Source organism: Mustela putorius, unplaced genomic scaffold, assembly GCF_011764305.1.
Source record: "Mustela putorius furo isolate JIRA1106 unplaced genomic scaffold, ASM1176430v1.1 tig00003972_pilon_pilon_pilon, whole genome shotgun sequence".
Classification (NCBI taxonomy): domain Eukaryota; kingdom Metazoa; phylum Chordata; class Mammalia; order Carnivora; family Mustelidae; genus Mustela; species Mustela putorius.
Window position 1 is genome coordinate 18,050,839 of NW_025422115.1, and position 278,306 is coordinate 18,329,144.

At 54.0% G+C, this 278,306-nt stretch overlaps 6 protein-coding genes and 1 long non-coding RNA gene across 16 annotated transcripts; 5 read left to right on the forward strand and 2 right to left on the reverse strand.

The window, feature by feature from the left end:
• The first annotated feature begins 2,941 nt into the window (after positions 1–2,941).
• On the forward strand, positions 2,942–16,539 carry UBL7 (ubiquitin like 7). 2 transcript variants are annotated; one of them, XM_004758413.3, is made up of 11 exons: positions 2,942–3,048; positions 4,541–4,753; positions 5,458–5,577; positions 9,834–9,916; positions 10,688–10,772; positions 11,500–11,557; positions 12,280–12,413; positions 12,667–12,716; positions 12,949–13,116; positions 13,663–13,785; positions 16,292–16,539. In XM_004758413.3, the coding sequence occupies exons 2-11, from the start codon at positions 4,570–4,572 to the stop codon at positions 16,427–16,429; spliced, it is 1,143 nt and encodes a 380-aa protein (XP_004758470.1). In that variant the 5' UTR covers positions 2,942–3,048; positions 4,541–4,569; the 3' UTR covers positions 16,430–16,539. The 2 variants fall into 2 exon arrangements, with proteins under 2 accessions (XP_004758470.1, XP_004758471.1); XM_004758414.3 differs by lacking the exon at positions 2,942–3,048 and adding an exon at positions 4,334–4,384.
• Positions 16,540–26,216: 9,677 nt separating this feature from the next.
• Positions 26,217–49,093, forward strand: SEMA7A (semaphorin 7A (John Milton Hagen blood group)). The gene is made up of 14 exons (XM_004758410.3): positions 26,217–26,463; positions 39,087–39,238; positions 39,749–39,790; positions 40,142–40,234; positions 40,450–40,534; positions 40,653–40,763; positions 41,405–41,544; positions 42,172–42,356; positions 43,252–43,360; positions 43,445–43,643; positions 46,419–46,546; positions 46,743–46,897; positions 47,105–47,166; positions 47,396–49,093. Exons 1-14 carry the CDS (start codon positions 26,295–26,297, stop codon positions 47,755–47,757), a joined length of 1,992 nt encoding a protein of 663 aa, XP_004758467.1. The 5' UTR covers positions 26,217–26,294; the 3' UTR covers positions 47,758–49,093.
• A 44,445-nt stretch (positions 49,094–93,538) lies between these two features.
• LOC101670840 (cholesterol side-chain cleavage enzyme, mitochondrial) lies at positions 93,539–105,545 on the forward strand. Of its 2 annotated transcripts, XM_004758409.3 has the most exons (9): positions 93,539–93,881; positions 96,995–97,150; positions 98,708–98,907; positions 99,727–99,930; positions 100,593–100,750; positions 103,479–103,645; positions 103,926–104,004; positions 104,496–104,693; positions 105,167–105,545. In XM_004758409.3, the coding sequence occupies exons 1-9, from the start codon at positions 93,613–93,615 to the stop codon at positions 105,296–105,298; spliced, it is 1,563 nt and encodes a 520-aa protein (XP_004758466.1). In that variant the 5' UTR covers positions 93,539–93,612; the 3' UTR covers positions 105,299–105,545. The 2 variants fall into 2 exon arrangements, with proteins under 2 accessions (XP_004758466.1, XP_044926538.1); XM_045070603.1 differs by lacking the exons at positions 104,496–104,693; positions 105,167–105,545 and having other exon boundaries at positions 103,926–104,457.
• On the reverse strand, positions 102,370–208,868 carry CCDC33 (coiled-coil domain containing 33). 5 transcript variants are annotated; one of them, XM_045070600.1, is made up of 22 exons: positions 208,459–208,868; positions 206,963–207,327; positions 206,493–206,618; positions 186,994–187,157; positions 175,499–175,632; positions 171,212–171,321; positions 168,927–169,043; positions 165,706–165,797; positions 164,412–164,532; positions 158,410–158,539; positions 157,658–157,791; positions 156,530–156,601; positions 144,783–144,977; positions 111,424–111,595; positions 111,080–111,168; positions 110,772–110,900; positions 110,590–110,680; positions 109,488–109,654; positions 109,041–109,142; positions 108,474–108,560; positions 108,057–108,158; positions 102,370–107,170 (listed from the first exon to the last, which is right to left on the reverse strand). In XM_045070600.1, the coding sequence occupies exons 1-22, from the start codon at positions 208,766–208,768 to the stop codon at positions 107,063–107,065; spliced, it is 3,117 nt and encodes a 1,038-aa protein (XP_044926535.1). In that variant the 5' UTR covers positions 208,769–208,868; the 3' UTR covers positions 102,370–107,062. The 5 variants fall into 5 exon arrangements, with proteins under 5 accessions (XP_044926535.1, XP_044926534.1, XP_012914834.1 ...); XM_045070599.1 differs by having other exon boundaries at positions 110,772–110,903; positions 208,459–208,867; XM_013059380.2 differs by lacking the exon at positions 109,041–109,142 and having other exon boundaries at positions 110,772–110,903.
• LOC123389297 lies at positions 124,852–131,906 on the forward strand. The gene is made up of 2 exons (XR_006603885.1): positions 124,852–125,834; positions 131,411–131,906. It is a non-coding gene; the product is annotated as an uncharacterized LOC123389297 (long non-coding RNA).
• A 5,019-nt stretch (positions 208,869–213,887) lies between the features above and the next one.
• Positions 213,888–243,760, forward strand: STRA6 (signaling receptor and transporter of retinol STRA6). Its single transcript, XM_045070639.1, has 19 exons — positions 213,888–214,057; positions 223,244–223,381; positions 226,729–226,795; positions 227,129–227,292; positions 228,405–228,544; positions 229,132–229,155; positions 229,286–229,452; positions 230,755–230,877; positions 233,616–233,683; positions 233,845–233,921; positions 234,196–234,257; positions 235,041–235,203; positions 238,201–238,276; positions 239,362–239,495; positions 240,638–240,755; positions 240,839–240,940; positions 241,681–241,844; positions 242,111–242,260; positions 242,869–243,760. Exons 1-19 carry the CDS (start codon positions 213,918–213,920, stop codon positions 243,015–243,017), a joined length of 2,226 nt encoding a protein of 741 aa, XP_044926574.1. The 5' UTR covers positions 213,888–213,917; the 3' UTR covers positions 243,018–243,760.
• A 2,473-nt stretch (positions 243,761–246,233) lies between these two features.
• ISLR (immunoglobulin superfamily containing leucine rich repeat) lies at positions 246,234–249,202 on the reverse strand. 4 transcript variants are annotated; one of them, XM_004758400.3, is made up of 2 exons: positions 249,066–249,202; positions 246,234–248,258 (listed from the first exon to the last, which is right to left on the reverse strand). In XM_004758400.3, exon 2 carries the CDS (start codon positions 248,248–248,250, stop codon positions 246,964–246,966), a length of 1,287 nt encoding a protein of 428 aa, XP_004758457.1. In that variant the 5' UTR covers positions 248,251–248,258; positions 249,066–249,202; the 3' UTR covers positions 246,234–246,963. The 4 variants fall into 4 exon arrangements, with proteins under 4 accessions (XP_004758457.1, XP_004758459.1, XP_004758458.1 ...); XM_004758402.3 differs by lacking the exon at positions 249,066–249,202 and adding an exon at positions 248,767–248,887; XM_004758401.3 differs by lacking the exon at positions 249,066–249,202 and adding an exon at positions 248,757–248,849.
• Positions 249,203–278,306: the final 29,104 nt, after the last annotated feature.

The following is a 278,306-nucleotide window of genomic DNA, read 5'->3' on the forward strand; positions in this document are numbered from 1 at the left end:
AGAAAGTTAACAATCATCACCTATTAGTGATAGATCCATCTTAAAACAAAACAAATCTGGAGGATGTATATTACCAGATATCAAGACCTATTCTGAAGCTACAGAAATCAAGTCGTATGGTATCGGCACAGGAATAGAAAAATATATCACTGAGATAGAATAATCAGAAATTGATGCATATAAAAGAGTCACCTTATTTATGACAAATTCAGTGGGGATAGGATAAAAAAAAGGAGTGTTGGATCAACTGATACTCATATGGAAAAAAAAAAAACACCCTTGATTCCTTATCTCACTTTGTACATAAAAACTAATTTAAAGTTAATCATGAAAAAATTTAATAAAATTAATGACCTAAATGTGAAAGATAGAATTTACAGAAGATGACACAAGAAAATAACTCAAAATTAGGGCAAAGATTTCTTTTCTTTCTTTCTTTCTTTTTTTTTTAAAGATTTTATTTATTTATTTCACACAGAGAGAGATCACAAGTAGGCAGAGAGGCAGGCAGAGAGAGAAAGGGGGAAGCAGGCTCCTTGCTGAGCAGAGTTGGATGCAGGGCTCAATCCTAGGACTCTGAGATCATGACCAGAGCAAAAGGCAGAGGCTTAACCCACTGAGCCACCCAGGCACCCAGGGCAAAGATTTCTTAAATGAGACATAAAAAGCACCAATCAACAATATTAAATTTCATAAATTAGAAATGTTTTAAAAATAACATTAGGTGGTGCCTGGGTGGCTCAGTGGGTTAAGCCTCTGCCTTCTGCTCAGGTCGTGGTCTCAGGGTCCTGGGTCTTAATCCTGCATTGGGCTCCCTGCTCAGCAAGGAGCCTCCTTCCCCTCCTCTCTCTCTGCCTGCCTCTCTGCCTACTTGTTTTGTGATCACTCTCTATCTGTTAAATAAATAAATAAATAAAAACACCAGTAAGAGTGTAAAAAAGCAAGCCACTAATTGAGAGAATAACAATATACATTCTTTTTTTTTTTTTAAAGATTTTATTTATTTATTTGACAGAGAGAGATCACAAGTAGGCAGAGAGGCAGGCAGAGAGAGAGAGGAGGAAGCAGGCTCCCTGCTAAGCAGAGAGCCCAATGCAGGACTAGATCCCAGGACCCTGAGATCATGACCTGAGCCGAAGGCAGCGGCTTAACCCACTGAGCCACCCAGGCGCCCCAACAATATACATTCTTGACAAGGACCCACATTTGTGCAATTCCTAATCTCAGTGACAATACTTATTTCTAAAAGTTCTTTTGGCTCTTCTCAAATTCTTTTTTCATCATGTCTTAAAGGCTTGATATCTTCTTTAATGTCTTTAATAATTTAAATTTGCTTCCAAGAGCCCCAGGACCATTTTAAAAATGTACATTTTATTATATATAAATTCTTTCTAAATAAAGTGGATTTAACAAAACGAGCTAATACTAATACGATAACACTTTGAGCATTCTACCTGATTTTATTCTTACGTCATCAGTTCTATATTTTTTTATTCATATAGACCTGGGTTTTGTTGCTCTCTGTGGAAGAATAAATTAGATAAAAAAATTTTAATTGTAGACACTCAAATGTTATTTGCCTCTCCCCCAGCTTATTAAATAGCAGACTTCAGCCAAAACAACTTAACTCACACAAAAGCCACCCAGCTACACATTTTCTCCTGCCACTGAATCTTTAATCTAATAGTGCTTCAGTTTCTGCATCCATTCTTTAGACATTATATCCTACTGTTTATGTTAAAACGCAGATCCTAGGACCAATTTTGGATGTTTCTGGGAAAGTCTGAACACAAACTTGCACAAAGTATAGACCTGGGTCTTCAGATTCACAGATTAGACTATTCTTTCACACCACCAACTCCCTTTTTATGGTCCTGCCCAACCTAGCAGAGAGAATTTTTCCTGTCTTCTGAGCGCTGATGCATCGTTTTTTGTTTTGTTTTTCCAGTTTGCCCTTTGACATAGGGTGCAATTTTTTTCAAAGTTTTCCATTTCATGCAGTGGCGTCAGGGGCGATCTCTGAGGGGCTCAATGCTTTGGTCCTCTCAGACCATGCAGTCTGCTCTCCTCAGTCAAGCTATCCTGCTCAGTGGCTACCCCACTCCCTGGGCCTACGTTGGAATGTTCTGGAATTACACTTCCACGTTCGTGCACCCCAGATCAGCCTTCAACTGCTACGATCAACCTCATTAACTTCACCTGGTTTTTGGTTTGTTTTTGCTTTCCTTAGTCCTTAATTCTCGAATGGAGTCCAATTAGATGCTGCCCCTCTTCAACATTTTAGCGCTAATTCTAACTTCTGTGCAAACAATCCCGTTCTAACCGTGCATCTAAAATATGCAGTTTCTCTGTGACAGTTCAGTGGAAATTCCTCTCCCCGAATTATATGGATGACTGTTAGATAAACCTCGCCTCTGCGTGCTGAGGTGTCAGGAACTCCACTTAGTAACAACCCTCCATGGTTTAGAGGGACGCGTCCTTCCCTTCCCCATCTGCCTCCACAGGTAGGCAGGCTGGCGACGAGAGGCACACCGAAGAGGCTGACTTCACCCGGGTGAACGCCGTTTTCTAGGGTGAGGACCGCGACGTACCGCGGGGCTGTGTCTGAAGAGGCCGCTCGGGAAAGCGCCCTCGGGGCTGAGGGGGACCAGGGTAGGAGGGAGAGGGGATGCGGGCGAGCTTTCCCTCTGGCGGCGCCCTGAAAGCTCGCCGTAGCCCACGGACTCTGCACGTTTCCTGGAACGGCGCCAGGCCCACCTCCCACGACTCGCGCCCTGGAAGGCAGACAAGTACCAGGCCCCTCGCCCACGAAAGCCCGGTAGATACCCTCGCGCGGCAAATTTCAAGTGGCCTAGAAGCCACGCCCTCCCCGTCAACCGGAAGCTTTGCCACTAGCAGAGCCACCAGCCTACAGGCCCCTCAGAAGGGGCGGGGCTGCCTCAGAAACTGCAACTCCCAGAGTGCAGCGCAGGGCTTCCGGCTTCCGGCGAGTGGACCGGAGTGTGTTTACACCGGCGGCTCTGCGGCCGGATTCCTTCCGCGGGACGGGTGAGGGCGCCGGGTGTTGGGCCGCGCGGGCTAGGCGTGTGTCTACTAGTTAGCTGGTCCCGTGGGAGCGGTGGGGTCGTCACCTAAAGATAGTGTCCCTGCCCCACTACTAGCTGTCTATAACCTTGGGCCAGCAACTTCACCTTTCCGAGTTTCAGTTCCCTCGTCTGTATTATCTGGATGATAATGCCTGCCTCAAGAAACAATTGAGAGGATTAAATGAGATATGGTATATAAAAAGACGTATTTATTCTTATAAACCTGAGCAGTATTAAAGTAGATCGGTACCTTGAGGATGCCTTGGGGTCTGCTGTGCAGCCTCAAAGCCACACGGCATTTTTTTTTTTTTTTTTAACTTGCCTACTAGAGGCCGCTTTGGAATCAGGTTATGCTCTTTGGAATGATTATAACGAGGGCTTGCCTGGTCCTATGAGATTCTTCCACCCTCGGAGTTCCTGATGCATTTTCTGGGCACATTTGCCAAGCAGTGGGACAATAAAGGCAAAAATTCTAGTCTTTGCTTTCCAGGGCCTCCTAGAATGGGTTGGGGTGGAGGGTTGAGAATTAAATAGATATTTGTTACCCTTTGCCTTGAGTGAACATGAGAACCTCAGAGGAAAGGGAGAGGGGGTCGAGGAGGTTGTATTTGAGTTGATCTTGTTAGGAGTTTGCTAAGAGACCTAAGGGAGAAGGAATTATATGCAGTGTGAGTGCTGGGGAGGTTAGGGTAGGGCAGGGCCCTGTTGGGGGGTGGGGGAGAGGAAGACCGGCAGAGGGAACAGAAAAGATGTTATCATGCCAGGCTGTGGAGTTTCGACTTATTCATAGCAGTGGTTTGGAGTCATTGGTGGGGTTCTAAGCAGAGGAATAACTTGGTAAGGTCTGTGTTCTAAGGTGATGATTAACTGTGGAGAACAAATAGATGGTTCCCAGAAGGGAGTTGGGTGGAGGGATGGGTGAAATAGGTGATGGGACTTAAGAGTATACTTAATCAGGATGAGCAGTGAGTAATGTACAGAATTGTGGAATAGCTAAATGGACACCTGAAAGGAATACTCAACTGTATGTTAACTCTACTGAGTTGAAAAAAAGAAAGGGATTCGTTGGCTTTCAGCATGGGTATTTGATAGAGAGATAGACAAGAGGCAGGGAGCTTGTTACAAAGCTATTGCAGTTCAAGAAGACTTGATGAAGAAAACTGGAAATAAGGAGCATAAAGATGATCTCATTTGAACCTCACAACATTCCTATTAAATGAGATGGTGTTTTTATGTCCACTTTAACGATGAAGGAACTGAGGCCCAGAGAGCTGGAGTTCTGTGCTGTTGATCATAGGGTGAGTAAGGAGAGGACTCCGATTCTAGTTCTGGCCTCCCAATGTTGCATCCTGTGTTTTTCCAGCAGTGTCAGACTGAATTAGTTTTCATTCAACCCCTTGGTGGGGTGGGGATGGTGTAGGCCCTTTAACCAGTGAGCCTTTGTTTCTTTACAGGGAGAAAGAGAGAGCGCGAAAGAGAGAGGATGTCTCTCTCAGATTGGCACCTGGCGGTGAAGCTGGCTGACCAGCCACTTGCCCCAAAGTCTATTCTCCAGTTGCCAGAGTCTGAGCTGGGTGAATACTCTCTGGGGGGCTACAGTATTTCATTTCTGAAACAGCTCATTGCTGGCAAACTCCAGGAGTCGGTTCCAGACCCTGAGCTGATTGGTGAGTTTCTGTGGACTGGGAATGGGCTGCTACTCTGATCTCTTTCTGGGGAGATACTTCTGGAATTGCAAGGGTAAGTTAAGAGTTTGGGATTTGTTGCCTCATCATGTTAACAGTCCAGGGAAGTGAATGTTGTTGGGTGAATAGAAACACAAACTGTGCAATAAAACTGTCGGTTGTCATTTCAGTTGTACGTTAAACTGAGCATCCTTATCACAGAGTTCCTTAACTATGACATGGAAGAGCAAGAATTTGGGGTAGACTAGAGACGGAGGAACGCATCGTTGGGGGAGGCCCGCAGTATATGATATTCCAGATGGATTTTGAGGGATGATTAGAAGGATTTTTGTTTGCCTGGTTGGTTAGAGGGAAGGTAATAAAAAAGGAAAGGAGGATGGCAAGGGTATTCAAGGTGGAGGAAGAAGGAATCAAATTAGATTATAAACATAATTTGTTATAGCTGAGGGATCCAATTGGTTCATCCTTTTTTTGTTGTTTTATTTTCCCATTCGTTTAAATTGAGCAGTCTCCAGGACTTGGTACTTGCTAATGATTTTTATTAAAATGTATGTAATACATAAGAGTACTTTTTAAAGCCAGTATCATTCTCCAGCTGTCTGTCCAATCAAGATAAGTTTCTTAGAAGCAGAAACCATCTACATTGTTTTGAGGAGCAAAATATAAGTGGACCATTCTCTTTTTAGATCTGATATACTGTGGCCGGAAGCTTAAAGATGACCAGACCCTTGACTTCTACGGCATTCAACCTGGCTCCACAGTCCATGTTCTGCGGAAGTCCTGGCCCGAGCCTGATCAGAAACCAGGTGAGTAGGGGTCCGTAGATGGGGAGAGCCTCCGTAATCTCTCCAAAAAAAGGGTCTGTGTGTTCTTGAGGCATGGCCTGGGTGGAATAAAGAGGCGATTTACTGAGGTGGTGATGGAGGATATCTTTGTTACTTACTGGATTAGTCTCCCTTTGGTAATAGAGGGCAGTTTTGATCTACTTGCTGTCAACACCACTAACAGAAAGGGGTTTGTTGCTCTACTTTTTAAGTCCATTACCCACTATTTCCTAGTGGAATGGGGAGTGTGTGTCTCTTTAAACTCCTTTAGATTAACAGTGGATTTCTCAGTGAACCTTGTATCTTTTGCTTTTGTTGTTGTTCTCATCAGAAAAAAGCTGGAAACACCTCGTGTTCCTGTAATTATGTAGTTTGTTCTTCTGTTAGCAAATCTCCCCACAAGTGGCCCTAGGTGGTGATTTATTCAGCCCAATCCCTCCTGCTATCCTGGTAGTGTAATTTCCTGAAGCTTGAGAATAACAGTATTAAAGTAGCTCTTGGAGTAAACTTACAAGACCTTTAATGCCTTTTTGATTTATTAATAAAAGGCGCTGCTTAGAATTCATAATTTAAATTTTCCTATCTGTGTTTTAAAAGCTTTTCCAAGGATAAAACTAAGCTGTGTGAAAAGATTAGCTTTGTGAAACTGGCAGTTTGACATATTTTTGTACTTTCATGATGGCTGTGATTGATTATAAGCTTGAAATTTCTCCTCTTTTCAATTCTAAACATAAAGGACAAAAAGATCTTCTTCTTTCTTTTTTTAAAAAGATTTTATTTATTTATTTGACAAACAGATCACAAGTAGGCAGAGAGAGAGGCAGAGAGAGAGCATGGAGCCCGATGTGGGGCTTGATCCCAGGACCCTGGGATCATGACCTGAGCTGAAGGCAGAGGCTCAACCCACTGAGCCACCCAGGTGCCCCCAAAAGATCTTCTTTTGTCCACTTGTGGGAAATGAGAAAGAGAAAGGCAGTCTTTGACATTCAGAGATTGGCCTGGCCCTCAGCTAGGCCTTGAAACAGATCGCCAACATCTATAAGGCCACTCACTCTGAGAAAGTAATGGATCAAGGCAACAATAAGATCCCTCTCATTTCTGAATAGAGACAAAGCCCTGAACATGGTCCACATCACAAAAATGACCACATACCCCTGTGTCCAGCTGTCATGATTGACTGTTTCATTTTTACCAGAACAAGCTTTGGCCTTGTTCTAGTTTTCCTTCCTTCTAGGTAAGGATTTTTTTTTTTTTTTTTTTTAGGACTTTTATTTATTTTTTGACAGAGAAAGAGAGAGAGAGATCACAAGTAGGCAGAGATGGGAGGGGGGGAAGCAGGCTGCCCGCTGAGCAGAGAGCCCGATGCGGGGCTCAATCCCAGGACCCTGAGATCATGACCTGAGCTGAAGGCAGAGGCTTAACCCACTGAGCCACCCAGGTGCCCGTAAGTATGAATTGTTAAGATACCCAGTCATAAAGTCCTCCCCACTTCCTGACAGCCTTCAACCCAGAACAAAACCATACTTCTTTAAATGTCCCCCCACATCACAGCCAAAGCCCAAATCCTATCAGTTTTCTCTGATGTCATCTGATTGAGGTGTCCACACTTCCCATGGTGTGCACCCTCCTCTCTGTACAGAGCTGTAACCCCAACGTGGTCTACCCCAGGTGTGCCCCTCTGGTCTTCTGGCTGGAGGGCACTGCCAGAAGGAAAGTAACATATGTTGCTCCTTCTAGCTAGATTGTTTCTCTTTGATACCGCATTTCATCATTAGGCCTGCCAGCCAGATGACAGCGTTAGCGTTTTATAGATGAGGAAAAGGAGCATTAGAAAAGGCATTTATTGGGTCGCCAGGGTGGCTCAGTTGGTTAACCATCTGCTTTCAGCTCAGGTCATGATCTCAGGGTTCTGGGATCAAGTCCCGTGTTGACTCCCTGTTCAGCGGGGAGCCTGCTTCTCCCTCTGCCCCTCCCCCTGCTTGCAGGCATGCACGTGGGCGGTGCTCGTGCGTTCTCTCTTGCTCTCTCTCAAATAAATAAAATCTTTAAAAGAAAAGGTATTCATTCAAGGTCATCTACTTAGAAAGTGAGTGCAAGAGCTGGGATGTGAATCAGGTTTTCCTGGCTCCAGAACCCACGTTCTTTCCATCGGGCTGGCTGTCTCCCACTTCCAAAGAGTGAGACTGAGATTAGCTCCGGAATGTTTTGGAGACAACCATAACTCTTTGCTGATGGCGGGCTTAATCTATTAAGAGTCCATTTCCTCCTCCCTTTGGCCTAGAGATTTATTTTTGAAACAAAATCACGTTTTATTGTGAGTGAAAATAAACTCATATCCGAAAAGAATCCTATCATGATGGCATTTTGGATATTTTATCCTTGAGTGCTCTTAAAAAAGGAAGCACATTTCTTGATCTCCCACTCAATTAGCGCCTGTAGGAGGAGAACCTTTCAGTCCCTTCCTTCCCACCTGGATCTCTTTGATGGTTCTCTGTGGCAGGTTACCAGTCTCCTCAGGATCTCACTCAGCCTGCTGTTCCAGCAGCGACGACGTGTACCCTGAGCTCCAGCCACAAAAACCAACTTGCTGGGGTACCTGGGTGGCTCAGTGGGTTAAAGCCACTGCCTTTGGCTCAGGTCATGATCATGGGGTCCTGGGATCGAGCCCCGCATCGGGCTCTCTGCTCAGCAGGAAGCCTGCTTCCTCCTCTCTCTCTTCCTGCCTCTCTGCCTGCTTGTGATCTCTGCCTGTCAGATAAATAGATAAAATCTAAAAAAAAAAAAAAAAAAAACCAACTTGCTGCTCTGTCAAAGCCCTTCATTGTTCTAGGCTTCTGTGGCTTTGCACATGTTCTCACTTAAGCTTAGGACTTTCTCCCCCAGTAAACATCTGCTTGGCCTTGAGCACCCTCTCAGATGGTCTCCCCTGGGAGACGGCTCTGTGTCCTAGCCCGCCCTCTCCGTGACGGCGGTCTGCTTCCTGCTCCGCATGCCCTAACTGGGACCTGCATCTCTGTGGAGCATTCAGCCTGTTACTTTGTCCTTGTGTGTTTGTGGCTTTGATCTAGTCTTGCTGCTTCTCCTGTCCCAAGAGCTCCTTGCTGTGGTAGGGAGTCTTATTTTTGTGCCTTCCTCTGCCTTTCCCCAAACCAGGCCTGGAGTAAATGGCTTACTTCATGTTTGTTGAATGAATAAATTGGGTAATTCACTTAAGATGAATCTTTGTTGAAAGGTACCTCTGATTAGAAGTAGAGGGAAGGACATGATTGCTGCCCCAGACCCCGGGTGCTATTCCCCTTGCTTTGGGACCGATGGCCCTGGAGTTGGGCAGTACACAGTGTGTAAGATCACAAGTAGCTGTCTTGGGTGAGGAGAACCACACTTCAAAGTGTGATCCAGTGTGGACTTCCTACCTTCTCCCTCTCCTTATATCCAGATTTCTTCCCCTATGAAATGGGCTGATGTCCTCAATAGTAAAGTAAACCAAGGAAAACTAAGACAACTGCTAAACTTTCCCATGTATGGGACTGAATCATAGTGTCCAAAGATCAGAAGGGAGCTTTGAGTCTCAGTGAGCCACTTGCTATGGGGTGTGTAATACAAGGTTATCAAGAACCCTAGGAGCACAGTGTGTTTCCTTGGTCCTTCTTATATATACTTTTTCAAATCCAGAATAATATTACAGAAGCCTGGAAGAAGATACCAAAGAGGAAACAATCAGCTTTGATTGTGCCACCCTACCTAAGTCCTATTCTTCCCTTTGTACCCTTCTAGCCTGGGACCACGTGTACATGGACACATTTTACGCAGTTTTACTAGAAAACATATGTACAACTTTGTGTTCTATTTCTCTCCCTTACCATACTGTGTCAGCATCGCTCCATATTGTTCAGATGGCTTTCGGTACTTATTTTAAACCACTGTATAAAAAGTCTGCTGAGTTGATCATACCTTCCCCCTTGCAAATGTCAGAAGTCTAGAATTCCCACAGCGGGAGACCGATCAGAGCTCTCTTTTCTGTGTGGCAAGAGTCACCTTTGCCGGAAATTGGAAGCTCTTCATTTTATGTGCCAGAGATGCTTAAAAGAGAGTGTGGTTTTCACCTCTGGGGCTCCAGTGGTGTTTCTGCATGGGGGCCCTCGTCCACTTGGTGGGGTGCTGGGGAAAGCGCCGAAATGCTGCTGTGCCTCTATCACAGGGCCAGGCTGGGTTGTGGGTAACTGAGTGTCTCATCCCAGAACCTGTGGACAAAGTGGCTGCCCTGAGGGAGTTCCGGGTGCTGCATACCGCCCTGCACAGCAGCTCATCCTACAGGGAGGCGGTGAGTGCGAGCTTGTGCTGGGAGCCTCTTCCCGGGATAGTGGGTGAGGGGTGTAGAGTGGGAGTTGGCAGCCCATCGCCATGGCTACCGAGAGTTCCTAGGGAGTTTTTGTCATGCCTGTGGGTCTCAGTAGAGCCCTCTCATCCCCCAGAGGGGCTCTCTCAGCTAGGTATTGTTGATTCCCTCTAATGATAATGATCCCGCCTCTCCTGATAGCAGCTTCATGGAATGAATGTAGTTTCAACCAGTGGATCCACATGCTGTTTCTGCGGGAACTCGTTCTGGGACTTGCTCCTGAGTCGCCTGCCCACCGTGCCTTACCTGGATTTCCTTACTGGGCAGATACGCTAATGTGTCTCTGTAGGGGAATGGATAAACCAAATTAATAGAGCTGCAAACTTCCCCATATGTATGCATACAAAATGATAATTTTATAGAGGTTGAAAAGGGCTTTTGGGACCTAGAGGAATGTTTGCTACAGGCTTTACAAAGAGAGCTTTTATTTTGGAAACATTAGAACCTCAGATGAGGGAAAGGAATAGAAATTGAAGGTTTACTTTGATCTTGCCTTTTTTTTTTTTAAATTGTTTACCCTCCAGTAAGCCACAATGTTAGAGCAAAAAGAGGTTTGTCAGTTTCCTGGGGCTACTGTTCCACTGAGGTGGTGTGTGGGCATGAGCTTGTAGAGGGAGGAAGCCCTTCAGCAGCGTGTGGGTGTTTGCTGAGTGGATTGGGCCAGTAGAGTGCCCAGCCTCCCCATTTCTCCTGCAGGTCTTCAAGATGCTTGGCAATAAGGAGTCTCTGGATCAGATCATTGTGGCCACGCCGGGCCTCAGCAGTGACCCTATTGCTCTTGGTAAGTGCCAGAAGAAATAGGAGCTGTTGGAGAAGGAGAAACCAGGGGAAGGCAATTCCCATCTTATCCAGAATCGCTGGTCTTGTTGGGGAGAAAAGAGAGACCAAGACGCGCCCCCTGTCCCTAGTCTTCCAAAAGTGGTCAGTGCCACTGAGAAGTCATGGCCTACCTAACATCAGAAATGAGACATGAGGGCACCTGGGTGGCTCAGTGGGTTGGGCTGCTGCTTTCGGCTCAGATCATGATCCCAGGATTCTGGGATCAAGCCCCACGTCGGGCTCTCTGCTCAGCAGGGAGCCTACTTCTTGTCCCCACCCCCCACCACCTGTCTCTCTGCCTACTTGTGATCTCTGTCAAATAAATAAATAAATCTAAAAAAAAAAAAAGAAATGAGACATGAGGATGCCAAATGGGGGGCAGCAGTTAGCCCCCTGCAGGAAAGACTTCCTGGACACATTGGTGGCTTAGGGAAGAACCCAGACATATGGGGAGGAGAGGCTGGCTTGTTAGTCTGAGGCATGTGACCTAAGTGGAGGCAATGAGAGGGGCACAAGATGGAGAACACTTGACTTGTGCTTCTTGGAGCTTTGTTCCCCCACCTTTTCATGGAAGCTGCTTTGTGATCCTGTGTCCCTGTTGAGCCGATTGTTCTGAGGCCTACAGCCTCTTTGCCCTCCTGGATCTGGCTGGATTCCCAGTCTCTGAGGTGAGGCCTATTCTCCTTCAGGTGTTCTCCAGGACAAGGACCTCTTCTCTGTCTTCGCTGATCCCAGCATGCTTGATACGTAAGTATACCCATCTTGTTAAAGGGTCCCCTATCCCTCCCCAGATGGTTGGCCCAGAAACCTCATTGTCGCCCTGGGTTCTGCTCTTGGAGCCTGATCCTGGCTATCCCTGAGTCCACCTGTGAAGTATGTCAGGAGGTGAGAAAGAGCAGGGGCTACCAGTAGACCGACAAAGTCCAAGGGCAGGGACACATGGAGATGTGGAGACAAGCAGGGTTCTGAGGGCGATGGCTTTGCGGGCCTGGTTCAGTTCCGCTCTCTCTGTAGATATTGGAGAGCCTTGGAAATACTTTAGGATGGGGAAATAAGCAGGTGCAGTGATCACTAAAATTCTAGAGTAATTTGGAAGGGATACAGTAAAGGTCCTATCCCTTATTCTGCACATGAAGGAAGAGAGGGGACCTCCCAGAGATTTCCTGGAAGAAAGTCTCTGCGGAGTTGAGACTGGAGAAGGGCCTCTGAGCCTCCTAGGCTGCGCATGTCCCATCATGCCTTGCTGGAGGGCAGGTGGAGCATCGGCAGGGGACCCTCAGAGCACAGAGCCTACTGCTGTTGCTGGGGACAGAGCAGTAGGAGGACAAAGGCAGCCATTGGGAGGTGCTGAGGAATTGAAAGGCGGGTATAGGCAGTGCGATTGTCTGGAGGGCACCCAGAACTTCTGTCATGCTGAGGGTACTCGGTCCTTCCCAGTCACCCTCTGTTTCTTTCTGCCTCTGTCCCAGGTTGGTGCCTGCTCACCCAGCCCTGGTCAATGCCATCGTCCTGGTCCTGCACTCGGTGGCTGGCAGCACCCCGCTGCCGGGAGCCGACTCCTCTTCACGGAGCGCACCCTCCAGCTCATATCGGGACATGCCCGGTAGGCCCCAGGGTGGCGTAACGCCGGCCCCCTGGGGAGCCCGCAATAGCCCAGGGATTTGCTTTACTCAGCAGCTATGTATAGCCCTGGCAGAGGGCGTTCCTTGGGAACTCTCGGTTTGAGTCAGGGAGTGCATCTGTCCTGTAATTTTCCAAGGGGAGAGACGAAAATGTGAATTTGGAGAGTATCTGATTCTGGAGCTACGCCTGTGCCTTTCTGTTCTTCCTCCCCAAATCTGTTCTCCCTCCTCCAGGTGGCTTCCTGTTCGAAGGGCTCTCTGATGACGAGGACGACTTTCACCCAGTAAGTGGCCTGGCTGCTTGCCACTTGAGAGGGTGCCCGAGACGTGCCTCTCCCTGGGACTTGGCACACCCAAGCTGGGAGGTGGTCTTAACCCCTTCGGTGGCCAATCTGTGGCATACTCTTCCCTTCTGAGCCTGGCAGCCGTTCAGGCAGGTCCTGTAGCAGGGGCGGGGCCCATGTGGGACTGTCACAGTGCTACACTGCCACTCTCCTGGTTGCCTCCCTTCTCCAGAGCTCCAGGTCCACGCCCTCTAGCAGCACACCCAGCTCACGCCCAGCCTCCTTGGGGTACAGTGGAGCTGCCGGCCCCCGGCCCATCACCCAGAGTGAGCTGGCCACCGCCCTAGCCCTGGCCAGCACTCCGGAGAGCAGCTCTCACACACCGACTCCTGGCACCCAGGTATGAAGGGAGGGCCTGAAGAGGGAGGCTGGCCCCCAGGGGAGAGGCGCCCCAGCGGTATTAGCCTCGGTACTCCACCTGGTTTGAGCTGAAGTGTGCCTAGAGCCATGGTGGGGTTCTCAGGACAGCTCTGTCGACCTCCCCTTCACCCCTAGGCTTTAAGGCTTAGCCTCCAGGGTTCAGTACAGTCCAGAATTCCTCTCTTCATAGCTCACATAATGTGCCCTTCTTCATCCCTGACAGGGCTCAGCCATGTGGCCTAAGCGTTCCTGGTAATGGTCACTGTAGCTCCCAAGGGCATCTCTCCTAGTGCTGGGGCCCTAGGCTAGGTCAGGGGTTTGATTCCATTTCCCTGGAGCAAAAGAGGATGGAATCTTTCCTGGAGCTTTTAGGTACCCCTCTGTGGTCGTCTCATGCAGGTCTCTTTTGGGAGGCAGTAGTTGGGTCCCCGAGGGCCTCACAGTAGGGTGCTGGGACAGCAGCTGGTAATGTGCTGGAAGACTCAGGTGGCTCTGAGGGTGGCACTGACCGCTGCTTTGTCTCTAGGGCCATTCCTCGGGGACCTCGCCAATGTCTTCTGGGGTCCAGTCAGGGACTCCCATCACCAACGATCTCTTCAGCCAAGCCCTACAGCATGCCCTTCAGGCCTCGGGGCAACCCAGCCTTCAGGTCAGTTTTCCCTACTCCTGGTGTCCTGGTTACTGGCAGCTTCTTAGCTACTTTGGGTAGTCAGCTTCTTTCTGCTCTCCAGAGGGATTTCTTCACTCCAGAAACAGCCGGGGCATGGTGGTGTGACAGGAGAGGGTGTTCCCAGCAAGGGTAGTTGTCCCTATGGCTTCCGCTCCCAGACCCTGTGATTGTGGTCTGCCTCCATGACTGTGTGGCTTGGATACTTAGGGCAGTTTGAGTCAAGGGGCCATTCATTCATTCCATGAGCACTGACTGAATGTTGAGTACATATATTTCAGACCTGGGTCCAGCTCCTGGGGCAGAGACAAACCATTATCATCCCTGCCATGGAGGGGAACAAGGAGATGTGATCGTCAGTGAGTTGGTTAGAGGTTAGCCGGGTGGGGAAGGAGGTATTTAGGTGGGAGGACAGTATCCAGGCAGAGGCAGCCACTTGTGGAGGTACACGTGGCATATCCAAGCCTGCGGGCCAGAGGGCAATGTCCTTGTGGAGAAGATCCTGAGATGGAGCCAGTGAAAAGGGAGCAGGAGCCTGAGCACAAAGGCCTGGAGTTCCTGGGTAAGGAGACCGGGCTGGATTCTGCGATCACCAGGGAGCCATGGAAGGTTTTCAGCAAGGAAGGATACTATTGCTGCTTTGCTTCCTGGGCAGGTCACCCTAGCAGCTAAGTGGAAGGTCCTAGGTACCATTGTTTGCTTGCGCATCTGCATGTGTGAGCTGTCTGTTGCTTTCTCTTTCCTTTGCTCCTCACTTGAATCTGGGGGTGAGTGTCATTTCTGGAACTTCTCCAGGTTCATGAAGCCATCCAGTGGGAAAGACAGGTTTCCAGGTCCTGTGGTTTTCTCTAAACCTGGACTAAGCTCTAAAACTGGACAGTTTCAGAGTTTCTCTAAACTCTAAACTGGACAGTGAGGGGGAACAGGAGCAGGCCCGTGGACAGCTTGTCCTTTCTGTTCCTTCATCTTCCCCAGCTAGATGCCTCTTCACTCTGCTGTCCAGCTCAGGAGCTTTCACTGGCTCCACCTGGCCCATAAATGAGGCCAAGTTGGTTTGTGTGGTTTTTGAAAAGCTCTCCACGCCTCTGAATTTGCGTGTCATCCCCACTGCCTTCTCTTTCCCACGGGTGAGCACATTGTCTTCCCCTAAGTCGTGCACTTCCTCCTTCATGAGGTAGAGATATTATTAAGCTTTGAAAGTACTAAAAGAAAATTTGGGTTAATTTCTTTAAACCTTTATAGTAGAAAGACCTTTTGTAGCTGAGAGTCAAAATCCAGAAGCCATTACATGAAGAGTAAAAGATCTTGAGTTTGTAAAAGTGAAGATTTCTGCATTGCAAACCAAACCAACCAACCAACCAAACCAACAAACAAAAAACAAGCAAAGACTGAAGCCGAACAAACTGGGAAAAAAACCTTTAACATGTATCAGGCAAAGGGCAAAACTTCCCTGGTATGGAGAATTCTAGTAATTTGGGATTAAGAACTCCATAGAAAAAGGGGCAAAGGGCAATAGCAGACTCTTTGTGGAAAGGAAATACTGTTAGCCTTAAAGCTGTGTGATTCCTTACAGCCCCATTTCTTGGAATTTATCCTGGAGATGGAGGTAATGTGTGTAGAAAGTGACAGTTGTACAGAGGCAGTCACTGTAGCATTGTTTGTGATGGCAGAAGACTAGAAGTAGCTTGGTTATGATACATTTCAGGACGTCCATGATTTGGAATATTGTACAATTAAAAAAATCTTTATTTAGGGGCACCTGAGTGGCTCTGTTGGGTAAGCATCTGCCTTCAGCTCAGGTCATGGTTCCAAGATCCTGGGATCAAGCCCCGAGTTGGGCTCCTGGCTCAGCCAGGAATCTGCTTCTCCCTCTGCCTGCCCTTTCCCCCCATCCTGTGTGCACATTCACGTGCTCTCTCAAATAAAAATCTTAAGAAAAAAAATTAAAAATAAATGAAAGGGTCTTAGTGGCATAGAGAGATCACTGGGATGCATTAACTTTGTTGGAAAAAAGTGGGAGGGGTTGCTAAATGTAGAACAAGGGTCTCAGAAAAGGATTTAAGAATACATATTTGTATTTTCTCAAAGTAAAATAGGTTCTCTGGGGTGGGAATGGGAATGGATAGAGTGAGACTTTTCACCCTGTGTTGTGCTCAGAAATAAAACTAATTTAAAAATGTATGCCCTCCCCCCGCCATTCCATGTGTACATGTCTGTTGATCTATACATAGAGCAGGAGAAAGAAAGTTGTTTAATTTTTCGAAATTTAGACTATGAGTAATCTGCGCCTTCTCTTGATCTTTACGGTGGCATTTTCCCTTTTTTTAATTGGGAAAAATTGCTCGTTCGTTCTCTGAACCCTCCTGCCCTTCTGCTGAAAGCCGTGGGAACCCACGTTCTTCTCCCGACTCCCGCTGCGAGGGCAGACCGGAGCGAGTCTGCAGAGGAGCACAGCTAACAGCTTCTGCCTGCTCCTTTCTTTCTTCAGAGCCAGTGGCAGCCTCAGCTGCAGCAGCTACGTGACATGGGCATCCAGGACGACGAGCTGAGCCTGCGAGCCCTGCAGGCCACGGGCGGTGACATCCAGGCGGCCCTGGAGCTCATCTTTGCCGGCGGAGCCCCATGAACTCCTGTTCCTTCTCACCCCCCAGCAAACTGCCAAGGTGGCTGCCCCCGGGAGACACCCTGAAGGTGCCTCATCTCTCCTCTCCCCAATACATCTGATCGTTGACCTTCTGCCTTGTCCGTTGCGTGGCCTGTCTGGCTGACTTGAGCTGGTGGAGGCAGGGGGGCAAGCAGGGCGTATGGGTCTTGGTGTGTGGCTCGGCCCTGCTTCTGAGCCTTGGGTGGAAAATTTGTAGTCATAGGATGTTGTGTGATGCCCAGACTCTGTTTTGGGAGAAGTTTCCCATGCTAGCCCCAGACCCTTTGGTACTTGGAGTGTGGCAGCCTCACGACATGCCCCAGGTTGGAGCAAGGCTGCCACCCAGTGTCCAGGGTGGCTGCTGTGTGGCTGCTATGGCCAGAAGAGGCGTGTGCTTCTGACATGACCCCAGGCTGGGGATTAGCCAGGGCTACTTTTACTGGGAGCAGGTAGGGCAGCTTGCCTTCCCACATGCTTCTAAAAGATTCTGCCTCTCTCCCCTGGCCTCATCTCCTCAGGCAGTCTTTGCCAATGATGCTGTAATGACTCCAGAGCCAGACTGCAGGCCTCAGAGCCTTGCCAGAAGGCAGGGCCCTCTTCTCTGTCCTGAAGGCATAAATACAAGAGCAGTTAAATAACAATACTAAACAACAACACCAACACGAACAGGGCTCAGCTTTCATCTTGAAGAGAGGGCACCAACCCCCAAGCTGCTGCTCCATCTGCCTGAGCTCTCGTTCCCCTTGGCACAGTGTTCCCTACCGCGTCGCAGACACGTCCAAGTTGAGCGAGTGGGTTTCGTGTGCTTTGAATACTTTGTCACATCCTTCCCCTCAGATGGTGTTTCAGTGGAAAGGAGCGCAGGGGTCTGCTCCTGCCCTGGGCCTTTGGCAGACGTTCTGTCCGCGGCATCTGCAGTCATGGTCATTCAGCTTGTGGTTGTCGCTTCCTGGGACGAGAGGTGTCCCCGCTCCTAAGGATTGCCTCTTCTGTCCTTTGTTTCTCCGAGCGTTTGGCCTTTAGTCCCCAATCCCTCTGGTCTGCTAGTGGGGCTCTGGTGAGGGAGACAAACGGCAAGTCACTTGGCCCTTTGGCTTATGCTAGTGTTGGTGCGTCCTGTTCTCTCTGCATGCTTTCTGGTTTATCAGTGATGCTCTTAAAGGAGGTACTCAGGGGGGACCCATGGTTCCAGATATGGCCTCAATAGCACATTGTTCTTTCCCTCCTCCAGAAAATGTGAAGTCTTGCGGCCTTCCCCTCTCTGTTCTAGTTGAGAAGTGTTCGCATTGGCTGCAAAGTCTCGGAACTCACCCCGGTTTCTTGGTGCCGGGCCTCTTTGTGCCTCAGTGGTCTGCTTGGAGCCCATCTGCCTCCTTGTGCTTGGGAACAAAGCTCTGTCTTTGCACGCGGTGTCCCTGGCTTGTTTGTGGTGGAAACAAAGGCCATTTCCATCCTCGTGGGACCACTTGGTCAATGGGCCTGACACAGCCCTACCTCTCCCCACGCTACTGCCTGCCTAGAGCTAGTTTCATTCTGTGGCAAGTCATACTCTGCCCCTGGGGACTGCCTTCAGAGGTGCTGGAGCTCCCCTACCCCTTTATGCTGTGAGACATTTGGGTAACCCTGTTCTGTCCCTGGAACTGACCCCGAAATACCAGTTGTAGGGCTTCCCAGAATTGAACTGTTTCCACGATTTCCCTTTCCCTTCTTTGTCAGCTCTTTCCTCCAGGGTCTTGGCAAGTTGGCTTTGCTTCCTTTGGCCACATTTTAAATAATATATGTTGAGTCTGATAAGTGCTGCGACGGAGTCTGGGGCTTTCCATGGGCCAAGGCCTCCTTCCTCATCATTGTTCCTTCCACACTTTCAACAAACATTTATCCAGCCTCTGCTCTGTGCCAGGTAAACCTGACAGGGTCCTTGCTGTCAGAGAGCCACGTCACTGGGAAGACAGAAAAATAGATGTTTACACTAAGGCCTGGGGAGAGCTGGTGAGGCAGGTCCCCTGGGCTTGGGGCTCCTAGGACGGGGAGCTCACTTGGGTTAGAGTGGGGATATGTGTGTGAGGGAGAGCTGCTTGGAGAGAGTGGTGCCCGACCTAGAGCTGAGGGGGAGGAGGAACTGGGCGCCAAGGAGTACGTTTTGAGTGGGCTGGAGTGGGAAGAACAGGGGTCCTATGGCCCTATGTGGTGGTGGATTTTGAGGCAGGCAGAGGCTGGGTCATTTTGTAAGCCACGTCATAGGGAGTTTGGACTTCTCTGAAGGACACTGGGACATTGTGGGAGATTTCGAATCAGGGTAGAGTGAGCTTTGCATTTTAGAGAGGTCACTGGCAGCTGTGTGTGAACAAGTGGGGGAGTAGGGCAGACTTGCAGGAGGGAGGCCAGTGAGGAAGCTGTGATCCACTTACACTGACCATGGGTTTACCGGGCAGTGTGGCGGTGTGAGGGGAGGGCAGGTGGAGAGCCAATTAACAGCAAGGAATCATCATTCATATGGCATCTTGGGAAAGGGGAACATACTTAATTACCCCCAGTTATCAGCTGGGGACACCGGGGTCGAGAAGTGAGGTAATCTGTCCACAGTCTCAGTTAAGCATTGGGCAAGTTGGCCTTGGGAACTCAGGTCTGTCTTATTCCAAAGCTGGTGTACCTCCCACTGCTGCCCCTGGCTGGTGAGTGAGTGTGTGTTTGTGTGTTGGTAGCGGGGGAGGTGCTGCAGGGTCTGACCAGGCTGAGGAGCTTGGGCTTTCTCCTGACACCAGAGAGCTCCTTGGATGGCTTTAGGCAGGGCAGTGGGGGAGCCAGATTCTTGTGAGGTAACCTGACAGCTGCGTGGAGGCTGGATTTGTGGGAAGTGAGATTGGCAGTAGGAGACCAGCTAGGAGGCTTGCTGCCTGCAGATGGGACTCAAGTGGGGGCCTCGAGGAGAGCCGCAGCAGGGGGGCTGAGTGGCGGGGAGGGAAGGGAGATGTGAAAGACAGGCTAGCTGTGGGGACAAGGGGGAGAGGGAAGGGACCACAGGGTTGGCGTGGGTAGATGGGGCAGCGAATAAGGGGTGGGATTGGGAATGCAGGTCACATTAGGGGACATGTTGGGCTCACAGTGCTGTGGGGCAGCCAGGTGAGGATGTCTTGTGGAACAAACAGTTGGCTGGTTCTGAGGCTGAAGATACTAATGATCAGGAAGTCTTAAGTTGAAGACTGGGACTGTGTTACGTGACGAGGGAATTCACCTCTTTAGGGATAGCTAGCAGGAAAGGGATCCCCACTAAGGAGTTAGACCGTATAGGGGGGTGGCCAGGGAACATAGAAGGGGGGTGTCTGCCACTTCTGGGAATACGAGACCAGGAGTTGTCATAGCTGCCAGAGTGGAAGGAACTGGACAAAAGAGGGCTTGGTCAGGTGCTATGGGCCGTTGTGGAGAGATCTGGTAACCGGGGCTTGTAACCTTGGTCTTGTCATCTTGAGCCACGGCAACCTTGTAGAGATATTGTCATGGACCCAGAGCCCACTGGTAGGGGTCGAGGCCCTAACAGATGGGGGCAGCAGAGGCAGGGAAGTTGGAGAGCTCTGGGGGAACCTCGCCTGTGACAGAGTAGCTGGAGGAAGATGGTTGGCAGTTGGAGGGGAGATGAGACTGAGAGTGAGCTTTTGCAGTTCAGCAGAGGTGAAGTTGGAATTGCTCACGAGAACTTTTCTAGGAAGCTAAGGGGAGAAAAAAAAAGGAAGGGACCCCAAAATAGAATATGTAAATATGCAAAGATGGGTGAGTTTTCTGAACAGATCCCTTCTCCTGATATAACTCAAATTTGGCTGGGCTGGCATGGGCTGGGCTGGCACAGCTTGCTGGGCACATGGGCCCCATCTGGCCTGGGCCCCAGACCAAGCTCTCAGAGCCCTACCCTGTGCTTGCCCCTTGTCACCTCTGCCACAGGCCATGGCATCGCATGTTTGCTGAGAAAGTCAGGGCGGGGGTTAAATCTTCTCCAACCTCCGGGCCCCCGTGTGCTTACCCAGCCTCTCCAAGCCCCCTCTGGGCCTGGGTGGGGGTTAGGTCGGCTTGGCTATGCCCCTGGTTTCCCTGGGCCCAGCCCTGTCTGGCTCCTTCACGCCCTACAGTTGCTACTGACAGAATTCAGCTTCCTGTATGCTTGAAATGCCTCGTGCAGAGATCTAGGCACTGCCCTCCTGTACCCTGGCAAAGCGGCTAACAGCGATGCGGAACACTAGTACTCATCTATCAAGCCCCCTCTCTGTGCCAGTCCCAGAGCTAGGCACGCACAGATGCCATCTCAGCTGAACCTCATGACGACCCTGAGAGGTAGATACTCCCCCTTTTTACACATGAGGGCTTTCTGTGGTCACGGGATGTGGACGTGCTGGGAGACTGACCTTTCTAGGACTGGGGTGGGACTGGATGGGCATGATTCCTAGGGTCCATATCCTGGGGCCTCGTGCCTTAGTGCCAGGCCTAGAAGCCCGTGGGAGGCACCGCGGGGCCTGCTCAGCACTCATCCCTTCAGGAAGTGGCAGCTTGCTGTTTAGAAGGGATTCAGTCTTCTAAATGAGACTGGCTGAGGGTTGGGTCTTTTCCACAGACAGCCTAACCTCTTGGAGCTCCCTTGTGTCCTGCTTGACATCTTTTCTTCCTATCTAAATTGCTAAGATTGGAGTGGAGATTGATAATGTGCGAATCAGAGCTGGCATGGCTCTTAGAACTGGGCTAGTGAATGTTCTAGATGATAGATGGAGTCAGCGTTCTGACGAGGCAACCCTGATAAGAGGGACAGGAATAGGAGCACTTGGGTGACTTGGTCATTAAGCGTCTGCCTTCGGCTTGGGTCATCTGGGATCCAACCCTGCATCGGGCTCCCTGCTCAGTGGGGAGCCTGTTTCTCCCTCTCCTATTCCCCCTGCTTGTGTTCCCTCTCTCACTGAGTCTCTCTCTCTCTGTCAAATAAATAAAAATTAAAAAATAAAAAAATTTTAAAAAGAGGGACAGGAGTAGGCACAGTCTAAGGTCCTGTGGTGGGGACTAGAAAACCAATTGCTCTTACGTAAGACGACGGGGTCTCATTTTTCCCCCTCTTGGGCCCAGATTCAGACTCACCATCTTTCTCAACCAGTGTTCCAGAAAGCCACATCCTTGGCTCAAGGATGACTCTGGGCTAAGATCAGTAGCATTTAGCACTCAGCCCAATAAGGCAGTGTCTTTAGGGGATTGGTTAAGAGGGAAGTCAGTCTTCCAACGCTTTGCTACTCAGCCTTTTCCCTGAATGTTGTGTTCTGATCTGCCACCCTATTTTTGAAGGAGGTGGGCACAAACCCAGCTCCCCAGCACCTAAGAGCTTCTCTGTAGACATTTGTTAAATGACTGCCGATGTCCTAGGAGTCAGCCAGGATGACAGAAAACCCTCAAAACCCCATGAGAGGACTGAATTGGAACTGAGGTTATTTACCCTGAAAAAAGAATAGATTTAGAAGGGCATGACCTCCGTGTTGAAATCCCCTGTTGAAATCCCCTGGCTCTATCCCAGGGAGAGGGATTAGACGTGGAGGACAGATTTAGGACCACTGGGCAGGAGTCTTCCCCTGGGGGAGACGGCTGCATCAGAGCTAAGTAAGGTGGTCGAGCCTGCCTTGATGGTGAGCTCATGGTCGCTGGGGGTATGTGAGAGGCTGTGTGACCTCTGTCAGGGCTGCTGTGAGGCACTTCCAGGCTAAACCAAATGTCAAGAATTGGGACTCTTAGACCACTGTATCTATGGAAGACTGGGCACGGTTTGTGGGAGACCACATGTCTGCAAGTGTTTCTTTTTTCAGGTGGCCACAGCAGGCTCGGACATCACATCAGAGCTGGGAGGGTCCTGGGACGCCTGTCCTACAGAGCTAGTTTTAAAAGCACGTGCATCTCAACCTACAAACAAGAAGGGCAGGCAGAAAGTAGGATGGGAAAGCATTGCTGGTCTGTGGCCTAGAGTGGAGATCAACCAGAAGAAGCATAGCTGCTGTATTTCCTTCTGTAAACAGGAGCAGAGGCTCAGGCTGGGGCAAGGCCTTGCCTGACTTGAGTCAGTGGCCATGCCAGGATTTGTTCTCTGACCTCCCAGCCACTTCGAGTCAGGAGACTTCATTGGTCTGGATGGGCGCCACATGACTCCCATGAGATCCTGCTCTACCACAGGCCTTGGGCACTGAGAATAGAGGCTCAGAGATGGGGGTGGCGGTGGGGTTATGGTGGGGCAGAGGGAGGAGGAGTTTGTCTCCAGAAAGTCTTGGGACGATCTGTAGCTGCAGTTTGGGCTGACTCGCTCTGTTCCAAAGTGGCCACCAGGTGGCACTACCACCCCAGGCCCAGTGCCCAGCGGGCAGAGTTTTGGGGCTAGGACTCTGGGTTGCCCCTTGGAAGCCATGGCAGGACCTGATATGTTTTAGGTGAGCTGAGTGCCCCGACGGAAGAAGAAAAGGTCTAGCTCTTACCTGCCAATCACCTGACCATCACTGACTAGCCCCCAGTGGGTTTTTACTTTTGTCCCTACTTAGCAAGCCAGACCCCAGTCTTAGCAATTTAGGGTAGAGCTAAATGAATAAAAATGCATCTAGAATAGCTAGGATAGAGAACAGAGATGCAGGAATGGGATCCTGCTGGGAAATGCTGACCCTCTGGGGGAGGATGTGGAGGTCGTGACTCTGAGTGGGCCTGAAAGGAGGAGTCGGGCTTGGATAGGTGGGGAGACCCTGCACATCTGGACAGAGTCTTAGGGGGCAGGCAGAGCACGAAGGGAAAGCTGAGCTGTGGGACCAGGGCCCGCACAAGCCAAGAAGGGTTTCCTGTGTGTACCTCACATGGCCCAGCCCTAAGCCCTGACATGGTCTTCAGAGGGTTGGGCTGAGCAGGTCCAGGGGAAGCTAAGGCTGTGGTGTCTAGCCTGTGCCTGTGAGATAGTCACAGGCCTGCCAGACAGTGAGCACACAGTAAGTTGGAATTTCCAGACATGCTGTACATGTCCATAAACATTTTACTTTTGAGGTTTCTGCCAATGTTTTAAAACTGGGCGTTTCAGTAAAAATTTAATTTTCAGCTTCTCTTGAAATATCGCATTACCTGTCTGACTGGGTGTGCTTTCCCGTGGTCCCTCTGACCGGGGATGAGTAGCAGCTTCCCTGAGTAGACAGAGCCTGTGCCCGTTCAGTGTTCCCCACCCCGTCTGCTTCACTGTTCTCCAGACTTCCCCGGTCTCTGCTGCCTCCCCACCCCCCACCATGGGTGCTAGTGGTGTTGGGAGAGGGGACAGTAAGAGCTGCTGTGGTGAGCTGACAGCAGGCCTGGGTGGACACCAAGTTCTGAGGCCTCACAGCATGGTGGGATGTTAGGCGCTTGGGCTCCTTGTGCCTACCGCTGCCCTCTTGTGAGGGGTGGGTCACTCCTTTGACCAATCGTAGCTGTGGAATCAGGACTGAGGAGGGGGACAGAGAAAGCTTCAAGAGAGCAGGAATGCTCTGAGTAGGGCTGTGAAAGGTTTGGCTTGGAAGGCTGGGGAGGGGTCCCAGTGCTGCTTCAGGGCTCTGAACTTCAGGTCTGTATGTGTCCATTACTCTGACTCCCCAAGGGGCCTTGTGGATTTGGCTATGCCTCAGCTACCCACAGGGAACACCTCTTCAAGGTATTTTCCTCCAGGATAGGAGCCCCTGCCCCATTCCTTTGTCCCAGCCTTCTCCCCCCAGCTCCTGTCCCCCATATGGGGAGCTGTGGGAAACGGGAGGACAGGAACGCACCTCCCTCAGGCCCATGAGCATTCCCATCTGTGCCTGCTTCTGCTGGTCAGTTTCCCACCATTTGCTGTGAGTGGGGATTATGTCCCCATGTTTGCTCCAGGCCCCCACTGAGGAAGGCAGGCTCCTGTCACCACCTTTACCATTCTCAGTGGATTTCCCTATGCTGCCTGAGGCAGGGAAGTCCATCCCTAAGCACCAGTCCTGGCCCTGTGCTTTCCCTATGCTGCTCCCCTCTATGCCCACAGTCTAGGTGCTCTCTCCTTCTACAGAGCTGTTGCCCCAATCATAGACCTAGTTCTCACTTCCCCTGGCTGCCTGTAGCCCACCAGGAGTGGGCTGCCATCTGGCCCTTTGCCCCTAGATTGGCCGCCTTGGGGGTGCCCATGAATGCAGCAGCTGCTAAGCTGGGCATGGAGAAACCCAGCCAGAGGCCCACCCTGGGACACGAGGTCTTCGGCATTACCCCCGTCCTCCCCACCCCAGCCTGGAAAAAAAAAAACTTACCTGGCATCTACCCCGGTTTCCATCTGCTGCCCTGTTGCTTGGGAGGCTGAGCCCGGCTGCGCTGGCCTGCCCTTCTGCCCGGCACCTGGTAACCTGGGCCCTGTCTGGGTCTTTCTGAGGATTACTTGGCTGCAGACTCCAGCCATACACAACAGGCAGCAGCAACAGTGGGCAGAGCACGGAAATCAGAGCGTTATGGTCTAGAACATGAGTGGAGGCACCAGGGAGATGGCCAGAGCTGCTACTCCAAACCTCTCCAACTAGCTGTGTGACCTTGTGTATATCGCATTCCCTCTCTGTACCACGGTTTTCTTATTTGCAAAAGGAGCTGAGTATTAGCACAAACCTTAGAAAATGGGGAGGTGGGCAGAGCTAGAGTGAGGAGGCCGCACAGCATAGAGTGACCTCACTGAGGGAGAGGGTAGAAGCCCATGTGGCAGGACACTGAGGCATAGGGACGGGCAGCGGGGACTGCAGCCCACCTGGAGAAGGTATCCAGTAAGCACTCGAGAAGTGAAATTCCCATCTGTGGTTCCCTCAGGCACAAGCAGAGGTGGAAGAGGCTGGGACCTCTCTGGCCTGAGGGAGAAGAGACTTCTTTACAAAGGGCAGGCATGTGGCTCCAAGGCGATGAGCTAATGGCACAGCTGCGTGGACTGTTCACGGAACTGCAGAGGGACTGGGTCTGGATCCTGCCCGGCGCCGCAGCTATGGCCGTGGGTTGCCTGCATGGCCGAGCCCGGTACATTTCGTGGCCAGAGACTCCCTCCAGCTGGTCTGACCCTGCCTCCAGGACACTGAGCCTTGGGAACGCAGGATGCTCCCTTCTCCTTCTACTTGGGAAAGGGACCTTCTTAATTATATCCCCCTCCACTCACATGGAAATGAGTTTGGATTTTCTGAGCATACACCAGCTGGCTGGGGGGAGGCAGCCCAGAAGGCTGCTGGTTGGGGAAAGGAGGAGAAGGGAGAGGGGAGGGAGTCAGGCCAAGATGAAAATTCCATGTTTTCACAGCAGAGCAATGATGGGGTGCTGAGTGCTCCCCATAGATCATCTACCCTCTGCCACCTTGCCCCTAGGGGAAAGCATTTTGCTCCTCCCTACAGGCTCAGAGGGAACTATGTCTGCTCAAGCCAGCCTGTCTTCTTGAGAACCACAGCTTTCAGGGTCCACACCACTTAGCTGGCCATTAGTGAGGTTACTTTGTCTGTGTCCTGGGAGAGGTCCTTCCAGGCCAACCTTTTTATGGAGTAGGGGGAAGTGGATCTGAGGAGGCTCAGAGGGGACAGAGCCTGCCACCGATCACAGGAAACCACAAGTCTGTCTAGTCCCTGGCAGCCTGGGTTCTCCCCTTGGAGTTGCCGAGGAGGGGGTGACGAAGGTGCCCTGCCGGTGGGCACTGCGCCCCTTTTGGCCAGCAGGGAGGCGGGAACGGCGGCGGGGGGGGGGGCGGGGAGGGGGGAGGGTGGGGTCAGGCATTTGACTCCGCCTCCTCGCCTTAGCTCTGCTTTTGGTGGGGCGCTGGCTCAGACTAGGCTGCTCGCCGCTGTCGCTCCCGGGCTGCGGGATGACACCGCCTCCGCCCGGATGCGCCTCCCTCGGCGCCCAGAGCACCCGCGTCCCCGGTCCGCTGGCTCGGCCCTGGCTCCCGTTGCGGCTGCTGCTGCTGCTCTGGACGGCCGCTGCCACCCAAGGCCACCCGAAGAGCGGACCCCGCATCTCCGCTGTCTGGAAAGGTAGGTGGCGCCGCGCGGCCGGTGGGGCGCGGGATCGGACGCCGCGCCGGGCGTGTGCGGAGTGTGCGGGCCCGGGAGGGAGTGCGTGCGCGCGTCTGCGGGTCCCGGGCTGTCCCCGCGGGGAGCGTGTGGGTCTGGGTGAGTGTATGTGAGTGTGCGCGCTGGCACGCCGGAGCGGGTTGGAACGCTGCGGGCTGCGGTGAGCGAGCGGCGGGGGCCGGAGCCCCGGCTAAGTCGCTCCAAGTCCGCCCCCAGCCGGGAACCGCAGCGCCGGAGCGCAGGGGAGGGAGAGGGCCCCTCTCTCAGCCGAGGGGCGTTCTCGGTCCTTCAGCGCCAGGACCTCTGTACAGGACCCTTTCTTTGGCCGGGACCCCCACCCACGTCTCCTCTTCTTGAGCGGCGGGCTCGGCTGTCGCGCCGGGCGCAGGCTGGGCCGGCAAGGGGGGCGCGGACCCCTTGCCGCCGCCGCTGCGCTCGGGCTGCGGGAACAAAGACCCCGCTGCCTGCCCCCGCCCCCGCCCCGGCCCGGAGCGCGGGCCGGGTAAAGGGGTGGGCACCTTGTGGTGAGCCGGGCCATGGTGCGGTGCGGAGGCTTGGGGCACCCGGGCGCTGCCTCTGCAATGCCGGGACCGGCCGCTCCCCCCTTGTCCGCACGTGGCAGTTGTCACCAGGAATCGGCGCCAGCGTGGGGGGCAGTGCCCGTTGGGTGGGGCACGATCGTTGGGACCCCCAGGCGGCGGATCTCGGGCGGAAATGCAGATTTTAGGCGGCGATGGATATGTGAAGAGTCTCTCCCAGGGTCGCCTCACTTTAGACCCCTGTACAATGGGTCAGAAAGCGGGCTAGGTGGGGTTTGAGGCTTTCTGCCTTGAGGGACCGAGCTCCCCTCCCCTGCATTGCACACAAATGCTTCCCTGCTCCTAGACCATCAGGGCCCTGTCTCCCAAATTTGGCGGGCACTGCGGCCCCCTTTGGTGGTGGTGGATTCCCGGTGGGGGTTGGGGGACTGGTCTGGTCTGGCCCTGCCAGCAGCCTTTGATGCCTGAGGCGGTTTGCAGGAATTGCCAGAGCCTGAGCATTATCTGGGGCAGGTATTCTTAGCAGAGAGCGGAAAAAAATCCCACACACAAACCGAGTGGCCCGATCTGCAGCTGCAGTGGAGGGAATGAATGTGACTTGCCCAAGGTCACTCTGCAGTGTGTGAGCTCACAGTGCGGACTGGGGGCTCTGAACTGGCACAGGACCAGAGCTAGTTCTGAGTTAGGGAGGGGAGAAGGATTTAAGCAAATTTTTTGGCCATAAAGGAGGGACTTTGGGGGCCAGCTATGCTACCCAGCCAGAGGTCTTTCTGGTGGGAGTAGAGCAGGCAGCCCTCTGGCCATCTATTCATGGTGGACACCTGCACCCTCACTCATACCAGCTCCAGCCCAGGCTTTCTCTGCATTCCCGCTATCTTTGCCTTGCCTCAGTCCCTTTGGCTGTCCTGGACAGCACAGCGTTTGGGCACTCTGAAGAGGACACATGGCCATATCTGAGTGTTCTGGAATCTCCCCCTGCACCAAACTGCTTGCATTTGGTTCTGCTTGCCCCTACCCCCAAGTCTTCCCAAGACCCCTCCCCCCATACTTAATGCACAGCCTCTTCTGAGCACTTAATGTGAACCTCCACAGCCAGGGCACTTAGTCCCCACCCTGGGGCTATTTAAAGATGCTTTCAGCCCTCTTACCCACTTTCAAAGCTCCCAACCCAGCTCCACCTCTTCTTTCCACTGCACACAGTTCACAACTGTGCCACGCTGGCCCGCACTGGTGCCCTCCGCTTGGTAATGCGCTATTGATCCCTGCTGGGAGTTGCCACCCCCTCACCTATCTTGTCCAAAGGCAGTCTTCGCTCATCCTCACCAGTGCCAGGCGCCCCACTGGCCAGACAGACCCTGCCACCAGCCTCTCCCCCAGGACCACCAGCTGGTGATGGTATGCCTGGCTGACAGCTGCCTCCTGTCTCCTGTGGGGTGACACATGGCAGTCGGACAGGAATGGGCTTGGGCAGGGCAAATTGGGGAGTAGGCTGAGAAGAGGACCCTCCAGCCCTGCTGTAGACCTAGGTCCCCATCTTCCAGGGTATGGGGTGCTGTGAGGTGGGCCTCCAGCAACCACTAGACCAAAGATAATGAGGTTTCTGGAGCCGCTTTTCCATGAGGCATAGACTGGGGTTTTAGTTTTCAGCCAGGAGAGGTTTCGGGATGGGAGTAGGTACAGGGGGGGCTCTTCTCTGTCATTTGTTTTATGTTGCTTAGACTCCTAAGCCTCAGGGAAAGATTTGATCAGAGAGTTCTGGGAGATTCCCAGCCTGCGCTTGTTGGGGAAGTTGATGGCTTTCCAGCCTGATGAAGCCTGGCGCGGAGAGAGACGGATGTGTCAGCACTGACCTGCCGGATGCCCTTGAACTCTGCACCTATCTTTGACCCTCAGAGCCCACCAGATCAGGAAGGGCTCTGAAGATTGTTCTCTGAGGGCGTCAGGGACACATGGACCAGTCATGGATGCAAAGTGTGGGCCTGACCTCCCTGCCAGCAGGGACTGGAGGGGAGTGGGTTTCAGGTGAGGGCAGAGGGTTGACATGCTCATGTAAGCTGGGTACCCCTCTCTCATTCCATCCCTGCTTGGAGGAGATGGAGAAGCCCAGGAAAGTCCTGACCTCCAGGATCAGAGTTGAGCCAGCGTGTCCACAAGGAGAAAAAGCCCAGTCTCTGATCTCCACCTGCCCAGCAGGTTCTGCCCTCTCTCTTGTCCAATTAAACAACAGGATGTTATTGTTGACTTGGCGGCTGCTGGGGGAGCCATTATGGGGTGACTCCCCCCAGGGGGGTGGTGTTGTCACCTCCTCCGGGGGATGAGGTCACAGCTGAGGCTCCCCAAGCATCAGCATTTCCAGTGGAAATCCTTGCCCTCTTGGGGGACTTAGATGTATTCATCACCTTCAAGGTGAACTCCCCCTGCAGAACCAGGGAAGGGGGGGTAATTCCCAGGAGGAGAGAGGGGGTTTCCTGAGCTGGTGACGTCACTGGGAGCGTCCAGCCAAGCTGTGTGACCCCTCTGTCCTGGATTGTGAAGATTCTGAGAGCAGGCTGGAGTGGGATGGATGCCGGCATAGGCCTAAGACATCCATGGTGTGGGGAAAAGAGAGCAGAGGTCTGGCGCCTGGCTCAGGTCTTAGCTCTTTTTCCGTGTGACTCTGGACAGGTACTTGCTTTTTCCAAGGCTCTTTCCTCATACGTCCAAAGCCGGTGAAGGGGGTGAGCTCATACTTACCAGAGCATGCATTCCCTGGGATTCCTGCCTCTCTGGGACGGGCAGAGGCTGCGGTGGCCAGTTCAAACCTTAGCATTGAGGAGAAATTGAAACCTGGGAAGTCAGCGGAAATCCTTGAGTGTTGTGTTCTCTTTTGTCTCATGAGCTGAAGACTAAGATTAGCTGGAAGAAGTGGTTCATTAATTTGTAGTCTCAGAGGTGATTTAGCATGTTTGACATTTGACATTTGCTGGGGCCCACCTTGTACTGGTCCCAGGGCAGGGCTTGGGGTCCCAGGGATGAGAAAGTAGACAAGTTTGTAGACTTCTCAGTGTAGATGGAGAGACAGGCAGATCAACCTTCAGTTACAATAAAATGCGGCAGGACCTGTAACAGAGGGCAGCTATGGGGGTTTAGGAGGTACTGAACCCAGTCTACCTAATCAAGGAGGGCTTCCTGGAAGAGGTGGTAAGTTGGGATGGCAGGAGGTGTAGAAGCCAGCTGGGGAGGGGAAGGACAGGAGGAAGTACCTGGTGTGACAGGATTTCAGACCCAAAAACTTGCAACTAGGACCAGGGAAAGGAGAGATGCTGAGTGGGTGCTCTGAGCCAGGAAGGAGACACTGAGTTAGCTAGGGCTTGGAGGCTTCAGGAAGGTTTCTTGCAGGAGGGGACATCTGAGTTGGGCCACTTGACTTTACACAGCCAGTGGGAGGAAGGACCATGGCTGGCAGGGGAGGCCTCTTGTGTGTCATAGCTCCCTGATGGGAAGCCAGGGCTGGGTTTGGGGAGACAGGAGCTTTCTGCCTAACTCCTGACTGTGGGGTGCCCCAGATAAGGCAGCCTGTATCTCAGCAGAGACTCTCCATGGTGGGGAAGAGTTTCTGCTGGCAGCATCTAGGCTGTGTTGGTGGGGGAGGGGCAGATGTCCTTTCTGTGACTAGCTTCCCCCTTCCAGGAGCCTTCACCTGCTTGCGACTGGGGTGTGTGTGTGTGTATGTAGATCATTCCTTGGGCCAGGGGTCAAGGGGGGGGTGGGTTGCAGGTGAGGGCAGGAGTTTGGCATGCTTGTGTAAGCTCTACACCCCTCTTTCATTGCATACTTCAGGAGAAACAGGGAGAATTGGGCAAACTTCTTTGCAAAGGGCCAGGCCAGGGCCCCTAACATATGGGTGGTAAGCCAAGGCTCGGACCAGGGGAAGGGATCCAGCAGCCTGCGGGGATGGGGACAGTGGTGGGAGTGGGTAGTCCTGGAGTTTGACAGCTGAGGTCCCATCTGACGTCCTGTCCTCCACCCCCAGCCCCGTGTCCCTCATTTCAGCCACCGCACGGCATCTGGCTATGTCACAAGAGACTGACCATACTTCCTCTACTCTGGTGGGTAGCTTTGGGGCCAGAAAGCTTCCCCTTCTCTTAGTTTCCTTTTATGGCCAGGCCTGTCTGTCCCCAGAAGCCTCCTCCCTCCCAGGGTGGGGGAGGAAGGGGTCCTCCTAGAGCCTGGAGGATTGTTGTCCCTTATTGGCGCTTCCTCCCCTGGCTAGCCCAGGTCACGGGAGACTGGGAGATCTGTCCCCTTGCACCCCTCCATGTCACTGTGCTGAACACACAGTGACAGTTACCGTTTTCCCTAGTACGGCATGGTGACCATGCCCAGCACCCACCTTATCTTCTGTCCATCTGTCTTCACCTCTCCTCAGCACCCACGTTTTCCTGCCCTGCTGGTTGTCACTCCCTTCACCCTTCTCCTTTCTGCCATTTCTGTCTCACTTCCTCCAGCAAACCTTGGATAACTCCAGCCCACAGCCCAGTGGGGCACAGCTTAGGACGTCAGAAGACAAATGACAGAGATCAGCTGGACCAAACCACATATTCCACAGATGGGGAAACTGAGGCCAGGGATGACAGGGACTGGCCCAAGGACATCCAATGACACAGGCAGAGCTGGGACCAGGGCTATATCATCTGCCCAAGCCTGCTCTTGGCCTCCATGCTACTTCCCCAGGCTTGGGGCTCCCTGAGCCCTTTCCTCTTTGGCCTTTCCTTCCTCAGCTGAGCCCAGATTCTTCCTGCCCCAGTGCTCTCTGCTCCCGGGAGCCCCACCAGCCATGATCATCCTCCCTTTAGGACCTTAGGCTGGGCTGGCTCTATGTACCTCTTCTGGTCTTTTTCCCAGGGCAGCTGGACCTCAGGTCTCGAGGGCAGGTTGACCTGTGTCAGGACTTGGGGCTAATCTGGTTTTAACCGTCATGGCAGCCTGGGATTAAGCTGATCCTGCCCTGCGTCCTGCTCCCCTGGCTTGCAGTCAGGGGATCGGGCTCTGTGCTAACGCCCTCAGGGGCAGCTCTCATCATGGAGGGCAGCCAGCACCGGCCACCATGCCTGGGACCGTCTGTGTTCAGCAACTGTAGGGCAGAGAGCAGGAGGAGGCTTGGGTTTGCCCTTGGGTTGCACACAGGTGCCTGGAGAGGCGGACCTGCTCCCTGGTTGGAGAGGTCACTTGGGAGATCAGGAACCGGTAGCTGTAGCCAAAGACTGTGACAGGTCAGTGTGGGGTTTCACAAGTGGGGGACATGTCCTTGGAAGGAGAAGAGCCAGGCGAGAGTGAAGGGCAGGTGCGTGGGGTGGAGGCAGAGTGGGGCATGGAGAACCACTCATGCTGTTATCTTCTGGACCCAGGGCTTCAGCCCACCCTAGCAAGGAAGAAGGTCGTGGCGATAAACTCGGTGCCCTGTCAGTGGCCCAGGAACCTGTTCCAAGAGGTCTGCGCCCGTGGCATATGGCGGTTGGTCCTCCTGCCCCCGTCCACCCCTCCCTACTATCTGAGCTGTCCTTACTTGCCCATTGTTAGCCTTGGGTTGGCAGGGCCCATGGGGTGAGAGGAGGCTTGGCCTTTACCTTACCACAGTTCGGGCAAAATCCCACCAGACAGTGTGATCTGAGAGAAGATGGTGTGTGCCAGATGGTGTGTAGCCCAAGGTCAGAGGGAGGACGGAGCAGTGAGAGCTGGAGCGGCTGGGAGCACTTCCTAAAGCCTGGGGGTGGGGGGTAGAGGCCAGGTGTTCAAGGACAGGTAAGACCGTGTGCACAGACAGAAGGGGAAAGGGCAATCAAGGGAAAGGAGAGCACAAGCCAAGTTGAGGAGGAGGGAAGGAGCTCTGGCAGAGAGAAGCAGAGATGGTCCTTGACTGCCAGGTCGAGGGGGAGGGCCCTGCCGGGATGGCCATTTGGGAGCCATGGTGGTTTCTTGAGCTGAGGAGTCAGAGGTGGAGGTCTCGCCTTGGCAGATGCTGGTTGGGTAAGAACCTGCTGGGCAGATAGTGAGGAAGGGTTCATGAGTGTATCCTGCCCTTCTCTGTGGTCTGCCCCAGGCCACAGTGTTTTTTATTTTGGACAGAGATCTCAAGAGATTTGTCTTCCTCATTAGTCATGCTGGTCAGTACTCAGTGCTGTGCTGCACCCCCAGATCCCTTCCACACACACACCCCCCACTCCTCATGCCTCAGGCCTGCACACCCACGCTCACTTACACAAAGCCTCTTTAGGGCATTGTGGATAGAGGTCAGGCCTTCCTGTGCCAGGAGGCCTCTGCCCAGGCTCCACCCTCTCTGGTCCCCATTCTTCTTTTGTGTGGGACACACTGGCTTGGACGCTTCCAAGGGCCCTTCTACAGAGCGCAGTGCTATAAGGCACAGATTCCAGAATCAATCTGCCTCAGCGTCAAGCGCCACTCCACCACTGTATAGCTGAGTGATCCTGGACAAGTTCCTTGAGTCCTCTGTGTCTTGCTGCCTTCACTGTAGAATACAGGTCCTAAGACAACCCACCTTAGAAGACTTCAGGGACGATGAAGTGGGTTAGTGAATCTAAAAAGCACTCAGACTAGAGCCTGGTAGACAGTAAGTGCAGTGGAAGGGTAAGGCGGTTGGGATGTCACCGTTACCATCGCTGTCGACCTCCTCCTTCGTCATCTCTGATTTCTGGGGAGATGCAGACCTGGCAGCCTGGGCCCTGCCCGCTCTCCCTCACCGGCTGTGCTGGCGCAGTGAAGGCCAAGCTGGGGGGCCTTCTCTTCCTCCCCTGGGGTGGTATAGGCATCCTCTGCCCTCTCCCCCACCTCTGCCTTGGCTCTGGGCCCAAAGGCAGGCCCTGCCCCTCCGCCCATCCTCTCCTTTGAAGGAGCTACCCATTGACCTTGACCTCATTCTGGGGCTTTTAGAACCTGCCCAGCCTGAAGAACAGGCAGAAGGTGGGCAGGACATGTTGTCCATCCTGGGTTTCCTGCCTTCCCTTGGCCTTGGAACCTCCTCCCAGTCCACATGGGCCTCAGGAGGAGGGCCTTCCCCCACAGAGTCCCCTGAGTCTGGCTTACCCCAGTGCCCCTGCCATCCACACTGCTCCTTTCCCCAGAGCCTTCACCGTCGTTCCCCCTACCTCCCCCCTACCCTGCCTGCTGGTCTCCCCACCAGCCAGGCTGCTGGTCCTTTGGGCACAGTGGCAGAATGAAGGGAGCACACAGCCTTGCTGACTTGGAGGGGCCAGAGTTTTCCTGTTTATAAAATGGGATACAGACACTTGTCCTGCCTTTTGGCAGGGTGGTTGGGGAATTTGCAGGCCAGTTGGTGGAGGCTGAGGGGGATGTTGGCTTCTTCTGCTGCCCCCACTTCCATTCAGAAAATTGTCTGTGACTCTTCCAGGACTCATCATGTGTGTGATTTGTCCTAAGAACCATGGTTGGGTCATAAAACTTGGGCCTTAGCGGGTACCAGCCCCTTCGATCCACAGAGAAGGAAACTGAACCTGGAAGGCCCTGGTCACAACCAACCAGCCACCTGGCTGCCACAAGGAGCACAGGCTTTCTTGGAGCCCCCCTGTGAGGCATGCTCCCCTCCCATCCAGAGCTGACCTTGGTCAGTGGGAGGATATGTCCCTTCAGCCCAGCAAGTTGTCACCTAGCGGGCAAGGGAGGGAAGGATGGGGAGCAGGAGAGGACCCAGGGAAGTAGAGAGAAATCACATACAGTGTTTTGTAAAGCAAGAGGCTTTCGAGATATGGTCCCGGAGGGCTAGAGCTGGTGATGGGTAGCAGAAGTCCTATGCTGGGGCCTGGCCCCTCCCTGCTTCCTTGGGTCAGCAGCACAGTCCGTCTGGCCTCTGTGTCCCCTCAGCTCAGTGACTGTTCAGATCCTCTCCCTTCTACCTTGACCTGTGGGGTATGGGTTGCAAAGGGTAGAGAGGCTGCGCCCTAATTCCTGGGTCACACATGGGCCCTCCCTCCTCTTTCTCAGCCAGGTGTGTGTGGTAGGAGAGGGGGTATGGTGTGGTATGAGGGGGGCCCAGCAATGCAATGCAGGGTGGGGTATGGGGATGGGGGAGGATGAGGCTGGGTCCCCAGTCTGAGGTCGGCCTGGCTCCTGCCCTGTGCCTGGGCCTCCCCGGGGTGGCCTGACTCAGGCATTTCCTGCTGGGTGCCCACATTCCTGCCATTCCTAGAGCCTGCCTCAATGCCTACTTTCAAAGGGCTCCTTGAGGTCATCATTCAAGGCCCATCGGTTCATTGGGTCAGGTTGGAAGGCTGTCCCTGCCCAGGCCAGACTGCGGGGCCTGTCCTTGTTTCTGCCTTCATGGTCAACACCATCCCCTCCTTTCCAGTCCCCATCCCCCCCCTTGGGCTGCCCTGTTCTTTCATTAACAATGAGGATGCGGGGACAGTGGGGACCAGATGGTGACAGCATCCAGAGTGAAGGAGAGGAGGGATGATAGCCCTCCAGGCCAGCCTGCTTTAGGAAAACCCACTCTCTGGCGGCCCACACTTGCTCTAGCCACTAGGCCACTGGGACAATGGATCAAGGGTGGTGTCCGTGAGAGCAGTCAGGTCTGATTCTTATCCATGGCATCTGACCTCCCATACCCAGCCATCTTCTTGACCCTCCTCTCTGGCTGGGGCTCACCCTGCAGCTCCTGCCTCCCTGAGGAGGGGAGGGTGGGGACCATGGAGGCCAGCTGGGAACAGGACAGCCTGAGTGTGTTTTCTCTTAGTACGGAAGGAGCGAGGATTGGCTCAGTATCACATGGGGGTGGGGGGTGGGGGTCTTATGCCTTGACCCACCTTTGGGGCCATGCCCTGGGCCCCTAGCCCCCTCCCCTGCCCGAACCCCTGGTTATTCTGGGAGCTTTTAGCTACCACTTAGTCAGCCACTAATGCGTCAGGCCGGGGAGTGAAGGGGGAGACACGGTGCCAGACGGTGCTCCTTTTAGACATCGAGGATGGGAAACAGAGGGGGCTGGTCAGGCAGGGAGAGCCGGGGGGATGCTGGAGGAGAGGAGGCTCTCCGGATCCTAGCCCTGCCTAGAGGGGGGAGGGCAACACTGCTGACTGATGGGCAGTATCCTTGGGCATCACTCTCAGGGTTGGGTCTAGGCACCCCCCATTCAGCCTCCTCACCTTGGTTCAGCCCTTGCCCTTGTCTGGAATTCTTTTCCTGCCTCTTCCTGACCCATCTAGCTTTGATCGCCTCCCCCAGCCCTTTGGATTCACTGGGAAGCAAAAAGACGCATTTAAGGAGGTGACACTTCGTCACCAGGCTGGGCCTTTATGGGGCGAACTCTGGCCTTGCTCAGAGCCTTGAAGGCCGCCCCCTCCCCGACCCAGCTCTCTGTCATGATGCCATGGGGCCACGGGGCCTGGCTGTGAAGGCTTGGTGCTGCCTTCACTTCCAGGCAGCCCTCCTGCCCTTGAGCCCCCCAGCCCCCGCTCCGGCAACGTGAACAAAGCTTCCTTTCATGTATTCATCGAGCTGCTGCCGCTCAGACACTTCCCCGGCACAATCAGGCCCTTTGAGGGCCTTGGGCAGTTCGGGAGCCAGGCTGGGGCTGGGGTAGAGAATGGGCCAAGGCCTCGTCCTCGTCCTCGGGCTGAGCTGGTGCCGTCCTACCCATACCGGGTGCAGACTGGGGAGGGGCAGGAGCCTAGGGGTCAAGGGAGGCCATGTGGCCTGGACCTTGCTTGTTCTTCTGCAGAATGGGGTGAACAGTCCCCACTTCCCCCACCCTGGGCTGCTGCAGCCGGGAAGTGCAGGGTGTGGGACTCAGGCTCCCAATCTGTGCAGGACTGTCCTGGGGCTGGCACGGAAGCCCCCCATGCTGTACCCCAGCCGTGGCAGCCCTCCCCCTCCTTCCCTTTGTGTTCTCAAAGATACTTCATGAGCAGCCCTGAGTTCTGCGCTGGGACAGTTCTGTGTGTGAGATTTGGGGAGGCTTGCTTTCCGGTGACAGTCTCACTCTGTCTGGTTTTCAGTGTAGAGCCAGAAGCCAGATCTCCTCTCCTATCAGGCTTGACTCCCCGGGGTAGGACTGTTCCCTGGCCCCCAGACAAGAACTGTCCCCGGGGACCACTCTGGTGCCTCTTTCCCGTCTACCAGAGCTGTGGTGGGCCTCGCGGGCCCCTCCGTGAGGGGTAGGGTTCTGAGCTCTCAGGCCCCAGCCCATCTCCAGACACAGACTTGCAGCCTTTCCTGGCCACAGCTGGTCAGGGGAGTAGAAGGGGGAGCAGCCGCAGACTGTCTGGATCCCTGGCTGGCTGCCTGTGAAAGGGGAGCCGGGCAGCTGACCCTAGCACTCTAATTTTACCCCCACTGGAAAGGCGGGGGGAGCCCGGGAGCTGGGACCTGCTAGCTGTGCAATGCCCTACCCTCGGCCACCAACCCAGTGCAGAGCTGGGCTCTCGGCACTGGCCTGCGTGGCCAGGGCTGCAGAGGGGGACCCTGGGGGGGGTTGATGAGGCCTGACTTGCCGAGGTGCTCAGGCTGTGCGTGGAGCACTCCAGGGGAGCCAGGGGAACCCGAGGGCTGCAAGCTCAGCGGTTTCTCAGCTGGCCCACAGTGCTGGCATCTCCGAGCACCAGTATCGTGAGCCAGTCTGCCTTCCCTCCTAGCGTGACCTTGGGCTAGTGTGTCCCCCGGGGGCCCTGAGTTTTTCCTCTGTGCTGTGGCTCAGGCTGCCACGGAGGTGAAGACAGAGAAGATCCACTTCCAGGACTGACCTGACTGTGCAGGGTGCTAGCCTAAGGGAAGGGATCATGGGTTTCGGGTTACAAGGTGTGCCCCCCACCCCAGCTGAATGCAACCTCAGTTGGGATGGCTCACAGAGAGGGCCCTGGGCAGATGTGAGGGAGGAAACGGCAGCCCTCTTCCATGTGGGCTGGGCTGTGTCCTGCGTGTCCGTGTCCCTGGGAAGCTGGCTGCCCCAGAATTCGCTGCAGCTGAATAAATAGCAGGTCGGCTGAACTCTGGGGTGAGCCCCAGAGTGGTCGGGGCGGAAGACCAGCCACAGGCCATCCCATCTCTGTAATTTAGTCCTGCAACTGGGCCGACCTCAGCAATGTCACCGGAGATGAAACATCTCCCTGGAGGTAGTGGCTACAGTTTCTTTTTTGGGCAAAATTGCCCTGGTCAGCCCTTCTGCTTAAAGGCCCAGGCTGTGCTCTGTGAAGGGCTCCCTGTCCCAGAACTGCTGGGGAGGGAGGGCCGATCTTGCCCCCCACCCTGCCCCTGGCCAGCCTGCATCCCTGTGAAGCCAGCCCTGAGCAGGCCAGGCCACCGAGGGCAGCTGAGGGGCTGAGGCGTGGGCTGTCATTCAGTGCCTGCCACTGACCCTGTGACCTTGGCCTGCCTCCTTCTGGACTTCCATTTGCCCATGTATAGAAATGGGGAGGAGTGGCTACTCAGATTCCTTTCTAGCTCTGATCTAAGCTGGCCTGCTCCCTAAAGGGAGGGCCAGGGGTGGGGGGTTGGAGAGGGCTTCCCAAAGGAGGGGTTGGGGTTGTGACCAATGTGATCTCTGGAAACCTTGACCCTAGGTGGACTGCTTTGAGGCCTTGCTACCCGCAGGGGACAGAGGTGGCTGCTGGCTCTGTCCTGGCAGCGGTGAGCCACACAGACCAAAGTCAGGGAGCCCTGGTTGAGTCCCAAAGCCTGAGCCCAGCTTCTTAGGAGTAGCAGACTCTGTGTGCATGTGTGTGTGTGTATATGTGTGTGTATGTTGGGGGACGGTGGTCTGTTTTCCCCAGAGGCCCCTAAATCCTGCCCTCATTCTGAGATTATACATATTGTAGGATAGGGGTAATGGCTCTGGGGCAAGGACAGCTGGTTGCTGGATCCCAGCAGGGGACCCTTCACTTCTATTCATGGCTCTGAGTCCTGGTGGTCCCCTAGTCTAGACCCAAACACTAGCTGTCAGGTAGGTGCTGATGTGCCTGGGGGTGGCAGGGGGTAAGGGGGAAGGTTCTTGCTGCCCCGGGCGCAGCCTCAATGTTTCTGCCGATTTTGCCTCCTCCCCAGGCCGCGCAGGACAGGACTGGGTTGACTTCGGCCTGTCGGAGCCTCACATAGTGCTTTTCCACGAGCCGGGCAGCTCTGCCGTGTGGGTGGGCGGACGTGGCAAGGTCTACCTCTTCGATTTCCCTGAGGGCAAGAATGCCTCCGTGCGCACGGTGAGCCTGGACTCCTCTGTCGGATCCCTCTGCTGGCCCCAGAAACAGAGCTGAGTCCCTTCCTCTCTCTTCCCTCCCCCTATTTCTCTCCTTATCTCCCCTCTGGGATCTCAGGGAATCTGTGGACATTAGCTCTCTTCCTAAACTGATCCAGCCCCTGTGATATCCCATATACAGTCCTTTTGAGAGGTTCCAGATTGGCCCGGGTGTTGGGGTGGCGAGGAGAAAGGCCTAGAACTAGCCCCCCAGGACAAGTGGGTAGGGCTGCTGTGGGAGATCTGGACAGGAAGCTGGGTTCCACAACCCCAGCACTCCTGTTTTCTGAGATTTCTGGGCTGATTCTGGACTTTGGCTTCGAGAATCAGGCCAGACAGCCTGTGTGATCTTGGGTAAATCACTCAGCTTCTCAGGGCCCTCATCTAGAGAATGAACTCTTCCTGAGACATGCATGGAAAGTACTTACAGGCTTCTGGCCTTGACAGTGGACTGACACTTTCCCCTCTCCCCTAGGTGAACATTGGCTCCACGAAGGGGTCCTGCCTGGACAAGCGGGTGAGTGGGGGGGCAATACAGAGGGGAGGCTGACTCCCTTGGAAAAGGGACGGGAGTCCCTGAGAGTCTGAGGAAGGAGGCCTGGCCTTGCCCTGGGAGCCACAGTCTGGGAGGAGAGAGGTAACCTTGGCTCAGGATTCCCAGTTCTGAGGGTCAGACGTGGTCCTTTTCTGAGGCCTCTCTGCCCTTACTCTGTTCTTGGAGTTAGCAGCACCCCCTTCTGGGCTCTCCTTTTGGAGGTTGCCTCCTGTAGTCAGACTTCTGATGACTCCTTCCCCAAGACCGAGGGTCCTAGTGCTAGGCCTGCCAGGACCTCCAGCCAACCTGTCTCCCTCCCCTTCTCCCGGGCAGGACTGCGAGAACTACATCACGCTCTTGGAGAGGCAGGGCGAGGGGCTTCTCATCTGTGGCACCAACGCCCGGCGCCCCAGCTGCTGGAGACTGGTAAGAGGGCCCCTCCCCGCAGACCTGGTCAGCTCACTCCTGTCTGGGTGGGCTTCTGCCCTCTGTGTCAGGAAGGAGCTGGGGGGACTCTGAGGCTGGCCCCACTTTGTGTAGAATCCCTGGGAGGAGGGGGTCCCTGGCTAGGAAGCTGGCGCCCGTGAGTGGCAGTGGCCATGGGGTCACGTGGCTGTCTAACCCTCCTTGGCCTCCCCCAGGTGAATGGCACCGTGGAGTCGCTTGGCGAGAAGAGAGGCTATGCCCCCTTCAGCCCAGATGAGAACTCACTGGTTCTGTTTGACGGTAGGGCTGCTGCCTTGGGCTGGGGAGGGTGGACAGCTCCATGTCCAGCATCCCAGGCTCGGAGGAGGGACTTCTGGGTACTGTCTGCCCTTACCCATGGCCCTCCCACCATGCCCAGGGGACGAGGTGTACTCCACAATCCGGAAGCAGGAATACAACGGGAAGATCCCCCGGTTCCGCCGCATCCAGGGCGAGATCGAGCTGTACACCAGTGACACCGTCATGCAAAGTAAATCAGGCTCCGGCTGGGCTGGAGGGGCTGGAGGGGTGTGAACACCCAGGGCGGCAGATGGGGTCCTCCTGTGCCCCTGGAGGGCTCCATGAGGGCCGCTGAGGCCACAGCCCACTTAAGAAACCAGGGGCCTGAGTAGCCAGAGCTGAGGAGTTTGACCTGGAAGGGAGCAGGGGAACAACAGAGACAGTGGTGTGGAGGCGGGGTGGGCCCAGTATGCTCTGGGAGCAAAACGGAGGAAGCCACAGAGCCAGCGTGGGGTCCCCAGGAGCCAGAGTGTATCCCTCTGCTGAGCTCATGCTGGGGCACGACACCTTCTCCCTCCTCATTAGGACTCTGCCAATTAGGCAGAAGTGACATAGGGGCCCCCAGGGACCTCGCCCCAGTCCCCAGGCATGAAGTCATTGCTCTCGGGCCGATGACATCTTTGTAGGAGAGGGCAAAACAGGTGTGGGCTGGGGGTGTAGTCTTAGGTCCCTTGGGCTATTGGACCTGCTGTTCTGAGTTTTTTTCCTAGGTCTGATTTGCCCTGGGCTTGTCTGTAGAGATGCAGGGGAGCTGTGTGCTCACCTGCACACAGGGGTGGGTCCTCCGAGTAGACCCCCAGCCTCACACCCATTCGCCTGTGTCCCTGGCAGACCCGCAGTTCATCAAGGCTACCATTGTGCACCAAGACCAAGCCTACGATGACAAGATCTACTACTTCTTCCGGGAGGACAATCCTGACAAGAACCCCGAGGCCCCTCTCAATGTGTCCCGCGTGGCCCAGCTGTGCAGGGTGAGTGGGTGGCAGAGTGGGCAGAGTGTGTGTCTGTGCCTATGGAGAAGAGAGCGACTGTGTGAAAACACACCCAGGTCAGGGGTCATACATGTTTGCACGAAGGAGCGTGGGAGGGAAGGTGCACGAAGGAGTGTGGGAGGTGGGAGGGAAGGGGAGGTGGTGGGGCTTGTGTGCACGCCTGACGGAGCATACACGTGTGACTTCACGTGGAGAGTGAGCATGTTTGTGAGTGTGGAAGTGCATTTATGTGTGTGTTTCCTGTGACTGAAGGTGCTGGGATGTGTGTCTGGGGCACACGTGTGAGCGCGCGTGCGCGCGCGCGTGTGTGTGTGTGTGTGTGTGCAACAAACACATGTCCGAGCTGCTCTTCTCCATGGGGACCTGGCACTTGGAGCCTGCAGGTCTGCACCGCCAGCCCTGTGCCCTGGATCAGCAAGGCCTGTGGCTGGCGCCTGGTGCCAGCACCCGGCTGGAGAGGACAGGCCATCTAGGCCTGGGCCCCTGGCAGGGGATGGAGTCGCGGCCCCTCTTAGGGCTTCCGTACCTGCTCTGAAGCCTGGATGTCGGCATTCCTGGCAGCCGGGGCTGGGGCTGAGGGGCTCTTCCTCCTCTTTACCCTTTCAGGGAGACCAGGGTGGTGAGAGCTCCCTGTCGGTCTCCAAGTGGAACACCTTCCTGAAGGCCATGCTGGTGTGCAGCGATGCGTCCACGAACAAGAACTTTAACAGGCTGCAGGACGTCTTTCTGCTCCCTGACCCCAACGGCCAGTGGAGGGACACTCGAGTTTACGGCGTTTTCTCCAACCCTTGGTGAGTGACCCTCGCCGGAGCCGGGCCGGTAAAGCGGCCAGTGGGGCTTGGAAGGCTTGGGCCCTGCTGAGGAGAAGGCTCATGGGGCAAGAGTGCACAGGGCTGTTACTGGGTGGCGGGTAGGGGAGAGCCCGTGCTCAGGGAGAGGTGCATGCAGGTGTGCGTGCACGTGCTGTGGGCGTGCTTATGGTCGCACCTGTGCCTGTGTGTCCCCCCGCCGTGTGCTCAGAGTGGGGGCTGGGGCACTGGAAAGAGGCAGCTGGGCGCTATCACGCCTTCTCAGGCATGGCCTGCACCCAATCATTCACACCTCTTAATCGCTCTGGTTGATTGAAAACAAGGCAGGCAGGCGCAAGTGCGGGTTGGGTGTGTGCTGGCTGAGCTGGGAAGCCCAGGCCGAAGCTCTGTTGCTCTGGTGCTGGTAGACCTGGCCTGGCTGGGCAGGGGACGGGAGTCTGGCCTTCTCCGGTGGCAGCAGGCTGCAGCTGGGCCCGGAGAGGCTGGAGGACCACCCAGCTGGAAGGCACGCACTGGGATTTCTATGGCCCGGGGCGAGGGGTGGGGGGTTAACCTCTGAACTTGGTGATTCTGTGACAGAACACAGGTTGGGGTCTTCAATTACAGCAGAAAGAAACGTGGTTGAACTTGCCCCTCTCCCTTCTCTCTTCTCTCCCTCCTTTCCCTCCTTCCTTCGCCCCTGCTCTCCCTCCCTCCTTCCTTCACTGGTGTTTGAGAATCTCAGGCATTAGGCTTGACCCCTGGGATAGTCCCTGTCCTCCCAGAGCTCACAGCCTGGGGGACTTGGTTATGCCCTTGTCTGGGGCTGGGCTGGCCCGGGTGCGTGGAGGCGGGGAGGGCCCAGGTCCCCCACTGAGGTGTTCTCTCTGTCCTCCAGGAACTACTCGGCCGTCTGTGTGTACTCGCTTGGGGACATTGACAAGGTCTTCCGTACTTCCTCACTCAAGGGCTACCATGCGAGCCTTCCCAACCCTCGGCCTGGCAAGGTAAGCTGACCCCCCGACAATGGCCTGGGCCTCAGACCCATCTCCCAGCTGCGCTACTAACCTGGACCTGTCCTCTTTGCCCAGTGTCTCCCAGACCGGCAGCCCATCCCCACGGACACCTTCCAGGTGGCTGACAGTCACCCTGAGGTGGCACAGAGGGTGGAGCCCATGGGGCCTTCGAAAGCGCCACTGTTCCACTCCAAGTACCACTACCAGAAAGTGGTCGTTCACCGCATGCAGGCCAGCCGTGGGGAGACCTTCCACGTGCTTTACCTAACCACAGGTGAGGGGCCACCCTGGGACCTTCGGGCCTGCTTTGTAAGAATGGGTATGAAGGGCGTAAAGAATAACATAACTAACATCTGGTTAGATCTTTACACCTGGAAGGGAGAATTGATTGACCAACAGCTGTCAGGGGTTAGTATGTGTGGCTGTGGAAGAGTCAGGCAAGGAGGGCTTCTTGGAGGAGGTGGGGGAAGATGGAAGAGGAGAGGGTCTCCCAGGATGGGAGAAGAGCAAGTGTGAGGGTTCAGAGGCAGAAATGTAACAAGTCTGAGCCAAGATGGGTATAGCTTTGGTCCAGATGTCTGACCCAGGGAAGATGGTAGGAAGAAATGTGGAAAAATCAGGAGGAAGGACTGGGTCACTGGTATCCTGTGGGGCCTCTGCCAGGCAGAATGAGGAAATTGGACTCTCTCCGTGTCTGTGGGACTGTGCAGGTGCAGGGAAACATTTGATGGTGGATGCCAAGAACTTGGTGAGACACGAGAAAGGACTTACAGACAGCAGAGACTTAGAGTCGATTGCTTTTTTTCCTTTTTCTTAATATTTTGTTTATTTGAGAGAGAGCACAAGAGGGCACAAGCAGGAGACATGGCAGATAGAGAGGGGGACGCAGGCTCCTGGCTGAGCAGGGAGCTGGATGTGGGGCTCGATCCCAGAACCCTGAGATCATGACCTGAGCTAAAGGCAGATCCTTAACTGACTGAGCCACCTAGGCGCCACTACCCCTATGCAGAGTCTTGCAGAGAACCACAGAGGGAACTTCTGTGGGGCTCAGGGTTTTGCTGACCCCAGAAGCCCTGGGAGATACCCCTGTTTTCTGGGAAGTCACCAGCTGTGAACGAGCCAGGCTCAGGCTGAGTTTCTGGCAACTTCTTGGTCCCAGTCTGTGGGCAGATGGGCTCCTGGGAACAGGCACAGAGATCAGTGTGGGCAGGGGCAACGGCCTTCCTTGAGACCAAGTGCTGATGCCATGAGAAAGGGCAGGGTCTCCCCAGGGGCCTCACACCTCTGGGGCCACACAGTCAGGGCCTCAGGCGCCCGCCCTCAGTACCTCCCCCCCACGTGGCTTCCTCTATCTATTGCTTCACCTTGTGGCTTTCTCAGGGCCACGGTGCCCTTCGTGGCTGTTTGACTTCTGGAAGCCTCGGGGAGAGGAATTCCCCAAGGGGCCTGGCTTCTGGGTCCTACGACCCCGCTTCTTTTACTCCTCCTTTCATCCTGGCTGTACCCATGCGCCCCGTCCCTGCTCTGCTCAGCCGTGGCTGGCAGGGCACTGGGGTGTAGGAGAGGAAGGGTCACACAGTGCAGAACTGAGAGCAGGAGACAGGACAAGGAAAGCTGCATGGGGCCGTGGACTCCTCTCCTGCAGACCCAGGATGAGGCCGTTGTCCCAGTTTATCCGTGAGGGCCATTGGAGAGGTACCATTTTGGAGCCTACAGCAAGAAGGATGGGGGCCAGATAAGAAATAGAACTTTCTGAGCCCTCTGCAGAGAGTGGGAGGCTCTCACACCTGGGAGAAGTTATGGGAGGCACTCATGGGGCTGCCACGGAGGCGGCGGAGGGCAGTGTGGGCGTGAAGGCAGCGGCAAGGCTGGGGGCTTGTCAGGACAAAGCAGTGTCTGGGCACATCTCGGAGCCTGCAGAGGGGGATCATAGACACATAGAGGAACATTCTAGGCGGGTGATCATCTGATCATCTGACTGCTTTTTTGGGGCAAGTGATGCCCTGGGAAATTGGGAAGGAGGGAGAAGGAGGGAGGCTATTCTCGAAACTGGGACAGAAGGTGAGTTGGGAATGGGAGGACCTGGGGGTCAGAATGCCCATTAGTCCCCGAAAGGTATGAATGGAGACAGCACAGCCTCAGAGGCAGGCAGCCTGGTTCTGACCTTGGGAATCTCCATGTGGCATCTAACATCCTTTTCCGATGAAGGATTTTCTAAAAATTAATAAAATCCCCAAAGATTAAATGCAATGTAGAGTCCTAGATTGGATCCTGGAACAGACAAAGGACATTAGTGGAAAAACCCCAAAAATCCAAATAAAGTCTGTCGTTGAGGTGATCCTAATGTCCCAGTCTCAATTGCTTCATTGTGACCATGTACCACAATTATGTAAGATAGTAGCATTGGGGGAAACTGGGTGAAGGGTATTCGGGAACTCTGTACTATCTTTGCAACTTTTCTGTAAAGCTAAAAATATTCCAAAATGAAAAGTGTATTTAAAGCAAACAACCCTAACGAGTCCAGGAAGCAGGGGAGTCATAGAAGGAGCGGAGGGGTGGGGTTCTGACGTCTCTGGGTTCCAGTCACCGCTGTGTGACCTTGAGCTAAGTTGCTCAGCCTTTCTGAGCCTCATTTCCTCCTCCCGGAATTGGGAAGATAATACCCGCCTCTTAAGGGTGTTTGATCTTAAGGACTGAGCAGTGCGCGAGGCTAAGGCACAGAGGATCCACACGTACCGTGGACAGTACCGAGGTTTTGTTCTTCATGCCCTAGCTGCCCTTGCAGCCTTGGGGAGCTTTGGGCCTCCTGGGGTGGCCTCTGCGGCCCAGCCTCCGAAGCTCCCTGGGTCACCCCCAGACTCCCACATCCCTCCTCAGTCATACTCTCCTCGCCCCGCCCTGGCCCACTCCTGTGACCCTCACCTGAGCCCCGACTGCCCAGCCATCCTCCACATGTCTTTGCTGGTTGGCCCGGCCCAGAGGGAGGCTGCCCGGCTCTGGAGTGGAACGCCCGCCCATTGGCCCACTGACCCTCTGCCCCTCACCCCAGACAGGGGCACCATCCACAAAGTGGTGGAGTCCAGGGAGGGGGAACGCAGCCTTGTCTTCAACATCATGGAGATCCAGCCCTTTCACCACCCGGCTGCCATCCAGGCCATGTCGCTGGACACCGAGCGGGTGAGCCTCCCCTGCCCGCTACAACCAGCCAGGCTACCTGGGGGATGGGGGACAGAGCTCCTTTGCATGTGATTTGCACGTCCTTTTAAGAACCTCTGGGCCCCAGGGCCTGCCAAGGTAGGGCTGGCCTGGTGACTTTGAAGTCGGTGCTGGGGCTGGGCACCCCGGCCTGACGTGAGTCCTGCTCTCCTTCTAGCGGAAGCTCTACGTGAGCTCCCAGTGGGAGGTAAGCCAGGTGCCTCTGGATCTGTGTGAGGTCTACAGTGGGGGCTGCCATGGCTGCCTCATGGCCCGAGACCCCTATTGCGGCTGGGACCAGGGCCGCTGTGTCTCCATCTACAGCTCTCCAGGGTACGTGGGCCCGAATTCCTTGTCCCGGGAAGCAGGTGAACACGGGAATAGGGGTGGTGTTGGTGGGCTGCAAGAGGTGTGGAGGAAGGGGTGAGTGGGGTGGGGCGGGGGGACACTGCTGCTGATCCTGGGTAGGGACGAGGATGGGCAAAGGGCCGGACTTGTGGCCTCCTGCCTGCTTAGCCTCTCTCCCCCTTCCAACTCCAGGCCAGTGTTGCAGTCCATTAATCCAGATGAGCCACACACAGAGTGCCCCAACCCCAAACCAGGTACCCAATCTGGCCCGTCCGAGATGGGGCAGGACAGTCCTGCAGAGGGGGCACCCTTTGGTCTGGGCTGGTTGTGGAGAGGGGAATGGTGAGGGAGGCGGGGGGGAGTCGGGAGGAGGTGTTCATTTCAAAGCGTTGGCCCTGGAGCCCTCGTCAGCAGAGGAGAACATAGTCTGCCTTGGGAGCCCTAGGCCCTCTCCTCACAGCTGCCTCCCCCATCCCTCTCCAGATAGTGCCCCACTGCAGAAGGTTTCCCTTGCTCCGAACTCTCGTTACTACCTGAGCTGTCCTGTGGAGTCCCGTCATGCCACCTACTCGTGGCGCCATGAGCAGAACGTGGAGCAGAGCTGCGAGCCAGGCCACCAGAGCCCCAACTGCATCCTGTTCATCGAGAACCTCACAGCCCGCCAGTACGGCCACTACCGCTGCGAGGCCCAGGAGGGCTCCTACTTCCGGGAGGCTCAGCACTGGGAGCTGCTGCCCGAGGATGGCGCCACAGCCGAGCACTTGCTGGGCCGTGCCCGGGCCCTGGCCACCTCCCTCTGGCTGGGTGTCCTGCCCACACTTGCTCTTGGCCTGCTGGTCCACTAGGACCTCCTGGGGCTGGCATGGTGCAGGTTCCTGCAGCCTCGGGGGACCCCAGAAGAGTCTCCCGTCCGGAGCCGGCCGGGTCCGGCGAGCTCCTGGCCCGCTACTTCTTTCCAGGGAGACTGCGTCACCTGATGAAGGACACCAGGCCTGGAGATAGCCAGCCGCAGGCGGCTGCTAGGCCCACGTGGGGCACGGGGGCTGGGGGCTATGGAAGGAAGGTGCTGTTGTGAAGCTGGGGCATTGAGGACTTCAGACTTTATCTTCTGGAGAATACTTTTCCAACACCCCCTCCTCAAACTTGACTAAATGCAGTGATGTCCCCAGCCCAAGAGCCCGTGGGCCAGAGAACGGGGTTTGGAGAGGGAAGCTGGGACCTCGGCTTTGGACCTTGGGGCTGAGGCCTGAGTCCTTCTGGACTCTCCATATCCCGACTGCCCCCTCCTTCCTCCTCCTGCTGTGGGCTGGGGGTGGCCGCTGTTCCCACAGGCCCAGGGCTGTCTTCTGCGGCTCCCTCACCCGCCCTGGGTCCCACCAGGCAGCGGCCTTGCATGTTTATTGAAGGATGTTTGCTTTCCGGACGGAAGGACGGAAAAAGCTCTATTTTTATGTTAGGCTTATTTCATGTATAGCTAATTCTGACTGCATCTGTATGAAAATACCAAAACTACATGCTGGGGGTGGGGTGGGACAGGGAGGGGACTGGGGAAGACATGGGCTGGGGTGGGGGGTCCCAGTCTGAGGCTCCGGGGACGGGATAAGAGTCTAGGGACAGGCATGGGTTCGCGGAGAGTGGCATGAGCTGGCTCTGCCCTGGGATCCCAGTCTGAGGGGAATATGGTCCCAGTCCCCCGGTATGGGGGGCAGTTCGGGGGGGGGGTAGGGTGAGGGAGACAGGGGAGAACGAAGGAGAAACTGAGCCCTAGGTTCACCACATTCATATAGAAGGAGGAGCCGGGTCCTCAGGGGGAGGTTCCAGGACTCTGCCCTTGGCATTGGGGGTTGGGGGGCGGGGGGGTCCCTTCCCCGCCCCTCAGCCCCCTTCCCCAGGGGCTGTGCTTCCATGCTCCTAGTCTCCCACCTTCAGCTCAGGACATGTTATAACTTAGGCTAAACTGTGAATTCCGGTGGGGACAGCCTGGGCCAAGCTCTCTAGGTGCTTGGCTCTGCCCCCAGCCCTGTCCATGGATTTCAGCAGAGAGCCGGGCCCTTCTCTGGCTGTGTCTGGCCAGCTCAGGGCAGGGCCTGGGGCTGGCGGCCTTCCAGCTTTGGCCCCTGCATCTCTTCTCAATGCACTTTAATAATGTAACATATTACTAATAAACAGACTATTTATTTACCTGTGCCTGCCTCTTGCCTGCAAAGCCATCCTGGTCGGGGAGACAGGGTGTGGGGGGTGGAGCTTCTGTTTAGGACCCAGTATGTCCTGCCTGTGTGAGCATCACACACACTTACTGTCTCTGTCCTTGGAGCCCAGGAAGTGCTCAGCAGTGCTCCGAGCTAATGAGAGGCACAAACGGGATCCGAACCCACATCTCCCGAGCAGCGTCCTGCCTGCCAAGCTGCTGAAGGGAGTTAGGCAGCTCTTCAGAGAGACAATGGGCCAGACAAGGGCAGGACCAGAAATGGGGGCACCCAGAGGGAGGGATGCAGAGAGAAGGAAACCTGGAGCCCTCCCAGGACCTTGTTGCCCCTTCGTTCCTTTCTCGCCTGTCCCTGGAGGTAGGGACACAGGCCTTTTGGGGTCTGTGGAAGATTGTCCCGAGCAATAACTGCTGGAAAGGGGGACATGGCAGATTTGGGACGGGTCCCCTCTCTGAGTCTGAGCCCTGCTTTGGGGTGGCTCTGGCAGACACTCACAGGACTAGAATCACCCACCACCCATGGCACCCCCTCCCTGTCAGTCTGCCCTGTGCTTTCCCGGGCCATCTCCCCCGACTGAAGATTCTGCCTGTCTCTTTCCTCCCCACACCCAGCCTCCCCAGGATGACTAAGGCAACAGCAGGTGTTTGGGGCCAGGAGTCTGGGAGTGTGCGGGGGACCCGGAAGAGCTCCATGCTGGGGGCAGAGACGTGGATCTGCTGTTACCCTTGTGATCTGGGGAGATCTTGCCTTCCCCGAGACTCATTCTCCTCATATGTAAGAACGGGCTGGGCCAGGGCTTCCGTGGGACCCCTCTTGCACGCAGTTCTGGGTTCTAAGTCCAACTTCCTTTGTCTTGGAGGACCTCAGAGTCTATGTCTTGGCCTTGTCGGTTTTCCCAGCTCATAGCCAAGCAGCACTAGCAGCAGAGCTCACCCCTCAGGAAGCCCACCTGCCCCACAATGGGGGGAAGGCAGGAAGGAGTGGGTTTTAGGAGCAGGCAGTGCAGAAAGTGTGGGCTCAAGCCCCTGTTCTCTCTGGACTTCAGTGGGCTCCCTCTTTCCAGACAGGATGCTCTCAGTACCTGGATGGGCCTCTGGGAGAAGATTGGAGGGACAGAACATATTCTTTTGTTTTTATAGAGGAACCCCCCAGGGCTGGACAGGAGGAAGCCGTGTGCATGGAGGCATGAAACGAGCCCCTGTAAATCCATGTAAATGAGCTGGTGGAGAGAGGGCAGGCCAGGCTCAAGGCTCCTGACCTGTTTTCACTCCACGAGCAAGAAGCACAGCAAGCCGTGGATGGTTATGGACCAATAGGGCTGTTTGCCTGGGCCCAGAGGCATGGAGATCCCCATGATATCGGGGCACCAACATCAGCCTCTTGGGGCCAGGCTGGGGGGCAGGAGCCAGGCTTGTTCTTCTGTTAAAGACCAAAGACTAAAGACTGTTAAAGACCTAAGCTCAGCTCTGCTGGGAAAGCTAGAGGGAATGAGAGACTCCTTTATAACTCAAAAGGGCCACTGAAGTTTACCCTGCTGGCCTATGTCCCTTGTAGGAAGGCCGCTGCCTTCTGGTCTCTCTGCTGCCTGATGTCCCTGACCCACCATTTACAGCCCCACACACCCCTGTTTTCTCTATCCTCACCTCCTTCAGTCCTCTACCCACCTTTGCTCCTGTGAGCCTCTCCCTTGGAATGCCAGGGGTAAGGTGATTCCAGGCAGAGATTTCAGAACGACTTAGAATTCTCCAGAGGGGTCCTGAACCATTCCTTCCACCAGAGCCCTGATGCCTCAGCCTGCTTGGTCCTGAGCTGCGAGATGGGGAGGGGGCAGATGAAGCCTTAGTGTGAGTTGGGCCCTGGGGTCCTGGATAAGGAAGGCACAGCCCCTGCCCCTGAGACCCTCAACGCCTGGTAGGGGAGGCCGAGGTGGGGCTGGATGGCGATGATCTGAGGAAGGAGGTAGCTAACCCATGGTCGTGGTTGGGAGGTGGTTTGAGTGGGCCTTAGGGGACAAGTAGAAGTCCCTAGGGTGGAGAGTCACTGAAGAATGGAAGGGGGAACAGCATTCACAAAGGCCTGGGACTGTATAAGGGCCCAGAATGTCCTGGGTTCGGCTGGAGTAGTGTGAGCTCCAGGAAGGCAGAGAGACCTCTGTGAGTTTGGGTGACAGCTGCGTCTCCAGTGCCTGGAACAGTGCCTGCAACACATTCTTGATGAATCTGTGGATAAGAGGAGAGAGTATCTGGAAGTGCAGTTGAATGACTCTCTCAGTGTCAGTTCCTGGGAGCTAAGGCCCTAGAGCTCCACGCTGAAGGTACTAGGGAGCCATTGAAGGATTCTGAACAGGGAAAGGGTGATGATGTCTCTAATGATGGTGAGGATCAGTGGGGCTTGTTGGGGTTCCAGTTCCCACCCCCTCTCCCATCCCTAGCCATTTCCAGCAGCCTCCGCAGCCCAGTTTTAGTCCTTCATTGTCTGGACGGGGCCTTCCCGGCTGGGGTTCCAGCCAGGAGGTCTGTGGGCGTGGGCCGGTGGAGTGGGGCTGCTGTGGCTAACTCAGGCTCCGGAAACGCTTTAATGTTGATATTGGTTAACTCTGGGAGGAAGAGTCCTTGGGAAGAAAACAAAAACAAAACCACATTCCCAGGGTTGACAGTGGCCATAGGCCAGCCCACGCAAGAGGAAAGAGCACAGAACCACACCCGGGAAGCACTTGTCCTGCTGGCGGGTTGGTGCCCTTCTGTAGGACAGCGCCCAGGCCAGGACTGCAGGCCCAGCACCTGAATAAGGTCCCTGAAGGCCTGGCCTCCCACACGGGCAGTTTAGTTAGGTGGGGCCCCGAGAATGGGCTCAGAGGGCTTAGGTGGAGCAGAACACAGGCTCCGGGTTCAACCTATAACCTTGAACATGTGGGCTAGCACAGCCTGCAATTTTATCCAGCTCATGCCCACTGACTCATGCTCACAGCAGACATTACTAATCAATGGCGGCATTTCTTTCTCCTGAGCTCAGTGACCTCGGAATGACATTCTTTAAGAGCTCCCGAGCCCTAGGGATGCTCACCTGAACTGAGAGGTGTTGTAAGTCTAAAAGACATAATGGGTTTTGAAGATGTAAGAGGGGGAAAAAAGTTATTAATGCATTGTGACACTGATGACACTTGGAAGTGAAAACATTTTGGCTATATTGGTTCAAATAAAATCTATTGTAAAAGTTAATCTCAGCTGTTTCTCTTAATTTCTACTTAATGTGATTACAAGAAAATTGAAACGTATCTGCATGGCTCAGATATTTCTATTGGACAGCACTGCTGTAGAGTATCTGCTCTGTGAGGACAAGGAACGTTATCTTTTTTTTTTTAAGATTTATTTTATTTTATTTATTTGAGCGAGCACCAGTGGGGGAGGGGCAGAGGGAGAGGGAGAATGTCAAGCCGACTCTATGCTGAGCACAGAGCCCTACTCGGGTCTTGACCCAGTGACTCTGAGATCAGAGTCAGATGTTTAACCGACTGAGCCACCCAGGCACCCCTCTCTCTTTTTGTTTTTTTCACAGCTAAATCCCCACCTAGATGACTGTCTGGCACATAGTAGGTGCTCAATAATTGTAGAATGAATGAACGAATAAATCCTTGTCAACCCTGCTCTTCAGGGAATCACTGCCAACTAATCCAATGGCACGCCTTTGCCACCGTGAGCTTACGCAACAGCTCCGGGTGCTAAAATCCCCATTGGTGCTTTCCAATTTTACAGCTAGGATCACCTTCTCTGGACTCTCTCAAAACCAGAAGTGGCAGCCAGAGGTGGACTTGGGTGATAGCTCTTCCCCACCACTGACTGTCCTCTGAAAGGGAACTTTTGGTTCCTTCTGATAAAGAAGCAGGGCAACAAGCAAATGATATGGAAATCACCTCTTAGAGGTAATTTGCCTCCCTGGGGTGCAGGGGATGCTTCCAGTCTACTTCCTGGCCCCAGCCCTTGGTCTCTAGAGACAAAATAGGAAGCTCTGGAACTCCAGGGGCAACTGGGGCCACTTTCGTCTTTCCCCAGTGAGCAAGGCCTATAGCCTGGAGCATCCTTGTGTCTCTATCCAGCAGGAGCCTAAAAATAGGCTGCCGTTCCAGCCTCCCCCACAGCCGCCCACGCTGAGCCGGGCCCTGCGCCCGCCAGCTCCTCCACAGCCCAGATTGTCTGCAGGCTGCCCCAGCTACTGACCCCCCCACCCGGATCCTCGGCCTCGGTCCCAGCCTGGCCCCTGGGGACCCTGAGCTCAGTGCTCCCACCATTGGGCCTGCTTAGGCTCTGCCTATGGCTCTGCCCTCCCATGCGGACTGGGCCCTGACCCCCCTGGACCTCCAAACCCTTTGTCCTGCCCACTTGCCCGTTCTTGAGGGGACGCATTTTGGCCGGACACAGAGACAAGATGAGCGCATTCCAGACAGTGGAACCAGCAGGTGCAAAAACAAGAAGTGTGCAAAAACACTGTGGGGGAAAGGGTAAGCTGTATGGAAGGACTGGTTGAACAGGTTGGAGTGGTGGGGCCTGGGCACTGGAAGTCTGCTGGCTCCCCTCCCCCCTGCATGGGTCCTCCAGCTGTCCCTGTCCCGCTCCAGCCCTCCTGAGAGGGTTGCCCCTCTCAGATCTGGCAGCCCATGGGTAGCTTCTGGCTCCACTGTGTGTAGAACCCAGGGGGAGCTCCCAGTGCCAGGGCCATCTCCGCATTTGGGCCATGCATATCTATGATTGTGGGAAGGGGCATGCCTTCCAACTCTGAGCTTCTGGGGGTCCTGCTGGCTGATAAAGCAGCAGGCGGGGAGACTGGACTCCCTACTGAGGCCCAGAGAGAGGTGGTCCCCAAGGCAATCGGGGGTGCCTGCGGGAGCTGGGACCAAAACCAAAAAATCCAAACCTCTGTGCCTTGATGCCCTGCCAGGCCTCAGCCCCTCAGTCCGTTGTGTGGTGGGATGATTGCTGCTGGGGACACACCTGCTCTGAGTCTGGATGGGGGGCGGGGCCCACCCTGAGGATTGTCTTCCTGGTGGCAAGAGTGAGTGAGCAGGTGACGCTGTTGGCCCACGACGGTTTCCCCACTCCCAGCTACAGGAAGTAGAGGCAGCGGAAGTCACTTTTTGCTCTTCTGAAAAGTGACTATCGGGGAAATGCTGAGTTCATAGGGTGGATCTTCCCATAGCCAGTTCCGGGAATCCTATTACCAAAGCCCCTTCTTGCCCCAGCCTCTCCTGACAGGCTGGTCAAGGCCCTCGGAGACAGACTGCCAGGGCAGGCATTACTGTCTCCCCGTAGATGGGAGGATGAGGCTGTGACGAGCGCTTCTTGCCCAGAGCTGCATAGCCCATAACAGCCTCGCCCAGAACCAAAGACTTTTGCCTCTTCTCACCTTTGCATGGCACCTGCCTGCAAGGAAGCAGCGGTGGGTGTGATCTAGACGCTTCTTGGCCAAGGTAAAGGTGTTGGGGATGTTTTGAGACTCTTGAGGTTTTCTTACTCGCACGGCTATGTTCAATTCCCCGCAGATGGGGGCCCTCCTCAGTGCACATCAACCACCATGAGGTGTCAGTTTTAGGACATCCGTCTCCAGCTCTGGGGAATGTCAGAGGTGGGGATCACTGGGCCAATGTCACTTGCGGAGAGACAGAGAGACTGCCCTGGAGGAGAGCAGGGCAGAGAGGGCACAAAGATGCCATTGGAGTTAATGATACACTGGCCCAGAGGGACCCCAGCCCCAGCCCCATTTATGTCCCTTCCCCTGGGGTTCTGCTGAGATGCCCTCTGGCCCACCTGGGAGCTGGGAACAGAGGAACACTGGAGTGTAGGAAGGCCCAGGGTCAGGAGAGTGCAGGGGGGAAGCCTGAACATGTACCCCACCCATGGAGAGCGTCCCTGAGGGAGGTTCATGGTATCCCAGGCCTCGGTTTCCGTCCTTTCAGGACAATGGGTCAGAAGAGGCCCTACCAGGTACGTAGGTTTCCTGGGCGGGTCAGGCCTTTCCTGGAATGCCTAGCCTCCCTGGTCTCCCAGGGTCAAAGTGATCCCATGGGGGGAGGGGAGAGGACATTGGGCAGGCAGGAAGTCCCTGGAGTCATGGAGGCCCTGCTCTATGCTGGAGTCTGGGCCCCGGCGGTCCCCAGGGCCTGTCTCTCTGGGGAGCAGCCCACTTCCTGAGCACCCATTAAGCACAGGCTGTGTGTGGAGGAGACCTGCAAGGGGCAGGTGGAGCCCAGGCTGGACCCTTGGGAAGGGGGGCCCCTGTTCCTGCTGGGGCAGGAGCAAAAGCACCTCCAAGGCCTGGGACTGACCAGGTGGAGCCCAGAGGTCCTTCTGAGAGGTGTGACTTACCTCTATCCTCCCTCTTTGCCGGAGAGAGGCACTGGTCAGTCAGCGCCCTGGCTCAGCTTCAACAAGGAAGGCCACGCACGAGAACAGTGTTCCGGGCAGTTATAGTGGGGGCCCTAGATCATCTCTGATGCATAGGCCTGAGACGATTCTAGAAGTTTTACGAAATTATCCTCATTTTCTCAGCAGCCTTATGAGGTTGATACTGTTATCATTTCCATTTTATTGCTAAAGGTACTGAAGGACAGAGAGGGTAAGTAATTTATTAACACTGCACAGAAAAGCATGCCCTTGGGTGTTGTGCTCAAGGAATGGGTTTCAGGGGCACCCGGGTGGCTCAGCTGTTAATTGTCTGCCTTCGGCTCAGGTCAGGTCATGATCCCAGGGTCCTGGGATCGAGCCCTGCGTCGGGTTCCCTGCTCAGTGGGAATCCTGCTTCTCCCTCTCCCACTCCCTCTGCTTGTGTTCCCTCTCTCTCTCTTTCACTGTCACGCTTTCTCTGTCATATAAATAAATAAAATCTTTTTAAAAAATTTTAAAAAAAGATGGTTCTTTAAAAAAAAAAAAAGGAAGAAATGGGTTTCAGTTGCTTTGCATGTCAGAGGTTGGGATCCACCTCTGGGGATCCAAAGAAATGCTTTCCAGTTGATCTGACCTCGCTTATACATTCTGTAGCTGCTTATTAAACTCCTCGGCTTTGCTGGGCTTGTGGTTGACACAGGATGTACACAGCAGAGACGCAGACACGGGGGTCCCTCTGGTGACATGATAAAGGTCACGCCTGGGGCAGAAGCAGCCTCAGTGGGCCAGGACCTCTCGCATGACATCCGCTTGGACCCAAGGCTTGGCCATCAGAGGAAGATGATGGGACCACCTGTTCTAAGAGGCTCAGAGAGGGGAGGGCCACCCGCCAGCGAATCCTCCAAGGGCGGGGCTGGGGGGCTGCTGCAGGTGGGTGGGTTGGCCTTCCCCTTTCGATGGTTCCCACTAGCACCCCCTCAGGAAGCAGCTGCTAAGGGGGCTGAAGGGAGCCCACATCCTGCTCCATCACGGTGAAGTGAACATTGTGGGGTGAGGACCCCATAGGGACCTGAGCTGAGTAACCTTGAGTCAGACTGACTCACTGGAAACCTCTGCCCACTGCTGACTCCAAGCCAGATACCACAGCCAGACCGAAGGAAGAACTTCCAACTGCGGGTCCATATACGGCTGGAACGCAGGCCAGAGGAGAGGCGTTTGTGTGGGGGTTGGCCCGGTCCTCAGGCTCAGTCACCCTCGCCTACCGTGTGAGGCAGACTGCTGCTGCCTGAAGGAGGAGACAGGGCCGGTGTCAGAGAGGAGACTGTAGCCATGCCTCAAATCCCCTCACCTTGGGGGTGATTGTCCTAAAGCCAGAGACACAAGGAAAGGGCTCCATGCCACCACAAGGCCCACTGGGTCTCCCTGGGCCCTGCCCACCTACCCCTCCCAGGCTAGACGTGGGAGCAGGGGTGCGGTGAGCAAGTGGGGCCCTCCAAGGGCAAAGAGAATCTCCCATGGGGTGATGTTTTCAGATACAAACCAGCCAGCCAGACAAGTTGGCCTTCCAACTCATCCCTAGGGAGATAATTTGCCTTTATTTTATTGTATATTTAACTGAGATTTTTAAAAAATAACATTTTAAGTATACAATCCCGTGCTTTCCAGTGTATTCACAATGTTACATGACCATCACCACCATCTAATTCCAGAACATTCTATCATCCCCAAAGAAACTCTGTGCCTTTGCAGTCACTCCCCCTTCCCCTCCCCCCACGAAGTTACTTTTCTCTCCAGGGATTTGCCCATCCTGGACATTTCACATCAATGGAGTCATATACGATGTGGCCTCTGAGCCCGGGTTTCTTTCTCTTACCGTAATTGTTTTCAAACTTCCCCCACGTCGCAGCATGTATCTGTCACTCGCACCCTCCTCCCACTCTTGTTGCCGAGTAATAGCCCACGGTGCCCCTGCCACATTTCTTTTTTTTTTTAAAGATTTTATTTATTTGACAGAGAGAGAGAAATCACAAGTAGGCAGAGAGGCAGGCAGAGAGTGGGGAGGAAGCAGGTTCCCTGTGGAGCAGAGAGCCCGACGTGGGGCTCAATCCCAGGACCCTGGGATCATGACCTGAGCCTAAGGGAGAGGCTTTAACCCACTGAACCACCCAGGCACCCCCCCTGCCACATTTCTTTACCCATCATCGGTTCACCGACACCCAGGGTGTTCCCACTCTCTTGCGGGTAGAGTTGTGTGGATGCTGGTGTGCAAACTTTCCTGCGGGCAGAGGTTTTCCATTCTCTGGGGTTATCTGTCGACCTGGGGGTCGAGTTGCAGATCACGTGGTGGTTCGTTTTGGGGGAGCTGCCAAACGGCTCTCCACTCTATGTTCTCACCTGGCCTCCTGCAACGGGGGCTGTTTTCTCTACCCCCTCACCAACACTTGTTCTTTTTTGGGCCTTTCTTCTTTCAACACCTATTTTATTGAGCACCTACTTGGTGTGAGGACTGCACCGGCAGTGGGGGGGGGAGGGGAAACAGAGGCTCTGGCTGCTTTGGCAGAGCCGAGGGGCCACAGACCAAAAGTGGTGGTGCTCGTGGTGAAGGGAAGTGAAGGAAGAGTCACGGGGCCCTCCATGCGTGTGAGGGACGAGAGGGAAGGCTCCAGAGGTGGCACCGTTTCTGCCATGGTCTGCGCCCCGCCTTTGCCCTATCCCAGCACTTGAGTCCCTAGGTAGGATGACGGTCAAGGTGCCAAGCGCCTCGGTGTTGCTGGCCAAGAAGTCCCTTCCTTGACTCACATCCATCCACATGGCCTGTTCCTTCTGTGCTGAGTCCTCACCTCCAGATCCTGGGCCAGCAGCCCAGGCCAGATGAGGAGACTGAGGCTCAGAGTGGGGAATGAGCTGCCAAAGGTTACCCTTGAAGGCAGTGGAGGAGGGAAACCAGAGCAATGAACCCCTCTCCCAGCCTGTGGTCCTTCCAGTTTGGATGGGGTGAGGCCTGGGGAACACGGGGCTGGGGGGTAGCGAAGGGGAGGTGGCAGGAGGAAGCCAAGCTTCGAAGACTTTCCCAGGCTGGGCATGGTATGTGTAAGTGAACCGTGAGCACTAGAGGTCCCTTGTTCTGAACAGTTTCTCCCCTGCCCAGTTTCAGTTCTGCCTAACTTGCCCCCTGGGACCCCAGGTTTGGGGGTAAGGGAATGGGCCCACCACAGGAGTCAGAGCCACCTCCCTCAGCCTGCCTTCCTGCCCAGCCCCCTCCACGCTCCCAGGTCCTGCAGTCTGAGGGAGGAGGCTGGAGCCTGGCTGGGTCCATGCTAAGACAGAGTGGGTGGCCTCATCTGCATTTGTATCTCACAGCCTAGAGCTGCAGTGCTGGTCTCACAGCGAGGTTTGGGAAATACCTGCTCAATGAACTCATACTTTCTAGGACTAAGTTGAAATGAGCTCACCCTCTCCCTCATGCTCTCAGTGACTCATGGGGCCCCTGGGAAAGTTCCTGGTTGGATCAGGTGTAGAGGGGTGTGGCGACAGGATGGAGGCAGCCCTGGCCTCCCGGAAGCCAGAGAAGTCCTAGTCCTCCTGCCAGCATCCTCGGCTCTGGTAAAGGCAGTGGTGGTGTTGTCAACGGGGTCTAGACAGGTGGCACCAGCCTGACCTGGGTGCTGGGAGCCCTGTGGCTCTCAAGCCCACCCTGCCCGCTTGTCCCCCTCCCCCTACATCCCCTCATTTCTTCCTGCCCAGGCTCAGCTCACTCGGGGCTGATGTTATCTTTTGATCTTGCTCCCTGGCAGCCCCCACGCTGTGGAGAAACTCAAGTCATGGGGGCATGGGAAAGTCCAGAAGATAATGTCCTTGAAAGCCCTCCTGCTACCCTGGCCTCCGGAAGGCCCTACTTCCCCATCTCGGAGCTCCTGTGTGGCTTCCGGGGCAATTTTTGGATCTTTAGCAAAGGGCCTTAAGGCCCGGCTTTTCCTTGGGGCTGCCCTGGTGTGACGGCATCGTCAGGTGGGGGATTTTGGCAAGGCCAAGGGCTTGGCATGGCAAAAACCCCCCTGAAGAGCCTAGCTGCCCAGGCTGGTGGTGCCGTGAGGACAGACATTGGGACATCATCGGTGCCCTTGGGATGAGCCATCCAGTGGGGCCAGAGTTCCGACAGCAGTGAACCCGGGGAGGGGGGCATTAAAGCCAAAGTGATTCTTGGATTCTGTCTTTGTGGAAAAGTAGGTGTTAGCTAGGCTGAGATGGGGCCGGGACAACTGCACAGTCAGAGGCACAGAAGTGGGAAGCAGAATGACCTGTGAGGGGAGCTCAAGTGTTTCTATACGATCGATGGGGTGGAGTGGCTGTGTGGGGACAGGGCAGAGGGTGAGCAGGGGGGCTCCAACAGGACCCTGAGGCCTCGGCCAAGGTGTGAAGAGCTGGGACCCTCCCAGCCCCTCACATCTGTGCCAGGAGGCCTCCTGAGTGGAGCTGGCCCGGGAAGCCCCTGCACCATGGCAGACAGCGGTTGATGGGGCTCTGCCTCTGTGACGGCTGGCAGGAGGCTGCCCACAGGAGCCATACATGGCCCTGGCTGGCTCTTTGGGGCCTCAGGGTCTCAGAGCTCTGCCAGTCCCTCTTTCATGGATCTGTCCCACTGCCCGGGCCCAGCTGGGCGGGGATCCTGTCCCCTGCTCTCCCGCTCCCACCTCTGCTCCATCTCTGAGGGGCCTGTGTGTGCTGACGGGTAGGTCAGAGGCAGCAGCAGAGAGGAGACTCAGGTGGGGAGACCCTGGGCAGGAGTCTGTATCCCAGGCCCTAGGCCCATGTGAAGGCTCAAAGTGTTCTTCAAGAGTCTGAGGGCCAGCCTCTATCATGCTCTTGGCTAGGTCCCCAGGATCCCTCCGTACAGGGTCAAAGAGGCTGACAACCAGAGGCAGGAAGCAGAGCTGGCCTTTGGTCCCACTGCAGGCTCAGGCCCCACTTTCTGAGGGAGGCAGGTTGGTATGGTGGGCAGGGCGGGAGACCGGAGTCCCCGTGCTCTGCATCCAGCTTTGGGCTCTGCTGGGGCACGTGCTTGGGCAGCAAGGGGGTAGGACAGCAGCATGTACCTCACTCGTTACCTTCGGCCCCGCAAGCCCACCCCTGGGGTTCTGTCCCACAGAGACACCTACGCGCCCGTGACACGTGCACGAAAGCGTCCACAGCTGGACTGTTGTGGTCAGGGACTGGGGACACACTGTGTGAGCATCGGTGCGGGATGGGATCGCGGGGCCCGGGACAGACCACTGTGCAGCTGTAAAGAGAATGTGGAAGCCCTCTGCATGCGAAGGTGCAAAAAAGCTCCAGGATTTCTGCCCAGTGAAAAAGCAAGTACGAGTCAGAGAAAGCGGTGCATGGCCGAGTAGGGGCGGGACGCAGCATGACCCCTCGGGAGACCTGGGAAATTTAGGGGGATCGGAATGAAGGGACAATGCCACGCAAGTCAGATGGGGGCTGGCTTGGGAGGGTCCCTGTCTTTCAGAAAAGAAACCGAAAACCACCACGAGCTCAGGGACAGTCTTCGGTAGATTCTGCTCTGCTTTGTCTGGTAATGGGATTTGGTAATCGCAAAAAGTAATAACCCCAATTTACGATATGCTTTACCCACATTGTCTCAGGTAAACTCCTTCACACTCTAAACCCCACAAGGGAGGTGCTGCTATCACCAACTCTTTTTCACGAATGGGGGACTAGAGCACAAAGAGGTTAGGGAACCAGCTCCGAGTCACACCCTGGCTCCTAAGTCTGTGCCCAGTCCTGCTTCTCAGCGTGGTGGCCTGGAGGCCAGGGAGAGTCAGACAACCCAGACACTGGAGCTATAGGGCCTGGGGGAAGGGAGTGGCTTTGGGGATGAGGACTCCTAGAAACAAGATTTGGTGGCAAGTGGGGTGTGGCCACTGTGGAAGAGGAGCAGCCCAAGTCCCATCATTCATTGACTCATGAAGCAAAACCACTGCATGCCTACCATGTGCCAGGCACCGTTCCAGAAACTGGGCTTGCCTCCATCCCCAAAACAGACACATCTCCTCCTGTGAGGAGCTTTCATTCTAGCTGGCGGTGTCAGACAATAAATACGATAATACATAAATGACAGATCACGGCGAGGGCAACGGGGGAGGGCTCTGGACGGGGGATGGCAGGGGCATCTGGGGCCTATGGTGTCCACAGCACAGAAGGTATTTGATGCCTTGAGACCGGATGAGATCTGGTGGGAGAACGTGAAAGTTGTGGTTGGTTTCAGCACCTGGGTTAGTGAGACAGAGAGAAGCGGGGGAGGGACAGGTTTCAGGGAGATCCCAAGAGGCAGCCAGAGGCGGTGTCCGGTAGGCACCCGGATCACTGGTCTGGAGCTCGGGTGGAAATGGTCAGCAGCGTGGGACAACACTGACGCGGCCAGTCAACGCAGGCAGGGGAACAGCAGAGAGCCTGTCAGGGCCCTGGGTGAAGGCTGGGGTGGGAGTCAGACCTCAGGTCAAGGGGAGGTGAGAGGCGGGTGGCTATGAAGGTGGAGCGGGGACAGCACTTTGGCTTCCCAGCAGAGCTGGAGGTGAAGCTGAGAGAGGGTTCCTGGAGGATGGGAAGGATGAAAGCAGAGGGTCTGAAGCCAAGAGGCAGCAGTGGGCGATGGGGTGGGAGGTTGGGCCACAGGTTCCCAGAGCCTCTCTGAGATAAAGCAGAGACCACCTGCCGCTTCACTCCTGCGGCTGCGTCCTGAGAAGGGAGGAATGGATCCTAAGGCGGTTACGGAAGGGGAACTGGTCGGGGTGAAGGGGGGGACAGAGGCCAGAGGAACACCTTTCCAGGTAACATGTTGGCTGTTTCCGCTGCAGTGAGAGGACCAGAAGGGAAACGGGGGAAAGCAGAGGTGTCTTTTGAACAAATTTCTGGAACATGCAGGTGTAGGCCTCCTTGGTGGCCCCTAGAGAAGGGCTCTCAGGTGAGGCAACCCAGCGGATACAGAGGTGGAAGAAGGGTGGGCCAGATGGGAGGGCTGCCTTAGCCAAGGCTCGGAGCCAGGGAGCTCCTGGGGAGCAGGAGCAGACAGACTGAAGCCCGACTGTGGAGCCCAGCCTGCCAGGCAGAAGCTCTGCTGAGCGTGACTGGGCCACAGATGCTCCCTGGGCCTGTGTCTGCCTCCTGCCCCTGCCCAGGAGACCCCCAGAGCTCACCACCCTCTGCAAGGCTGGGGTCAGACGTGCCAGGAGGGGACGGATGTGTGGAGGCAGGGCCAGGCAGGCGAGAATTCTGGGGAGAGATGCTGGTTTTCCAGCCCGTTCTGCCCACCCTCGCCCTTTTTGGGCACACTGGGACCTCACCTACTGAATGGGCCTTGCCGGGGGGTGGTTCCCTCCGGGTCGAAGGTTCTCAGGAATCCGTCTATTTCCTCTTTTCTGAAAATTGGAACTACCTCTTAATTTCGGGGAAAAGGAACTAACCTTTGTCGTGTGACCCTCCCCCTACACACACGCGTGCGTGCACACAGAGCGGGAGCAGGTGCCAGGCCTCAGCATTATTATTCACCTGAGAGGAAAAGCCCTCAGAGAGGACATTGTTGTTTTTCCTTCTTGGCAAGTGGAGGAGCTGAGACTGTGCGAGGCTTAGCGACTTGCGCAAGGCCACGCTGTGCGGTGACATGGAGGCCACTGACGTGGAGGTGCCGAGAGGCCCGGCCCTGGTGTTATCGGTCCCCTGCACACGGCCGGCTGAACACTGCTTGTGGCCGGGTCAAACTCGAATCTCCCGTCTTATCTCCGGTGCTGGCTTCCGGGATGCCTGGGGTTCCTGTCGCTCTCACAGATATGTGAAAAAGTCCCACCGCCTCTGGGGAGAGGCACTCGGGGCCCGAGAGGGTGGTTGCTTCATGGACCCCCTCAGTCCCTAGGGCACCCTGCTGGGGATGAGGGGACCAGCTCCTAAGGCGGCTGGTGGTCAGGGTTTGGGGTCCAAGCAGGCTGGCTAGATCTGGTTCCCCCATTGTGACCCATAGAGGCCTGCTCTCTGCTTATCCTTGGGCTCCTGCGAATGCCCCAGCCACAGATGTCCCCCACTTTCCTTTGCCTGCTCAAGTGCAAAGAGCACAGGCTCGGGGCTCAGAGGCGAGGCTCTGTAGCACCTGTGTGACCTTGGGCAAGGTCTGTACGCTCTTGGAACCTTCATTTCCTCATACACAACAAAGGGGTTTTAACAATGACAATGTCCCCAGAGGGTTCCTGACGGTTAGGGTAGATGGTTCCACAATGTAGCTCACAGGAAGTGTCCAGTAAGTACGACTTCCTCTCCCCCAGGCCCCCAACGCCCCCCCCACGACCCCCAAGGCCAGCTGCTAGGTGCGGGTCCAAGTCAGCTCAGGAATGAAGCAGGGAGGGGCGCTTTAGGACTTGGTTCCTGCATCAGGGAGCTGATGGTCCAGCCTGGGAGTTTGGGGGTTCATGTCCCTTCCAGGGTATCCCAGAGGAAGGAGGCCATGAGCCTCAGAGCAAGAACGAGGTACGGGACCCTGCATGTGGTATCCTGCTAGGCCCACCCCTAACAGCTATGGGGCTCAGGGCACAGTGCAGGTGGAGACCCCCATAATGCGTCTAGATAGGTTATAAATCAAGCTAACCAACTGATACGTAGGATACAGTCCGGCCCATGTATCCTATAGGATACAGTGGATAAGCATTCCTTGAGAACCACCTGGAAGGCCAGATTGCATTTAGAATTCTTGGACGCCTGGGGTCAAATTGCTGGAATGTGGCGGCACAGGGAGAGCCCATCCCCACCCCCCAGCCATGTGTCATCCACGGAAGAGGCAAGAGCTGCCCTCCACCACCCCTCAGGCCTGGGGTGTGCACACCAGCTGCAGGGCCAGGGGAAAGGCCTGTGCAGACTGTGGGGTGGGGAATTTGGGGGTCCTGCATTGGGAGGAGGGACATGGGCCTTGGCTGGGCCTGAAGCCAGAGGAGGGACAGAGTGGGTTCTCTTTAGATCATGCATGGGGTCCTGGGCAGAGGCCCTTCTTGCCTGGGTCCAAGTTTGAGGCTATGCTGAGGCACCCCTGGGACCTGGCACACTGGAGCGCACGGAGCCCACCCATCTTTCCTTCCAGCACTTGTGCGCTACGGGACCAGGGTGATGGGGCCACTGTGTTTTGCTGAACTCTGGGTCTGGGGAGCTGGTCCTACCCTCTCCTGGACATCAGGGCTCCTGTCCAGCACCAGCCCCTCTCTTCCTACCTAGCAGGCCTCACTTTCCTCATGCAGGATCGGGGAGGGGTGTCTGCTGCCACCTGTCCCCCACCTCTCTGACCTTGGCTGCCTCCTCTGGCTCTGCGGAGCACTTGGTCCTGGACCCTGCAGGCAGTAGGCACCCCTCCCTTGCTTGTGCCAGAAAGTGGGGCACCAACTCTACTTCACCAGTGCTTCTCGCTCACTCAGCTGAAAAGCCACCGCTTCCCCGAGGCTCCTAACCCTCCCCGGTGCTGGCAGCTCCTTCTCTGATGCTGTGTGACAGGCCAAAGCGAAGCGCAGGGCTCCCGCACCTGTCCTGCTGCCCCGCTCCCTCGCAGTGGGGTGAGGGCCTCAAGGCTCTAGGTGTCTAGGCGACCCCCCTGCCCAGCTGGTGCTGCTTACCTTTGGGTTCAGCAAGGACGGCCCCTTCTGGGTTCCCTTGTTAATGCACATTCCCTGTCCCACCCCAGATTGGATGGTGGGGTGCCCAGAGAGGGTAAGGGGCCGTGGGGGGTGGCGAACATATCTGTTATCAGGGTTCAGAGGCAATTCAGAGACATCTGTCATTGGGATAGGAGGGCCCTTGGTAGGGGGTAACAGGGATTTCCCAGGAAGGCTGTAGTACGCCCCGAGCTGTGGCCATGAGGCGCCTATGCCACCTCTACTTCCAAGGCTGTGATCAAGAACACGCGGGACTGAACGGTCAGGGAGAGGTGAACTTGTGCCTCCCCTGCGTGCCTCAGACACGTAGCCGGTGATGCCGGCTGCCAGCTCAGGAACCATTCCTGTACGTGCAGCCCCCTTTCCATCTCCCTTTGTTCACCGATAGCCCTGTTCTTGCCCTGTCAACATCACTGCTGTCCCCAGCCAGATGGGCCGCTGTCCTGCAGCCAACAGAGCTCCCCTGGGATGGCGGCTCCCTGTTGGTAGGGACCAGGTCTGAGACTGGGTAAATGGGTGCCCACCTCATCCCACCAGGTGATGGAGGGAGGGAGAGGCCCCTGTTGCCTCTAGGGCATCTGTGGGCCACCCTGGGAGGCCTCTACTTCTTTCTCATCAGGATGGCCTTTGTCTCCCTCTGGGAAGCAGTCCCCTAATCTCCCCCTGCCCCTGCGCTGGCCCAGCAGGGACCAGTAGCCATAGCCTGACTTCTCAGTGAAGAGACTCCAAGGGCCAGTTGCTATACCTGGGGGCCATTTGTGCCAAATGTGTGTGGGGGGGCAGGAGTCCAGAACCTTCCCCAGCAGGCCAGTCTACCCAGCTGAGGTGGGACACAGGCCAGGGGCCTTCATCTGAGAGGCGATCATGGAGCCCATCCTCTCTTCTCCTTTGCACCTGCTGTGCCCAGTCTCGCTGTCCGAGAGCCCCTACAGTGCCCTCTTTCCAAGAAGCTCTCCTGACTGCAGGGCTCCTGAACCCGTGTCTGGGGGAGGGACCTACCACAGGGGTTCTTATGCTGTGACCTGAGACCTCTGGAAACTGGGTCTCATCCCACCACCCTCTCAAGCAGGAGCTGGGCCCCTGGGGCTCAGCACAGGCTCTTATTAGAGGTGAGGGCACAGCACTCTGGCCTAGGCTTCAGCTGCCCATCTAAGAAACAGGGGCTCTGTCACACCCTGTTCTGTCCTGTTTCTCTGACAGAACAGCCCAGCTGTGTCCTAGTGGGACACACCCTCCCTCCTCTGGGAAGGTCACAGGAAGCAATCGAGGATCTGACCTCATGTTTGCATCTACCCAGCCCTGCCTGGTGCCACCAGCTGTCCCAGGAGCTTCTGCGGGGGTAGGGGTGGGGAATGGGCAAGAGATGGGCCTGTGGGATGAGAGGCTGGACCTGACCCCAGCCCCTCTTGGGATGAAGATGTCCTCCATTCTAGCAGGGGTCACAAGTTGGGGGGGGGCAGCCCAGGCTATACAACTAGGCAGCCCATGCCCCTTCAGCCGGAACTATCCTTTACATGGGCCTGAGGTTTGCAGAGGGAAAGAAAAAAAAAGGATCTATGTAGTGGAGACTAGCCCTCAAAGCCACCTGAAGCCCCGTGGCTGCGAGCAGGGGACTGCCAACCGATGGCTGACTTCCGCTGGGTGGGTGGGGTTGGGCACCTACCAGGGCGAGACAGCAGGCCACCTGCGAGGCTCTGAGCCAAGCCTCAGAGACAGGAGCCTCTGGGGCATTGTGGCCTCTAGGAGAGGCTGGGGGACAGGCCGAAGCAGCAGTCACCTCCTCTTTCCTGACCACACCTCTGTAATGAGATCACCTCCTACTTCCCTGCCTGGCATATCCTGCTGTTGCAGGAGCAAATGAGGTGATGCAGAGACTGAAAAGCATAAAGGTGGTATTATTATTAGCAGGAGTCATATTTGACTTGCTAATTAGCTTCCTAAAAATAGTCACATGTATTATAGTGCGGGGAGAACCCTAAGCCGGAACTGGCGCCCTGGATTCTTGGTGTAGCTCTGTGGTAGCCTTGCTGTGTGACCTTGGTCTGGACCCTGACCCTCTCTGGGCATCTGATTCTAGTTGGGACTCCTCCTGTTGGGGGGCTGGGTTCTGGAGGACTGGCTTCTTGAGTCAATAGGTCATGGCAATGGGTGTCCCTGAGGTTATCCCTTGCACCTGCTGGGGAATTTACAGGGGTCTTGAGTCTGGCCTTGATCTTGGGGTCTGGGGGGCAGACTGCCCACTTCCCACCACAAAGCCCAACACGTAGGAGGCTCCGGGGATCACAGATGACAAGGGTTACCGGGAGGAGCTGGGCCTGGTGGGGCGGGAGGTGAGGGGCTGCAGGTGCACCATGGGACATCCCTCCATTCCTTGAGTGTTCACTGAGTGTGCAGCACTGTGCCATGTGCTGTGGGGCAACAGAGGTCACGCTAAACCACGTTCTGACCTCATAGGGGACGCAGGCACTCGTCACGGACGATTAAGGATTAAGCCTTGTAGCATATACTCAGCTCCTGCCAGGGCTCCAAAGAGGGGTATATTGTGCTGGGAGTGGGGGCGGGACAGTCAGGGAAGGCTTCTAGGAGAGGAACCTGAAGAGTAGGTCCGAAACAGGCAACGTATGAGGAAGAGCTGGGTGGTGGGGTGGGGCTGCAGGGGGACCCAGGATGAAAGCCCTGGGAGGAGACTGGCAATGGGAAGCAGCTCTTACCATGCTCCAGGCCGGAGGTGACACAGAAGTTGAATCAGAGTGTTGGTGGCAGTGGGATGGGAGTGGGTGTTCTGGCCATAAAATCGAGAGCACTAGGGCGGGAGACAGTGTCTGACGATAGCGTGAGGCAGCAGGAGGGTCACCGTGATTCCCGGAAATGCTGGCCTGAACGCACACCTGGGAGAACAAAGCTGCAGGATGTGTGTCCCTCCCTCCCCCGCTTCCCCCTGTCTGGGCGCTCCCTGTCTGGTTTTGCCTGGGGAGGAAATGCCCCTCTGGGTCCCTGTGAGTCACCAGCCCCTCTCTGTGGTGCAAGCCTGTCACCTGCAAGGACACTGTCCCCCTAGGTCCCCATGTCCATGTTGCTTGCCCGCTGGGACCGCCCCCTTACCCCTCCTGCCCGCTTTCTGGGCAGAGGAGCCAGTCAGCTCGTGAGGACTGTAGGGTCCTCACGAGCCTGTCCTTTACAGGAGGGTTTCCCGCAGACAGTGCCTGGATGGGGGTATGTGGGAACAGCAGTGGGAACTCAAGGACTGTAATGCTGGAAGGGGGCCCCAAGAGACCACCTGGTCTGTCACCCACAAGACACAGCCAGGCTGGGTGCCGAGGACCAGAGAGGATCTGACTTACTGCAGCAAGGCACAGCACACCTGGATGATGAACTCTAGCCTCCGCGGCATTTGAAATCTCAGTGGTGGGAGGCAGGGCCGGGGCTTCTCTCTGACCTGGGCATCTCAATATCCTCAGGGTCCCCGATCTTGCATTGGCTTCTGTCCTGGCATTTTTGCCTTTAGAAGCCGGACTGCTGGGACCTTGAGCGGACGCCTCAGGAGATACGGTGAGCTCTCGGTCAGAGCAGATAGCTGCTGTGACCAGATTCTGGAAGACTGGTCACAGGACACCACACCAGAAAGGTTGTAGGCTGTTGGGGATGACAAGGGGAGCCCTCTCACAATGGGCCAATTGCTCTGTACTGGGATCTCTTCTGGGGCCTGGACTGCTTCATCACCCCCACTCACCTGCCTCAGCTGTCCTGGAGAAAATTCTCTCCCCTCACCTACTGGGGGCCTGAGACAGAGGCAGAGACGTCCCTCCCCATGGTAGTCTGACCATCCTTCCTGCCCCCAGAGTAGGATTTCGGCAAAAGAACAATTCGGGAATCCACTGGGGACACTGTGGAGACCTTCTTAGGTCTAGCCTCTTTTCCACCTCTTCTGTAAGAGTTCTGAGCAGAGCTGCAGCCTGGGATGCATTCTTTTTTCCAGAGAACAGAGGCTGGTTGGAGCTGGGTACATTTCCAAAAACGTTTCTAAGCTGGTGGGCATGTACGGAGGAGGAAAAGAGCTGATGTCCCCCCAGTGCTCTGCTGGGGAAACTGGACCCTTAGGCAAGAGGGAACTGGCGTCAGGACAGAGATCTCCCAGCACAGAGATCCTAATTTTCAGCCCTGTATGATCTTCCTGCTCCCAGGAACTCTGTTTTGCTCCTCCCCTGCACCTGTCCAGGGACCATGGGATAGGCCTGGAGAGGTGACCAGGAGTCTGGGAGCTCTCACTCTGGGACAACACAACCCTCTGCTGGCCACCCAGAGACGCCAGGAAGCCCATTAGTGCCTGCTGGTCAGCCCAAATGTGAGCCACTGGGGCCCCAAGGCTGAACCGAGTGTGCCCTGGGACAGGGCCTCAGTCAGGCCTCTCTCTCCACCAGCACCCCCACTGCTTCGGCCAGTTCCAAATACCGTGGGTAGAGGTGGAGCCCCAGCCTAAAGGACAGGTCCCAGCTCAGGCTCTGACAGGCTGAGTGACCTTATTATGCAAGTTTCTGTTCCTGCCTGGGCCTCAGTTTCCTCATCTGTGCAATAATCGGGGGGGCTCAAGGAGGTCTCCCCCAGACTTCACCTTGAGAGCCCTTCTCTCAGCCTACCTCCCAGCCCTTCCCCGCCCCTCTTTTAGGCATCTGGCAGGCCCCCTCCACCAGCCTGTGACTCCTCTCCCACCTGCCGGCCTCACTGTCTTCAGGAGCAACCCTCAGCCTCTCTCCTACCCAGTCACTAACTATCTGAACAGGACCACTACTCAGTAAACCTGCAGTAAAATGGGATAATGACACCCAACTCCCAGGGCTGTTATGAGAATTAATTAACAAGCTAATAATATGTTTGTGCAAGAGCTTCGCAGGTGGTGGATGTGAAGTCACTTCCCCAGGCCCCGCCCCCAGAGCCAAGCCCACACAAGCACACCCTGCTGCCCCCCCCAACCCCAGCTGCTGGCCACAGGCCCACCGTCCTAGGTTGGGATTCAGCTTGTCCCATCCTGGTCCCTTGTGCAGGGAGAGCCAATGAGGGGGCTGCAGCCAGACCCCCCCCCCCCACCACACACACATGGGCGGGGCAGGCTCTGTACTTCCACAGGAGACCAGGTAGGATATCCCTTGGGCACCATCTCAGATACAAAATCGGTAGGAGATTTTATCCTGAAGGCCCTGTACTCATCTCAGGAGCAAGTTCATGGGCCTTAGTTGAACACAGATGTTTTCTCCTGTGCCCCCCCTGCCTCATTTTAACCCCCCTCGTCCCCGTCCCCTACTGGCCACTCTGAATTCCTTGGGAACCATCCTGTCCACAGGCACTGAGGAGACAGAGAGCAGTACTAAGATGCTAAGTAGCTTGCTTAAGGCCTGGAGCCCAGCTAGGAGTGGAGGAGCCAGCGATGGAACCCACGGGGCCGTGCACCCGACCGATGTCCAGGCTCCGCTGCCTCCTGGGACTCCACGGGATACCAGCTAGGGGCCTCGCGGGGTTCTAGGTGACTGAGGATGGTGGCCTGAATGGGGTAGGACCAGGGGTCCTAGAGAAGAGGGTTGAAATACTTGGGGAAAGGAAGCGCTGGCGTTTGAGGCTGTGAGGACGGAGCCGCAGCCGAGACAGCCGGCCTGTGGGAGGGGGTAGGAGGCAATGGGCAGGGACTCAAGCTGGGAGCCACTTGGGAGTTGTCAGCCTGGTGCCGGGGGACCAGATGTGGGCACCCAGGGGTACGTGTTCAGGGAGAAGCCCTGAGGGGTCACAAATCAGGGTCCTCTCAGAAACTGCTTTGGCTGAGTTGTCAGATACCTGCCTGAGAGGACCAGTGGGCAGCCTCCGTCGAGACCCCTGGGACAGAGGAAACAGCAGCCCCAGGGGGTTGAACTGGGCCCTGTGGGAAGGAATTGTACAGAGGGAGACTTCTCTTTCTCATACATGGAGCTCTCAAAGAGAAGGCAGTCTTCTTCCTGGGGTCCTCCTGGGGTCCTGAGCCCCTCTCATAGCAGGCACATGAGGCAGGGTTGCAGGGCCCCTCCGTAGGGGGAGGGCTGTTTCCGCTGGGGCTCTGTGGTGGGTGGTGATGGCTTGAGGCCAGAGAATCTGCATCTAGTCGGGGGCTTCGCTTCCTAAACGTTAAACAGCCGCCTTCCCTGGCTCAGGCTCTGACTTGTGCGATGGTCGGGCTGGCGCACCCGCTGTGTACATGGAGGCCTCCTGCCTCTTGCCTTCCTGGGATCTCAAGCCCTGCTTTTGGGGGTGCTTCTTCTGCCTCCCTTCACCCCACGACCATTCCAGGGCAGGCCTCTGAACCAGCGTTTCCTGTGCAGTCTGGCATGAAGGGAGTTTTTTGGGGGGGAGGTCTGGCAGCAGCTGCCAGCCTGCCCCCCCACTTCTGGTTGGTCTGGGGCTGCAGCTGGCGGGCTGGCCCCAGGAAGGGGGCTCCTGAGACACTTCCTTAGACATGTAATTGGGGTTGCACGGCTTGGTAATTAGGAGACGCAGCACACTGTTCTCTAAATGACTGTAATTAGAGCTACTTTCTGCAGCCAAAGCGGGAGTTTCGGGCATCACCTGGGGGAACCGGGGGGGTGGGGGTGGGGGGTGGGCGGAAGAGAGGTAAAGACTTGGCTGCAGAGGGTGTCAGGCCGGCCCTTCTCCTCCACCCTCGCCAGGCCCCTGCACAGACTCCTGGGGACTCTAGACAGCCAACAGGCCTGGAGACCATATGGCTCAAGGGCCCGGTCTGACAGAAGGAAGATGCATGGAGAAGGGCGGGGATTTGCTCCCAGTAACAGAGGTGTCAACAGCAGAACCTGCATAGGAGCCCAGCCTTCCCCGCAGCAGGACTAGCCTCCCACTCTGCTTTCTGGGGCATACCAAGCACTTTCTCCTCTCCTGGTCTTTGGGCAGCACTCCCTTTAGCAAGGCACACTGCGCACCCCTCTCTGGGATCCTCTTATTCTTCCCTCAGATTTCTGTGTGACACCACCTCCTTCAGGAAGCCTTCCTTGAAGCCCTCCTCAGGTTCTGCACAGCCCCACTCTGGCCCCCGCTGATGACTTGGGTCGGCCTTACTTAGCTAGTATCATCTTGGGATCATGGACCACATCTGATTCTTAGTGGGGCCCTGGGGCTGGCTGGCTGTGGCTTTCAAGAGCTGGTAGTTGAATTTTTAGGAATTTTTTGAACTGGTTGTTAAACTCAGCCATTGTTAGTAAGTTTTACAAACTTACAATTAAACCACATTGTCTTCAAAAGGGAAATACACACTAAAAATGCATCACTTCCCAATGATTTTACTATTACTGAAACTAAGGTTATTTATGGCTACCGTGTCCGGGGGCGGACGCACACGACCAGCTCGGCCTTTGGTGACATCACACTGGCGCCTTGGTCCCTGCTGCAGTGGGAATGCTGCCGCCACAGACGTGACCACATGCCACGTGGCAGGGCCCTCACCCCAGCCCGGGAAGCTGGGTGTAAAATACCTCGTGGTGCGCCCAGAGTTCACCTCTGACCTTCCGGCCCTTCTAGCAGGGTGTGGGGCACTGCGGCGCTTCATGAGGGCCACCAAACAAGAGGAGAGAAAGAAGGCTGGGTCTGCCTCCGGAAGCAGGATTGTCCTCTTCCAGCATCTGCCACTAAGCGCTGGATCTACCTACCCCATTTTCACCCCGGGGCTTTCATGGGGACATAGGGAAGGCCGATAGCTGGGGCCTGTGTCTGTGGGTGCTGGGGTGGAGGGGAGCCAGCTCTCCCAGACCAGGGCTGTGGGGCCCCAGAGAGGTGGGAGGTGTGGGCGGCCTTGGCAGGACGCACAGAGAATGGTGCCTGGGGCAGGTCCTGCTGCTTCCTCTCCTGAACGGTTCCTGGCAGTGTGCCACCCTCCCACACCCCTCCCAGCCTGGCCACAGCAGGGGTGGGGTGGGGGAGCAGGCAGAAAGGCCATGCAGCTGGGCTGGCTTCAGAGAGGGTACCTGAAGAGCTTCCTTCTCTTAGAACTTGGGTAAGAAGTGGCCCTTCCAGGGGTGCCTGGGTGGCTCATTAAGTGTCTGCCTTTGGCTCAGGTCGTGATCCCAGGGTCCTGGGATTGAGCCCCACTTCAGGCTCCCCGCTCCACAGGAGGCCTGCTTCTCCCTCTCCCACTCCCCCTGATGGTGTACCCTCCATCGCTGTGTCTCTCTGTCAAATAAATAAAATCATTAAAAAAAAAAAAAAAGAAGAAGAAGAAGAAGAAGAAGAAGAGGGGCTCCTGGGTGGCTCAGTGGGTTAAGCCTCTGCCTTTGGCACAGGTCACGATCCCGGGATCCTGGGATCCAGCCCTGCATCAGGCTCTCTGCTCCACAGGGAGGCTGCTTCCCCCTCCCCCTCTGCCTGCCTCTCTGCCTACTTGTGATCTCTCTCTCTGTCAAATAAATAAATAAAATCTTTAAAAAAAAAAAAAAAAAGAAGAATTGGCCCTTTCAGATTTGTTCTTAAAAGTGGCATCCCTGCCTCTCTGTGGGTAGCAGACACCTGAGAATCCCAAATGGTCAGGAATGAGGAAGGAGACAGAGGCTGAGCACTTCCCACCCATTGCCTCATTTAACTGTACACCAGGCAGCCCCACTCTCCCCTCACAGAACAGGAGGGACGCCAACGAACCTGCAGGTCACCTAGCCCAGGAACTTCCTGTATCTCCTCTACAATGTTTCTTTTCTTTTTTTAGAGAGAGAGAGAATGTGTGCATGTGTGCTTCGACCGGAGCACATGAACAAGGCAGGGGGAGGAGCAGAGGGAGAGGGAGAGAATCTTAAGCAGGTTGCACATCCATGTGGAGCACGATCTCACCACCCTGAGATCATGACCTGAGCTGGAATCAAGAGTCAGGCGCCTAACCTGCGGAGCACCCCCAGGCGCCCCTATTCTGCAGTGTTTCTGAATCCCCAGGGCACATTTGCAATATCTGGAGACATGATTTTACTGTTGCAACCGGGAGCAGGGGTGCTGCTGACATCTAGTGGGGAGAGGCCATGGGTGTTATTAGACATTCGACCGTGCCCAGGACAGGCAGTGCCCACGACAGGCCCCCACAAGAAAGAACGATCCTGGCTAAAACACTAGCAGTGCCACAGCTGAGAAACCCTCACCTAGAAAGATGTACTGGGGCATTTGCACACAATGCCTGTCCCCAGCCAGGAGGCCCTGGCCTCCCACCTCGTAGTTCACAGAAGAGGAATGAACAGAACGCAGCTGGATAGACGGCTTGTTTCGGGTCACCCCATGAGATCCCCTTGCCGCTGGTGTGGTGAGCACAGTGCTTTGCGTACAGGAGGTCGAGAAAGGACTGGGTTCCGGTCTTAAATGCCTCTCCAGGTTGTCCTGGACAGGCTCCTCCTCAATGTCTTCTTGATGTTTGTTGGGCCCCAACCTCTTTGGCCAGCCCCTTCTTGACTGCAGTGAGGAGGCCTGACCAGGCCCATGGTGGGGCTAGGTGGGCTCAGGGGCTGCCCAAGTGGCGAGGGAGACAGTGGGTTGAAGCCAACTTCCCACGTGTAAGCCCGAGAGGCCATGGCAGTTGGAAGGGTACATCACGGCAGTGGGCACTGGCGGGCTGGGTCCAGTCGCTGGTGACGGGGTGGACTGGGGCCACTTCCCCATGGCTATCTCCCTGGTGAGGCATGTGGGCGATCTGTGGTGGGAAGCTCAGATGTTCTGACCTTCCTTGACAGAGGACTCAAGGTCCTCGATTAGCTAAAAGCCCTTGTCTGGTGCCTGCTTCTGCAGTTGGCCTTGGAGAGCTCACAGGGGTTATGTCTGAGGGACCTCAGCTGCCTCCTCCCATTCTCCATCCTGCCCGCTGTCTTCCCAGGAAGCAGAATTGCATAGTGTGAATCATGCAGGCTCTACAGCTCCACCTCAGGGTTCATATCTGGCATGTACTTACTGGCCGTGTGTCCTTAAGCAAGTTACTTAGCCTCTCTGTTCCCTCATCTATTGAATGGACACCCCCTTATAGAGTTGGTTGGAGGATCAAATGAGGTTATTTTTTATAAGCCCTTAGAAAGTTGCCTGGCCTAGAGCAACCACTCAATAAATGTGAACTATTATTGGTATTTCGATTAGGGTACTCTTGCCCTCTGGAGTGGGTGTGAACGAATCCAGGGCCCTTCTCTCTAGCGCCTCCAGCTCTCTGCTGCCCTCTAGTGGGCGCTGGCTGCACGGTCCTGAGGGGACACTCGGTGTGTCCAGAGGTCATTTCTTCCTTCAGATTTCAAAGGAAATTTGCCATTTAAGGAAACCTTATGGTTGATTCCTGGATAGAGTCAAACAAGGAATTTCTTCCCCTTCCCGCCAAATAGAAGTCACCTTTGGGTTGGTATTTGCATATTGGTTTGCTGAAAGCAGCGCCCTGTTGTAGCGGAAAAGCTACAAAGGGGGCAATTTTTCTTCTTGATGTCGATATTAAATGGTCATTTTCAGTTTTTACAGGTGTGATGACCTTTAACCCCAACACATTTCGGCAAACTTCCTTATTTCACGGTTGAAGCCAGACATGGTCACCCACACCCCCAATGTGGAGATAATCTGTCCCTTTCCTCAAATCCTGTCTCTTCTTCTTCATCCTGCAGCCTGCCGTGGAAACTGGGGAACAGCAGAGAACGTGTCTGTTTTGCTCTGGTGCCCTTTACAGGGTCTGCCACGTGTACCTGTCTGTGGAATGAGGAATGCGCTCATACCAACCATGTGGCCTTGTGGCTCCTTGACTCTCCTTCCTCCTAGTGAAAGAGCCACCAAGAAGGGTGGGGGGATCTACTGAGGCATTACGGGGAGCGGGCCGACTCCGTGCTGAGCGCTAATGGAATCTGGGAGGAGACTGACTTAAAGGGAAAGATGAAGGCGAAGGGAGGACATCGCTGTTGGTGAGCAGGGGCAACGGGGTTGGTGAAGGTCGAGATACCTACCTGGTTTGGCCGGAGGGAGGCAAGAGTCCTAGATTCAGGCTGTCCCGGAGACTCCCCAATGAGGAGCCCGCAACTTGTCCCTTCTCCGGCCGCACACCTATGCCTGGGGACAACATGGCCGACGCCTACCCCAGACCCCGCTTCAGCTCTGGAGCTCACGCTCCAGCCTGAACCGAACGCGCCACACCTGTGCCAGGTCTGCGCACCTTCTCCGCGTATTCTCTATTCATCTCAGCTCCGCCCTTGGCTCCGCCCCTCACCTCCAGCCAATCCGAGAGCCCCAGCAACCCCCATGTCCAATGGGGAGCCTCCCGGCCCGAGCCCCGTCCCGCCCCGCCCCACCGCCTCCACCTGCAGCGGCGGCTGGTGGGCGCGTTCCCCTACTGGGTCACCTGCGCTGGTCCGCGGAATCCTGAGACTCCGCTCCGCTCTTGCGGGTGCTGGAAGGGACAGCGGCCCAGATACCTGTCCCAGGGCCAAGCGTGTACCCGGTCAGTGCCCGCTCTCGGGATCGCCCTATCCGGAGGCGGCACCTTCTTCACCTGCGCTTCCTCCCGACTTCCCGCCCCGCTATGAGACCGTTTAACCTTTATGTCTAAGGTAGACTTAGACATAAAGCCGGTCCGCCGGCTGTCCGGTCCCCTTCCTGGCCCCGCCGTAGGGCGGAGACTTAGCCCTTTTCTCCTTTAGTCCTCTGCCTCTCAGGCCCACCATCCTCTTAAACCCGGGCGGCCGATTGCCGTTGCCGTGGACTTTGGCTCCACCTAGTGGCGTGATGTTTAACTTCCGAAGCGAGGACAAGCTGGGGCGAAAGCTGTGGCCGGTGTGCGGCGGATACCTGGATATTCCCCCGTGACCTTGGGGCGAGCACAAAGTGGCCTTTCTCTGCCTCGGCCCAGCCCCTCTCTCTGGTTCCGAGGGGTGGTAGGGGTGCTGGGGAGGTTCTTGCCAAGCACAGATGCCTTCTCAGATCCTTCTGCCTCCAGAAGGCTTTGGTGACCTAACAAGCAAGGACTCTCAGAGGAACTGGTGTCCCTGCACTCCCATCCCTGGGCTGGCGTTGACACCAGCTGCTGCTGCTGCCGCCCCAGGGTTCCCACAATCCCAAGAGATGCTTCCCTTCCCCTGAATGCTGGCACCCAGCCCTCTTTCCGCTTTTCTTCCTGCCCTCATCGGAGTTTCTTCTCAGCCATTTGCTCTCCCCACCCCCTTTCTCTCCCTCCGTCCTTCTCTGCCCCATCTCACCAACCTCTGTGTGTCTGATTGTATGTCTGTCTGTGCCTGTCAGCTTTTCCTGTCCTCCTGGTGGGGCACTGCCCTGGTGCCCCGGAGAAGCCCCCGTGTCCATGTGCTTCTGTAGTCCGCCTGTAGGTTTGCACAACTGCTGCGTGGCTGGTTCTAAAAATCAGGGTGGGTGGTCCCTTCTCCTGCCACCAGTACCCGCCCTCTTCTGGAGGGAAGAAGTGCCTGTGCCAACTTCTGAGGCTGGCTTGTCTCAGACTCTGTGAGCTCAGCAGCTCCCACCACTGGATGCAGTAGGAAGTCCTTTCTTACATGATGGGACATGACATGACATTGTTTCCCTCCTTCTCTTAACTGGCTCCATTGTCCTTCCCATGCACACTGTGCCTCCCCAGTCCAGCCAAGGCGATGTTTGTCCTTAAGTGTGTGTGTGTGTGTGAAGGGGTGTATGCCCTGGGTGGAAGATAGGGAAGTCCTATGGGTCCAGGTTACTTCTGTGTTACCCATTAGAGGAACCCATGGCCCGAGCCCCCGAAAGGGGACCCTGTGAAACCAAATGATTGGCTCTAAAATAAGAACACTGTGAAATTGAAATCAATAAATTCTTAATCAAATGTCCGACTGTAACATTATATCAACCTCATTAATTGTTAAATTTAGGATTCATAAAATTTTCATTACATTGGAAGGAATGTGTGGGCTAGGTTTTATTAAGATTTCCCAATTGTGATTTAAATCAGTTACTCCTAGCCAAATGGTTTCAAGAGCAAAATTATAAATATCCTCTCAAGAATTTTACAGCAGATTTTTAATATTTTAATATGTTTGCACTGGTAATGGGGTGAAGCTGTCAAAAATAAAGATGCCAAGGCTTACAGAGGTCCTAAAAACAGCTCTTTGTCTTAGGGTGAGGCAGGAGGCAGGAAATCAGTGAGCATGAGGGGTTGGGGTTGGCGACGGGGCACAGGGAAGTCTCCGGGGACAGGGATGGTGAAGGGGAGAGGAAGGAGTAGTGTCCTTTTACTTCTTCAGTTGGGGTGCAGGGGCTCCTCTGGATCTACAGGGGCCTGGGGTCTTATCGGAGCGGGGAGGGGCCACACAGGGTCTCTGAAAGAAGATTAGGGCTCAGGCTTTCTCTTCCCCCATGGGAAGTTCACGTGGGTGCTTGGCCCTAGTGGGCAAATTCTTATAGGAGGGTTGTGATGGGAGGCATCTTCTCCCCATCCCCACCCGACTTTACTTCCACCCCAAAAGTTCTGTCAACTTAGTCCCATAGTCTCCTTTATTTCACTCTCTCTGACTAGAAGGAATAGACCAGGATCCATTAGCTAGGCTACTCTGAGAACCCACACATTTTCAGAGTGCCTCATTATCGTAATCCTTGCAACAATCCTGAGAAGCAGGCGTGATGCCCCATTTTAAAGATGAAAAAGTTAAGGCTCCAGTAGCTTGCTCAAGGCCGCCCGACCACTCAGAAGTGGATGTAAGACGTGGCCCGCCAACCCCAACCAAAGCCTCTGTTTACTTCATGAAGTAAAACTGTATTATTATGTCTCTGGTCTGCCTGGCATTCTCTGTCTTTGGACACTGTCTTTCCCCCATCCTGTGTTCCCGAGGCCCCCTCCGACCCCAGAGGCTGCTGGCCCCTGGTGGCAGGGCTGGATGCCTGTGGACTCTGTACTGGGCTCAAGGACGGAGGGGCAGCTGGGCCTCCTGGGGCTCTGGGAACAGGAGCAAAGTCCTAGCTATGACTTGTGTGCTTTGTCGTGCTTGTCTCTGAGTTGCTCCGGCTCTGGCTTCCCTCCCTCTGTTGACTTTTTCTCTCCGGGTGGACAGAACATGGACTTACATCTCAGCATTTGGCCACTACAGAAGGACTGATGCTGTCTCTTACATGAACTTCAGAAGGTTCTGGAAGGGACCATGAATGGCCCAGTCTGGGTCAACTGATACTCAGGTAGAACTGTCATCTGTGGCCAGAGGGGAGGATTGCTTGAGACCCACCTCTGTGTTTTGAGGGTCTTTCTGCGAGAAGAGGGGCTCATCATGAGACAGGGAACTCTCTTACAGAGTGTCTACCACAGGAAGGAAAATACTGTGTCAGGCAAAGTCCTAGGGGCTTTCTGGGGTCCCAGGTACATTCCTGCCTCCTGGAAATTCTGCGGAGATTGACCAATAGAGCCAGATGTCAGACAGGGTCAGATTCTCAGCTTCCTTCTTGGTGAAACCGGATGGAAGGATCAGGCTCCCTCGCCATTCTTTCCTGACTTAGCCTAACTTACTGCGGCCAAGCCTGCTAGCTGGCCATGTCGCCGGCAAAGTGAAAACTGCCTTTCCCAGCCTCCCTGGAGCTAGGTGCCCTCATGTAGTCAGGTTCCGTCAATGAGACGTAACTGGGCCTGGGTGGCACCTGGAGGAAGGTCCCTTCAGTGGAGCTCCTCAGCAGGGAGGGCCCTTTCTGTGTTCTTTAGCTCTTTTTTCTTGTCTCTGGCGACATGGTTAGGGGTCCAGCAGCATTTGGGGCTGGAATGCAGCCAAGGAGATCCAAGCCAGGAGCTGAGATGCACGGAGCAGGACGGAGCTTGGCTGTTGATAGGGCTGATGCGTTAGCTCCCGACGGCCCAGCTCGGGGCTCCCTTTGTGTCAGAGAGCAGGCTCCTATTTTAGGTAAGCCCGTACTTTGGATTTGCTGTGTATCCACCCAAATCGGATCCCAGTCAGTCTAATCTCCATCTCGGTCACAGGCAGCATTCTCGATGGATCGAAGCGTGTACCAGTCCCACTCTGAGAGTGACAGGGTGAGGTAGGGAATGCAGGAGGCAGGGGAGGAGGAGGGAATGTGGGCTCTGTAAGCACTGGCCAGCCCTCCCAGGAGGGCCAGAAGGACTCAGGCACGCCCGCTCGCTGGTCCAGCCTCATCCATCCAAGAAATCCCTTTTCCATCGTGAAGGGCTTGGTGAGGGTGGACACTGGGCCCCCATCACTTTTGAGGGGGGTGAAAGCTTCAGTTTGGGCACTGGCAAGAACGGAGAGAGGGGGAGGAAAAATTATATATGCATGTGTGTGTGTATTTATTTATTTGTGAGAGAGAGGGAGCGCATGAGGAGGGCCAGAAGGAGAGAGGATCCAAGCAGACTCCACGCTGAATGTGGAGCCCAACACAGGCCTCGCACGACCCTGAGATCACAACCCCAGACGAATCCAAGAGGTGGACACTCAACTGACTGTACCGCCCAGTGTCTCTCTGTGTGTATACATTATGTGTATAGACAGGTAGGTAGATAGATAGATAAATAGATGAAGAAACAGTGTATGAGTCCATTATTTCCTGTGATAGTCTGGTGTGGTGGGTGCTGATTTTTCCTGAGAATTTGACAAGGGCCCCACGCCCGGTAGGGAGTAGGTATGAAACCTGACCATGAGTTTGTCAGATTCTTGAAAGCGTTGATGTTTTTCCCACTACATGTGGGTGTTTGTCTGAGTTGGAGGTGGAAGTCGTAGGAAGGCATGTCCAGAACGAGCTTTGGTAGTCTGGAGGGTGTTAGGAGCCCTTAAAGCCAGAGTGCACGGACTTGGTCTCGTTTCTGGGATGCGACTCATGCATCTCCTGGACTTTGGTTTGATCTAAAAAATCTGACATTTGAGCCTTCTCTCTGGGGAACAAAATGAGAAAATGAGAAAATGACAGATGTGTGACTGTCCTAGAGTGCCTTCTGAACTGGGTCTCCTCCTCAGATGAAGGGGCACGCTTATGCTGCTTGTCACTTAGGACAGAGCCCGCAGGCCCCTCTGCCCAGGACAGCCTTGTGAGCAGGTGGGCACTGTCCTGGACCGCCCCTCCCCCCAGGCAGTGGGTGCTCCTGCCCTTATAATCCACCAGGGACAATTAGACCATGTGACGCTGCACCGTATTCTTCATTTCTAAGGGGATCATGCTTGATTCCAAGCCACAGAAAGCCCAGCTCAAATTGGCTGAAACTAGGAAGAAGCTTTATCAGCTTATGTGCTGGAAAGTCTCAAAGTAGGTCTGGTTTAGAGCTGCTTTAATCCAAAATCTCTAGAGTAGCATCAAGGGTCTGATTTATTTACATCTTTCTAAAAACTGGCTCCCCTTTGTAACTGCAAAATGGCTGCCCGCAGTCCTGGGGGCTGTGTAAGCTTCCTCGGTGCAGATGAAGACATGTCCACAGATTCCTGACCCCTCCTTTTTTTTTTTTTTTTAAGATTTTATTTATTTATTTGACAGAGATCATAAGTAGGCAGGGTGGGGTGGGGGGAATGATGTGGGGCTCGATCCCAGGACCCTGTGATCATGACCTGAGCTGAAGGCAGAGGCTTTAACCCCCTGAGCCACCCAGGTGCCCCTTGACACTTTCTTTAAAAAGTGGAGCCAAATTCCCTGCTTCTCGACTGTTCTTCCAAGGGATGGCAGAGCTTCAGAGATCAGGGCATGAAAGAGAATGCAGCTTTCTGCTTGCTCTTGATTGGATCACTCGCTCTAGGGAAAACCAGCTGCCGTGTTATGAGGGTGGTCAGGCAGCCTGGGACGAGCCCATGAGGTGAAACACAAGGCCTTCAACCGACAGCCAGGGAGAACTAAGTCCCCTGCTGGTAGCCACTGGAAGATCTGGAAGTCAGGCCACTTTCATCCAATGAGCTTGGGAATTGGTCCTTGGGCCCGGCCAGACGTAAGGTGACGGCGACCCCTTGTGGGACACCATGAGCTAGGGCCACCCAGCAGAGCTGTCCCTGGAGTCCTGGCCCATAGAAACTGAGGTAAGGCACATTTGTTGTTCTAAGCCACTATTTCAGAATAATTCATTAAGCAGCAATAGATGACTACCATAATTCAGTGTGTCCAGGGATAATGATGTGATTCTAGAAGCTCTTCCAGAAAAGGGAAGAAGCTTCTGTCCCAGAAGCCTCCGCAAATCCTTCCTCACGTCTCAGTGGCCTGACTAATCACAGGCCTGTCCTTCAACCAACAACTGGCCGGTAGGGAGGGGGCATGCAGGATGAGGCTAAAAACATTGGCCTGGGGCACGCCCAGAAGTCACTCCCTGAGACACATGTGCTGAGGGGCAGGTGTGGAGGGAGGCCTGACTAAATCTGGGGCGCCGCCCAGATGAGGACTACAGGTCTTCCATGGGGGGCCTAACAGAGTTCCTCCCAGGGAGGAAGAAGTTAGAGGGGGGCACTTAAAACAATGTGCTTGGGGGCGCCTGGGTGGCTCAGTGGGTTAAAGCCTCTGCCTTCAGCTCAGGTCATGATCGCAGGGTCCTGGGATTGAGCCCCGAGTCAGGGTCTCTGCTCAGCAGGGAGCTTGCTTCCTCCTCTCTCTGCCTGCTTCTCTGCCTACTTGTGATCTCTGTCTGTCAAATAAATATTGTCTGTCAAATAAATAAATAAAATCTTAAAAAACAACAACAACAAAAAGAACGTGCTTGGCTTTCAGTGAAGAATTTATGATCTTTACCTTGGAACTGTGATTCTGTGAGGGAAAACAAGTTAACTACTTTTTTCTGTGGAGACTCATTGCCCCGGTGCTGCCTGTGAGATGTGTGGCCTTCCCCGGCTCGAGGCTCGAGGTCAGTCATGAGGCAAAATTCCAGGCTCGAGGTCAGCCATGAGGCAAAACAGCTCCCTTCAAATTCTTTTTATCAGAAGGTCCATGTGTGGAGGGGCCCATGGTCACACCTCCAGGGAGAGCAATAATCACTTTGAAGAAGTGCAGATATATATTTATATTTTTCCCCCTAAAAACCTGCTGCTCTAAAGTTGTTGGAAATGGCCCAACACTATTTGAATCCCGGGTCAGGTGTCTGTATAGGGACAGCATTCACTGTGGGTAAATCTGTGGGCTGATAAACACAACAGAAGGAGTCAGGAGGATGTCAGCCTGTGTGTGTGTGTGTGTGTGTGTGTGTGTGTGAGTGTGTGTGCGTGCATGTGTGTGTGTAACAGCTTTATTGAGATCTAATTCGCATACCACACAATTCATGCATTTAAATTGTACCATTCAATATTTTCTAGTACATTCACAGACAACAATCACCACAATCAATCCTAGAACATTTTCTTTTCTTTTCTTTTTTTTTTTGAAGATTTTATTAATTTATTTGACAGAGAAAGTGAGAGCAAAAGCAGGCAGAGTGTCAGGCAGAGGGAGAGAGAGAAGCAGGTTCCCTGCCAAGCAAGGAACCTGATGCAGGACTTGATCCCACGACCCTGGGATCATGACCTGAGCCAAAGGAAGATGCTTAACTGACTGAGCCACCCATCCCAATTCTAGAATATATTCATGCTCATCACCCCAAAAAGAAACTCCATACATAAAAATATTTTTATTTTTTTAAAAAGATTTATTTATTTGAGAGAGAGAGAGAGCACAAGATGGGGAAGGGTCAGGAGAGGGAGAGAGAATCTGAAGTAGACCCCCTACTCAGTATAGGGCTTGATCCCATGACCCCAAGATCATGACCTGAGCCAAAATCAAGAGTTCGAATCCCAGCCAACTGAGCCACCAAGGTGCCCTAAAACTCTGTGCCTTTTAGATATCCTCCCCTCAGCCCTAAAAAACCACTACTCTACTTTCTGTCTCTTCTAGGTGTATTTTAAATATACCCTTTGTTTGCCGGCAGACAAGAGTCTGAAAAAAAATGGAGAGAAACCATATTGTCCAATGTGAAAAACATAGGGTGTTTTATTGCCATGAAATATTCTCCATGGCGTGTGTGTGTGCTTTCTGATGTGATCCTTTTATCAAGTGGACTGTAGTTTGTCAAAAGTCTATTATTAATAGATAGATCTTTGTTGTCTGGGAAGGTGTTGGGTGTAGGAAGGATATATGGGGGGCTGAGCTTGGCTGGGATGGGTCTGGGGGTGTGGTAGGGTAGTAGGGGTAGAATGGAGGGGTTGTGGAGAGAGACCAGAGATCTTGGGGTGGAGAGGGAGAAGCTGACATCCCAGGTTGGGTGGTGACCTGATTGGCCAAGATCTTGGAGTGAGTCCAGAGTGGCCTGACCACAGACCTCACTCAAGGGACCCAGAGCTCCTTCTGAGTCAGCCATGTTGAATCTTGGCTCCAGATCAGGGCCAGCTGAGGAAGGATGACAAGGATTGGGGTTCAAGGTGAAATTCCTTTGTTTCAAGTTTCTTCAAGGCCTGGGGGATGAAGGTCTTCTCATTCCTCCTCTTCCTCATCTGGACTTCCCATCTATCATCAGCCAAGTGCCCACGCTCTGCAAGTCTGCAGAGATTGCTGGGTTGGCCTCATACAGGACGGGCTGTTGGGGAGGAAATGGCTGTGCCTCTTTCAATAGCCATTCTTGATTTGGGCCTCTGTGGCTCTTCGGGGCCTCAAGGCCTGGCTTCAGGCCTGCCTCTGTTCCTGCTTTGCTCTAGTGACTCAGGGCAAGTCTCTGCCCCTCTCTGGATCTCAGTATTCTCATCTGTATAATTGGAGCCCAAAGAAATGATACCCAAGGGCCTTTCCACGTCTCTTAGCCTGTGAGAGCTAGCTCAGTTTAGGGGAGCTGGTCACAGGCTTCTAGAATGCAAAGTGTTCATTATTTGCCCTCCTTTGGTGCCTTCAGGCCTTCTCAGCAGCACGGCAAAGGGACTGAGAGCCCAGGCCTGGGAGAGGGACCGCTGGAGGCGACTACTTCTTCTCCTCCTCCTCCTCCTCCTTCTTAAGTACTCTCCACACCCAACATGGGGCTTGAACTTACTGCCCTGAGGTCAAGAGTCGCATGTTCCACTGAGTGAGCCAACTAGGCGCCCCAGTGGGTTGCCTGGGCTTTTAATCCCTGTTCTGTTGCTGTGACTTCAGGCAAATACCCATCCTGTCTACACCTTGGTTTCCTCATCTCTGAAACAGGGAAAGTACTAGGACCTGCCTCATGGAAGGGTGAAGATTAAGTGGAATAATGCATGTAAGGTCGCCTGGACATAGGAAATGTCCATTCTGTTTGAGGATATAGACATGGAAATTCATGGGGCTTGCCCAGTGGCAGAAATGGAAAACCAGGATCTTTTCAATGTTCCCAAATCCAGATGCTTGGCAGGCAGGTGGCCTGGAACGCACTTCCCTACTTCTGTTGGGGGCTAGTCTGGTTTTCCCCATTTTGGCTGCTTGTGGCTGTGTGTGGCTGTGTGTTGAAGGGGGCTGGGGGACATTCTGGAGCCATGGGCCAGGAGGCTGGGCTGAGCAAGGGAAGCGGGTTGGCTGTTGATGGTGCTTCAAACGTTGGACAAGGCATGTCCTACTCACTGGGGGCCAAGTTCTTCACTCTTGTCGGGGTGTAGTGTGCTGAGAGCGGGGCCCCAGCTGGAGACACAGTGCCCATTTTCCCTGTTTCTCGCCCCCCTCATCCCCAGCTTTGCCCATCATTGCCAGGCATAGTGTGACCCAGAAAGAACTTTCTGTGGAGCTGATTGCCCTCCTGTCCCCACTGGCCTTGCCCCCACTCCCTCAGTCCCCTCCATCCAGGTTCTGGGCCTGTTCACATGCTCTCCTAGCCCTGCCTCCTACCTGGCTTCTCCTCTCTCTGCACAGGTCCCCCTGATTTTGCCCAGGAAGAAGGAAATACAAGGCATCCTGATTCGACCTGTCTGTCCCATCTGGGTACTGTCCAGGTTCCTTCCCCCCTTCCCTGTACTCCTCCCGGGGGATGTCCAGAACCATGATCCATGGAGTACAAGATCCCTGCACAGGGTTCCAAGGACAGTGTCCTCTGACTTCCAGGGACGTCTCGGGTAACTCACGGTGCAGAGGGGAACTCTCAGAGAAGACACATCAGTGTCTCAGGACCTCCAACTAGTAAGAGGCCAGGTTCCTTCCAGGCTGCCATCTAACTTCTCCTGTTCAGTGTCTCATTTCCTCTTTGGAATTGCTCCTTCCACAGCTGCTTCAGGGAGAAGGGCACAGGCTAGAGACCAGCCGGCTGTGGGGGGTAGAGCAGTTCAGTGCGCAGGGCCAGACGGCATGGAAGCTGGTGGGAGTGAGAAGGGCCACGCTGGCTGACCCAGCCCCACAACCTCTCCCTCTGTAGGCTTTCATAAGCTTATCTGCTCTCATCTTGAAACTTGGCCCTCCCCTGGTCCTTGCCTGCCTTCTGGAAGTGCTCCTCCTTTGTCTTCGAAGGATTCCCATCTTCTCCTGCTCCCCACCCGTAGAGATCACTGAGCCCCAACCCACAAATCCCACTTCATCCTTCTCTGCAGAGGCTGGAAATCTTCTAGCGCCTTTGATTTCATGCTGCTTCCCTGGACTGTGCCCTCCCTGAGGCGAGGGCCCGCGTGTCCCTCCCCTCTGTGCATCCCCTAGCCTAGTGCCTGGACTAGAGATGTGGAATGCTGCAGGTGTGGGAATATATCAATACATCCACCCCGCCTTGGTTGTTACCCGGCATGGTCTGGCCCTTCCTAAGCACCCAAGGTGACCTCTGAACCTTAGAGTTTTGAATGTGAAAGAATAAGGCTCAGATAAGCACAATCAGAGAATGTGATGAGTTTTTTTTTTTTCCCAAGAGACAGTTTGGAAAATTTCATAATAAGGAAAATGCTTATGACAATCTGGGTGAAAACACAGTAGGGCACAAAATCGTGTGAACACCATGACCTTGGCTGTGTGCACAGACCACCTGGAGGGCTTCTGGGTCAATGCGGTGAGGTCTGCTCTCTGGATTCACTGAACCAGGAAGGCTCTGCAAGGCTCTGTCAGCCACAGCAAGGTAAGTGAGGGGTCCCATACTGAAAATGTAGAACTGTTCCTCGGGGAAGATGAGCAGCTGATGTGGAAAGTCAGGTAGCTGCTGACCTTGGAGATCTGTCAGAGTCCTCCCTGGGAAAACCCCGCACCGCTCCCATAGCTGGACAAGTCCCCAACACGCTCCAAGCTGGCCAGCCTCTTGGGTTTTGACTCTATAATTTGGCATGATGTCTAGTGGACTGCCCCAAATCTGTAGACACTTAAGGAAACTTCTTCTTCTTTTTTATTTTTTTAAATTTCTTTTAAAGATTTTATTTATTTATTTGACAGACAGATCACAAGTAGGCAGAGAGGCAGGCAGAATGAGAGAGGAGGAAGCAGGCTCCCTGCTGAGCAGAAAGCTTGATGTGGGGCTTAATCCCAGGACCCTGGTATCATGACCAGAGCTGAAGGCAGAGGCTTTAACCCAATGAGCCACCCGGGTGCCCCTTCTTCTTCTTTTTTAAAAAGGTATTTTCTTTTCTCTCTCTCTCTCTCTCTTTTTTTTTTTTTTTAAGATTTTATTTATTTATTTGACAGAGACACGATGAGAGAGGGAACACAAGCAGGGAGAGTGGGAGAAGCAGGCTTCCCAATGAGCAGGGAGCCTGATGCAGGGCTCGATCCCAGGACCCTGGGAACATGATCTGATCGGAAGGCAGAAGCCCAATGACTGAGCCACCCAGGTGCCCCCACCTGAGGAAACTTCCAAAATGAAAGGCAGGAATCAAAACAAACAGAAAAAGGAACTCAGAGAAACAGGGACAACAGAGAGAGCAAAGGAAAACAGACAAAAACACCCAAAGAACCCAAACAACTAAACAACTGTGTGATTAATATCTAGGAGAGGCTTGAAGTGCATTACGTCTATATTATGTCTATATCCAGATATAGGAAGGGGCCAGAGGACATTAAAAAAGAAAAACCATGGAAATAAAAATTGCAATAGAGAGTTTAGAAGTGGAAGTAGGGAATCTCTCACTAGGTGGGATGAGAAGACAATATAATATGGGAGATTAAGAAAAAAAAAATCAGCGGCGCCTGGGTGGCTCAGTGGGTTAGAGCCTCTGCCTTCGGCTCGGGTCATGATCCCAGAGTCCTGGGATCGAGCCCCACATTGGGCTCTCTGCTTGGCAGAGAGCCTGCTTCCTCCTCTCTCTCTGCCTGCCTCTCTGCCTACTTGTGATCTCTGTCAAATAAATAAATAAACAAAATCTTAAAAAAAAAAAGAAAAAGAAAAAGAAAAAAAATCAGAAATAAAACAAGACGGGATCGGGAGAGAGACAAACCATAAGAGACTCTTAATCTCACAAAACAAACTGAGGGTGGTGGGGTTATGGACATTGGGGAGGGTATGTGCTATGGTGAGTGCTGTGAAGTGTGTAAACCTGGCGATTCACAGACCTGTACCCCTGGGGCAAATAATACATTATATGTTGATAAAAAAAGAAAAAGAAAAAAAAATAGCACCAGATAGACTCAGGAGGTTCCTAGATGAAGAATAGGAGTTCCAGAAATGGAGAGAAGAGGAAGCAGAGGGAGAAACTACGACATACTTTGTACAAAAAAAGTGTCCAGAAATGTGAAGACTTGAGTTTCCGGATGAGAGGGTTTACCAAACACCCAGCCCAAGAACTGATAAGGCAAGCTGGCTTCGTGAAATTTGAGTCAGCCAAAAGGCAGAGCAGGTCCCAAGAGGGACCGGAGGGCGGGAGGAGGGGGGCAGCGGTGGGGAGCACAAATGCAAGGAAGTGTTCAGTGATCAGAAAGCCTTTGGATTTCTCAACGGAAGTTCCACAAAGTGGAAGATCATGGAACTCTGCTTTCAAATATTATTATTTTTTTTAAATCGAAAATTATTCCCAACCTAGGGCCTCCTGGGTGGCTCAGTCAGTTGAGCATCTGACTCTTGGTTTCAGCTCAGGTCTTTGATCCCAGGGTTGTGAGATCGAGCTGCAAGTCAGGCTCTACATTCAGCGGGGAGTCTGCTTGAGATGCTCTCCCCCTCTGTCCCTCTGTCCCTCAAATGAATAAATACATCTTTAAAAAAAATTATTCCCGGGACGCCTGGGTGGCTCAGTTGCTTAAGCCGCTGCCTTCGGCTCGGGTCATGATCCCGGCGTCCTGGGATCGAGTCCCGCATCGGGCTCCTTGCTCAGCGGGAGCCTGCTTCTCCTTCTGCCTCTGCCTGCCACTCTGTCTGCCTGTGCTCACTCTGACAAATAAATAAATAAAATCTTTAAAAAAAAAAATTATTCCCACCCTAGAATTCTATCTCCAGCTGAACTCTCCATCTGTGAGGGCAGAATAAAGACACTGTTAGGTAAGCAAGGTCTTAACATATTACTTTTCATGCACTCCTTTCTTCTTCTTTTTGAGAGAGAGAGCATGTGTGGTGGGGAAGGGGGGAGGCGCAGAGGGCAGAGGGAGAGGTCCCTGGAAGGTAGCTCTCATGGGGCTCAGAGATGAGCAGCATGGATGGGGGAAAGCAAGTGTGTTTCAGGCTCCAGGAGGGAGGCTTCCAAGAAGAAGCGGAGAGGGATGGGAACCGGATGAGTTTGATTATGTCAAGAGAGTTTCATTCCCCTCTGGGCAGTGGTATCAAGAGTTGGGAGGGCTGGAGTAGAGGATTGCGATTTTTCCTTATAAGCTTAGTAGTAATGTGATGTTCATTTGGAGACATTGGCATCGCCAGGCTCCAGGCCTCCGTTGTTCAAACACTGAGCTGGGTGTTGCTGGGAAGGCAGTTTGTAGAGGTGATTTGACTCCAGAATCAGTTGATTTGAAGTAAAGAATATTATCATTATAGAATAAAGACAATCTGGTGAGTCTGCTTCAACCAGTCCAAGGGCCTCAGGAGCAGAGCTGAGAGTCCCCAGAAGGAGAAGAAATTGCACCTGTGGGCTGTGGCTTCCACTGGCGCCAAGCGTCCAGCCTGCCCTTCTGACAGGCGCTGATGGACTTCAAACTCACCCAGCCAGCTCGGTGTTGCACAAGCCGATCCCTCACGCCCCTCCCTCTAGTTCTGCTTCTCTGGCTGAACCCAGACTTGCACAGGTGCTAATTGAGTTCTTAAGCCACTCTATAGATTATTGGGGGTAAACTATACATTGAAATAAAGATAAAATTTCAACCCCTCGGAGAAAGAAAGAAGACAATGGAAAATAATTCACTTGAGGGGCACCTGGGTGGCTCAGTGGGTTAAGCCTCTGCCTTCGGCTCAGGTCGTAATCTCAGGGTCCTGGGATGGAGCCCCACATCGGGCTCTCTGCTCAAGGTGGAGCCTGCTTCCTCCTCTCTCTGCCTGTCTCTCTGCCTACTCGTGATCTCTGTCTCTGTCAAATAAATAAATAAAATCTTAAAAAAAAAATCCACTTGGAAAGGATTGGAAGGAAATATAAGAACATGTTTTTTTTTTTTTTTTAAAGATTTTATTTATTTATTTGACAGAGAGAGATCACAAGTAGGCAGAGAGGCAGGCAGAGAGAGAGAGAGGAGGAAGCAGGCTCCCTGCCAAGCAGAGAGCCCGATGCGGGACTCGATCCCGGGATGCGAGATCATGACCTGAGCCGAAGGCAGCGGCTTAACCCACTGAGCCACCCAGGTGCCCCTAAGAACATGTTTTTAACCAGGGTTTGTGTTTATCTCAGGATGGCGTAGTCATGTGCACTAGTGTTGGTGGTCCTCGTAACAAACCTCAGCTGCCTGCTTTCCTGACCCAAGTGACGCTGGAAAAGTTTCCTGTTTCTGCCTTGAGGCGGAGTATAGAATCCTCAGTGACAGAGTCTTCAAAAAACCCAGTCTGGGAGCATTTGTGTCTGGGCAGCCCCACCTGGATGTCTAGCAGGTTTTGACGGAAGCTGAGACCACTTTCATCGGCCCCATATATAGGGAGAGGCTACTGGCTGCCGCCTAGGCCAGCGGACAGAGGTTTGGGTGTGGCTGTCACCCTTGCTGGGACCCACTGGGCGAACTGCTGCCCCTTCCCAGCCAGGGGGCAGTGACCCATACAGCCTCTGGGGACCAAGGCTGCGGGGGGGGGGGGGTGTTGGTGGCAGGGGAGGGCTGGGGGGGGCGTGCCCTGCTCCTAGTGACTATTTGCTTTCCCTTTTCCCAGGGGACTTCCTTCTCCTTCCCCCTTACCTTAGGGAGAGGGAGTGACCCCTGAGCTTGGGCTGGGTTTAATGCCTACCTGGTGAGGCTGTGTCCTCTTTGGAAAGGCCCATTGTTTTTTTATAGGTGAAAGAGTCTGTTAGAAAGGGTTTGTTTTGTTTGTTTGTTTTTTTTACATTTTTATTGCAGTAACTTATATTCCAAAAAATGCAAATATTACAAATGTATAGGTGAGGTGAATTTTTACATATGTAAATACACAGATCAAGACAGAGAGCTTTTCCAGCACTCCAGCAAGTTCTCTCAGCCCTGCCCTGGTCATTACCGCACAAGAGAAACAATAATTTTCTTTCATTTTTTTTAAAGACATGGAGGAGATTTAAAAACAAAAAAGATTTATTTATTTATTTGAGAGAGAGCGGACGTGTGTTGGGGGGAGGGGCAAAGAGAAAGCACCCCACTGGGCTCAACACGGGCCTCCAGCCCAGGACCCTGAGATTATGACCTGAGCTGAAGTCAAGAGTCGGACACCTAACGAGCCCCTGCACCCCAAGAGGGCGTCTAACACCACACGCTCATTTCCCCAATTCTCCCACTTCACTGGGGGCGGAGTCCCACAGCACCTGCCCTTCTGCTGGGTTCTTTCACTCAATGTTAGAGGCTTGGGAGATTTTGATTTTTTTTGTTCCTTTTCCTTAGTGTTCTACAATGAGCAACCTTGACTGTAATTTAGTTTATTTCTTAATAGTAGTATTTTAAAAAATAATGATAACAATACTTGCCACTTATAACATTTTCAGAAAATACAGGCTTTGTGTTTTTGTTTTTGTTTTTCCAAGCAGAAAAAGTAGAACTTTAAAAATTGGAGAACTGACCCTATGCCCTAGCAATTGCACTGTTGAGTATTTACCCCAAAGAAACAAATGTAGTGATCTGAAGGGACAGGTGCACCCCAATGTTCATAGCAGCAATGTCCACAATAGCCAAACTATGGGAAGAGCCCAGATGTCCACCAACAGGTGAATGAATAAAGAAGATGTGGTTCATATATACAATGGAATATTACTCAGCCATCAAAAAGTGAAATCTTACCATTTACAATGACGTGGATGAAATTAGAGGGTATTATGCTAAGTGAAATAAGTCAATCAGAGAAAGACAATTATCATATGATCTAAATGATGTGTGGAATTTAGAACCAAAACAGGATCATAGGGGAAGAGAGGAAAAAATAAAACAAGAGGAAACCAGAGCAGGAGACAAACCTTAAGAAACTCTGAAACTCTCAAACTGAGGGTTGCTGGATAACTGGATGTGGACATTAAGGGGGGGTGGGGGTAACCAGGTGTGGACATTAAGGAGGACACGTGATATAATGAGCACTAGGTGTTATGCAAGACTGATGAATCACTAGACCTCTGAAACCAATAATACATTACATGTTAATTGAATTTAAATTTTTAAAAAATAGGGGAACTTTAAAAATAGTTTATAATAATCAGTCTCTATATCTACATATCTACGTATCTATCATCTTTTATAAGAAAGGGCTGCCCAAGAGCTGCATGGTGGCTCTCACCTCCTTCTGGGTCCCTCATAAGCACCCCTAACCCCAGGTTGTCTGCCCAACCTCAGGGATGTCTGCCAGCAGCTGGGTCCCACTGTAGGCGGAAGCAGGAGGCCCCAGCAGAGGAAAGGCACAAACCTGACTGTTAGGGCCGATTTAATGTTAAAACCTGTTTAACTATTAGGGCCTGCTTAGCCAGAGCGACTCCATATTACCTGGATAGCCATATTGTTGTTTAGATCTAAAGATTTCATTCCGGGAATAAACGCCCCAGTAGTTCCTGGTATTGTTCTGGGTGTTGATTCCGGGAGTAAATGCCTCCCGGAATACAATAGAAGCCACGTAACTTGGGGTCTGCGGTTATGCCCTATAAAACCAGCCTGTGAGATCGGGACGGGGTCACCCTCTTCGGAGGTGGCCCTGGCTGGTCAGTCTGACTTCTGATGCCTGGCATAAAAATAAAGTTTTGCCTTACTTTCAATTTGTATCAGTCTCGCTCCTTTGATAACAGACCCCAAAACTGACCACTTCAGGGGCCTGCTGGGGCTGACAGTAAGGACACAGATTAGGGGGGTGTCTCCTTGTGCTTTGGGAAGTCTCTCTGGTGGCAGAAATCCCAGTCGGAGCCTTGGCACACCAAGTCTGGGAGGGGCTGTGTGTGGGCTGGAGCCAATAGGAGAAGGAGGGAGGCTTTGTCAGCTCACTTAGCCTTGAGCTGGTGCTTATAAGCTGGACCTTGGGGACCCGGGGCCTGAGTCACCCCAGCAGTCCTGCTGTGGTGCAAGCAAGTGTTGCAGCCGCTGTGGGGGACGGCATGCTGGCCAAGGGGCTTCCTCTTCGCTCAGTCCTGGTCAAAGGCTGCCCGCCGGTCCTGTGCACCATGCGGGAGGGTCCGGGGCATCCCAGGATGCCCACTGGGGAGGGGGCCAGTATCTCCACTCAGATTCCTCGCCCCTTCAATGAGATCCCCACCCCTGGAAACAATGGCTGGCTAAATCTGTACAATTTCTGGAGGGAGATGGGCTCACAGAAAATCCACTACCACCAGGTCCAGAACTTCCAGAAGTATGGCCCCATTTATAGGTAAGCCTGGCAGTGTGGGGCTGGTGGGATAGGGAGTTGGAGGGGCCTGGGAAGCCTTGCTGGACTCCCCTTCCCCAAAGGTTTGGCCCTCCATTCCAGCCTCTTGTCTACTTTTTTTTTTTTTTTTGAAAGAGGGTGGGTAGGGGCAGAGTTGGAGAATTCTAAGCAGGCTCCCTGCCCAGCATGGAGCACGACACGGGGCTCGATCTCACGACCCTGAGATCACGACCTGAGCCAAAATCAAGAGTCAGACACTTAGCTGACTGTGCCACCCAGGTGCCCCTGCTCTTATCTACCGCTGACTTGATTTCTCTCATGCCCAAGGACGGTAGCAGAAGGAAGAAGGCTTCCCAGAGAGTGAGTTCTGTTCCCAGCCCCGAGGCCTCACTGCTGCTCAGGTCCTACACCCTCTGAAGCTTACCTGGGGGGAGGTGGGGGAGGCTCAGTTCACTGCCTTCCTACAGCCATTATCCTCAAGACACCTTGGAAGGTAAAGTTGTCACCCCCACTGTCAGAGGCAACTGAGGCCCGGAGGGGTGGGCATTCTTCCCCCTGTCGCCCAGCTAGATCCCTGTCCAGCTGGGATGCTGGCCTCCCTTCTCAGCCCCAGGCAGATCTGGAACAGCTGATTTTGTCCCCTCCACTCAGCCTGGCTAGAGCTCCAACTTTCCAAGCATCTGCCTTGGTTTCTGCCAGGAGGAAGGACACGGAAAGGTCATTTAGCCTCTGAATGGGGCAGGGGTCTGAGGGCGGGAGGTCTCAGGTGCTTAAGCTTCAAGCCATACCTGGGTTCTGTTCTGAGGGGACACTTAAGGGGTAAGGGATGGTGGAGGTGTCAGCTGGGGGCAGGGAGGGGACACCAGGAGGGGCAGTGCGTTTTCCTTTAAGTGAAAGGGTCAAGGTGGGGAAAGGGCACTGATGGGCTATGTTGGCTGGCTTGTTGGTGGGCTTGGGGTGGGAGGGCAGGCATGTTTTCTAAGGGTCCAGCTGGTCATTCTCCCCACCCCCCCCCACCACACACAAGCCCTTTAGAAATCTGAAGTGTCTTTCCTACAGCTGGTTGGAGGCAGGGAGCTCCCGGGCTGAGTGCCAGGTTTGGAAGAAGGTGGCTTCTCACTTCCAGGAGATGGTCTGTTATCCCCTGCTTTCTTCTCCTTTCTTCCTCTTCCTTCTTTCCTCCTCCTCTTCCCCTGCTTCCTCTCCCTCTGGTAGGAACAAGGCTTCTTTGATCAAGCCCCTTTCTGTTTTCTGAGTCACTATCGTCTGAGCCTCTTGTCACGTCCTTGAATTTGATGTTCACTATTCACATTTTACAGATGGAGAAACTGAGGCCGGGAAGGAGAGGGGTCTTGCCAAGGTCACACAGCTCATCAGGGCAAAGCCAGGGCTACTTTCGGAACCATAACAGTCTGACTCCTAGTTCGGTGTCAGTGTTCATGGCTCAGAAATTATAAACTTTTGAATACATGTGATTAAGCAATTCAGAAAAAATATGGGCAAGTGCAAATGGAAATTGCAGTCAGATGGAATCTCGATGTTGATAATATTTATGTAGCATAGAGAATGTGAATATACGAGGTATGCTGTTTGGCGGGGTCCCACAAGGACATCTAGATGACTTCTTTCCTCTTTTTGCTCTTTAATATGACTTTATTTTTATTTATTTATTTATTTATTTTAAAGCTTTTTATTTATTTATACAACAGACAGAGATCACAAGTAGGCAGAGAAGCAGGCAGAGAGAGAGGAGGAAGCAGGCTCCCAGCTGAGCAGAGAGTCCGATGCGGGCCTCGATCCCAGGACCCTGGGATCATGACCTGAGCCGAAGGCTGAGGCTTTAACCCACTGAGCCACCCAGGCACCCTTTAATATGATTTTAAAAAGGCAGCACAGTAGTCCATAGTGTGGATAAGCCCTCTGATTGAAGCCAGCCTTGTAAAGTGGACATCTAGCCTGCTCTGGGATATTTTGCTATTTGACAACTTGTTTATCCATCGCACACATCAGATCACTGCCTTGGGCTAGATTCCCAGAGTTGGAATTGGTAGTAATAATAGCTGTTCAAGGATTTTGCTGAGCTGGGGGGGTGGGGGATGGAGATGGTGGTGTTAGGACACTTGGAAAAACACTGAGGCAATCTTCTGGGAGGCCATGGACGAGGCCCCAGGGGACTTGGGAAGGGAGGATGGGGCTTAATGGGTCAGTGGTTAAAGAGCACTCTCCCTCTCCCTCCTCCCCTCCCCTCCCCTCTCCTCCCCTCTCCTCTCCCCTTCTTTCCTCTCTTTCTCCCTCCTTCCTCCCTCCCTCCCTTTGAGGGAGGGGGAGTCGAGAGAACTTGGCTTATACCTGTATGTTTTTACATTTTGCCTTATAGTGTATCTTGAATTAACTTTCTTACGCAAAAGGCAGAAGCCCACGAGAAGTGGACTTTTCTGCCGTTTCCACAGAGACCATCTACAAAGTGCTTTGTGACATATATCTGTCCTCGAGGCCCGAGGCTTTACTGTGGTTTTGTTGAAGAGAGGCAAATTGGCTTATTGGAATCCAAGGAGAGGCAGGGTGGCCTTTCCCAGCATTTCCATCCTAGAGCCTAGAAGGGATTGGCTGGCCCGGTGTGTGGACTGCCAAACAAGCCGTCTACACTGAGCCACTCCAGGGGCGAGTGACCACGTTGTTTCTGAGCTCTGCAGTGGGTGTGATGGGGGAGGGTGCTGAGGGTGTGGACACATAGGAAGAGAAGCATGGAAAGAAGGACTTGATGGTCCTTGGGGGCAGGGGGGTAGGGGGAGGGGGTGCTGGTCCTGGGGACATGGCCTGGTAGGACAACAGCTACTGGGATGAGGAGCAAATGCTGGAACTTGGAGAATGCCCTTGCAGGGTCCCATGCACAGACTTTATCATCTGGTCCTTCAGCAACCCCGTATCCCTATTTTATAGAAAAGGATAGTGGGGCTCAGAGAAGGTGAGCGATTTGCCTCAGGTCACACAGCAAGGAGGCTGTGGAAGGAGGATCCACTCTCAGGACCATTTGTCCTGTCACTTATACCATTCCTGCCCAGGGCCTGCTTGGCTTTCCTGGAATCTGCTATAGCTCTTCTCATCCGTTCCTCCAGGGAGAAGCTGGGCAGCGTGGAATCGGTTTATATCATCGACCCTGAAGATGTGGCCCTCCTCTTTAAATGTGAGGGTCCCACACCAGAACGATTTTGCATCCCGCCCTGGGTAGCCTATCACCAGTATCACCAGAGACCTCTCGGAGTCCTGTTGAAGTGAGTCTTGGGCCATCTCCCAGGGGCTGGCGGGAGATGACAGGGACACGCTTGCCTTGCCCTTTCTGGCTGTGGCCTCTAGGCAAATTCCTGGCATCTTCCTGTCTCCATAAACAGCTGCCGGGGAACTACACCTCCAGCCTTCAGGGAAGTGCTCAGGTTGAAGATTGTAATGAGTAAATAAAGCCCCAGAAAAGTTCTCACTGATTGGCTCACTCATTAAGTCCCATCTTATTGAGCACCAACGATGTGCCAGGCTCCGGGGTACAGTGACAAGTAGGGCAAGGCCCCGTCACCGTGAGTCTACAGGGGCAATGAGAAACACAGACAAGTCCGTGTATTTAAGAGTAACCGATACCACATTCCCCCAAATTGCTCAAAAAAATTTAAAATGTGCATGTCAGGTGTTGCTGAGGATACAGAGAGACAAGAGCTCTTGTAGCTTGCTAGTGGTGGTGAAGGCTGGTGCCGTTGTTTCAGAAAATGGTTGGACACTCCCTCCGGCACTTGGATATTCCCCTCCCGACCAGACAGCAGTCTCTGCTCAGGGATAGACCTCCCGGGAACGGAACCGGGAACGGAACCGGAACGAGAGCTAGAATGTTTGCGGCAGTGCTGTTCCCACAGCCAAGCCCAGGAAGCCAGCTAAATGCCCAACGGGAGTGAGCATGAATGAGTGCAGGGGCCCACACCAGTCACAGTGAATGGACTCAGTGACCAGCAGCGATCCAGATGATACTTAAAAATATAAAATCAGTGGAAAAAGCAAATCACGACAGCCTTTTTAAGAAGCTGAAAACAAGTATACTATTTAAGACGGATAAAATCATATTCAAAAGCAAGCAAGGGAGTCAGGCTGGCGGTCCCCTGGGCCAGGGAGACAGCAGGTGGGAGGAGCCTCAGGTCCTCTAAGGTACTGTCGCTACAGGTGGCACATCTAAGCTACTGTTAAGTTCTAGTTTCCGTGTTGCCTGGTGGGTTTGTAAAAACATCCTTACAAACAAGCAAAGCCCTAAAACTACAAAGAGGGCTTTGCACAGATCTATTTTCGAGTGTGGGCCGTTTAAGCTGAAGTTTCTCACTAACCCACTTCAGGGCACCTGAGGTCCCCCACCAGTGTCAGTAATGGGACACGTTGTGGGGGGTGTAGAAGGAGAGATCGGTCAGTTGTGTCTCTGCAATGGCAGGTGAGACAGTGACCTAGAGGGGCGCTGGAATGGTAGGAGCTGAGCCTCAGTCCAGAGGAAGGGAAGGCAAGCCTGCTGGGAGGCAAACAGTGGAGGATTTGCAAGTTACTTAGAGGTGTTAAGAATAGGACCTCCTGGCCACAGCAGCCTCAGAGGGAGTGGAGGAGGGATGGGGGATTTGTTTCCTTCGCCCTCTTTCTCCCTATCCCCTCCCCCAGGCCAGGCAACAGCTGGGAGATGGGAGGCCCAGGGCATTGTGGGTAGAAGTGAGTGCGGGCTCTGAGCTGTGGCTCAGCCGAGTCAGCCCTCTCTGTGTTTGCCAGGCGTGGGGTCTGTGACAGTCAGGGCCTGAGGGCCTGTGTTTTCTCAGGAAGTCAGGAGCTTGGAAGAAAGACCGGCTGGTCCTGAACCAGGAGGTGATGGCCCCAGAGGCCATAAAGAACTTCATTCCACTGCTGGATCCAGTGTCTCAGGACTTTGTCAAAGTCCTACACCGGCGCATCAAGCAGCAGGGCTCCGGAAAGTTCTCAGGGGACATCAGTGACGATCTGTTTCGCTTCGCCTTTGAGTGTAAGGGGCTTTTGTCTACCTGGCAGTGGTCCTGTGGGTGGGAGAACCCATCCTCCTACCTGAAGACCCAGTATGGATCCTGAAGAAGTATTGGCGTTGGCTTCTGGGATGAGCTGCTGGATCCATCTTCTACCTCTCTCTCTCCTGGGACATTGACCTTCGGGGTCTGGGAGGGGAAGAGAGGGTTGGGTGGTTAATCTGAATTTTTGGTATTTGGTATTTGAGGATGTGTAGGAGTTTTACAGATAGGGTAAGGAGGTCAGAGAGTATGGGCAGAGGGAACAGTGTGGGTGAAGGCCTCATGGCTTGATGGGGATCATGGGGTCACTGCAGATTTGGGATGTCCAGAGTTTGATACGAAATCAACATTCAAATTCCTGACCCAGTAGGCGCTAGGTGTCTTCTGGGCTGTGAATGGCTTATTACCAGGGCTGTGTTCCCGAGTCTCCTGTCTGACCTGTTTCAGGAAATAGCCAGTTCGGTCAATTATGGATGAGAAATCTGTGTCTTCCTAGGAGGAAAGCCCAGAGGGTGCTCAGGGTGCTGGGGGAGGAGTAGGGGGAGCCATTTCAGCCCCTCCCGTGCCCTTTCCCAGCTCTGCTGGAGACTCTGCTTCCCACCACACCTCTTCCACGTGCCCCTCTCAAGGACCCGAGTGGTCGCCAGCCTTGCAATTTCAGCCTTTGGGGACTCAGGCTTCAGTTTCTTGATGAAAGAGCCTGAGGTTGGGCACGGGAAATCCTGTGTGTTGGCGGGGGTGGTGGTGAGGTTCCTGGGAGCTGCAGCCCTCAGAAGGGGCCCTTCTGCTCCCCTCTACAGCCATCACCAACGTCATGTTTGGGGAGCGCCTGGGGATGCTGGAGGAGAGAGTGGACCCTGAGGCCCAGCGGTTCATCGATGCTGTCTACCAGATGTTCCATACCAGCGTGCCCATGCTCACCTTTCCCCCGGAACTGTTCCGTCTATTCAAGACCAAGACCTGGAGAGACCATGTGGCTGCCTGGGATGTGATTTTCAATAAAGGTGAAGACTGCATCTTGGGTAGCCAGGTCTGGGAGTCAGGAGAGCTCTGTCCACCTTGGAGGGTGGGAAACCCAGGCCTGGGACTGGGGAGAGAGAGAGGTAAGAAGCCCCTGTCCTTTGGTGGGTAGACACGGGAGGCAGGGAGGTTCTGGAACCCTGGCCATGGAGGGCTAAAGCCTGGCTATTGGAGATGGTTCGATTTTTCTGGAGAAAGAGGATCAGAACCATTACTCTTTTCTTCGAGAGGAGCCCAGGATCCCCAGAGGGTTAAGGACCAGTGCTTCAGACACAGCTGTGCTTGGTGACAGCTTAGGACTTTGGTGGGAGAGATCTGTAAGGCAGGGTAAAATAGGTCGACTGGGGTGTGGTGCTGAGGCCAGACCTGGAGTCAAATCCACACTGCCCCTGACACCCCATGCATGACCTTGGGCAAGTCACTACCCTTTTGGACTTCTGTTTCCTTATCTGTAAAATGGGAATGGCATCACTTACCGCCGAGAGCTAGGATCAGGTATTAGATGGTGACGAAGGTTTTAACAGAGTGTGTGTGCTCAGCAAAGGGGCCGCTGGAAAGCTGGGTCCCCGAACCCTCAGCCCTCGGTACCGCCTCCCACTTTCCCTCCCACCCGCACAGAGCTCATTTCTTTTCCCATCCTGCACAGCCGAGATCTACACCCAGAACTTCTACTGGGACCTGAGGCAGAAGAGAGACGTCAACAATTACCCGGGTATCCTCCACCGCCTCCTAAAAAATAACAAGCTGCTCTTTGAGGACGTCAAGGCCAATATCACAGAGATGTTGGCCGGGGGTGTGGACACGGTGAGGTGACCCTCAGCACATCCTGTCCCTTCTTGGGCCCTGGGCCCCTTCCCTGCCAGTCCACTCCATCGCCTGGGGTGGGTCTCCCTTTCCTGGCTGCATTTCTTAAATATTGATCTCCTAGAAGGCTGGGGTCACATCCAACACCCATGGAGCTCGCCTTGAGGCTGATCCACCATTTTCTCTTTGCTTGTGAGAAGGGAGCATCTAGGTGGAGGTGGTGGGGCTGTGCATGGGGTCACACAGTGAGAAGGGAGAAGCCCTCCAATCACAGGTGGAGAACACAGAGCATTGGATTCAGGAAGGCAGGCAGGCCCTCCGAAGAGCTGGGAGCCAGTGGAATTTGCCCTAGGCTCTCGTTGTCTCCCGTCCTCCCCACTCCAGATCTCAGTCCCCCTTGGCACCCCCAGCGCCTGAGGGCATTCTCTGTGGTGCCTCCCTTGGGTCTTTTCCACAGGCAGGATGATACCCCAGAAACTTCTGGAATGACAAAATGTCTGGCCTTGTGTCCCTCCCTTCTCCCAATACCATCTGCTGTGAGAGTGAGGGTTAACTATTTAGTGTTTATTAGTTATTAGTTGGGATTCGGGCACTGAGACTATAAAGATGAATATGAGAGACCTCAAAGGTCCCATATGGCTCAGAGAGGAAGGGGCTATCAGTGCTGGCGCTGCCATAACAGAATTAAAAAACAACTTTAAAGATTTTATTTATTTGATAGAGCGAGATCACAAGTAGGCAGAGAGGCAGGCAGAGAGAGAGAGAGAGGAGGAAGCAGAGAGCCCGATGTGGGGCTTGATCCCAGGACCCTGAGATCATGACCTGACCTAAATCAGAACTTTATTCTCTCGCAGTTCTGGAGCTAGAAGCCCAGATCCCTGTGGCGGGGCGGGTTTCTTCTGGGGCCTCTCCGTGGCTCGTGGATAGCTGTCTTCTCCCTGTGTCTTCACATGTCTGTGTGCCTGCCTGTGGCCTAATCTCTTCTTCTTAGAAGCATCCCAGTCCTATTAATTAGGGACAACGCCCCCCCCAGGACCTCATTTTACCTTCGCTCTGCAAAGGGCCCTATCTCCTGATACAGTCCCATTGTGAGGTACTGGGGATGGGGGTTAGGACTTCAACCTAGGAGCTTGGTGGGGACATGACCCATCCTGTGACAAGGAGGCAGCCTGCGCCCAAGGGACTACGTCACCATGCTGTACGGCCCAATAGCCGGGCAAGTGCCAAGGAAGAGAGAGGAGCAGGAGAGTTTCTGGACCAGGGAGAAGCAGGTGTCAAATCCCCCGTGGTAGTAACTTTCTGGTCCAGGTGTCATCTTTGTGTTGTGCTCTAACACAGGACTGTGGGTCTATGGGACAGGCTGCGGATGAGCCTTTGAGTGTATTTTAAACATGGTCAGTAATGTAGAAGACCTCTTCCAAACTGCTCGCCTGCACCAAAGCAGGAGTCCTTGGGTAGCATTTATGAAGCCTGTCCTATATGGCAGGCAGGGGTCTAAGTTTTTCATACATATTAACTCATTGAGTATTCCCAGATGGCACTGGTAGATGTGTTACTATTACCCCTCAGTGTTAGATGAGGAAACTGAGGCACAGAAAGCTCAAGTCACTTAGTCAAGGTTACATAGCCAGGAACTTTTTACTACTTTATTAAACAAGTATCTCCCTGAGTAGCCACTCGTGTGTCAGACCTGGAGATAATGAGACAAATACACACGTTTGCTCCAAGTCTTAAAGACAGAGTAGTACATCCTTGCTTCCTGGTTTGGGGAGGGGAATTCTAGAAAGAGGAAATGGCAGGAGGAAGACTTCTGGGCTTTGGGAGCTGCGTGTAGCTCTGTGCAGCTAGAGTGGGAGGGGCATGTCAGAGAGAGGGGAGCAGTGGGGCTGGGAGTGGTGGGCAGGTGTTGGGGGGTCCTGTGGGTCAGGCACTTGCTTCTGGGGCCATGTAAGGGTTTTAAGCCGAGAGGTGACTACCTGGCATTTTTTCCCCGAGTGCGCCTGCTAGAGGGAAGGAGGAGTGTCCAAACCTCTTGGACAAAAATAAGATCCCTAGTAATGACATGTCCTGGCCGTAAGAGGGAGGATGGCTTCCACCTAAGGTCCTACCACTGAAGAGTCTGCAGCTGTGGAGCTTGACCGGTGACCCTCATACCTCCAGCGTAGGGCTAATGGTCACTGCCTCTGCCTAATGCCCAGCTGAGCTGATTCGTCTTGGGATAAGCCCATGCTAACTGCAACACCGATGGGAGAAAGGTCGGGCACTTCTGCTTTCAGTATCTTTGGGCCTCACTTTATTTTATGCTCCCATAGCCAAAGGCCAAGGTTTAGGGGAAGGTCTAGTGGGAGAGGGGTGGAATGGCCATCATTTGGGATGACAACCCTTACAGAAGTAGGATTTAGCTTCCAAAGCCCTCCGGGGTCCTCTGGAAGAAGACATTGGCTGTATGGCTGACTCCACTGGCTGGGGAAACAGGTGGGCTCTGGTGACGAGGACAGGGACAAGCGCTGCCCAGACATTTCTGCTCTGGGGAATGAGAAAGGCTTTTTTCAACCTTCTCCTTTAGAATTTTGTTTTGCTTTTGTGGATGGTGGTCTCTGGATACAAGGAGGAGGAGGGTGGGCAGAGATGCTTGGAAATGAAAGTTGAGCATAGGTTTAAATGTTCCAAGAGTGACAAGTCCCCCTTCTCTTCCACCCCCCCCACCCCCACCCCCGCCCCCCACCAGACATCCATGACTCTGCAGTGGCACCTCTATGAGATGGCACGCAGTTTGAGGGTGCAGGAGATGCTGCGGGAGGAGGTCCTGGCCGCCCGGCGCCAGGCCCAGGGAGATGTGAGCGCGATGCTGCAGCTGGTCCCACTCCTCAAAGCTAGCATCAAGGAGACACTGAGGTAAGCTCCCCCCTCCCTGCCTGCCCTCCTCATCCCCCAGATCCCTGGGCAGAGCACAAGGGAGGGGATTGGTGGCAGGCAGCAAGAGGTCGGGCGGGTGCGGGGGGGGGGGGGGGGGGGGGGACAGCTGGGAATGGGGGAGGGAGGAAATAAGGGTAGGGATCCTGTCTCCAGAATCCCCCCCGGGGTGCGGTGGCTGGGGCTGAGACGCCATGCGGGGTGTTCGCCATGCGGGGTGTCCGGGCTTCAGGGCATCAGCCCTGAATGTTTCTTCTGGCAGGATCCACCCCATCTCCGTGACCCTGCAGCGGTATCTTGAAAATGATTTGGTTCTTCGGAATTACATGATTCCTGCCAAGGTAAGGGCAGCCAGGTGGGCTGCCGGCTCTGCCAGTCAGACAGAGGAGGCTGGGGGTGGACTGCAGTCGCACACAGATGGTGGTGATTGGGGTTTCTGTCCCCTCTTTCTTCCTGGAGCTGGCGGCTGGTGTCCTTGGCAGCAGCAGTCCAAGTGTGAACCAAGGGCAGGGGTACTGGGCATAGTGGGTGACCATCTCTGGAAGGTTGCCCACGTCCAGGTTACCCCATGGGCTCTCTGGGTCTTGGGAGCCCTCTGGGGCTCAGCAAAGGACAGGACAATCCCTGGGGCCATCCCTGGCCTTGAGTCTTCCAGTCAGGCCCACTGGATGGGTGAGGCTCAGGGAGGGCTGGGGCCTTTTTCAAGGTCACACAGCAGGCAGCGTCTTGTGCCGGGATGCTGGACAGCCTGGGTCGGGGTGGGAGCAGAAGCTGAGTTATGCTCCAGGCTGTGAGGCCTATACACCCAGTCCTCTGCCCATCTTGTCCCCAGACGTTGGTGCAGGTGTCCACCTATGCCATGGGACAGGACCCCACTTTCTTCTTCAATCCGAGCAAGTTTGACCCAACTCGATGGCTGGGTAAAGACAAGAACCTCATCCACTTCCGGAACCTGGGCTTTGGCTGGGGTGTGCGACAGTGCGTGGGCCGGCGGATCGCTGAGCTCGAGATGACCCTCTTCCTCATCCATGTGAGTCCAGTCGGGGACATCGGGGCAGCCTGGGCTGACTGTGGCCTGAAGGAAGGCACTGACCCTCCTACTCCCACTTCTGCCCGGAGCCCAGGGAGCACAGGGCTGGGGACATCAGTGTCCCTGACTTAACGCTCCTCCTCCCCCACAATTTTGGGCTAATCTACTATTGCCTCCTCTTTTGGGCTAATCTGCTTATTACCCAGGGGTGTCCCCTGGCCATCTATTCCCTCCAAGTGGTGACAGTGTGGATGTGTGGTGGGACGAGGTTTTGTCAAAGCTAAGGCAAATCAAGGGGACGAAGCACCCAGGGTGTATTTCACGCACTGGGCCAGGTAAGCAGGAGCCGTGTTGACCCCTCAGAGCTCCTCAAGTCCCACTCGACAGGCAACACCTACAGGTGAATGAGCCTGGCCCCAGAGGGGAGAGAGCCCCTTCGCATCTCTCCCCTAAGCCTACCATCTCTTTCTCAGATTCTGGAGAACTTCCGAGTTGAAATGCAACATCTCTGTGATGTGGGCACCACGTTCAACCTCATCCTGATGCCCGACCAGCCCATCTTCTTCACCTTCAGGCCCTTCAGCCAGGATCCACCCCCGGTGTGATTAGAGAGGGTGGACTCCGCCTCTGCCACCCACCAAGCCAGCAGGGGTGCTGGAGGGAGGCCCGAGGGGGTGGCACCCTAGGTGGGTGTCAGTCCCCCTCCCCTGCTCCTTTTGGACCAGCTCTGAGAAGAGAGAGTCCGTACTCAGGGGTCAGCTGCCCCAGCTCAGCCAGGACACCCCTCTATCCTGCCGCCTCTTCCCCCTCTTCACCTGCCCCAGGAAGGCAATAAACGGCTGAACTACGTGATGTTGTTTTCATTTCTATCTGAACCCCTGGGTTTCCATCACTCCAGTGGGGATTCTCCCTGGCCTGCGTCAACGGTGGGGTCTGAGAACGAATGAGGAAAGCCTGAGGCAGCTGCGCTTGAAGCCCTCTCTGCTGGGACTCCTGCCCCCTACAGCAGCTCAGGAGCCAGTAGGGTCGATCTCCATGTTGCCTGGGGTAGAGGTGAGGCAGGGCAGGCCGGCGGTGGGCTGTTGCCACCGTGCGGGGGCTACCAGAGCCATAGGCAGAGGGACAAAGGACCTTGTTTCTGTTGAAGGCATAGGGTGGCCTGAGAGGTGTGGGCCGACCTGGCTTCTAGGCAGGGTCGCCTAGCAAGAGTGAGGCTCTGATTGGCTGGACCTTGGGTGGGAGTTCCCTGTGGGGTTCTGAGACTTCCTGCCAAGGCCCAGCTAGAGTTCTGGGGGAGGCTAAGGCTGAGTGAGTGAGTGAGGGTCTGGTAGGAGGCGGCTGACCTAGAGAATAAGAGGCCAGCATGCTTTCTTTGCCCCACCTGACCTTTCTCTGGGCTTCTCAAGGCCTCAGCTTCCTGTTCTAAGGAGACATGCCCACTTATCCAAGCTCTGGGCAGTAGGCGAGAAGACTGTGGCTAAGTCTGGTTCGTTATTTGGACTGTCGGGCACTGGTCCCAATTTTGGTCCTCTTAACCCTGTCTGAGTTTCGTAACTTCCTGACCTCACCCAGTGCCTGATCCCTCCTGGCCTTCCGCTAGCCAGGTCTAAGTCCTGCAGGCAGATGGGGGAAGTTAACCTTGCTCAGGACAGTGGCCCTGTGGCCTTGGTCTCTTCTATGAGCATCTGCAGGCTCCGAGTCCACTCTCGGAGCCTTTCTTCTTTTCCCTACCACGCAGTCCTTTCTTACTGGCTTTCTCTTTGCTTCCTGCTTCCTTTCTCTTCTCTGGGCCTGAGTTGTCTTTGACTCAGAAATGTTAGAGGAGGGAAAGGGCCTTAGCATCAAAGAAGGCAAGCTCTGCATGAGATAGATGGGAAAATGGAAGCCCAGAGAAGTTGCTTGGGTCACTCAAGGTCACACAGCATGCTTGTAGCTGGAATTCAGGCTTCTTGACTCTTAGTGGAGGGCTCCTTCCCGAGGCCCCATCTGCCTTCCTGTCCCTGGCTGTATTTGGACATAACATTGCTAGCTTAGCCTAGCCCAGTTAATGGGGGTATTTCACACTAATATGTAATTGATTGCCACAGGAAGGCTTTAAGTCTTTCCATTCCCAAGAAACAGATAAATCTGTTGGCTCTCCTAAAATGGTCGCTTCTGGGATAGGCAGGAGGCTATAGGGCTGTGGTGGAGGGCCCGGGTTCAGAGTGGGGTCTGGCAGGAGCAAGGTAGCCCCCTCAGCTGCCCTACTCCAGGAAAGAGGTGACTGTTCACTGACCTATGGCATTTAATCCAGTCCTCTGGGGGTTGGAATGAGACTCCCCAGCACACAGAGAGGGGGCCCTGCTCCAACTACTCAGGTCTGCTAAGACTCAGGTCTTCTCGGAGTTTGAGGGCTTGTTGAGCTTAGTCTCCAAGCTGGGCATCAGGGGATCCAGCTTCGAGGGTCGCCTGTGGTCCTTGTCATGGGCCAAGGAGTTCTGTGGTATGCAAAGCAAAGGGAGGCGAGTACGTTCCTGCCCCCAGTGAGGGGACCCGTCAGAGTTCACCTTGCCTGGCAAGCCAGGCCTCACAGGATCCAAACACACTGGGTCATGCCTTCACTATGGGTTCGAAACCTGTTTAACTGCAGCAGGCCCACCCAGTTTCTCCAAGACTCCCTAGGTCTCAGCCGGAGAGTTTGCAAAGGCAGCCCTGTGTTCCCTGACGCCCCCCTCCCCATCCTCGTCAGGCCTTTCCTGGGGTCTGGGAAGGAGCAGAACCCTGTGGGCTCAGGAACTGGAGCCATCGGGTTGCTCTGGGAGGCTCGGGGGTCTGGGGCTGAGATGGGGCTGGGGTCTTGGGGGGAAGGGCATCTGTGAACAGAGCTATTTGTGCAGAAGAAGCCAGCAGCACTTCTCCCGGGGGCCATCCCCCCATCCCCGGCAGGTGGGCAGCACCATGGGGACTGAGAAGTTGTGCTCACGGGACAGCCTCTGGGGCCCTGGAGTGTGGTGGGGCCACAGCGATTCTGCCTGGGAGCAAACCCAGTGCTAAAGCATAGCCAGCACCAGAGCCTTCCAGAAAGGCCTGTGGGGGCAGCCCTTCATCCACGGCCATGTCCTTTTGACTCACCCCCACCCTTGGGAAGCGGGTAGTCTCGGGTGGGGGGAGCTTTCTATTCCCCTTGGGCAAGTGGGGTATGGAGACCAGGCCAGGGCTCCTGATGGTAATAGGGCAGACACTGAGCGCAGGTCTTCTGACTTCCAGTGGGGAGCAGGTCCCCCCGGACGGTTCTTCTCAGGGCCCAGGAACTTGGGGTCGAGGGTAGCCACTGCCAGCCACGCTGCCTGCACCCCACGGAGCTTGTCCAGAGAGATCACTCACAGGCAGGTCAGTGATGACGGAGTTCAAGCCGTACTCTTGCTCCTGCAGCCGTATGGCCAAGTCCTGCTTCTCGCGTCCCCAGCGTCGGGCTGAGTCCTCTAACTGCAGACACGGAGAGGGACAGATGGGGACCTGCTGGGAAGCAAGGCCCATCCCTGCAAACAGGACAACCAGAGCCCAGACCGTGTGGGCTTGCTACCTTCCGGAGACGTCAGGCCAGGGGTGGGTGGGGAGGGCCACGTGACTGTCTGATTAAGGCCCAGATGGACCCTCCCTGAGGTTCCAACAACATACTGAGCCCTGACCCTGGGCACACACTGAGCCACAACTCTGGTCACACTTGGACCCTGACTCTGGTCAAGGTCTGCTGAGTGGTGAGCCCACCCAGCCTGACTAACACCTGCCTGGGTCATCTACCTGACTTTCCAGGGATAGGATCCGGCTCTGAGCTCGTTCTAGCTTGGCCAGAAGGTTGAACTTGTCGGAGGTGCTGGCAAGGAGATCCTGTGGGCAAAGTAGAAGCTTACACCAGTCCGTCATGGGGACTGCAGCCATGTAGGCTCAGGAGGCCGGGAGTTGTTGAGGCAGAGACCAACCAGGTCTGAGTTTCCAGCTCAGGTCCCCGAAGCAAAGCCTCAGACCCGGGGCCAAACCCTCATTCCTGAAGTAGACCCGAGGTGGCAGGTCACCACTGTTCTTCCCACTTACTCCCCCACTTACTAGGCAGCATCAGCGCACAGAAAGGAATCTTGGTCTTTTTGTAAAGTGAGGGCTCCCCTGTCCCTGCTCTTTACCCAGATGTCCCCGCGTCAGGGGTGCTTTCAAACAGAACTCACCTCCTATAAGTCCTGGGATGAAGAGATATGCCCTCCGCTGTCCCCTGCCCACCCCTCTTCTGTAATTCCAAATGTCTTGTCTTTGGGTTTGCGTAAAGCAGGGATGCCTGCAGTGGCCTTGTAGGTGGAACGGGGCTGGGGCACCCACCTGTGCGGGCAGGGCCTCTGTGCCCTTGGAGTGGCCTGGGCCATCTGTCTCTTGCAGTCTCTCTGCCAGGTCTCCTCCTGCTCCCAACTCCCTGGGGTCCACCTGGGATGGGGGAAAAGTGCTCTCCAAGGCTCAGAGAGGCTGGTGTGGAGTCCAAGTGCAGGTTAGCCAGGTGGCAAAGGGGTCAGGGATCAAAGGTCAGGGGCCATTAGGGGCTTGCTTTCTCTCAGGCCGCAAGAGAAGGGCAAAGGTGGAGCTTTCAGACCCATGCGTGTTCCCCAGGAGGAAAGAGGCAGGCCTGAGTGCTGGCACTCAGCGAGTCTCCAAGCACACTGGAGACCCTGGGAAGCCTAGCTCCTGACTGTGGTCTTCAACTTGGCTTGTGCTGCGCGTGATTGCTGAGCACCCAGCGGCCTGTCCAGGCAGGCCTGGGTGGGCGGCTCTTACCGGCAGTGCCTGCTGCTGCAGAATGATGGGGGCCGACTGGTGGCGGTTCTTCTCCAGCTCTGCCCGCAGCCTGGCGTTTTCCGCCAGCAGGACTGAGTACAGGTGCACAGGCAGGTTCTCTCCCGTTGGCCCCGGGGGAAGGCCAGAGGCAGAGAGCGCAGGGAAGGCTGCAGACGTGGCCACAGCTGTTCGTGAGACAGGCATTCCTGCCCCCTGTCCCTGGCCTGATCTGCCTGATCTGCCCCAGCGCTTTGCTCCATTCTGCCCCTCCTCTGCTCCTAAGCCTTCAATGGCTTCCTGCTGCCAGATCCCTGCACCTCAGGCCATCATTCTAGGCTCCTTAGGATCTGACCCCTGTGTTCTCCATAACCACTCTCCTCCGTTGATCCAGGGTCAGTTTTAACTCTTCAGCTCTCTCCTCCCCTCGCCCCTCCTGCCATTGTCACTCCCTGGGCCTTTGCCCTCACTAGGCTGTCTTCTGTCTTCCCTTCTCTCATCCCTCTCTGGGATGACCTCGGGGTTCCTGCAAGGCAGCCCCAGCTCGCACAGTTTTCCTAAGGCCTTCAGAAGTGCACCCCTTGCAGTGAAGGCTGCCACAGGGCTGGGCACATGGGGGTTCCCGGTGGGGCTCATAGATGGCTCAGGGAAATCCTCTGCCTAGGCTGGCCTGGCACCGCAGGACCTGGTACTCCCCCCTCATCAAAGCCACCTCAGTCTGTCCATTCTAGATGGCTTGGGCTAATGTCAGTGGAGGGAAAAAAACAAGTGCTGCTTGTTTGGTAGAAGCAGACTCTTTGAAGACATGGGAAGATGAGGAAGTACTGGGAAGGGGTCGGGCAGCCCCTCTTCGTTGGGGCTTTCTGCTCATTCCCGTCTGTGGGTCTGAGCAGGACCTGCTATCTTTCTAGCCTGGCTCACACACTGTCCCCACATGTCACAAGGGGTTTCTTGGCAGGAGAAGGGAGCCCAGGGGAACTTTGGGAGCCCCACACTGCCTGCTTCAGTAGGGGGATAGCATCCTTGGCCCCAGTTCTGTTCCTGAAGCTGATTTTTCTGGAAGGCCATGCTCCCAGGGCTGGGACAAGCTGGGGAGCAGACTCACCCATGGTGGGCTTTCCCGGCAGTCTGTTGAGCAGGGGCTCCTTCCTGTCCCGCAGCTGGTCCTCCAGTACCCGCTCCATCTTCTCGATCACCTGGAGGGCAGAGTACAACGGCTGGGCTGGCCTGGGGGGTGTCTTGCCATTGGGGGCTGGCCCCAGGCGCCCAGTCCCCCGTGGCACCTGCCTTCTCCTGGTGCCGCACGGTCTCCTCCAGCGCCTTCATCTTCTGCAACTTGTCCTGGTACCGCTTCAGCAGCACCGCCTGTGGCTGCTGAGCCTGGTGCAGGAGGAGCAGCTCCTTCTCTCGATCATTCTTCTGATGGTGGGGGAGGGGAGGGGGAGGGAAGACCCCACTGCTGAGTCTTCCATTGCCATGCCGCCTTCCCTCCAAGCCTCTCTCCTTTCTGCTCCCAGACACATCTCTGGACACCCCCCGGTTCCCTTCCCCTCTTCTCCCCCTGCCCTCTCCCCTGCCCCCCAGCCCCAGCTCACTCGAATCAGCTCATTCTGCAAATGCTGCACTCTGTCCCTCAGTTTCTTCAGCTCCAACTCACTCAGCAGCAGTTTCTGCTTCATGGACACTGTTGGGGGCGCGGTGGGGGGAGGACCGGCTCAGGGAGGAGGCATCTCCCAGCTCAGCAGAGCGGGGGGCCGGGGGCAGGCTTCACTCAGTCCTGGGACTTGAGACAGGACTGGAATCTCCACTCCCCATCCCGGAGAGGACCCCCACTGGTGTCCAGGAGCAGGCATAGCTGGAAAATCTCCCCACCACCCTGGCGTTCAATCCAGAGCCTGGGCTCAGGTAGGTACCCGGATGCTCTCAGGGACCCATATACCCTCATCCAGCTTCTGGGCTTTGTTGCCGTTGTCTGGCTCCTCCTCTCCTCCCTCCTGGGTCAGCTGGCTCCTCAGCATGCGGTTCTCGGCCTCCAGCATGCTGGCGTGTTTCCGCAGTGACAGGATGTCCTCTGCCATCTTCTGCATGGCCCTCCGGTAGTTGTTCAACTCCTGTGGGTGCTAGAGCTCAGGAGCAGGTCCCCAGCCCCACTGGGGCCCCCACTCCATGTCTGCACCCCTCTTGGAATTCAGCGAACCCCACGCTGTGCCCTTGAGTCTTAGGAACTCCTTAGGGTGTGGTTATGACTTGGCCTCCGCCCATCCTGGCCATAAGAGAGCAGTCATGCCAATGGTCTCTCCCAAGGCCCGTGTCTCTCCTTGTGATGCCAACGAGGAAGGACCTGGGGCTCGCACCCCCCGGTGAGGGAGCCCCTGAGTGGCAGAGACTCAAAAGGACCCAGGGCCAGGGTTCCAGGCCCTGGCTAACTCCGAGCCACTTCTCTGACTTCTCCTTCTTCCTTTTCTCTAATCCCTGTCCTTACTCATGTGACTGAGAGCACAAAGAAGAACCTTTAGAACTCCCCCGGAATGCTGCTTGGGGGTTGAGTCCAGGCCCCAACACTGCTACCAACCTGGGGGACAGGAAGAGACATGGGGCAGGCCCAGGAGACCCAGATAAAGACTCGAGGTCAGGGTTGGGATTCAGCTACAAAATCTAGGGTATGAGATGCAACCAGGCTGCTGAGCTCTGGTTAGAAGTAAGAACTGCCGTCATATCTGGAGCACACTGAGTGCTGAGTGTGTTCAGGTTAGGCCCTCCCTCACTGAGTCCCCACACCCAGTGTCCCCACTGCACTGATGGGGAAACCAAGGCCCAGAGAGGCGTGTAACCCACTCAGTCACAAAACTAATGAGTGGCAGAGAGAGGGTCTGAGACTCAGGCCATCTGGCGCTGGAGTCTGGGTTCTTAAGCATTGTGCAATCCCTCCAGATGCCCCCGACACAGGAACTGCACAGTGTGTTGAGAAATGGTAGGAGGAGCTTCCTGAAAAGGGAGATCGGTGTAATCTCAGTTTGGTAAAAAAAATTCATGTCTGTCCTCCTGTATGCGTAGGAGATGAATGGGTTACCTGAATGGCATTTGTTTTTTAATAAGAAGGTTCCTACTGTTATCTATAAAAAGTTTTAAAAAGGGAATTTCTTAAATATAAATATAAAAGAGGCACCTAAAATGGGAGGCCAGGAGGGCTGCTAGCGGGGAGGAGGTGGGAGAAGGGAAATGAGGCAGGCAGTTTGCTAAGCCCTGGTGATCGGTGTCCCTCCGGAGGCTTTGGAGGCCTGGCATGTGGGAGTGGGGGGGCTCCTCGCCTGAGCCAGGCCCCCAAGTTTCCAGGAAGCAGAGCACTGACCCCCAACTCCCACCTGGGCCCCCTGCTGACTGGGGATGTGGCCTGGCTTTAGGCCACTGGCTCCAACCTGCTGCATGGGGCCACTGGCTGGTTGGAGAAGGGTTTCCAGACAGCAGGGACTCATCAGACAACACTTGTCACCTGCCACTGTCTAGCCTTCTGGCCAGACTCCCTCTAACAGGTGCCAGTGTGGGGTCCATCTCTCCAGCATCTGCCCCAGTTGGGTTCCAGCCTTTGGCGTCTCTAGATCTACCCATCTGGTGTCCTCGGGCAGCACCATTAACTAAGAGACTTGGCCTAGAGACTGCAAACACACACACACACACACACACACACACACACACACGGCCTTGCAGTCAGGCCTTGGTCAGAAGCCTAGTGTGACCACTGACTCACTGAGCCCAGACAGGCCCTTCCAGCTTTCTGAGCCTCAGATCCTTCTGACAGGTGAAGCACAGGGTTGCCTCGGTGGCCACCCCTCTGCTGGGCCGTGTAGATTCCATCCATGGCAGCCACGAGCCTAACACAGGTGTGGGAGGCCCAGGAGACTGCCAAGAGGAAGCACGTGTTATTTTGGAAAAGAAAATTCGCCCCTCTTCCTCTTCCCCAGCCCCGTTCCAGCTTTGATTATGTTAGCTCTGTATAATTACAGCAGCCTCAGAATGGGTTTCTTTGCTTGTAGGAGTAAATCTCCTAGAGGAGCACACACACGTGAGAGTAGTGTTCCAGGAAGCTCAGTGCATTCAGTCCATAGACTTCTGCTGGGATTACACTTGGTCTCTTGCTATAGGCAGAAAGATGTCTGCACAATATTGTTACATTTTAAAAAAGCATGCAGCACATTGATATGATCCCATCCAAAATGTGTGTGTGTGCACATGCTCATGCATGGGCATGCAAGCAGGTATATAAGAATATTGGCTATTGCTCTGTTTGGGAAGGGAAAAGCATATTTTATGTATATTTTTAATATAATATACAAAATTACATACTTTAGAAAGAGAGGGAGAGAGTGTACAAATTTAGGGGGGGTGTGGAGGGGCAGAGGGAGAGGGAGAGAGAGAATCTTAAGCACACTTCACACTCAGTGTGGAATCCAACAAGGGACTTGATCTCAAGACCCTGAGATCATGACCTGAGCTGAAACCAAGAGTTGGGCACTTAACTGACTGAGCCACCCAGGTGCCCTGATTTTATATTTCTAATAAGAATATATCCATATATTATTCATCTAATATAAAATAATTTTAATCTAAATACATTAAGGGACATACCATGTTCATGGATTGAAAGACGCAATATTTAAAGAATTAGTTCTTCCCAAAATTGATTTATAGATTTAATGCACTTACAATCAAAATCATAACTCGTGTGTATGTGTGTGTGTGTTTAGAAATAGACACACTGATTCATAAATGGGTGAGAAATAAAAGAGGCAAGTATAGCTAAAATATTTTTGAAGAGGAACAGTTGGGAAGACTGACTTTATCAGTTATCAAGACTTATGATAAAGTTACAGTAATTAAGACAGGGTAATATCAGTACAAAGATTGATAAGCAGGCCAAAGAAGCAGAATAGAGAACCTTGAAATAGACCCATGTGTATATGGACTCTTAGTTCATGACAAGGATGGCATTCAAGGACTGTTGGGATAAGACTGCGATTGTAGTAAATTGTGCTTTGTCTGCTTGATATCTATTTGGGAAAGGGAAGAGTCGACTGCCATCACATATCATAAACAACAATAAATTCCAGATAGATGGAGATCTAAGAAAAGGTAAAACAGTAAAGCTTCTAAAAGGCAAAAATTAAGACTATCATTAAGAACTTCGGGGAGGGGGCGCCTGGGTGGCTCAGTGGGTTAAGCCGCTGCCTTCGGCTCAGGTCATGATCTCAGGGTCCTGGGATCGAGTCCCGCATCGGACTCTCTGCTCGGCAGGGAGCCTGCTTCCCTCTCTCTCTCTCTGCCTGCCTCTCCATCTACTTGTGATTTCTCTCTGTCAGATAAATAAATAAAATCTTAAAAAAAAAAAAAAAAAGAACTTCGGGGAGGGAAAGCTTTTGAACAACAGGACACAAAAAAGCACAAGCCAAAATGGAAAGGATTGATAAATGTGGTCCATTTAACTTAAGAACCTCTTTTCATGAAAACACATTATTAAGGGAGTGATTGGGCAAGACCAGTAGGAGATATTTACAACACGCATGATGGACAATAGGCTCATATTCAGATACAAAAATAACTCCTATGAAGAAGCAAGAAAAAGACCACTGAAGAGCATGATGGACAAGAGATTTGAACAGGCGCCAACAGAATAAGTCAATAAGCATGTGAATTGATGCCCATACTCATTAGTCATTTAAAGCCACAGTGAGATACTACTATACACCCACTGCAATGACAAAAACAGAACAAAACAATCCCAACTGTGTCAAATGTGGGTGAGAGTGTGGAACATGTGGAACTCTTCTTCACTGCTGGGGGAACCTAAAGGGCCACCATCACCCCTGCCTCCTGGACACTATTCAGGTTGAATGTAGCCAACAATCCTGCAGTTTACATGCCTGGGTGTGTATCCAGCACCAACACGGGCAATCCACGCATCAAGAAGCAGGTGTGGGAACATTCCCAGCAGCATTATTTGTATTAATCCCAAACGGAAATCACACGTATGCCCATCACAGTCGAACGGAGACATATGTATATAACGGGATGTAGGCAGCAGTAAAAATTAATGAGTGCCATTGACATGAAACCACAGAGAGGAAGCTCTTACACAATAACTTCAAGCAAGAGAAAAGTTGGACACAAAGTACCTCTCCTATGATTCCATAGAGATTTGGCTCAAAACTGGCAAACGTGGGGCACCTGTTGGTTAAGCGTCTGCCTTTGGCTCAGGCCTGATCCTAGGGTCCTCGGATTGAGCGCCCCCCCACCCACATTGGATCCCTGCTCCAAGGGGAGTCTGCTTCTCCCTCTTTCTCTCTCTTTGTCCTTCCCACCCCTGCTCCTGCTCTCTCTTGCACACATGCTCTCTCTCTTTCTGAGATAATGAGTATAATCTTTAAAAAACAAAGCAAAACAAAAAAACCAGGCAAACTGAAGCACTGGAGTTAAGTCAGGGTGTGAGTTCTATGCGGGGACCTGTGGGGAGTGACTGGGAGGTGTGGGGGAGTTTTGGGGTGCCCACGATGCCGCATGTCTTGACCTGTGAAACACATGGGGCTGACACACATCACTGCAACAAACACAGTTACGTTTTGTGCATTCGTCTGAACATGTGTGCGTCACATAAGAGTTAAAAATATTTGATGAATTAAAAAATAAATGAATTCTGTCTCAAGTCTGTTTAAGTCCCCGAAGCCTCCACTCCATGGCTCTCCTCCGGGGACCCTGCCAACTCTCAATAATGCTGGGTTCTTCTCAGCCCTGAGTTTTGGGTGCTCCCGGGGTGGGGGTGGAGGGCTGCTCCCAGGCTCTCATGGCAGCCTCTTCCTGCTATGAGGTCCTTTCCAGTCCTCTCGTGGAGGGCCTGGCAGAGTCTGCTCTGCCCTGGGCAGGGCGCTCTGAGGACCAGCAGGCATGCCCACTGATCCTTGTCAGGGACCCATACGAAGCCTAGGAAGATCCTGTGGGACTCTGATGGCTTCGGGGGCGTGTCCAAGGTCAGCTGGCTTGTAAATGTGGATCTAGCACTGGAACCCAATTCTACTTGCAAAACTGTGCTCCTTACACCTCCTTGACTGAGGAAGGCTGGGGCTTAATCCAGAGAGACGAAGAAAGAATGATTCCTACTCGATTTGGAGCTCAACTGATCTATAGAATTTGAGTAGCACTGATCAGGGAGTAGCCAGGGTCTACCTGATGTCCCAAGGCCACAGTCTGCCCTTTATCCCCGAGGTCAAGGCTGTCTCAGGTTGGAGGTAGAAAAAAGGGTTCCCCTATCTGCCGTACACAGAGCCAGATGTGCCCAGGTCTCCCTGCATCAGGAGAGGTGGGCATATGGTTTCCTCTCACTGTCCCCCCACAACAGCTGGCCCAGGACGATGCAAAGACTGCAGATTCAAATGCGCCTGCCTGATCCCAGTGCTGACTCCTCAGCTTCTGATGCACCCTGCCTAAGGGAGGGGGAGGGGGGCAGGACCCCGGGCAGGGAAGTGCTCTGCTGGGCACCCGAGCCCTGGGCACAGCAGTCTGTGTTTTGGGGTGGGGAGGTGGGGCAGAGGGCTGAGATCTTCACCACCGGCCGACCGTGGTTCCAAGTGAGCTCCTGAGGTTTGCACCAGCTTCCTCCCAGCTCTGTGTCGACTCAGAGGCCTGGCGACAAGGCTCCCACAGGCATGAGAGCCACCCTGCCCCTCCAGCACACCGTCTCATATCCCCCTTCACACCGGCACCCATGCTGAGCACTGTGCCGAGAACCTTCATTCCCACACCTGACCTTGGCTCTTTTACAGTCCACGGTGCGTGTGTGTGGGGGGGTGCATGCGTGTGTGCACGTTCGCACATGGGTGTGGAGGGAGTGGGGCTGGAGCAGGGGACGGCCCCCCTCCTCTCATCCAGGGCCCCAGTCTCTCTAAGATCCCATTGTTCTTGAACTCTGAATAGTCCTGGGGTCCTGGGGGTGAACGAGGCTCTCTTTCTAGCCCCCTTCAACACATGGAAAGAGCTGAGTCTCACAGCAAGGGATAAAGAGGTAGAGAGAGAACATGACTGCTGGTGAAGTGGGGTGTCCCAGCCTCAGCCAGGTGGCCCCTTCTGGAGGGAGGGTTATGAGTCCTTTGGGACTTTGCCCCTTGCAGATTAGCTCTATAGACCACCGGCGCCTGGCTGCTGTCTGGGGGTGAGGTCTCCCCTGGAGGAGGGAGGATCCTGGCTTACCTCCCTCAGTCTCTGCCTGGCTAGTGTCCCCATCCAGGGGACACAGAGGGGTGTGTGCCCATCAACCTACCCTCCCTCCTCAGCTTACACAGCTGAGCAGTGACCTTGGGCAGCGAGGCTGGGCTGGGGAGCTGTGGCCTGCGGACTGGTTGCCTTGACCTCTCCCCACAGCCTGGGTGAGGCTCTCCACTCAGGGTCATGCTCTGCGTCACAGCCCAGCCTTGAGAACACGCAGGACATCATGCCCCAGATTCCCATCGGAATTCTGCCTCTCTGCCTCCTCCCTCCTTCCTGCCCAGTTCCCAGCCTGTTCTGGAGGTGGTGGACAGGATGCCAGCCTCTTCCCTGTGTCCTCTCTGGGCTATCACCTCTTCTGGGGACACCGACTCTCCTGAGTGCCCACTGTACCCCCCCCACCCCCTGATCCCTCACAGGACCCTGGCTCTCAGAGTCTGTGGAGGTGAGAAGCATCAGGTCACCCCAGAGTCAAACAGTCCCTTTGCCCCGCCTGTGAGAGTGGCAGTGCGCTCTAAGCCTCAGGGTCTTCATCTCAGGAGTGTGAAAATAGCCCGAACACAAGGGAACACAGGGGATGAGTGGGTGTGAGGGGGGCTGGGGCCTGGCACAGAGGTTGACACTAAGTTCCGTCCCCGTCCCACCTTCTAAGTGCTTTAAAAAAAATCATTCCTACAATAGTGCTGGGGACCAGGCACAGGAGGTGTGATTATCTGAGAAACTGAGGCCCAGCCCCTCCTCAAGCTCCTTATCATTAATTAAAAAGAAAGAGTGGTGATCTTTCCCAAGAGCCCGAAGAGGGAAAGCTTACCGCACCCCTCCCCCTCAAGAAGTTCTTACAGGGGAACCCGAGGTTATCTCACCCAAGTGGAGGTGTTCAATACATCTGGAGCCCCGAACAACTATGTTGACCAAAAATGCTTCTAGATCCTCATTGTCTAAATGCCCAAAGTCACAGAGACGCAGTTAGAAAGTGACAGCTTGATAAACACAGAGGCAGCCAACACTTGCTGAGCTCCGCTGTGCGCCATGTCTGTTCCACACTGGGGCAGAGGAGCACAGAGGAGCCCCCACTGTCCCTCCCTGCTGCCGTGGTTTCCCATCTACACAGAGGAGATGGCAGGAAGTGCCTGTGACACAGGGGAGCTCAGAGGAGGCTCTTAACCCAGGCTGGGGGCCCGGGAAGGCTTCCTGGAGGAGGTAATAATCCCAGCTGACTCTTGAGGATGGATGGGTAGGTGTTACCTGGGGGTAGGGGTGGGGGTTCTCTGGGCAGGGGAGACACTGTGACAAAGGCAGGGAGGTGAGTGTGCAATGAGGAACAGAGCAGGGGGATTTCTGACAAGCAGGGGACAGGGAGGAGAGTGTAGGGGTGTGGCTGGAGAGGGGGCAAGGCGAACAGAAGAGGATCTTGAAGGTTCATCTCAGGGGTTTGGACTTGTCCTGGAAGGTCACTGAAGGGCATAAACTGCAAGGCAGGGGTGTGTGTGTGCTCGCGCACATGCGTGTGTGAGAAATACCCCCTGGTTTCCCAGGAGCATGCAGGCCAGGTGCTGTGAGCCAGGCAACAAGGGATGGGACCTGAGCTAGCAGAGGCAGTTGGGCACAGAGATGAGGGCAGAGCTGCAGGAGGGAGGAGGAAGAAGGGGTGGAGGGGGAGGAGGAAGAAGGGGTGGAGGGGGAGAAGTCATCATCTGCTGCCTTGGGGGACAGTGAAGAGACTCATGCCCCCAGTGGGGGAGAGGAGGTGCTGGCTTGGGGAAGCGTGAGGCATGTGGGGTGAGGGGTAGTCACAGGCAGTTGATGGTGGTCAAACTTGGGGAGCATCTTGGTTGGAGACTGGGTGGGGAGAGCAGCCCATGGAGGTCTAAGGGAGGCCTTGGAAGGAGATTTTCCAGAGTTAGCTAAGTGTAGAATGAGGAAGGGGGCTCCAGGATGAAGGTGAGAGGGGAGGGGGGTGCTCAGGTTCAAGTTCAGGGCAAGTGCCTGAAAGGTGGGGGACAGAGGGGCAGGAGCAGTTGGCAAAGCCAAGGCCAGGGAGCTTCAGAGAGGAGGCTCTTTGGGTCACAGTATGTTGGGTAAGGAAGGACTCTTCGCTTGCTGACTGCAGATAACCTAGAGACCTGGGTACAGCGTAAAAATCACCTCCTCAGAGCGTTCAAGCCGTGGCGAGCCACTGAGGCCCTCTGGGACAGAGCTGAGGGACACGGGAACAGCACACAGTCCCGAAAAAGAGGAGCCACAGCCTGGAGCAACCTTCCAGATGCAGCTCACACTCAAAGGGCCACAAGAGAACCACAGGCAGATAGACACACATACATGCTGTGATGCCCTTTAGAGAGAGGTCGAGCTGTTAGGACGCAGGGCCCGGGGAGGCACACTTAGGCGGTGACAGGATAAAGCAGCAAAGCCAGACAATGAGCCACCACCGATGTGGTCATGTCTAGGGGAGGAGGGGTACGAGGGGCTTCTGGTGCCAGCAATGTTCTAGTCTCTGACCCGGCTAGTGGTAGCAGGGGCATTCGCTTTCTAAGAATTTTATTTTGTTTTATTTTGTTTTTTTTAACATTAAGTGTGACCCACGTGGGTTGCATTTCACAATTTACAAGGTTTTCGAAAAAAGATGATAAGGGGGAGGGTGCCTGAATGGCTTGGTCAGTTAAGCCTCTGCCTTGGGCTCAGGACATGATCTCAGGGTCCTGGGATTGAGCCCCACATTGGGCTCTCTGCTCAGCAGGGAGTCTGCTTCCCCTCTCCCTCTGCCTACGGCTCTGCCTACTAGGGCTCTCTCTCTGTCAAATAAATTTTTTTTTTAAAGATTTTATTTATTTTTCAGAAGGAGATCGAGCACAGGCAGACAGAGTGGAAGGCAGAGTCAGAGGGAGAAGCAGACTCCCCGTGGAGCAAGGAGCCCGATGTGGGACTCGATCCCAGGACGCTGGGATCATGACCTGAGCCGAAGGCAGCTGCTCAACCAACTGAGCCACCCAGGCGTCCCTCAAATAAATTTTTAAAAAAATCTCAGTAGGTTAAGCCTCTGCCTTCGGCTCAGGTCATGACCTCAGGGTCCTGGGATCCAGCCCTGCATCGGGCTCCCTGCTCAGTGAGAAGCCTGCTTCCCTCTCTCTCTCTGCCTGCCTCTCTGCCAACTTGTGATCTCTCTCTCTCTCTGTCAAATGAATAAATAAAATCTTAAAAAAAAAAAAAAAAGTAAGAAGGCTCAACAGCTTCTGATCTGCAGAGGGAGCCTCTGGGTGTGGCCTTGAGGAGGTGACCCCTGGTTCCCCTGGCCAGTGCTCCAATGCCAGAACTGGGTGATGGGGACAGTGAGGTTGAGAAGGGACAGAGAGATGGGGAGAGGTGAGGGGTTGGACAGAGAAAGGAGTTTTGGGAGAATGAGGAGATGGGAGGGTGTTGTATTGGGGGAAACGGCTGTAGCCGGTGGGGGTGGGGTGGAATGGGGGGGTGAGGAGTGGGGGTGGGGAGCAGGGAGGGGCTTCACTCTCCAAGGGGAAGGAAGAAGCCGGAGGTTGGGGGGGGCAGTATAGACAGGTGTTGGATCAGAGGCAGTGTGGGTGGTAGGACTCTGCAGTGGGTAGGATGCGTGCAGAGGGTGGGGGGTGAGCCTGAACCAAGGCGGTGGGTTTGCTGGGCCTGGCACCCACCCTTCCCCGCTTTGCCCTTCCCTGGGCAGCCATCTCACCTCTGGGTCGCCAGGCCCCAGGGACCCGTTGCAGGCAGGCCCAGGCTCCTGTCTTGTGGTTTGCCTTTGTAGCCGGCAGAGGGCAGCCGCCGCCCACAGATGCTCTGCCTTCTGTCTGTATCAGGAGTAAGGCTGGTGGGAGCAGGCCCCAGAGCTCTCTGGGCAGGGGAATGGGGGGAGGAGGAGGTAGGGGTGGGAGAGAAGCACAGGGTGTGGTCTTACTGCACACTTGTCCTTCCTCCAAAAGGTCCTGCCCATCTTCCTACAGCTGTCTGTGAACTCCCATTCTGAGGTTCTGATGGGTGACCTCTGCCAAAAATCACCCATGGGGGCCAGGAAGTACAGTGACTTGCTCAAGGTAACACAGCAAATCCCAAATCTCACTGGACCTGGATGAGGTTTAGAAACTGTACCAAACACACACATGCACACACACACACGCACCAACTAAATCTTTGCAAATCAGACAGGATGCTTCTATCTACCTCAGAAGCCACGTTAAGGACATTAGGCCCAGTCAGGGCCTGTGGAGGTCATGGAGCTTAATAACCAGAGCTCTACCTGTTGAATGCCTACCAGTGGGCAGGCCCTTTCCATACTTTTCCTCTGATTTAAACAATGAGCCTTCAGCAGAGGCATTTTCACTCCTACTTCCTGAAGAAGAAACTGAGACCCACAGGGGGCAAGGCTGGGTGGTTTTTCGAGGTTGCCCCACCCATAGGGCCTGTGCTTCAGTCTGACTTGGGTCTTGCTGAACACCATTGAAGGGCCATCCTACAGGCTTGGAGAGCCAAGCCTGGGGTGGGGAATTGGAGCTACGGCCTTCCAGGGGACTGGGTAAGATGCCACTCTGCCCTTGACCCTCTCCTTTAGCCAGGGACTGGGGCTACTTGTCCTTGGCTAGGTGTCTACTGGGCGAAGGGAGTTGTACACATCACCCAGGCCCGTCTGATCACCTTCAAGCGTGTGAGGTGCTCTTAGGGCCCACCCGGGCTGCTTTTCTGAGTCGGAGAGAGAAAGATTCCCAATACCCACTCCTCACCTGGCAAGGCCCATTTCCTGATGTCGCTGCACCTCTGTAGTGGCCTGAGAGGGGCCAGTATTACCCCCTCAGGACACCCCTCTGCCAATGATGAAACCAACCAATAATGTCATGCTTCTATTCCCACCCATGGGATTTCCTCTGCTCAGAAGGGGCACCTCTTGGTGGCATTCCCCTTCCGATTGCTCCTGGTGAACTGGTCTGAGCTCCTCCTACAGGCAGGCCTCCTAGTTCTCTGCTTCTTTGGGTTTTCTTTGTGTTTCCTCAAAACACAACCTTCCCAGTAGATGAAAGAGGCTAAAAGTGCTGTGTTCCTCCTGTCAGTGAGAGGTGCCGTCCACACCCTCCCCTTGTAACTGGATGGGTCTTAGAGAACCCCAAAGGCAGCACTGTGAAGTTCTGGGACTTCTTGCAGCTGCTCCTCCCTCCGGGGACATTTGTTGTCCCCTCAGGGAAGAACGTCCTGAGGCCCCCACGCTGTAAGGAAGCCCCAGCTGCTGCTGTGGGCGGAGCCTCTTCCAAACCCCGTCCCCTCCCCGCTACCCCCCAGCCCGCCCCAAGGCTCCAGTCCCTGCCCTTCCATGCCAGCTGAAGACCCAGGCGCATGGATGGAGACCAGCCCTCTCTACCATGCCTCGGCCTGGCTCCTGATGCAAAGAACAGAGAGAGAACAATACAAGAAAAATGATCATTTTAAGTCACGATGTTTGGGGTGGTTTGGCATGTGACAATAGGTAAATGGCAGCTTCTCTCCCGCCTCTGGAGCCCTTCAATGGCTCCCACATGCCCTTGTGATAAACTGCCAGGTCTGAATTTCAAGGCCATCTGTCCCAGCAAAATTAGACTCCCTTCAGGAATTGGCCATGGCCACTCTGATCATGGGCCAGCCTTCCTGGGCCACTCTCCATCTCTAAAGCCTTGTGACCTCTGCCAAGAAGCCGTTCCTGATCCTCTTCCACTAGACTGGGATTCCTCTTCCTACCAGAGACTAGCAACACGCTCTCCCTCTTGGTCCTGGGGGACCCTGGCAGCACAGAAGGGCCTCCCCTCCTCTCTGTAGACTCTGGTGGCTGCCGCAAGATGGGGAAGGAGGGCCAGGCAGGTCCCCAAGGACTGGTGGCCAAGGACACTGCTCCAGCCAGATCTGCCGTCCTCTGATGGACAGAGCTCCTACAGGTCCCCTCAGGAAGTGAGAGGCCACTTTGGCCAATCTTACCTACTCAGTACCTTTAATGGGAATTAACCTCATTTCTTTAAAAGAAAATGGATACACTCAGCCTGTATGGATTGTTGCTGGCCTTTCCCAGTTCCCCGAGATCAGAGCTCTGAGCAAGGGCCCAGTTCCAGGGGGCTGCGGCCAGAAGGCAAGGCCTGAAGGGTTGGGGGAGAGGGTTTTTTTTTAAGCACCTGCTGAAAGAGGATGGCTCTCTCCCAGAGCTCAGGCTCATGCTGACCAAATAGCCCCTCATGCACAAGTACACCCAGGGTCATGCCTCTAAATCTATGACCTCTCAGACTTTGGCCACTGGCCACTCAGCAGAGTAGGTGTGGGACAAGTGAGACAGCAGTGTGACTACAGAACCCTGTGGCCACCAGAACAGGCTCTTCCTTTCCCTCATTCTTTCTGGAACCTCATCACCACCAGAGGGAAGGTCAGGGAGGTCTGAGAGCCCCACTGGCTGGAGAGCATATGAGGCTGGGGCTGGCCCACCCGAGGTCAGGCAGCAAGGTCATGGCCAAGTGGGAGGGGCTGGACTCTGGGCTGGACTCCAGGCTGCACCAGATGGGTGGGCGGGGCTTGGCAGAAGGCAAGGTTCGATGGTACAGGGGTGCAGGGTGGGGGTTCGCCTGTGGGAGTCAGGAGGACCACTTCACCTGCTACCACTCAGGATGTTGAGGCGGCGGTGGTGGGGGGGGAGCTTTGCCTCTGGATCGAGGGCAGTCCAGAGCTACAGAAGGTCCTAGAGCCAGTGCCCAGCTCACCCCAGATCCCTGCTCCCCATTCCCCTTGAATCTCGGCTGAATCTCCAAACCACAAGCAACTCTGTGCAAATCACTGTTTAAAACAGGTTCCTAAGGGGGAGGCAGTCGCTTCTTTGTTCAGCTCAAGGTTACAGCAAAGAAACAAAAGGAGTGCATTTTCTCTTCCTTCTGTTCTTTATTTTCCTTTCTGTTGCCTCAGAGCCGGTGCCTTTTGTGCTTAGCATAGTGAAGCTCGGAGGGGTGGGGAGGGGTGGCGAAGCCTTGGCCAGTGCTGACCCCAGCCCCAGCCTAATTGGCCCCCACAGGAGCCAGGGGGGCTAATTGGGCTGGGTCCAGACAATGGGGGTGGGGGTGGGGCTGGCCTGGGGGAGGGGCTTCTGGGAGGATGCTCAGTCTTTCTATTCCCATTCCCCAGCTCCCAAGCTTCCCAGAAGCCTGCCCCATCTTCAAGGCTCTATCCTGGGCCCTCCTCCAAGAAGACCGCCTGTACCACACCATGGCCAGCCAAGGATCACTCCTCCTCTGGTCTATGGCTCAGAGTCCTGCCTCTCCTGGACTCAGCGTGGGGCTGGCCCTTGCTTCCAGCCCAAGGAAGTACAGGGACAGGTGCTCAGGGGGCTGGTGAGGGGCTAGACCCCGGTTCTGGCCTCTGCTTATTCTTCCATAAAGAACCTCTGACCCCACCGGTCACCTCTTGCCATAATCCTCTCTGGTTAGAGCTTTGCTGCCCTTGAACGTCCCTTGTGGGTGCGGCGGGGGCGAGTCCTGTCTGCAGTCTAGGATCCTGGGTTCTAATCCAGCCTCTGCCCACAGCTGCCCACAACTTTAAGCAAGGCCCTTGCAAGGCCCTTCTCATCTGCAAGCTGAGTGATGGTCCCAGCTGAGGGGGTGGTTGCCACCACTTCTTGCCATAGAGGACGAGCAAATGCTTTGGTGACTGGGGTTCAAATGAGAAGGTGTTGTCACTGACCCAGGGCCCCTGGCCAGGGGCTTATCCACTTCCTCTCCCATGCCGCTATCTCCCTCACCCATACTCCTTCACAGCCCTCTTAAGCTGTGCCCAACCCACAAGACTTCTCTGCCTGACTGACCTGAGCTAGCCCAGGCCCAGGCACTTTCTAGGATGTCGGGCTTGTCCTCAAAGAGGCCAGAGCCAGGGCCTGGGTTCGCAGAAGACAATGGCCACCTTAAGGCCCTCCTCTCTTCCCTTTCTGGGTTCCTGGGTGTGGGCTCAGGTGGTCGGGGCTGAAGCTGTGTGCCCTGTGGAAGATTCCTGTGGCCATGGGCCTGTGGGGGCCATTGCCTGCGGGCCAGATCTTCCGGGATCGCTTCTGCCGGTTGCCAGACAACACACCCCAGCACACCTGCCTGTGAGGTGAGCCAACCCCTCCTCCCGGAACCTGTGGGTATGAAGGCAGACTTACAGAGCAGCCCTCTGGTGGGCCTGGGGCAGCCTTGGGGACTGGAGGGGATGGGGACTCTGGCTCCCCCATCTTTCTTGCTGGTTGTCCTGTTCCCTGGGATAGGTCCCTTGGGACCGTTGCTACAACAAGTCCCTGCCTGGTGACTGAGCCCAGCCCTGAGCTGGAGCAGGCAGACTCGAGGGGCCACTTTCCCTTTGTTCCAGGGTGGGGAGCATCTGGGTGGGGAGCCTGGCGTCAGGCTAGGCTCATTCCTTGGCCACAGAACTGCAAGGAGATGGCAAGGCCTGGGCGGGCTGGGGGGCTGGGAACCCAGGAAAGGGCAAGGCCCCAAGGGCTCTGGCCTTCTGTCTCCCCCAGCCCCCATGTCAGCAACCCTCTGCCCCAGCCCACCCTGTAGCTACACCTCAGTCTCCCCCTTCTTCCCCCTTGTCTGTCTCCCCTCTCTCTGCTCCTCCAGCCCCACCCCCTCAGCAATCTCCCCTCCACAACCCAGGCTGGGCTCCTCTCGCAGCTGGACAGCAGAGCCTAGGGCCCCACGCCTGCCCCCCGGGGCCTTCTCATCTCTGCTTTCCTGATGGTCTGGACAAATTCCTTTCCCTTTAGTTCAGTGGAGACATGGGTGGATGTTTTTAAAAGGAACTCACTGGGAAGCAAAGGGAAAACAAACCCAAACAGAGCAGCCCACCACCTAGAAACGGCCCTGGTCACTAAGGCAGCCATCTGTCTTAGCCACCCTTGGCCCGGGGTGCAGAGACCCCCTCTGAGGGCGTGGAGGGGCCTGGCTGGCTTTTCCCCGACTGTATTGGGTCCAGACTGTCTGTCTCAGGCCAGCCTAGCCCCAAAGCCCTTCCTGATAGGCACCCCCGCTACACCCGGCTAAGTGCCTGCACAGACCTGGGGCTCTCTTCACCTCCTTAATGAACAGATGAGTGAATGCCAGGGTTTTCTGGGGCCTCACCAGTGGCACAATCATCACCCCTGATTGAACAGTCCAGAACAGACAGCTTGACCTGTTTCCAAGTTTCCACCCTGGTCTAAGGAGCCCCCTAGCTCTGGCTGCTGGGTGTTAGCTCAGGACTCTGCATGTGTGGGGGGCCTCTGGTTTCGGTTAGTGGCACGGGGGGCCCTTACTCTTCTCACGGGCAGGCCTCCATTTTCACTTAATTCACTCGGAGATCCTGGAGAGATCTTTGTTCTTGATGGGGTGTCTTCCTCTATATAATAGGGACAGGGCAGGAGAATCAGACATGATAAGCCCTGAGCTGCTTTGCAGCTCAGACCAGAGCCAGCCAGGAGCAGGAGAAAGACAGGGGGCCCCGAGTGCCAGGTTCCCATCAGTGCCGGGTTCCAGTCACCACTCGGCTCCTCATTATCTGTGTGATGTTGGTCAGGGCGGTCCCGAACCTCTCTGAGCCAGTTTCATGGTCTGTAAGATGGAAAGCCTGACCTCCCCTGTGTCCTAGAGCTGTGGGAAGTTTGAAGAGCTTGTGGGTGTAAAGCTCCAAGCAGAGTACCCAGGGCATGAATGGCTCTGGGAATGTCACTCCCACCTCTGTGTGACTCCTGAGGGCTCTTGAGGGTCGATAGTCCTCCAAAATGAAAACGAGGCTCATGATGGCGATTGGCCATCCTCTCTGGATGGCTCCAGCCACCCAGATGACATCCCCGATGGGTGCCTACGCTTGCCTATGCTTCCCTGATCTTGCCCCAGGGAGAGAGGCTATTGTATTCTGCCAGACATGCCCCTCCCATCCCAAGACCTGGGGCCCGAAGCCAGCAATCAAGGCGGTGCCACACGGATGCCCCCTCCCCACCTGCCTGCACAGCTACCCCCTCACTGAGAGGGGCCCAGCGCTCCTGCACCCGCTGAGCTGCCAATCGATTGAATCTGCTCCCATCCTCGGGCGTGCCATGAATTTTTCATCAAAGGCCTGTAGACTTTGGGAAACGCACAATTAGAAGCACCATCAATAATGTACCACGTGGAAGCATTGGCCGTGCTCAGCCAGGACCCAGACATGGGCGTCTTCCAGCCCTGCTCTGGTGGGAGGCAGGAGGGGCCCCCAGACCCCTCTGGGGGTCTATCAGTGGACTGGGGGTGCTGAGAGGGAGGGGATACCATTCTGGAAGGGTTGAGTCTGCCCCTTGAAATCCCATGGGGACCTGCCCGATCTACACTTCTATAAAATGGGTGATAAGGAGGCCCCCCCCATAGTGAGACACAGCAGACAGCTGCTATGTCAAGATTGGGGCTCTTTGTGGGGTGGGGGACCACCTTCCATGGGGTCCAGGAAGCAGGGCAGGCCTTAGATTGGGTGGGAAGCAGGAAGAGGGGAGCACAGAGGCTCCTGGTGGTGCATTAGAGGGGGGTTTTGTTCATCCCACTTGGCGGTCAAGGTCCATTGTGATCCCAGCTCCGGGTGGGGGTGAAGAGCAGAGGTGGTGCAGTTCTGCCATGGACAGAACAGGGGCGCCCTCACCCTGTCTCTGCAGATCTTTCTTCAGAGCCACCTCCAGACAAAAGCTTTTCTCACTCTCATCCGCTAGAAGGAATGAGGGCTTCCTTTTCTGACTTTCTAGAGCCTGCATCAGTCAGCTAGTGACACAAGAGCTGGCCTTGGGCAGGCGCTGTTCTAGATATGTTACACAGATCCATCTAAATTCATGCCTCCCGTAATTCAACGAGGCAGCCGCCACTGGGCCCATTCTACAGGGGAGGAGAGTGAGGCAGGAAGGGGGCAGGGCACTTGCCTCAGCAGGAGAAGCTGGTTCATGAGTCCACACTCTTCACTCCCTGCTCAGAGCCCCTGGCTGGCCCTCCTGTCCGCAAATGGCCTTTCTGCTACCTCACTAAGGCTGCTGAGAACTCAGGGCAGGGCACACAGCCATCGGTCCCCATTGGCCACAGTGCTCCCCCCAACACGTGGAGAGTCTAGGCCTGGTGCCTACATTTCGAGGCTGTTCTGAACACAGTTCTTTCTCGAAGAGAGCTGGTACATGGGAGGGGAGAAGACACCAGGACTGAGATGGTCCATAACGTTTCTGCGATACTGTTGGATTTCTCTGCACCCAGCCTAGCTGTGAGCCTCTGCTCCAGCCAAGGATGGGCACCCAGGGTTCTGGGTCCCTGCATGTGGGCCGTGTGTGGCCTGAGATGCCGGTACCTGGAGGCCCAGCATGTGCCTGGCGAGCCTGAGTCCCCATTTCTAAGACCATTTTCTGGCAGAGACGCTGCCAGCGAGCCTGAAACACTTTGGCAGGCCTGAGCCCAATCCCCACCACTCCCACCAGCCCTGGCAAATCCCAGTCACTGCCTCCCCACCCCCCACGGGGGCCCGGGCAGGATACTTGGAGCCATCTGTGGTAGAGGCCTCCTGGGTTCCTGGGATGGGCCCAGGGCAGGGGCCGACTGGGGGTGGTGGGCAGGGAGCTGGCACCCCACCTTGGGTGCCTCCCCAGTAGCGTGCTGCGTGTGGTCCTAATGAGTCTCCCGTCTGCCTGAGGCTTCCATGACTCTATGGGTGGGCAGCCAGAGCAATGGGGGGCACCTCCATTTATGGGGGACCGTGAGGGCCACCTTTCCCCCAACCCAGGCCAAGGGTGCTGGGGGCCCTCCAGGCAACACACACACTCTCTAGTAGCCCCATTTGGGTACCAGATGGTGCCTCTGGCAGGGGCAAAGTCATGACGGTTAGAAGCAGCCTGGCACCTGGGGGAAGTGTAGACAGACAGCAAAGACGGGTGATGGGAGATGAAGCTGGTGTGGCTGCAGAGGCATTGAATGCCAGGCTAGGGCCCAGTCGTGGAGCAGGTTATGGTCAACGGAGGTGGGCTGGGCTGGAGCTAGACACTATGAATTTCCAAAGATAACTCCCAGGATAAGGCCTGGTTTCCTTGCGAACATGCCCAGCGTGTGGCCCCCAGAGGCCAGCAATGGCGAGAGGTTGTGCAGCACCCCACAGCACGGTCATGGCACAGCCAGCTTGACAATCAACCCCCCAGGGTTGGGAAAGCCAGGCCATCTGGAAAATCAGTGCCAAGGACTGGAGGCACAGTCCAGCAGAGCTGGAAGGTGCTGAGACCCTCTGGAGGCTAGGGTAGCTCTGAGAGGAGCAGGGTTGGGATGCCGGCTGCCAAGAGCCTTGGGACAAGGAGATGGCCAAGGGCAGGCATTGTTAGGATGCTGCCTTTTCTCAGTTGTCCAGGTGGGCCATCTGCCTGGCATCCTGGGGCCACAGGCCATGCCAACCCTGCTCTGGGGACTGCCCAAGTCTAGACCTCCAGACCCACCCTACTCAAGAGCCTCCTCCAACCCTGTGACTCAGTGATGCCACTGTTCTCGGAATAGGCACCTTCCCAACCTCAAGCTCTAGGAGCCAAAGCCGGGACCAGAACCAGAGCCCTTGGCTCTCAGGCCCGAGGGGCAGCCAGCCTGCCCGGAGATGGCTTGACTGGGGTCTGGGGGCTTTCTCTGGAGTTCAAAGTCCTGCCCAGGGGGATCAAGCTTGCAGGCATTCTCCCAGGGTCTCAGCCCGAGCATAGCTCCCCCGGGTGAGGAGAAAGGGGTGTACAAGGAAGATGAAGGAAGAGGAAGCCTTGGCCACAACCTCAGGAGTCCTAGCCTGAGGGGGGAGACAGTGCCCCACCCTGAGGAGCCCCAGTCTGAGGGCGGGTGCCTCATCCCTGCTCTGGAGCACAGCTGAGAAGGGTGCAGGACCCACACATGCCTGATAAGGACACAGGAAAAGAACAGATGGTGCCAACAAGTGCAAATTAATTGAGCGAAGCCTGTGTACATAGGCGCTGCGAACAGGCGGCCTGACAGGCCCGGGAGAAGGTTGGGGGGGTGGGCAGGGCAGGGAGGGGGAGAAGCCGTAACGAGCACTTATCGATGTCTCCCTGGCTCCGCAGCCAGAGCACGCTTATTGACAAAGCCTGTCTATAAATCTCCAGGCTGCGTCGCCAGGAACCTTAATTATGGGGCCTCATTACCCCTCACACCTCTAGGCGCAGGGGACCAGCCGGGTGGCTGCTGACACCTTGGCCGGCCTGTGACAGCTGGGCTGAGCCTGGGCAGCAAGAGATGCCCCGCTGGGATGCGTCGGTGGAGAGGCACAAGTTAGAGTCCTGTGTCCTGCAGAGCTGGCGGAGCTCAGCCTCCAGGCCAAGGGTGTGAAAACTTCTGACCCAGGGAGCATGGAGTTACCTTCCAGTTTTCCCTGTTAGGGCTGTTGCTGGAGAGAGCTTTGCCTCTCTGAGCCTCAGTTTTATCAGCTGTACAGTGGGGAGAGGGCTGGGGTGAAGGTTAGGAGGGCAGAGTCTGTCTAGGGTCTAGCACAGTGCCTGACGCTGGTGTGTGGATAACACACGCCTGTTCCCTCTCTCCACACTCACCCTGCCAGCAGCTCCCGAGGGAAAGCAAAGCAGCCCCAGGGGCCAGGAGCTGTCCTGGACATCACTCCACAGCATCAGATAAAGCACCTTTCTTCTTCTTCATTTTTTAAAATTAAGTCTGTCCTATACCCAGCATGGAGCCCAATGTGGGGCCTGAACTCACGACCCTGAGATCAAGACTGGAGCTGAGATCAAGAGTCGGTCGCTCAGCAGATGGAGATCATCCAGGCGTAACTCACAGAAAGCCACTTTCTGACCAGAAGGGAGCAAGACCACAACAAGGCTGCCCTGTGGTCCTGTCTGAACACAGATAAAACATGAACATTGTTCAAACCACAGAAATGACCAGACAGCAGCCTTCCCTGGCCAAACTGAGTGCCTGCTGCTTCTTCACCAAGGACGGTTTTAGTCCCGTTAGTCCCGTTCTGTCTCTCCGGCCTTCTGGATGAGAATTAGCTCCCCTCCTGAGAGCATCCAACCAGAGCCAAACCCTGTGTCCTCGAACCTTCCCCAAACCACATGACTTGAGCTGAATCCCTTCTGTCCTTCCCAGCACACCCTGCCGGCTGTCTCCTACCACCCCCACCCCTTGGCCACAGGGAAGCAATAAACCCAACTCCGTTTGGTTATAGGTGTGTTCTTGGCTGTCTTCAGCTGGAGGGGATTAGGAATGCAGGACAGAGGACTGTTTCTTTAGGTTCTTGTATTCTCCAGGTGTTCTAATCTATTTTCAACCCCCACCCCTTTCATTGTTTCTGTGGAGGTGGGCGTGCCCCCTGCTTCTCATTCTTTGTCCCCTCCTCAGGCCCCAGAGCTGGGTTTCTGGCAGGGAAGAGGAGAGGTTCTGGGGGCCACCAATCAGGTCTCTGTGGGGGAAGGAGCCCCAGGCTCTGGGGACACCTGGGGATCCAAGGGGATCCCTGGGGAGGGATCCAAGGAGCCTGAGACAATCTTGAGTGGATCGAGGGACTGGGGAGTTGGAGTTCCCTCTTTCTCAGCGGTCACCTTAGTCCCTGGAAAGCCAGCATTGGGACAGTCAGTGGAAAGAGAGGGTCTTCTGCTCCAAATGTGCTGTCTCATGAGCTAGACGGAGCAGACTCCCAGAGGTGTTCTGGAGGGGAGGAGGGCATGGCTGGGCATTCCTTGAAGGTGCCTGGGGTTTGAACATGTGTAGGTCCCTTTCCCTGGGGGAACACCTACTTTGTCTTTGTCTCTCCAATCCCATCTAGATTGTTCTTAGGGGCTGTTATGTCCTCTCCTCACCCCTCATCCTCACTGGCTGGGGACCTTTTCTGGCTGGTTTGTCCCTCCTGCCTCCAGCCTAGGCAAGCACATTCTCCCCGGTCCTGAGTTGCTAGAAACTATACTCCATTTCTGCCAGGCTTCGCAGCGTGTCTTTGCTTTCAGACTCTTGGGCAGTGCTTCTGGAAACCCCTGTGTACCCTTTGCCTTTGGAGACGGAGCCTCATGGCTGTTGGTCCCTCACAAATACTTCTCACCTGGCTGGTCATGAATCCTCCCGGGCCCAGACATTCACAACACAGGCAGCCATGAGGGGAGGGGGCTGTCCCATTGCCTGGGGGTTCCCCCACCACCAACTCAATCTCCTGGGATGCCTGTGCCCCTGCCCACTTCAGGCCCAGGCTTCAGCCTCAGGATCTAATCCTGATTAGCCAGACCTTCGGCACTAAAGCCCATCCTTCCTTACTCCTGCCTCAGGACCTGCCTCCCAGAGTTTTGAAGCTCCCCTCCCAGTTTTAAGGCCAAGGCCCCAGGACCCTCTTGCCGAGATGGCAGTGAAATTCTCAACTGGGCAGAGGACTTGGAGAGATAGGACAGAGACCCATACAGAGTGGGAATGGACTCCCCAAGGGAGGTTGTCTGGAAGATGGTCTTGGAGGGACTGAGATAGATGGAATCTGGCCTCTGTTAACTGCTCTCTCCCTTACACTATCCTCTTTCACCTTGCTGCAAATGATAAGACGCCGAAGGCCCTTCACCACTCAGAGAGCCCTCTCCAGGCACCACCGGGATTTTGGCAGCCAGCCTACACCATCCCATTTCCCAGGTGGAAAAACTGAGCTCCTTGCTGGCTGGGAGATGAGTGGAAAGCAAACTTCCCATCTCTGATCCAGACCCCGCCTCTCCTTGGGTTATGTGGTTACCTGGGAAGGGGCACTTTATGCATTTCTTGGACACGTGTACTGAGCATCCATGTGTGCCAGGAACCTAGAGTGGGGGTGCGGGATGGGACATAAGGCAGGCAGAGGAGAGGAGCCAAGGTTTGAAACTGTGAGCAGATACCATCAGGGTTAGGCGTGGGTAGAATATTCTGGGTGGGGGTACAGGCTTCAGAGGTCAGGGGGGCCACCAGGCTGAGGGACTCATGCTGCAGGTGAGAGAGCAACAGACAGGTTTTGGGGAAGGGCAACATCTAGATTTTTGCTTTGGATAGGTTACCTGCTGGCTATGTCCTAGACTGGAGGGGGCCAAGAGCGCAGGACGGCCCCATCTGAGCTGTTAGCTCCTGGTTGCTGAGTCAGCTTGCTGAGGGAGCCTCCCACCCAAGGAGCGGGAAGGACCTTCTTCTTGGCCTCCATAAGGCTCTCCCCCACTGTGAAGCTCCCCACGCAGCCAGAGGAGAGAGAGTGAGATGCCTCTAGTCTTCCAAAACCATCCTCTGGGAGTGGGGGTCCAGCCGCCAGGCCATTGCCTTTGCAGGCCCTCCCGGATCCCCAGACCACTATTCAGCCATCCCGAGGGTCCACCCTGCCGTGGTGGATTTGCATATCTGAGAGTGAAAAACCTGCTGCAAAGGCTAACGCCATTGGGGCTGCCCCAGCCCCCCTTTTGTCTGTTTGAGTAAGAGCTGGCTAAAGGCGGAAGGATAATTAGTCCCCCGTGGGCACTGCTGTCCCCCCTCCTTGAAGATTTAAAGGCACAGCCCACCTACTCAGCCCGGTTCTCCTCCCCACGGTTCCCCCTCCACTCTGGCCCGGGCCCCTCTCCTGCAGCCCCTCCCGCGGGCCCCCTCCACTCAGTCCTGGTGGGCTGGAGGAGGGGACCTCCACTGCCGCTGGCAGGAGCCGATGAATGGGCATTTTATCTGATTAAACTGAGAGTGAACTGGCCCTTCTCTATTATCTTTGGAGCTGATTGGATATTTAACACCAAATGTAGTGTGTGTGTGTGTGTGTGTGCACGCGCACGCGCGTGCACAGACTGGGCTTTTCTAGTTCACGTCAGGAGGAAATTGGATTGTACTGAAAAGCATTTAATCAGAGCTCAGGAGCCTAATAGAGTCACTGCTCTGGGGGAGGGGCTGTTCTGCCCTTAGCCTTGGACAAGCAGGGCCCCTGTCTTGGGCCCGGCGTGTTAGAGGGTCCTGCTCTTGCCATCCCAGAGCTGCCACCTTCCCCACGGGCTGAGGACTTGGTAGGGCCAAGGAGCTGCGCCCAGCCAGAGCCCAAGCACCCTTCCAGACCACAGCCCTGCAACCTGGGACTCTGGAGTTCCCTCTTATCCCAGGGCCTGTCTTCCTGAGGGCTGCGTGAAAGGTCTCACATGGTCACTGGGCCCTTAGGATATGGGATGGAAACAGCCCAGTTAGAGGTAAAGGGGACGTCTCCTAGGATATGGGGGTCTAGGGGCAGAGGCTGGGAGCTGCTCTCCCCCATGTTGCCAGGATCCAATGCGGAATTGGGGAATTCTTGGAGGTGGTTAATAAGGAAGGAAGAATAGAACGTAATTAATAGTTTGTTAGCTGTGGCTTAATTTATGACTTTTCAGTTATGTGGAGTTCAGACATATGGTGCTTAGGACCTCTCTGCCTATACTCTCAAAGGTTTGGGGTGGGCCTGGGGAGGAGACCTGCAGCCCCAGAGCTCTGTTTTGGTGTTTTACCAGCAAACTGAGGCAGCCCTCCCACCCAGACAGATGGACTGGGAGCGCGGTGAGTTGAGCTCAGCAGGCTGTTGACTTCTGAGTCATGAGGCCCGGCCAAGGCAGCTGCGGGAGCAGGAACAGGGGCCCTCAGACCCCAGACCTGTGCTGGACCAATGAATGTTCTCCCTCAGTCTTGCCCTAGGGTCCTGGAAGGGCTACGGAGTTTCCCGCACTTTCTCTAACCATATAGTGGGATGATTACTGTCTGTCCTTCATCAGGTTAGTGCAAGGAGGTAATGAGATGATGATGAAAGTTCTGGGAGCAAAGTAAGAGCTCACCAAGGATGGGTGGATATAATTGGTATTATCAAAAGGGGGGCTAAGCTTGGCAGTCTGTAGAAGGAATGGGCCCCACTTCCCAGCTGTCACCCGGTTCTGTAGTCCCTCTCACCCTCACCAGTAGATGCTTTAAGCCCTCAGCAATTTATGGCCTCAGTATCTGGGCTTTATTTACTGAGAGAGCTGTGTCCCTGCCCCACCTACCCAGTGCTTAATTGGGAGCTGAGAGGGGCAGTGATAGAGCACGGTGCCAGCTGACTCCCTATGGAGCTGAGTCAGAGGTCACCCTACCTACATCTGCTTTGTTTGCCAGATAAAAGAAGAAATCATCAAGACCAGGCCCCTCATTGCAGAGAGGGGAGGCTGGGGCCCAGAGAGTGGAGGGGTACAGGCGGGCCAACTACTCAGGTCAGAGGCAGAGTCAGAACCAGACCTGGCTGTTAATTTTCTTGCTCCTCTCGGGGGTGGGGGTGGGGCTCTGCTCCAGTGGGCCCCTCACTGGCCACATTCCTCCTCAGCCCAATCTTTAGGTGCTTGGGGGCAGACCCAGATTTGGCCAACCCTCTGTCCCATCTCTTCCTTCAAGTTCTCACCTCCACACCCTAAGACTTCCTCATCTCTTACTGCTGGAATACATTTTCCCCATTTTACAGAAAAAGAAACTGAGGTGCTATCTTGAGGACTAGCCTGGAAGGAAGAGAGTAGCTTGAGGACCCCCCACAATGTCTCTTGGTGAGACTCCAGGCCAACATTGTCCCACCTGGGAGAGAGGTATGGAGGCAGACGAGGACACACACACACATACACACACACACAAGTAATCTCAACTCAACAGATTCCTCTTACAGGAACAAGTTCACTAACCTATACTTCTTTTCTACCAACAAATCCAAGATCTGTCACGGCTTTCATGGCAACAACTACTGATGGCTGAAATCTGGGGCAGGGTGGGATAGGGGTTAGGGTTAGGTATGCTCTTCCCTGTGCCCCCACAATCCCTTGAGCAGACTGCACCCCAGTTCTGGTCACCCTCCTGCACGGATCCCCGATGTGTTTTTCCTCCTGAACTGGGGCTTCCTCAGGACAGGGACTTTTGTAGGGAGTTACCTTTTTGTCACTGTCACTGAGCTTGGGGATGTGCCTCTGGAGAAGGGTCGGAGGGGGAGGCCTGGGTGAGCTATGCTGCTCCCCCCTTCCCTGCCCTTTCCCCAACTCGAGGGGTCCATGAACACCCCGACTATTAATATGTCTTCTGCAAAGGGGAGAGGCACCCTCGGCTTCCTCAGCACTGCCATCCACTCTCTTGTTAATCCTCTCCAAAGCCTCAGTATTCAGGTACAGGGACAGTATTCCCTCCACTCAGTGGTAGAGACAGGCCCAGAGAGGTGGAGTGATTTACTGGAGGTCAAACGATTCTTGAGTGGTGGAGACGGGACTCGACTCTCTATCACCTGCACAGCTGAGAGGGCTCTGCAGGGCGAGGTAACAGGGTGTGGCACATGGACCATGCGCAGTAAGCTGGCTGAGCGAATGAATCAATGAATGCCTCTGCCAGACTACAAAGTCAACATGGAAGGAGAGAGGCAGCTCGAGGTCTGTGGGGTTGGGGGGGCACTGTGCTCCGCTTCTTGGCTCCTCAAGCACTCTCCTACTTGGGGCAGCCCTGGGGCTGGTGCCCCTTTCCCACCAGTCTCCCCAGTCTCAGTCCCTTGGCCCCTGCAGACTCCTCCCCAGCTGGGCTGGGAGTCTTTCTCTTCAGATGGACATGTGCCTCCCCTTCCAGATCCGATCCCTAATATCTGTGGGGCCTGCGACAGGGGTATAAGAGAAGAGGCTCTCAGCATGTGTCACCCTCTCTCCCACCCCCTGCACCACCATCCCTCCCACCCCCTGTGCCTAGCCAGGCTTCTCCCTGAAAGTACTCCACTCTGGGGTGGCCTGCATGGTTCTCAAGAGCAGGTTCAGGACCATCTGAGCAGGGAATTCTGGGGTGTTGGAAAGTGATCTAGAATTGTGGACCGTGAGTTCCAGGGCACACTTACCCAGCCCCATGGACCCTTGTCCCATGGGGAGAAATGAGTATGGAGGAAGGCCAGGAAGGACCCTCTGAATCGTCTAAGGATGGTACCCCCCCCCATCTTGTCTAATAACCCTGTTCTATGGGCCTGGGAGCCCGCTCCTGGGGCCAAGGTCACTTGCCTCTCTGGTCAAGTTGATCAGGAAGACAAGTCCACTCCAGTGGCTTTCCAGAGCCAGTGGCTTTCCAGAGCTGGGCAGCACCAGGCTCCCTGCCTGCTCCAGACACCAGGCGGGGGCGGGGTGGTACACCCTCAAGTGTGTGAGTATGTGGAGTGGGGGAGGGCGGCTGGCCTGTGGGGGGCCTTGTTCAGCGCTCACACACACCAAGAGACAATAAATCGACAAACACTTAATCTCTCTGCAAATTGAAACGGAGCCGTAAATATCTGCTGCATCCCAGCCGCTGAGTTATGAGTCTTGTTTATTAATCTCTTTAGTCCCAGGTGATGGATGGGGGAGGAGAATGGCCCACCAGAGACTCAGAGGGCGGGGGCAAGGAGGGAGAGGAGTGGGCCAGGGGTCTGGGAACCGCCCATCGGGAGAAAGGGTCAGAGGGCCGAGGTCTGTAGGGCTCGTGCTTCCCCCCACCCCTGCTTCCCCCTCCATCTTGAAGGGCCCATGAGCTCTGTGACCAGTCCTAAGCCTCGCACACGGTGTGGACAGCCCTTAGGTTTCCAGCACAGGGCCATCTGCTCTTGTTAATCCTCCTTGTGGCCTTAGGAGGGGCACAGGGGAGAGCATTCCCTCCACTTAACAATGAGGAGACAGGCCCAGAGAGGTGGCGTGACTTTTGCAAGGTCACACAGCTCTTGAGTGGTGGAGACTGAAGTCTGCTAGGGCTTCATGAGAGAAGGGGAGGAAGGGTCGTGGGGGGTTTGGAGAACAGGGCACCTGATGAGGGTCTCCTTATTGCTTCTTTCCTACCTTTCTCCCCTCCCTCCCCTCCTCAAACACTTGTGAGCTTGCCCTCTTTCTCTCTCTCCGTATGCGTAAGAACTGGTGGAATAAGAGAAGGACAGAGTTGGGCGCTGTTGAGGGGCTCAGCTGAGTCCGGCAGCTAGCTGTGACAGGGACATACTCCAAGATCTGTGTTTAGGATTGCCCCTCCCCCTAGTGCCAGCTCCTGGGCTCAGAGCTGGGAGGCTGCAGGAGTTCAGGGGATGAGCTGGGGAGGGCTGGTGTGGGTGAGTGTGTGCTTATGTGATGAGCATATGTCCCTTCTTGGGCCTCTGGCCAGATGGAAGGACAGGGGGGCTTGCAGAGGTGATGAGACAGAAGACAGAAGGCAGACCTGGCAAACAGGAGGGCTGCGGGCGCTGGGCAGTGGAGCTGGGGACTACAGATGGTGAGGGGCTGTAGTGAGAGGAATAAGGTGACATGTTTCTGGAATGTGTCTGGTGGTTTGTATGGGAAGGCTGAGACAGGACACCGAGTCAGGTGCTTTTGGTTGGAGGCTCTTGAGGTAAGTCCCAGATGGCTATACATTCTCCCTGTCTCACTCTGATTTTCCTATTTTCTCTGCTCCTTGTGGTCCCAAGTATCAGGGCCCCCTGGTGGAGATCTCTCTCCCAAGTTGGAGTCAGTGTCCCTGTGGCTCCTGGGGGCCAACCCCAGGGTCCTGGACTTTGGGACCCCATCACCCCAGATAGCCATTCCTGCAAGTCACCGATGTGGTCATTGTCACAAGCAGGAATCCACTGGCAGGACCCGTCACCTGCCACCAGGTGGTGCCTGGGGAGCAAGGCCTGCCCGGAGCTGCTCAGCTTCCCCGGCCGTGGACCTCATCCTGGGCAGGGGCCTGAGGGCAGGACCAAGGCTCTGGTGACAACCCAGAAGCCCGTGGGACTCCAGGATATCTGCTCCAACTTCCTTGGCTGACAGAGGAGGGAACTGGGGCCCAAAAAGGGGAAGGGAGTTCAAGGTCACTACAGGGAGGTGATGAGAGCTCTGTGAGAGCAGGGGACAGTGTGGAGCAGGGTTAGGTGAGAAGAGGGTGTGTGCGAGGGTGTGTGCCGGGTGGCTGAGGGTGTGGCAACCACCAAGGGATCAGGGCTGGGGAGGGGAGGGCCCATGCCATGCAGGGAGACCCTCCTCCTGGTTCTCCTGAGTCTGTCTGGGGTTTACCACTGCAAGTCCTATGGCTCGGGGACCCCTCGGTCGTGGGCAAACAGGGGTGGCTGGGCACCCTTGGGCCACTCCAGGCAGGGAAGCATGACCATGCTCCCAGGAATCTCTGCAACACCATCCATCCCCCGTGAATTTATGAAGGCCCCTCCTCAGTTCCATCTGGCCCTACGGGGCTGTTAGAGCAGGGTAAGCAGCTCTCCTGTGTTACGTGCTCAGAACCATCCTGGGAAGGTGAAACAGACCCGCCAGTCCCTCTCCACCTGCCTGGGGGGTGAGGGTGGCGGGGGGGTCCCTGGGCTGGGAGGCCTGCCCTCTGGTGGTCCCAACTCCACCTTGCTGCTGTGCGATCTGAGAGGGATCAGTGCCTCGGGCCTTCCTTCTCTTCCTTGCCCATGAAATGCGGCCCTCTTTCTTGGGGAAACGGCGTCCGGAGAAGCTGAATTCAACCCACCACCCTTAGGAGAGGTTAAATGGGGTGGTGTGAGGGGGAGGTGGAGTTAAAGGAATGAGGATGAAGGGATCATTCTAGGGTCCGGCAGACATAAGAAAGGGAGAGAGAGGAAAGCTGTGCTGGGGGGGGGGCGGGGGGGCGGCGTGTGGGCGTGTGGGCGCAAGGAAGGGGAGAGATGGATGGGGGGAAAAAGGCTTTCAAAGAGAGAATGAAAGAAATGAGTTATTCCAGTGTGGGGAGGTTGGAAAAACTCCACTGAATCTTTAAACAACCCTTGTCAATTATTCATCTGCTGGTATGAGGGCCTCTGGTCTGCCACAAATCTCCTCTGAGCATGGGAGGGAAAAAGGGAGGGAGGGAGTCAGAGAGAGAATGAAAGCCAGAGACTCAGAAAGAAATTGAGACAACCAAAGAAAGGCAGAAGCAGGGAGAGGCAGACATGGGGGGTGGGGAGAGAGAGAGACAGAGGGGAGGGGGAGAGAGAAAGAGAGGGAGAGAGAGAGAGAGAGAGGAAAAACAAGGAGTGGTGAATGGAGGGAGGGAGCCAGAGAAAAGAGGATGAAGATCCCGTTCTAGAATTTCTGCACTACAAGCAACACGGAATGCACAAGTCTTGAACAGTACTTCTGCCTCCTCCAGGAAGCCTACCTTGCTCCTCTCTCTCTACTGACGGCTCACTAGGTGTTCCCAGCAACACAGGGTGAGCGTGACACTTAAGAAGATAAATGGTCTGGGCCATGCCCTTTTGCTATTTATCCCTTGCCAAATATTTCCTGCGTGCCGCTCTGTGTCGCTCTGTTGCTTCCTGGAGTGTGACTTGCTCCTGCCGGCTGAGAACCTCCAGGGCCCAGGGCCTTGGTCTCTTCCTCCTCCACCCTTCCCTCTGCACAGCTGGACACAGCACTGGGCACCTGGCCGGGGTGGGGTTCTGGTTTTCTGCAGGCTGGAGGAATTGCTAAGCTTGCTGGGTGCTGCCAGGGAGGAGGCGGGGTTGGGGGGTGGTGCGGAATCCTGGCCCAGGGCAGGTGGCTTATAAGTTCTCTGTGAATGGAACCAGCCCCTCATCTTCCCTACTCTTGAAGTTGCCTGGCTCAGCGTGAGGTGGGCTTGGGTAAAGGGTGGGGTCTGGGGGTGAAGGGCAACGCTTACAAGTTGTTTAATGTTCGGGAGTTACTAAGATCAAGAGGACTCTTAACGTTGCACTCTTCACACTCAAAAGCCCACGTCTTCCAAAAATGCCTTCCTGGCCTGTTCAGAAGGGAAGTGGAGGCTTCCTCCAGCCCTGCCAAGCCCTGCCAAGTCCTGCACCTGACCCCGGTGCAGCGTGGGACCCCGGTCTCAGGGAACCCACTAAAGGACAGGAGCTTTGGACAAAGTGGCATCGGAGGGGCGCCTGGGTGGCTCCGTGGGTTAAAGCCTCTGCCTTTGGCTCAGGTCATGATCCCAGAGTCCTGGGATCGAGCCCCACATCGGGCTCTCTGCTCAGCGGCGTGCCTGCTTCCTCCTCTCTCTCTGTCTGCCTCTCTGCCTGCTTGTGATCTCTGTCAAATAAATAAATAAAATCTTAAAAAAAAAAAAAGTGGCATCGGAAAGGCATGGGTTTGCTGGGTGTGAAGGTGGACCCAAGGGTACACTAGGGGAAGGGAGCCTGCTGGGGCTCGTTGGGGCTATGGGGCTGAGACTGGCAGGCCCTGGGGCAGTGGGGAGCCTTTGCGGCCTCTAGGCAGAGAGGGCACAGACCCCGCGTCTCCTCTACTCCCTTCTCCCTTCCCAAGGTGCTCCTTCCTCCAGAAATTGTTCCATTTCCTCTTAAGCCAGACTAGGCTCTGGAGGGACTCAGAAGCAAAATTGTTTCTTGGGCTCTGGGGACCATGCTCCTAGACAGACACACTCCAGGAATCCAGAGCTGCTCAGAGGCTGACAGCCTGAACACACAGGCAGAGAGAGAAGGGAGGCAGGTCATCACTGGCTCGCCACTCAACCACTGTCATGTCACCGGGGGTCCACTGCCACTTCCCTCCAGCCTCCCAGCCACCTCCAGCCATCCTCCAGCCACCACTGTGATGGTGCCTGGAGCCACTGCCACCCAGATGTGTTCCAGGGCTGCTCAAGTCTTTTCTCTTGTTCTGTGACTCTGTCTGTGGCTTGCACACTATACGTGTGCTCACGCCCATGGTCCGTGTTTGCGTGTCCTATCATCCAGTGCTGGGAGAGAGCGTGTGTGGCTGGACTCCTCTATTGTTCTGTAACTACAGTCTGCTGCTCCCTGGCAGCATTCTAGTGCTTGTCACTTTGTCTCCTGTTTGCGTGAGCTTGTCGATTGCTATGTAATTTTGTGTGGTTGCTATGGAACAGTGACCCATTGCTACACAGCTACCTGTGATTTCGCGGAGCTGCCCATTGTTGATACCCACCCACGTTCTCTTGCTTGGGACGGGGATTGCTGGCCATGTGGGTGTCTGGGTCCTGCCCCGCTCCTTGTAGGCTCTGGCAAGCGGGTAGGAGCTGGGGGCTGGGTCTCCAGGACCAAACTAGGGCACAGGATCAGAAGTGGGAAAAGCCAGATGGTAAATCTGAGCCAAGGGGCGGGGGGAGAGAGAGACACAGAGAGAGAGAGAGAGGGAGGGAGGAAGGAAGGGACAAATGATGGGTTGGAGGACTGAAGGCAGGGTTGGGAGGGAAAACGGAGTGGAACCAAGAGTCAGGCACCAGGAGGGGACAGGCTGGGTCTGACACAGGCTGTGATGGGCGAGGGAGAAGGGCAGGCCCGGTGTACTGAATACGGCACTGGCGTCTGAGGGACCCAGTGGTGTCAGGCTGGCTGAACAGTGCAGGGATGGGCATACAGTCCTCTGCAGCTGCCTATTTTCATCTGGTTATGAGCAAGGCAACATGGGACAGTGACATCAGGAGGCCTTGGGCAGAGTTACCCCACCTCAAGACCTCCTCATTGCCATCCTTCATCAAATTAAGAGATTGGACTAGACGCCCTCTAAGGTTCTTTCTGATGGCCTTGCTGTCCAGCCCCATGGCCCAGTATTTACCACCATCTTGCCAGGTGCCCAGCAAGGGGGAGGGTAGAGGGAGTGCTGGGAGATTTCCAGAAGGGCACGCTTCCCTGCACACATGTGCCCAACTCACAGCTGCCCTGATAGCCTGTGGGTATAGGGGAGTCCCAAGCTTCCTTGTACACACTCACAACCTTCCAGAATCTCGTCTTAGTGCCCTGTGGTGACTTTTTTCTTATTCTCCCCTCCGTGACTCACAATGGTTACTTGGCCTCTTTTTTTTTTTTTTTTTTTAACATTTTCTTTATTTATTTGACAGAGAGAGATCACAAGTAGGCAGAGAGGCAGGCAGACAGAGAGGAGGAAGCAGGCTCTCCACGGAGCAGAGAGCCCGATGTGGGGCTCGATCCCAGGACCCTGGGATCATGACCCGAGCCGAAGGCAGAGGCTTTAACCCACTGAGCCACCCAGGTGCCCCGTTACTTGGCCTCTTGCTCAAGAACAGTTCCTGCTCTTGGCTCCCCTGAGCAGGCCAGTGTCATCTCATATTTGAATCCTGAAGAGAAGACAGAGACTGACCGCAGGCACTATTCATGCTGCCAAAGTCTCTAAAGACAAGGTCTCCATATTTATTTTCAACCCGGTTGAGAGCCAAGCTGGCAGGTGAGCCCTGAGTGCTACTTTCCCAAGGGGCAGAGGTGAGAGAAGGGAGTGTCAGAAGGTGGCCCATGGTTGTTCTGGCTCCTGTGCCAGGGTGGGCAGGGGCAGTCCCTGTGGGAGCATCTGGGCACGCCCTGCAGAAAAGCAACCCTTCCTAATCATCAGATGGGACATGTTCCAGAAAGGTGCAGAAGTGCCAGGGGAAGATGGGGAGGCTGTCGGTGGAGAGGGGCAGGTCCTGAGAGGGGGAGTCCCAGGGCTTTCCCAGGGGACGGTGGCCTTGGCTGGGGCCTTTCCTCAGGATCTTTCTGATCAGCGTTCCCCATGGGATCCACTGCGGAGGAAGGGAGGAAGATATACATGAATCGACCCGTGGTAGCCCAAGGGAGGACTTCGACTGGACTGTCTTTTGGTGGCCTGCTCTGTACCTCTCTGCATTAAGGGACGAGGATTCAGCACTGACCCCTCATCAAAGTAAGCCACCACCTTGGCCAACTTCACCAACCCTTTCCCAGCATCTGATCAACTGCAAATTTCATGACCAGGACGCAGACCCTGTGACCAAAGATGGTGACCTCTTTTCTTTGAGCCCCAATCTCCTCTTTGAGAAGTTAGAACTAATGACTTAGAGGGGCATCCCCTTACCTGGAGGACATGCTCCTGAGAAAGTTTTGGGCTGATCCCTGCCTAAGTCAATGGACCCCTGTCTTACAAGTGTTCCAAGGGTTTCCTTGGAAGGAAATTGTGTGGGAGTTCCATTCAAAGGGTGAAGAAACTCTGTAAAATGAAGAATCCACACCTTCCACCAGGTTAGCTTGGGGGTAAGTCACATACAGAGGGTTCCTGAAGGGAGGTCTCCTTGCCACTAAAGGAGTGAACCAGGTGACAATCAAAGCCCTTCCCCTGTGACCTTTTTCGCCGCTCTGGCCCTCCTAGCCCTGGGTGGAGACACTCACCATTTCATGGGACATCTTGGGCACCTGAGGCTCTATCTCCGTTTCCTGAGAGGTAGATGGGTTGGAGTCCATACTAGAGCTCACCGTGGACTTGGACCAGGACTCACGGATGGTACCCAGCTTCTCATCTAAGATCTTGGGGTCCAGGATGGGCAGAACCTGGCTGCTATTTGGAGTCAAGAAGTCTTCCGGCTTCTGGGAAGAGAAGTGCGAAGAAATTTCTGTGTCTTTCTACCACAAATGTCCTTTCTAGATGTCCCCCCAACTCCCAAGCCTCTCCTCTTCATAGCTCAGGAGGCCCAACATGCCTGGCCCCTGTCTTCCACCTGCCCCCTTGCTCCCTGGGGCCTTACCACACTGACCTTGGCATTCCTTCTACTAACGAACCTCTCCTGCCTCAGGGCCTTTCCCTCTGCTGTGCTCTCTCCCCAGATAGACTCATGGGTCTTTCCATGGCTGACCTCTTCTCATCATTCAGATTTCTGCCCAGATATATTCTTCCCAGAGGTGCCCTGGCCTTCAGGAGAGAGGCCCACCCTCTCTAAAGTCACCTCTCCTCTAATATATGCTCTCATCACATTATCCCTTTTTACTGTTCATAGTACTTAACTCTACCAGAAAGCTAAACTTGAAAAAACTGATTTTTGCTTGTTTATTGTGTGCTTCTCTCTCATCCCCACACTAGAATGTAAGTGACGTGTCAGCAGAGACTGTTTATCCCCAGTGTCTGCCTCATTGTATGTGCTCGGTAACTATTTGTCGCAGGAATAACCCAACCGTGCCATCCAGGACTCTCACATTTGGTGCAGGAACATCATCCTTGAACATCGCCATTCTCCTCTGACACCCTTTGCTGGGAAGATTTCTTTTCCATTTCACATCTGCCCTTAGTCTCCCACCTAGCACCTACTAAACAGTCTCCTCTCTCTCTGCTCTGCTGGGCCTCCTCCCTGTCCTTCCAGGTTCTTTTTCCTCTTCCATTCTCCCCTTAGCATGACTGCAGCTCTCACCTCTGCCGATCCAGAGCTCAACCTCACTCAGATACCGGCATCTCCAGGAAATCTCCATTTCCCCCACCCACACTTGCTCAAAAGCTTTTCTGGGATCTTCCAGCCCAGCAGCTGACTCTCTCTGTTCTCACACTGTTCTCTAATCCTAAGCTCATTTGCCATTTCTTTTTTCTGCCCAAACTTTATGTTTCCTGGGCTTAGGGACATGTGTGATGCTCCCTCAGAGGAGAGATTAGTTTAAAACTCTCTTGGAAACCCATGGTTAGCCCTAACACGTGTATGTTATTCAAAGGCTGTAGGGACCTCCAGGATGACCCGCTTCTCCCCTACATCAGTTGCTGGAATTCTGTCTTGGCCACGTAGCGGATAAACATGCCACCATCTGTGCTAGAAGTAAATAGAACAATGGGCACAGTGCCAACCAGCACAGGATATGCTCGGGGTTAGAGGTGCCTGAATGTCTGACCCTGAACAAACAGAGGAAGAACACGCACGGGTGGGCCTCCCTTAAAGTGACACTCTTTCTATAAAAACCCACACATACGAACCGGATGAATCAGGATAAGGACCCTTCACTTTACCACTTGGCTCCTTCCCATAATGATTCCTTTATTCCCTTTTCATGATAAAATTTTGTCTGCAGAAGTTCCTAGGGGTAATAGGAGGCTCAGTCAGTTAAGCGTCGGACTTTTGGTTTTGGCTCAGGTCATGATCTCAGCGTTGTGAGATTGAGCCCCGCGTTGGGCTCCAGGCTAGGTAGGGAGTCTGCTTGATTCTCTCCCTTTCCCTCTTTCCCTCATCCCCCTGCTTGCTCGCTCTCTCTCTAATAAAAGAAGTAAATAAAAAAAAAATTTGGCATGCAGAAATTCATTAACATTAAGTCTTTTCAGACATGTGTCAGTAGAGTGAGTAATAGTCATGCAAGGACAGAAGAATCCAGTCCAGTCTGGGCCTCACCTCCCACCTACCCTGTCAGATGGGTGCAAGAACAGATAATTCCAAAGAGAAAGCAATATATGAAGATTTTTGGAATGAGAAGAGTGAAGCATTGGGTGATCTTGCAGCTGATCTGGGCACTTACTGTAGTTCATAACCAAAACTCCTGAGCCTGTTTTGTCCCTGGGATTTAGGCCTGGCTATCTCTCTCACCTGCCTCTCCCAGTGGCTATGGTTTAGGGAGGACGAGAGTCATTGTGAGTCTCCTCACTGAACACCCCAGCACCTGTGTATTCTGTATATTCACTGTCTGAATCAGGTGCTTTGGGGTTGTTTTGTTGTCTCTGTACTTTCAGATGTGTGGGTAGATGGATACAGGACAGAATAAGATCAGGGCAAAGATGATCTCCCCATTGACCAGCTGGCCCCTGGGACTGGGGTGAGATGCTGATTCAGGACCTGTAGTGTCATCTCTCCTCATTTCCAGGCAGAAAGCCAATCTCACTGCCCTGGATTTCATAGACTGCCATCTAATCCAGTTAGGGGAGGAAGTGGAAGTAATGAAATCAAGGGAGAGATCTCCAGAGGTGCCCCATCAGCTCTGAAAGCAGAGACACACTGCAAAAAGAGTCCCTTCCCCCATTGCCTGTCTCCCTCACATCTACCCTGTGTGGACCAAGCACCAGCTGGTAAACTCAGTGACCCAGAGCTGACATGTACTGGACCCCTGATCAGAGCTGGGCACTTATCAGCTACTTAAAATATTTTTTTTTCCCAAAAAACAGACAGACTGTCACATGTGATGCCTCATTTAGAGGTGTTTGGAGTCTTGGAAGCTTGGCTAGCCTACGTTCCTCTATGACTGAACCCTGAGAGCTTATTGGGAAGTTCTAGCTGGGCAGGGCAGCTACTATACACCCTTGCTAGAAGAACAGTCTTCCTCCATCTAGAGAGCACAGCTTTGGGAGGGATGCATGTGGAGCGGTGAGGGAGGAAGGGGACACCTGCCTAGCCAGCCAGGTCAGCTGAACCAATCCTGGTGATCACTGGGGTGACAGACATTGCAGCCAGCTCACCCTCACATCCACTCATCAGGTACTTTTATGTGGATTCTGAAATTTATTATAATTAATTTTTCATCACAAAGATAAGATTAAAATGACACTGACCCCTCAGTCCAGACCAGAGACTTCACCTTGTCAGTCTCTGGTAGGCAGGCTGTGGGGGAGGATGTTCTCTGGAGGAGGGAAGGAAAGATAGGGTGTTTGTGGATGTCAACTCTTCTGCCCCTTCTGATCCATAGGTGCTCTTCCTGCGGCTCCTGTCAGACTGAGAGGATCTACTCTGCTCTGCCCTCTCCATGGCTGGCCCGGCCTGTATTTTATCCCACAGCTGTTTCATGCTAGTAGCCTCCACCTCCCACACCCATCCTTGCAGGACTCCTGACCACGATTCTAATCTCCTGCTCTAATCAACTTTGCCAGGATCCATCTTGGTCTGGGAGCTGGGGCAAGTGAGTGGGTGACTTTTATAGAATAATCTTTAGATTCCCAAATGGTAGAAGCCCCAAAGGGAAGAACAGTGTTCGGAGGCAGTGGCTCTTGTCATATGAGGTAAGTGGCACCAGGAGGTTCCCAATACCCTACACAGTGCCTCATTTCTCCTTAACACTGCCTACTCAGACTGCTCAGCTTTAGTCTGCTCACATTGTAGGGAGGCAATTGTCCCTCTTGTCCTTGCTTCTCATGGGAAAGGAGCTTGTCTGGGGCTACAGGAAGGCGCCAGGCTGCTCAAAATGGTGGGCGGTCAGGGTGGAGGATGGCAGAGGGGGATAATGCTAAAATGAGGATGAGGAGAGGGTAGGGCCATGGGGACTAACTCCTCCCTATTTAAGCCCAGGCTTACCTAGCTCTCTTCTTCTTCCAGGTGGGGTTGGAGGCTGCTAGCCCACCCCACATGCCTAGTTGTTTGCTTTTCTATTTGGCAGGCCTCGCCCTGCTGGCTGAGGCAGCTTGGGGCTGATAAGTGGCCCCTCATTCTGGTTCCATGGCTACAGCATGTCCTGCTTTATTAAGGCTGTAATTGGAGACCTACTTTGAAAGCTCAAAGCAATGCACAGCCATGTACTGGCTCAGACTCGCTGCGCAGCCCACCACTCCTTGTGCTGCTGCAGCTGCCCCATACCACGTGAGTGTCATGGTGGAGAGAAGACTCCCCTTCCTCATGCCTCTCAGCTCTGGCTGTTGCCAGCAGAGGAGGGTCTGTTGAGACAGACCAGGCCAATAGCATCACAGGCTCGAGGCTTCTTGGGTCACCTGTTTCCTCCTCCTCCCCTAACATCTTCTGCCTCCCTTCTACCCACTCCATCCCCTAGATCCCTGATAATGCAAAATGCAACAGTTCCAGCCTGCCCTGGCAATTACGGACGAGCCAGGATGCAGCTGTTGTCCTTGGTGCTGAAAGCGCCCGCCTTCCGGCCAGCCTGCCTCTCGCCCCGCCCTGAGCCTTCTCGCTGGAGCGCACATTCTCTTAATTCAATTAGCTGGCCCTGAACCCTCCCCAGGGAACCTGAAGCGGAAACTGACAAATTCTGTTTAACAAAGACATTTGTCCCCCGCCCCGCCGGCCTTGGGCTCTGCCCGCCTGTATCCCGCTCATTAGGTATCTAACAAAGTGCGTCCCAAGAAATCTGCTTCCAATCGCTAGTAATTCAGGAGGCCTGATGCAATTTTCTCCCTGATAAGGGTGTCTCTCCCGCTGGCAAGCACCATAATGAGCCCTGTGCAGCAGCTCCCTGATCAGTTACTGCTTTGTCATTTCCTGTGGCCCCAGTTGTAGGTTCTTATCTCTTCAGCTGAAGGTGAGGCTTGGAAAACGGGACCCTCCAAGAGGGCTTGCTGCATCCCATGCATATCACAAGCCTCATTATGGCATCCTGCACGGTCTTGCAGCTGCAGTGGGGTTTGAAGCTCTGAGTCTCTGCCAGCAAAGAAGGGTCTGAGTGTTAATCCTCATTGGGGCCATAATTCATTCTCCAGAAAATGGTTTTCAGAGGGTTAATCTAAAAGCAAGTTGCAGGATCGGGGGAGGGGTGCCAGTGATAAGGATATTTAACAATTCTAGCAAGGACTTGAGTATTAAATAGAGCCCTGCCCACAGCTCCCTGGACAGTCTGTGGGCTCACTATTGTTAGTTTGGAATCTGGGCTTTCTGCATTTCATCCCTCCTATTGGGTACCCCCATTTACCTCTTAAGAAAGCTTTCCAGCATAAAGATCAGATCACATCTTACTGCTGCCCAAAGACTTTCCTTAGCTTTGAATCACTGTGAAACACCAGTAAAGTCTAAACTCTGCATCCTGGCGTACAGGCCCTCCATGGTGTAGGCTCAGTCTCCAGTCTCATTGCCCACAACAGCCTCCATATGTCCCACATGCTTCAGATACCATCATGCCTCCATGCCTTTGCACCTGTGATTCCTTCTGCTTGAATCACTCTTGCTTTGCCAATTTTTAAGCCATGCTTTGAGGCAGAGTTTAAGCTATTCTTCTCTGTGACTCTTCCCCTGACCTTTGTATGCTCAATGCACTTCAGCCAGAACTTAGCAAGATGGGTGGTAATGATCTGTCAGGGTGCTTTACTGTTTGGCACAGGTTAGGGATCCAAAGAAAGGCTAATGACTTCATGCCTGAATGACCTTGGGTGGAGCTGGGATGCATCTGGTTTGGCCAAAGAGAGGTCTAGGCTATGGTAGTGTGACTTTGAGATGGGGAAAACCCAAGAGCAGCCCCCACTCTCTGAATAATTTTGTCTAGAAGTTTTGCCCTGTTTTCTCCCGTCCTGCTTCTTCAATCCCGCAGTCATGCATTGGGCTCACAGAATAGCAGAACAGACCAGGGGTGGGCCAAGACTTCCATCTTCCTTAGCCATCTCTGTATCCTGACTCAAAACATTTCCATCTCTGGCTGGGAGTCACAGGCTCACATTCTCAAGGCAGCAGAGGCCTGCGGTGGGTGACGCATCTGGAATGAGCCTGCGGTATGGCTCTTGGTCCAGCCCTGCCCACTCATAGGGCAGGAAGCAGGTCTTCACTTCTCCTCCACAGCTCAAGGCAGGGTCCACTGGGGACACTTCAGCAAATCTGACCTCGAGAGATGATTGTCTGTCTCTTCTCCGTTTCTTCATTCCCTGAAAAATTGCTATGAGACCGAATGTGGGGCTGGTGATGTTTGTCTTCAGCTCTTGACAAGGCCTCCTGATGTCCTTATGGATGTGAGTCTGGTGGAGCAGCTGTCACGAGGGGCGGGTGCTGAGTGATGGATTAGCAAGTCTCCATTGTTCCCCTCCCCCAGGAGCCCTGTCCTCATGTCTGATGAGTTCAGCACGTTTGTCAGCAACTACACTGGGCTGGGCACTCACACAGGCTCCTTCATTCCATTTTCACTACATTCCTGGCTGGTAAAGATCACAGCTCCTTTCTGTGGATGATGAAGGGGGGACTCAGGGAGGCTAAGATCAGTGGAAGATCCAGGATTCAAGCCCAGACCTGAGGATGCACACTGTTCGTGTAGGGGCCGTGGGGTGGAAGGGAAGAAAGGCAGGGTGTTGTGAGGTTGTGGGAGGGGAAAGGGTCTTTTTCCCCTGGATCCATCATTGTCCTTGTGGTCATTCTCAGAGCTGGAGTCTTGGGGGTGGGGACAGAACCCTCCGGAGGGCAGGACCAGCCAAGGAGGCTCTGGTGCTGTCCTGAACGCTGGGCGTTCCGGGCAGCTGTGCTTGGTGAGGAAATGGACACAGGTTTGTGCTGGGGCTTCTCTGAGGACCAGCCCAGGACCTTCATATGTAGCTTTCAAAGAAATGTATAAAAATTCATCAAATCCAGCATGATTCTGCCTATTGCCTGCCTTCCCCTCCCCCCTTTGTTAAACAGCCACTTGTCCCCACTTTGGTCTGGTCTCCAGAGAGCTTTGTAACTGATTTGAATAAAACACTAGGGCAGGCCTTGGCACAGCATTGCAGACCCACCCCGCCTCTTCCTTTGAGAACAGGGAAGGGGGAGGTTCGGACAGGACTGTGGGAGCCGCCCCTTCCCTCAGTGGGTGACAGTGGGTGCCACCTCCTTCTCTCCTCAAAGGCACCCATCCTGTGCCAAAATCCAAGGAGACCCACAGGTTTCAAGTCCTGCCAGCATCACTCATGGTTGTGGGCTGAGGAGGAGGCAGCCCCCATCTCTGCCTGGTGCCCTGGTGCTCAGCCCGGGTAAGACTATGGATTCCAAATCCCAGCCTGAGAAGGCACGCTGTTGCCAAACACCCAGATGACTGCATAGACTCGTCCCACCTTGCGAGAGACACGTTTCCATGCGAGGAGGCAGGGACTGGCGCTGTGAGCACCTATCATGTGAACGAGGGGCTTCAGTCCACAAGGGTCAGCCTGGGAAACCTGCTCAGTGTGAGCCTCACTTCAAAGAGGTTGCCTGCAAGCTGGAGGGCACCCAGGATGCGGCAGGATCTTGACACCAGTTCATTAAAAGAGGCAGACTGCTTAGCCTGGAGAAGCATAGACTCCTGGGGGACCAGATCATACTCTTCAAAGAGCAGAGGCCAACATCAGAGGGAGAATGGAGGAGAGATAGGGTTATTTGTACATGTATATGTGGAGCAGCCATAGGCTTATGGATTTTTAGAGCTGAACAGACCCCCTCAAGGCCAACGCCCTCTGTGTATGCACAATAAAGGGAAGTTGGCCGCCTATGGGCAGGTGTCCATTTTTTTAGTTTTTGTGAATCCATGTGTAGTCAGTCACATGCTCACCTACACACACAGCTCTAGCTTAAAGCAGATCATTGTGAGCAGCAGGTGCTTGTCGAGAAGTCCCACCAGAGGGATAAAACTTAACCCATCACCAGCAGAACTTGCTTTAAGCACTGTATCCCAAACCAGGAGACCACTCCATCCTGCCATTCACAGAAACTGCAGGCTTTGCTGGCTAGTAGGCCTGCCAACATGTTGCATGGCTGCCACCTGCCAGTGTCCCCACAACTAGCACAGGAGGCTTGCCAGCGTCGCCCTGCAGCCCCAGATGGTGGATCCAGGAGGCTGGGGGCACAGAGACAGTGGGCTCAGGGTGAGGCGGGCACTTCTATCTGTTGTGGCCATGGAGCCACGGGACAGGGGGCATCTTGTGGTAGTGAGCTTCCTGTCAGGGCACAGCAAGTAAGACCACCTGTGGTGGATGTTGTTAAGGACAATCCTGTCCTGGGTGGGCAGTTGAGAGACACCTCTGTGGTCTCAGCCTATTTGGAAATTCCACGATGTTCTTGTTCTCAGAACTCTGGGAATGGGTGATGTGGAAGCAGAGGGTGTAGAGAGATGATGTTCACCCAAACCTCAATGAATTGGGATAATCTGTCTGTCTTGTGGAGGCTCAGGAGAAAGAGAATGTGTCCTCAGGAGGGAGGTACCCAAATAGAGCATGCGTATTTATTTCTCCTGAAGCATCATCTTTTAGTAGTACCTCGGACCACGGGCAAGGAATTGCTCTTAAGGGATTGTCAGTTACATGGATGGGGGGCCCCGAGAGACCCGTTATCCAAGCCCTCCCCACCCACCCCCCCAGCAGCCAGAGTGTCCATGGGGCTCTAAGATCCCAGGTTTCCGGCGCTGGCCCAGCAAGCTTCCAGCCGTGTTTGATTTAAAAATGGAAGAAGCGATGGCACTGGTCCCCCAGGCTGGAATGCAGACACGAAGGCCAGGTACCTTCCACCGTGAACTTGTAGATGATGTCTTAGGTGGAACCATAAGAGGAAAGGAATTCAGACCCTGCCAGGTGTTTGCTGTCACTGGGTTTTGTCAGGCCTCTTCCAGGAGCTGCTGTCTGCTAATGAACTGACTTGCTCACTGCCTGGGCCACGGTCCCTGCCCTCTAAGAACATAAGCTTTATGAGGATGTGTAAGATCCCTAAAACTGGGACAGTATCTGCTACATAGCAGGTGCCCAATGTTTGCACTGGCACAGAGGGACAGCGGCGTTGTGACAGTGAGGGTGGTGGGGAGTGCTAGAGCTGGGGACGGGCCCTCTGCACTCTGGCTGCCAGGCATTCTCCTGTTTTTCCACCCTCAACACGCTCCCACTACCCTGTAGAAAGGAGGGTGCCAAAAGGGCTCAGATGAGAGGCGGGAGCCCTGTCCAAGCCTGATGAGGGTGAATTCAAGGCAGATGGGCTCCATGCTGCTGGCCCCTCCCTCTCCTCATTGCAATCCACAAGAGTCGCCAAAATCACCCGAGTCCTCATCACATATATGTGGCATAAAAGAATGAACGAACGGCTGGGTGCCCTGGTCGCAAGAACCTATGCCGAGCCCACCCCATTACCCCCCAAACTGGAGTTCAAGATCCTGGAATCAAAGTGAGTCAGTTCTCAGCCAATTCACAAATAGTGTCACCAAGGAATGGTTTAGCCACAAAGAGCTGGAGTTTCTGTGTATGCCAGTGCAGGTGTGAAACCGTCTGTTTGCACGTGTGTGTGTGTGTGTGTGTGTGAGCATGTGTCTGTGGATTGTGTGTGTGCCCATGAAAAGGTGTGTGTGTGTGTGTGTGTGTGTGTGTGTCCGCGTGTGCTTGTCTGTGCATACGGGACCATCTGCGTGGCGGTACTCGCACGCGCTGGTGTGAGACAGCGTGCGTGCGTGGAACTGTGTGTTGAATGTTTGGCTGCAGAATCTGAATTTCCTCTAGTACTATTTTTCCTGGTACACACCCAATCTTGATCCCTTTCTTTTCCTTTCTTCTCGGAAATCCATTAACGAAAGATTTTTTTTTTTTTTTTTTACCCGCCTTCAGGGGAAGGGGGGCTGGGGGAAGGGGAAGCTAAAATCACAAGGCCCAGATCAAAACACTCAGCCGCTAAATGAATTCGGCAGCGTTTTCCCGCATGACTTGGAGGGATAATTTAGTGAGGCCCCCAGCTGGAAGGAAAGGGATTAATTCTGCACTTAGCACAGCTCCGGTGAATAATTCATCACTGAGACCTTTGTGCCTAGCCCCTGGGCAACCGGGGAAGTGTCCTGTCCACCTGCCTGTTGCCTGCTGGGTCCCCCAGTGGCCTGACCAGGGGCACTTGATGCTCCTTTCCATCCTCAGGACACATGTGTCCCCGTGAAGGGACAGGAGGCAGGGGGAAGTGAGGAAGGGCCAGGCAGTGGCCACTGACAGACTCTAGATACTGAAAAGAAGCTGTGGAGGTGTAAGATCCAGTCTGGGAAATGGGTGACTTTTTCTCCAAGGACCCTGCTTCTTTCTTGGGGCTGCTTCTGTGTCCTCGCCTCTCGGTACCTTCTTGGTCCTACACCTGGTGTGGTGGTGGTGGTGGTGGGAGTGCGGGTGGGTGTGAGGCTGTCTCTAACAAACTCTCTTTCACCAGGAATCAGAAGACAATGCAGAATATTCCACAAGCAGAAGTGCTGATGGGAGGTCCCAGGTACTCACCGGAGGCCTTATGGGGCCTCGGTCCCCTTATGGGGACACGGACACAGTTTCAAGTGGCTACGTTCCCAGATACATGCTTCTTACCCCGCACCATATAATTCTCTGTGTTCTCCATGGGTCAGGTCACAGGGCCAAGTATTACCCCAGCACTGGTGGCAATTTTTCCTGTTATGGGAAGCCGGTGGGAGAGGACTGACCCAGACGTCGAATGCCTGCCTGTAGTTCCTTCGTTCATGGTCCTGAACTGCCCACATCCCGGCTTTGTGCCTGTCTTAGCACCACAGACCAAAGAAGGGAAGAATTCCAGAAGGCACAGGCCAGGTGCACTGGAGCCAAATGACCGGGGTTCAACCGGGACTCAGAGTCCAGGGAGGGCTCGCTAGAGGAAGAGATCCCATCCGTCTGGCAGGGCTCAGAGCCAGGGGTATCTTTCCACTTGGATCAACTCAGCTGTAGGAGGCAGGAGTCCAAAAATGGGCGCCCAAGATTCCACACCCTAATCCCCAGGACCCATGCCTATGATGAGCTGTGACCCCTGTGATTATGTTACACGGCATGGCTGACCTTGAGTTGGGGACATTCTCAGAGTGGGCCTCTCCTAATCACATGAGCCCCTTTAATGCAGAGGGTTTTCTCTGGCTGCTGACAAAGGAGAAAGAGAGTTTTGAAGTGTCGGGGAGATTTGACCTGCCTGCTGGCTGAGAGATGGAGGGGGCCATTGTGAGAAAAAATGTAGGTTACCTTTAGCAGCTGAGGGGACCCTTGGCTGGCAGTCAGCAAGGAAACAAGACACCTTGGTCCCACGACTGCAGGGAACTGGATTCTGAAAACCCCCTAAATGAGCCTGGGAGCACACTCTTCCCCAAAACCTCAAGAAAGGAGCGTGACCTTGCCGGCATCTCAATTTGAGCCGTGCCATGTAAGACTGTCTACCCTCAGAAGTACAAGCCCATAAATGGGCATCATTTTAAGCTTCTAGGTTTGTAGTAGTTTGGTTCACAACAACAGAAGCTGAAATCCTAGTTCACCGTCGGAGAACCTTGATCCAAATGAGCCAGGCTTGGCTTGGGTTGGGTTAGAGGCTGACTCCCAGGTCTGGGTGGCCCTCTGCTTTCAACTCTCCTCTTCCTAATCTCAGCTCTCTGTCTCGTTTTCTGAAGCCTCAAATCACCCTCAGACATTTCTATCCAAAGCAGCAGTCCCCTCCTCCAGAAGCCCCTGGCCCCAGCCCCTGAATGACGCCAGCAATTGTGAAGGAGGGTGGAACCCACTGCAGGGCTATGGGACCTGGCACGTGACTGCCAGGCAGCCTTACCTCAGAGGAGAGCAGCTGGAAGGAGATATCCACTGTGGGGGCCTCACCATTGATGGTTTTCAGCTTGGTGTCCTGGGGAGGAGAGAGGAATAGTCAGCCTATGCTGGCCAGCACAGCTTCTGCCTCTGATCTGCCCACTATTCCAGATTCCCCAAGAAGGAGCCTGCTGGGGCCTCTGCCTGGGGATTGAGAGGGAGGCAGGAGCTGGTCCCCCGCCTCTGCTCACCCTCCCTGCCTTGAACTTCCCTCCTCAACTCCAACTGAAGACCTGACTGGCATTTCCAGACCTGCTTCCTGGAGGACTGGGGGAACTCCCATTGACTGAGGTCTATTACAACATGATGGCCAGAGATAAAGTTGGCATAGAAATAAATGATGTATTTATCATACATATATATATATATATATAATATATATAATACACACACACATATATATATATACACACATATATATAGTCTCAGTAAGATTTAATACATTATTATATATTACATATAATATATAATACATTATTATATATAATATATATTCTTTTCTAAGTATTTTACATGTACTTCCTCAAAAAAAAAAGGTCTCACATCAACCCTATGAGAAAAATTCCATTACTATGACCCCATTTATCAGACAAGGAAACTGAGGCACCAGGACTTTAATTTTCCCATGGTCATGTAATCTGGTAAGGGGTGGAACCAGCATTTGGACCCACATAGTCAGGCTAGAGAGACTGGGCTCTTGGCTCTCTTGTCACACAGACCCTATACAGGCATGTTGTTCTCATATTAAAGATGGGCACTCCAAGGTTCAGAAAGTCTAAGAAACTTGCCTAGTTGCACAGTAAGAACTAGGGCAAGTAAGGATTTAAACCCAAATCTCTCTGGTTAAAGGCCAGAGCTCTTGCCACCGTCCCAAGGGGCCTCCCTGTGTTTCTCCTCACACTGCTCAGGGCAGGAGCTGAGGGGAGCGCCTTATACCTGACTGCGGGTGGCTTCCGTGGTGGGGCCCCTGTGGGTGGGGGTGGAAGCTACTGGAGAAGCCAGTCACTGGCGTCAGAGGGGCAAGATGGAACAGGGTGGGCTGGGGCAGGAGTGGGCCACCTGGCATGGGCTCTGGTCAGGGCGGGGCACTCACGGTGATGGGAAGCTTCTCCACACGCAGCCCATTCACACCCTTCCCTGCCAGCATCTTGCGGTACAAACGGCTCTTTAGCGGCAACACGGAGACGCCCAAGGGCTTGCTGAGGGTCCATGGCTCACTGCCTTTCACTGTAGGGGTAGGACCAGCTGGGACTCCCACCAAAGCCCCCACCCGAGACCCCTAGGATCCCAGTGTCGGCGGCCCCGGCAGGCACCCCAGTCCTTCGGTACCCAACATCCAGTCATCTCATGCCCCTCTGTTCCTGCCTCCTGGCCTTGCCCTGCACAACTCTCCTTCTCTGAACATGGCTCTGTGAATTCAAGACCAACTCTCCACATATTCTGTGCTTCTGGGTGTGTATACGGATCTCCCCTGTCTCTGGCCTTGGGGGCTCTTTACTCTCTCCATGTGGAACTCAGACTCTACATAGATCAGTGGGTCTCTGAATCCGGTTTCCCCTTTATGCTGTGAGCCCTGGGGGAATCTGTCCCTCCCTCCTCACTGACAGATCCGTGGGGATGGGGTAAGGCACGGGTCTAATATGGGAATAAGACCAATGTGTGCTGGCCCGTGCCAAGGAACAAGGACAAGGAAGCCAGCCAGGAGCTCCTCCACCTGCCTGCATGCACTGGGACCGGGTCCCCTTCACCCACCCCCGCAGAGGGCAGAGGCAGGTGGTCTGAGCACCCTTGGCACATGTGTCCTGAGGCACGGCTGCCCTCGCACCGCACCCAAGGGACACTCACTGGAAGCAGAGGAGTAGTACTCCAGCACCAGGGCTGTGTCTTCCGAGAAGTTGGTGGCTCCGTCTCGGCCTTGGAAGAGGAAGGATTGGTTCCATAAAGGCAGCTCTGGGGGTCCCGCTGGCTTGGACAGCTGAAAGGAGATAGTGGAAGTAGACAGTGGGGCCATCGCTTCTCCCCAATGAAGGGATGTCAAGACATGGCCGTCTGTGTGTCTACACATGTCACAAATGTTTGTCCCAATTGTTAAAAAGCAACATGCGTGTAATAAATGAATTGTGGAAAACACAGAAAAGTAGAACGCTTAAAAAGAAAAACCTAGGGGTGCCTGGTGGCTTAGTCAGTTAAACATCTGGTTCTTGATCTCTGTCTGGGTCTTGTTCTCAGGGTCATAAGTTCAAGTCCCAAGTTGGGCTGGGTGTGGAGCCTTCTTAAAACAAAACCAAACACAAACATCCCCCAAACACACCAAATTCCTACACTAAAGACAACTATCCTAGGACAGCGTGTTTCTTTCTAGTTTTTTGCTAAGCCTACTTTGTAGATAATTGTGATCCTAACATCCTATGTTTTTCATTTACTGTGAAAACCTAAGTATATCCAGAGTCGCAAATAACGCTCGGTATCCGTGATCTTTGTAGCTGCAGGGTTTTTTTTTTTTTTTTTGTCATGTCCAGGAGCTCTGGTTTCTCCCTTCCTATGTTTTCCTAGAATAGTTCTGTATTGAATATTGTTTGATGTGGATTTCTGAATCTCAGATTAATTCCCAAGGACCCAAAGTGGAAATGCTGAATTAAAGGACGTGCACTTTGGGGCGCCTAAGTGGCTCTATCGGTTAAGTGTCTGTCTTCAGCTCAGGTTATGATTCCAGAGTCCTGGCATTGAGTCCACATTGGGCTCCTTGGTCAATGGGGAGCCTGCTTCTCCCTCTGCCTCTGCCTGCCGCTCCCCCTGCTTGTGCACTCTCTCTCTGTTTGACAAATAAGTAAATAAACTCTTTAAAAAACCAAAAATGATATACATTTTAAGGCACTACAGTACTGACCAGAGTCCCTGAATAAGGGGCTCCAGGAGACATTCCCAAGGATGGCCACCAAAGCCGTCTCGCAGGAAGCAGGACCCAAGGAAGGCTCTGAAGTAAGATTTGGCAGGGCGAAGGGAAGGAGGGGGGCCTTCTGGCTGGGAAAATCACCCAGGACAACAGTGGAGGGGGCTCCAAGCATGGCAAGGACCATCCTTGCCATGGAATAAGGAGAGACTGCAGGTGGAGGAGGTCGAGCAGCTGCAAAGGCTGGAAAGAAGGTGGGGAGTGGGGAATGGACCATAATGGTGTCGGCCAGCAGCCCTGCATGGTTGGTCCCAACACAGGGAGGGACTGGGGTCACCGGGGCAGACTCTTCCAGGGGCAGCCTGGCCTCTGTCCCCAGCCAGGAGCTGTCAGCAACAGCAGCATCAGCTCCCACCTCCCGCTCCCCTGCGGGAACCAGTCATTGCTCAGAAAGGTCAGCACAAATGCTCCGCTGGCTCCAGGAGCTATTGATGCCAGATCTCGAAATATCAGTGTGGGTCTACCCACCCCCACCAGCAGTGGCAGGGCTCTGATGCATGTCACACTAATGTGTCTGCTCTGGTTCTCTGAGGCCCCGCCTGAGGCTCAGCTGTGTCCACTTCGGCCCCTGCCCCCGGGGGACATGGGGTGCAGTCACTTTGGGGGCCAGGGGGTCCTGAACACAGGGATAGGGACTGGGGTGATGGGACTGTTCCTGAGAACGGGCTCTGGAGGTCGCTCAGGGACAGCCACTTGGCCCCAGGTCAGGCTAGAGAGGCTGCCTCCAGGTTCTGTGGGGCTTGGAAATGGTCTTTCAGGATTGATCCCCAAACCATGCCCATCCCAGAGCCACCCCACTGAGTGCCAGAGGAGGCTTCCCATTGTCTGGACCACTGCCAGGCCCTGAGGCACTCAAGGAGGACCTGTGACTCAGTCCCTTGCTGCCCCCAGGCCTTGCTCCCACCCTGGACGGGGGGAGGGCATTTAATGGATGCTGGCTGTCCTCTCTGGGGCCTATTAATGTGTCTAAATGGAGTCTACAGAACAAGAAATAGTGCCTGACTGCTCAGGAAGGATAGGTCTTTCCCTGAATGGTTTCCCAGGATGAGTCCTCCAAGAGAGACCCCTTCAGACCTACAGCTGGGGAGAGAGGGTCACACTCTCTTGTGGGTGAAAACCTAAGTGGGTGGGGGAGGGGGAAGGAATCAAGTTTAAACCACCTCTGGAGTCTGATGCCAGGGCCCTGGTGAAGGTGTTGGTAGCATGTGTGTGGGGGGAGGGTTGGGGGCAGGGTGTGGGGCGGGGAAGCCATTGACCACAGAGGCTAATGGGAAAGGCCACTGCAGGCTGTGGAATTAAGGAATGTGATTAACCTTCAGCTGTGATCTTCAGCAAAGCCATTAACCCCTGGCCACTGAGGCAGCCCTGCCTTCCCTAGGAGCAGAGGTTTCATTACATGGGCCCATGGGTCCTCCTTCCATTTCCCCTGGGCCCACCACACCCACACCCCTACCTAACACTACCTGCTCCACCCATCCTGGGAAGGGTAGCTGCCAGCAGCTGATGCTGGGGGCCTCAAGGGAGCTAGGATACACGGACCCTGGGCCCAGGTTTGCCTCAAACTTGCTGCATGACCTCTGGCAAGTCCCTTCCCCTGCTGGAACCTGAGATGTCACTGTCCACTGGGAAATATCTTCTGCTCTATGCCTTGGGGGCTATTGTGCAGGCTGAAAGAGAAAATGGATGCCTTGCCTTCAAGACCAAATTTCAACTGAACTCAGCTGATGCTGACTGGGGTTGTTCATGCTGTACACCTCAGGGGTGCTGTTGGGTCTTTGGGGGAGCTAGAGTCAGACCTTGTTCCCTCTCGAGCTCACCATCTTCCCAGGTGATAGGACACACACTCCTATGATCCATGCGGAGGTCTAAGCAAGTTGTGGGTTGTGGGTGCTGGGGTGTCAGAGAAGAAAGCAACGACCCTTGACTGGGGGAAGGGAGGATCTGTGGGAGGAGGACCATTCCAGGCTGAGTGCAGCAGAGGGGAAGGCTGGCAGCCCAGAGAGGACAGCATGTGTGTGGAGCACAGCTGGGCATCCAGAGAACCTGCAGAAACCCTGTGGGGGTTGGGGCCGTGAGCCAGGAGGAGGGGATGAGGCCTTGTGTCCCCAGCTGCCAGGGAGGGCTTCAACCTGTCCAGGGTCCAGGGGAGGGGTCTAGAGCTGGGCCAGGCTTGCCGTGGCTGCTTCTCACAGGCTGAGCTGGAGATGCCTGAGTGGAGGTGCTGCGGTGGTCCATAAAAGACGAGGCCAGCACGAGGGCAAGGTCTGCGGGATGGAAAGGGGTCCTGCGACAGCCTGGGGACCGACTGGCCGAGGGGGCTGAGACAGGGGAGACGACGGTGGGCACAGACAACTTCTCTGCTTCTGTTTCATCAGCCGGGAGCTCTGCCTCAGTTCTATAAGGAGGGCAGGCCAACAGGAGCAGCCTGATGGGCAGTGGCCCCCCCACAAATGTGCGGGATGCAGGGTACGAGTAATTCCTAAGTCCCACCCTATTTCGGGCCCCTGGGCCCAACTATCCCTTCACTGACCAGTTTTGCCATCATCAGCAGTTCCCAGAGGGGTGACGCAGACACTATGCCCTTCAACAATTTCGGTCTGTCTGTCTCCAACAGAACCCGCTTTGGTCCGGGTGCCACCACAGGTGATGCCACGCCCCTCCCCAGTGATTGGCTGAGAGCAGGGCATGTGATCCAATTCTGGCCAATGAGACTAGAGGGGAGGTCTGTGGAGGGGCTGGGGTGGGAGGTTTCCAGCGCTTCAGAAAAGGCAGGGGTGAGAAGGGGAGGCTCGCTCTCTCGGGTCCTGGTCCTGTCTGGATGAGGGTGCCGCGAACGTTTTGCCTCCATGAGCTGTTAGTCAACTGAAGATGGCAATTCAGTGGTGCTGGAGAGATCCTGAGTCCTGAGGACGTTGTTGAGATGGTGCATTAACCGATTCTGGCAGCATCCTATGCGGGGGACCTTTCGCCAAGCGTAACAAGTAACAAGGCATCTTTAGAGCTTAAGTCCACGGGGTTACTTGTAGCCAAATATAACAAGGGCAGTGGTGAGGCTGGCTTCAGGGGGCATCCGACAGTAGGGGAGGGGCAGCTCTTAAAGGGACGAGCCCCCTGAACCTCCACCCTGGGCTTGGACGCTGTACCCAGCTGAGCCCTTCAGGGCCTCCTAACAGCCCAGTAAAGGTAGGAATCTGGAGCTGCAGAAATTGAGAAGGCTGCCAAAGGTCACGTAGCTACTAAGTCACAGAGCAGGGGTCAAACCCAGGTGGATCAGGCCCTCAAATCCCCGGCCGCAGTGCTTTGCCATGGGGCGGGGGGGCCAGGAGTGGGCAGCTAGTGGGAAACCACGGCGACTCCAGACACCGCCACCCCTCAACTCAGGTGAGGACCCCGAAGTGTGGAAGGGGCGGGAGGGAGTAATGTCAGCCCGTGACTGGTATCCTTTCGGGTAGAGTTCCGCCCACTCCTATCTTGTACCACAGAAACCCGCCCCTGTCCCTCACTTCCAGGAGTTCTCATCCTGGCCCAATTGCCATGTTGTCTAGTGAACGTCAACAAATGTCTGCCGTCACTGGACCGTGGGCCTTGAGTCTCACCCATGCAGGAGGCACTGGAGGCAAGTCTCTGTAGCTAGGGGCAGCTCCACTACCAAGACTGGTTCAGCAGCAAAGACAGCCAGAGACAGCCGGGATAGGGAGGGGGCTTCCTCATTAAGGCAGCCAGCGCCTCCTGCCCCTTGGGACCACCTGCTGATTGGTTCATAATTTTCTGGGCAAATGCAGGGCCATGTGTGAGATGACTCTGGGGAAATCAGGCCAAGGATTGGTTTGGGTTTGAAGCCTCTGTCCCCAGGGTCCCCCCCTTGTCCCACCCCTCCTTGCCACCATCACTCTTGTCTGTGTCTGAGCCTTCAAATGCCCTTGCCTTTAAATGAAGGCTGGGGACTCAAAGGGGTGCCTCATTCTGTATTTGCCATGCCAGACATGAACAGTGGTGGGCAGATAACAGGAAGGACTTCCCAGGCACCCCTGTCTTCTTCAAGGCCTCTAGGAATGTTGGGACCATCATGTGGGGCAAGCTCCAGCTGAAGTAGACATGATGGGAAAGGACTGATCTGGCCATTCCCTGGCACCCAGCCACAGTCTGCACACCCCACCCCAACATCTTCAATGTCCTGTGCATCCTATCTCTGCTCCTGTGATCTTGTTTTCTGTCGCCCTGAACCATCCGTCCTCTGTTAAAAACCCAAGAGTCTTATGTGTGGATACCCACCCTAATTCCCCAGACTTCATATCTCTCTTGTCTCAAATTTAAAAAAATGTTTTTATTGTGGTAAAATATACACAACATGAACTGTCCCATTTTAACCATCTTTAGACACACAATTCAGTGGCATTAAGTACATTCACTATGTTGTATAACCATCACCACTATTTCTGGAACTTTCTCATCAACCTAAACAGGAAAGTCTGTACCTATTAAACAAGAACACCTTGGTGTCCCCTTCCCCCAGTCCCTGGCAACCACCATTCTCCTTTCTGGCTCTATGAATTTGCTTACTCTAGGAACCTCATCTAAGTGGCTTCAGACCATATTTGTCCTTCTGTGTCTTGTCTCCTCTGATATTTCCAGCTTTGACCGTCCCACTGGCTTTGTTATTACATTACACATTATATTGTGTTGATGTCTGGGTTTTTCATGTGTGGGATACCCATCTTCACTAGACCAGGAGCGCCCCGAGGGCAGCTCCTCCATAGCACAGAGAGGCTTGGCTCTGGGTAGTAGCCAGTTCAGTAAATTCCTTAACAGTCCAGGGACTGAGGGAGTGAATCAACCTGTGGGTGAGATACTAGAGGTACGAGCCCAGTGACAGGGTGTGTGGGGGAAGGAGCCATACCTGAGGGCACCCGTTCTGGCTGACCCGAGGAACATCAAAGTACATCACAGATGAGACAGGGAAGGAGAGTCGGGTGATGGGCAGCCCTACGAACGCTGGGTCCTGCTTTACCTGATGGACCCTGGGGAGGCAAGGAGACATGGGTCAACCCACGAGTGTAACAGGTGTCCAGGGCTCTGGGCTCTGTGCCCCAGCTCAGCAGCCAAGGGCTCCCACGAAGATGGACTGTGGACTGATGTGAGAGAGGACGAGGGGGCCGGGGCCTGGATACTGGGACAGGGGGTGGATCACTGGCCCAAGCCTTGGGAAAGTTCAACCAGGTCAGGATATGGGCTGCAGCTCCCAGGCTCCCTTCCCCATCACTCACTGTGGCCCGGGCCACACCTGAATGCCCCAGCAACCCCCATCTTTAAAAAGCCTCGCCTTTGGAAGTCCTTGCCAGAATGACCCACTCCGCGGTGGCAGTTCTGGTTTAGGCTTGGTGGGGCACAGAAGCTGTAAGTGCAGGATTGGGGGGGCAGGAGGCTGTGAGCATGTGGCGCATGTGCTGAGCGTTTAGGAGGGCCAGGAGTGAGTGAATCAATCAGCTTCATTCCCTCAACAAGCAAGGAGTGTTCCCAGGTCATCGGAACTCAACAGATGGTGTGTAGTGGAGTCCCGTCGGGCCATCAGAGTCAGCGGAAGTGACAAAGCAGACAGCTGACCCCCAGGAGTTGGTGCTGTCACAGAGGACAGTGCTGTGTGACCTCCAGTGACCAAACTACCCTCAAGAAGGGCATCTGTCTGAGGACTGCAAAACCACCCAACCCCAAAGGTCATCTGGGGAGGAGGGTCATGAGCTTCACGTGGGGCCCCGGAGACCCTCGGGAGGGTAAGGAAGGGGACTGGTGGGCAAGGTTAACAATCATGAGGTCATGTGAGCTAACCCATAGGCGGCCTTCTTTGGGGACAACCACTGGCTGGAGACTTGGCCTTGCACTAGAACAGGAGGGGGGACTGGGATGTGGTGGGTATGGGATGGGGAGGCAGGTCTGGAGGAGCTGAGGACTGCTCTCCTCCTCCAGCTGCTGGCTCCTCTGCAGCCTGCTCTCGAGAGACTTCTGAGGCATCCCTTTCCATGGACCGTGGGCAGCCTCCTGGGACCTCAGGTTTGAAAGGTTTGAAAGGCCTTATGGAGGATAGGTTTCTAGGGCTCTTGGGATCATGATCTGTGGTGACAATGACAGCCTTTGCCTCCTCTGTCCTCTGCCCTCCTTGCCCTCCCCTTGCCCTCACCCACCTGGGCCCCACTCACTTAAAATCACTGTAGTTCGGAACCACCCTGGCAATGACCACCATGGGGTGTGGGTTGTTGACCAGGGGCTCGTTGACTCCCCGGAGGAAGACCTGGGGAAGAGAAGAGGCAGGTGAACCTTGGGTAATTTGGGGCCCTCTTGGGGACAAGGCCAACCCAGCTGCCATCTTTTGCCCCAATAATGAGCTCATCCCTGCCTCCATCTGTCTCACTTGTTTCATTCTCTGCTGCCCTCCTTCAGGCTCTGGGCTAGGCATTGGGAAGGCAGGGGGAGAAGACACAGATTCTGTTCCCACACACCTCCACTGCCAACCCAAGAGACTCATGATCTGGCTCCTGGCTCTCGCCCCTTACCCACAGAATGGGCTCACACTTACCCCTCTGCCCTCACCCTAACTCCCCCAGCTGTGATTCCTGTGGCTCCTTTTACTTCTTTGACCCCCATCACTGGCCTCTATTCTTCACCCAACCCATCCCTTTCCCAGGCAATTTGATACATGATGGCAAAAACTGCTGTTGTAAAAATGATTTGAACTATGTCATTCCCCTGCTTGAGACCAGGAATGACCATACTCCCACTGCCATTAGAGTGAATTCTGTCATTCTTACCATCATGGCCAAAGCCTGCATGTTTTGGCCTGTCTGCCCTTGGCCCACATTTCTACCAATCCCCAACTCCTCCTTTGTTCCAGCCTCTTTTGTCTCACCCCTTCAACATGCTGATTTGTTTCTGCCTCAGGGCCTTTGCACATGATGATCCCTCTGCCTAGATTCAACATCCCCACCCCCAGTGACTCAGTGGCAGCAGGCTCCTTCTTTTCCTTCAGGACTTAAATGTCACCACCTCTGGCAGGCCTTCTGTGACCACTCTTACTAAAAGCAGCCCACCCCATTCTATAGCCCCTGGATTGCCTCTTCCATAGCATTCATCATGGCCTGTGTTCATTCTCATTTCTTTCTTGTTCATGTTCTGTCCATCTGAGTAGAACCCAGGCTCCACAGGCATGGGGACCATGTCTGCCTTGTCTGCTGTTTCCCCAGCTGTTAACAAATGTCCCTGGCACAGAGTAGGAGCTCAGTTTGTGTTTTGGGGAGAAATGAGCTCCACTGATGGAGGAGAAGAGTGGAGGACAGGGGAGGGAGATGCTGAGTCTGCTTCGGAGCCAGAGAGAGAGACAGAACCTCTGATGCCTGGGAGTGGGAGAAGAGGGGCCAGGCAGGGGCCTCAGGGAGAGGCTGGGCTTGAGCTGTCCTTGGAGGGTAGATGGGGATCCTAACTATGGGGTGCTCCAGGGAGGAAAAATAGAAAGAGAGGGGGCTGTGAACACAGCTGAAGGGCTCCTCGCAACAACTGGGTCACTCTGTCACCGTGGCCAGTCCCTGATCCACTCTGGACCTTTGGATCCCAGCTTGTACACTGAAGGGTGGGACCATACTGTCTCCGGTCCTCCTAGTTCTGACCTGCAATGGGAGGACAGTGCCTGGGAGCTGGGGCTTCCTCTGGCTCTTCTCTCTTTCCTCCTCCCTGAGCACTCCCTCCTGGGCCCCTCTGCCAGGACCCATCTTAGCTGGTGGACTGTAAGGCCTTCAAATAATAGTGCTTAGGGCCATTCAGCACTAACGGGGGCCCCTGGAGACTGACTCCCTGCCCCAGATTCAAAGGACAGGATCTGGTGAAGGTGATTCAAACTTTGGGTGGGGACAGGAGTCTGGGCGGAGGCAGTCCGCTGCGGAGGTGTCAGGCCCTCATGCTCACAGGGACACCAACAGGTTTAGGGACTGAAAGCAGGTCTCTGAGAGGTTGAGGGGTGATGGCTAATTTACACCTGGTCCGTGCTGCATGGTCAGGTGTGAATGAGACACCTGCCGCAGCACACCAGCTCATGACAGCTGGTGAGTGACGGAAGCAATTTCTCTGCCCACTGTGCTCTCCAGTCTGCTCTCTGGACCAGAAGCGGGGGGCATCTGTGCTGGGGACAGGGAGTGGGAGCACTGCTGGAGACCCTACCAGGTAAGTCTGGGGCTGGGGTAGGCATGGGGCAGATCGTCGGAGACCCCTGCAGGCTGGGGTTCTGCTGGGTCTTAAGGGTATGACCTTCTCACTGTGGGGCGTGGCCTGGCCAAGCTGTGGCCATTCTTCCTAGTTCTTTGTGTGTTTGTGTATACGTGCATGTGTGTGTGTATACATGAATGTGTGTGTATGTGTGTGTATTGCTGGCAGGTCTCAGGAAAGGGCGTGATGTAAAAGGGAGGGAGAATGGACCAGAGGGAGGCATCCAATGGGGAAGGAGAGGTGAAGGTCAGGACCTCTGGACTTGCATCCCAGACTCTTTCTTCTTGGGTCCTGGTGTCCCCAGCTGTGAAATGGGAGTCCAGAGCAGTTCTTATAGTGCTGCGGGGTGGATCAGATCAGCCGGGCTGAGGCAGGGGAAGCCCAGAGTTTGGGCCTTCTTGGTGAACCCCGCCCTCCCCATCCCATTCAGGCCAATGCTGCATTTGAATCTGTCATTCCTGGCAGTTTGAAGGCCATGGGGGAAAGGGAGAGGGGGCAGGTTCCTGGGCATATTTCTGGAGCATGGCCCATCCTTCTGAAACGGCTAGAAGGCTGAGGTTGGGGTAGAAGTTTGGGGATGGTGTGTGTGGAAGTTAGGTCCAAGCTGGGCCAGGCCTGGAGGAGGCTATGTAAATAGCTGTTGAATGGGTGAATGAATGCCTAATTAGAAGGCCAGCCAAACCTCTTCAGAGATAGGACTCCAAGAAGCGGGGAGAGGCCCTAAAATTTGGGGGATTGTAAGCCCTAGATCAGGGGTCACTACTTCAAGAGGAACAGACTAGGAGAGGAACAACTTTTCCTCCCCCCCCCCCCCACCAATCCTGTGAGATTCAGGCAGACATCAAGCTTTGGAAGCCTCCTGTTCTCCATCCTGCCTGCAGTGTGTGAAGCAGAGCAAGTGGTGGCCAGGTTAGGGCAGGACTGGGGACCTGGAAATGTTGGGAAACATTAGACATCATTTTCATCTCCATCCCTCTCCTCATCATCCCTGAGATCCCAGAGCTTGTTCTTAGCAAAGTACGTGGGCTATCGTGGAAAGGCCCTGTTGCTTTCTTCCCCAGACTCCCCTCCCTGACTCACAAAGTCAAGTCGGTCAGAGGTGGTGAAGGGCAGGGCCTGGGGACTGCTCAAAACTTGCCTTCCCAAACCGGGACCCCAGTCCCCATACCTCCAGAGCTGTGTGGTTGTTGCCGATGTAGCGGGGGAAGAAGCTCCCCTTCCGAACGATGGTGGTGTACAGGTGGGTTTTGTCAGCGGCTCCCTCAGCTTTTCCAGACTGGGCTGGCTGGGGTCAGGGTGAGGGAAGAAGACACACCAGGAGGAGAGTGACTAAGGGGCAGCCCCCAGCCATAAATCCAGCCCTTTGCAGACAATCGCTTGGTATTGCTCCACCGGGGCTCCGAGCTGATAATTAAAGCTCATGGTCCCTGCGAGCCTTTCCAAGATCAATATAATAAATCTTCCCTTTTCTATTTGAATATTTCATCGCCCTCATAAGGACCACGGCCTGCCTGCTCTCTTTGTGGAGATGTGATAACAGGGCCTGGGTTGTAAGTGGCCAGAGAGCCAGAAGGCCTGGGTGATGACCGCAGAGTCATAGCTGAAGTGTGAAGCCTTCCAGGCGAGTCACTCCTCTCTCTGGCCCTTCCTGTCCCTGCTTGCCCCAGGTACCTCCTCCAGGCTTAGGGAAGGGGCTTAAGAAGGTAAAGATCCTTAGGTCATGGTCGAGAAGGTGTTTGGAAAGAAGAGCAGTGCAGGGCTTGATGGGAAGAAAGGAGGGGAACTAACCCAAACTCAGCCCCCAACACTGGCAGGTGCTTTGCCAGGGTCCTTAGGCCCATAGTTGCTACTGATTGTTCAAGTGCATGCTCAGTATCTATTTTGCCGGTGAGGAATGGGGAGGCCTACGGGGTTAAGCAGCTTCCTATGGATATACAGTTAGCAAGAGGCAGACCAGGGATAGGAACCTAGGCAATCTTGCATCACATTGTTCTTTACTCCAAACCACAAGAGGGGCCTGGAGTGCACACTGAGGGAAAGTAATGCTCTGTTCATCTTGGTCCAGTCCCAGGCACATAGTAGGTACTAAGTATTGAGCCATGAGTGAGTGAGTTCTCCCTTCCACCAGTCAGCACTGTGGAGAGGGAACGGGTGGGGGAGCCGTCCTGGGAAGTTCAAGCCATGGACTGGGATACCTGAGGCTCCCCACTCCAGGCTCCTGCCCACTTGCCTACTAAAGGGGTGCCCTCCAGGGGGCACTTTCTCTTCCACCTGCCCCAAATCTTCTGGACCTTATACCAGCCAACACACTATGTGGCAGCGCAGAAAGAAATGACCTGGGAGAGAGGTGACCAGGGCTCACCCTCCAATGTGCTACTCATCTGCTCTGTCACCCAGGTTGACAGGATTCCTCTTTCTGGGTCCCAGTCCTATGTATGCAAAATGTAATTCGCCTTGAGGATTAGAGATGGTGTCTGGCCCAGGACTGGGGACATAGTAGGAATTCTGTAAATACTGTATTTCTTTGATTTTTAGATCTAGTCTCACCTTTTTTTTTAAAAAGATTTTATTTATTTATTTGACAGAGAGAGATCACAAGTAGGCAGAGAGGAAGGCAGAGAGAGAGGGGAAAGCGGGCTCCTTGCTGAGCAGAGCGCTCGATGCAGGGCTCGATCCCAGGACCTGAGCTGAAGGCAGAGGCTTAGCCCACTGAGCTACACAGGGGCCCCTAGTCCCCCCCCCCCCTTTTTTTTTTAAAGATTTTGTTTATTTATTTGACAGACAGAGATCACAGGTAGGCAGAGATGCAGGCAGAGAGAGAGGAGGAAGCAGGCTCCCCGCTGAGCAGAGAGCCCAATATGGGGCTCGATCCCAGGACCCTGGGATCATGACCTGAGCCGAAGGCAGAGGCTTTAACCCACTGAGCCACCCAGGTGCCCCAGTCCCACTTTTAAAAAAAAAAAAACATTTTAATTATTCATTTGACAGAGAGAGATATAGCAAGAGAGGGAACACACGCAGGGGGGGTGGGAGAGGGAGAAGCAGGCTTCCTGCCGAGGAGGGAGCCCCATGCGGGGCTCTATCCCAGGACCCCAGAATCATGACCTGAGCCGAAGATAGACACTTAATGACTGAGCCACCCAAGCGTCCCAGATCTAGTCCCACTTTAAACATACATGAAACCAGAATGTATCTTTAATTGGTATATTCATTTAATGAAGTAGATGTTCTAAGCTGTTGGGCTGTTTTACAGAGATGTATTCAGAGAATTCCAAATTCTCATTGAAACCATTCTTATCTACCTGCCAGAAGCTGGGTTTCCTGAGCTCCATATGTTCCAAGACTTGTCATATTGCAGGGTGAGCGTGGGAGGCTCTGAGGGTACAGCAAGGGGGATCAAGGTGGGTCCCCTTACCTATCCCAGGCCCACAGGGACTCAGGGCCCTAACTTACCTTCACCAGCTCAAAATGGTAGGGGTGGAAGACACGCAGGTACTTGATGGGGATTTGGTAGGACAACAGCTCCTCTTTATTTTTATTGTCCATCACCTTGAGGATCACATCTTAATAGAGAAAAAGGAGCACAAGCTCAAAACAAGGCTTAGCTGACCAGCATCCCTCCCAGTGTGGAGGAGGTGAGATGTTGCCCAGAGCAGGGAGCAGGGGCCCTGCTGAGGAACCAATATGCACATGTACACATGTGAGTCACCCCACACACACACACACAAAACACACACACACAACACACACACACATTCACAAGTACCATTTGAGCCCTGGCCCAGGGCAAGTCTCCATCCTAGGTGCTGTTAGAAACTGAAGATGCAATTCTGTCCTGCGGTCTAGAAACTCCAAACTCAGAGATGGACACACCTGGCATGGAACCCCCATATCAAGAGACACACATATGAGGGCATCTGGGTGGCTCAGTCATTAAGCATCTGGCTTCGGCTTGGGTAATGGTCCCGGGGTCCTGGGATCGAGCCCTACATTGGGCTCCCTGCTTGGTGGGAAACCTGCTTCTCCCTCTCCCACTCCCCCTGCTTGTATTCCCTCTCTCACTGTCTCTCTGTCAAATAAATAAATAAAATATTAAAAAAAGACACACATATGATGGCAGAGACATGCACAGAAGCAGGAATCATACCCTTTCCTAGGAGCTGCTTCCCTTAGTCACAGACGCTTTCACCAGCTCCTGAGGCAGGAAGGGGAGGACTTACCTCCCACATGTTGTAAATGGGGAAACTGAGTCTCATTAAGGAAACAAGATCTGCTCAAGAAATCTCTCAGTAAAAATACCAACAAAAGTCTACTCCAAGGAAATGAAAACTAGTCTAACACTAAGAACAATGCACCACTTAGAAAACTCCCTCCAAAGAGACTACATTTTGTTATAAAATGCATGAACTTCAGGATGAACTCTGAGGGGAATGCCAATGACCTGGAAATAAACATGCAATCCCGCTTAATGAGCACCTGCTGTATACCAGATACAGGGATGGGTGTTCTTGAGTCACTATTCCAACAAATCCCCACCACAACCCCTCAAGAAGGAATCACCATCTCTGTTTTTATAGTGTGATTAGTGGAGTGGAGAGTGGTAAATAACTTGATCACCATCACAGAGATAGTAAATGTTTGATGGGAGACTGGGTTTTTGATCCTGGAAACATCTTTCCACTCTGGAAGTCTGTGGTTTGAGGAAGAGGCAGGGGAGAGAGAATGAGAGAGATGGAGGAAGGAAGGATCTAAAATATTTAGAGAAAAACGGGCAAGGCAGGATGGGAAGGACAGGTGTAGCTGATGGAGACCAGAGCAGACCCTTGCCCTTTGCCTCTTTCCTGAGAAAAGGACATATCAGCACCAAGGACAGCTCAGCACTTGGGGCTGGATGGATCATTTCCTTTAAAAAAAAAAAAAAAGATTTTATTCATTTGGGAGACAGAGAAAGCACAAGCAGAAGAAGAGGGAATAGCAGGCACCCCACTGAGCAGGGAGCCTGATGTGGGGCTTGATCCCAGGACCCTGAGATCATGACCCTAGCTGAAGGCATTCACTTAACCAACCAGGTGCCCCTTGGTGGGTCATATGGATTAATGTGTGGAAGAGAAGGAGGAGGAAGAGCATTTGCTAATTACTCTTCCTTTCTTCCTCTTCCACACAGCTACCCTGGATACAGAGAGAGGGAAAGACACTTGCCAAAGTCCCTCAAGTGCTGGCCATATGGGATCTGTGTTAAAAGGAAAGAAAGCAAAATGGGTACCCAAAAGACTTGAGGTTGCCTTGAAAGAAGTCAAGTAAGACAAAGGATTTGAAGTGAGCAAACCTAGTACTAACACACCAACTTGCTCAGTGACCTTTAGTCAGTCACTTAACCTCTCTGAGCTTCATTTACCTGCTCTGCAAAATGTCAATATTTTAAAAAGGAAAAACCTTGTCCCTCCTACTATTGTTGTAGGGAGGGAAATGTGTTTTTCAAGCTATGAAATTCTAAGCAAGTGCTCCTTGTAGCTGTCACTATTTTCCTCCTCATTAACCATCTGTAGTGCTCCGTGTACTCACCCAGCCCTGAGCAGAACTGAAAAAACTCAGCTGGAGGATTCCAGTGCTCCCACCCAGAGCTTCAACAGTAGCTACGGAAGCTGTAACCCCTCATGGCCACTACCTATAGGTCCTGAGTCCCCAAATCTGGTTGGAATTTGCTGAGGCTGAAAGAAGAGGTGAATGTCTTGCATTTTTCCCCCTACCCCAATCTTCGGAGCTCTGTGTGGGCAGCCAGCAGATGAGCTATAATTGGGGGGAATGGACAGCCATCCCTCTCTGTTCCTGTCTCTATGCTACAAACACGCTTCATCAGCTTCTTCTCTGGGCACTGTGCCCCTCCAGCCTCCCACGGCTCCCTTTGTGTGGCCAACAAGCCATTTCTGCCACCCGCTTGCTTTGGCCCTGACATGGGTCTGCAACTCTCCTTTGCTTTTCATTAACACCTCCTTGAGCTACTTCGTTCCCTCCCCACCACCTCTTGGCTTGGCCCCCATCTTCCCCACCCCCATCACAGACATCACCACAGCAACCGGTTCCAACCAGGTTTCAAGGAGCATCCAGCGACTTCAATCTGCAAAGAGGTGTCTGCCAACGTTCCCTGTCTATCCAGTAGGCCTTCCCTACCCTCTTGTTCTTTCTGCAACGAGTCCTGTCCCCTCTCTGCTGCACAGATGGGTGCTAAGGCCATTGACTCATCATGTCCTTTCCTACAGTCACCCCAAATGTGCAGAGCTCAAGGTGGGACGGGATCCCAGATCCACTCACCACAACCTCTAACACACATATATACACCGACTATACACACACATACTTCTAAGCAAACACCACCTCCCAGATAAATCTAGGCACAGACACAACACACTGTTGCAACACACACACACATACATACACACACACACGACACACACGACACACAGACATGCAAGCCTATGGCACAGTGACAAGCACATAGTCACACATACCACATTCACACATACACGCGGGCCAGCAGGCAGGCATTCACAAACACATGCACACACAGGCACACACATACATGTGCATGAAATCCTAGGTCAATTTTTCCTCCTCTCCTACATATTCTTAGTTCACTCAGCAGCCCCACCTATCCCTTTATAGGCAGAAAAATATTCTCTGGCTTGACCCAGAAGTAGCCTCTTCCCCTTTTATTGATGTGCCTCCTCCCACTTTGCTTCTCTCCTCTTCTCCCATCTTTAGCAGCTGGCTTTCTGTTCTTCCTGAGGCAGACAAGAGTTCTAAGGCCCCAGTGAGATTTCTAGGGGAGAAGTAAAGCCAGTCCTCTGAGGGAAGGACCACCAGCTAGAGGAGAGCCTGAGCAGAGATATTGTGGGCATGTGTGGGTCTGTGCAGACTAAGCCCAATGCCGATCCCCAGTGCTGTCCTGGCACCTGCCTGTCAGTACTCCTGTGTGCCCAGCCTGAGCTCTCGCCCAAGAGCAGAAACCACGAGTGCACACCCATACATTTGAACGCCTGTACCTGGAGATTCTGGTATGAGCCCTGCCTTGAAAAACTTAAATTACCTACAGTGTTAGAATTTGCTAAAAGTCAGGGACTGGAAAGGCTTCCAGGGCCAGAGGAGCAAGAACTAGTTGGCAGTTTCTACAAGAGCGCACCATGGTTCTCAGGAAGCACAGGAACGCTGCTATCTGACAGTGGGCAGTGCTGGGGGAGATGGCAGGATAAGGAGCCAGTCTAGGGAAGCAGTTAGAGCCCTGAAGCTGCAGTGGGAACATGTATGCTGATCCTAGGTCCTCCACTTATGGACCACATGAGCTTGAGCTGGTTATTTCAGTTCCTTGAACCTCAGTGTTCCCATCTAAGCAATGGGAGCAGCATCGCTTCTCCCAAGAGGTGTAATTCCAATGAACAATGCATGGGGATGTGCCAGGAAGCTGTAATGTGCTGTTTCAGTGGGAGACGGCAATAATAACAACCATGAAAATGATAACAGTGGCCATAAAAAGATAAGCTTTCATTGTCTGGAAAATTCATTTATGTGGAACAACTCATTTTTCGAGCAGACTGAGGAGATGAGGCATGACAGTATTATAATTTTTTTTCTTTAAAGTGCTTTTAACTGAGCCCAAGGTGGTGTTTGGGTGGCTTCCAGCTGAACTGAGAGGCCAGCCTCTGCCTCACACCAGCCCGCCCCAGCCCCCCCCCCCCCCCGCCTCACCTTCTCGCCCTGCATCCTCAGCTTGGAGCTCCACTTTGACTGTGTCCCCCCAGATGGGGGCTGTGGTGGGCTTGGAGGTCACAGATGTGACTGCCTTAGCATTCTGGTTCTTCATGTCCTCTGATGTGGTTTTCCTGGGGAGGGGAGAAGCAGGCTGAGTCAGAGGAAGGGTGTCCTGCCTGCTGAACAACTGTCCATAAATCTGAGCAAAGGGAGGACAAAGAGTAAAGAGCTCCCTCCTAGGCAGACACACTCTGGTCATCCCAGGCCCAGGGGACACCGGGCCTCTCTCCTCAGATGCGCGGATGGCCTGGGTGACCACACTGTCTTGCTTACCACCGCTGAGGCCTTCCTGTGGACTCAGGCACCAGAGGCCAGGAGTGGGGATGGGAGCAAGGAGAGACGCCTTGCCTGTCTGACTTCCTGTCCCCTGCCTGGCCAGGGCTCCCCAGCAGGCGCCTGTGTGCAGACTCCCCATCCTGACTCTTCTCTAGGCTCTGTCCGGTGGGAGGAAGTTTCTGGGCTGGGCAGCTGTGTGGTGCCTGCCTGGCTGGCTTCTCCTTTGACCTTCATTTCCCTAAGCTGCTGGCCCAGATTCCTGAGGCTCAGCACAGCTTCCCGGGCTCTGAACCTTTTCAATAGAGCACATGCCAGCTACTGCCTTCAGCAGCACCCACTGTGCACAGGGCCCTGGGCTGGACGCGAGGAGCTGGGCATGGGACAGGGCAGGGGGCGGTGAAGGGTGGTTCAGGGCCCAGTTGTCCATGGTGAGGTGGGAGCTTGGGCCCTCTGTCACCCAGTGCATCCCACAGGTGTCTGAGTTACATGTCCCTCAGTTCCCAAGCTATCAACCAGTTCAGCGAGAGAGTTAATCTTTCTTCTGTTGAGGATGTTATTATGTTGGGGCTGTAAATGGTGCAGCTACATTAACTGCAGCAATCATGGCTGAGGAATCATCCCAGAGCCCGGAGCAGGGGAGCCACAGCACGTACTAGGGAGGGGGAGGTGCTGCCGCTGGTTCTCCAGGCAGAAGCACAGATGGTGTCCTCACCAGCCTCAGAACCGCCCCCGGAGGCCCCCAAAGGGAGTGTGGGGCAGGCGAGTTGGCCCAGAAGCTCTGAGCCGATGTGCCCCACGTGGTAGCTAAACCAGCCCGTGGTTTTCCCAGCCCATCCTACTCTCCTCCAGGAAGGCTTCTGGCTGCCCCCACTCCCCAGGTCCTTCCTCATGGCTCCCTCTGTCCTCTGGACCTGAGTGACATACCAGCCTGGATCTTTGCTCCCCACTTGTCTATAGGACTCCCCTGAACAAGCATTCTTGTGAGACTCCGGTCTCACAACTGGAGACACCTTGGTGAGGGGGTGTGGTCTCTGGCCGTTGTGACCAGGGTGTGGAGTCCTGGAGTGAGTACCGGCTTCAGAGTCACACACAACTGTCTGAGGCCGCAGCTACCTCGTGACCAGGCCACCTGCCCTCTCTGAGCCTCAGTGTCATGCTCTGTAGGTAGGCCTCCCTCTCAGGGCTGCTGTTAAGGACTGGGAAGAAACCGTGTTAAGCTGCCAGCACACAGGAGGCCTCAGTCCATGTTATGCCCTCCTGGGGAAGATAAGCTGGGTGTTTCTCAAAGTTCGCTGACCCAGGGCAGCCTGGCAGGGCCCGGTGAGCGCTGAAGGAGGGCTGAGATGCAGAGGGGCGCGCCTCCCAGACACATTGCCTCCCCACCCCTGCAAAAGGGGCCCCCTCTGGCTGAGGGGTGTATGGGAGGCTGCCAGGCTGGAGAGAAGAAGCCATTGAGGCTGGAAGGTAATTGGAGCTCCCTCCCTTCCGACGTGGTGACCTCTGCTCATTCAGGGCTGCAATGGGAGCCCCTTCCTCCTGCCACCCTTGGTCTCGCACTCTGCATCAGGACGAAGTCAGTCCTCTATGCCGCAAACACCCAACCTGATCCTGCGGGGGCATGTGAGCCTGTGTGTCCCTGGGGACTTGCCAGCACCCAGAAAGGACAGACACAGGGGTGAGCAGGGGACCTGAGTCACACGCAGTGCAGTGTCAAGACCACAGGTTGGCACCCAGGACCTGTACTTGCCAGCCTGTCCTCCACCCTCCTGAGAGGTCTTCAGCCCCTTGTCCCCTCCCCTTCTCACAAGCTCCTGGTAGGAGGGACTCCAGGTGGAATGAGATGGGGACAGGCGATGGACAAGGCCAAGGGAGCCTGCTGGTGCTGACTCTGTTCAGGCCTAGAAGGGGTTAAGCAAGCATCAAATATCTCTGTCCTCCCTTTCCTCCCTTCCCTCTGCGTGCACCAGAGAGGTCTGTCAGTGCTAGGTGAGTGGAAGTGAAATAACTCAGGAGGGGTGAGACCCCTGGGGAAGGAGGGAGGCTTTTAGCAGGTGGAGGGAGGCTGTCAGGGTAATGGCTTTTCCTGGCACAGCTGGCTCCTTCAGGCCTTGATGCTATTCTAGAAACTGGAAATCTAGATGGGTGAAGGGGGCCAGCTCACTCCTTGCTCCTAGTCCCCACTCTGCCCTCCCAGCTGGGCATGTGGGTGGCTGGGTTCTAGGACCTCCAGCCCCTGATGGGGTGAGGTCTCCCAGGGCAGTTTCGGAGTCCATGGGGCATCTTAGGGACCTGCCCCCACAAAGCTCAGCTGTAACAGCAGGGTCCTCTCTCCTACCCCCGCCCCCCACCCCGCCCCAGAGGAGCTGCAGGGTGCTGCCTGCTTTCCTGAGGTTCAGACTTAATCCAGCCATGGGGGGAGCAGTCACACCAGGATGGAGCTAGGGTTGGGTTCAGAGGCACCGTGTAGCCATCCTGGGTCCCAAGCTGCCAGGAAAAGGAAACCCCTCTCTGCCAGGCCCACCCCGCAGCACACCAGAGGGGTACGGTGGATGTTTGGCAAAGCAACCAGGAGGCTCCGGGGCTCCCACTCAAGCAGGGGCTGGGGGTGAGGCCCAGGCACATCTGTGAGTGGGAAGGAAGAAGATGGATTTTGCTCTCCTTCTCTGAGGCTGTAACACAGGGAGGGGCATGGGCTCCTGGGGCTGCAGCTGTGGGAAGGTGAGCAGGTGGTGAAGCGAGGGGCAGGGCCAGGGAGGGGGAGGGCAAGCTCCTGAGCCGCTCTCCCAGCCACCACCCAGCCTCTGAAATGCCCTCTAGAGCACACACATCTAGGAGTGGGATCCATGTTGCCACGGTCCCTGCCTCTCCTCTGCTTCCCCTCCCCCAGCACAAGCATGTGTGCTCACGTATGCACACATGTGTAGAGACACCCAGCCTTCCCTGGGGAGGTCTGTGGTCCTCTCTGACCTCGTTCCTTCTCTAGCCCGCTTCTCTCCACACCTATGTGCATTGTCCTCTGAGGCCAGACAGGAAGGAGGGCAAAACCCTACCCTCATACCTCTGGCCTTGGCCAAGCTCCCTGGGGATTGCTGGGCCAGAAGTTATAGCCAGGGATCCACAAAAGAGGAGCTAAGATCCTAGGCAGGGAGGCTGGGTCTGAAGCTGCCCTCTCTCGTCCTCCCCCTTTACGGGACCACAGCCCAACAACATCCGGGGCCCCCACTCTGAGGGCGCCCCTCCCCCCACCCCTAGGGCAGCTGATTCCTGTGGGTTCTGAGCTCTTGGGAGGCTGCCACTTCAGGCATGAGAAAGGCTGTTTTTCTTAGCAAAGCCATGGCTCTCATCCTGCGTTTCATTTATTAATTGGACTCTAATGAACCATCACTAATTGCTGATGGTGCCACACCACTACAGGTGGGCCTTGATGGAAGGAGTAACCGAACCTGGAGCGCTGGAGGCCAGCCAACTCCCCATCCACGTGGGCATGGCTGCCCCAACTGCACCTCCTGCAGGGAGGGGGGACTGCCCCCACCCCAATCTGAAACTCAGAAACAAGGCATTCCTAGGAACTCTGAGATGAGCACTCCGGCAGAGGGAAACTTTTTCCTACAAAGCCGGGACGCTGCCCCCCACCTCCCTACCCATAGTTCATGTGAAATAATCCCCCTGCTCTCAGGGGAGCCCCTTGAGGTGAACATGTACCCCTACCCCCGCTCAGGGAGGCAGCAGCGCAGGTAGACTCCTTCCACACGACCCAGGGGATGATCTCAGCCCACAGAATTTTGTGATGAGTGAGAAGCCAGACTCAAGCCCCGTTCTGCTGGGTATTGTCATACCCTCAGTCTTCTCCTAGAAAGGATTTCCTTGTTTTCCAGAGAAGCCTTTTTTTCTCAGCGGAGAAGGGAGGTGGTGCATGGTCAAATTCGATCTGCCAGTCTTCGGAGCGTCCCGCTGTGGTCCATGCTGTGGCTTAGCTTGCTGAAAGGCTCCGAGAACCATCTTCTTAGGCAAAGGGGAAAGGGTCCAGCTGTCAGGCCCTACCCTCACCCTAAGAGTTGGAATGACAGGTAGTCCCTTGGTTGAGTACAGGCCTGGGGGAAACAGCCCTGCCTGGGAGGCCCTTCTCTCCATGACTTGAGATCCTTCGTGATGGGTCTCTCGGAACACCATCCTCTTCCCAGTGTCACCATTCTCGTGGATGCAGTCTTCAAGCAGGAGAAATGTGGGCAGACATACAGGCGAATTTCCCCGCCTCAGGAAAATGACCCGACTCACCCTGATTCTTGTTTCTTTCTGATGTAGACCCCTGCCTCCTGCCCTCTTCCTAAGACCAGCCTTCCCCAAGGGGTCCTGATGCCCAAGTGCTGGGGTCTGGAGCCTGCTTAGCTGTCTTCTGCCCAGGAGATGTGGGCAAAGGATGAGTGAGTATTATCTGTTTAGCGACCCCTGACGCACACACACTGGACTGTGATGATGAGTGCTTAGGAGCAGGGGCTTGTTACTGTGGAGCTGTTTCCGGTTCCCCTCCGGGAACAGTGGGACCCAGCTAATGTTTGTTGAATGAAGGAAGGGGTGGCAGAAAACTGGAGACTCACACAGAGGCGGAGGCAGCTCCTCCTCTCCGGCTCTGCGAGGCCAGCCCCCTGCCCAAACTGTTGAGACCCTGTTCTATACCCAGGTAGCTCTTCAGCATGGCCCCACGAGCAGCTCTGGGCTGGGAGGAGGGTTCAGATCTCAAGTTCTAGCCCAAGAGTATGTCCTCAAAGGGAAGGAAGCACAGCCCAGCTGCAGAGACTGGGCTCCCCCAAGGCCCTGGGGGTCCGGGGCCAGATCCAGGGACTGGTTGCCCTGCTTACACTGACCATGATAAGGGCCCCCAATCGCAGTCGCAGGCTGGCCGCAGGCCCTGTTTCTCCAACACCCCCGGAGTACTCTAGCCTGTTCCCGGCCCTTCCCACAGACCCCAGAGTGATGCGAAAGGGAGATGTGGGACAACAGGGGCCAGCAGCAGATCTGTCCCCACCTGCCCTCCCCAGGGATAAAACCCCAGAGCCTCCTGAGCATCACAATGAAGGCCAGAGAGAATGGTTTAGTGCTCAGGCTCACATGCCTGAGTTCGAATCCCAGCCATACTGCCTACTGACTCTGTGGGCTCATCCTTTAAACATCTCTGAGCTCAGCTCCTCCCTGTAATGGTGTTCCTCACCTCACAGATTCTGGAGGGACGGTGAGCCTGGGGTGGGGGTGGGGCGCTTTCCTAAAGGAGCCCTATGCCCCCATGTGTCTCCCACACCCAGCTGCTTTCAGCATCTGTGGAGCTGGCTCCTCGAGCCTGAAGGAACCAACTTTGTCACCTCTGGCACCCCTCCCTCTGACAGAAGATCAGCGTGTGTCAGGGAGGGGAGGTGACAGAAAGGGGAATAGCATAAGGGCAGGAGGAGCCGAATCAGAACCCTAGCCCCAGCCCCCCGCCCTGTGGCCTGCCACCCTCTTGGATGGACGCTGGACCCTGTAGCACCTGACCTGGGAGCCTGTGTGGGAGGCGAGGGGGACAGAAGCCAGACTGAGCCCAGAGGGAGGACCCAACCTCCTGGCCACTTGTGATGTCTGGGGCAGAAGGAGGGGTCCCGTCAGCAGCTGTGTCCATGCTCAGAAATAAGCAGATGAGACAGCTTGTGCATAAAGCGGTGAGGATACCAGGAGGTATCCACCGGTCTGCCTCAGTGCTTGAAATCTTCCCATTAAAACTCACTTCTCTTGGTAAGCCCTGCCCCCTTGGGCTGCTCTCCAGGATCCCAGGGCCTCTGGGGAAGAGCTCAGGGTTTGGGGGTCGGTAGAAGTGATTCAGGTGTGCAGGGGCCCTGCATGGTGGTGAGAAGGGAACATCTGGAAGGATCCTTGTGGCTGAAGTCTGGCTGGGGGTTTCTCAGGAAACCCCCATTTTAACCACGGACACTAGCTGTGTTTACAGCTCTGGGATACAGGGACATTCTCACCGAACAAAAATTCTGAGACCCTGAGCCTCCAGGGGTTGACATCATTTAGAGCAGGTGTGGACAGGACAGACCACACCATAGGCCGGGGTTCCTGGAGGGGAGATCAGATTCTCAGGCCTCTCCTGGGCCTTCTCCCCAGGCTGTGTTTTTTTCCCCCAAGCATCCTGCTGGGAGGGAATAACATTGGTCTCCAACCGCGTGAGCTCTCGGTGGCCCAATGGAGGCAATTTCCTTCAGCTGCTCCACTCTCACTGGCCAGCCTCATGACCTCAGACAAGTCCCTGTACACCCCTGGGTCTTGGCCTCTTTGGCCATCACATGGGCTTGAGCAACCTGCCTGCTAGGGTGACTGTATGGAGGCAGAGTAAGGAGAACTGAGCTCTGTGAGAGCTCGGCTTGGGCTGCCGTCAGCAAATGAGGGCTGCATTATTCCTGGGACTGTCCCGTGATCCCTGGCACTGTGTATTAGTGCTGTGTTTGCTGAGCTCCACCCTCTGGCTGCTGAGACAAGCTCCCAGGGCATTTGTGAGTCATGCCAGGCCTCTGCTCACTCGGCCCAAATCCCTGCCCTCTGGAGCCTTTGGTCAAGGCCCACAGCCAGACCAGGGGAGATGTGGGCAATCCAGATCCTAGGGCGAGGGGGTGGGGTGGTGTCTTCAGACGGACCCCTGGATCTTCTCGGAAGTCTGGGTTCAGACCCCAATGCCAACGGTCCCCTTCTAAAAGGGGCGACCAACAGCATGAAGATCAAGTCAGGGAGTGAGGTTGAAAAAGCTTTTAGATTTTGGAATCCTGGATCCTGGCTTGGGGACTCTCTAGCTCTGTGATGTTGGATAGGTCACAGAAACTCACTGAGCCCTTAGTCACCTCCCCTGTAAAATGGAGACCATATTTTACCTAGCTCAAAGGGCTAAGATGAAATTATGAAACACACACACATATACACACGCAGGCACTCCTAGCATACTTGCCAGGTACATGATAGGCACTCAGTAAACGTGTCCTTCTTTAACCTTCTCGGGCCAAGACCTTATGCAATGGTCCTACTTTTCAATACTTTTCTTCATTCAATTAGTTGTCAGGGGCAGAGCTCAGTGTGGGACCAGGGTAGGGGCTCAGTGCGTGATTAGGGCTCAGTCAGACCAGAGTCAGGGCTCACTGTGTGATCGAGGTCAGTCTCAATCAGGGGCCAGGGACAGGCTGATGCAAGAAAACCAAAGATCCTCTTGAGTGTGGCTGATCTGTGCTCTGCCCTGCCTACTGCGGTGGGCCAAGCCTCCCCCAGGCACATGAGGAAGCAGTACTTCCCCTCCTGGTCCTGGCTCAGGCCCTGTTCCTTAGCTCTGAGCAGCAGGCAGTCAGAGAAGCGGCTGCCAACGAGCAGTCCAGTCACCAATCCTTTGGCCAAGGGTCAGAACCCCACAGACTGTCTCCTGGCTGGCCCTGTCCCCACACCCAGCCTGCTGGGGCACCCCCTGTCTGTCAGGGCCACTGCCTTCCTGGTCCCTGCTGTGCTCTGATTGGCAGGCCTCTCTGTGCCAGGCTGGGAGGCAGGTGCTGGGCACTGCTCAGGCCCAGATTGGCCAGGGGTGACCTGGACCTGGGCGCTGGCCCAGGAGACCTGGGTGTGGAGTCTGTCTTGCATGTACAGCTGGGGCTCTTGTTGTCTCTAAGGCACTGAAACTAATTCCCAGGCCAGAGCACAAACCAGCCTGGCAAGCCGGAGGCAGCACGGAGACCAGAACCAACATGCTGGCCATGGGAAGACAGAGACTCAGAGAAAGGCAGGGACTGGCCCAAGGTCACACAGGCAATCAGGGGTGGGCCGGATTCTGGGTTATCCTGACCCCATCCTGGCTTCTCTCCAGCACCCCATGGTTTTCTTCTGATTGATCTCACACGCCCACTGTGGTGTTGAAGATAACGCTCACTCCGCGTCATGGTTTACACCTGTCAGCGTCGCCCCGACCCCCCACTCTGCCATCTCCATGGCCCTTCCAGGCGGGTTCCCAGGTGAGGTACTGGAACACTGAGGGGAGAAGTAACTTTCCCAAAGTAACAGAGCAAGCTAGAAACGGGGCCAGATTCATTCAACAATATTTTGCTGACGGCTTCCTGTGCCCCAGGTACTTTATTAAATAGTGGGGGTATCATGGGGGGCAAAACAGACCTGGTGGTCACTTGTGGAACTAGATGGGCACCATGGGGGTGGACACTAAGAAAGAATATGCCAGAGATCCCATAAAAGCACATCGAACATGTGGATCTGCCTCTGCGGCCTGAAGAAGCAGGCAGTCCCAGGGAAACACGGAATGCGGGGAAATTCTGGCTTGGTCTGGGAGAACAGGGAGGGCTTCCTGGAGGAAGTGACTGAGCTGGGATCCAAAGAGGGGAGGGGAAAGGAGAATGTTCTGGGGGAGGGAGTGAAAGGCCTAGGGTGGGAAGGAACAGGGTTTGCTCAGAGAACAGAGACACACCTGTTATGGCTGAAGCCCAGAAAGGGAGGGGCGGGCAAGGACCCAACCATGCTGGGCCTGGAATCCTCTTTACCCTGGGAGCAGTGAGAACACTTGGAGTTTGAAGAGGGGGGCAAGATTGGATGTGCTAAGAAGAAAACAGTGCAGTAGCCTAAAGTCAGGGAACTGGCAGAGAGGAGCCGCCAGATTTCAGAGATAGGAAATACACTGACTAGACAGGGATGGAGTGGAGGGGGCTGGGTGGGGGTGGGGGGGAGAATGTGATCACCCACACCAGGAGGAGGATGAGATCCCACAGAGCATACAGAGGAAGAGGAGTGACCTAGGGTTGAAACCAGGGAGAGGCCAGCATCACTAAAGATGAGACGCCCAGTGGACATAGGGTGAGACATGGTCGTCGCCTTAGAGAAAAAGGTTTTAGTGGAATAGTGGGGTCAGAGCGGAAGCAGGGCAAAGGCCCTGCTTGAAAGAGATAGAACCACAAGATGAGCCACAAGGACTTCTTGATCTGGGACAGTCACAACTAGAGGTGCACCCTATTACTAGCTGGGCTTGAGGCTGGAGCCTGCGCAGGAGGGAAGTGACTTGGTCCCCAGCTGGGGAGTCCCCATTATTAGACCCAAACTCTCTTCAGATCCCCCACTCATGGGCTGAATGAGTAAATGGCTCTGGGGTCCTCTCAGGCCGAGGCTTTCACTCCTACCCCACCCACTGCCCCTGGAGGTCTGCCTGCTGGGGTGCAGCAGGCCCAGGAGGAAGGGACCGAGGTTGGGACAGGAACCCCTGCAGGTGAGACCCCCGGGGAGGGCAGAGAAGGGGAAGCTCAGGCGGGACACCAAGTGAGGGAACCAGAAATACACACAAGAGAAAGATGAGAAAAAGGGTTTTGAAAGAAGATGAAAGATTAATAATATTAATCTATATTAGATACACCTCATGCACTGCAATATTCATCATGATGAAAAGCATGGGTGGGACCGGTTTATGGAGCCTGTGGTCTGCTTTGTTATGGGGCTTGTGGAATCAGACATCCAGGGGACAGTCAGATTCTCCCCCGGCTTCTCGGGGTCTGGGTCCTCCCTCTGGGGTTCCTGCCTGGGGCCTGGGCTCCTCGTGAAAGCCCCTTTCAAGGTCCCTGACAGCTGGGCCTGCATTCTCAGAAGCCCTCCCTTCTGCTGTCATTTGCATCTCATTAGCACCCCCGGGGCTGGTGGCAGCTCAGCCTCCTGGAGCCCAGGAACGCGCTCATGCTAGGGCTGTGGGCTGGGTTGGGCTCTGCAAACTGCCCCCTCCCCCAGGGGAGAGATGGGTGCAGCCATGCGCTCTCCCCCGCCGCCCCCACACCCCTCGCCTAGGCTCGGGCCGGCTCGGCTCCCGCCGCGTGTTCCCATGGCAACCGGGTGCCGGCGCAGGTCGCGGAGCCTGCCCGCCGAGCCCCACGGCGCCCCGCTCCCCGCCCTGCCGCCCCGGCTGGCTTGGTGATAGGCAGGGCCTCAATCTCCCGAGATGATCGGCGATAATTGGTTTATGGAAATAGCTGAGGGGAGAAGGCGAGCTCCCTGCCAAGCCCACTCTCTGCCACCTGTCCCTCCTCACCACGGAAATGGAGCTGGGGGAGGGGAGGGCTGAGGAGCTGGCTGGGTGGAAATGGGGATTTTGAGACAAGCAAGTGGTCCACCTGTTGGTTTCAGCACACCACCTAACCTCCCACCACCTAACCTTTCAACCATGTGGGGGTGCCGGGGCTGTCGGCTAGTGACCGGCTCTTTGTCTCCGTGTCTCAGCCCCGCACCTTATGCCTCTTAAGTCACCAGAGCTCAACTCTGGTGTCTGCCTGGAGGAGGAAGAGCCTTCAAGAATTTGAAGGTGGGATTTTCAGCAGGTGTTGGGGGAGGGGCAGGCACTCTCCCCAGAGGAAATGTGGGCGAGTGACTGCTGCAATTCATAGAGGAGGGGGGGTGTAGAGTAGTTTGGGGGGTGGTGCTGGTGGCTCCCAGTTTACAGAAGGGCTCAGGGATGGTGAGCTTGTGGGAGGGTTTACCGCACAGTGCCTTGTCGTCAAGATAGAAGGCACGTCCAGCATCCCTACCGAAGGCTGGCTGGCTGGACACTGTGTTGCTACTTGATACCCTTCTGGGAGGAGTGACGTCCATAAGGTGGGCAGCAGACATGAGACACGGCAGGGCCAGCCTCACTCAAGCACCAGGCCTTGAGAAGTGTGTGCCTGCAGCTGGCTGGCGGCGGGTATGGGGTGCATTAAAGGACCAGAACTGGGGATTCCCTCGGGATAGAAATGACCCAGGAAATGGTAGGGGCCGAGGACGAGGATTATCGTGAGTGACCTACCCCAGGACACCATCACCCCGCTCAGAGTCCAGCCCTGGCCTCTATATCCGGAGGCCCTACCTCCCTAAGGTCAAACTGAGGCCAAGTCCTGCCCCGATGGCTGTGGGATCAAGGAGTGGCTCTTCCTTCCTTCCCCAGCTCTGGTGAGCGGCTTCCCTCGCAGCAGGGAAGAGGTCAGGCCTACCGTGTACATGGCCTATAGCCCCTGTGTGATTCACACTTGACTTTCCCCTCTGGGTACCACAGTCCAGCTCACAGCCATTGGCTGCTCACACCCCAACGGCTATCTGCTCCCAGCCCAACGGCAGCCCCAGCCCCTGTGCCCAGCTCTACTTACACCATGACATAAGGCCACGGCTCAGAGCCATCCTTGCAGGTGGGCAAGTTGGTGGCCCCATGGAGAGTGACCACAATGGTCTCCTTATTAGAGGGAGACAGGTGGCTGGTGACAGATTCCACACTCTGCCCTGTGTTCAGGGGCTCCTCTGGGCTCTCGGCGACCTGTGGAGAGAACCAGGGCTGAGTGGCCTCCTCTGGGGAGGTCACCTGTCCTTGCTGCCTCCCTATGAACTTCAGTCCCTCACAGCTTCCCTCCAAGTGCCTTTCCCTCTGTCCTCCCCCCATCCAGTTTAAAATTACAGGGCACTCGTCTCTGGTCCCATTTCCTCCCTGCCTCTGTCCCATCCCCATGTCTACCCCAGCCCTGTGTCACTTCCTACAGAGGAAGACAGGCCCTCACCTCTCAAGTTCAGTCTCACCCCAGAGTCTTTGCTTTCTGCAGGTTTTTGCAGGTTTTTGCCTCTCATTCCTAAGTCCTGCTTGCTTTCTTCCGTCTCTGTAAACCTCAGCCCAGTCCATCTGTCCCATCTCTGTAAACCTCAGCCCAGTCTACCTGTCCCCTCAGGTCCTTCCCATGCACAGCCCTTTACACAGCTTATCCATATCCATGAAGTCACCCAATGCCTTAATGAAAAGAGATGAAGGTGGCTGTCCCAAATGCCCCCTCTGTCTTCCACCCAGAGAACCCTGCAGACCAGGAAGGTGGAGAGGCACCTGCCTGCACATGGGACCTCTAGGCTGCTGGCCCCAAGCAGACACACGGGCAGGAGCTCAACAGCTCAACAGCTTGGGGATTTAGGGCCCAAAAGACCATGCTATTGAGAGCTGCCAAGAGGAGACAGAAACAGCCGCTCTGGGGAAGTCAGGGAACCAGCTGGGAAGGGGAGGCCTTTAAAGTGTTGGGAAGGCGTGCATGGCTGGAAAGACAGGCTGGAACCTGGAGGAAGGCTACAAAGCGGGAAGGGAGCTTCCCACAGCTCAGAGCAGGCTCATTTTGATTCTGGAGGCAGGAGGAGTCAGGGAGAGTGGCAGAACCCACAGTTTGCGAGTGAACGCCGTGGTTGGGGAGGGTGTGGGTATGTGCCTACTGGGTCTGGGGCTGGTCTTCTTCTGCACTGACCGGCTGACTCTCACTCCGAGGGCCTGGACTTGACACAGATGACCCAGATTTACCCTTGCTAGGTCTCCGCTGGCAGGAGGCTCCCCACGTCTTTGTCCCTCCTGCTCATGTGACGGGCCACAGAGGGGCCCTCCTGGCCCGATGAGGGAAGCAATGGACATCCTCAGCTTGGAGAAGGGGCCCTGAAGGGTGACTGAGAGCCCTTTTATCTAGAAAGTTCATCCTCTCAGAAGCTGAATTCCAGGGCAGGTCCTCAAAGTAGGAAGTGTCCATGGAGGCCGAGAACAATGTCCTGTGACACCGAGAGGAGGCAGAGACCAGGAGACAAGTAAGGTCCTGGTTCTGGGGGCAAGTTTTGGTGCTGGCGGCAACCCCAGCAGGCTAGATGCCCTGGCTCAGGTCTGATGTGAACTGAGGGTCAGGAGAGCTGGGTTTAAACCAGCTCTGCCCCTCACCACCATGAGACCTGAAGCCAGAGAGTCAGTTCTCCAATGGGATGCTGTGGACTTGGAGCAGCTGGTCAGGATCCTGCCTGCTCCCTGAGGGCTGGCTCAGAATCCCCACACAGTCTGCTCCCACCTTGAACCTGGGAGATCTGGGCACAGTGGCTCCTGGCTCCCGGAAGCCTCTGGGCAGAGGGGGAGGGAAGGACCTGAAGACTTTGCCAGCTGTCACTCTCTCAGGTCTCATGTTGGCGGCGGGATGAACATTATATGAGCCCTGTGCCCCTCCAATCTGGCAGCATGTCCTGACAGGCCCCTCTTCAAACTGAGTCTGGAATCTGACCCCTTCTCCCCATTCCCACTTGAAGCACTCAGGTGCACGACACCGGATTTCTGCACTCCTGCTGGCTTTCTCGCTTCCTTTCTGGCCTTGCTTCCGCCCTGTCCCTCTCACACAGCAGCCAGAGTGAGCCTTCCCAGATTTCAGTCATACCAAGTCTCTCCTCTGCTCAGAACAGTAGCTTCCTATTGCATTCAGAGCTTCACAACGGCCTGGGCCCCTTGCCCACAGGCTCCAGCCATGCGGCCGTCTTTGGTTTCTTGCACGCCCCAGGCTGGCTCTGGCACCAAGCCTTTGCCTGGGCCATTCCTTATTCCCCTGCGTGTCCATCCCCGTGGCCTGCTCCCTCACTTCCCACAGATCTGACATTCTCAGAAAGGCCTTCTCAGTACATGCTGTGGTCCTTGCCTAACAAGATGACTAATTAGGAGGTGAGAACCCCACCTCCCAGCCCCAGAAGTGCCAGCCCTACAGAGAGACCCCCCACCCCAACTGAGGAGTGCCCCCTCCCCAGGACTTAGTGGGACCTGTCACCATCTGCAGAGGTGCAGCAAGTTACCCCTCCCCCTCTCCCCTGTTCCCCTGCCAGGCCAGGGTGGGAGCAGGGGAGGGAGAACAGTGCTCAGAAGGAACCCCTACTGCATGGGATGGAGGGGGAGAGGGGAGGAGGGGGAAGCAGGCACAGAGCCACTCCTCCCCTCACAGGTCAGAGTCGCTCACTTCTCGCCCCCATAGCCCACTCCACTCTCCTGCAGGTTTATTCTCCTGGTTTAGTGGTATAGGCGCAAGACCAGCGGCCTGGGGTGTTGAGAGATGTAGCTATGAGGCGAGCTCTGCCCTAACTCCCTATGGGTCTTCATTTTCCGGCCTGGTCAGTGGAGCTACCTGGGATGGTTGTAATCTAGTCCCGCCTGTCTCAGGCCTCAGGTTCCTGGGGGGAGGTCAGGAGAGGTGACTCATGTCTTCCCAATCACCCAATTCCCAGGAGCAGCCTAAGATGGTAGCTCTGTGCCCCTTTTTGCTTTGGGGGTTCAGGGCTTGTCCCCAGCTTCGGCAGCTGTTCCCAGGCTCTCACAGACTCCCTGGCCCCAGAGCCCACCGAATGATTCTGCAGACCAGGCTGGTGAATTGGGCCCCCTCTCTATCCCCTACCCACCCCCCATGCCTCACCTTGTGGGACAGCCTTCTGGGAAATAAAGCTTCCTGGGGGGTTGACAAAGAAAGCTCATGCTTCAGTTCTGGGCATGAGGCCAGCTGCCAGCCTGGAGCCTCCTGGTGAGGCCTGCAGGCTTGTGCCCGCTGGGCAGACTGGGCCCAGGGCCAGGGGGAGGCCTGGAGCGGGGGCCGTGGGCCAAGCTGTCTGCCTCTCCTTTCTGCCTTCCTACGTCTGGATGGGAATCTGTAGGCTTCCCTCAGAGATGTGCCTGCTTCAGAACTAATGCCCCCAACCGCCTCTTCAGTTTCCCAGCTGTATCATAAAGGTTTTGAGTTAAAAAATGGTCCTTCATGTTCCTTCTAGTGTCAGCATTTAAACTTGCATGGGAGTCACGATGGCTATGGCGGGTCCCTTTCCTAGATGGGGAAACAGGCTTGGGGAGACCAAAGCCTTTGTATCTGGGCACTGGGCTTAGCTAGCAGGCAGAGCTGGAAGGGGGCTGCAATCCGTCTCTCCACTTTGTGCAGTCTCTGCTCTGCATCAATAGTGTTCACTGGGTGTGCCAAGCTTTCTACAGGCCACAAGGTGCATGCCCTTGGGCTCACGAGCTGGGTAGCCAATATGTGTCAGGACTAGCCATAGGAGTTGAGGTAGTTGGAGGAGAAGAGGCTTTTCCAAGGATTACACACAAGTCCCAACTCATAAAGGAAAGAATTGGTCACTTTGATTGCATTTAAATATCCATACCAACTTCTATAATAATCCCCAATATACCACAATACAAAGAAAAGATAAACAAGAGAAAACATTCACCATATATATAGAAGAATGAATATTATTAACACACAGAGAACGCTGAAACCTCCAAGTGTCACCACAGAGGCACAGAAGATTCACCAAAGGAGAAATATGGATACATACTCCCGTATATAAATACACTATGAACTATGATTCTAGGGGATTCTACTCAGTCATTAAAAATGTTCTGCAAAGTTATGAATGAAACAAAATAAATGTGTCTCCTTCTCAGGGCTTCCATGCATGCCCCGTGGATCCCCAAATCCATCTTGAGTGGGAAGGTAGGAATGAGCTTCCGGACCAGCTGGCGGCTTAGGGCCTCTAGGCCAGGCTAGGGGGGGCCTGGTCCTGAGTGTGTGACATTCCATAAAGCAGCTGAAAGGGGGAAGAGCCCGCTGTGGGCAGAGAACACCAGGAACCAAAGACACCAAAGTCAAGTATGATAAAAGTAGAAACCACAGACGGAGGCGCCGGTAGCTACTTGGTCGGAGTCTAACTGCAAAGAAGCTGTTCCCAAGTTAGCAAGTGCCTGGTTGCTTAGGTCTTAGGTTGTTCTACCGTCCCTGTTGGTACTTGGCACAGTCGACAGCAGAGGTTCAGGCTTGCCAGTTAGCAGAGGGTAAGGGAAGCCTCATAGTGAACGGTCTGCAATTTTCTCAAAGATTAATTTATTTAATTTTTGGAACTGTTTGCATTTCACTGCTCTGAGATTGTAATCCCCTCCTGGCAGGGTCCTAGCTATTTATTAAGCACCTATAATGTGTCGGGGCTGTGCTAAGTGCTGGGGATACAGCAGCGATCACCACGGACAAGGGTCGGGCCAGGGCTGGAGGGGCGTAGGCCAGTGGAGCTTTGGCAGTCCCAAGGGCAGTGGCCTGGGAGTCTCCTAGAAGATCTGGGAGGGGGATGGTGAGCCATCTCAGTGGGGTCTCTGAGCCTTTATGAAAACAGCAAAAACTCCTTTCCAGGCTCTGGGGAGGTGGGGGGAGGTACAATATGCAGTTCAAGCTACATTTTTCTCTGGGTCGTGGCTAACCCAGGCAGAAAGAACCAGATAGGGTAGCAAGCATGCCAAATTTCTGCTCCCACATGGCCTAAGAGTATAGCATGTCTGGAACCTACAAGCACCCCAGAGACCACTTCGCTCTCCTTTTAGCAGCTGGGAAAACTGGGACCCAGAGAAGGGGAGCTTTTGGCATGACATAGAAACAAATAAAACAAGGGACTTTGAAGGAGAGATGAGCTCATGCAGGTGCATGACCCATGCCCCTAGGCCTCACCTTTTTCTTTTTCCGTCCCATCCTCTCGGGGGGCAGGAGTGTTTGGCCTTGTTTAACAATCTTGGGGACCAGTACCTGATATTGGTGGGCGCTTAGGCATCGGGTCTGCCCAGAAAGCTGGCCTGAGCACGTTGGAGCCTTTGGGGCTTGGCAAACAGTGTGGAGCGTCAGTGTTGTGTCTGGGGTGCCACACACCAGCGCTGGGATCTTGACAGGGGAAATGGGTGGGGAGGGGGATGGGCAGGTAGAGGCAGCCTGGAGTTTTCTCAGTAGCAAGACATTCTTCTCGTGGACTTGTCCTCAGGGCTCGGAGCCATGACCAGCTGCATAGGGGTCAACAGCTTGAACAACTGGCCCTTGGTACCCCCAAGAAGGTAAAGACAGGGGTGAGTCTCTCTGTCCAGACCTGGAAAAGCCCAGCGGGGTCACCTGGGGAACACTGTGTGACATCATAGGGGAGGGCAGAAGTCACACAGGTAGAGTCCAGGAGTCATAGGGTGAAGGCTCAGAAGCCCTACTCCCTGTCTCTGGAGCTGGGTCCTGCCTGCTCTCTGGCATACTCAGTCCTCTCCGTCCCTGCTCTAGGTACCCCGAACAGCTCATCAACCAAGATTCCCCAGCGGCTCTGTAAGCCCAGCCCCGCTGTGGCGACCTAGACACGACTCACAGGAAGTTACAATTTGGTTAATAACAACTATTTCTCTTGAAGAATCTGCAGCCATCCTGCCTCTCTGGGTGCCTGCAGTCTCACATTTGTTTATTAATAAACGCTAAGTTTGAGACAATGGTTTCCCCTTGGAGACTGGGTGGAAAGAGGGCAGAGAGAATGGGGAATAAGTAGATAGGCTATTATAATGTCTCTCGGTTAACGGGTGTTCATTATATTATCAAAAATAAATTACAAATGACTAAAGAAGACCACCAATGGTTCTGGGGTATGGACCCAATATTATGACTAATCCAATTCTGGGCTCCATAAGAAATCATTACAAAGATAGCAGTTCTTTTTAATGAGCACTTACTATGTGCCAGACATGGTTCTAAGTGCTTTTCTGCGTAGTCAGAGGGCAGAATAAGGAATGATTGGCCCTTGGCCTGGGGTGAGGTCTGCTCCAAAGAGAGGCTAGGTATGAACTGGGCCTGGAAGGGTGGTCAGGAAGCCTGGGCTAGCAAATATGAGATTTGGGGTACTGGGTGGGCTTGAGAGGTGTCAGACTCCTGTGGCCTGCCTCATTCTTCTGCCAGCTGTTTTGGACCCCATATTGAAGGTTCTTCCCATTTTCCTGGGTGTGGGGACCAAGCACTGGCCTACCATGGCAGCAAGAGGCAGGAGCTTATGGCTTTGCGGAGGCCTGCTCCTTCCCCATCCACCTCTAGTCTAGAGAAAGGCAGGGAGCATGTGGCTCTCCCCAATTTAGAGACAGAAAAACTGAGGCCTCACCTATGATTGGAATTGTAAAGATCAGCTAAGGTCATCCAGATGGCTGGGGATGAAAGTGGGGAGTCCCGCTCCCAGTTTTCTCCCTCCCAGGCCTGCCGAGGGTGGTGCTCTGTCTCCTAGGCCGGTAATGTCACCAGTAGTCAGGCGCACCACGTATGGGGAATGTCTTGGTGATGGTTCCCCAGCCACCCTGGGGTGCCTCCTCCTTCCTGTTAGTTTCCAAGGCTGCAGCAGCAGATTGGGGAGGGGACCAGTGCTGCCCCAGGGCCTATGTGAACCATTCGTGCTCCAGTTCAGAGGCCAGTGGGGAAATTCCGGAGCCAAGTTTAAGGAGGTTCTGTGACTCTCAGAGCTTCAAGAGGGCTCCTCAAATTCTGCCCCTTCCCTGCCTCACCGTGGCCCCTGAGGCTGCCTGGCCTGGACTCAGCTCTGGGTTCCCCTCCAGCTGCCCTAGAAGGCATCTGAGCTTTATGCCCCTGGAGCCCCAGCCTATTGGCCTTCCTGCCTAGGAAGGAAATAATGCAACTGGATACTGGTTCCAGGAGGTCTGGCTCCCGAGTGCTATGAGCCCCGTGCACTCAGCAGCCACCAGAAGGGTTTCCTACCACCTCACTCGAGGGCTGCCCAGTTCCCTGGGCCAGGGACCCCTGGGACACTCACTCCTGTGCCACAGGAACCTTCCCCCCAGAACTGCTTCCTCCTGGCCAGTGAGACAGCCATCAGCCCGGGACTGCGTGCGGCTTTGCTACTTGACCACACTGTGACTGCCCCCCCAACCTCTCTCCCTGCCTGCCCAACTCCTCCTCTTGCCTCATCGCCCTTCCCTGGTAAGGGGAGCCCTGCCTCCCCGAGCCAAGGGCAATGAGCCTGCTCCCCCAATGCCTAGGGGCCAGTGCCACGCTTTGAAGACTCAGAAAGTTTCCAGTGTGAGGAGTAATGGGTGATCTCATAGCTAATAGGTAACCATCCCTGCCTCCCCGGGAGAGAACACTTGGAGCAGCCTCGTGGCCAGGCCGGGGTGGTTAAATACAGCCATTTAGGGAGTGCACAGCTGTGGAGGGCTGGGCTGGATCTGAGGCTGGCTCTTGGGGAAGGAGGGGTCCTGCTCCCCTCAATGGCTCTACACACCCCTGACACCTCCATCCTGCTACTCTTCCCCTCCTCCACTCCTCCCCACCCCGCACCACTCTCTCTGTATTTTGTTCAGGCCAATGTATTAGGCTTTGGGCAAAGGCAAAGGATGATGGGAAACGGAGCATGATTTTGTAGCAAACAGCAGCTTATAGCTGTGTGACCTTGGTTCAACATACTAACCCTCTCTGAGCTCTGGCATCCCTCCTTATACAGTGGGGAAATTGGCGCTGCTATGAGGACTGAAAGAGGCAATGAGGGTACTGCACGGGCACTGAGTCTCAGCGGGGTGCTCCAAAAATGCTCCTCCTTTTCCTTGCTGAGCAAACTGGGACCTGGCAGCTTCTCCCCAGCACACCCGGGCCAGAGAAGCAAACACTGTCTGTGTGCACACCTCTGCCAGTGCTCTAGCCTTTCCATCCCACCTCCCCCGCTCCTCCAGTATTCCAGGCCCAGTCTTCCCACTTCTGCAGACTCACTCTGTGCCCCGCTGCCAGGCCTGTTCCCACAGCCACGCCTTTCTCCAGGCAGCCCCCACACCAGAAACGGCTCCTGCTCTCCTCCCTCTTTTCAATTTGTCCTTAGGGTCCGGCTCAAGACACTTCCTCCAGGGACACCTGGGTGGCTCAGTGGGTTAAAGCCTCTGCCTTTAGCTCAGGTCATGATCCCAGGGTCCTGGGATTGAGCCCCACATCGGGCTCTCTGCTCAGTGGGGAGCCTGTTTCCTTTTTTCTCTGCCTGCTTCTCTGCCTATTTGTGATCTCCATCTGTCAAATAAAATCTTGAAAAAAAAAAAAAGAAAAAAAAAGACACTTCCTCCAGGAAGCCTTCCTGACTCCCTTCATCCCCTGCTCTGAACGGTCCTCTTTGCAGAGTTCGCCCTTCACAGGTCGTAAGCCTGAGGAAGAGAGGAAGCAAGGCAGCTCTCTTCCAGAGTCTCTATTCCCCAAGCGCCGGCCTGTCCCTTCAGCCAGAGTGGTGTATACAACAGGGGCTCGCTGGTTGGCTGAAGGAGGGCTGACTTCAGGACGGCCCCTCCTTTTCTTACAGTAAACACACAGGCTGCCTCCCCTTGCCCTGGGCTCAGCTCTGCCTTGCAGAGGGCGTCTGGGCAAGTCCCTGGGCCCATCAGGGCTGCAACTCCCCACCTGCCAAGCAGAGGCTAACCCACCTTGTCGGGGCAGGTGTCCGGCACAGGGCAGGTGGTGCTGAACCTGGCCTCCTCCACAAGCACTCCAGAGTGTGCTGACCTGAGCCTCTGTGGCCCCAGCTTCACAACAGGGGGCTTGGGGTGCTTGTCAGGGGTGTGCTGTCCTCCTTCCCGGCTCAGCAGGCATGTTTATTGACTGCCTTGTTGAAGGAAGCCTCTCAGCGTCGGTAACCAGAGTTCTCGTGGGGGGCCGTCCAGGGCCCATCCTCCCATCATGAATCACTTTGCTAAAGATGCAACGTGGCTTTGGGGCATTTTTCTTTGGAAAAAAATCAATAACTCGTTAACAAAGAACTAAATAAAGGGGTAAGCAATGAAGGCCACCAGCCGTTCCCTTCCTTCAGAGAGCGCAGAAGCCAGATCTGCCAAGACGGGGTGGGGGGTCCACTCAGGGTTCACTCAGGCTTGGGAAGCAGGAGGCTCACCCCTCAGCCCAGCTCTTCCAACCCACAAATCTGACTGAGTCCCACCTCTGCCTCCATAAACACTTCAGGAGGGCCCCACTGCTCCCAGGAGAGATTCAGATTCTCCCACAAGACCCCTGCAGGCCTCCAGGTCTGCTCGTCCAGGCCTCTCCAGTCTTGTGGCAGCCGATCCCTGCCTCACACCCATGCTCCAACCATATCGTAAGCCTATGGTCTCCTGAATGGGCTCTGAGCTCTCCAGCTTCCTGGTCCTCACATATGCGGTTCCATCTGCCTGGACTGTCCTGCCAGCCTGAATAATTCATGAAGCTTCTTCAAGACACAAATGGAACAACATCCAGCGAATCTTCCCTGAAACCTGCTTCTGCTGCCATCCCCACTCAGGGGCATTGGATCCATAGCCCATAGGCCTCTCTGTGCCCAGGCTCATACCTGCTATTCTTTTCTGGGAGAGGGTCTCTCTCCTCTGAGGACAGAGATTATGCCTGGTGGTCCCTCCTCCGGGCCCAGGCTGTTTCCTGACATGAAGCTGGTGCCAGGTGTGTGCTCACTGGATGAATGAGGGATGACATTAACATCAGATGCCTTCCTCCTCCCTGTGGTCCTCAGAAGCCCCCACTTTAGCCTAGGATAATGGTGCCTGCCCCCTAGATAACCCCCTTCCTCCAGGGTCCAAGCTCTCAGTGGTTTTCTCCCCTTACTAGGGCACAAATGGTTGGTGTGTGAGCCTCATATTCAAAGCTAATAATTAACAAGCACTTGTTACGAGGCCGGCCCTCCTCCACACATTTGGCATACATTCGCTCAGTTGTCACAACTACTCATGAGGTAGGTACTACTCTAGTTCCCATTTCACAGATGAGAACACAGAGGCAGGGCATTGAGCAGAAAGGCCGAACTTCAAAGCCAGGCCATCTGTTTGCACAGTGTGTTTGTAACCACAGCCCTGGCCCTTATGGATGAGCTTGTAGGGAGTCTGGGGGGCCTGCCCTGCTGCTGGGATGAGCCAGCTGGCATGAGGAGCTCTGGTTACAGGAAACTGCTTATGCAGACCTAGTGGGCCTGGGATCCCTGATTCCCCCCCTTCTCTGATTCCCTGCTCAGTGCCCGGTCCCTCGCCCACACCCCCACACCGCACAGCCTCTGGCCCTAATCTCATTTGAGGCCATGAAATCGCATTTGCAGCGTATTAATGCGGCACAGGCGGGCCCAGCCCTGCCTGTCTCCTGGAGGACAGGAGCCTGCAAAGCAATCTCTCCGGGAGGCGGCGCCCGGAACACCCGCCGACAAAAAGCAATTATGTTTTAAGAGGAAGATTAAAATAATATCTCCCCACCCCCCACCCCCATGCCCACCAGAGGGCCTCTGCTCCTCTCTGCGAGGCCCCCACCGCCTCCCAGCAGATTCAAGGGCAGGCTTCCTGCTGGGGGAGGGGTGGGAGCAGACTCAGCCCTCTCTCTCCTGGGTGTGCCCCATGGCTGGCCCCTCAACGGGCCCTGTTCCCACCCTTTATCTCCCCCAAGTTCCCAAAGGAAAGCACGACTCTCTCAAGCCTCTGGGCCTTCGCCTAAGCTGTTCCTTCCCCCTTGGAATGCAGCCCTCCCGCCCTTATCTGGCAAGCCGCCACTCACCAGGCTCAAGGATCATAGCTAATGTTCTGTGGGCATTTAGTATACTCTTTCAATTTACTGCATATTCAAGTCAACAATCCCGTCAGGGGAGCCCTACCATCTCCCAAATGACAGAGGAAGAAAGAAGGCACAGAGGGGTTAAGTCCTGGTGCTGGAAGGCGGCAGAGCAGGGGTTTAAGGACAAGTCTTCAGTCTTTCCCCCAGGGTGGGCCCAGTGGCTTCCCCTCGAACATCTAATGGCCATAGTGGCCTCGCTATGCTCTCCTGTCTCCTGGAGAGCTCTGAGAGGCCAGGCCTGGCACAGAGTCAGAGCTTCACACACAGTTCTTGTGTAGAGGAAGCATGTACCTCCTCACAGTGGCAAAAGGGCTGCGAGTGTGAATCCCGCATGCCCCTGCCTCCGAGGTTGGATCCACTTTCCCCTCTGTCTCCATTCTGGAAGTCTTTGGAATCTCCTCTCCTCCAGGAAAGGCTCCCAAATTACAGTCAGGCTAGCAGACGATTTAAGCCTCACAATCACGCTGCAAAGTCAGCATTATTACCCCCCTCACAGAGGAGAAAGCAAAGGGTCAGAAAAGTGACTTGATCAGGAACACCCAGTATGGGGCAGAGACTGGGCTCTGAGGCCAAAGTCCCATGTTTATCTCCTGCACCTTCTCGGTTGTCTATAATTTTCTTTCCCCCCTGGGATTGGGAAAGGGCTGGATTCTGTCCTGGGACTGTTTATGCAACACTTTTTTTCTTAGTGTCATCTATCAATTCCAGTGGGTCCGGAAGGGTTGCCTGGGGACTCTGAGCCACTGAGAGCCCCAACTCCATCCTCAGTCCTGCTCCCAAACCACCCAGCATCATGTGCACAATGACTGGTTGGGGTCAATTTAAGACTCAGGAATCCGTCTTGGCTGGACTTGGTGCCATATGGGGGCCACCAGAAAACACCTGTTCCCCCAAACTGCTTCCCCTCGATCCTGACATGTCATCTAGAAAGCCCATTGAAGTAGGAGTCTCCCTGGCAAAGAATGCACGGCAAGTCATTCCTGCCACTGTGCTGCTTACTGAGCCTGAGAAACCCAAATATGGGGGTGGGGGGCTGAATTCTAGCCTGGCTTTGCTACTGATGCAATGGGAAGCCTTAGGTAGGCCATTCATCTCCTTTAAGGGCTCAGTTTCCTGCTCCAGAAAATGGACATTATGAAAGCTACCCGTCCCCTCCCAAGACCGTTATGATACTTCAGAGGACGTCACGAGTCCCCCCTTCACCAGCCTGGCTCAGAGCAGCCCAGGCAAATAGGTGACGGCAGAGGGCTCGGGGTCCACGGAGCCGGCACACCGGCCCTCCGTTCCCTTGGTATCCCTGCAACTCCCCATCCCACAAACATGCCCTCCCCATTTCTTCCGTTCTCTCTGTTTGCTGTTCCCTCACAGTCCTCCACGTTCCTGCTGCCACACCTTTGCTCACCTTTTCCTCTCCACTCGAAAACCATTCTGCCCAATCTCTCTCGGAATCCCACCCATGCTTTGAGGCAGGGATCAGAGTCCCCCTGACATTTGTGAAGTGGGCCTTCATAAAGCAGACAATTTCCAACCTCTTCCTCACCTGACTTCACCACCTCACCGTCAGTAGGCACTGCTCTGCCCATGGTACAGGTGAGGAACTTGAGGCCCTTTGAGGTCAAGTGATTCACTCCAAGTTACAACTAAGAAACTAAGAAACTGCAACTAAAATATAGGGTCCTAGACCAAGGTCTTCTGAGTCCTGGCCAGAAGTGGTTTTCCTATGGCAGACCGAGTCCTTGTAGCACGCAGTCATGCCACCATTTCCTCGTCAGGTCCCAGCAGCCCTCACGGTCATCTTGGAGAGCCACTGTCCTCCTATTGCCTCTCCTTACCCAGCCTGGTGGCCCCCCAAGGCCTGAGGGGATACAGCTACCTTGTTTGCTGCTGGGGGAATGGATGAACAGGCAGACGGATGGATGGACAGACGGATGGATGGATGAGAACCACCGGCCCAGAGAGGCTGGACTATGGAACTCTAGGGCAGGCTGTCAGATCCGCATGGAAGAGGGAAGGCCCCACTCACTCTCCATCTGTCTGTGGAAGGGGCTGATCCCTGCTGGCCTCAGCTGCTCCTGAGCCCAGGACCCCTGCAGAACAAGGACCAGGCCTGACAGGCCAACCCCTGATCTGGCCCAGGTCAGGCTGGCTGGGTCCTGTCAGTGTTCTTCCCCGCAGCCCTCTCCCATCCACTGTTTTATTAAAGATCAGTCCTGTAAGATTGGTTTCACACACAGTTCTAATTTCACCTCATACATCGCATATGCCATGTCCCCAAGACTCTTTCTTCTCTGGTAGAGGCTGCACTTGGGGGGCTCTGTACAGAGATGAAGCCAGGAAAGTCCAAGGAGGTGCAGCTCTGGGTGTGAAAGTGCGTGAACGTCGCTGAGTTGCTGTGGCTCTCTCTTTGTGATGGGGAGGGTCTCTGTGCGTCCAGGATGTGATGGGGGGGGGCGTGTCTGTGTACATTCACATATCCGTGAGGGTGTCTGTGTTCGGGAGTGTCTGCTGGGGACACATCCACCTTCCAGGGGTATGAGTGAAGGAGGAAAGCAAAAGATGACCATCAAAGGCCAGATAACTAGACCCTCCCACCCCTTCTCCCTTCTTACTTCACTGGGAAGGTAATTTCTGGAAATGAGAAGCCCACCACCATTCCCTCCCCTGGGCTAGCTGGAAGGACAGATCAGAGGCAGGCACCCCCTTCCGTTTCATCTCCCCCTCACCAGACACATCTCTCTCTCTCTCTCTCACTCACACACACACACACACACACACACACACACAGAGCCTCCAAGATGTGTGAGTCAGCAGTAGCCCCTGGCTAGTGTGAGGGAAGACAGAGACGGGGGGAGGGCAGCCTGTTAATGGAAGGCTAGCACCGGGGCTGGGCTGGCCTTCTCCAGGTCCCAGGGTGGAGGGCTCACAAGTTCTCATCACCCCTCCCCTGGGAGGCCCAGCCAGGCAAGAAGGAGCAGCCCTATTTTCGAGATGCAGAGCCTGAGGCCCGAACCAGCGGTTTTGCCCGATCTAGACATCACTTATTTTACACTTCCTGCAAGGCAGGGCCAACGGTAAGCTAGCTCATTTCTCTTCCCAGTCACAGAGGACATGGGGAGCGCTCTCCTCCATTTTACAGATGTGGAAACGGAGGCCGAGGGAAGTTATGTAATCCACACAAGGCCACACAGCTGCCAAACAGATGGCGGAGACTGATCCGAACCCAGGTCTGTCTGACCCCAGCCCACCTGCCTCTCACTGTCAGCTACCTGAACCCCAGACTTCTTCCACCCCACTCTGCTGAGCTCCGGAACCTGGGTAGGACTCCATAGGCATACAGAGGGGACTTGGAAATCAGACTGGGTGGGCCCGAGGGACAGGCTTGACAAAGACATAAATATGGGACCCCTGCATTTTCAGGTCTTATCCCCCGTGTCCAGGGAGCTCTGAGCTCTCCTTCAAAGGTCCCTGCGGATACGGACACAGTCTTTCAGTGCCACGGAAGAAGGAGAGGGGCCATCAGGCGGCCTGGAGGGTGATTGTGGTACATTTAGCTGATGGCCTTTCTCTTCCTGAGGGGGCTGGTCCTTTCCTTGCCCCTGGGCCAGCTCCAGCCAACCCTGCCTCTCCTGCCAGCCTCAGCTCTCCATCACTGGCGGGCGAGGTTTGCACCCCTCCCCGTGTGGGTGACAGCGCTCTCTGGGAACGCCTTGACAGAGCCTTTGTTCCCCTGAAATAAAAGAAAATTGAGCTACAAAGGGAAACCTCAGGTAGCTTTTAACGGGGGCTCAGCTGCCTGAGGCACAGTGTGTTTAAGCTGGAGGCAGTTGTCACAGGAGCAGAAGGGGGAGCTGCCTGCAATCCCCCTCCCCCGCCTCCCGCCCCCCATCAAGTTTACTCAAGGAAAAGGCTCTTCCAAATAGCCACAGAGGAGGAAATCAATGAAAATTGATAGAGAAACATAAAGCAGCTGTCCGCCTGGGTGTGTGTGTGTGTTTGTGTGCATGCGTGTGTGCAGCAAGACCATGCTGCCTGGACCCGGGCTGACCTGCCCAGGGCCAGGAAGGCCAGGGGCTGGGAGTTGCTCCAGCGCTCCAGCCAAGAGCCGCTAGAGGGGCGCTGGTGGCTGGGGGAGGGGCAGCAGCCAAGTCTCACTCGAGTTAAGAGAGAGATTAATATATTCAATCCGCTCAGGGTAATTGAGGGAACAATCGGAGTGTTTTTCTAAAGCCTATAAAACTGCCTCATTTGCAAGGAGGAGCTGACCTGCTCCAATCCCCAGTATTTGATGGAGCTCCGGAAGGGAGGGAGGGAGGAGGGGCGACAGGGCGATCCCCGCACGGAGGGACTAGGGACAATAGCCTGGGAGGGGTCCAGCAGGTCTAACCTGTTCTCACCTTTCCCACCTCCCACCTCTTAGTAGCAGCCGGAGCACTGCTTTCTGGAACCTCTGTTTCCCCACCTGTGAAATGGGCCCTGGGCATCCTCCTCCAACAGAGAAGTGGGAGGGAGTAGCAGAAGGGGAGTTTTCTCGAGGTTCGGGAAGCCGACTGGGGGAGGCACCAAAGGTCTGACACTGAGACGAAGAGGCTTGAGCAAAGGAAGGGACACTGGGAGCAAAGAGGTGCCCAGGTCCCCCCAGCAGGCCAGATCCCCACCCCCGCCGTGAGATGAACGGGGCAGTAAAGTTAATTAAATCCACATTGTGAGCCTTTCTAGGCTTGAACCATTCCAGTCTCCAGGGCAATAGAAACTGCGTCTGCAATGGTGAGCCATAAAAGGCACGATGAATTTAAAAGAGTAAAGAGGGGAGGAGAGTGAAGACGTGAAGTGCGCTGGCCGGAGGCAGAAAGCCGGTGCTGAGGACGGGGAGGGTGCCGGCCGGGAGTGCTGCCCCAGTGGGGATCCTGGGGATCGGAGAGGGTGTGGGAGGGGAGAACGGAAAGGAGAGGTGGAAAGAGACTGGGAGGGAGGGAACAAAGGGAGAGAGCCAGAGCCAGAGGTGTGGGGACAGAGGGCAGAGGGGACCCGGCAGGGCCAGCCACCGCCAGCTCCGTTCCCCTCTACTTCTCCTTAATGAAAGCCCCAGCCTGCTGATGCCAAAGCCACAGTCAGAAGCCACAGGCTTGGAGCCAGGTGCTCAGCATTTGGTGATTGCTTTATTAGCTTTTTCTTCTCTTTTTTCCCCCTCCGGGGCAAAAAGGGGAAAAAAAAAAAAAGGTGTTTTAAATGGAAAGAATACGAAAAAAGACCCTTGAAAGCGTCATTTAAAAGGCTCCTGGGGAACAGAATCGTTTCCATGAAACAAAACTGTGATTGTTTGGAAGAGGTAAATGCAGGGCAGGAGTGGGGGGAGGGAGTCCCCCACACCTTCCCCTCCCCAGCTCCCGCTCCAGTGGGAGGATGCTCGCTGGCTTGCAGAGTGAAGGAGCCCCCAAGACTGCTCCCAGAGCTATAAGCAAGGCATTTTTAAGTTCATGTTTCCAGAAATTTCATCACTCGGAATTTCCAGCCCAAGATTTCTCTCTGGAACAGCTCTGTTTGTGGGAATTTGTCCTTAAACCTTCAGGATCTCTTAGAGAGGTCCAGTGAGCGATGCGGCCCCTGAGGGCTCTGCGGCTTCAGGCCCAAGGCTGTGGTGGTCTCCCCTGCCCTCCAACCCCCCAGGAGGCCTTGTGCCCCCATTAAAAAAAATTGAGCCGGAGTCATGACCTGACACTGTGGCCTGCCCCTTTGCTGCCTCCCTCACCTTCCAGGACCCTCTCTGCCCAGCACGGGTCAGGCCACCCTCATTCTGGTCAGATAAACTCCCTTTTACTCTGGGGGAAGAAGGGCCTTGGGGGTACTAGGGTGGCACAGCCATGTGGTCTTAAACCTGGCAAGAAGATAAGGAGGGAGTGTCAGAGGACAGGATGAGTCTGGTGGAACTCTGCCCACAAAGAGAGTCACTAAGGACCCCGAGATCCATGCATGAGGAGACTCCTCCACTGTAGCCCCTGCCTGTGCGCCCCAGTCTCCCATCCCTGGGTCAGGGGACTGGGGAGTGATCTCTAACCTGGAGTTGGGCTGTACCCGCTGGAAATATTTGCAGGGGCTATGCCCTTGCCCCACAGCACACAGGGGGAAAGTTGAGGACTGGAGAAGGGAAGGTGTTCACTGTCCACATAATGTGAGTGTGGGGGGAATGATGGTCCCGGCAGAGTCTCGGGATTGTGGAAATGCTGTGGCCAGCTTTCGTGTGTCATTTTTGGCTCTGAACCCTGTGGGCCATGGCTGAGGAGCATGGTGGTTCAGAGTCAAAGTCAGTCACTAACGCTCCCTTGGAGACCCGCCCCCTGCTACCGGCTCCCTCTTGATCATTTCATTCCTAATTCCCTGCCTTCTGCCCCTTACTCCACATTCATCCCATGACCATGATCAGTTCTGGTTTAAAAACTGACACACAAGTTGGAGAACAACTTGAGAGTTTGAAATAAAGTTGTAAATTGAATAGATTCAATGGTTGAAATGCCTGATGCAGACAAGACTGAAGATATTCTGGAAGGAACAAAATCAATGCAGAGAAGGCTTCCTGGAGGAAGTGACCTTGAGCCCAGAAATCCATTCCTGGCCCTGAACTGAATGCAGTGAATGCAGTCTCCTCTCTCCATCCTTCCGGCTCACTGCCTCTTCTCATCACCCACCCTACCCCCACCTTCAACTGTCTTTCTCGCCTCTTCAGTTGAGAGCCCAAGAGAACTGGGTGAAGACCTTCCCTTCTGGGTTCCATTTTCCCCATCTGCAAAGAAGGGAGGGAGGGGGGTTTCAAGGATCCCCATGGTTCTAGGCCACAACCACTTCCCCAGGGAGCGGGCCACAGGAAGGCAGGACCGCCTGTGGCTCCAACCCCAGTCTTGCTGCTATCCTTCTAACTGTGTCTTTGAGCCTCCAAGTCCCAGCTCCAGAAATGTGCCTGCTTTCCTCCTTCACCTGAGCTGAAAGAAGGCAGCCCCTTTCCTCTGAAGGACCCCGCGGCATTGTCTGTCCCCCACCAATTTCCTGGCCCTGTCCTCAGGGTTGTGATTGCTGACCCCCCAGGAGGGAAGCTATTTTCCTCTCCCTTGAAAGCCATTTTCTTGTCTTGGTGGAAGCAGACATCTGACACTTTAAGAGGGAGAATGGCAGGGAGATGATGGCATTAAATAACAGAAATTAGAGCTGCTGAGGATGGCTCTGCCACCCCAAGGCCCCCCTTCTCTGCAGCCGCCGCCGCACCACCCCCAGCAAACGGGCTGTGGGGTGGGGGTGGGGGGCTGGCTCAGGCTGGTCACAGAGAGCAGGGGACCACTCCTCCCTGAGCTCTGTGCCTCTGGTGTATGTATCTAGCCCCATGAAAAACTAGGACAGAGGGGCCAGGGGCCCGAAGTCAAGGAGCTTGGAGTCTGAGAGAGGAGAATGTCACGTAAGGACCCAGGGATGCTCCAACTCCCTCACAAGCAGTGTTCTCAGCCCTCAGCCTACAGTAGGTGTCAGAAGTACTTGTTCATTTTTTTTTTACCAGTATTTATTAATGGACTAACCAATGAATTGAATGAATGAATGAACAGAGGTCAAAGTGGTCCCTGTAACAGGCTGAGACCCGGCAAGAGAAACTGGCCGCTGGGTTCCTTCCAGTTCTCCAGGCACGTGCTGCCGGATCTCTGTCCAAACCACAGCTCATGGTGTCTCTTTCTCCCGAACTTTCTCCCCCCTTGCCTCCTGAATCGAATATCCAACTTGCTCTTTTGCCATCTTACCGTGATCACCTCCTCTTTCCCCAGCCCATCAGCCCTCCCTGAACTCGATCAGCCCACTACCCTGGGCTCCATGGCAGCCCCAGACCACAGCACTGCCCACCACCCGAGAGAGGTGCTGCAGGAAAAGCCAGGCACCTTCGGCTCCAACCTCAGCTCCAACTCCTGCTGCCAGCTAGACCCTTTCCCTCTTCTCGGCCAGCTTATTCTGGTCCCTCCTCCTGGAATACCTTCCCCAGAGCCCGGAACTAGTAGAGGGTCTGACAGAGTCAGCACTTGAATGGGTGAATGAATGAATGAAAGACTCATCTCCCAAATGACAGCTTTTCTGAGGAGTGTAGCCTATGCACTCCCTCACCAGAGCACCCCTTCCAGCACAGGCCTCACAGGACTATACAGTGGCCACACTGTGTCCACTGTCTTCCAGCTAGGTGGCACCGTGAGCTCTGGGACTGACCTAGCTTTGGATCCCATGCACCCGTGTAGAGTCCCCCAGGAAATGTCGTTGGTATTAATTGGAATCAAGCATCGTGGGGCATATCCTCAGTTTCACTGCCCATGAAATGGGCTGCTGCTTGCTCTACTAGGTTTCACCTCTGCTGGCTTAGAGGCTCACCAGACACACCGCCTGGCTGCAGGATGACAACCACATTGGGAAAGCCTCCTTTGGCTTGGACAAGGACAGGACTCTCTTACTTGGGTCTGAGGCTGCCAGGATCCCGGTTCAGGGCTGAGTCCCTCCTGGCCATGGTGGGAGCTGGAGGGGTTTGAAGGTGGACGTGGACGCACACAGACTTCTGTCTTGTGGTCACTTCGGGCCTCCTTCAAAACATAGTAACAACACATGAGACTGAGCTTGGGTACTAAAGGCTCTCAGGGGACACTCATCCACTGGGCAAAAGGAACCCCTCACAGTGGTGTCCCTTCTCTGTGTGGGCTTTGCCCCATTTTTCTGTCATCCCCTTCACACTAAGACTTCCTGCCTCCACCCTCACTCAAAGGCTGATGCAGTTTCCCCAGAACTGAATGAGGCCATCCTAAGAAGTTCTGCGGCTCTGCTCAGTAAGATTGGGGGACAGTCAGACTTATCAGAGACTCTGGGTTTTCTAATAGGGGGTTGGGGGAGGGGAGGCCAGAACCTGAGGTGGGTCCCAACGAACACCCACCTGCAGCCCAGGCAGCTGGGGCTCTGGGAGGGGTGACATGGGTTCTGGCGAGACGGTCCCCAGGGGGCAGTTGGGGGCTGGAGGCTGAGGGCCCTGGTGCTCTCGGAAAGCCACGCTGTAGGCCAGGCCCCCGCAGTGGCGGGCTGTGGTGTCAGCACTGGCACGCAGCAGGGCCAGGCTGCCGCGGTAGCAGTACAGGTCCTCGTGCTCCCGCGCCCACAGGTTCATGCGGGGTTGGTCCGGGCGCGGGAAGACCGGGAAGATGGCCTCGCCCACCTTCTGGGCGGGGCGTCCTGAGACCCCGCCCAGCCGCAGCGCCTCTACCCGAAGATGCGCGTCGTGCTGCCAGTCGTTTTTGCAGAACCCTGGAGAGGGGAGGTGTGGGGTCAGCGGCAGGGTCTGGGGACTCCCTGCCTGCCCCGGGTGGGGGTAGGAATGACTGGCAGGGCCCTCGGGGAAACCTGCCCTTTGAGTGGGAGTGGGCTTGGCTAAGCTTTCCCATCATTCTCATCCCAGATGATGCCTTGACACGGGGCCCTACCTCTCACCCTTCTTTCTGCCAATGCGGGGATGGCGGGGCTCTTAGCCACCGACATGGTCCCGAGTACCCCTACGTGGAGGGAAGAGTTCAACCTGTCCCTGATCACTGGCCACCTGAAGGCCTGGGACTTGGTTTCCCCGTTCCCTCACATCCTTCCTCCTCCAGGAAGCCCACCTACATGGCTTCGCAGTCTAGGTGTGGATCTTCTACTCCTTCCAGACCACTTAACTGCTCTCTGTTTGAGATGCCCACCTCTGTACCTAATCTGGAAACTACTGAAGGCGGGATGCGGGTCTCCACCTCTCTGCCCACCCCCATACCTGCAGTCTAGTGGTGTTCGAGGCTGAGCACTCAGGACCCTGGCTCCAGTGTTACTCAGTGTGACATCCAGCAGGACTTCCCCCAAACCTGCTGGGTACTCAGCTCTTGTAAATTTACAAAGCCATTCCTCATCTGTCCTTTTATTTTATTTTTTTAAAAGATTTTATTTGACAGAGGCATAGCAAGATAGAGAACATAAGCAGGAGTGTTCGCATCAGCAGCACATATACTAAAACTAGAACACAAGCAGAAGGAGTGGGAGAGGAAGAAGCCGGTTTCTCGCTGAGCAGGGAACCCGATGCGGAACTCGATCCCAGGACTCTGGGATCATGACCTGAGCCGAAGGCAGACGCCTAATGACTGAGCCACCCAGGCTCCTCCTCATCTGTCCTTTTATTTCCTCCTCACCCAACCTGTGTGACCAGCATCAGTGTCCCCCTGCCACACTGAAGGAGGCAGGGGCTCATGGAGTGTCGGCATTTGTCCAAGATCACACAGACAGAACTTTGGGATCCAATCTGAAGTTCTGACCCTGACCCTCCCAGGTTCCCTGAGCCTCCCTGGGGTCCCTGACTGGTGGGGGCAAGAGTTAATAGGACCCTTCTCTCCCCGAAACCACCACCGTACTTCGTACCTTTGGGCAAAGTAAAGACAAACTTGTTCCTGGTGAGGGTGAGGCTCTGGCCAGGATCCTGCTGCTCGATGATGTCAGTGACAACAGAGCAGGTAGGGAGGGGATCCCCATCATTTACCTGCAACTGTACCCCAGCCCCAGAGCCAGCCTGCAGGGGGTTCTCAGCTGTCAGCCGCAGAGCATATCTGCCCTCCTCGTTAAACCCCACACTTAAGACTTCAAATTCCAGATCCAGTATCTTCTCCTCAGCCTTCAGCCTCTGGCTTTGCAGGGATGCAGGGACCCAGGGTTCAGGCCCCCTGAAGGCCATGAACTTGCTGGGGACTGACCCCCAGGCTGAGCACTGCCCCCTTCCTCCCACAGCCCCAGCCTGAGCCCAGTCTGAAAGCCTGTACACTGGGTGCTCCTCAGGGTTATGCCCCAGCCCTTTCTGTTTGTTTGAGGAGAAACCAGGTAACAAGCCAGGAAGCTGGATCGGTCGTGGGGGAACAAAGGCTGACATTGATCCCTCCCTTTTAGCCTTTGTTCATTCAACAAATATTTATTGAGCATCTAATGTGTGCCAGGCACCATCTTAGGCATTTCTAATATAGCAGTGAAACAAATGAAGGTTCCTGCCCTCCTGAAGTTTCTCTTCTATTGGGGAAGGGAGATTGGGACAGATAGAAACAGACACAAAATAGAGGAAATAAGTAAATTATAATATATATTAGAAGATGATGATTCTGCGAGAGAACTCGTGCAGGGTCAGGGATGAGGAATACTGGTGTGGAGAGCATAGGATATGAGGTTCTCAGGACTTTCCATTTCTGGGAGAGCCTTTCTCTATATGCCTATTCATTCCCAAGAATTGGTGAATTGGGAGGAGTCTCAAGGGAAGAGGGACAGTGTTTGTTCTCTGGGAGCATGGCCTTAGCACCTGCCTCTGGAACCAGTCTGACCTTGTAATCAAAACTCACAATATCGGGCACAGCTTCACTTTATAGAGAGCCCAAAGCTTCTTACACTAAAGAGTTGTCAAACTGGAATTCATCCTTCCTGAGCCTGGGTCCTGCTGATACCCAACAGGAGAGGGGAAATTCTGAACACTCTTCACTCTTCATCTCTACCATCACCATCACCATCACCACTATTTCTACCAATATCATCCACTACCACCAGCACTACCATCACCACCATCACTATCTCTATTACCATCAACACCATCACCACCAACATCACCATCATCACCACCACTATTATCATCACCATCACCACCATCTCTATCACCACCATCATCACCATCACCATCAACATCATCACTATCGCTATCATCATCACCATCACCACCATCACCATCGTCACCACCATTACTATTTCCATCACCATCATCACCATCACTACCATTACCACTGTTATCACCATCATTACGACCATCACTATCACCACCACCATCACCATCACTATCGTCATCACCATCAACACCGTCACTACCATCACCACCATCTTCACCTCCAATATCATCATCATCATCATCATTTACGATACTCTTCATTGCGCAGCTATGGCACACCAGGCACTCTATGTGGCTCTGTGATGTAGATATAATCATTCCCATTTTACAGATGAAGACTCTGAGGCTGAGAGAATCTCATATCACACAACTAGCAAGTAAGCTGAGCTGAGATCTGTACCTATCACTACATTTTCCTGTACTAAACTTGTCCTGGGACTGGATCAAAGATGGAAATTCATACTCTCATGGTCTTCTGTATCCTGAAACTGCACAAGTACAGTTCTGAGTCCAAGAACCACAGGTATCGTTAGCATAGATTTCACTCTAGACTTCATTTGAAGTCACCTTTGCGGGATGTATCATTTCCATCAAATAAAAGATAACCAGTCTAAAGATGACATTGGCCAGCCCTACCAAGAGTCCCAATGCATGTGGTAGGCTTCTCTGCAATGATTAGAATCCAGTTCCTTCAGATTTGCCCAAGGAGAAATTGAGGCAACGAGGGTTTAGAAGACCAGAGTTCTAGTCTCCTGACTTGCATGTGAACTTGGGTGGATCCCTTTCCCTCTCTGGGTGTCAGTGGCCCCCTTTATACCATAAGTGTGAGTTGGGTGCTAAGTCTTCCTACAGCTCTGGAAGTCTGCAACTCTGTAAGTCATAGGGAGAAAGCCCAGAGTCTGGTCATTTGGGGGAAGAGAGGCCACCTGGAAACCTTAGCCTCAATGATTGGCCTGACCAACCAATCTAGGTCTAGAAGCTATGGTTTTCCCCTACAAGGTCGAAGGAGTTTCAGTGATTCAACTGAAGCAGCTCTCTTCCCTTTCATGTTTGAAGTGACCCCCCAGATGGGCGCCTGGGTGGCTCAGTGGGTTAAGCCGCTGCCTTCGGCTCGGGTCATGATCTCAGAGTCCTGGGATCGAGTCCCGCATCGGGCTCTCTGCTCAGCGGAGAGCCTGCTTCCCTCTCTCTCTCTGCCTGCCTCTCCATCTACTTGTGATTTCTCTCTGTCAAATAAATAAATAAAATCTTAAAAAAAAAAAATCTTTGAAGTGACCCCCCAGAGATGTCACAAGACGGAAGTCACTCCCTTCTGCCCTGGGGTCAACCTCTGCATTGTACCCAGCCCCAAGTCCCTTGGAGCAGATCCCACGAACACAACTGTTCTCTTCCTAGTTGATTTACCCTGAGCCATGCCACACTTCCCTCTTCCTGCTTTCCTCTCTTCTTCCCCTCCCTCCCACTTTCTATAAAAGGTCTGGGGTGACCATGGTGGTCTCAGGATGGTTTTAAGGGTCTCCTATCCCTCCCACGTCTGGCCTCCCCTTCCCAACTCAGTCTCTGGGAAAGGCTCATTTTTGGGGTATGTGTGTGTATAACTACCTTTTGCAATTATGGCAAAAGAGGTATAATGTAAAGTTTACCATCCTAATCATCTCTAGGTGTGCCATTCAGCAAATGTGAAGTACATTCACATTATTGCACAGCCCGTCTCCAGAACTCTTCTCATCCTATGAAACTGAAACTCTACACCCATTAAACAACGGCTCCCCATTCCTCCCTGCCCCAAGCCCCTGGCAACCGCCTTCTGCTTTCTGTTTCTATGAATTTGATTGCTCCCCATCTAAGTGGAGTCACACAGTATTTGACCTTTGGTGACTGGCTTATTTCACTTAGTCTAATGCCCAGGGAGGCTTACTTTTGTCCCAGGCCAGGCCCGCCTTGTCTCCCCTCCCCTGCCTTTGCAGGTGCTTGTCCCTCTGCCCCAACCGTCCAGCCACACCTGCTGTGACCCCATGCATCCTGCTGGAACCAGGTCTGGGACTCCCTCCTCTGCCCCACTCTGCACCTTCCTCCTTCTGTCTCAGATAAAGACTTGCCAGGCTGGGCAGAGTATTCCTTCAGGGATTATGTCTGTGTGTCCAGGCCAGAGCCAAGCAAGGGATAGGTACCTGGGGGACCTAAAGCATTATTGAGTAAATAAATGAGTGCTTGAAGGAATGAATGAATGAAAGAAAGGTTAAATGAGTGGATGTTCAAACCCGACCCAGCTTTTGCTTATATGGAAAAGAATAAGAAATGGTGCTTTCACTACTTCAACTAGATTCCATGTGAGAGAACAGAAGAGGATTTTGGGCTCCTGACTCATGCTTGGACTCAGGGATGCATCCTGGTGCCTCACGGGGCAGGCTGGTGCCCTGCCGGGAAAACAGGGGTAAGTGGCACGGCAGGAGGTAGGGGTTCTTTTTTTGTTATTTGTTCATCAAGATTTTTTTTTTAAGATTTTTTATTTATTTGTCTGACAGAGAGAGATCACAAGCAGGCAGAGAGGCAGGCAGAGAGAGAGAGAGGAGGAAGCAGGCTCCCTGCTGAGCAGAGAGCCCGATGCGGGACTCGATCCCAGAACCCTGAGATCATGACCTGAGCCGAAGGCAGCGGCTTAACCCACTGAGCCACCCAGGCGCCCTGTTCATCAAGATTTTTAAAAAAGATTTATTCATTTATATATTTTAGAGAGGGGAGAGAGAGAGCAAAGGGGCAGAGAGGGAGAGGGAGAGAAGCAGACTCCTACTGAGCACAGAGCCTGACATGGGGCTCAATCCCATGAACCCTGAGATCATGACCTGAGTCGAAATCAAGAGTTGGACACTTAACCTAGCCACCCAGGTGCCCCAGGAGGTAGTGGTTCCTAATGTTTAGTCTCCTCTGGGCCTGGCCTTAGTTCCACAAAGAAAGTCTGGAAACCTCAGTGGATTTTATCAGGTCAGGGCTGGATAGTGCTCCCATTTTACAGATGGAAACACTGAGCCTGGGGTAGCAGACCAGGACCCGTTCCCTCTACTCCTAGTTGCCTCCCTGAGTCCACCTTCTGTGGTTTTCAAGAGTGAAACTGCAGACAGAGGCCTGGCTCCTGCAGGAGTCAGGAAAGGCCAGGGTGTGGGTGAGAGTGGGAGTCAGCAGCGCTGACTTCCAGGGCTCCCTCCTGGGCCCCAGCATGAAAAACCTTAGTGGAGCCCTCCAGTCTCCTTTCTTCCCGGGGAGAATGGCGACTCAGAGGCTGCTGGCTTTGTCTAGAAGAGCCTGGCCTGTAATTAGCCCATCCCAGAGGGTCCCTTCCTGCTTCCCACAGTGGCTCCTCTTGGCCTCTTCTGTTCACACCTGTGGGCCCATCCCCATCCCCAGGGAGCCATCTCCAGCTCCCAGCTTGAATTCCTGGTCTCTGCTCAGAGCTGAATCCTCCCAGCAGGGATATCTGTGAGTTCCTGGATCCTCCCAATAGTGCTGGCACATTTATCCCCTTCTACAGAAGGGATGGACCTGGACCTCAGGCCTCCTGATTCACAGGCCAGTGTTGTGATTTCAGTAGCCAGCCTCCTCCCTCCAGCAGCCTCTCTCCTCCTGCTGCTGCCCCGCCACCCCCCCCCCCCCACAATGGAACAGTCCCAGGCCCACTCCCACAGCACCAGAAGCCTACGGGGTGATAGAATCTTGGACTCAGCACTGGTAAAGCGAGCCATGGCAGCCCCTCTCCATTGCACAGATAGGAAGACAGGCCGAGAGCAGGAAAGAGCCTCTTTGTGGTCACTCAGTAACGGTAAAGGCAAAATGAGAAGTCCGGTTTCTTCCCCCCCACTGATAGTGGGGGTTAGGGCCGGGGTCTGGCTACCTTGAGACTCTCCCTTCTGAGTGGTAACTTGGATCCCATCTCCATGTCTCTGGCACCGTTGGGCTGCTTAGCCTCCCCTTCCTGGCCTCCTGCTCCAGGCTTTGGCACAGAGCACTGTCCTGCAAGTCTCAGGTCATGCTGCAGTCCTCTAGCTGGCAGGAGCTGGGGCTGCACCCATGAACCCTGGGCTTGCCTGACAGCCCCTCTGCCTGGTTCAGAAGGGATACATTTCCTGAGGTAGCAGAAAGCAAAGGGCACTAGTGTCTCTGACAGCATCAGCAGCACCGACCTTTGCTTCCTATGGTCGCTCAGCTGTGCTACCAGCTCCAAGGGCTCAAACTCCCAAGCCGGCGTCCGGCCTGCTTGGGGGCCCTGCAGACTCTGGGGGGGGTGCAGAGACCAGCACCAGTCCTTCTCTGCACTGGAGCCAGACGGGGCAGGTAAGCGGGGAGGGAGAGACAGGAGCGGGCAGGGGAAGCACTACTTAAGCACCCAAGAAAGCCCGAGAAAATGTGCCGTTTAGGCGGAGAGACCAGCTTCACCGTCAGGCTCAGAGAGACAGAGAGAAAAACAAAACCAAGAGCAGGAGAGAGGAACAGAAAGGGAAAGACAGAGTAGAGAGAGGGAGAGACATAGAGATGGACTGAGAGTGAGGCAGAGACAGAGAGGTAGAAGGAGGGACAGAAAGGTGGGAGACAGGCAGACTGAGCCAGACAGGGTGAGGGTGGGATAGAGAGAGAGACAGTAACGGGGATGGCAAGAGAGACTGATGGACTGGGACAGACTGGCAGCAGAAGAACAGGACAAAGAAAGAGAAAAAGGAGCCAGATGGGAGATAGTGGCAGACACACCCACCGGTAGGCACCAGTGGGCAGAGCTTCTGCTGTATTCTTATCAGACAGAATGCTGAGAGGTATGTCTCAGGCGTGCATCTTAACCAACTCTGGGGGTCTTTGCCGAACTCCAGGGACTGGGTCCGAGACAGGGTCCCTAACCACAGAAGGGAGCAGAGTCCAAACCCTGGAAAGGGTGATTTCTGGGCAAGGACCTGTGAGCTCTGAGTGTACAAAGAGGGTAGGAAGAGGGAGGATCTCTGGCAAGACTTCTAGCTCAGTCACTGCCCTGGCATATCATGTCGTTTCTCTGAGCCTCAGTTTCCTCTAGATGTGTTAGTGAATATGGGTAGAGCAGGGGTCTCTGAGATCTCCTTCTGGCCTAAGATCTGACCTCAGCTCAGGCTTTCTCTTTGCAGCTAATTTACTGCTCTGTCCTATTTAACTCGTGATCTCTACCTCATAATCCAAGATGGCTGCCTGATATCCTGCCATCGCAACTTCATTTCAGACATCTGGAAGGCGGAAGGAGTAAAGAAAACATCGCTCTTTTAAAGAACATCTCTTTTCAAAAGCTATAGTCAACACTTCTTTTTCCACCTCATTGGCCAATACCTAGTCTCAGGGCTGTATGTAAGCTTCAGGAGAGGCCAGGGGGATGGTGCAGTACTAGGCTGGGGACTGAATCTGTTTCACACAGCTCAGTGATGCCTGTACACAACAGGCTTTCAATACAACCTTAACATGTTTACCTTTGATTTACTAGTTGAATAAATAAACAGACAGACAGATAGATAGGTTTTAAATATACATTTCAAACAAATGAAAGTCCCCCTTCATTTGCACAAAGTCATTTCTCCCCCAAATGTGACCACTATGAACAATCTGCTATGTGTCTTCTCGACTCATTTTTAACCTTATTTACACACACACACACACACATGCACGCATGTGTGTATGAGCACACGTGCGTGTGCACACCTAGTTTAAAGCGACATGGAATGGGACTGTGATTTAGGAACTGCTTAGCAATTAGCATTTGTGGTTATTGTACCTGGCACTGTCTTGGTGGTTTTACCATGCCAGGCCATGAGCAAGTACCTTATCATAGAGACTTAGCAAAGCTGAGCCATGGATATTGGGCTCATTGCCAAGTTTTGCATTACCAATGGCCTTGGGAGATGCCCACTTCCCTTCGTATATATGCAGGTGTTCTTTGACGGTAGAGTTCTTGAAAATGGGCCGAAGGTGAATTCTCTCTTTGAGTTGTGAGTTTACCCCTTTCTGTGTAAAAATCTCTTCTCACACTGGGCCCTCTGTCTGGGGTCTTCACCATCACGGGGAACCAATCTCACAGCCTGAAACTTGCGTTCCTTAGGCTGCCCACCCTTTTGTTAACTGTACCTTCCTTTTTGGAGGTGGAGGAAGGGGCCTCCCCAGGCATTGATGGCCTGGGGATTTAGGGCTCTGCCATCTTTATGGCTTCCCATCTTCTTCCCTAGTGCTTCCTTCCCTTCCCTAGTGCTGTTTACTCCTCTGGGGAACCTCCTCTAGAAGGAGGAGGAGGGGAGAGCATGGTGAGCCTGAGCCTGCTTCCAGCTGACGGAGGGATGGAGATCGCCTCCACCGGATGGACAGATGGATGGATGGAGATCGGCCCACTGTCCCTGCATCCTCAGGGGGTCGAAGGCATGGGCTTGGGATGAACAGCAGGCCCCCAGAACCCCAGCCTTCTTCCGGAGAGAGACTGGGCCATGAGGAATTGAGGAGAAGGCTCTCCCCCCTTAATGGATTGTTCCTGAAACTCAAGCCCCAAAGCCCCATGAAAGTGTGACAAAGTTCCCCCTTCTGGTGGTCAGGGCCCTCAGCCCAGCTGGGCAGCAGCGGGAGGCTGATCGGGTTATTAAAAGCTTAGCCGGTGGTTCCCCTCTGGCTTGGAGCAATTCATCAGGCCATGGCCTTCTGGGGGTGATGGATGGTGACAAATGAGAGGAGGTAGGGGGTTCCTGAGCCCATCCAGGGCCACAGCTGGGGAAACTCAGCCATCAAAGCCCTATGCAGGCTTCTTCACTAGAGGTGACTCTGAGGGCCAGGGAGATCAAGTTTCGGGCAAATGGTTTCTGGAGGTGGAGAGACTCCTCTGGAGACAAGCCATCCTGTGTGCTGTGTGGGGCCCAGCCTGGCTGTGGGCCGGAGCTGGAGAGATGGGGGTGGGGTGGGCTTCTCTGATTCTGCACCGGTGGAGGCCTGGGGTGGGGGAAGGAGGCCTGAGGGGTGGGAGGAGGGGCAGGGCCAGAGCCAGTGGGAAGGAGGGAGCTTTCTGGGAAGAGGAGCTCAAACACCTTCCAAAGCAGGTGCTGGGGACCCTGCTTGGGGGCCTTCTGCTGAGACTGAGCAAGCAGCCAGCCCTCCGGGATCCTAGCCAGAGCTGGGGCTGGCACTCAGAGGAGGAGGCCTCAGTTGTTGGGGAGTACTCTGTGGCTGGAGCCAAGCCTCGTGGGCCAGGTAGGACCAGAAGAGGTGGGGGAAGAGAGACAAGGCACTTCAGTGGGCACAGAGCCCCAACAAGGGCCTTGGAGGCAGGAAGGTGGCTGGATTGGTAGGGGGAAGCAATTCTGAGGGATGAAATTGGAGACCTGGAGATGGCTGTGCTGGGGGGGTTCTGGGGGCCAATGTCGACTCCAAAGACAGGGAGATGTCAGAAGTATTGTGTCTGAGTATGGTTTTCTGGGAGAGGTGGTTGGAGACCCTTAGCCTGCAGCCAGCAGGGAACAAGAAGAGAGAACTCAGAGAGAGAGAGAATCCAGGGGATCTGCCTAACAGTCAGTTCCTCAGTGAGGAGGGAGGGCAGCACGAAGTCTACATCTCAAGGCCAGACCATGGTGATAAAATGCCAGGAAGGCCGTGCCAGGAAGGAGAATCAGGGGGTCCTATAGCTGGGGGAATCTTCATGGCCTTCTGGCCAGTCCTTCTTTGAAGGCCGGAAACCCTCTGAAGCATCTTGATGCTACCACCCTCTTCTTGATTACCTCCCCTGATTGGGGGCTCATTCCTCTGCATGAGCAAGAAAGCTACTTTTGTCCTGGGCTGAAATTGGCCTCCCTAACTTCCCTCCTCTGAGTCAGTTCTCCGGGAGGGGAGGGACACGCTGCTCCTGGGTCCAGACAGCTACCTTCCTCCTACTCCTCACTAGTGTCTACACTCACACCAGAGCAATCTGGCTGAGATCCCTCATGGTTGATGGTGTTGGTGGTGAGGGGGACAGGAGAATTCCAGGAAGGGTGTGTTGGGTGATCCTGCTGCTGCTTCTTCTTCTTCTTCTTCTTTTTTGTTTTAAGATTTTATTTATTTATTTGACAGACAGAGATCACAAGCAGGCAGAGAGGCAGGGAGAGAGAGAGAGAGAGACGGGGAAGCAGACTCCCTGCCGAGCAGCGAGCCTGATGTGGGGCTCAATCCCAGGACTCTGGGATTATAACCTGAGCCGAAGGCAGAACCTTTAACCCACTGAGCCACCCAGGCTCCCCTCGGGTGATGCTTCTGATCTACCCTCATGGCAAGAGGTAGAGAGTGAAGGGGTAGAGAGCCATCCACTTCTGTCATGAGCTTAGTGGCCAGCGACATGCCTTCCAGCCACTGAGCGGGGCCAATCTGTGTCTGGGGACAGGTTAGGCATGGGTGTCAGTTTGATACTTGGATGCTGTGTCAATAAAGGCAGACCCGGAGCTCATTGGCCTGCATGAGGTTGAACCTGACTTGGCTGCCTCTCCACATGGGACCTCATGGGCAGGACCAAATTGCACAGGAGGCCATACCCCTTCTCCTGGACCAAACATCCCTTGGGCATTTCCTGCTGCAAAACCGGGGATCAGGGATGGTACTGAGGCTCCCTGAGGGGTCACTGAAGTTCAGGTGCTGTGCAACTTTTGTGGGGATCCAGCTCAAAGCAGAGAGCCTGGGGCTGGGATGGGAGGGTGGTGGGCAATGGGGTCTCTGGACCTTCTCCAACTTCTCACCGTAGTTCTGACCATCAGGCCCCAACTTGTGCTTGATTTGTCTGTGTCTGATGGTCCTTGGAATGTGACCAAAGTTTGATCAAGGTCCTGGTACAATACTGACGTTCTGGGGGCGACACCGAGGTTCCAGGAGTTTTCGCGGTGTTACTGTAATTCTGGGGATAGTGCTGGGATTCTGGAGGTGCTCTGGAGGATCGGGGAACCCCTGGGGATGTTTCTGAGATTTGGGGGATGCTGCTGGTCTTCCCCATTGCCTCTGGCCCACTGTTAGCTCCTTTTAAGCCTAGCACTTGGCTCTTTGAGGATTTTGATAACCACAGGCTGCTGAAGGCACACACGTGGGCCTCTGTTCCTGGACGCAGACATTCCTCAGATTTAATCAACTTGAACAAAAACATGGGGAGGAAGGAAGCCCTGTCCCAAGGACTTTATGGACCAGCTCCCAGCCCTAGGGTCAGAGCAGAGCAGCTTGGTGCCAAGCCCAGGTAGCAGATGGCCTTTGTCTTCTCGGAACCCAGAAGCTTTTTGTGACCCCTGTCTTATAGTGAGCAGGGCTTAGGCACCCCCCAATCTGTATCCCTTGTGTCCTGGCCTGCCCCTCAGGTATTGGCACCAGCCTCTTCTTCTGAATGTACCCATGTGGGCTTACGCAGGCTACAGCTAGGTGGCCCGGACCCCTGCCCAAACTTCTTGCCTTCCAGACTCCTCTTCTTAGCTCTCCTAAGGCACCTCATTCTTGCTACCATTGCTGACCCTGTCTGACTTTGGGGCTCTGCTCCAAGACACCTCCTCCAGGAAGCCTCCAAGATTGTCCAAGACATCTCCTTATTCCCCCTGCCACCTCTCTGCTGGGAGCTTCTGGAGTCTGTTTCTGAAGTCCCTCCACTCTCCAGCCCCTCCTTCCCTGATGGCAGGTACCAGTCTCTGACTCTTCTGGGCATGAGTCAACCTTTAAAGCCAACTCCCATGGATTGGTTGTGAACTCTGCTGCCAGGCAGAGGAATTCTTCAGGAGCAACTCATTACCATTCTTCTCTTGCCAGTACGTTTCCCGGCCTACCTGTCATCTGGCCAGATGACACCTTTCCTGACACTTTGGCACCAGCTCTCCCATTTCACAGATGCAAGCACAGAGCCATTCCAGCTCCAAGCTGAGGAGGTGTTTTGGGGTCAAGAAGTGGGGTCCCTCTCCCAGCCTGAGCCATACAGCCACCCAATATCCATGGATCATGGATCTCTGACCAGGCTTCCCTCCCTCCCTGCCCCTACCAGGGTGGATTGGGGAGTGGGGGTGGGTAGAAGACAAAAGGGGACACCTGGGTAGTCACAGCCTCTGTGGCTTTGACCTTCTTACTAAAGCTAGTGCCTGGTGTGCTGGCTCCGCATTCTTGGGCCATTAAGTCATTGAGGGCAGGGAGTAGGGGCCTCGAGAGAGAGCAGAGCCCACAGCCAAAGAATCTCCAGGCTGGAAGTCCCACCCCTGCTGGGACAGAGGAGGGGTTGAGACCCCAAGAGGCCTAGGGAATCCCTCACAGTCACACAGCCAGCGCCAGAATTCAAACCTAGGTAAGGCTGCATCTGCGACAGGGCCTTTCCCATTGCCTTATAGGAACAGTGTTCCTTCCTCCTGGGCCAGCTCCTGCCCATTGCCAGAAGGGGCCCCATCAAGGTGCTGCCTTCTGTCCACTGTGCCCACCCCCCAGCAGAGGAACAAAGCTCACAGTTTCCTCACATCTGGCTAGGGCCTCTCTGAAGGCAGCCCCTGCATCTCCCCAGTGAGGGGGGAGGTGATATCTTGGGCACTGGGGTATCCCTCGGGGGAAGCCGCTGGAAGGTAACCACTGGAAGTCCCTTTCGGCGAGGAGTGGGGTTTGGTTGGGGAGAGGTGCGTGGGGAAGGGACTGGGTCTGGGACTGGGTTTGAGCTCAGCTGCACCCCTCCCTGCCAAGCTGGCTGCAGCCTCTGAGGAGGAGGGAGGCTCCTTCAGGCAGCTGAATGTCTTTCCTCAGTGCCCAGCTGGGTACCCCTCTCTTCCTCCAGGTCTCTGCTCAAATGTCACCTCTTCTGAGGGGCCTTCCCTGACCATCCAGCCTAAAGCAGCCACCTCCTTTCTGTCTGTCTCTATTTTCCCTCTTGTCGCTCTGACACCTTTGTCTTCCCACTATGCCCCAGTGCCTGTTAAGAGTCGCTCTCTTGCTCATTGCGACATTCTCCACTTGTAGAACCTTCCCTGGGGTGCCATCGGGATGTGATGAACCTTTGTTGCATGAATGGATGCATGAAGGAATGAATGAACAACCCACATGGGGGAGGCTTCCTCCAGGCAAGGAAGCAGCTTCTGACAGAGTTGCCCAGTGATGACCATCTCTGCCTTGTATAGAGGGAGAGAGCTCCCCTTCACAGACCGGATTCCAACTGCTGGAGTTACCACCAGGCAGATCTAAGCAGATAGAAGTTAGTTGCCCTCTAGGCTGAGGGTCCAAAACTCCTGAGCAGAGAAGGGAATGCAGGCTCTGAGTTGGAGCAGAGGCTACATACTGGCCTGCCTAGTGCAGGTCCATGGAGGAGTGACAGTCACTAGAATGAACAATGGCTGGGCAAAACCCAACTTGTAAAGTCCTCGTTGCCTGAGAGCCTGTACTGTACGGGCGCTGGCAGAATAAGGGAGGAGGAAGAGAAGAGGCAGCGTTCTGCCCCCAGGTCCTCAGAGCCAGGCTTCGGAGGCTGGATTCACCCCAAGTTCCCGGGAACAGATGGGCAGTGTGGGCTCCTGCATTGCATCACAGAAAGTTTAGGCTCAGTTCTGAGTCTGCTTCGGACAACTCTGTGGGGTGGGGGAGGGGTGTCTGAACCCACTTCCTGGAAGAGGGTCACTGGGAAAGGAGTGGAGAACAGCCAAGGCCAATAGAGCATTCAGGTCCTAGTCCTGGAAGGTTTCATGGACCTGGCTGCTAGGTCTGAATGGGAAGATTTTAGGATTTCAAACTTTGCCTCTGCTGAGCCCACACCCCCTCAGGGGGCTGTTCCCTCTTCCAGGAACACGCTTCCCTTTCCCCACACTCTCTACACATCTGACTTTTCCTTGTTCTCAGATCTCCGTGAATCAGGTTTCTTTTTTCGGGAATCCCCCATTTTTTTCGGACCAAATTCAGCTTCCTGTGGTATACCTCAGGCATTCTGTGCCTTCCCTTTGTAGACAGGAAGGCTCAGACTGGTGGTTATTTACCTACTTTTCTGTGTCCCCCCGGAAATGTCAACTTTCACATCCCAGGGTCCAGAATAATGCCTGCACTTAGTAGTTGTTCAATGAATTTATGCTAGAAGAATAAATGGATGAATGCCTTTAGAAAAAAAAAAAAACAAAACCCAAAACTTGTGGAATGAGTGCCTTAGCTGGGGAGGGCCAGGGCAACCTCCTGTTTAGGGGGCCCGACCCCCGCCCGGGGACAGGGCCTGAGAACAGTTCACTGTCTTTATCTGCATCTTGTCTCCCTTCTGGGGCCAGTTGGGGGAGGGGAGCCAGTCAGAGGTACAGCTTCTTGGGCCGGGGTTGGGGGGTGGTGGATGGAGAGGAAGGAGGAAGCCCCAGCTTCTGCCTGGGCCCAGCCTTCCTCACCCTCACCCTCACCCCGCAGCGTGGGAGGAGCCCAAGGCAGGAGGGGTTCTTCTTGCTTACTCGCGGGTCTGGTTTGTGTTTAAAGGCCTAATCTCTGCCTCAAAAGGGTGAGTTATCTCCTTTTGAAATCAAGTGGAGAAACTAGAAGGTTTTACCAATGAGACACATGTTGCCTCCTTCATGGAACCCAGGGGAAGGAGTGGAAAGGCTCTCCCTCCCTGCCTCTCTCCCTGCCTCCAGCCCCAGCTGTCTCCTTGGGTTGCTGCATGCTGGACTGTGTGTGCGTAGGACCCTGCAGATGCAGAGGCCGGTGGACTAGGTGCTTTGGGTAGGCGCAGGAGGCAGGTATGTGAGCTGGGCCAGCTGCCTGGGACCCTCCTGGACACATCTGGGGCTCCAGCTACGGGTGGAGCTGAGGCCTCCTACCTGGGAGGGACACTTTGTCAGGACCATGATATGATTCCATCACTGAGGGCCAAAGGAGCCAGACAGGGGCAGGCTAAGGCTGGGGGGTGGGGGTGGGGAGGTGGTCTGAGCGGGGGAGCCAAACAAAGAGGGGGATGGGGCTGACCCCTGAGGGCAGGAGGGACCTGGAGCCCAGCTGGGAGGGTCCAGCTGGGCTGGGCCCGCCTGCTGCCCGCCCACCCTTTCATCTCTGTAGCTCCTTCCTCCCTGCCCTTCCTTGAGTGTGTGTCTGTGGGTCGTTTGGGTGGCTTTGGGGAGGGGGAAGGAAGGGGGGTGTCTATGCGGGCAGCTTGGATTGGACAAACTTTCTTTGAAAATGGTCCTTTGCACAGAGGCTGGTGGTCAGACGAACAGTCAGGCGTTCCAGCAAGAGCCCAAGGACCCCGAGGGGCACACTCGTCCCAAGGGGATAACTATCTCCTGCAGGAGCAGGCAAGACGGGGCGGGAAGGGACGGGAAGGGACTGGAGAAGCCCTTCCCCTTTTCCCGTGCTAGCCGGCCCAAGCCCTCTCTCCCAGACAAGCTTTTCCCAGAGAGCTAAAAGCAAGAAAGTAACCTTCAGGATTAAAGAGAAACGCTTCTTTGTTTGGTTTCTTTCTTTCTTTCTTTCTTTTTTTTTTTTTTTTTTTTTTTTTTTTTTTTTTTCCCTCCCTAAGCCTCTTTTCACATCTGTAGTGGTTTTCCCCCACTTGTCCAGGGGAGGAGGGGCAGAGAAGAAAGGCCAGAGAATGTCGTCCCAGGCCGTGGGGAACCAGACCTCCTCCGGGGTCACAGAGGACTACTCCAGCTGGTACATCGACGAGCCCCAGGGGGACCAGGAGCTCCAGCCAGAGGGGTGAGTCTGTCTGCCTGCAGAGTGGGGTGTGGCAGATGATGGGGGGACGGGAAAGCCCCTTGGGCAAGGTCCTGGGCCAGGCTGTCACTTAAAAAGCACCTGTGTGGTTTGTTAAAATACAACCTCCTGGGCCTTCTCCTTGCAAATTCAGATCTAGCCGGTTTGGGGCGGCTTTGGCCAGTGGCTGGGAGGCAGAGTGCTGGCTGAGTGGATGAGAGAAGCTCCTCTTGCCTTCAAGGGGTTGCTTGTCCCTAGGGTGACCATTATCATTAGGGGTGCCTTGTTTTCCAGCTGTCAGGCTCTCTGCCCAGCCCAGGGCAGGGGGACACCTGAGGAAGAAAGCCTGTGGGGAGGGTCCTTAAGGAAAGATGGCGCCCCCATGCCTTTGGCGGGCTCTGAGTCTCCATGAAAATCAGGAGAGCCTTTCTCTTTAGCAGGAGTGCTCAGGCGAGCCCAGGGGAGGGAGGCAGCCTCAGCCCAGTCCTGTGTGGCCAGAGGACACGCGGCTCCCTTTGCCAGGCCCTATCTTTGTTTAGTCTGGGCAGCCCCCTGGCAGAGGGGCTGGGCCTCCCTGGGCCCCACAGGCTGCCAAGGATGCCTGGTCTGTGTGGGCCCCAGAGCCCAGTTCTCCCCTTATTGTTCCCGGCCCTCGCCCCATCCCCCACCTCCCTGCTCTGTCTGAGGGTTTGGGGGAACTGGAAAGGTGAGGCTGGGGAGGGAGGGGGGTTGGCTGAGCCAGATGTGCACACACCTGCTTTCCATCAACGACCGAAACTAGAGAAGGAGAAAGGCTGGCGTGCTTCCCAGGGGGCTGGGGCTGCGGACTGGCCCGTCTTGAGTCACCCGGCAGGGTTCAGAGGCCTCATCTAGGCCTCAGGCTGGGAAGACTCAGGGTACTGGCCACCTGGTCAGTAGCTCTGTGTCAACAGGGGTGTTTTCTTCGCCCGTCCCTGGCTGATCTGGACAGCCTGCGGGCTCCTTTTGTCCCTGCTGCACATTTTTGGAGTGGGAGAAGCAGCAGAATGGGGAGGGGCCCTGGAAGCCAAGAGGATATGGCTCCTGATCTGGGGTAAGACTGAAGCTGCTGCTGTGTCCTTGCGAGCCTCAGGGCCTGGGCATTGGCTGGGGCCAGGCTCTTCAGCTCTGGCCTCAGAATGAAGTGGGGTACCTAGCAGGGCCTGGGTGATGGGGAGCACTGGCTCTGATGTGTGAAGCATCTGGGACCTGTAGCCACCTTCTCCCACCTCAGGGAAGGATGAGGTTTGTTTTTGACTCTACTTACTATAATCCCAGTGGTGCTGCTTGTCCCCCAAGCTCCACTTCCAAAAGTGGAAGCTCAAGGGGAATCCCAAGGAGATGAACTTGGGCCCACTTCTCCCTGAGTGAGTCAGACACCCAGGGAGATGATGCACCAAGGCTTCGAGGAGCTCCTGATGGTGGGCCCCTCTGTACCTCAGGGTGGCCTCGCAGGCTGGGGTTCGGGCTGGTAGGCGCTGGTGACAGTGGTTGGCCGGACTCAGTCTCCTGGTCACACTTGTCCAGGTGCCCTCCTGGTGGAAAGTCCTGGTTGAAAAGATTGGGAGGGGAGTGAGTTTGACGGGGTGGGATGTGTCCTCCGGGGTCTTCTGTGGGCACGGGACCGATTCGTGGCAGCCCAGCCCGCCCTTTCCTACCCTTGTAGCCCCCTGGAGCTTCCCCACCCCCGACCGGGTCATGTACCCAGCCTGACATCTGCCCACATGTTATCCACTTACCACTAATACTAAGTTTCTCAGCCAGAGCCTGGGGACATGAATGCCTGTGGCAGCTGTCCAGGATGACACTTACCTCCCCACCACTTCAAAGGGCTGCCTAGGGAATTGGAGGCTTCTCTCCTGGCCTGCCCTCCTGGCAGGAGGCCAACACCAGGGCGATCTGCAGGCCCTTCTGCTGTGGGGCATGGGTATCAGGGCTCTGCCTTCCCCTCTGAGGGCCCGTTGTAGGCTCCCTTTCAGAGACCGACTTCTGGAAACAGCTGTCTTGCTCCTTACCTCAGTGTCCTCACTACTCTGCAGTCCGGCCTCTGTCTCTGAGTGTCTGAGACCAAGCCTCACTTCCTGGGCTGCCTGTGATTCTGGTCCTCACTTCTCCTCTTGGAATAAGGCCTAGAAGTCTGCGATCATTCTGGAAAGCCCCCTTCCCCCTGCTCTTCCATCTCAGGCATGTACCTTCTTCCTCCTACACATCTCTGAGGGGCAGCCTGTTGTCTCCCTTCCCTAGTTGCTGCTGATGCTCAACTCCTTGACGATGTGGATTTTCAACTGTTTTTGCCGTGTAGAAATGAGGCTTTCATATGGTTCAACTTAAAACTTCCTTCCATACTTCTTACCTCTCCCCTCCCGGTCAGATGGGGGTGCTGCAGCGAGAGGACCTCAGTTTGAATCCTTACTCTGATATTTTCCTACCTGTGTGACTTAGGCAAGATACTTAGCCTCTCTGAGCTTTGGTCTCCTTGTCTACGCAAGGGGGATAATAGTAACACTGACCTGGCCAGTAATACCCGAGTTAACACATGGAACAAAGAGCACATAGTCAATTCTTAGTGAATGCTAGTTACTGCTGTTGTTATTATTGAAAGTGGGGCACAGAAATCTCCCCAAATTCAGAGCACCAGCCTGCTCCAACATCCTCCATGGCTCCCTAGTGCCTCCCATGCCGGCTGTGACCTGCTCCCGGCCTGCCACAGCCCTAGAGCCTGCCTAAACGGAAAGCCTTGCCTGACCTCCCCGCACCATCTGCTCCCTGTCGCTTCCTGTCCTCATGCTCCTCCCTCTTCACGGAGCTCCCTTTCTGCTTCTTTGCCTCAAAAGATGCCAACCATCTTTTAAACTTAAATCAAATGCCACAAGGCAAAGCCTAGGACCAAACACTTGATTGCTCCACCTAGATGAGAGGCTCAGCCACAATTCTGAGAAGGAGAGGTCTGGGAGGCCTGAAGCAGTCAGAGGTTTCCCAGAGGAGGGGGGTTGAAGTGGCCTTGAAAGCCAGGAAGAATGGGTGAGAAAGAAGAGGGCCCCAGGTTGGGGTTGAGCTGGATTGCTCTGTTTCTCCCATGCCTTCCCCTGGGAGGCCCTGTCTCCTTCAACCCTGTAACCTCAGAGCTTGGCCTGGGGCTGGGGCAACATGAGGGGCCTGCAACCCTGGAATGAGCCTGAGAAGGCTGAGCTGGGCCAGCTTGCAGAGGAGAGATCAGAGGCTGAGGGAGGTGGTGGGCGGAGCCCCAGGGTCAACAGCCTGGAAGCCCAAAAGGGCTGCACACCCAGGGGTGTCCCAATACAAGCCTGATCCAGCCTTGCCTTGCTCTGCAGAGTGGTGCCTGTTTGCCACCCCAGTGTGCTGTTGGGGCTCCTCCACGCCTGCCTGGCTGTGCTGTCGGTGAGTCTACCCTGAGGCTGACCTGTTCACCACCCATTGCCAGACTGGGTGGGGCGGTGGGGCAGGGGTTGGAAGGGGCTTGTGTTCCCTGCTGCGGTGGCCAAGGGGGACCCCAGGAGCCCCAGCTCTGGGAGTTTTCCCAGGGTGGGGACCCAAACCAGGATGCGGCCCAAAGTCCAACCTCTCTGTCACCGTTCTCTTGGCCAGTCCCCAATATGCCCTGTGATTGTGCCCTGGGGGGTAGGGGTGTCTGGGCGTGGAGGCCAAGCCCTCAGTCTCAGCCCCTTAGGGAAGGCCTGGACACCCATGGCCTGCTCTGTGCTCTCCTTTCAGATCCTTGTGCTGCTGCTGCTGGCTGTGCTCACGAGGGTGCGCCCGCCCCGGCCCTGCTGCGGGCTCGGCAGATCTGGAATGTTCCAGTTGGTGCCAAGGCCCGGGCACCCCCACTTGGGTGGCCCAGCTGATAGGGCCACTCTGGGCCAGTGGGGGTTTGTTAGGTACCTAGAAGTCTGCTCTGACCTCAGTGCTGCTTTCAGCTCTGAGGGGCTCTTACTACCCTGACCTGGACCTCCAGGTTTAGGCAGGAGCCCCAGAGGGAAGGGGAGGGCCCCACTTAGGCCCACCTGCTCCGGTCCCAGATCCAAGGAGACACCAGCCCAACAGGGCCTGACTCCTAGATGCATTTCCTGCGGTGGCCCATGGTCTGGACAGGCGATGGCCATCCCATGCCATCTTGACCTTTGTTTCCCTTGAGGGCCTCACCCAGACCCTGATGTTAATGGTAGATTAAGAGGGACAGATCCCAGCCCAGTCCCATGGCTGGGACTTTCTTTCCCTGTCTCCTTCAGTCCTACAACCCCAGAGCCTGGGACAGGGATGACCTTGAGGTGGAACTGGGCAGGCTCATATGGGAGAGACCAAAGGGTTTGGGGGAGGTGGCAGTTGGAGCCCCAGTATAGACAGCCTTGACCCTCGGGCCCAGGCCACACACCAAATTGAGTCCTGCCATGATGGTCTCGTGGAGAACTCACCTTGGCATCTGTCACGGGTGGGCCCAGGTAAGAGTTTGCCTTGCCTAGGGTGGAGAAGGAGGCGGTTGGCCTCGGGGCATGAGGTCAAGCTGGACAGAAGCAAGTCTGAGTGGCTTGCCCTGAGCCCAGAGGGCTGATGCCTGGGACAGCTGTGCCCGCTGTGTGCCCTCTGCCCCAGACCACACCCAGGCCAGGGTGGGGGCTGTTGCCTAAGGATGTTGTGACTCTCCGAACTCTCTGAAGGTTTGCCAGCCCAGACAGACTGATTTGTGTGGAGGCAGCTGTTTCCTGGAGCTTCCAGGGTGGGCGGAGGGAGCCGCTCGGGCTTGTTCCCGCTGTGTGCCTGTGTATGGGGGTGGGGGACAGGGTAGTTCTTGAGTCACTTGACCACAGGGCCCAGAGCTTGGTGCACAGGAGGCCCCCCACTGATACATGAGGAGTAAATGGATGATGGGACCTCCAGTTTCCATCTGGAAAGTTTCCATCTCTACTCCCCTGACATATGAAACATGGCATGGGGGAATGGGGGTGCAGGGCCCAAGCGGCTTCCTCCTGTCCTGTCCCTGTCTCTGCACAAGCCCTGTGGATTTCCTGGTGGGGGACACGACCTGGACAGTGCCTGCGGCTGTCTTCATGGTCCTCTTCAGCTCCTTGTGTTTGCTGTTCCCTGCAGAGGACCCACCGCCCTTCCTGACCTTGGCTTCAACCCCCAGCCAAGGTACCCAGCACAGCTGAGGCCCTGGGGCTGGGTTGGTGGGATGGGCTGACTGGGGATCAGGAGCATGGGGCGGGCTCTTCTGTAGTGAGTCAGGGAGCTCCCATCCCCAACTTGAGCCACTGCTGAGAAGATGCTATCGTGTGGACCTCCCAGCCGCAGTGCACGAAACCAGCCCTTCGATGGTCCCAGCTGCTGGGTCGCTACTGCCCTCTTTACCTTCTGTTCTTGTGCCAACCCCTGCCCAGAACAGCGCAGGCCTCCGAGAATGAAGGAGGGTGGGAAGGAAGTAGGAGGGGTTAGGGACAATTGGGCTGGACTTGAGGAAGTGACCGCACAAGGACAGCTGCCACCAAGAGGGGCCACTGTCCTCAACATGACCTCTTGTGATCAGCCCGTGCTCACAGTGACTCTGCTCAGTGAGGATGGCAGCTCGTTTCACGCGGGAGGCTGCTGGGGGTCAGGGGAAGGAACAATAAGGAAGTCGTAGCTTAGTCTGTTGACAACTGACTAAGCGCTGTGCTAAGCACTGTGCATCTACTTTCTTGTTGTGTCTTGGGTAATATGCCGCTATTATTTCCATTTTACAGATGGAAAAATGGAGACTCCAAGAGGTAACTTGCTGGAGATCGCCAATGCTGGTGACTGTCAGAACCTGAATTTGAATGCAGGGCTCAGAAGGGGGAGGAGGGAAGGGACCTGCCTCTCCACCACGCGTCTCCCTCGGCCCATCTTGCCTTCCAGGGCCTTGGAAGACTCTCGCCCTGCTCTATTACCCTGCCCTCTACTACCCTCTGGCCGCCTGTGCCACAGTCAGGCACGGAGCCGCACACCTGCTCGGCAGCATGCTGTCCTGGGCTCACTTCGGGGTCCAGATCTGGCAGAGGGCAGAGTGTCCTCAGACACCCAAGGTAACCGCTGACTCACGACAGCCTGAGGCAGAGGGGCATGAAGGACCTGCGTAAACCAGTGTGGCTCCTGTCCTCTTATTCACATGCTAGACTTCTCTGCTGCCTTCTGTGCACCGAATTCCACTCCTGTGAACACAGGCCCTCTGTGGAAGAGCAGGGGACAAGGGCGCTGGGACTGCTTGCAGGAGCTTCCAGCCTGGGAGGGTGCGGGGAAGGGGGAAGGGCTGAGGGGGAGGAAGAGGGAGCCTGCAATCCCTCCATTGTTGATTCAACAGCCTTCCTTGGCCAGGCTGGCGCGTGAGAGAAGAGATGGAGGAAGCCGAGCCCTGAGTTGGGGGATGGTCTTGGAGGGCTGAAAAGAGAATTCTAGAACCTCACTGGCTGCTGGCTGGGAGCACCTGAAGGGTGGAGGCACAGGCCTCAGGCCAGACAACCTGAGTTTGAACCATCTTCTCCCTCCCTCCCTTCCTTCCACAAACATATTGGAAGCGCGTATTCCGTACCAGGGACACATCCCAGCAGTGGAATATAGCTGTGAACAGGACAGATGAAGTCCCTAGCGTCCCAAGAGTGGCCATTCTAGAAGGGCAGATACAAAAAATAAATAAATAAAACAATTGACGCCAGGTGATGCTAAGTGCTTTGAGGAAACCGTGTCACCATTCTGAGACTCAGTTTCCCTCCCTGTAAATGGAGTGGATAACACCATCCTCCAGGGTAGAGATGAGGATTGGTTGGTTTTCTTGAGAGGGGGGACTGGGTTGGTGTTTTTCGCCACCCAGAACTGGGCACATACTGAGCTGTCAGTAAAAACAGATTGAGTTAACAAATAACTGAGTGAAAACAGAAGGGGCCCAGCCCTAGGAAGGACTCAGTGCCCGGGGGGTAAGGCTTGGACTTCCCTGATGCCCAGGTTGCAACTGTACCCAGTCAAAATTAGGCCTTTGTCTAGTTCTCAGGGGCCTGTGCCCAAAGCCCAGGAACAAAGGAACATAGCAAATGGGTATCCCTGGTCTCAGGTCCCACGGCAGCCCCCTGGGACAGGGAGGAGGGAATTACATAAGTTCCTCTAAGGGCTGTAGGAGTCCAGGAGCCCGGGAGAGGGGGGAACACGTCCACAGGGCCTCAGAAGGGGAGTGGGAGTGTTTGTGCTGAGTAACTCGGGTGGGGGCGGGCATGAGAAGACCTCCGTCAGCCGTCAACCGGGTGGGAGTGAAGTGGAAAGGGAAATGGATTCTGGTCTTCTGTTGAGGGAAGAAGGTAGAAGGTAGGCATGTCTGGGGGCTCTATCCGTCTGTCTAGATCTACAAGTACTACGCCCTGCTGGCTTCCTTGCCTCTGCTTCTGGGCCTCGGATTCCTGAGCCTTTGGTACCCGGTGCAGCTGGTGAGAAGTTTCCGGAACATGGCAGGAGCAGGCTCTGAGGTAAAGGGGGAGGGCTGGGCTAGGCTCCTATTAGCACTCAAGACACCCTGACCCCCTGCACCGCTGTTGGGTCCCTGTGAGTGGACCCAGGTGCTCAGAAAATATTTGCTGAGTCACCAAGTGATGGGTTAGTCCTTCCTCCTGGACCGAACTTTGGACCAGGCCCTTAGCTGGCACCTGGGATCCCTGGGGGCACCCAGCAGCAGACACAGTGGGGAGTCAACAGAGGAGGCATGGATCAGAGGACAGGGCATTCTGAGCTCTGCTTCCAAAACACAGAGGCTCTAGTTGGAGAAATGAGATAGGCCAGGAGACTTGTGCCTCCAAGGAGCTCTGCAGATGCCCACGAGCTCCAGGAAGCTCCCGGGGTACAGTCGCATTATGAATCAGTTCTAGGCTGGGTATGGTTGGATAAAGTCAGATAAAGGGGTGGGCAGGGAGAACTGAGGCAGGCTGGGGGGCTTCCTGGAGGAGGTAGACTTCAGTAGGTGTCCTGAGGGACAGGGAGGATATGGAGCAGGAAGAGAATAAGGAGAAGGCCTTGCAGGCGTAGGGAGGGGGGGTAAAGGGGCAGAGACAGATTGTGTCTGTTTTGTGCACGTGTAATTTGTAGCACTGGGCATGTCTTGGTGCATGGTAGATACTCAGCAGCTATTTCAGAAGTTTTAGATGGATCAGTGGGTAAATCATAGTGAGAGAGAATACTTTTTTTTTTTTTTTTTTTAGATTTTATTTATTTATTTGCCAGAGAGTGAGATCACAAGTAGGCAGAGAGGCAGGCAGACAGAGAGGAAGGGAAGCGGGCTCCCCACTGAGCAGAAATCCCGATGCGATGCCGCTCCATCCCAAGACCCCGGGATCATGACCTGAGCCGAAGGCAGAGGCATTAACCCACTGAGCCACTCAGGAGCCCCATGAGAGAGAATTCTTACAAGACAAGGCGATCTTACTAAGAAGCCTTCTAAGTGCCCACCAAGTGTCAGGCCCTGAGGGAGGGACTGCGAACTCAGAGCTGCAGACCTGTGTTTGACCCCCAGAGGCTCCCATGGGCTGGGGAGATATGGGCACCAACAGATGGTCGGGTCACTGGTCACCGTGCCACGTGACAAGTGCACCAGGGCTCCGCCCAAGGCCACGGGTGTAGGCAGAGACAGGGTCAAGTGCTCTTCTCAGTAGGAGAGAAAGAAGAAAACCACCCCACAGAGACCCTCAAAGGGAGGGGGACAGCCTCAGAAGAGGCTGAGGACACAGATGCCAAGGGGCTCAGTCACTCTTCAGTCGGGAAAGGTGAAGGCAAGCTCGCAGGGTGGCAGAGAGGACAGAGCAGCGAGCCGCCGGGGGTCCAGCTGCTGAGGGATGAGCGCTGGGTGTGGGCAGGTGCATGGGGACTGACGCACGGGCATGGGGTTGGGGTGGGCAGCTAGACCGCAGGTCTGGAGCTTGGGAGAGGGGCTGGCACGGAAGTCAAAGAGGACCCCGAGGAGGGAAGGAGATGGGGGGAGAGAGGCCTGCCAGCTCAGGTCCTCCAGTGGCCACCCTGGGTCCTCCATGGGCCCACCAACTCTGGGGTGGGGAGCAGCATGGACCTCAAGGACAGTTGCAGCTGCCCTCCTGACGGTCACACTCTTCCGGGGGAGCCTGATGTCCCCTCACTTTTATAGCTGGCTCAGAAGAGGGGCGGCTCCCTTAGGGTACCCAGGGTGCCTGTCACATCTCTCCCCCCTGGGGCCCTCTCCCTCTCCTCCAGGGATCTTTGATGCCTCACCTCTCCCTCCAGGCATGCCTGTCCTCCTGAGAAGTCCTAGGAGATAAAATCCTCTTCCGCCCTGCAGCAGAGAGGTTTAAGCCTCAGAGGTCCCAGTCAAGCTTTGAGCTGACCCACACCTACCCTGGTGGGGTGTGTGTGTGTGTGTGTGTTGAGTTACCATGAAAACAAGTGATAGGCTTGTGTTCTCCAACCGAGGGGGGCAGGGGCTCACCCCATCTTACCATGGGCCTCTGCACTTGACAGGGGATTAATGACCTGGAATGTGTGTTTGGGTTTTTTTGTTTGTTTTTTAGATTTTATTTATTTATTTGACAGAGAGACAGTGAGAGAGGGAACACGAGCAGGGGGAGTGGGAGAGGGAGAAGCAGACTCCCTGCTGAGCAAGCAGCCAGATGCGGGGCTCCATCCTCGGACGCTGGGATCATGACCTAAGCTGAAGACAGATGCTCAATGACTGAGCCACCCAGATGCCCCATGGAAGGTGGTTTAGACAAATCCCATCACCCTTGTGATGTGATTTAGACAAAACCTGTTGCGCTTGTGATTTCCCCGGAGTAGCAGGAGAGGCCTGGGGTGTGTGACCTGGAACGACCCCATCCTGTGTGGTCTGCTTGGGGATGTGTGCATGGAACCTAGGCTCCCTTTTGCCCCAGTCTCAGCCAGCAGAGGCCAGGGGGGAAGCAGTGAGCGGATGGGACTGAGTAAAGTAGGAGAGAGTTGGAAGATAGCCTTTAGGACGAACTGCTCAGTGTGGAGTGTTCTTAAGAGAATGGTTTGTCTCCTAGTTGTGGAGGAGAAAGGGCAGCTTTTGTGGGGCATGGACCTCATCCCCACAGGCTGGCCCTTCTCTGCACCCTGCCACAGCCAAGAGGTTTTTCTCAAGCCCCATGTGCCCACTGTGGTACCCTGAGCCAGGGTCCCCTGGATGGTTCCATGCAGGTCTCATCTGCTTGTCCGTCTGTCTCCACAGGGGCTGCTAAGCCGCTACTGTGAGGAATATCTGAGGGCCCTCCTTTGCCGGAAGAAGCTGCGAAGCAGGTGAGGTCCCAGGCACCCGCTTTGGGCCAGTGAGCAGGGCTGGCTGGCAGGCTAGTTTGGGGAGCAGGTGGGGCACAGTGAGGAAGAAACCAAACTCTGGGGCTCGGGCTCAGGGCTGGGGTTTCTCCTGAGGGCGCCTGGCTGCCTCTGTCTTTCTGCAGCTCCCACACCTCCAAGCAGGGCTTCCGATCCTGGGCCTGGATCTGTTACAGAAACTACATCTATACTCCACAGCGAGGTACGGAGTGGGGAGCTGAGGTTAAGAATGGCAGGTGACCTTGCCCATGCCTTGCATGGAACAGCTGCCGCAGATGTCCAGCTCCCATCCCCAGAGCCTGGTCGGGAGGAACAGCCCCAGCTGGGGACAAAGGGAAGCCCCTGGACTGGCTTTGGTGGTCCAGGGTCCTGCAAGACCTAGCCTGTTACCTGGGCCCTTTGGGAGGGAAGAGGCCCCCAGGCCTGGGGGCAGGGGAGGCTGGGGCTTACCACATCCCTCCTTCTGGGGACTGCAGGATTCCGACTCCCTCTGAAGCTGGTGCTTTCAGCCACCTTGACAGGGACAGCCATCTACCAGGTAGGTCCTGGCCCTGTCATGCCATTTGTCTCTGGATCCCTGCCCCCAACTGCCAAGCCTGGGTCTAAACCCTTGCTCCGTTATTTACCTCCTGTGTGACCCTGGGCAAGTTACTCAACATCTCTGAACCCATTAGCTCAGCTGTGAAATAGAAGAAATAGAATTGCTTTCCTCTCTGAGCAATTGGAGAAGATTTGGGCAGATTTGGGTAGTTTGTAAATAATACGTGTTTGAGAAATCCTCCCTTTCATTGCCGCCCCCAGAAAACCGGAAAGCCCAAATCCTGGGAGGTGGGTGTGATTTTCCTCCACTTTGCACATAGGGGAAACTGAGGCTCAGAAAGGTGACTTTGACTCAGGTAAGTTCCTCCAGCTAAGGTCTCAAGGTAGCCAAGATATGTCTGCCTAGCTTCAGCCCAGCTAGCTGTCTAGCTATAGAGATCATCTATAAAATACTTGGCTTTTGCCAATGTGGGAAATTGGAAATTTTATATTCTGCAGCTTCAATAAAGACAGGACTGATAGGTAGGCAGAGATGTAGATAGAGATTTGTACCGTTTGGAAGCGCAGCTGTGGTCTGTTAGGACTGTTAGGCAACGTGCTGGTGAGACACAGCTTCGGGGCCAAGAACACTGATGGGTACAGGGCATGGGGGTACGGCCCATGTGGGGCTGGAGTTTCTGCCCTGAAGTCTCCCTGTGAGCTGAGGAAACACTTCATCTGGGATGTGGGCCCTGCATGAGCACAGCCAGGCCCTGGCACCTTCCTTGTGGGGCTCTTCCAGGTGGTCCTGCTGCTGCTGGTGGGCGTGGTACCCACCATCCAGAAGGTGAGGGCGGGGATCGACACAGACGTCTCCTACCTACTGGCCGGCTTCGGGCTCGTGCTCTCAGAGGACAGGCAGGAGGTGGTGGGGCTCGTGAAGCATCACCTGTGGGCTCTGGAAGGTGAGGCCTCCCAGGAGTCTTGGATGGTGCCCAGTGGGAACAAACCTTCAAGGGACATGCGTCCGGGATATGGGTAGATCCCTTCCTTTCTCTCTGGGTCTCAGCTGCCTCCCTTCCAAAGGGGGGTGGTTGTGGCTTCCGGTTCCGGGTCTCTGAGACCTGAAGGATTCCTCTGAGCAGCCCCGCAGCCCATGTGGTGTCTCCCCCCCGCCAGCTCCAGTGTCTTTGCTCTGCTCTCCCAGCTGGGAGACGGGCAAAGCTTCGAGAGCTGAGGGGACGGCCCCTTGAATCTCGCTGAGGGGAGAGAAGGAGGAAGGAGGTAGTGATGTGGGACACTGGGCCAGATTCTGAGCTAATTGCCATGGCCGGTGGGTGGGGTTGAGTGTGGTGATGCTTCCTCTTCCTCCAATCCCTGTCCATTCTCCTTCCCTCCCTTGACAATGAGCCCTCTGCCCCCTGGCCAGGGGACCATACCAGCCTTCCCTTCCGGGGTCTGATGTCTCTTTCAGCCCTTAGTCTGGCTAAGCCTACACCACCTCCCAGGCCTTCCCAATGGCCCCTGTAGAAGAGGCTGAGAAGTGTCCACACCTGACCCATGGGGAAAGGATTGGCTTGGGGTCATTGAGCAGGGCAGAGTGGAGCAAAGGGAGGAACGCGGCCTCCTGACCACCTTGCTGGGTCTCTCTCTACCACCTTCAGACAAAGCCAGGATTCCTGGGGCCCGCGGCCTCTGCTGACTTGGGAGCCCCTAGGAGATTTCTTGAAGTTGGCCACAAGACGGACCACAGGCAGGAGCCCACATGGCTCACCTTAGCCCGAATCCAGGGTGGGCTGGCTGCTCACAGCAGCCGGCCCTGTTAGGTCTGCCTCATCTCATCATCAGACCTCATCTTCCAGAACAGGAAATGGAGGCTTAGAGGCAGGAAACGACCTGTCTGGGATGCTGGGCTTTGCTTCTATCCCTTACCCCGACATTTAACACCGCAGGCTGGTTTCCAAGCCTCAAGGCCTCTGCTTCGGATCTTCTTGGTTTGGGGGGGGTGGTGGCAAACAGAGCAGTGTTTACTCTCCTAGTCCACAGATGAGGAAAACTGAGGCCCAGGAGGGTTAGAGCTATAAAGCTGCTCAGCAAACCACGGTTGGAACTGAGATTACATCTGGGCCCAGGGGCCCTTGGTGAGTCCTTGGCTTAAGGAGTAATGTCTTCTGAACTCCGAGAGCCTGTTTCAGGCTACCTGCAGGGCACCTGGACCACAAGCCTGGCATCACTCATAGAGGGCAGACTAGGTTAGAACTAGATGAAAACTCCTGCTCCATCACTTATAAGCTGTGTGACCTTGGGCAAGTCACTCACTTCTCTGGACTTCAGTCTCTCTACCGCAAAACAGGTGTTGAAGTTGCAAAGGCAGCCTTGTCCCTGAGGCCCATAAAATGTTTGGTGAGACCCAATTTTGGAATCAATTAGGGAGAGGAGCAGGAGGTAGATGGATGAAGATCAAAAGCCTGGCTGGCCTGAGGGGGCTTGCTCTCCCTCCACGCTGTGTTAACCCGTTCTCTCACCTGTGCAGGCTCAGCAGGCGGGCACCTCGCCTGGCAGGAAATGACCAGAACACCCTCCTCCTGGCGCTGAGTGGGGGCTCCCAAAGGGCAGGCGGGGCTGAGCAGAGCTGCACACGTCCAGTGCTCTCTTCTGTAGCATTGTTCTCCACCCTGGCTGCACCTGAGAAGGCCCTAGTAACCTCTTTAAAATCCAGAGGCTCGAGCTGCACTGGACTCCAGAAATGCCGAGGGTGGGGCCCTGTCCCTATGATGGAACAAGCCAGCCTGGGGATCCTCATGCGAGCCTAGCTCTGAGAACTGCTGTAGCAGGCCCTCCAGACCTGCGGGTGGGTTGGTTGATTTCAGTCAATTGCTGATTGAAATGAATCATGAAGGCTCCGCCTTTGGAAAGCCGCCCCTCCCACCCCCCAACAATGGCCTTTAACCCTAAGGCTGCACACAAAACTACAAAAGCCAGGGACTGGGTTCTACACACAGAAAATCTGATTGAATTGGCCTAGGATGCTCCTGGGGTCTCTCCGGCACCCAGGCTACGTGGGACTCCATGGGGGTTTGCACTCACTCCTGATTCTCTGCATGGGACACCGGCCCCGGCAGCACCCCCCTGGCATGACTGATGAGATCAGGAGGCAGGCACCCGGGGCTGAGTCTGGGTCGGTTTGGAAGTAGTCACAGGTCTCAGCCCTTCACGTGCCAGCAATGTGACTGGCGGGTTAGGCTCTCTCGCTGAGCCTCGGCTTCCTGGTGGGCCTAGTGCCTCTTCTTTAATGAGGTTGTTGTAAGTGAATGGACTGAGGCGGGATGTGGATGGAGGATGGAGGGCAGGCGAGCGGCAGCCTGAAATCCCCGCTGGGCCTTTCTGCCTTGGCTGCTCACCACTCCCTGTGCATTGTGAGCAAATTCTTAAGTGTGGGCATGGCTGGGGGGATGGGGGCAGGAAGGAGTTGGGCAGGAGGGGCCCAGCCAGAGGAGATGGGCAGCAGTGGTCACCTCCCTCCTTCTGATGGACACAGGGCACACTGATGTGCACTCACAACCCATGGGGTTTTATGGCCCATGTCATGCTGGGGGATGGGCAGCCCGCATGAGCAAGTTGAGACTGGAAAACCAAGGGGGCCCCTGAAAGGCCTTATGGCCAGGAAGGCGAGGAGACAGAGGCGGTTGCCAGGTTGGATTGCATCTCTCTCTGGGGATCACACAGCCATGGGAGCAGCAGACAAGGGAGGAGACCAGGTCTGCAGATCTCAGTTGTCCTCTCCCTGTCCCCGGCCACCGTGTCACTGGGCAGGAGGGGAGGGTTGAGATGGTTGAGTTATAGGGCAGCTGAGAACAAGGCAGGCAGGGGGAGGTGGCAGGGGTAACTCCCAACCGGGCACCCGTCCTGGGGGCTAGTTCAGGGGCTCCCACCTCCCACTTTGCTCCCTCTCCCCCCTCCAGTTTGCTACATCTTGGCCTTGGTCCTGTCCTTCTCACTCACCTCCCTCATGCTGATCCGCTCGCTGGTGACGCACAGGTCAGTGGCAGGGTCTGATGCCCGGTGCAGGTGTGGGGGAGAGGTGTGGGGGCCCGGAGCCAGGAGGCCTGTGGAGGCCGGGCCTGGGGCTGGACTGAGGGAGAGTCACTGCGGACCAGATTGTCCCTATGCCCCCCTCCGGCCCCCCGCCCACAGTGGCCCTGTGGTGGGTGGAGAAGGTGGGACCTTCCTGTCTGGTGGGAGTATTACAGGGCTTGGCTGACCAGGGCGGGGGTGTGGACTTGGACCTCTGAGAAGGGACTACCTGGGTGGACTGATTTAATGGGGAAGGCAGCCTGGAAAGCCAGCCCTCCACCTGGGGTCGGAAGAAGAGGCAAGAAGAGCTGAGGGTGGGGGAGGGTGCTATGGATGGGAGGGAGGGACCGTGTAAGGAGCAGCAGCGAGGGGCGAGGCTGCCACAAGCCAGGGTGGCTGTGGAGGTGACCCAGCCGGGGCTGGGGCGTTGAAGGGGCTGTGATGGGCCAATGAAGGCCAGACAGCCCCGTTTGCCCTTTTGTGGGGAGTGAGACAGAGCTGAGTTGGAAGTGAAGAGGGAGAGAAGGTTCTAGTTGTGCTCAGGGTGCGTGGGAAGGGGAGCAATGTCAGGGTGGGCCTCAGGGTTTTTGCGCAGGGATCTCTTCCCACAGGGTTGGTCCTTCTTTGGCTGGCACTCAGGCCCCCAGGCCTCTGCCTGCCTGGAACCTTGCTTCTTGCTCTGGTGGCCAATCTGTGAGTCCTTTCCATTCCTACTGTTATTTCCTTGCTTTTCTGACTTGGCTCAGGTCAGAGCCTTCTGCCTGAACTTGTCTCCCTTGATCTCGGCCTTGCCCCTTGCTTTGCTCTGAAACTTCCTCTTATTCATCCCTTAAGATGCTACACAGATCCCACCTCCTCCAGGAAGCCCTACCTGACTTCCCAGTCTGGGTTAGTAACCTCTGCAGGGCCCCCACAGTCCTTGGCTTTCCTGTCCATGGCCACATGTTGTGAGCAGACAGGGGGTTCCAGCAGAGGAGGAACCTGCGGAGTATGTGTGGTCCCTGAGATCTCTGCCTTCTTCCCCACCCCACCCCCAAATCCCCAACCAGGGCCAACCTGCAAGCTCTGCACCGAGGGGCTGCCCTGGACCTGGGCCCCCTACCCCAGGGTCCCCACCTCTCCCGCCAGGCCATATTCTGTTGGATGAGCTTCAGCGCCTACCAGACTGCCTTTACCTGCCTTGGTGAGCCCCCCTTGTCACCCCACCTGGCTTCAGCTGGCCCCAGAAACTGGCCCCAGTCGGGGAGGAGAGAGCACTCAGCAGGTCGTGGCTGCCCCTGGGTGTCCGCTTGTGCTGGGGCAAACTCTGGGGTGGGAGTAAGAAGAGGGACCCACCTTGCCTTCTCTGCCTTCAGGAGGCTTGCTCAGGTTCAGGGAGGAGGGGTAGTGCAGAAGCCCCTGGGGAAAGGATACCCCTCCAATGAGGATAGCCCCTAAGGGCCACCAGCCATTTACACAGAGGGTGGACCCAGGGTTGCAAGGTGGAAAGTTTAAGGAGGCATATTCCTGCTTATATAAGAGAGCCTTATATTTAAAGCCAATGGACTGCCTTTAAATTAGTGAGATCTCTTTCACCAGGGGTACATCTGTGGTCATTGTTGGGGCTGCAAAGGGGGTCCTGCCCTGAGGGAGTTAGGTTAGATTAATTTCCACAACCCCTCCTACCTCCAAGTTTCTGAGCCTTCCCAGGGGTGGTACAGTGAATAAAGCCTTCTGAGATGTGAGGGGGCTGGGGTCAGGTTCCTCTTCCTCATGGTTCCTTCAGTCCTCACTCCCTGGGCGAGGAGGACAAGAATGATAACGGAGAAGAGGAATGACCAGCCCCAAAAGTTGTAATTCTTCACCTTGGTAGATTTTATACCTCCCAAGCTCTTTTGTACGCATTACACCATGTAAACAACTAGCCAGTTGTTTCAATAGATGGCTTTCTGGTGATAACTGTGTGCCAGGCTCTGGCCAGTAGGAAGGCAAACATTAATTTAAAATGCAATCTTGTCTCCAAGGATTCAGGGGCAACTGGGGGGAAATCACATGTACAGAGCACTTTGTTTTCAAAGAGTTGCTGCAGACAGAAACTGGTCCCAGAATTGGGGATCATCCCAGAAATCCTGTATTGGATTGTCCCAAAAAGCCTTCTGAGGTAGAGGAAGAATGGGAGTTCAGGGAGGTAGAGTAACTTGCTCCAGCTGGCACAGCTAGGCAGTGGCAGAGCAGGGATCTCTACCAGGTTTGCGTCATTCCTAAGCCCTTGGGTTCCTGAGTGCCAGGGGTGGCTGGGTCCCGTGGAGCCTGATGTCCATCCCTCTTTTCCTTCCCAACCTGCAGGACTCTTGGTGCAGCAGATCGTCTTCTTCCTGGGGACCACGACCCTTGCCTTCCTGGTGTTCATGCCTGTGCTCCACGGCAGGAACCTCTTGCTCCTCCGATCCCTGGAGTCCTCGTGGTGAGAGAGGCAAGGAGCTGAGGGCTCTGGGACCACTTCCCAGAGAGCTACTAAGAGTGACAACCTCCCCGCCCCACCTGCAGGCCCTTCTGGCTGACCTTGGCCCTGGCTGTGGTCCTACAGAAAATGGCAGCCCACTGGGTCTTCCTGGAGACTCACCATGGATACCCAGAGCTTACTAACCGGTGAGGATCATGGGTTTGTGGTCCCCTTAGGACTTCAGCCTCTTCCTTTGGTGTCTTTCTTGTGTCCTTCTCCCTCCACTGTCATCTGTCCCTTTTCTCTCTTGGGAAGCCCAGTGGGGAGTGGGAGAGTTTGCCTTACCCAAACGGAAAGGGAACAGTGGCCCAGCTTACTCCAGAATCTCTCTCTTCACCTGTCACAGTGCCAGAAATACTCTATGAGCCTTTCCTGCTTTGGGGGTCAGCCCTGCTCTCCTCTGGATCATCTGTGCCCCACAAAACCATGTGCCTCCCCCTTTGCAGGAAGGAGGTCAATAGAAACATTATTTCCATATTAGGTGGAAGGGTGGTGGGAGGACCCCAGTGCCAGGAGGGACTCAGAGTCAGTGGACAAGGGACCTAGAGGAGGGAGGTGGGAGACAGAAAGATCCAGACCATAAGCCCCAGCTCTGCCGTTGACTAGCTGGATGGCCTTAGCTAAGCCACCTGACCTCTCTGGGCCCTGGTTTCCCTACTATAGAGGGAGCACCACACCCATGTTCCAGGGTGGTTCGGGGAAGCTGGCTTGAGAGAGCAGGCCCAGCACAGGGCAGGGTGCTTAGAAGGTGCACTCGACAAATGGTAGGTAGTCGATAAGCATACAGCAGCTCTGCTCATCCAGGTCTGACCCTAACTTGAGGAAGTGGGTCTGCATGTGGCAGGGGGAGGGGGCCAGCCTCAGCCTTTCCTCTCCTCACCCCCAGGCGAGTGCTCTATGCAGCCACCTTCTTTCTCTTTCTCATCAACGTGCTGGTGGGCGCCATGGTGGCTGCCTGGCGTGTGCTTCTCTCTGCTGTCTACAATGCTGTCCACCTTGGTCAGATGGATCTCAGCCTGCTGCCACCTCGGGCAGCCACTCTCGACCCCGGTAAGGTTGCTGGGCAGGGGCCGGGAGCCACAACGGCTTGGGCTGTACAAAGAGTGAGGGAGGGTCTGGCCCTGACCTTGGCTAAGTGGGACTGTGCCCCGGAGCCTGTCTGACCACACAGGGCGGGCATGGGCAGCAGGCCCATGTGTCTTGCATGTGCCGCCTGCTCTGGTGCCAGGAGGCACCCCTGTGCATGTGTTAGCGGCTGGTGGGGCAGGCCCTCCTCTCCCCAGCTCTGCTGTCCTCCACCCTTCTTCCCCACCCAGGCTATCACACATACTGTGGCTTCCTGAAGATCGAGGCCAGCCAGTCGCACCCGGCTACCACGGCTTTCTGTGCCCTGCTTCTGCAGACCCAGCGGCCTCAGCTTCCCCGGGCCCCCCAGGATGGCCTCAGACAGGGGCAGGAAGAAGAAGGTGCACCTTCCCACGGGGGAGGGCAGGAACGTAGACCACCCTCTTCTCTGAGGGACGAGGCGCACCTCTTCCCAGCACATAGGACGCCTGTCCGACCTACTGTGGTGTGAGGGCCAGGAAAATGCTTACTTCCCCTCTCCCTCCACCTGTGGGAGAAAGGAACTGAGAAGTTTCCTGGTCCTTCTCAGGGTAATTTTTGTCCACGATACACACGTACATACTCTGTCTCCCTCTCCCCATTCCACAAGTGAGCACACAGCCCCCCTTCTCACACACAGAATGAGAAGTCTTACCCCTTCCTCACTGCCAGGAAAGTGTGCATCAGGGAGGGGGGGTACTGAGCTAGCTGTCCCAGCCCTTCCTCCGGCCCTCTCCCCAGAGCTGTCCCCTCCTTCTGTCCCTACCTGCAGGATGACATCTTGCGCCTTCACAAACACCCCTCTACAGCCCACATGTCTCTCCACCTCCTGCTCAGTGAGCAGGCCCCTGGGGCCCCAGGCTCCCCAGGCTCCCCAGCCTCCCCAGTCCTACCTCTGGGATTTTCAGACTGCTCATGGGGCGTGGCCTCGTGTTTGCTGAGTGACTTACAGAAAGTCTCTCTCTTTCAGGGATGCAGCTGCTGCAGACCAAGGACGGCATGGCCAGGGGAGCAGGGCCCAGGGCCCGCCAAGGCAGAGCCCGCTGGGGGCTGGCCTACACACTTCTGCACAATCCTGCCCTGCAGGCCTTCCGGAAGAGGGCCCTGTCAGGGGCCTAGGTCAATGGAGTCCAGCCCTGAGAGTGGGGAAGCCGCTGTGTCCTTGTCAGGGCTCAAGTGCTCCCCCTCCTCCCAGCCCACTCCCTCCCAGCTTCCCCAGCATCCTGCCAGCCTCCCTGGCCTCTCTCTGTCACTGTGGCTCCCCACGACGAGTCCCCGGGCTCATCATTGGCCACCAGCCTCAGACGCCGGGGGCGCTGTGGTTGAGTGCAGTTCTGTTCCCAGCCTGAGCTCTGACCTAACTCTCAGGAGGACTCTAGTAGGGCCCCTTGGTCTTGGGAAGCTGGTGAGGGCTCTGGGGGAAGTAATCTGAGGTTTAGGCCCTTGGTCTAGGGCGTCATTAGAACTGGAGCGGCCACCTCCTGTCCCCTCTCCGTGCTGGCTCTGCCACTGACCTTTGCTCATGGAACCGTCTCCTCACTGGGATGGGTGAGTCAGGCCAGTCCAGCCTCATGATCCGGCTCAGCCCCACCTAAGCCTTGGAGTCACCACCATGGAACTGGACACAGAGCCTCCTCTCTCCACCAGTTTCCCCCTCTCCTCTGGGGTGGGGGGGCTTGTGCCTCCTGCCAGGCAGCCGAGGAGGAAGCCATGGGCTCCTGCCGGGCAGCAACGTCATAGCTCCAGCCAGACCCCACACAGAGCTGGCCACACTTGAGAGCCTGGTATTTTTGCTATTGCTGTGCCTTTAGATATTATGAAAGAGGTTAGTGTACTCTCTGTAATAAACTTGTCCCTGAGAAGCAGTCCTCCTCAGGGGGTGGGGTACGTGGGGGAAAACTGCCCCAACTACTGGTAAATCACTGCATTCATGGGGCTTGGTGGGGTGGGGTATTCTGGTCCCATGGGGGGCTGGCTACACAGTGCGGGGCAGAAGGGGACCAGTAGCCGAATCCCTTTGGGGCATAGAGGGACTGGGGACCCTATGACTTCACCCCTGAGCTATGTGGACTTTGGTTTTGGAGGTAGAACTTCTTCTGGGTTGACAAGAATGGGCAGGACTTGAGGAGGAGAACTTTTAGGAAAATGGGGAGCATTCTGAATAAAGGTGTGGAGGCAGTAGGGAGGCATAGGGCAGAGCTATCCTAAAGGGAATAGACCAGTCATGTCGTGGGGAAAGACAGCTGTGTGTGTGGGGGGGTCCCTTCTCTTGCTGGGGACTCGCGGAGGTGGGGGACGCATGACTGAAGGTGTGGGCTCCACTGTGGGCCTGGGAGCAGGTGGGTAAAACGTGGCCACCTCACAGATCTGGGTCCATGGGGCCTTGATGTCTACACAATTAGTGGAGACCAGCCTTTCTCCTTGCTCCTCCTCCTGCATCACCACTCCAGCCTCAGACACACATAAAGTGAGGGGTGGGGCCGGGGAGCTCACACCCACCTTTGAGGCTGCCCACAACGATGGCAAAGAGGGCAGGCTCTGATTCTACTGCAGTCCATTGAAAAATATCTTCCTGGCCCCATGTTGGTGACTGGCAGGGTCACAGGGATGAGAAGGTAGACCAGGTCTCTGCCCTTAACAAGGAAGCAGACACAGTAGAGTATGATAAGGCTGTGACCCTGGACACACAGGGCTATGTGAGTCAGAGGAGGGGACCTCATCCTCACTGGGAGGTAGAGGATACAGCATCCAGGAAGGCTTTCTGGAGGAGGTGGCGCTTGAGCTGACTTAGCCAAGTGAAAAAGAGGGGAAGGGTGTCCAGACCAAAGGAATAACATACATAAAGGTGTGGAGGGTAACACATCACAGATGATTGAAGGAAAATTAGTTAACAGGTCCAAGAGAGGCACGGAAGAATCATGCAGAGGGGTGATGCATGGCTCGCTGGGGAACTTGAGCTTCACCCTGAGGGCTGGGGGAGTCATGGATGACTTTCAAGCTGGGGAGTTGCTAGTTCATTCAGAGCACAGCTGTTCCCCAGCTGCCTCTGACTCAGGTCCCACTTCCAGAAGATAAGCCTGCTCCGCTCTGAATGGAGCCAGAGAAGTCAGGGGTCCAAGCTGAGTTTGAATACCCAGCCTTAGATAATCAGAGTGGATGGGATCCTTAAGCATCCTACCCATCCCTTGTTTTCTGAGGAAACCCAAGTTCAGAGATGGACAGTGATTTGCCCAAGGCAGCTCAGCACAGGAGACTTGGCTCCATCCTGCTCTTTCCACCAGATGCACAGATACCCTTGACATGTGCTGCTGGTGACATCAGCTCAGCCAGAGTCTGGAGCTGCTGAGGAGGTTGGGGGAGGTGCTGCCTGGGGACAAGGAGGAGGGGGAAGGGGGAGCCGGCCAGCCTCCAAGGCTCACAGCTGCAACCCCAGTCTACTTGGCCTCCCTGCCTCCATTTTGGTGGGCTCAACACTCCTGAGCACAGAGCATGGGAGGCCACAGAACCTGTCCAGTGGATGGGAGTGGGCGGGGGCAGTTCTTGTCCCTGTGGGTGGCACCCTTCAGTCTGGAAAGGGGTAGGGACGGAGACACATCTCTGGCTGGGCACAGATACGGGGATCAGTCTCCAGGTTCTGACTCCATGTACTTGCTCCCCACACTAAGAGACCCGCAGGTTGCTGCCAAGACCTGACCCCCCTACACCCCCAAGTCAGCCACTGGTCCACCTGCTATGTGGGGAAGACCCAAGTGCAGACTTTCCTCCAGGAATACCATTTCCTCTTCCTAGAAAGCTTTGTTCATCTCCTCTGGCTTCCCCCTTAAGGACGCTCTCTTATTCTCTATCTCTGTGTCTTTCTCTCTCCCTTGCCCTGTGCCCCTGTCTCCTCCTCTCTCTTCCCTCTCCATCTTGCCTTATCAGTCCCCCCATTTCCTCTCCATTTCTTACCATCTTTTCCGGGAGCGGGACCTAGAAGAGGGGCCACAGTATGGGTATTCCCATTCCCTATTCCCTTTCACAATGCCTCCTCAGGCCACTGCTGGCAGGAAGCACGGCTCAGGGCCACCAGGACCCTAGGGAAGCTTCTGTAATGGTTATCAGGCCCACACCCCCATTTGTCCTGAAGAGAGGGTACAACTGCCATTCAGCCCAGCCCCTGGCCCATGGGCCCACCCCTCTTGTGTTGCCTGCTACCCAGTCTGTGTGTGTCTCGTGGGCCCCGTCACTGGTGGACCGGCAGCCTGGGCATCCTGACTCTCCAGCTCTCTATCCTCTCCCCATCGGGGTGGTAGGGAGGGGTCCTAGATGCAGACAAAATGCCAGGCAGACACAAGAGAGCATCAGAAATGCTGTTTATTTCTCAGTCACCCCCTGGGATGGCTAGCCTCTCTGGAGGGACAGGCTACAGACGCATACTTGGAGAGAAAGGCAGGATGGGTGTCTGGGGTGGAGGGGTACAGGGCGGGAAAAGAGGAAGGCCATCCTGGATCCTCTAGCCCTGTCTGAGATGAGGGCACAGATTCCTGAGCCCCCAAAACATGAGAGAATGTCAAAAGGCAGCAAGAGCTCAAGCAGGACACCAAGAGCCCAGAGCCATGCCAGCCACTACCCCAAGACCTTCTTCCTTTCTCCTGTGCCCTGTCTGCTTCAGGGTATCTCCCTGCCAAGCTCCCAGCCCCAACAGCGTGCCCCAGCCTTTGCCAGCTCGTTGGTCCCAGTGCCTGGAATGCCATCGCTGAGGCTTCCTCGGGTGGTTAGGGCATCGCCCTGTAGGGGAGCGTGGGCAGTGTGGTTAGCAGCATTTAGCACCAAAGTTGGTGAGTATGGAATCGGATTCTGTTCTAGTCACTAGCTTCCAGCGAGTTTAGAAGCTGGGGTGGTGAGTGTTCCAGAAGAGATGAGAAGGGAGGTAGGAAGATGTGAAGTCCCCCATGCAGACCTTGGGAGTTGCCCCCCTCAAGCCCCCTGTGCCACTTCCAGGGGACATCAGCCGGGGCGTGGGGGCGGAGTCAGGGAAGCCCTGGCGGTGCTCCAGCCCTGCCCAGGGAGGGGACATGGGGGAAGCCTAGAAGGAGGTGAGGAAGGCCAGGAGGAAGCTCTGGCCCAGCAGGAGCAGGCCGGGGGACTGCTGCCCGGAGACCCCTTCCCCTGCTGCTGCAGCCTCGGGCCCTCCAGCACGGCTGAGGTAGATGATGACCACGTTGTCCTCTGGACCTGAGGGCTGCACCTCATTATCCACTGTGTAGCACCCCTTCCCTTCAGCCGCTTTGCCATGGAACCTGCGCCCCAGCGCGTCCTCGCTGCCCTCGCCGGGCGTGGCCAGAGCCACATTCACTGAGCTCTCGGCACTGCCCAGCTCGTTGGTGGCCAGGCAGCTATAGGTGCCTTCCTCCAGCTTGCCAAAGTCGGGGATGAGCAGGCTGCCATTGGCGAAGGCCTGGAAGCGCGGCCGGCTGCCGGGTACCGGGGCGCTCGGCGGGGAACGCCCATCAGCAGCCACGTTGGGGCTGGCGATCTCCACGGTGCCACCGGGCGTCTGGATGTGCCAGTGAAGCTGGGGTGCCGGCTGGCCGTCCACGTTGCAGTGGAGGGCCAGCACGAAGCCCGGCCGCAGCTCGGCGCCGTCCTGGCTGGGCTGGTAGGTGAGCTGCACGGAAGGTGCTGAGCAGGGCAGTGGCAGCAGGCGGCTCAGCGGGGTGCCCTTGAGCACGCGGGGCGACATGCACGTGATGTTGTCCTGCTCTGGGATGGACACGGCTGTGCTCAGGGCCCACGTCTTGAACCACATGATGCTGCAGGTGCAGTCGAACGGGTTGTCATTGATCTGCAGGTGGGACAGCGCGGTGAGCGGGGCGAAGGTGCCCTCGGCCAGCGTGTGCAGGCGGTTGTGGTTGAGCTGCAGTGAGCGCAGGGCGCGGAGACTGCGGAAGGCGTCTCGGGGGATGAAGGTCAGCTCGTTGCTGTCCATCTTGAGCAACTGGAGGGCGCTGAGGTTGTGTAGGTCGCTCCAGGCAAAGTCAGAGATGAGGTTGTGGCTGAGGTCTAGGCTCTTGAGGTGGCCCAGAGAGGCCAGAGCCCCGGCGGCCACCGCCCGGATCTCATTGTGCGCCAGCCACAGCGACTGCAGCAGGGGCACCTCCCGGAAGGCCCCCTCTGGCAAGCTCGGCAGTCGGTTGGCGGACAGGCTCAGCGTGGTCACGTTGGCCGGGAAACCCGGTGGCACGGCCTCCAGGTCACGGTAGGCGCAGTCGGCGATCTGGAAGCCGTACTTCTCCCCGCAGTCGCAGGGCTCAGGACAGGCATGTGCTAGGCCCAGGAGGACCGCCCAGCACAGCAGATGTAGCTCCGGCATCCTACCTCCTGCAGAGAAGGGCATGCCGCCAGAGTGACCCTGAGGACCCACGCAAGGCACTCGTCCCTCTTAGGTCCTCAGCCAGACAGGGCTCTTCCCTATCAGAAGGTCCTGCCCCACAGAATCCAGCTAATACCCAGCACCACCTAGCCCGCAGCCCATTCTACAGAAAGGGAAACTGAGGCCCAACGAAGGGCCAGGACTTGCCCGAGCTCATGCAGCCAGAAGAGGCGAAGTCGGGATGGAAGAGGCCCCCAGCTCCTCCTCCAAGCAGAGAGCTCTCCCTGCCTCGGCCAGCTCCGAGCTGACTTTAAGACTTGAAATCCGTTTTCAGCCACCCCCTCCCCCAGCACTCCGCAGAACCTCCCTCCTGCCCTCCCACATCCTGGCCACAGTCCCTCCCACCGGAGCCCCCCATAGGCATGCTTTGCCCCAGCCCAGACAAGGCCCCTTGTGCAGTAGTGCACACCACGCATCCACCCCAACCGCCCCCCTGCTGCTCCTACAGGCTCTGACCACAGCGGATTCTGAACTCTTTCTACAGGATCACACTCGTGGCCTGTTCTGTTCAAACTGAGCCAGGCAGCTGCCTAAATAAACCCCCGCCACCCAGACCTCTCAGCTGGCTTGGGCGAGGCCAGTGGCTCAGCCCAAATGCTGCTGGGATTTCCGGGGATGTGGTTGCTGGCGGGGCAGACTCCCCGTGCACAGATCCAAACAAGGGATTGTCCCAAGCACCCTGAACAGACAGGAAAGTACCAGGCAGTCCAGTCCCTGTGCCCAGCAGGCCTCCCCCTGCTTTCCCGCTGGCTTACCTTCAAACTACTCTTTCTTAGCCAAGTGGATCCTCTTCTGAGATGGAACTAGAGGGCAATGAAGGACAGAGTCAGCCCAGGGCAGGCTGCAGGGCCAAGGGTGCCCAAGGGAGGACGAGGAGGCTGGAGGAAGGGGCAGCCTGGTTCCTGCCCCACTTTGAAGCTGCTCGCCCTTGCCCGCTGTTCCCTGGACAGGATGCCTGGGGCCTTGCTGAGAGGAGGCTTAGGAAGGGAGCCCAGGCAGCCTGGACACTCCCTCCTTTTAGCAAAACAACTACTTCTCTGCAGCAAGGACCCGTGTTTCATAAGTGACACCAGAAACTTGAGGGGGAAAAGATGCCAATTTTTTTTCTTTTTTTTTTTTTCCCTCTCTCTCACTCACTTTTAGCAGCTTCAACTTCCTTAAAGACACAGCACTAGCTGGACAGGACCCAACAGAAGATGGGGCTAGAAGGATTTTTATGGAGCAAAGACTAAGAATCGGATCTCATGGAAGGTGGGAAACTTCTGACAGCACCTCAAACAAAAGAAAAAGGGAGGGGGGGTCTTCTCCAAGCTGGGGCCATGTGAGTGCTCATGTATGCACATGTGTGTGACTTTTCTGTGTGTGGGGAAGTTTGTGTGTTTGTGTGGATGTAGATGTGAGACCGTGTGTGTGAATTTCTGTGTTGGTGGAAGTTTGAGTTATGTTTGTGTAGGCGTGAGACTGTGTCTTTGTGTGTTATCTCTGCATTTGTCCGGGTATGAGACTGTGTGTGTATTTGGGGAGGAGGTGTGTCTCTGCGTAGAAGTGTGTGTCTTTGTGTCCATGTGTCTGTGTGGGTGATGGTGTGTTTCAGTGAAAAGCTGACAAGGCCAAAGTGTGTGAAAAGCCCGCCAGGCTCCAACCCCTCAGAAAGAAGCCAAGATGTTTGTCTTGTTTTTGTAAGAAAACACATCTTCTTCGTCTGTGTCAGGCCTGCCTGCTGGCTCTGAGGCCAGGCTGCTCTAAATACATGTCCAGAGAGGCGCCAGACTTGGCTCCTTGCCATGCCAGGTGGGGTGGGGTCAGGGAAGCACGCAGAGGGGGGACAAGGCTCTGAACCCCATAGCAGAAAGATCAGGACAGGAACCGGGTCGGGCTTCAGTTCCCCTGGCTGGGATTCTGAAATACCCAGGCTCACAGAGATAGTTCTATTACCCAAGACTGCCCACCCGACAGGCAGGGGATGAGGTTGAGGGCCCCACTCCTTCCAGAATATTCTGTGTCCTCCCACAGTTCCTGAAATCCCAGCACTGGTGCTGCATGTCTGGGGTGGGTGGGTGAGACACTTCCCTCTGGGCTCCACTGTCCCCATGCTAACTGTGTGGAAGGGACATATGCCTCCAGGGTGAGGGTATCTGACCTTTCTTCCCTCATAGGAGGGCCCAGAGGAGTGGGGATGGGGAGGAGAAAGAGGCCCAAAATCAGAGAGCCAAAACAAGGGGAAACCAAAAGATAGGAGACCCCCCGAAAAGCACTTCATAGACGAAAATTTTGCCCTCCACACCATAAGCCTATTTATAATCCCTCAGTCCCTCTCCTGCAACCTTCCTTCTCCTCCTGTCTGTGTACCTGGCTGAATTCTGCTCAGGACTCAACTTACACTCGGGCCGGGCCAAGACAAACAGTACTGTCTTTGGCTGAAAACATCCCTGGGGAGCCCTCATTACAGCTCATCACACCCCGTTTCCCCGGTCACCAAGGGAGGCTGCAGAAGTCCTGATGAGGGGCACTTGTGTGGCTCAGTGGGTTAGGGCCTCTGCCTTTGGCTCAGGTCATGATCTCAGGGTCCTAGGATTGAGACCCACATCGGGCTCTATGCTCAGCAGGGAGCCTGCTTCCTCCTCTCTCTCTGCCTGCTTCTCTGCCTACTTGTGATCTCTGTCTGCCAAATAAATAAAATAAAATAAATCTTTAAAAAAAAGAAGAAGAAAAAGTCCTGGTGAGCATAGTGTGCCCCCTGCAAAACACCCCAGTCTGATACCCAACTCAGAGAATGTTCTCGAAGTCTGAGTTCTGTCCCATTGCAGGCAAAGCCTTGTCTGGCACTGTCATTGTGCTGGAGAATCTGAGGGAAAATCCTGAATGTGGTGGGTCCACTAGAGAGGCTGGATGCACACACATTCAGAGTTCAGTACACCAGAGGAGAGAATCAGCGCCCTCAGTGTCAGTCACAGAAGGCTTCCTGGTGGAAGAGGCTTCATTGTGTTTCTGTAGAGCCCTTGCACCACCTCACTCACACAAGGGCAGCGCCACTTCTGAGATGCTCCAGGGAGCTCACAGTCTCCACCTAGGCCTAGAGTGTGAAGATCTTTCCTACCTTCACCCTCAGACCCTCCTGCTGTGGTTGGAACCTTCTAGCATTTCAGGCTTCCATTAAACATCACTTCATTGGAGCAGCCCCTTCTAAGACCACTAAAGCTAGAGAAGTTTCACCCATTAGTTGTCCTCATAGACCTCCTTGGTTTTTATGAAGAGCTCTTACTGTCTTTTTTGACAATTCTTATTTTCTCTGGAGTTAATTGTCTTTATTTGGGTATGGGAGAGGGGGCTTGGTTTTTTGTGTTTTATGCTTATTATCAATTCAGTTCCCCACTCCCTAAGTTGGGTAAATGTCCTCTCAATGTAAGTAAACACATGAAGTACTGTGTCAGTCTTATCTTGGAGAATCTCTCCCTGAGCCTTCACACCTGCTCCCACCTGGTTTATTTGGACAGTGGCCGGGCCGCGGGCATAGAGGATGGCCCACCTCCATTGCTTGGGGTTCCGTTACTGAGCTCTCAGGGCTGGGACCTCTTGCTTCCTGGATCCCACATCTTCCCCTTCTTAGTTTCCACTTTTCCTTTGGCAGAACCAGCCCTCCAACACCTTCCAGAGAAGGTTCGTGGGAGGGGTATCTGGAGAACTGCCTGTCTGAAGACTCTGGTGCCGACCCTCCCTGTGACAGTCGGGCTGGGTATAGAACTCCAGAGGGAGATCTCGTCCCCACAACGTTAACGGGGGCCCTCCCTTTGAAGCCGTTGCTTTGCTGTTGCTTCCAGGGCTGGTGTGGGGGGGCTCCCTGGCCGGTGGGACATCGATCTTGTGCCCGCCAGCTGGGACGTGTCCTTCTGGAAGCCTGTAGGACCTGCTCTGTCCCCTTGTGCTGATAATCCATGGTGCTGTGCCTTGCTGAGGGCCTGCCCTTTTGAATTGGGAATTTATGTTCTCCAGCTCTGGACAAGCTTTTGATGGACTCCTTTACGATTCCCTGACCTCCATTTTCTCTGTTCTCTTTCTTGGAGCCCCAGTTAACCTGATGTGGTGCTTCCCGGAGGGACCCCTCACTTCCTGGTCCTTCCGCTCTTTTGTCACATCTCCGTGCCTACCTGTGCCTGTTTCAAGGAGGTCTGCTCTCTGTTACCATTCTACGCTTCTCATAGAGTGTTTGGTGCATACATGCTAAATTTCAAGGATTCCTTTTTATTTGCTGAAAGTTCTCTTTAAAACATGCTGTACCCCCTCTTGCTTCAGGGATACTATATTTGATTTCTGTGAAGATAGTAATAGCTCTCCCGTTTATCTCTTTAGGCTTCCTTCTGTCTGCATGGCCTGTTCCCTTGCTGGCTGGCGTGTTTGAGACTCTGTCTTTCCTATTAGCGCTTTCCTTAGTTAATTCCCTTGAAAGAAATCTATTCCGGGGCACCTGGGTGGCTCAGTGGGTTAAAGCCTCTGCCTTCAGCTCAGGTCGTTATCCCAAGGTTCTGGGATCGAGCCCCGTATCAGGCTCTCTGCTCAGCAGTGAGCCTGCTTCCCCCCTCTCTCTTTCTGTCTGCCTCTCTGCCTACTTGTGATCTCTGTCTGTCTATTAAATAAATAAAATCTTAAAAAAAAAAAAAAAGAAATCTATTCCTCCATGTTTAATGGGAGATCCTTTCGCTAGAGAGGAAGCCCACTGAAGGCAGACGTCTTGCCCTCCCATTTGCTGTTAAGCCCCCGCACAGAAAAGATGTTCAATAAATATTCCTTGACTTGATAAATGGGCAAATTGGGGGCCATCATATGCCAGAAATAAAATACTGTAGAGGTTACTTTCTCTGCCCCTTCATTTTACAGATAGGTACCCAGGGTCCAGACTGGGACAGCAATGTGTCCAGAGCCATTCGGTGCCTTAGAAGAGGACATTCCAAGAGTATTCCACACAATGTGGGAGAGCTACATTCTGTTAGGTGGTTGAGTGTGTTCCCAGCCTTCCTGAAGGAGGGGAGTCCTTTTATCCCCATTCCCCATCATCAAAGGCCTTAGCGACAGCTGAACCTGAACAACTGTCTGCCCTCGGAACCCCACTGTGGCATGACCATGGGGGGCAGAGGGCAGAAAAAGTGACAGGGACCAGGCCACCCAGGCATAACTGAGTCTACACACATTGGTCACTGACAATCCTTACCCACTCTTCAAGGGGTGGCCATGCCCCACCTCCACCAGAAAGGACAATAGGACCATAGAACAAGGGCCACCATGGCCAAGGTCTTAGCCAAAACCCATCTGGTCCTCCAAGGTGCTTCACAGTGGGCCACACAAGACCACCCCTGTAGACCCGAGGAGTGATTGTGCACAGCTCCCAGATGTTCATATACCTTCAAGTTTGTGAGCTTATTACTTCCTAGGCAGCCCCTTTGATCTCCCCACAGCTGTCAGAGGCTGAAAGTTCTTCCTGAAAAGCTCATCCCACAAGAGATGATGTGATCAGGCAGGAGACAAGCCTGAGGTGTGCCCCCCTACCTCCTCCCTGCTCTGGAGCTCTCTGGGGGCTCCTGGGCCACCATCTTCCCTGTCCTGGCCTCCTCTGAGCTGGGTTCAAGGCCCCAGGACTGGAGAGCCCTTCTCAGACCTTCAAATTCCCCCACCATCCTCTTGTCCTCAGCAGCCCCCTAACAGCGGAAGGTAGAATTGGAGGGGTGAGGAGGGGGAGAAAAGGGGCCAGGTTTGAGAGTCTTTCCTTCCTGTCCCAGCCCTGGCTCCTGTGGGCCACAGTAGTTCACCCTAGGGTGACCCACTGTCCCAGCTCATCTAGATCGAGGGGTGTTCTGGAAAGACACGGTTTTTTTGCCACTAAAATCCTGACAGTCCCAGGTGTGACTGGGCATCCCAGCAGGGGAGGTGCTCACTTCTTCCCACAGAGATTTTCTTTCCTGTTCCCCCTTCTGCACCCCTGCCCCTGGCAGAGGCCAACCCCTTTCTCCTCCCATTCCTCCGCCCACCCCCAGGGGGCTGCCAACTCTCCCTGACAGAGGCTGCTCTCAGCTGTGACTCCTGTACCCCCCTCTCTGGCCCCCCAAGAGGCCTAGCAAGGCCCTGTCAGCTTTTCCTGGAAGGCTAAAACAGATCCCAAAGAGAGGGAGAAAATAGAAGGAGAGGGACAGAGGTTTGCAGAGAGAGGCCTGGAGAGAAACTGGGACAGACACAGGAGTGAGAGAAAGCAGAGCTACCCCAACAACCAGGGCTAGACCCCAGGTAGAGAAAGGATGCAAGACATAGGCAGGGGGAGAGGCAAAGAGGTTCTGAGGGGCCTTATGTTGTGGCTGTCAGGCTGCCCTGGCAGGGGTGTCTCCATCCCACCCTGTCTTCCTCCTAAGCTCGAGGGGTTAATTGTGAGGAAGCTCAGCAGCTCCTAGAAGTTTCCTGGGGGGTTTTCTGAGAGGGAGAGGCCCGCCTGGGCCCTTGAGAAGACAACACCTTGGAGGGAACTCTGTGTAGGTGCTTGTGGAAGGGATGGAGATCTGCCCACACCAGCCAATTATGGGATTCGAGAAAGTCTCTTCTTTTTCTGGGCCTCAGTTTCTCTGTCCTGTGTGGAAGGACCTAATGTCCCAGAGCCCTGATATTCCGATGAGTGAGGGGTCCACGTGCATGCGTTTGTTGACGTGCCGTCAGTTCTATCCGTATGCATGAGAGCCTTGCTGGGTTTGGGTGTGTGACCATGGGTGCGGGCACACGGGTGGGCCCAGGGGCAGTGCGTGCATAAGCTCACGGGTGCACCTGAGGTGTGGGTGACAGGGCAGGGCAGGTCCCCTCCCCTGTGTCAGCTGCCATCCAGAGGCCCAGCCCAGACAGAGGTGGCCTGGCCCCAGGCTAAGCCCCAGCACACGCCTCACTCTTATTCCCTTTCTCACTCTCCACCTTCTCCACATGCCCTCCGGGACACACAGGTGTGAGGGTCTCAATTCCCCCCACTTGGAAACCAGGATGTGTTTCAGGGATCTGCCCCTGGCTCTGTCTCAGGCCTCATCTCCACCTGGCTTACGGCGCCCAGTCCCCCCCTTCAGCTGCTTGCTCCTCGGGGCCACCCCTATCGCTCTTTTCTCAAATAGGGCTCTGTCCCCTAGTATTTGTGAGGCTCACTCCCTCTTGTCTTTGGAGACTTTGTTCAAAGGCCAGCTCCCCAGAACGGCTTTCCCAGACCAGCTTATATTAAAAAAAAAAAAAAAAAGGCTGGTCACTATCTGCTCACATGGCTCTAGCTGTCCCTAGACCCAGCCCTGCCATATCTGGGAGTGTCTCTCGTCCATCTTTCCAATCTGAAAGTGAGCTCCATACGGCGGGTGGTTGGTTCTGAGTGAGGGCTCAGTAAGTTGTTGAACAGATGGATGAAGAATGACCTTTGTGGGTCCAGCAGGAAGTCTCTGTCCCCAACCCTCCTCCCCCTGCCCCCAGCGCGCCCCTCTCACTGGCTACCCTCCAGTCTGTATTTCTGATCAGCCTCCCGGTGCCATCCCGCCTGCCCTCTCCCGACCTTCCCCTTAGTCTGCCGGGCCATTTTTAGCAGCAGCGCTAACTGGGGCCTATTTCACGAGAATTATTTTTGTTCTTCCCTAGGCCGATCCCACAATTTCCAGGAATCCAGACCTTGGCCACAGCCCAGGGCACATAGCAGATTCCCTTTTTCCACCCCCGCCCCTCCCAAAGGCTAGGGCCAGGATGGGGAGTGTTATGAATGAGAGTGTTGGAATTCAGGTTCTATTCAGACGGGGCCAGAGATGCCGGCTTAGGATTCCAGTCCCTAGGTAGCTGTGGGGCGCTCCGCATGAGCCAAGGTCCACTTGCTGGCTGGAAAGAACAGGACTCGATGTCGATGTTGGTGCAGGTGAACCAAGATGGGGGGGCGGGTAGTGCAACCCTGTGGGTGAAGCAGGGTTCTGGGGTGTGGGATGGGAGAGTAGCCCCTGTGTCTTATAGCAGAAGTGGAAATGAGGCAGTAGGGAGAGGACGAGAGGGTGACTGTGAAGAGAGCTGAGCAGAGAAGCGGGGAGACAGGGCAGGGAGAGAGCAGCAGGCAGAGACTGAGCCACGAAGAGAACAGGGCTGGGAGAGGCCGTGGACAGCCAGGAGCAAGGCTGAGCTTCTGGCCGACAGCAGAGTCATTTGGTCCACCGGTCACTGTTTCTCATCAACAGGTCAGGCTGCAGTAAGGTTTCCCTGCCACGCTCCCCCGCTGCCACAAACCAGAAAAAGGCTGCAGACAGGGCCCTGGGCTTCTCCCAGCCCTGAGGGTCTCACTCAGGGGTGCAAGTGGGAGGTGCATCTAGAGACAGAGGGAGGGGAAGAGCCCCAACCCGGAGCTGCTGACCACAGGGAGGGCAGGCAACAGGACATTGCTGACCTCAGTCCAAGACCACCTCTCAGGGGAGACAAGAAGGAGACAGGCGGCCAGTCTGCCGGGGAGGTGACATCGGCTGCTGAGGCCTCTGGGTCCAGGCTGCGCAAGTCAATGAGGGTTTTAGAAACTCCTAGAAGAGAGGTGAGCCTTGGGGTCAAGAAGACTCAGGGAGGGGTTTAGAACTTGAATAATTTTCAAAACAAAGTAAAGAATGCAAATGTTAACACAGGAAATCAAATGCCCCCTCTCTCCTTTCCACCTCTCCCCCTCATCCATCCCCCAGAGGCAACAATTTGGGATGGTTTCTGTTTTTAGTTCTGCTGTGGTTACACACCAGCCCAGCCCATAACATTTGCAGGGCCTGGGGCAAAGGACATTTGGAGGCACACATACCATATGTCTAGTTAAAAGTTATAAATCTTACAAACTGCGTAATACATTTTATTCTCTTACCTTGAGAAATGTTCTTCATCACCACTTGAAGGCCAAGTTCAACTAAGAGTTCTTGGATTTCTCAGAGGCCCTCAGCAGAGCTAGGCAGGCAGCCCGAAGCCCCAGCCCCCAACCTGCAGCTGTCCCGTTTCTCTTCCCACACCTGGCTCCATCCTATACCATGCAGGGCCCTAAGCATGCCAGGAAGGAAGGTGGGTAGGTAGACACCCGTCCTCCACGCCTGAGCTCTGTCCACATCCCCAGCCTCCCTCAGACTGACACACACCTTGGTATATTCCTCCCTGGGAACGAGGGGTCAGGGTGAAAGGCTTACAAAGGTCCTGGAAGCAGGCTCAGGCCATTTCATTTAGGGAGAGAATTCTGGGGTCCCCCAGATCCTCCAAGACTGGTATGGAAGGAAGGATGTAAGCTCTAGGCAGAAAAGTCCCCTTGGAAAAGCAATACCGGAGTAGGCTTGCCAGAGAAAAAGTCAGAACACCCAGTTAAATTTGAAATTCAGATAAAGAAAAATAAATTTTTAGTATAAGTATGTCCCAAATATTACATGGGACATATTCATGCTAAAAACAAACAAATTAACAGAAAACCCTATTCATCATTTATCTAAAATTCTACTACATCTGGTAACTCTATGCTAAAGGAGGGCCAGAGCAGAGCCCTCTGAATTACGGGGCTCCCTGCATAGACTGACACTGACCTACGTAAGTCTAAATGACAAGCACAGACTACCAGGTTTCAGTGTAGAAACCTTAGGCAATATCTAGTGATCCCCGTTATACGTTGAATTGCATTCCTTTCAGAAAGGTAAAGGTACGTTGAAGTCTAAACCCCAGTCCCTCTGAATGTGACCTTACTTGGAAACGGGGTCTTTAAAAGAGGAATCAGTTTTTGTTAAGTCACCCAGTTTGGGGTACAGTGTTTTGGCAGACCTAGGAAACCAATACATACATCAATAAGCTAAGTTTTTAGCTCACTTACATGCTCATATTCTCCCCTCCCTTTGTCAATCTAGTTTTTGCTAGTTAAAATATTCTTGGGGGGCGCCTGGGTGGCTCAGTGGGTTAAGGCCTCTGCCTTCAGCTCGGGTCATGATCCCAGGGTCCTGGGATCGAGCCCCACATCAGGCTCTCTGCTCAGCTGGGAGCCTGCTTCCCCCCCTCACTCTGCCTGCCTCTCTGCCTACATGTAATCTCTCTCTGTCAAATAAATAAATAAAATCTTAAAAAAAAATATTCTTCGTTCGTCTATTGGCAACATCTATGCCTTAAACAATGCCTCTTACTTCCTGCTCTGTGGTGTGTAGATGCTTTCTAGTGATTTCCCACCGTAGAACTTGAAAAACCTTCCCCTCCCCTCTTTCCTCTTCCCCCAACTCTTCTACCTCTCAGCCTGTCTGTAAGAGTCTTACCTTTACCTTTACATTTTAAAAGATGATAATGTTTAAGCAAGTTTTGAAGTCAAAATCACAACAGCTGTGTTTTGTCCATATATTGATTTTAAAAGTAAACAACAACAACAACAATAAGTCGATATTACACTCTTACGCCCGTGTGAGTACTGAGCCAAGGAGTATGTACCTCAGCATTACATTTCCTGTCCTTCTGATCATTACATTTCCTCCTCCTTCTGATGTCGTGCTGCTCAGGCTCCTTGAAGGGTGACTAAGAACACATCAAGGTCAAATGTATGCTCCTTCAATAACTCAAAGGCATACTGCATATTGTTCGCATGCCATGGCTTTTTCTGCAGCTTTTGATTTTCCTGGAGTTTCTAATTGCTTTCTTTATTGTTATTATCAAAAGAATAATATGCTTTCACCAAATACTAAAAATGACCCAGCTTTGAACACATCTCCTTACACCCACATTGTTTGGGATTTATTGCCCCTGCTTTCCTTAATTACTTGTTATTGACGTGTGAGACCTTCTGTTTACTTTGCTTTTCAAGCAGCTAAAAGGCTTTGAAACCCCAAAGCTTTCTTACTTGTAGGACTCAAAATGAAGCTGGGTTCGCAAGAGCATCTAATCAAAGAGCCCATTTGAAGCTTCATGGTCCCCCCAGTAGCTGATCACAATATTCCTTCTAGAATACTATCAATGCTGGGGACCTTCTACTCCAAGGAGGCCCATTGTTTTGGAAATGTTTAGAGGTCCCCTTCTTGGAAGATCTACAACCGTCATTTGTCTTTTCTGGTCCCCCGTCTGATCATTCCTGGCTCAGCAACCGCCCTCAGGGAGCTCCTAATCAGGACCAGTTCTGTTGACTTACCTTTTTTTTTTTTTTTTTTAAGATTTTATTTGTGGGGGGGGGGGGAATAGAGAGAAGGAGGGAGAGGGAGAAAAGAAGAGAGAGAGCAGGGGAGCGGCAGGCAGAGGGAGAAGAAAGGAGCCCCAATGTGGGGACTTGATCCCAGAACCCTGACCTGAGCCAAAGGCAGACGCTTGACTGTCTGAGCCACCCAGGTGTCCCGTTTTGCTTGTCTTTATCTTCCTTCTTGGCGAGGCTCACACCTGAGATGATGCCTATTGCTCACATTGGAGAATGAGAGTTCTCCTCCCCTGGCTGGTCTTCCTGTTCTTTCCATTGTGCACTTGGACCCTGAGCTCACCTCTTTCTCACGGAGGAAGGCTGGCCAGTGGGTAGGAAGGGAGTAGAAGAAGGGAGCATCTTGACCGGCTAGCTTCTGAGATATGGTAGCTGGGTGTGGTTAGGCTGGGTGTGGGGGACCTCAAATGCCAGGGTGAGGGCACTTTTCTGAGCGTCCGCAGCAGCCACACCAAACGAAAACCCCATCTCTTCCAGGTAGTTCCTCTCTTGTTTTACCAGCCAAAACCCTGGAAGAGGATTATGGGGAAAATAAGAAAAACTAATTATCCCTGGTTTTAGCCATTTTTCCTACTTGAGGCAGAAATTCCCCAAAATATTATCTACCATTCTGTAAATACCTACTATGTGCCAGACCCCTGATACATCGTATCTCCTTACAACCACGAAAAAGGTAGGTATTTTCCTTGCCCATTCCAGAGAAGAGAACCCTGAGGCTTAGGCTAAGGAATCTGTGAACGTCCCCCTGGTTAGGACATCAGGGGAGCGAGTGCACAGCAACGTCTGTCTGATTCTCCAGCTTGAGTTCTTTTGTTCCACTGAGAGGCCTCACAGGCTGGATAGGAAGTGGCTCCAGCAGAAGAAGGCAGGATGGAAGACATGAAGGTGACATCTGACCCAAATCCCCAGCCCTACAGAGGGCCAGTGAGAGCTGGGACACAGGAAGGGAGCCAAGATTTTCTCCTGTGGGCACTGAGGAGCCAGTGGGGCTGCATGGATGGGAGGCCACTGGGGAGGGCTGGGAATGATGAATTCGGCCCTGGTGCAGATAAGAAAGGATAGAAAGTAGGGGGGGCTGGGGGGGGTTGATAGGCAGCTTGGTGGTGGCGCCAGAGGAGGAGCAATGGGGCGGATAGGTGTGAGGGGGTGAGGGAGTGACCAGATGGGCCACAAACTGGGCCTAGGATGAGCAGAGGGCACTTCCCCCCAGGCTGGCAGGAAGCCTAGTCAAGGCTCCAGGACCGTGTCTGCAAAGGGCAGCGGGGGAGGTAGTAAGCCTGGCGGTCTAGGGACTCTCCTTCATTCATTCTGCTCTTTCTCTTGGGCTCCTGTCAGGAGGCAGGCAGAGAGCCAGGTTCTGGGGACAGAGGAGGGGACAAGATTGACAGCAGATGGATGGGCAGCTCGTGGATGTCCCCTCACTCTGAGAATAAACTTTTGAGCGAGCATCCCCCCTCCCCTCCTCCATTCCTTCCTTCCTCTTGGGAACTTTCTGGGCTGTGATGGGAGCTTCTGGGGGAGGGGAGAGTCTGGGTGACCCTCCCCCTACTCTTACACTCAGCCAGAACCAGATTCCTTACCCTGAATATGCTCAGTGTCACACACATTCCCAGGCCCCTCACTCCACCTGTCCTATTCTCCAGCTCCACAGGAAGAATTCGCTTTCTGTTTTCTTTCATGCTCCATTCCATTTGAGACAGTTGTGACTGTCCATCAGAGCAGCTGCAGTGGAATTTTTAAATAACGAAATACCCCTGAGCATCTATTAGAATGGCTGAAAAAGGAAAAACATTTAAACTCGAATTATCTAATGCTATAACTCATCTCGCTGGTGCAAGGAACGCAAAATGGCACAGCCACCTTGGGAAACAATTTGAGAGTTTCGCACGGAATGAAGCATACCTTTACCATCCAACATACCAATTTCTGCCTAGGTAGTTACTCGGGAAAAAAGAAAAAAACATACGTTCATACAGAACTCTACATGCACATAATCACCGAAAAATGAACGTAGCAAGAATGTCCATCAGCTAGTGAATGGGTTTAAGAAAAAAATAACAGCGGTAGATCCATCCTACAAAATACTCCTTAGGGTAATAAAAAGAATAGATCTATTGAGAAGCACAACTCGAACGACTCTCAGCATAATACTGAGTGACAAACAGGATGACCGGCTTTTAGAAAGACAACCCAAGGGGCGCCTGGGTGGCTTAGCTGTTAGGCGTCTGTCTTCGGCTCAGGTCATGATCCCAGGGTCCTGGGATTGAGTCTGCATCGGGCTCCCTGCTCCACGGGAAGCCTGCTTCTCCCTCTCCTGCTTCCCCTGCTCGTGTTCCCTCTCTTGCTCTGTCTCCCTCTGTCAGATAGATAAATAAAATCTTAAAAAAGGAAAGAAAGAAAGACAACGCAAGGGGCACCTGTGTAGCTCAGTTGGTTAAAGCGACCCACCCTTGATTTTGGCTTGGGTCATGTGATCTTGGACTCTGCTTGTCTCCCTCTTTCTCTGCCCCTCCCCCTGCCCTTTCTATCTATCTCAAATAAATAAATAAATCTTTTAAAAAAAGGAAAGTAGGGGCTCCTGGGTGGCTCAGTGGGTTAAAGCTGCTGCCTTTGGCTCAGGTCATGACATCAGGGTCCTGGGATCGAGCCCCACATTGGGCTCTTTGCTCGGAGGGGAGCCTGTTTCCTCCTCTCTCTCTCTCTGCCTGCCTCTCTGCCTACTTGTGAAATGTCTGTCAAATGAATAAATAAAATATTAAAAAAATAATAATAATAAAAATAAAAAAAGGAAAGTAAAAAAAAAAAGATAACCCAAGACACAGCCATGCCATGCCAGACCACAAAAACCCCTATTATAATATATAATAAATAGTTATACATTTATGTGCTACTGTTTTAATATATATTTTAAACAGATATGAAAACAGGTATTTCTTTGAAATTACATATTATTCTGTATTTTTGCTTTCTGTTGCATAAATGCTATTAATTAAACAAAACAACAATTAATAGTGGCAATTGATGCCAATTAGTAGCAGAACTAACTAACATGTAATATGTGCGAGAATAATATAACAATACTTATATACTATTTCTATCCTCCAATACTGTAATGTATTTTAACTTTTAACGCTGTTGGATATTTATATTTTACAGACTAATAATGTATATTCTTAAGATATGTAGATGTAAGACTTCTAAAAAGGAAAATGTAAATGTTGTAGTATTCATTATAGAGACATTACCTATATTTAATAAGAAATAACAATGGAGGCGCGCCTGGGTGGCTCAGTAGGTTAAAGCCTCTGCCTTCGGCTCAGGTCATGATCCCAGGGTCCTGGGATCAAGCCCCACATCGGGCTCTCTGCTTTGCGGGGAGCCTGCTTCCTCCTCCTCTCTCTCTGTCTCTGCCGACCTCTCTGCCTACTTGTGATCTCTGTCTGTCAAATAAATAAAAAAAATCTTAAAAAAAAAAAAAATCTGTTTAAAAAAAAAAAAAAAGAAAGAAAGAAATAACAATGGAGAGGGTTCCTGGGTGGCTCAGTTGTCTAAGCATTGACTCTTGACTGGGGCTCAGGTCATGATCTCGGTGTTGTGAGAGCCAGCCCCATGTCAGGCTCGGCCCTGGATGTGGAACCTGCTTAAGATTCTCTCCCTCCATGGCACCTGGGTGGCTCCACTGGTTAAACAACTGCCTTTGGCTCAGGTCATGATCCCGGAGTCCTAGGATTGAGTCCTACATCGGGCTCCCCATGCGGTGAGTCTGCTTCTCCCTCTAACCCTCTCCCCTCTCATGCTGTCTCTCTCACTCTCTCTCTCAAATAAATAAATAAAATCTTAAAGAAAAAATATCTCTCCCTCCCTCTGCCCCTCCCCCTGCTCACTTGTGCACTCTCTCTCTCAAGTAAATAAATCTAAAAAAAAAAAAAAGAAAGAAATGACAATGACGTGTTTTCTTCCAATGAGGTGGGTATTTTTATTCTCTCAGCTTCCTCATTCAGTAACACTTCCTTGAATCTCCTGCAGCCTTTAGAATATCCTCGTCTTTCGTGTCGTGGTAAACCCAAATAGAGACAAATGGAAAATTCACGCTGCTTTTCTGGAGCCCACACCACACGTGCTCCTCGTGTCAGTTCAATGTGACGACACCAGGCTAAGTATGCTCTCAACCGAGGGCTTTGATCGTGGGATGTTTAAGATTTTGCTTCGGCAGTAACAGCCTTTTAGACCTGTCGGGATTAAATTCCACCTCGCCAAGAATGTCCGTCCTCTCTCTGCGCCGATGGGCTTGTTTTAATAGACCAACAGTTTTTGCATCAGGTCCTTGGATCCATAAATTCTTCAGAGAAGCTCCCCATGTCTAAAACGGTCCTCATTTTGAATTCGAAGCACGTCAAATGTCTTCCGAGGCTTAACATCTTTTCTCAGGAAAAATGGTTTTAAAACACAGAGGTAATTCGAACTTGTGAAATTGAAGTTGGATTTCAGGTAGATTATAGTTTCAGTAAAGAAACAGAAAGTTCCGTTAACTTGGCTGTCCTTTACTGGTGATAATTTTTTGAGTTCTGAAGCAGTCTTATTTCCAAGAAATGACTCATATTTTTTCCCCCTCACTGGGTGGGGTGTTGTCACACCTAAAACAAAATGGAATTAGTCAGGTGCACTTGGTTCACCCTTTTGCCGGGCCTCTCCAAAGGTCATCAAACAGTTTTGGAGAAATAGCATGTAAATTTCCATTTTTACAGTAACCCTCTTCTCCAGTCTCATCGCCAGTATATTTCCAAATTAGAGAAATTTCCACACTTTGAAAATACCATTTACAGCAGGCCAACGTTTTCACGTCTTTTCTACAAGACATCTTGTAGGCATATGTCTAAGGAGGCTATCTCCTTCCACTTCTATAATAAGAAATCTCATTAAGTGCTTCTGCAAGCTTTGAAGAAGCTGAAAAATGACCAAAAATTATGTTATGAAAGTCAATATCACAGGTAAACAAATCACAGCTTTTTTCCTCCCATGTTCTATAAAAGGTAAGCAGGACCTTCAGCTGTAAGATTTGTAAAAAAAATGTTTTTGATAAGTTCACAGACTGAATAGAATTCTCTAGAACTTATTTTTGCACCGTTTGCCGCATATGCCGATAGATGAGCAAAGTCTAGGTTGCATTTGGAAAAGATAGCAACAATCTTTGATTTCATATATGCTGTGATTTCCTTAAGATCTTCCTAAAAGTCAGGAAAACAATTTGAAGCTCCATTTTTCAGATCAAAATACCCAAGAGTTAGGAGGAACATGTTTTTGTTGCCATGTTCAACGCATTGCTTGCAATGCTTGAGAATGTCTGCTTGCTGGAGCAGCTCACGGAATCAGCTCTGCGTTGTGAAGGGCTAGAGCAGCCATTCGCAGAACTGCCCCTTCTGGGGCGCCTGGGGGCTCCATCAGTTAAGTGTCTACCTCGTTGGTTGGGGCTCAGGTTGTGATCTCATGGGTTGTGAGATCGAGCCCTGCGTTGGGAATCTGTGGTCAGCCGGGAGTCAGCTTGAAGATTCTCCCCTTCTCCCCTTCCCCCAACTCTCACACATTCTCTCTCTCTCAAATAAATAAATCAATTAAAAAAAATTAACGTCCTGTTTCCCTATAGGACATTTTATTTGCAACACCCGAATCAGGAGACATACCTTTACTTATGTTGCATAAAGCAATCAAGGACACAACGCAGTAGAGTCTGGGTGATATGCCCCGGGGTTAATTCAGTTCCGCAGAGCATTTGTGTTTTGGGGCAGGAGATGAAAAATCTCGATTGATTTAGAGACAACTGTCTCACCTGGATTTGTGAGAGATTCAGCCTCCATCAGTGGTAACCAGATCTCGAGCCAGGCTGCTGCACACAACCCAGGAGGCCTGCGCCCCCTCCCCCCCATTGCAAAGAGAGCAGAAGAACATCTCTTGGAACAAAAAAGAGTGTGTCATCTCTCCACACCAGAGCTGGTTTTCACGGTGACTCTTCTAGACCAGCACACAGCTCTTCTACTGTAGCTGGAGAGGCTGGAGGTGAAGCTGGAATCCTCACGCTTCCTTCTAGGCCTTCTAGGGACTGAGAGATGTGGGGGAGGGGCAAGCATTGGGCACTGTGAGCCAGGGAGGATTTCACTAACATAATATCCTCCCTTCTCTGCACTGGGGTGGGGCGGGGAGATTGAGCAGATGCCAGTTTCAGGGATGCAGCTGAATCATGGCAGAGGGAGCATGCTGGGGGCATGGATCAGACAGAGCTTTGTCATCAGTTCCCCCACGGGGTGGGACCTGCTCCATTCAGCAACCCACTCCCCGGGAAGAAGCTGGTGCTCTGTCACACTGGGATGGACCAGGCAGAGGTCAGCTGGTTGGAAAAGATTCCTGGGGAAGTCAGGGCCAGGCCACCAGACTGCAGGGTAGCTACAGGCAAGGCCGGAGGGAGGAGATAAGTAAGACTTGGCCTGCAGACTGGAGCCCCAGAGAGCACACACCACCAGGTCCAGGTGGAATGTCTCTCACTGTCCCATAATTACATTGTTGCTGAGCTCGGGGCTCAGAGAAGGAGTCATCAGCTAAAAATGGACTTAAGTGATTTTTTTTTTTTTTAAGTAAAGGGAAGAAAGAGATGAAGCCATCGAAATTAAAATCAGACCATAAAAATGCTTAAAGAGGGACCTCTTGCCATGGGGAAAACCAGGGCTGTTCAGCGACTGGGGACATTCATGTGTGCCCAAATCGCTTTTGACAAGTCTATTTTTGCCACAGTGGGATGCTGGTTCTGTTGGACAATGTCGTTTTTCCATGCCTCTCAGAGTTAAAGACACCAGGAAGCTGGCAGAGATGTGGGATTTGTCAGAGGACAGACAGAGGATCCAGAAATAATCCAGAGCTGGTCAAGAGTGATGAAAATCTAAACAAGGCTGACAAAGCCACCAGGGGACAGGGATGGGCCTTAGCAACACCTTCAGGGGAAGGGTGAACAGATGTTAGTCACTCGGCTTTGCAGGAGCAGCTGAGCTGAACAGATCGACTTCCTGCTTCAGTCACGTGTGGGGGGGGGGTGAGGCTGCTGCTGAGACACGTGTAGATATCCAGTTGCAGAAAGCTGGAGAAGGAAACCTGGGGGAAGGTAAGGCAAGGGTCGGCAGGGAGCTCGAGTCACTGCAAAACGTTTTGTCTTTCCGACCAGCTGTTAGAGCTGCACGTGAGGCTGTCACAGGTAACTATGTGAACTCCATTATTGCCACCCAGTCACGGACTCCTGCAGGAGCAAGGCCGTCTAGTAATCAGGTTCTAAATGAGGTAGCTCTTTTAGAGAAGTAGCACAAAGCTTCCTGCTTTCAACTGAACATATTTCCAAGGCAGAAGGATGTGTTTCCAGAATCCTTGGTAACTGGGACTATAAATGGGAAGAACTTAGATGCTGGGGCAAAGAGGGGCCAGGCATCAAGTCTCCCAGCTTCCATCTCCATCTCCTGAGCTGAACGACTTTCTGTTCACCCACTCATTCATTCATTCATTCATTCCTGAAACACACAGTTAGTAGCGGTTATGTTTCGAGTGCAGCCTGTGTTCCAGCAAAGAGCTGAGTAAGACCCTCTTGCCTGTAAGGAGTCTACTGTTTCTGCTGTTATCCAATTTTTCAATCCCAGCAAATGAGGATTATGTAAAATAAACGCAAATCCTGGCTTAGACAGAGATAGATTTTATTAGAAACAAAGACTTTTGCAATAGGGAGGAAGAATACTCCCGTCTCAGAACCATGCAAGCATTTTAAAATCAAACGGAGGGCGGGGCGTGCCTGGGTGGCTCAGTAGGCTAAGGGGCCTTGGTTTCCACCCAGGTCATGATCTCAAGGTCCTGGTGTCCATCCGTGTATCAGGCTCTGTGTTCGGCAGGGAGTCTGCTTGTGGATTCTCTTTCTCTCTCTTTCTGCCTCTGCCCTTCCCCTTGCTCATCCTCTCTGTCTCTCTCTCTCAAATAAATAAATTAATAAATCTTTAAAAATAAATAAACAAAGCAAACGGAAAGAAGTGTTTTTCTTTCATAGGGTAGAGGGAAGACAAGCAAAGAGAAGCAGAAACTTTAGAGGGGAAGCTGAACAGCAAGGGTAAATGCCAGTGAGATCTGACCAGAAAAGTGTCCCACTGTGGTCAGCCAGTTCCCAGGAGAGGCTAGTAAGGGGGTACGTTCCCTTTTTCTTGTGTTTGCTCAGGCTTGGGGTAAAGCAGAGTTCAGGTCTGTAAGAAAGGGGGAAGTCTGCCTAAAATGTGGTTGAGACCAAGCAGACAGTAAGCAATGGGCATTTGCAGACAGTTTGTCAAGCTCTCGAAACTGACACTTTTGATAAGTGTCAGAGTGGTGAGCAGGAGGCCACTGCTGGTGAATGGCATCCCTCAACTATTTCCCAGCCACACACACACCCACGCACACACAGACCATGGGGTTCCTATCCTGTGGTGATTCTGATTGCTTTACTCTATATTTTATATTTTTCCAGGCCACAAACAGTAGCTTCCTTTCTGTTGGGTAAAATTCAATGTAATTACACCCAGAGCACACCCTATAGTCAACGAAAAATGAATAGACAGGTTCAGATATATTCTTTTGTTTCCTCAATGGAAAAACCAGGAGAATAGAAATAGAATTTGTACCTTCCAGACCCTGAGAGGAAAACCACAATAAACAAAACTTGATCTATCTAACAAAAGGCAAGACACAGGAGGAAAAAAAGAAACCCAAAAGCCTGGCAGATAAGAAACTCAAAATAAGGTGATAGGAAGAGATCCAAACATATCATTCAGTACAATAAATTGTGAATACATTGTTATCCGTGGAAAGAAAGGTGTTTGGACTGGGTTTCTGAAAATCCAGTTATATGTGATTTACAAGTGTAAGTATTTACTGCACCATGACAATGCACCCCAAAGCTTAGTGGTTAAAGACAAAAATGATTTCTCATTTTTCACAGTCTTGTGGGCTAGTGATCTGACCAGTTCTTCTGTTAGTCCTCCCTGGGATCACTCATGTGGCTGCTGTCAGCTGGCGGCTGGACTGGGGCTAGAGAGTCCAGGATGTCCTCAGTGTGTGTATGGCAGCTGATGATGGCTGTTGGCTGGGACTCCTCTGTTCACTTCAATGTGGTGGCTCCTCCTGCAGGAAATTAGTTAGGGTTTCTTTAAAGCATGGTAATCAGGGTGAGAGGGAGAAAGACGGAGCTACAGGCCTCCTAAGATCCAGTCTCTACAGTCCCGTGGCCCTTCTGCTACATTCTGTTGGGTGAGGCTAAGGCAGTCACAATAATCCATACAGTGTGGTATTGGTGGAGAGATAGATACATAGATCAATAGAGAATAGACAACCCAGAAATAGACCCACACCAATATGCCCAGCTGATTTTCAACAAAAGTGCAAAGCAATTCAATGGAATAAGAATAGCCTTTGCCACAATGAATCGTTGAACACTACATCAAAAACTAATGATGTATTATATGTTGGCTAATTGAAATTTTTTTAAAAAGTGTCAGAGCAACTGAACATCTGTAGGCAAATGTGCTTTCAACCTAAACTTCAAGCCTTTCACAAACATGAACACCAAAGTGATCACAGATGCAAGTGTAAAACCTTTAACTATAAAACTTCTAGAAAAACATAGAAGAAAATCTTCAGGATCAAGGGCTAAGCAAAGAGTTCTTCAACCTGACACCAAAAGCATGATCCATAAAAGGGAAATCTGAAAACTGGACTTCATCAAACGTGAAACCTGCTCTGTGGCAGACCTGTTGAGAGGTTGAGAAGACAAGCCACAGAGTGGGAGAAAATACTCACAAACCCTGTATCCAGCAAAGGACTAGTATCTAGGATATATAAAGAACTTAAAAACTCAACAGTAAGGAAAAAATCCAATGAGAAAACGGGCAAACGACATGAAGAACCATTTTGCTGAAAAGGATATTCAGGTGGGCTATAAACATGAAAAGATGCTTGATGTCATTAGCCACCAGGGAAATGCAAAGGAAAATCAGTGAGATATTACCACGCACTCTCAGAACGACTAAAATAAAAAATAGTAATGCCGCCAAATGCTAGTGAGGATTCTTAAAAACTGGATCAGTCATTGTGGCAGGAAGATTAATAGCCTTCCAAAAATATATATGCCCTTATCCCCAGACCCTGTAACAATGTTAGGTTGCATGGCAGAGGGGGATTAAAGTTACAGACAGGATTCAAATTGTTAAATGGTTGACTTTAAAATGGGGAGATTATCTGGGTGGCCTCAGTGTGATTGCAAGGATCTTTAAAAGTAGAATAGGGATACAGAAAAGTCACAGAAGGAATCATGATGACAGAAGCAGTGCCAGAGAGTCCAGGAAAAAAAAAAAAACACATATATGGTCATCTAACTAATGACAAATGTGCCAAGGCTTTATAGCAGGGGACAGGATCATCTTTTCAAGGAAAGGTGTACGGTCAACTGGATAGTCACATGGAAAAAAATTGAATCTTGATCCCACCTTACTCCATACACAAAAATAATGTCCAGATGGCTTGCAGACTAAGTGTAAAAGGTAAAATAATTATGTTTCTAAAAGAAAACATAAGATAATATTCTCATAGTCTTGGGATAGGCAAAAATTTCTTTTTCTTTCTTTCTTTTTTTTTTTAAGATTTTTATTTATTTATTTGACAGACAGAGATCACAAGTAGGCAGAGAGGCAGGCAGAGAGAGAGAGAGGAGGAAGCAGGCTCCCTGCCGAGCAGAGAGAGCCTGATGCAGGGCTTGATCCTAAGACCCTGAGATCATGACCTGAGCGGAAGGCAGATGCTTAACTCACTGAGCCATGGAGGGGCCCCTAGGCAAAAATTTCTTAAACATGGTTCAAAAAGGTTCTAACCATAGAGAAAAAAAAAATCAATAAATTGAAATGTGTTAAAATTAGGAACAGCTTTTTATTTAAACACACACACACACACACACACACCATTAAAAGTGTGAAAATAGGGGCACCTGAGTGGTTCAGTAGGTTGAGCATCAGACTTATTATTTCAGCTCAGGTCATGATCTCAGAGTAGTGAGAGAGAGCCCAGGGGTCATCGGGCTCTGTGCACAGCCGGGAATCTGCTTAAGATTCTCTCTCTCCTCTCTCTGCACCCTCCCCTGTTTGTGATCTGGCTCTCTCTCTCTCAAATAAATAGATCTTTTTTTTTTGAAAGAGTAAAAATAGGGGCACCTGGGTGGCTCAGTCATTAGGCATCTGCCTTCAGCTCGGGTCATGATCCCCGGGTCCTGGGATCAATCCCCGCATCAGGCTTCCTGCTCCATGGGAGACCTGCTTCTCCCTCTCCCATTCCCCCTGCTTGTGTTCCCTCTCTTGCTTTGTCTCTCTCTGTCAAATAAATAAATAAAATATTAAAAAAAAAAAAGAGTGAAAATAGAAGCAAGCTATAGCAAGGGAAAAGACATTTTATTTACAAAGGACTCATATTGCAGAAATATAAAGAACTCTTATGAATCAATAAGAAAAGGATTCTTGGGTGCCTGGGTGGCTCAGTGGGTTAAAGCCGCTGCCTTCGGCTCAGGTCATGATGTCAGGGTCCTAGGATCGAGCCCCGCACTGGGCTCTCTGCTTGGCAGCCTGCTTCCCCCTCTCTCTCTGCCTGCCTCTCTGCCTACTTGTGATCTCTCTCTCTGTGTCAAATAAATAAAAATCTTAAAAAAAAGAAAAAGAAAAAGAAAAAGATTCTTATTTCCAATGGAAGAATGAGTAAAATACCCTACATGAGAGGCTATCCAGATGGACAGTAAACAACAGTATTCAATGTATTAATCAGCAAAATGTCAATTATAATCATAGTGCAACACTGTTCCACACCGAACAGAATGTCTACAACCCAAAGCAGACAACGTCTGAGTGTTGATGAGGATTCTTACTGCTGGTGCAAGGGTCACATGGTACACACTGCAAGACTGTTTGGCAGTATCTGTCAAAGCTATCCATGTGTACTGTACACCTTGTGGTTCTAGTCCCTCAAAAATGTATCAGTTCCCCAAAAGACAAATACAGAAACATTTACAACAGCATTATTTATTTTTTTTAAAAAGATTTTATTCACTTATTTGAGAGAGCATGAGAGAGGGCATGTGTAAGCACAGGTAGGGAGGGGCAGAGGGAGAGGGAGAAGCAGACCCCCTCTGAATAGGGAGCCTGACTTGGGGCTCGGTCCCAGGACCCTGGGATCATGACCTGAACCGAAGGCAGATGCTTAACCAGCTGAGCCACCCAGGTGCCCCAACAGTACGATTGCTGATAGCCCCGAATGGGAAACAGCATAAATGTCCAAAAACAGTAGTATGAATAAATGAAATCTGTGTATTCCCACAGTGGAACATTATACAATAGTGAGAAGGAACAACAGAGGCAAGAACATAATGCAATGGGCCATGTACAATCACACAACTGAATCTCACAAGCAGAATGTTAGTGCAGGCAAAACGAATCCATGCTGTTAGAAGGCAGGAGCGTGGAGGCAGAGGAGTGAGGGGAGAGAACACAGGGAGGCTGCTAGGTGCTCCTTTTGTTGATCTGAGGGCCGGTTGTACATGTTTTCTCTTTGTGAAAATACTTCCCTGTATGCATGTTAATTCCAATAAAAATTTAGTGGGAAAAGAATACACCTTAGGACATTGCCTCAAAAATATACAGAGCAGGGACCCCCCTTGGTGGCTCAGTGGGTTAAGGGCTCTGCCTTCAGCTCAGGTCATGATCCCAGAGTCCTGGGACTGAGCCCCGCATCAGGCTCCCTGCTCAGCAGGAGGCCTGCTTCTCCTTCTCCCCCTCTCCCTGCTTGCGTTCCTTCTCTTACTGTCTCTTGCGCTGTCAAATAAATAAAAAAATTTTTTAAAAAACATATGCAGAGCAAAGTGAACAACATGACAGAAAAAGAGACAAATCCATAATCATGGGAAGGAGATTTGGACACATGTTCCTCAGAAATTAATAGAGCAAGTGGAAAAAAACATTGATGAGGAAACAGACGATAAAAACAATAAAATTAGCAGACTTGACCTAATGACCACATAATCACAAACCCAATCCAAGAATGAACATTTTTTTCAAACATACATAAACCTTCACAAAAATTCACTACATACTATTCCTCAGAGCAAGATTTAATAACTCATAACCAATATCATACAGTCCAAATTCTCTGACAATACAAATGAATCAGTATCAAAAAACAAAAGTGGCAGGAAAAAAACCACACACACACATTTGGATATTTAAAAGCATGTTTCTAAATAATTTATGAATCAAAGAACAAATCTCACGAAATAAAATATTTAAAACTAAATGACAATGCAAACACTACCTATCAAAACTTGGGGCCTGCTGTTAAAATGGCACTTAGAGGGACATTAATAGCTCTAAAGGCATACATTAAAATGAATAAAGTTTAAAAATTAATGAATTAAGAACTGAACTCCAAAAGTAAACACGGAGAGTTGTGTCGGTCTGAGTCAGAGGGAGCCTGTGCCAGAAGCCGTTGCGGTGTTACCCAGAGAGAAAATTATCATGTTGGGACCAGCAGGATTCTGGGCAACCTTGCAGAAGAGTTACGGGCTCCATTGTGGTGTGAAGGCAACGCAAGACCTTTGTGAGAGTTTCCAGTGGGAGCTGAGTCATGCATGCAGACCTCCCAGGCTTCCCCGTAGCAAGTATCACCAGCAGGCTGGCCCTGGGCCACAGGCTAGTTCTCCATTCCGGCAGTATGGAGTAAACGCTCCACTTAAGTCCCGGTCAGCACCGAGCTCCAGGAACACCCAGCAGGTGTCTGACATACCCCAGGTGACATCAGTTCTTTCTTTCTTTCTTCTTTTTTTTTTTTTTTTGCAGTTTTCATAATCTTTTATTGACATTGTTCTCATACTATCCCAGGACCACCATTGGTCAAGAAGAAGGGGAGTAGAGTCCTAGATCCCGGTGGGGTGTGGATGGTGGAGATAACAGCCTACACATCCCCTTGGGGACACTGAGCCGAACCAGATGGGAAAGCTCCCTGAATGGGGGTGGTGTTAATGACACTGCTTATATTTCCATACAGATATGTGCGTTGTTAGAAACACCTGCAAAAATGGTCCGAAAAGATCCCGGTTACCCCTCACCCCTCGTAAGAGTGATGACCCCTGGGGAGAGCTCTGGGATTGCAGGTGGAGGGAAGTTTCAGTGAATCCGTTATTCAATGACCTTAGGACAAGAATGTGATACTTATGTAATTTAAGAACAATTCTGCAGAAAGAGACTGGAAAGAATGTTAAAAGGTTAACTCTGCTCTCCATGGGATAGGGTTTATATAGATAATAAATTCTTTTTTCTTTTTTAAAAAGAGTTTATTTATTTATTTTATTTTAGAGAGAGAGAGAGAGAGAGAGCGCATGTGCAAGCTGGCAGAGGGGCAGGGGGAGAGGGAGAGAATCTGAGCTGAGCACGAAGCTCGAGGCAGGGCTCGATCTCACGACCCTGAGATGATGCCATGAGCCACAACCAAGAGCTGGACGCTCAACAGACTGAGCCATCTGAGTGCTCCAATAATAACTTATTTTTTCTATACACTTCTGGATTTTTCATTTTTCTGTAACAACACCACTGATAGAACTTTCTGTGATGATAAAAATGTTCTGTCATCTCTGCTGCCCAATCAATATATAGTAGCCACTAGCCACGTGGGGTTATTGAGCACCTGAAATGAGGCTAATGTGACCGGGAACTGAATTTTGAATCTTATTTAATGTTAATTAATTAAATTTTAAATTTAAATAACCACATTGGCCAGTAGCTACTGTATCGGACAGTGCAGTTCTGTACGGAGTACACATTACGTGGTGGCTGTATTTCCAAGGGTTATTTTTCCATTTTTAAAAATCGAGGTATAACAAATACAATAAAGCGTACAACTCTTAAATATACGGCTTGGTGAATTTTTACATGCATAAACACTCCTGAAATCACCCCCCAGAATAAGATGGAGAACATTTCCAGCACCTCAAAACATTCTTTCGAATACCCTCTCAGTCCTGGTCAGTACTTTCCAACACTATTCTGACTTCTTTCTCCCCAAATTAGTTTTGCCTGCCTTGAACTTCATATGAATGAAATAACACCTTACGCATTCTTTTGTGCCTGGCTTTTCTCCCCTCAACATTATGGCGTGCATGCTGCTGTGTGTTGAAACTTGTTGAAACAAGTTGAAACTTGTTTGCTTGTTTGTTTTTCACTGCTGTGTCCTATTCTATTATATGAATATACCACAGTTTTTTTTCCCCATTCTACCCTTGGTGGCTATGTGGGTTATTTTCAATTTGGGGTATTACATATAAAGCCATGACAAACGTTCTCGCACTTGTGTCCACCAAAAGACCTGTTTGTCTTTTGATAGGCTTACGTGCTCACTTCTATCAGGGAGATGCCAGGAGTGAAATTGCTGAGTCATAAGCTATAATGTATCTTTCACCTTTGTATACTGCCAAATATTTTTCCTAAGGGGCTCTACCCATTTACATTTAATCTCGCATAACTTTTTTTAGCTTTTTTTTTAATTTTTAAGATTTTATATATTTACTTGACAGATAGAGATCACAAGCAGGCAGAGAGGCAGGCAGAGAGAGAGGAGGGGAAGCAGGCTACCGGCTGAGCAGAGAGCCTGATGTGGGGCTCAATCCCAGGACCCTGGGAGCATGACCTGAGCCAAAGGCAGAGCTTTTAACCCACTGAGACACCCAGGCGCCTCATGCATAACTTTTATAACTGGGGATAAAATGGCTATTTTGAGAAATAAGAGAGACTGCAAGAGAAACTCTTTTTCTAGACAAACTTGATAATCAGCAACAAAATTAGCAATATATAAAATATATTATCCTTCACTTAATCTGATTTATAGAGGTATCAGAAGGATGTTTGGTTTTATGGCTAAGAGCTCTGTTGCAAAATACAAACCTCAATCCTGCAAATCACCAGCTATATGACCTTTGGCAAATGACTAACCTTTCTGCTTTTGATTTTCTTTGCCTAAGTTGGGATAATAATATTATCACCACACAAGATTATCAAAAAGATGAATAAAGTAATGATTATAAATTCTATAGTATGTGTGTCCCTGAAATATGGTAGGAGTTCAATAAATGTTATTAATAAGTCATTTTAACTTAATTTAATTAATTTTAATTACTCATTGTTAATATTTACTAGGTGACCATTAACATTTTTAGCCTGTCTAAATACACAAAAGTCACTTTTACTAAAAAAAAGCATTGATAATTAATTCTCCACTCCCATTCTTTCCCTATTTAAACACTGATCAATTCTTACCAAGTTCCTCTCTGATGTTTATGATTGTAGCAGTTTTTCTCTCAAATGGCTGGATGCCTCGAATGGCTTTTAGACTCAATTTAAGGACCAGTTTGCTAGAGTGTTGCTAAGAGAAAGTGCATCTAATTTACCAAAACCAAATTAACTCTTAATACACAAGGGGACATGTTTAAGCCATAAACAGTTGATAAAAATATAAACATTTATTTTCCTTATTCCATGTGGACCAAAACTTAATTATTAAACTTACGTTCACATGTCCAGACAAAGCATGAGCAATTAGCACAATTTAAAAAATCATATCATCTTCAAATTACCTAAATTACTTGCTCAACCAAGGAATGGTACAAAGTCTTTCCAACTGATTTAACCCAACGAGTTGGTTTTATTTTCTGCTCATCATGGGGTCTCTGGATGGTTTTTTAAAAAATCCATATCAAGTCTCATTAGGAAAACTGGCCATATTTAGAATTAAATGCTAATACTGCAAGACATTTTCTAATTCAATCTCTTTTATATGCCAGTCACAGCAGACCTTCCATTTTCAGTGCATAATTCTCTACCAAGTCCTAAGGCAAAATCTTGTCATTGAACACATATGTGTAGGTGGGTGTGTTACAAATGCAATCAATTAATTGACACATCACAGCTGAAATGGCTCTGCTTGCCCCATCCCCTATCTTCCAACAGAATTGCTCTTGTCAATATCTTCATGTGGGCAATTTACAAGGTAAAGGTATTTGTTAGGTCAGATTTCACAATTTAGGGTCTCTACTTGGGGCCTTTCTTAGGTCCTAGTCCCTGAAGTTGGGTTTTTCTGTAGAAAATGCACCTCATGCCTGAAAGGTAAAGGCCCTCCAGTTTCTCTGTTTCTCAGACATCATCATTCTTTCTCTGCGGATGATGTCTCTGTTGGGCAGAGGCTCCTTCTTTCCCCGTGGAGTATACCATAACTGGGGCTCTGATATGAATGAATCTGGGGCAAGAACCTTGTAGCAAGACGCCATCCCCTTTCCTTTCCCTACCAAAATGTTCTGCCCTGAGATCAAGGAGGGAAAATCAAGATTAGCCTCACCTCCAGGGATTAGCTGTCCAAACATTTACTGATTTGAGTAATCTTTAGAAATGTTAGCTTTACTTGTGGTTGTTATTCCAGTGTCATGGGTGGGGGGCTTCATTCCAAACACAAGATCAGGAAGCATGGGGTGGCTGGGGGGGTGGGGGGGGTGTCTGTTCCAGATGCTTCTTTCTCAAAGAAGCCCTGTGTCCCTTTGTATAATGGACTTTCCCTAATGATCTTCATGATGGTTCTCATTCCTGCTGATCTTTAGGAGACACTTGGGGGGGACGGGGGCACTCCTTTCAAATCACCTTCCTGCAGACAGGTTTCCAATCTGATTCAAGGCCACATCCTGGTTTTCCAGGTCCCCTCCGTAGGCGCATACAACACACACACACACACACACACACACGCACACGCGCATTGAATGGAAAGCTTTACAGCCCTGGAGTGAGGGATGGAGGTGGTATTCACCAGCAGACCTCTGCGGGATCTCCCGGAGATGTGACCTTTATACTGCTCAACAGTCTGTTACTTGGGGGGAGAGAGCAGGAGTGGGCTCCCCATTGTGCAGGAAAATAGCCTTGAACAATGGAATATAGAAAGGGCCCACAGAGACCCCCTGGCTGAATATAGGGGACCCAACTCAAAATATCCAGAGGCCCTCCCTGAACAATGGGCTGCTTACAACCAGGCCCAGATACCAAAAAAGGCAAATTCCATAGTTACCATACCTGCTCACCTTCCCCCTCTTAAAGACAGCCCCCGCCCACTGCCTAAGTTGCAGATAGCTGCTCCTCTGGGGTCTGCCCTCCGCTCCATTGGGTGGATTCAATAAGCTTCTGTCTCCTTTGTTCTGCCTCAGGTGAATTCTTTCCCTCCCGTCCTGGCACTGGCTTCCACCCAATCCTTACCGCATGTTTGAGGACCCTCATCTGATCTGGACAAACACCCCATCTAGACACCACACCCAGCACTGGGTAAGCACGATGGAGCTCCTAAAACACCTGAGGAAGGAATGACGTCTCCGCTGGGCAAGGCTTCAGGGTTCCTTCCAACCCTGGACCTTTAAGAGATTCTTCAATGAATAAATAAGGCAGATGCAGAAAGAAAAAGAAAAGAGAGAGAAGAGAAGGGGAGGAAATGAAAGAATAAAATTAAGAGATAGGAAGGAAGGCCAGAGGCTGGAGAACATTCTGGGTACGTGCCAATCCTCCATTTGCACAGAAGCTGGTAAGGGCCAGAGGGGACTGGTATCCCAGTGGACAGTCAACAGTGTGTCATGGCACCCTGGTCCTCCACCTCCAGCACCCGCCTAGTCCCGTCCCGGGACCTGAGCCTTTGGGCCTGGCTTTGCCCTGACAGC

Bases quoted from the DNA above. Each gene is read 5' to 3' on its own strand.
- UBL7 (XM_004758413.3), top strand. From the start codon at position 4,570: ATGTCTCTCTCAGATTGGCACCTGGCGGTGAAGCTGGCTGACCAGCCA. The intron at 10,773-11,499 runs GTAAGTGCCAGA...ATTCTCCTTCAG, and splicing joins CAGTGACCCTATTGCTCTTG to GTGTTCTCCAGGACAAGGAC. The intron at 12,717-12,948 runs GTAAGTGGCCTG...TCCCTTCTCCAG, and splicing joins ACGAGGACGACTTTCACCCA to AGCTCCAGGTCCACGCCCTC.
- SEMA7A (XM_004758410.3), top strand. From the start codon at position 26,295: ATGACACCGCCTCCGCCCGGATGCGCCTCCCTCGGCGCCCAGAGCACC. The intron at 40,764-41,404 runs GTAAATCAGGCT...TGTCCCTGGCAG, and splicing joins CAGTGACACCGTCATGCAAA to ACCCGCAGTTCATCAAGGCT. The intron at 43,644-46,418 runs GTGAGGGGCCAC...CCCTCACCCCAG, and splicing joins CGTGCTTTACCTAACCACAG to ACAGGGGCACCATCCACAAA.
- LOC101670840 (XM_045070603.1), top strand. From the start codon at position 93,613: ATGCTGGCCAAGGGGCTTCCTCTTCGCTCAGTCCTGGTCAAAGGCTGC. The intron at 100,751-103,478 runs GTGAGGTGACCC...GCCCCCCACCAG, and splicing joins TGGCCGGGGGTGTGGACACG to ACATCCATGACTCTGCAGTG. The intron at 103,646-103,925 runs GTAAGCTCCCCC...TTCTTCTGGCAG, and splicing joins AGCATCAAGGAGACACTGAG to GATCCACCCCATCTCCGTGA.
- CCDC33 (XM_045070599.1), bottom strand. From the start codon at position 208,768: ATGGCCTTCAGGGGGCCTGAACCCTGGGTCCCTGCATCCCTGCAAAGC. The intron at 207,328-208,458 runs GTACGAAGTACG...TCCCCTCTCCAG, and splicing joins TGTCTTTACTTTGCCCAAAG to GGTTCTGCAAAAACGACTGG. The intron at 109,655-110,589 runs GTGAGTCTGCTC...CCACGTCTGCAG, and splicing joins GCCGGGAAAGCCCACCATGG to CCTTCCCTGCGCTCTCTGCC.
- STRA6 (XM_045070639.1), top strand. From the start codon at position 213,918: ATGGTCGCTCAGCTGTGCTACCAGCTCCAAGGGCTCAAACTCCCAAGC. The intron at 230,878-233,615 runs GTAAAGGGGGAG...CTGTCTCCACAG, and splicing joins TGGCAGGAGCAGGCTCTGAG to GGGCTGCTAAGCCGCTACTG. The intron at 234,258-235,040 runs GTAGGTCCTGGC...GGGCTCTTCCAG, and splicing joins CAGGGACAGCCATCTACCAG to GTGGTCCTGCTGCTGCTGGT.